Genomic DNA, 283,246 nt, shown 5'->3' with positions numbered 1-283,246 from the left:
ATGGATTCACATACTGGTAGAACTATTTGGTAAATAAATGAAGTCCAACAAATTGGACTAATTCACTGTCAGTTTTGTTCTCGTCTGGTTGAGTATAAAACCGAGTGGGGAACCCAGTAAAGCCACTTAATTGGTCCATAACATACTTAAGAACTTCACAAACATGAAATACCGCCATACCATCAAATGTTGTGATTTTTCTGGCCATATCGCCCAGCCCCAAGTGTCCCTCACGCTGTCCCCAGCACTAATGATACCCATCCCAAAATCTCAGGAGATGGGCAGCACATCATGCAACAACCTCTCAGCATTTCTCATCTCTCTCCCTCTATGCTTTTATCTCGATACATTCCAGATTTCTCCCTAGCCCTCGATGGCTTTCTTTTCTCCCTGTGAAGTCCTCTTTAAACTGAAATATGACAACTTTTTAGCTGTTACAAAAGAGGGAAGTGAAAGGGATTTGCTATCTGAACATCAGGGCTGCAGCATTCACTCAGGGGGCAGGGAACTGAATGTTGTAGTTAGAGCCAAACCGATTCCTCTGGCCACATGTCAAAGGCTTGTCTGCTCTTCGTTATGTTTCTATCTGAACGCCCTACTGAAGACGAACCAGCTGTGTTCCCTGCCTGTGTCACATCCCCTCCACCCCTCTTTCCTTAGGGATAAGAGGGGAAATATCTACTCTTTCCCAGCTGCTGACACTTATGTCCCAGGCACTGAGCCCTAGACCAGTGGTTTTTAAACCTGTCGTCTGGGACCCTGAGACGTTTCACTATTTTTTTTTTTTTTTTTTTTTTTGTCGCCCTTAACTAGGTCACTTGATTGTCCTATTCAAGGGCTTGATTACAGTAGTTGTCAAGTTGAATCATGTGTGCTAACTATAGCATAGTTATAATATGTTGAACGGCTCGGATACCCAATGAGAGGTTTGAATACCCCTATCCTAGACCAGTGCTTACAGTCCCAGTTAATCGTCCGTGACTAGGATTGTGTTCATTAAGGCTCGCAAAAGAACATTTTAAAATGCTTTACAACATAAAACAAAAATAGGCATTCCTTATTGGGCAAGCCCTGGTAGTCCCTCCCAGTTTCAGTCAGTTTTCTTCCATTTGATGTCCAATGAACACAACACAGGCTGTGTGGGATTTTATGTTTGGTATCAGAGGATATATTTGTCCTTGTTACCAAATTACTAACCCCTCAAATATAATTTTTCACATGCTTGGTAAACCGGTGTAGACTAATAGTGAAATGCTTACTGACAGACCCTTCCAACAATGTAGAGAAATAATAGTAAAATAACACAAGGAACAAGTTATCAATTCACAATGATAACTTGGTTATATACACAGGGTACCAGCCCACACAACGCCCCGACAGCGCAGTCGACGCCGAGTGTCAGGACTTTGGGCCTGGTCCGGGAATAATTATTTTGCCTCCGACTCATTGAAGTAAAGTCCATGTCCAAATCGAGGTTAATAAAAAAAATAGCATTTTATATTATATATATATATATCATTTAGTGTATATATATATATATATATCATATCATTTAGTGTATATATATATATATCATATCATTTAGTGTATATATATATATCATATCATTTAGTGTATATATATATATATCATATCATTTAGTGTATATATATATATATCATATCATTTAGTGTATATATTACTAATATCATTTAGTGTATATATTACTAATATCATTTAGTGTGTATATATTACTAATATCATTTAGTGTGTATATATTACTAATATCATTTAGTGTATATATATTACTAATATCATTTAGTGTATATATATATATTACTAATATCATTTAGTTAAGGCCCGGAGGAGATTAATTGGCCTGAAGGCCAATTTTTAGGCCATAACTATCTGGCTGTGTGCATTTTTATGGACGAGGATGCATTTCAAAAGATTTTTAGGAAACGCAAACATCGTATTAGAGTACAAATAAATAAATTCATTATAGTCAGCCATATCACTAAGAACCTTTTCATCTTGAGACACTGCAATGTGCGAGCTCTTTTTCCTCAGTGCATAACTCTGCAGAGAGAAGAGGGGAGACGTATGTGAGAACTTGGACAAGGTTTTAATAAACAGCTAATAGTGATCTATACTAAATTGATAAATGACATTCTAAATCAATGCTAAATGTTGCCTAGTGTCTTTTTTTAATGTCGGTTAGGGTACGTGACCTGTGACTCTGTCGTAGGAGTACTGTGCAGGTTGAGGATACTCGAGGCTTTCTGGATATTCTCCAGCTCTGACTCCGGCAGTGTCCTGGGGCGGCAGGGTAGCCTAGTGGTTAGAGCGTTGGACTAGTAACCGGAAGGTTGCAAGTTCAAACCCGCGAGCTGACAAGGTACAAATCTGTCGTTCTGCCCCTGAACAAGGCAGTTAACCCACTGTTCCTAGGCAGTCATTGAAAATAAGAAGTTGTTCTTAACTGACTTGCCTAGTTAAATAAAGGTAAAATAAAATAACAGAGGAACTTGTTGGTTACATGACTTGATTGACTTCAAGGTTTCCAAAAGCTTTTGGGTAAATGTTTCGTGTTATCTGGCCATTGTTGGGTTCTCAGAAGCACACCGATACCAAAGATATAGAAAGATTGAATATGAACTCCAGCCATGGTGCTATTGTCTCATCGTGGACTTCAGTCAGGACAGGCTTGAATGAAGTTTCCCGTGGAAGTCCCATTACTGTCTATGTAAGAAAACAAAACGCACCACTCATTTCTATTTGATTATTCTGGCATAGGATGTTGAATTGAAGCAGGCCAACCAGTCGACAATGTTTGACTCACGTGTGAGGTGGATGGTGGTTTGGAAAAAGGTATTTCGGAAAAGGTCATGTCAGAGGCGTGGAAGCATTTTCCATCACTGGCAGAGGAAAGGAGATGATCGTTAGATACTTTTCTTCGATCTGTAGAATGTCTCTTCATAGCCACCGTCCAATGATACATGACACAAGTCATTAGTGACAAGGCTGTGGAGGGTTACTATCACTTACATCATGCTTCCCTCTTTGAAAAACAGGCTCTTTGTGATGTGGGAAATATTTAAATCCAGGAGCTGTTAGTCTTTCTCACCGCGTTGAACATGTCATGGTCTGCATAACCCTCAATGACGATCCAAAGATCTGTGGGGAAATGATATTGGTCTGTCATTTCCTTTTAATACTTTTAGCATTTTAGTTTTATTTGTATGGAGCATTGTGCCTGAGGGCCGACGCTGTATTCTGCCTATCGGCACAAAGGTTAACGTCAAATGCGTTTTGAAGGTAGATTCAGGTTACAAATTGGAAATGGGGGGGTGCGTGCGTACATACATACACACACACGTACATACACACATACAGTGCCTTGCGAAAGTATTCGGCCCCCTTGAACATTGCAACCTTTTTCCACATTTCAGGCTTCAAACATAAAGATATAAAACTATTTTTTTGTGAAGAATCAACAACAAGTGGGACACAATCATGAAGTGGAACGACATTTATTGGATATTTCAAACTTTTTTAACAAATCAAAAACTGAAAAATTGGGCGTGCAAAATTATTCAGCCCCCTTAAGTTAATACTTTGTAGCGCCACATTTTGCTGCGATTACAGCTGTAAGTCGCTTGGGGTATGTCTCTATCAGTTTTGCACATCGAGAGACTGAATTTTTTTCCCATTCCTCCTTGCAAAACAGCTCGAGCTCAGTAAGGTTGGATGGGGAGCATTTGTGAACAGCAGTTTTCAGTTCTTTCCACAGATTCTCGATTGGATTCAGGTCTGGACTTTGACTTGGCCATTCTATCACCTGGATATGTTTATTTTTGAACCATTCCATTGTAGATTTTGCTTTATGTTTTGGATCATTGTCTTGTTGGAAGACAAATCTCCGTCCCAGTCTCAGGTCTTTTGCAGACTTCATCAGAGTTTCTTCCAGAATGGTCCTGTATTTGGCTCCATCCATCTTCCCATCAATTTTAACCATCTTCCCTGTCCCTGCTGAAGAAAAGCAGGCCCAAACCATGATGCTGCCACCACCATGTTTGACAGTGGGGATGGTGTGGTCAGGGTGATGAGCTGTGTTGCTTTTACGCCAAACATAACGTTTTGCATTGTTGCCAAAAAGTTCAATTTTGGTTTCATCTGACCAGAGCACCTTCTTCCACATGTTTGGTGTGTCTCCCAGGTGGCTTGTGGCAAACTTTAAACAACACTTTTTATGGATATCTTTAAGAAATGGCTTTCTTCTTGCCACTCTTCCATAAAGGCCAGATTTGTGCAATATACGACTGATTGTTGTCCTATGGACAGAGTCTCCCACCTCAGCTGTAGATCTCTGCAGTTCATCCAGAGTGATCATGGGCCTCTTGGCTGCATCTCTGATCAGTCTTCTCCTTGTATGAGCTGAAAGTTTAGAGGGATGGCCGGGTCTTGGTAGATTTGCAGTGGTCTGATACTCCTTCCATTTCAATATTATCGCTTGCACAGTGCTCCTTGGGATGTTTAAAGCTTGGGAAATCTTTTTGTATCCAAATCCGGCTTTAAACTTCTTCACAACCGTATCTCGGACCTGCCTGGTGTGTTCCTTGTTCTTCATGATGCTCTCTGCGCTTTTAACGGACCTCTGAGACCATCACAGTGCAGGTGCATTTATACGGAGACTTGATTACACACAGGTGGATTGTATTTATCATCATTAGTCATTTAGGTCAACATTGGATCATTCAGAGATCCTCACTGAACTTCTGGAGAGAGTTTGCTGCACTGAAAGTAAAGTGGCTGAATAATTTTGCATGCCCAATATTTCAGTTTTTGATTTGTTAAAGTTTGAAATATCCAATAAATGTCGTTCCACTTCATGATTGTGTCCCACTTGTTGTTGATTCTTCACAAAAAAATACAGTTTTATATCTTTATGTTTGAAGCCTGAAATGTGGCAAAAGGTCGCAAAGTTAAAGGGGGCCGAATACTTTCGCAAGGCACTGTACATGCATGCATACATACATACATACATACATACATACATACATACATACATACATACATAGCTTAGCCACACTCCATAAGTTATGTACTTACTGTATGTTGGTCTGCTGGTGAGTGTATCCCTACACAACAGTTTCCCACAGTCAGCAGGGCAGGGAGCACGTAAAGAACACACATCGTGTAGATCACAGTAAACGCAGACTTCTGAGACATATTGGTCTTACCAAGAAGGAAGCCTTGATTGGAAAATGAAACACCTGAAAAATCTTCCATTTTATATAGAGATATGTGCCTACTTGCATAAGTAAATATGATAAAACTGGAATGAGGGGAGGAGCCACTTCCTCACATTACCCAAACTAGCTTGTTGGGTCTAGGCTCATTGATCCTAATGGCAATTTACATGTGGTTGAACTTTAAGGTGCAGGGAAATTCCAAAAGTATCTGTTAGTAAATTATTTAAAGGTTCAATGAAGACGTTTTTATCTCGACATCAAATCATTTCTGGGTAATTAAGTACCTTACTGTGATTTTTGTTTTCAATTCAAATGTACTTCTTGGCAAAAGAGCAAATTTTCAAGCAAGAATTTTGCTTGGACTGTCGGAGTGGTCTGAGTGGGGAGGAGAACTAGCCGTTTATAGGCAGAGGTTTGGAATTGACTTTATTGGTCTAACCACTCTGAACTAAAGTAAATGCAACAATATCAAAGATTTTACTGGGTTACAGTTCATATTAGAACATCTGTCAATTGAAATAAATGAATTAGGCTCTAATCTATGGATTTCACATGACTGGGAATAGATACCCTTTTGATTTTAGAAAAAGGTAGATGTGCAGAACCAGTCAATATCTGGTGTGACCACCATTTGCCTCATGCAGTGCGACACATTTCCTTCGCGTAAGCAGGCTGCTGTTGATTGTGGCCTGTGCAATGTTGTCCCACTCTTCACTCTCCAGAAGTTTCTGGATATTGGCGGGAACTGGAACATGCTGTCGTACATGTCGCTAAAGAGCATCCCAAACATGCTCAATGGGTGGTGACATGTCTGAGTATGTATGGAAAGACTGGGACATTTTCAGCTTCCAGGAATTGTGTACAGATCCTTGTGACATGGGGCCGTGCATTATCATGCTGAAACACGAGATGGTGACGGATGAATGACACGGCAATGGCCCTCAGGATCTGGTAACGGCATCTCTGTGCATTTTGAATTGCATCGCTAAAATGCAATTGTGTTCGTTGTCTAACTTATGCCTGCCATAACCCCACCGCCACCATGAGGCACTTCATATTCACAGTGCTGCCATTGGTCCAGTACAGTTGAAACCGGGATTAATCCATGAAGCGCACTTCTCCAGCATGCCAGTCGGTCACGATGCTAAATTGCAGTCAGGTCAAGACCCTGGTGAGGACGACAAGCACGCAGATGACCTCCCTGACACGTTTTCTGACAGTTTGTGCAGAAATTCTTCAGTTGTGCAAACCCACAGTTTCATCAGCTGTCCAGGTGGCTGGTCTCAGACGATCCCGGATGTGGAGGTCCTGGAAAGGTGTGGTTGAGGCCGGTTGGACATACTGCCAAATTCTCTAAAATTATATAAGAGGTGGCTTATGGTAGAGAAATTAACAGGACAATTTCTGGCAACAGCTATGGTGGACATTCCTGCAGTCAGCATGCCAATTGCAAACTCCCTCAATTTTGAGACATTTATTACGTTGGGTTGACACAACTGCATATTTTGTAGTGACCTTTTTATTGTCCCCCGCACAAGGTGCACCTGTGTAATCATGCTGTTAATCAGCTTCTTGATATGCCACACTTGTCAGCTGGATGGATAGATTATCTTGGCAAATGAGAAATGTTCACTAACAGGGATGTAAACAAATTTGTGCATATGGAACATTTCTGGGATCTTTTATTTCAGCTCATGAAACATGGGACCAAAACTTTACATGTTTGAGGTTTTTTTTTTTTTTTTTTTTTTTTTTCAGTATAATTTACTGCCTGGTGACTAGACAGGCCAAAACTCCATCCCACCAAAACGGCAGAAAATCAAACACCTCTCACACTAAAAGGGCATTATCATTTTCACAGTATTATTCCAAACTCATAGTGTAGAAATAGACACTGAGTGTTACAGAAAATGAGGAACACCTTCCTAATGTTGAGTTGCACCCCCGGTCTGCCCTCGGAACAGACCCCTCGGAACAGACCCCTCGGAACAGACCCCTCGGAACAGACCCCTCGGAACAGACCCCTCGGAACAGACCCCTCGGAACAGACCCCTCGGAACAGACTCGATTCATTGTGGCATGGAACCTCCAAGGTGTCAAGTGTTCCACCGGGCTGGCCCAGGTTTACTCCAATGCCTCTCCTGGTTCACTAACTACTTCTCAGAGTTCGGCGTGTCAAATCGGAGGGCCTGTAGTCCGGACCTCTGGCAGTCTCTATGGGGTGCCACAGGGTTCAATTCTCAGGCTGACTCTTCTCTGTATATATCAACGATGTTGCTCTTGTTGTAGTTGATTCCCTGATCAACCTCTATGCAGGCAACACCATTCTGTATACATCTGTCCCTCCTTTGGACACTGTGCTAACAAACCTCCAAATGAGCTTCAACGCCATACAACACTCCTTCCGTGGCCTCCAACTGCTTTTAAATGCTAGTGAAACTAAGTGCATGCTCTTCAACTAGTCACTGCCCGCACTTGCCCGCCTGCCTCGCATCACTACTCTGGACGGTCCTGACTTAGAATATGTGGACAACTATAAATACCAAGGTGTCTGGCTAGACCGTAAACTCTCCTTCCAGACTCATATTAAGTATCTCCAATCCTAAATTAAATCTAGACTTGGCTTCCTATTTCGCAAAAAAGCCTTCACTCATGCTGCCAATCATACCCTCGTAAAACTGACTATCCTGCCGATCCTTGACTTCAGCGATGTCATTTACAAAATAGCCTCCCACACTACACTTAGACTGCATCCAATTTGCTATCACCGTGCCATCCATTTTGTCACCAAAGCCCCATATACTACCCACCATTGCTACCTGTATGCTCTCGTTGGCTGGTCCTCACTATATATTCGCTGCCAAACCCACTGGCTCCAGGTCATCTATAAGTCTATGCTAGGTAAAGCTCCGCCTTATCTCAGCTCACTGGTCACCATAGCAACACCCACCCATAGCACATGCTCCAGCAGGTATATTTCACTGGTCATCCCCAAAGCCAACACCTCCCTTTGGCTGCATTTCCTTCCAGTTCTCTGCTGCCAATGACTGGAACGAATTACAAAAATCTCTGAAGTTGGAGACTTCTTCTCTTTCACTAACTTCAAACATTGGCTGTCAGAGCAGCTTACCGATCGCTGCAGCTGTACACAGCCCATCTGTAAATAGCCTATCCAACCACCTACCTACCTCCTCCCCATATCTTTTTTTTCTTTTTTCCTACTCTTTTGCACCAGTATTTCTACATACACATATCACTCCAGTGTTAATTGCTGTTAATTGCTCAAAGGAATTACTTCGCCACTATGGCCTATTTATCGCCTGACCTCCTTACCTCATTCACACTGTATACAGATGTTCTATTTTGTTATTGACTGTACGTTTGTTTACTCTGTCATTTTTTATTTTTTTTGTCACACTGCTTTGCTTTATCTTGGCCAGGTCGCAGTTGTAAATGAGAACTTCTTCTCAACTGGCTGACCTGGTTAAATAAAGGTGAAATCAATGCTTCCCACAGTTGTCAATTTGGCTGGATGTCCTTTTGGCTGGTGGACCATCCTTGATACACACGGGAAACTGAGTGTGGAAAAATCCAGCAGCATTGCAGTTCTTGACACATACCGGTGCGCCTGGCACCTACTAACATACCCTGTTCAAAAGGCACGGCACACCTACACAGTCCATGCCTCAAGGCGTTTTCACGCTCAACAGTTTCCTCTGTGTCTCAAGAATGGACATCCAGCCAACTTAACACAACTGTGGGAAGCATTGGAGTCAACATGGACCAGCATCCCTGTGGAATGCTTTCAACGCCTTGTACACTCCATTCCTCGATGAATTGAGGCTGTTCAGAGGGCAAAAGGGGGTGCAACTAAATATTACGGTGTTCATAATGTCTTGTGCACCGTATATGAGAACTGTACATGTGCAGATGTTTGAGCAACATCAGCAAAACTACAAACGGGTGTTGTACTACTCCCAACTGATCAGCAACAGCAGTGGTGTACACAGAGCTAACATTAATAATATGCATGTCAATCTCTTCTGGCTCAAAGTGGAGGAGGGATTGACATCACGGCTTGTATTTGTGAGCGGTATTGACTTGTTGAATGCACCGAGCTGACGCTTTTGGAACTACTGGTACACAGCTCGGACACCCATGCATGCATACCCCACGACATGCCACAAGAGGTCTCTTCAGTGCCCAAGTCCAGAACAGACTATGGGAGGTGCACAGTACTACATAGAGCCATGACGACATGGAACTCTATTCCACATCAAGTAACTCATGCCAATAGTAAAATGTAGATGTACAAAAGTACACCTTATGGAACAGCGGGACTGTGAAGCAACACTCATTCATTCAAACGCACCATACACAAATGGAGACATGGATTTTGTGTTAATGATATGTGGTAGTAGAGGCCTGAGGGCACACTTAATATGTTGTGATATCTGTGAATGTAATGTTTATTTAACATGTATAACTGCCTTAATTAGGCTGGACCCCAGGAAGAGTAGCTGCTGACTTGGATCCATAGTAAATACAAACTCCCAGGTGCTGTTCTCTACTGTGAGCAGGATTCTCCAACCTACCTCAGCCTCCTCAGAACGGTGCCATCAATACCTGTGCTTCTTCCAAATTTTAATATTGGAAACAACAACATCCTGTCCTCACCAGCCCTTATAGGGGATCTACCCAGTTCCTCTGATCCCTGAGTCAAGGTTCTCCTCCACAGTTACTGCAGCTGATGTAACAAGCTGGTTAGGACAATGAGGCACACCACTTGCTCACTAGACCCTATCCCTGCTTACCTGCTCTGGTGCCTTCACAGAAATCAACTAGTCCCTCACCACTGTATGTGTCCCACCTCAGCTCAAACAGGCCACAGTCACACCAGTAGTTAAACTGTCCAGTGATATCATTTTCTGTCCTTACCCAAACATTCGGAAAGTATTCAGACCCCTTTTTCCACATTGTTACGTTACAGCCTTATTCTAAAATGAATTAAGTAAATAAAAATCCTCAGCAATCTACACACATACCCCATAATGACAGTGAAAACAGGTTTTTAGAAAGAAAAAAAAATTAAACACTGTAGCACCCATTTTTTTAAATGTATTTTTTAATGCTTTAAATTTGCTTGGAACATGACATCATGCTCTTGGCTTACACAGGCCCGTCGGTGATTCGTCCAGAAGCTTTCATTTTTTATTTTTTATTTTTTCCCCCCACTTAAATTCTCAGGTGGGTAATAAGGAGCCAAGGAGAGACATGGGCTCAGTAGTGCACAAATGTGATCTAGCATGCCAATCGATCCACAGCTGGTGTTGTAGTTGTATAGGCTTTGTCCTTTTTGCTATCTTGCCAGTCACAACTTTTTCAAATTGTTTGTAACAGTTGGTCTGCTGGCTGTTTTTAGAAGTAGTTAGCTAGCATGCTAATATTATCTATCGTGGCTAACTTAGCTAGCTCGCAAGCCAACAAGAAAGCAAGTCAAAGTAGATTCTTCACTAGTCTTTCCATTGCCTTCAATTTTAAATCTTGTGGTTTTGTAGCTAAAAGTTGAATGTCAAGAGGAAACCTAGTTAGCTGTTGTTGACTGATATACAGTCAGGTCCATAATTGTTGGCACTCTTGACAAAGATGAGCTAAAAAAATATATACTGTATGATGCAAATGCTGAGATGTATTGTATACTTTAGAATAATACAATTGCTCAGATTTTGTTGAACGAATAATAAGATGGGGGGTCAAGATGATTAGCACCCCTGTTTTCAATACTCTAGCACCATCCCCTTGTGAGGATAATGACAGCCTTTTTCTAAAATGTTTTGAGATTACAAAACAAACCCGTTGGGAGGGGGTGTCTTCGCTCATTCCTCCACACAGACCCTTTCTAGGTCCTTTATCCTTTGTCTGCGCTTATGAAATTTCTCAATTCAAACCACAGGTTTTTAATGGAATTCAAGTCCGCAGACTTAGACAGCCATAGCAAAATGTTGTTTTTTTTGTCCATCTTTTAACCATTTCTTTGTATATTTTGGTGTTTTGCTGGTAGAGCCACTTGTGGCCAAGTATCAGCTTCCTGGCAGAGGCAACCAGGGTTTTGGCTAAACTGGTGCTTGGTAAAGTACTTGATGCCGTTGACCTTAACAAGGGCCACGACCATTGGATGCAAAATAGCAGCGTAACATCATAGTTCTTCAATTGGCTCCTATTTCTAAGTAATCTATCTTTATCTCCCAGGATGGAGGAGACTACTGCACAGACCACAGTGGCAGCACATCGGACGGAGAGAGGCGAGAGTACCTACGCTGGAAGAGACGCAACCGCTCGATTGTGGAACTGCTCGACCAACACCAGGACAATCTGGCAGTACACCTACAGAGCAGCAAGGAGCAGATGGAACTGCTCGACCAGGACGACCTGGCAGTACACCTCCAGAGCAGCAGGGAGCAGCGTAAGAAGGCCCGTTAGCTGGACAATGACACAATTCTCATTTTCTTGTTCAGTCAACCACTGTTTGTATTTGTGCATGTTTACTGGTGTATTGCACTTTTTTTTTCTTGATATTTTCACTGTGAATGTTACATTTTCTTGTACTTTATAAATGAGCAACCACAAGCTTTGTTCTTCACACTTTCTCTGACAGAGAGTAGAGGGAGAATAAAGTGAACACTCAATGTACTTGACTTCTCTAAATTCTTCTTCTAGCATGATGCCCAGAGATGATGTACCACCATGGTCCTTGATTAAAAGTTGTCTTTACTCTGGGTTTTATATCCAAACCCAAACTTTGTTTGTACACTATGGTACTGTTTATGTGTAATGAGATGTTCCCTGAATTCCCCTGTTCCAAATGTTATTTTTGTCTGCGTAGCTGATGTGCAATTTGATACAGGGAGGAGACTTCCTGAATGTGTTCCAATATAAATGTGGTTTTTTTTTTTCTGTTTGCTTCCATTTTGGTTCTTAAATGGTTTACAGAAAGAATACTCACCTGGAGAACAACTACTGAAGTTTACCGACTCATGTTAGGTACAAAATATGCCATTTTTGATTGAAACCTCTTAAGGTAAAATTTCATTGGTATAGAGGAAGCAATTTAGTGGTCCTCATTACGACAGAGAGAGTGGCTGTTCCGCTGTCGTTTGACCAGATCAACGGGGCCTGTGTCACTAGATACGTTTGACACAAATCCCAAGTCATGGGATCTATATTAGCATTTTTCACACATCCCCAGGGAAACCTCCAAAGCATGGATTTCTGTTTTACCTTGTCCATAGACTGCTTACAGGGTAAGGAAACAAAGTTATTTGGGAGAACTATACCATTAATGGATCTGGGTGGATAGGTACTGTATTGACAAGTTGCTTTTTATATGCCATCTCTGGTTAATGTTTCTCAATTAAAATTATTTGAACATCAAACTACATTGACCCTCGTAGCGAGTGGGGCATTTTTTTGCGTTGTCAGTTTGTCCTCTTGGCCGACCGTCTCTTCCAGCTCTGCACCAAGAAATGTCAGAGATGGAAATACAGTATATTGCAACCTAATAAGTACACTCAATTGAGACTAGTGCCTACGTGCATAATACAGTTTAGAATAGCCTAGGCTATTCACAACTTTCCCAAGTAACAGCATACATGTAATTATTAAACCAACAGATTGTGATGTGCAATTAAATGGTGGGAGGAAGCAAATGAATTCCCAGAAGAACTTGTTCTCAGACAATGCAGTGTGGATGGTTTGGCGGGGGAGTATTTTTACTATGGGATTGGAATGCCTCGCCATATTTGGGAGTAGTAAAGATGACAAAACCTTGTGTTAAATCTTCAACCAAAATCCTGTTGAAAGGAGACTACAACATGACTGACTAAAGTGTTGGTATGTTTTATATCAAGGTCAAACGTCTCTTTAAATCACAATTCCATGTTATACTTCATGAGGTGTGAAGTCACTTAACATGAAGAGACTTTTGTCTGTTGGAAATAGAATAAGCCTGCCTCTGAATTGTTTTGGCCAACGTTGACCTTGGGGCTTCATTGAATTGTTTACCCCCAGGCTTAGAATAGGCCCAAACATCTTAACAAATATACATCAAACAACTCTACTTGGCGTCTCTGGGTTAGTCTTCATGACACAAGTGTGAGTGTAAATTGTTCACGTCTGTAGAAATTGGCATCAATCACTGAACCTGGCTCTGTGTTGTCCCGGTCTCACATGGTATGTAGTACACTGATTGAAAGCATGGATCCTATAGCCACACGTCATCCTTTTTGAGTGGTTCAGTGTTCCCTAGTGGCATGCAGGGACAGCCCTTGAGACCTTGGCTGGTGGTGGTGGATGTCCTCTAGCTGTGTGCTTGTGTGGGGCTTTGTGTATATTGGGATTTTGATGACTATAAGTCATTTCGTTTTCACTTCGACACCTGCAGAGATTAGAGCCCTGAAGGGGACAAACGCCTCTAATGCTAACACTGTCCACTCTCAATATTATCAGGCTTACGTAAAACCCACCCAATAATTCAAAAGTGATTGCAAAGACCTAGGTGTCCTGATCCTCTTTGCCTCAGTCGACCTACTCTGAATCCATGTATGTATTGGCATCTTTTCACTTGCTGTGCAGACGAAACCATTGCTAGTGGGACACGATGCTCTTAGGGACTCATGAGGTTGTTCTGGTTGCTTCTCTCCTAGTTGTGTACTGTTTGCTGTTAGAATCTATGCTAACAGCATGTCTATAAACATGGTATCGCTAATGGATTAGGGTTAAATGGGTGAACAGGGGCAAGTGTTACTGAGTGGACCGTCCTGGCTAAGTAAATGTAGTAAGAAGTGGTAGTTGCATCACTTGGGGTCCACTCCAAGGAGATACTAGGAGTTGGAAGAGACTGGGCGCTTGGCAATTTTCATTTAGTGTCTTTGACTGGTCAGTCCTTGAGTAAACATTCCTAAACCTTGGAAGAGTCATGCAAGGATGAGGAACCAATTTTTATTATCTGAGAATGTTTTACATCTTATCTGGTTCATAGTCACCTATCTAATCTACAATCGGTCCGATAAAACCATTACTTATTACTTGAGACGGGACAAACACTTTTTTTTCTGTGGTTAACTTCCTCGTAATATGGTTACATATTTCTAATGACCATTGAGGAGACCAATGGCTGCTCGGGGGATGGGGACACAGGCCAAAAACACTCACTTGCATCCTTACAAATATCTGCATAGGGTTAAATCAGATGCCAAGTTGATGAGAAACATCTAGTTAATGTTTAGTTTATGGTTCTGAAGAATAATGATTATTTTAGCATACTCCTTTCCCCTGGAACCCGATGCTATTGTTTTACCAGTCATGTGTATAAATAGCCAACAGGAATGACGAGTTACAAACACCTTAATTTGTTGCTTTATTAAGAGATGGAGGCTGTCTGTGTTCTGCTGCTGTTGCTGTGTTGCTGCAGTCTGTCTGGTGCGCAAGTTGAGAGCAGTAGTGAGGGAAACGTCACAAACGAAATCTCTCAACGCTTTGACGACAAAGTAGGAAACAACTTGATGAAAGAGCTGATGGAGAGTCTCGGTGAAGTGGCAGGCACCACCGGCTCCCGATCGGACATCTACACTGTGCTGAGAGAACTTAGTGCCAAAGTGGAAAATCTGGAGACGGCAGGTAATGGTGAGTGAGTAACTGAGCACGATATGATGGTGTTCGTGCTACATTTTGTAATATTGTGAATTGCCTCAATGGCCTGTACTTCTAAAGCCAAAGTTAATTTCAATCAGTTTTTTTGTGTGTGTGTGTGCGTGTGTGTGTGTGTGTGTTCTTGAAATAATTTACTCTTGTTTCCTCACAGAGAGACATAAGGTGGCGTTCTCAGCCTCACTCTTCCCATCATCTCAACACAGAGGGCCCTTTAATGTTGACACCATCCTGATATTCACGAATGTTATCACAAACATTGGCCAAGCTTACAACTCTGGAACAGGTACTTTATTTTACAACATAATTACTGTTTCTAATTTAATTTATTTTGATTTGTAATATGAGCTCAGAGGGCTTTGATATACCTTCGGACATCAAACATGCAAGTCAACTATTCTATATAAATTGAACCAAAAGGAATTCATGTTTATCACGAGTATGATGTTGAAATGAATGCATCTATTGCATGCATCTCCTCTCTCTGCACTGCAGGTGTCTTTGCTGCACCGGTGAGAGGGGTCTACTACTTCACGTTCACTTGCAATTCTGGGACTACAGGAAAAGTGAATGCGGCCCTGTTGAAGAATGGCCAAAAAATAGCTGCAGTGATTGAAAATGGTCATGTTGACAGCATGGGGTCAAATAGTGTAATACTGCAGTTAGATGAAGGTGATCATGTTAACATTATCCTCTGGAGTGACAACAGCATCTATGATAATGGATACAGGAGCACATTCACTGGTGTCCTGCTCTTTCCAATGTGAGGAGAGCATAACATTTGCTTTTTGTATGTGTAATGATTGTAAAGTTTTGTAGGAATGTATGTACTATAATCAAACACTGATGCTCGTCTTCCTTCAGGAAATACTGCAGGTGCATTTCTCCAACGTTTATGCAAACAGGATTCTGAAGGTTTTACAAATGTATGATTTATAAAGAATCACCAATACAGTAAAACTGGTTTATCAAACGTCACAGATGCATAGGAACCCCCCCCCACTAAGATATCCAGCACTAACTAGAGTGAGCCTGAGCACACTGTACTAGAGCATATGTGTAAGGACCGACGCCAGAGATGAGAAGCAGGTACGGGGAGTCAACATTTAATCAGGAACAAACAGGTAACAGGACAGGAACAGTATCAGCACACGGGTAAACATGGATATATGACAATCAATGCAGAAGCAGGGAACAGAGTTGGGAACCAGACAGATATAGGGAAAGTAATGACAGAAGTGATTGAGTCTAGGTGAGTCCAATAATCGCTGATGCGTGTGACGGGGGGGAGGCAGGTGTGCGTAATGATGATGGCAGGAGTGAGAAGTTCTGGTGAGCCTGGTGCCCTCGAGCGCCAGGGGGGAAGAGCAGGCGTGACAATATGTTCAGTTGAATTGAATTTCTTTCGCTTATGTAACCAAGGAGCCTCGGAAACGGAATGCACCATACATACTGCAGTCTCACAGAAAACAGTTTTGTTAACATAACCTGATTTAATAAAAATCATTTTTGTTCTGTTCTGGTAAATAAAACAAATATAAGGATCCAACCTAGCCATGTCTCTAGAATGTTGTTTTATTTGTTTAAACATTGGTGATAGAGAAACAAGTGTATTTCTTGTTATCATCAATATCTGCTATTTCAAGGTTTTGTCAGTTGGCCATACGGGTATTATGTTCAGTTCTTTTCTTCCTTTACTTCTATAGATAAAACATAGACATAATTTTATGGAAATATTGTGGAATGCGCCTTTAACCAAAATATGCTTTTATGTCTTTGACGTTTTATTACCGTAAAAAGTGAAGGGTCGGTGATGTCATTTGTTGACGCACAGAGTTGAGTGAACTTTGCTGATACCAGGGTTGCAAAATTCTGGTAATTACGGCAAAATTCCCAGGTGGTCCAGAAATCCCGGTTGGAGGAGTCCATGATTTCCTGCTTATTCCCTTCTGATTCCAGGAATCTTCCAGCCAGGATTTCTGCAAACGCTGGGGAATTTTGAAATGTTCCCAGAATTTTGCAACCCTGGTTACATTTTAAATAAACCAATCCATATATATCTAACTCAACATATGAGGACCAGTCAGACATCTCAGTTAACCTCCCACCCAGTTCATTAAAAGCCCTGCGATGGAGTCTGTTTTGGCTGTGGTGGTGTTGCTTTGCTGTTGTGTGGTTGAGACTCAGACGGAGAGTGAGGTTGACGGGCTGCTGAGGGAACTGACAGCCCGGGTGGAGAAACTGGAGAGTGAGTATAATGGTAATGTTGGACATTACTTATCGTTGTCCCTAGACTTAGTTTCTTTATGTGTGTCAGTATTCCTACGGGTGTGCAGGAACTGTGTGTGTGTGTGTGTGTGTGTGTGTGTGTGTGTGTGTGTGTGTGTGTGTGTGTGTGTGTGTGTGTGTGTGTGTGTGTGTGTGTGTGTGTGTGTGTGTGTGTGTGTGTGTGTGTGTGTGTACTCATGCATGATGGAAGTTGCTGTTCATCATGCTCTGTCATTATTTCACAGTATCTTTGGAAAGAAGTGCAAAAGTTCAGGCTGTCAAACTATCTGGCTTCAAACGTTTGATGTGTAGTAATCTGAACATAATGTCTTTTTACAGGCAAACCAAAAGTGGCCTTCTCCGCTTCACTTAGGGTCAGTGATGAACATTATCACTTAGGACCTTTCGACGAGAACACCACCGTGGTGTATGAAAAGGTCATTACAAACATTGGTGAAGCATATAACCCAGATACAGGTATTTACCCACTAGATAAGACTCTCAGTTTCTTGCGCCTGTATGTATTTTACTGAGGTGTCTATGTCCATATTCTGTTGTGTCATAATCACACAGAGCTGTTTTTGTCCACCTTGTCTTTCCCACCTGATGCAGGTGTCTTTACTGCACCTGTGAGAGGGGTCTACTACTTCACATTCACTTGCAATGTTGGGAATTCAGGGAAGGCGAATGCAGCGTTGCTTAAGAACGATGTGAACATGGCTGCCGTCTATGAAACTGCCAACCCAAAATCCGGTATTTACCACGGCGGGGCCAATGGAGTCACACTAGACCTGGTGGAAGGAGACAAAGTCTATGTGGTTCTCTGGAGTGGCAGTAGCATGTTTGACAACAGCAGAATTAGCATGTTCAGTGGTTACCTTCTATTTCCTATCACTACTAAGTAATAGTAAAAGGCTGATATGTACATGTCATGACTTAGCAAGAAATGGAAATGCTTATTTCAACATTTCATTAAAGAAATAATCCACTCAAACTATCTTCTGGTATTTTTTTCATTAGTCCACTGTTGATACAGTCCCAAAATGTTTTGCGCTGCTGGTATGAACTGGTAAAACCAACATAGCAGTAGTTGGTTGGACTTTATGCACCGGGGCTGCTTGTACACAACCTAAAGCCTGTCTGGCCTCACGATGTTTGAGACTGTAATCCATCACCAGGAAGACAAAATGTTAGGGGAGAGGACTAACAAATCATCTCCAACATCTCCTGAAAACAGAAAGGTTGGACTGTTGGCCATGGGGCTAACAACCCCAACCCGCATAAACAAATCACAATTCTACAATTGGATGCAAAAATCTCCCAGTGTTCCAGACTTGTATGAGCACCATCAGTGAAAGCCTACGGGAAACTAGTGACTGACTTATGGGAGCACTGAACACCAAAAACAAACTGCACTTTGGCTTTTGTAATATTTGAACAATGTTTGAGTCCAGAAAGCTGGCACGGTTTTCCAACAAAATGAGGAGATCCTGGAGGTGAGTGAAGTCAGGTGGACTAGCTCTGACTCCACGAGGACTGGCGCTGGAGAAACAGTACCACATGCTGGTGTCGATGGTGGACAAAGTACCCAGTTGTCATACTTGAGTAAAAGTAAAGGTACCGTAATAGAAAATGACTCAAGTGAAAGTGAGTCACTCAGTAAAATACGACTTGAGTAAAAGTCTAAAAGTATTTGGTTTTAGATATACTTAAGTATCAAAATTAAATGTGTTAATAATTTCACATTCCTTATATTAAGCAAACCAGATGGAACCATTTTCTTTTGTTAAGGATAGCCAGTGGTACACTTCAACACTCAGAAACTGAATGTACCATACATACTGCAGTCTCACAGAAAACAGTTTTGTCCACATAACCTGATTAAATAAAATGCTTTTTGTTCTGTTCTGGAAAATAAAACAAATATAAGGATCCTACCTACCCATGTCTCAAGAATGTTTTTAACAAAAAAATATATATATATTGGTGATAGAGAAACAAGTGTGTTTCTTGTTATCATCAATATCTGCTATTTCAAGGTTTTGTCAGTTGGCCATACGGGTATTATGTTCAGTTCTTTTCTTCCTTTACTTCTATAGGTAAAACATAGACATACATTTTATGGAAATATTGTGGAATGCTCCTTTAATTAAAATATGCTTTTTTTGTCTTTATTGCTCTATTACAGGGTCGGTGATGTCATTTGTTGACGCACAGAGTTGAGTGAACTTTGCTGATACCAGGGTTGCAAAATTCTGGTAATTACGGCAAAATTCCCAGGTGGTCCAGAAATCCCGGTTGGAGGAGTCCAGGATTTCCTGCTTATTCCCTTCTGATTCCAGGAATCTTCCAGCCAGGATTTCTGCAATAGCTGGGGAATTTTGAAAAGTTCCCAGAATTTTGCAACCCTGGTTACATTTTAAATAAGCCAATCTATTTCAACATATGAGTACCAGTCAGACATCTCAGTTAACCTCCCACCCAGTTCATTAAAAGCCCTGCGATGGAGTCTGTTTTGGCTGTGGTGGTGTTGCTTTGCTGTTGTGTGGTTGAGACTCAGACGGAGAGTGAGGTTGACGGGCTGCTGAGGGAACTGACAGCCCGGGTGGAGAAACTGGAGAGTGAGTATAATGGTAATGTTGGACATTACTTATCGTTGTCCCTAGACTTAGTTTCTTTATGTGTGTCAGTGTTCTTACGGGTGTGCAGGAACTGTGTGTGTGTTTTTTTTTCTTTTTACCTTTATTTAACCAGGCAAGTCAGTTAAGAACACATTCTTATTTTCAATGACGGCCTGGGAACAGTGGGTTAACTGCCTGTTCAGGGGCAGAACGACAGATTTGTACCTTGTCAGCTCGGGGGGTTTGAACTCGCAACCTTCCGGTTACTAGTCCAACGCTCCAACCACTAGGCTACCCTACCGTGTGTGTGTGTGTGTGTGTGTGTGTGTGTGTGTGTGTGTGTGTGTGTGTGTGTGTGTGTGTGTGTGTGTGTGTGTGTGTGTGTGTGTGTGTGTGTGTGTGTGTGTGTGTGTGTGTGTGTGTGTGTGTGTGTGTGTGTGTGTGTGTGTGTGTGTGTGTACTCATGCATGATGGAAGTTGCTGTTCATCATATGCTCTGTCATTATTTCACAGTATCTTTGGAAAGAAGTGCAAAAGATCAGGCTGTCAAACTATCTGGCTTCAAACGTTTGATGTGTAGTAATCTGAACATAATGTCTTTTTACAGGCAAACCAAAAGTGGCCTTCTCCGCTTCACTTAGGGTCAGTGATGAACATTATCACTTAGGACCTTTCGACAAGTACACCACCGTGGTGTATAAAAAGGTCATTACAAACATTGGTGAAGCATATAACCCAGATACAGGTATTTACCCACAAGATAAGAATTTCACCATTATATTAAAGGTGCAATCTGTAACTTCATTTTGTGTCAAGCGCTGTCCTGCACTTGTAAACTGAGGGGATGGGACTTAGTTTGTTTAATCTTTCAGTTCTTAGCTGAAAGTGTTTGTAGTACCTTGAGTTGCCACTGGCAATGATGAACGATACAGATTGGACCTTTATGTATTTTACTGAGGTGTCTATGTGTCCATATTCTGTTGTGTCATAATCACACACAGCTGTTTTTGTCCACCTTGCTTTCCTACCTGATGCAGGTGTCTTTACTGCACTTGTGAGAGGGGTCTACTACTTCACATTCACTTGCAATGTTGGGAATTCAGGGAAGGCGAATGCAGCGTTGCTTAAGAACGGTGTGAACATGGCTGCCGTCTATGAAACTGCCAACCCAAAATCCGGTATTTACCACAGCGGGGCCAATGGAGTCACACTAGACCTGGTGGAAGGAGACAAAGTCTATGTGGTTCTCTGGAGTGGCAGTAGCATATTTGACAACAGCAGAATTAGCATGTTCAGTGGTTACCTTCTATTTCCTATCGATAATAAGTAATAGTAAAAGGCTTATATTTACATGGCATGACTTAGCAAGAAATGGAAATGCTTATTTCAACGTTTCATTAAAGAAATAATCCACTCAAACTATCTTCTGGTATTTTTTTCATTAGTCCACTGTTGATACAGTCCCAAAAATGTTTTGCTCTGCTGGCCCAGCACCACGGGAAATGTAGGAGAGTCAATAAGGAAGAGACTAATTCAACCCTGGCCCTAATGGTCAACTATCTAAGGCATGAACGGGGAAGGGCACATCCACGGGAACAATGGGGATCCCAAAACTATGGGCTAACACTCTTCAATAAAATTCCCAGCCGCACCTGAATCTACGAGCGCCTTATGCTGGGAATGCGGGGAAAACTCAGGGAAAGTGACATACACAAACATATGTGCAACAGAGGGCTCTGGGTGAAAATGGTACTGGCTCACCTGGGGTGACGCATGAGCGCCCTGCCTGCTGCCTCGATCCCCAGAGGAACCAACCCGGCACCGACCGGCAGTGTGACCTCTGCGGCCTCAAATGGTGCACGAGCTGGAACCCCCTCTGGTCTCCCTGTGCACCGCCCCTCCCAGCTCCATGGGTATCGGAGAGGGGGTGCGGGAGGATGGAACCACCAGACCCCAATCTGAACGTCTGCGGGTAGCCAGCAGTTTGTCCATCCAGATGGACAGGTCCACCAGCTGGTCGAATGTGAGGGTGGTGTCTCTGCAGGCCAACTCCCGCCGGATGTCCTCGCGTAGACTGCAGCGGTAATGGTCGATCAGGGCCCTGTTATTCCATCCTGCGCCGGCAGCCAGGGTCCTAAACTCCAGGGCGAACTCCTGGGTGTTCCTCGTCCTCCTGCCTCAGATGGAAGAGGTGTTCACCCGCCGCTCTACACTCGGGTGGGTGGTCGAGGACTGCACGGAAACGGTGGGTGAACTCCTCAAACTGGTCCAACGCCGCATCTCCCTCTCTACACACGGCGTTGGCCCACTCCATGGTTTTCCTGGTGAGGCACGAGACAAGGGACACCTTCTCACGGCCCGACGGAGTCGGGTGGACGGTGGCCAGGTATAGGTCCAGTTGTAAAAGGAGCCCCTGGCAGTTCGCAGCCTTTCTGTCGTATTCCTGAATCAGGGAGAGACGAATCCCACTGGGACCAGGAGGAAGAGGGGCGCTCAGGGGAGACCCTGGTTGTGCTGGTGGAGGTGCTGGAAGAACTCCCTGTCTCTCCCACTGGTCCATTGTCTGGACAACGCGGTCCATGGTGGTGCCAAGATGGTGGAGCATTGCTGCGTGCTCCCGGACGCGCTCCTCCACCCCTATACCCGGGGTACCTGCTCCTGCTGACTCCATAGTTTGGGTCGGTAATTCTGTAGTGTGGTGCGTACTGGCGGCAGAGAAGTCAGGCGCAGGAGAGCGAAAACTGATTTACAACGGTGTCATTTAATATCCATAAACCACCGTCAACAGAACAATACAATAAATGGGTCAAACAAAACCCGGTCAATACCAGCAAACCGTGTAGAAGCACAACAAGAAACAATTACCAACAAGGACATGGGGGGAGAACAGAGGGTTAAATACACAACATGTAATTGATGGAATTGGAACCAGGTGTGATGGAAGACAAGACAAAACCAATGGAAAATGAAAAGTGGATCGGCGATGGCTAGAAGGTCGGTGACTTCGATCGCCGAATGCAGCCGGAACAAGGAGAGGGACCAACTTCGGCGGAAGTCGTGACACAGACTCAATGGACAACATTCCAAACTAACAATAATTCAGTGTTATGCTCCCACAAACGATGCCAAATATGAAGAAAAATACCTGTTCTTTAACACCTTCCAATCTGAACTAGAGAAGACACCTGTTCAAGACCTGCTCCTCTTCATTGGTGACCTGAATGCAAAGGTTGGCACCGACAACACTAACTACGAGAGACCAATGGGGAAGCATGGCTGTGGAGAGATGAATGATAACGTTGACAGACTGGCAACATTCTGCTTCACAAATAACCTGGTGATAGGTGGCAGCCAGTTTCCCCACAAGAATATCCACAAGCTGACATGGTACTCTCCTAATGGAAGAGGCAAACCAGATTGACCACCTGATGATCAACGGCAAGTGGAGAAGCTCCCTGAGGGATGTCAAGTTGCGAAGGAGGGCCGATGTTGCCAGTGACCACCATCTTGTGACTGCCAGCTGAAACGTTCAGGACCACCAACATGTTGGCTTGCTGAGAGACCAAACCATCAAGAAAACCTTCATAATGCAAGCTCGCAACAAGTCTTAAGCCCTTTCAAACAACACAGAAGAAGAAGATTAAGAGGGGAATATATATATATATATATATATAGATAGGAAGTGGGAGAAAGTGATTAAGGCTTACAGTAAAAGCAGCAAGCAAACCATGGACAGAAAAGGGGGCAATGCAAGGAATTAATCACCCCAGAAACATGGGAAATTATTGAAGAAAGAAGGGACCTGTAAGAGAAAACAACAGATGCCAAATCAAAAAGTCCGAAACAGAAATTGGAAGAGCAGTACAGAAAAATCAACGGGCTCGTTAGAAGAGACAACACGCTAGTTAGAGGAGACAACACGCTAGTTAGAGGAGACAACAGGCTAGTTAGAAGAGACAGCAGGCTAGTTAGAAGAGACAACAGGCTAGTTAGAAGAGACAACACGCTAGTTAGAGGAGACAACACGCTAGTTAGAGGAGACAACAGGCTAGTTAGAAGAGACAGCAGGCTAGTTAGAAGAGACAACACGCTAGTAAGAGGAGACAACAGGCTAGTTAGAGGAGACAACAGGCTAGATAGAAGAGACAGCAGGCTAGTTAGAAGAGACAACACGCTAGTTAGAAGAGACAACAGGCTAGTTAGAAGAGACAACAGGCAAGTTAGAAGAGACAACAGGCTAGTTAGAAGAGACAACACGCTAGTTAGAGGAGACAACACGCTAGTTAGAGAAGTCAACAGGCTAGTTAGAAGAGACAACAGGCTAGTTAGAAGAGACAACAGGCTAGTTAGAGGAGACAACACGCTAGTTAGTGGAGACAACAGGCTAGTTAGAAGAGACAACAGGCTAGTTAGAGGAGACAACACGCTAGTTAGAGGAGACAACAGGCTAGGTAGAAGAGACAACAGGCTAGTTAGAAGAGACAATACGCTAGTTAGAGGAGACAACACGCTAGTTAGAGGAGACAACAGGCTAGTTAGAAGAGACAACAGGCTAGTTAGAGGAGACAACACGCTAGTTAGAGGAGACAACAGGCTAGGTAGAAGAGACAACAGGCTAGTTAGAAGAGACAATACGCTAGTTAGAGGAGACAACACGCTAGTTAGAGGAGACAACAGGCTAGTTAGAAGAGACAGCAGGCTAGTAAGAAGAGACAACAGGCTAGTTAGAAGAGACAACAGGCTAGTTAGAAGAGACAACAGGCTAGTTAGAATAGACAACAGGCTATTTAGAATAGAAAACGGGCTAGTTAGAATAGACAACAGGCTAGTTAGAATAGACAACAGGCTAGTTAGAGGAGACAACAGGCTAGTTAGAAGAGACAACAGGCTAGTTAGAGGAGACAACACGCTAGTTAGAGGAGACAACAGGCTAGGTAGAAGAGACAACAGGCTAGTTAGAAGAGACAATACGCTAGTTAGAGGAGACAACACGCTAGTTAGAGGAGACAACAGGCTAGTTAGAAGAGACAGCAGGCTAGTAAGAAGAGACAACAGGCTAGTTAGAAGAGACAACAGGCTAGTTAGAAGAGACAACAGGCTAGTTAGAATAGACAACAGGCTATTTAGAATAGAAAACGGGCTAGTTAGAATAGACAACAGGCTAGTTAGAATAGACAACAGGCTAGTTAGAGGAGACAACAGGCTAGTTAGAAGAGACAACAGGCTTGTTAGAAGAGACAACAGGCTAGTTAGAAGAGACAACAGGCTAGTTAGAAGAGACAACAGGTTAGTTAGAAGAGACAACAGGCTAGTTAGAAGAGACAACAGGCTAGTTAGAAGAGACAGCAGGCTAGTTAGAATAGACAACAGGCTAGTTAGAAGAGACAACAGGCTTGTTAGAAGAGACAACAGGCTAGTTAGAAGAGACAACAGGCTAGTTAGAAGAGACAACAGGTTAGTTAGAAGAGACAACAGGCTAGTTAGAAGAGACAACAGGCTAGTTAGAAGAGACAGCAGGCTAGTAAGAAGAGACAAAAGGGTTTAAGGAACAGTATACAAATTCATTAACCGAATCTGTGGCTGAAACTTCAAGTCAAATACAGAAAATGAACAGGAAGCAAGGTGGACAGAACATTTCAGAGGTTCTCAACAGAGAAACCCCTGTGGATCTAATTAACACACCTGAAACTGCTCCAGAAGATCTAAACATAAACACCGACCCACCAACCGAAGAAGAAATAATCACTACCATCAAGTCCACTAAAGAATGGAAAAGCTCCAGGTCCTGATAGCCTCAATGCAGAGCTGTTCAAAATCTTCACTGACATCTAAATGAAAGGAAAGATACCTTCAGATTGGACCAAAAGGATCACCATACAGGTACCTAGTTAAGAAGGGCACACTACTGCAATAACAGCATGGGTATCAGTTCACAACAAGATCTATTGCAAGATTATCGTACAACGGATGTCTTCAGCTGTAGACAAAGTGCTAATGAATGAACGAGCGGGTTTTAGGGGAGGAGGGAGCTGTACAGACCAGATATTTAACTTCAGGAGCATTATTGTGCAATGTAGTGAGTTGCATTGAAAGCTCTACATCAACTTTATTGACTTCCAGAAGACTTTAGACAACAGAAGATCAGGCAAGAGGTATACGATGGACCTTGTATTTTACTAAGACCTTGACTTTACCGATGACAACTCTTTTATCACACACCAACATCTACAAGCCAAAAATGGACAGAATCCAGTCATTTGGCAAGCAAGAAGGCCTGGTTAACAACTGCAGCAAGACAAAGGTCATGAAAAATGAAATCATCTACAGAATATCGCTATTTTTAAAACAAGCGATAGAAAGCTGGTTGCAATTTCAGTATAATCCACCTTAAACGACAGAACACATATTACAACAAATATTATGGTTAAACTCAAATATACAAATTGATATATATATATTTTTTTGGAGAAACAAAATTACAAACGGTATAATCTTTATTAATGATATCATAAATAGTACTGCCGGAGTTATGTCACACATGCAGCTAACAAAAATATATGGTCTGCTCTATCCAAAACTACAACCAACTGATTGCACCATTATCACAAAAATATATGGTCTGCTCTATCCAAAACTATAACCAATTGATTGCACCATTATCACAAAAATATATGGTCTGCTCTATCCAAAACTACAACCAATTGATTGCACCATTATCACAAAAATATATGGTCTGCTCTATCCAAAACTACAACCAACTGATTGCACCATTATCACAAAAATATTGTGGTGTAAGTAAAAATACTTTAAAGTACTACGTAAGTATTTATTGTGGGGTAACTGTACTTTACTTTACTATTTATATATTTTTTAAACTTTTACTTTTACTCCACTACATTCCTATAGAAGAGTATGTAGTTTTTACTCCATACATTTTCCCTGACACCTAAAAGTTCTTGTTACATTTATTATGCTTAGCAGGACTAGAACATTTTCAAATTCACACACTTATCAAGAGAACATCCCTGGTCACCCCTACTGCCTCTGATGTGGCAGACTCACTAAACAAACAGAGAACATCCCTGGTCACCCCTACTGCCTCTGATGTGGAGGACTCACTAAACAAACAGAGAACATCCCTGGTCACCCCTACTGCCTCTGATGTGGCAGACTCACTAAACACAAATGCTTTCTTTGTCAATTATTGTCTTACTGTTGGAGTGTTCTGCTGGCTATCTGTAAATACAAAAATGTAAAATTAAATCTTGCCATCTGGTTTGATTAATATATGGGATTTAAAACAATTTATACTTTTACTTTTGATACTTAAGTATATTTTAGCAACTACCTTTAATTTTAATACTTATGTATATTTAAAAACCAAAAACTTTTAGACTTTTACTAAAGTAGTATCTTACTGGGTGACATTAAATTTTTGGAAGGATAGGGTGGGTGGAAGGATAGGGTGAGTGGTAGGGTGTAAATATAGGGTGGAAGTCTATCTTGATTAAGAAATTATATTCCTCTTGAAGTTCACTCTGATGAGATTAAAACTCTCCCTCTCATTAACCTTTCCCTTCCTCTATGGTGCAATTTCTTTCTCATTTCATTCACACATTCACAAAGCATTTAATGGGCAATGCCCCAGAACTCTGAAATATATTCTTCATGTAAACATTATGTGTAATTTATTAGGAAACGTGTCAGCCTGTAAACTGTTGTCACTCTGGTGTTGCCCAATGTCTGCAGTTTGCAAGCAACCCATTTCATGGCCCATTGCCAATACACCAATATCGAAACAGCTGTCATACTTTGTAATATATAATACCTTTTCTCAGCTGAGGGCCGTTGTGCCACCGTTTCCTCCATCCCAGCAAATAATTAGTTTACAACAATGAGAACATGTTTTCTTGAACAGTACCTCTGTATATTTTGATAAGACGTGGACCCGTTCAAAGTGTTTAATGTAGCCTATTGTTCTCCACCTGCCGTGAAAAATTATCCCACGCTCAACCAAGCAATATCTAATTGAACAATATTAAAAACAAAGAAACATTTCAGAGCATAAAGATGTCAATGGTTCCCATTTGAAATAATAAGAACGCCCTACTCTATTTGATAATTGGGTCATTGATTTAGTCAACAAAGGTGTGGGTGCGCAAAAGTTATTGAAAAAGAGCATAAAGCATGATCTCAAGTCCTCTTGTCTAATTAACATACTATAGGTAAACGTGACAAACCATGAAAAACAATATTATTCTCAAAAGGCTTTATTTGTGTGTTCATACAGGCTATGTATTGCACATGGATATTGTAAAAAGGAGGCTACATTTGGCTATAACTTTAACAAAGGTCGATGTTACAATGTGTTACAATGTTACTCCTACTGAAAAGACCAAAACACAGTGTATGTTGCGGCTAAATGTGTAAGTTTATGGACATAGGCTACCTGAGAGGGACTACATATTTTTCTCTGCCAATCCATTCCTGATATCATCTTACCTTGGGACAGAGCCTTTAAAGATATAGCATAGAAATGCCTTTCCCATTAAGTAGGCTGTTTGTGTATCATGGCTCCGTTATCCTTGAGAATAAGGTCCAATGGAAACAACACATTTAAACATAGGCCTATAGCTCAATCCAGACACGTTAAATTATTTCGTTCATTTCCTCAACATTATGGGGTAACATAGAAGATGCTTCGATAGAAATGTTGTGATGCCAACAATCCAAATAAGGGTACCACATGAAGGCATAACTTAAATATTGGAATGTTAGGCTACAATGCTAATTTTCAAAAAGGGTTAATGCACTATAAGAATAGGCCCTATTACGCAGTTTGAATGGTGCCCAAAAAAGCATGTGCGTTTAGGATTGTGTAGTTCTCGCTGGGGCATCTCCGTTTTCCATGGTAACTATCTCCTCCTGCCTGTGCTCTGGTACGTTAGAAAACCGATCCGTTATTAAATCCGAATCACGTTGTGCATCGGTAAAGGTAACCGGTCCCCGCGTACCCCGGGCCTGGTCAGAGGTAGAGTCGGTGCGCAAAGTCGGATGATCTGCGTTTGTAGCCACCGCGGCTTCCGCCAGCGTCACTCCGTTCATCCGAGAAGAATCCGTAGCTTGGCTCTCTTGAATATAATCCAACCCAGATCCTTCCACAGGTTCATGTTGTACCCCAACAGCAGGAGAGACCAAGCTAAACGTCCACCACTTATCCTCTTGGTCCATTGTTGCGTGCGTAGGCAAGTTCACCGAGTCCTCTCCAGTGACACTTGGAGACCCGTGTCTTACTTCTGTTGGAGTTGCCAATTTGTTGTTTGTGGCTGGGTAGCTTTGCGCAGAGACCAAGTGTATTTTTGTTGGTCCAACATTCGCTGTGTTGGGCGTATTGTCGTCTGCGGAGACCGTGGGACTTTTACTACTGCTATCCGCCCACTGAAATGCCTCAGTCCCGGACGTCTCTGTTTTGATTGTAACTGGTGATGCCTTGGACCTCGTGTCGTCGCGTATGCTAGTGTCCGTCTGCGTACCTGTGTGCATTGTATTATTTGGCACACTACTGGTGGTTATGTTCGCAGTAGTATTCGCCGCGACAACGGTCACAGCATTGGGGCTCGCAAATGACGAGGAGGCGGCAGACGTCGGTTTCCATATAAGGCTGTAGTATATGGCCAATATTATAGCCGCCAGAGAAACGGACAATACGTATGCGAAAACAGTGGCCAGTCTCACCCACTTTTTGTTAGTCTTCGCAGCCATTTTCGCCTTTTTGTCCCCCGTGTATGTGGCGGGTTTCCCCCGTTCCATGCTGGGCATGAAGTCCCTGTCCCTCATTTTCGACCTTCTCCCTCTTCGCTCCGCCGCGCCGTCCGTCTTGAAAGATTATATGGTATCCACGGTGCAAGAGAAGACGCTTACCCGCTTAATTAACGCACACAAAATGTGTCTTTCACACCGACGTATCACTTCGTAACCAAACAGATTACTATCGCGCTCATCTTGGCTCGGATATAACACAGGCTCACTTTATAAAGCGGTTGCACCCTTCCGTTATTTACCAGGCATTTACTGGGAAGATAATGAGATGGTGCGGTGCGCTCCGTGGTCCATGCGCTTTCTGCTACGCTCACTGCAATTGTTTATCCCAACGAAAGCTCTTGTAGGCGATTATTTAGAGGCTTTGCGTCCAAGCAGCGAGGATGTGATTAATTCGACTCATTAAATGAGGTAACGTACAAGGGCGCCTCAGCAAAGTAAGTGGACAGTCTGGTCTCAAAACATGGTCGGGAGGCGGGCCTTTGATGAAGCGAGGAAATTTCAATATTATTTTTACCCTGCATTGATCAATTTCACTGTCCTCAAATGCCATGATTTCAAGACATCAGACTTAATGAAAATAGGCTCCATATTTCTCTCTCGTTGCATTAGCCTATACTTATTGTAATCTGCATAAGGATAGATGAGTGCACATGGTGATCTTTCTTTTTTACGTCCATGTAAAAACACAAAGATAAAAACTAACCATACTGGACCACATGCAACACACACAGTATGTCACCTATCCGCCTATAGGCTATATTATAGACCTATAGCCTGCCTGCCTGCCTGCCTGCCAGAACACCCGATTACAGGCAATTGACCAATGCCCACAAACCAGACACACTGAAGGTTATTTGGAATTATAAATAAAAGATCCCTGAAATGTCCCATACGCATAATTCATGAATCCCCCCCAGGATCTATTTGGATTACTAGTTTGGTGTTGTCATTGTTCAGTCATCATCAAATACTTGAACTACATAAAGTCTTGATGCACAATGAGTGATGCCTATACTTATTGAGCACATGCGATTGATTGCATGGACAGCTCCGCGTAGTAAACCATTGGGACAAACAGAGGTATGAGCAAAGCTTAGGTGCACCTGTTGGTGTAACAGTATAGCGCGCACCACCGCTAACTAGCTAGCCATTTCACGTCGGTTACATTGTAAATTGTGATAGAATACAGAATTGTCATGTTACTGAAATGTTGTAAAAGCTCAAGAAGGGTCTCTCTGGCTATCAAAGTCTAATTTAATTTGAAGGATGGGGAAATTGCTTGATGAAGCTATGCACCATTGCGCCTAAACCTATACTATAGCCTACTTATTCCTTGTAGCACCCTCTTAAGTTGAGGAAGGCTTTTATTTCTTACCCTTCTATTGTGGTTGGTTGAAGTTAGTGACACTTTTAACTTCGCTGATATAAGACCTATCTATCAATTTCTCACCAAATAAATGTTCAGATCAGATGCTCAGATTACCAGACAAGGAAGGCTGTGCACAAATAATAATTTATTCCATTTCTGTAACTCTTTTCGTAGAATAACAAATACATTTAAGCTACATTGTCTAGACGGAATAAAAGACCACAGGAGACCGTTTTTTCTTTTTACATGCAACAATCCATGGTTTCACGCTTCACACTTTAGTCACACACAGGCGTCGGCTGTGTCTCGATGATGGCATTGCGCGAATCACGTCAGCGCCATGACGCAAGCTACGTTCCAAAGCCAGTAGGCACAGCTCTTTCAGCTCCGTGACGCACCCGGGACTGTCAAGGGAGGGGACCTTGTTGTTCTGGGACTCCATCCAACTAGCACAGCCAGGAATGCGTTACTTGTTTCTCTTTACATAGACCATTTATATTGACTTCCTGTGTTGGGTCCAGACCTCTCTCATAACTGAATGTAGGCTATGAAAAGGTTCATCATGGTCCCCATAGCTGCCTGGTACCTTGATCTAAATTGGATTTGGTGATCAATCATTGACGCTTTAGTGTTTTCAAGGTCATTGTGGAGCATCATAGTATCCTTTTCTGTCTTTGCACAAGGTATAGGCTTGAATAAGGGACGTTCCAAATTAAAGTGCTCTTAAAAAAACAGATATTAACATATACACCCACTCATTGCCTAGCAGAGAAAAAGTAATTGGTTGAGAGAGAGAGAAAAAAACAAGGGTTTCCTGGATCTTACATAAAATTAGATTTGCATTTAGGCAGAGGCTCAAGGATGAAGCTCATTGATTTGTGCTGATGAGGGTCTTACTTTCTGCCAGATGAGGTGTGTGTGTGTGTGTGTGCTTGTGTGGTGAGAACTACAGCCCATTTATCTCTAATAAGCACATTGTCTACAGATGTTCCATCAGCCCCTAGTTTTACACAACCATATGCAAACCCAACACCTTCCACTTGTGTATGTTGTAAACATGTGTGTATATGACCAGATCTCTTCGTGAAATAGCAGTACATAAATTAGTAGCCTATGTCTGCACTACTGCTCACGCCAACCACTGCACAGCTTAGGTGTACGACTGAGCGTACCTGTATCCGTGAAAAGGGACATATTCTGTGCGCCGTAACCTTTTCCATATTCACTCTGGGATTTCTGTATGAATTTTGGATGGGTGGTCTCCAGGGAAGCAGAGACAGGGGCCACTGGGTTAATGTTGCTGACTGACAGCAGGCCTACGTCAGTCAGTCTCCCCTGGTGACTGTCTCCAATGGCGACAGCCTCCGGCACACATCTGTGCTCCTCTGCGTTTCATCCTCTAGAAAATGGGGGGAGTGAGTGTATCTGTAATATTTTAATGAAAAATAAGCACACACTGTACATGCTTATTCCTGCAAGTGTGTGAAATGTAGGCCTATGTGTACTTTTTGCAGTTTTAGCTCTTTTTTTGTGAGTGAGTGTGCTCATTCATGTGTAACTAGTGATCTGTGTGTTAGAGTGACAGATGTAACCAGTCACTGCAGGCAATCCACTTGTATCCATTTTGGAGCTCAGCAGGTGGCCTCAAAATCTGTTCTGGAACATGGCCGCTATCATGACATCATGACTTCCTCTTTAGAGCTATAGTTAGCCCATCTGTCAATACTCCTGTGACAACATTTCCTGTCTTACGTAGTTTTTTATTTATGCTTTTGGGATCTTGTGCCACACTAACAAGAGTGTGTGTGTGTGTGTGTGTGTGTGTGTGTGCATGTGTACGTACGCGTGTGTGCGTGTGTGCGTGCATACGTTTGTGTGTGTGGCAAAATCTCTTGGTGGCCTTTGAGCAGCGGTGTTGGGTAATAAAGTGTCTGGCGCCAACAGCAGCAGCTGGGCACTATAAACTCAGGGGAGGAGGCACTCTGACTCTTTGGCGCTGCCAGGCACTCAATTACAGCCAATTAACCAATGCACACAAGCCAGACACCCTGAAGGTTATTTTGTATTAAAAATCCCAGAAATGTTCCATACTCACCAACCGCTTATTCCTCTCAGATTTTGTGCACACATTTGTTTGCATCCCTATTAGTGTCCTTTGCCAAGAGAATCCATCCACCTGGCAGGTGTGGCATATCAATAAGCCGATTAAACAGCATTATCATTATACAGGTGCACCTTGTGCTGGGGACAATAAAGGCCACTCTAAAATGTACAGTTTTGTCACAAAACACAATGCCACACAGGGCCTCAAGTTTTGAGGGAGCGTGCAATTGTCATGCTGACAGCAGGGATGTCCTCCAGAATTGTTGACAGAAAATGTAATGTTAATTTCTCTACCATAAGCCACCTCCAACTTCGTTTTAGAGAATTTGGCAGTAGGTCCAACCGGCTTCACAACAGCAGACCACGTGTATGGCGTTGTGTGGGCGAGGGGTTTGCTGATGTCAACGTTGTTGCCCTATGGTGACGGTGGGGTTATGGTATGGGCACGCATAAGCTACGGACAACAAACTTAATTGCATTTTATCGATGGCAATTTGAATGCACAGATATACCGTGACGAGATCCTGAGGCCCATTGTTGTGTCATTCATCCACTGCCATCACCTCATGTTTCAGCATGATAATGCTCTGCCACATGTCACAAGGATCTGTACACAATTCCTGGAAGCTGAAAATGTCCCAGTTCCAGGATCGACGTGTACGACAGTGTGTTCCAGTTCCCGCCAATATCCAGTAACATCGCACAGCCATTGAAGAGGAGTGGGACAACATTCCACAGGCCACAATCAACAGCTTGATCAACGCTATGCGAAGGAGATGTGTTGCGCTGCATGAAGTAAATGATCACACTAGATACGGACTGGTTTTCTGATCCAAGCCCTGAACTATTTTTTTAACGGTATCTGTTATCAACAGATACATATCTGTATTCCCAGTTATGTGAAATCGAGAGATTAGGGCCTAATGAATTTATTTTAATTGACATTTATATTTTTGTTCAGTATGTTTTACATTTGTTTTTCATTCATATTATTTCAGCACTTTTGTATGGCAACACAATCTATGTTTCATATCTTACATAAAGAAGTGTTGTGTTTGACAGGTTTTAGGTGTTTGACAAGAATGTCCGATTTTAGCAAGGATGGGTGTGTGTGTCTGTCTGTTTGTGTCTCTCTGCGCGTGCGTCAGCGTGTGCGCACGAGCGTGCGTGTGTCCCAAAGTTATTATAGTTTTGTTATTTTTACTTTTTATTTCTATTAGTTGTTTATTTGGAATTCAGTTGTCACGTTCTGACCTTAGTTCTTTTGTTATGTCTTTGTTTTAGTATGGTCAGGGCGTGAGTTGGGTGTGTTGTCTATGTTTGTTTTTCTATGATTTGGGATTTCTTTGTTTGGCCTAGTATGGTTCTCAATCAGAGGCAGCTGTCAATCGTTGTCCCTGATTGAGAACCATACTTAGGTAGCCTGTTTTCACCCTTGAGTTGTGGGTGATTATTTTTCTGTTGAGTGTTTGTATTCTGCACCAGACAGAACTGATTCGTTCACTTTGTTCACTTTGTTCAGTGTTCAATTTCTTTATTAAAACATGGACACTTAAGACGCTGCGCGTTGGTCCTCACCTTCTTCCACCAACAACGGCCGTTACATCAGTTTCAGTTGTCAGACCTGATTGGCTAGTATTTACTTCAATTCAAATGTGTAGAAGTATTTCTATTTTGATTTTATATTATGAAGTTTCAGTTTTAGTGTTAGGGAGAGAACATGCGTGGCTTGGCGACATTATGTTGTCTATGTCTGGGGGACAGCAGTGCATAATGGGATGGGTCAGGTCATAGGTCAGGTTTAAAAGGGCAATCAGCAGTTGCTGCATCCATTGTTTTACTTATAAATTATGTGTACACATTGATTCTTGAAGAATATAACTTATAAATGCCTCATTAGCTTAGTTCGATTGTCGGTCCCCATCAGAATCCAAAATATAAGCTTGTTTAACTCCAATGTTTGTAAATGTGAACAAACACTGTGCAGCCTCAAAACATGGTTAAAACTATAATCCTTGCAGGTCTGTCTGTTAATGTTAGAGTGGTTGCAATTCTCCATCCCCTTCCTTCAGCTTTTTACCAAAACAGTGGCAGAGAGGACGCTTTGTTATTGTTTAACCTGCTGATTGGTCCTTTAAATGATGAGGTCAAGTGCAATGTGACGTGGATTTAAAAGGAATAGCGCTAACACTGGTGTAAGAAGATATGGTGGAAGGAAACTCTTTCTCACCCATGTTCACACTCATCCAATGTTTTTCACCTTAGTAGGACAAGTTAGCTACATAGCCTGTTTTTCCCTGTTAGCTTGTGATAGTGATGTAGTCTCAGATATCCCAGACCTTGGAGCATTGTAAGCTAGGCAAGCAACTCATCTGTCTAGAGGCTAATAGTGACATCGCCATCTCCTGCCAGCATTTACCCTCCAGATTCAGTAGCTTGAAAACGTCCCGAAAAGATTGAATAATGCATTGGAAACCCAATTGGATTTTTGCCCAAAATTTAGATAAAAACTAAAACAACATAAATCATGATAGTTTTTTTTTTACATATATTTGAGTTAGTTAATTTTGGAGTCAAAGATAATAGTTTCATTGTTGTTTTAGTTATAGGTTTGTTAATTATTTTTACTTCAGTTTACTAAATAATTTTTTCATTATTTGTTTTCATTTTAATTTCAGTTTTATTTACTATAATAACCTAGGTGAATGCTCTGAAAAATGAGTCTTGATATTCACAACACCTCTAAAGATGGCTTAGAATATCTTTGTCATACAAACCAATACCCAAACTATCTTCACCTTATGGTTCTGCAAGCTGTGCTGTGATTCATCCCTTCTGATTTGCCCACAACCAAACAGAATGAGATACAGCCTGAGATAAAGGGTATTGGTGCCTGGTTCTAATTGGCAACCATCTGCACATCAAACAGGCCTCTCTCTCTCTTTTCACCCCCAGCCACCTCAACTAGAGGAGATCAGAGAGAGAGAGAGAGAGAGCGAGAGAGAGAGAGAGAGAGAGAGAGCGAGAGAGAGAGAGAGGCATAATATTGTTGAAATGCAATGAGTGAGTGTGCATGCACCTTTACCTGTCAATGCGTGTGCGTGCACAAATGTGTGTGTATACCTGTATCTGGGGGAGAGCGGGACATGAGACAGACACCAACACAGCCCTGAAAGGGGACAGGTACTGCTCCATGTAAAATGTGACACACCGTGGTCACTGTCAGGTTTAGCACGTGCCCTGGTAACCACCCCCCCCCCCCCGATATATCTAGTTGTTTTCAAGTAAATCCCTTATCCATTTGAACGTGGTTTCATATGGTTTTTCCTCATCCCGTGTATACATCTTGTTATTTATTATGTACGAAATGACATTTGAGGAAATCTTCTTAACACTGCCCTGTTCTTGTCCTACACAAGAGCACAAATAGAAGTATATCTCAGACGAATCATAAAAATATTCATCCTATTTGGATGATATACTGTAAATTTACTGAACTGTACACTGTACGCACACACATACATACATATATACACTGTATATACAGGGCCTTCAGAGAGTATTCAGATCCCTTGACCTTTTACACATTTTGTTACAATTCTAAAATGTATTAAATTGTTTTTGACCCTCATCAATCTATACACAATACCACATAATGACAAAGCAAAAATGTTTTTTAGTTACAAATAAAAACGGAAATATCACATTTACATAAGTTTTCTGACCCTTCACTTAGTACTTTGTTGAAGCAACTTTGGCAGCGATTACAGCATCAAGGCTTCTTGGGTATGACGCTACAAGCTTGGCACACCTGTATTTGGGGAGTTTCTCCCATTCTTCTCTGCAGATCCTCTCAAGTTCTGTCAGGTAGGATGTGGAGCATTGCTGCACAGCTATTTTCAGGTCTTTCCAGAGATCGATTGGGTTCAAGTCCGGGTTCTTGCTGGGCCACTCAAGGACATTCAGAGACTTTTCCCGAAGCCACTCCTGCATTGTCTTGGCTGTTTGCTTAAGGTCGTTGTCCTGTTGGAAGGTGAACCTTCGCCTCAGTCTGAGGTCCTGAGCTCTCTGAAGCAGGTTTTTATCAAGTATCTCTCTGTACTTTGCTCCGTTCTTCTTTGCCTCGATCCTGACTAGTCTCCCAGTCCCTGCCACTAAAAAACATCCCCACAGCCTGATGCTGCCACCACCATGCTTCACCCTAGGGATGATGCCAGGTTTCCTCCAGACGTAATGCTTGGTATTCAGGCCAAATAGTTAAATCTTGGTTGCATCAGACCAGAGAATCTTAAGATGTCTTTGGCAAACTCCAAGGGGGCTGTCATGTCCATTTTACTGATGAGTGGCTTCCGTCTGGCCACTCTACCATAAAGGCCTGATTGGTGGAGTACAGCAAAGATGGTTGTCCTTCTGGAAGTTTCTCCCATCACCACAGCTGGAATGCTAGAACTCTGTCAGAGTGACCATCGGGTTCTTGGTCACCTCCCTGACAAAGGCCATTCTCCCCCGATTGCACAGTTTGGCCAGTACCCTTCCCAAGATCTGTGCCTCGACACATCCTGTCTCGGAGCTCTATGGAAAATGAGCTATGGACCTCATGGCTTGTTTTTTGCTCTGACATGCACTGTCAACTTTGGGACCTTATATAGACAGATGTTTGCCTCTCCAAATCATGTCCAGTCAATTGAATTTACCACAGGTGGACTCCTGGATGATGAATCTCAAGGATGATCAATGGAAACAGGATGCACCTGAGCTCAATTTCGAGTCTAATAGGGAAGGGAATACTTATGTAAATAAGGTATGTCTGTTTTTTATAAAAAAAAATTATACATTTGCTAAAATAATTATGGGGTATTATGTGTAGATTGCTGAGGATTTGTATTTATTTTAATCCATTTTAGAATAAGGCTGTAATGTAACAAAATATGGAAAAAGTAAAGGGGTTTGAATACTTCCGGGTACTGAGTATATACAGTGCCAGTCAAAAATTTGGACTCATTCGAGTGTTATTATTAATTTTTACAATTTTCTACATTGTAGAATAATGGTGAATACATCATCTATGAAATAACACATATGGAATCATGTAGTTAACAAAAAAGTGTTAAACAAATCAAAATATATTGTTTTTTCTTCAAAGTAGCCACCCTTTGCCTTGATGATAGCTTTACACACTCTGGCATTCTGGCATTCTCTCAACCAGCTTCATCTGGAATGTTTTTCCAATGGTCTTGAAGGATATATCACACATGTGCTGAGTACTTGTTGGCTGCTTTTCCTTCCCTCTGCGGTCCAACTCATCCCAAACATTCTCAATTAGGTTGAGGTCGGGTGATTGAGGAGGCCAGGTCAAATAGCCCTTACAGAGCACCTACTCTGCGTCACAAAGACACATCAGCTGGAACCAAACATCTCAAATTTGAACTCATCAGACCAAAGGACAGATTTCCACCAGTCTAATGTCCATTGCTCGTGTTTCTAGGCCCAATCATGTCTCTTCTTCTTACTGGTGTCCTTTAGTAGTGGTTTCTTTGCAGCAATTCGATCATAAAGGCCTGATTCACGCAGTAACCTCTGAACAGTTGATGTTAAGATGTGTCTGAAACTTGAATTCTGTGAAGCATTTGGGCTGCAATTTCTGAGGCTGGTAACTGTAATGAACTTATCCTCTGCAGCAGAGGTAACTCTGAGTCTTCCTTTCCTGTGGCGGTCTTCACGAGAGTCAGTTTCATCATAGCGCTTGATGGTTTTTGCGACTGCATTTGAAGAAACTTTCAACGTTCTTGACTTTTCTGGATTGACTGACCTTCATGTCTTAAAGTAATGATGGACTGTTGTTTCTCTTTGCTTATTTAAGCTTTTCTTGCCATAATATGGACTTGGTCTTTTACCAAATAGGGCTACCTTATGTATACCACCCCTACCTTGTAACACAACACATTGACTCAAACGCATTAAGAAGGAAAGAAATTCCACAAATGAACTTTTAACAAGACACACCTGTTAATTTCAATGCATTCCAGGTGACTACCTCATGAAGCTGGTTGAGAGAATGTCCAAGAGTATGCAAAGCTGTCATCGAGGCAAACAGTGGATACTTTTTTGTGGTTACTAATTTCATAGTTTTCACTATTATTGTGCAATGTAGAAAATAAGAAGAAAGAGGCTGTGTGTGTAGGTTATATGACACAAATCGAATCAAATCAAAGTTGGTCATGTACGCTGAATAAGGTGAAATGCTTACTTTCAGGCTCTAACCAATAGTGGGGAAAAAGGTGTGTGTGTGTGTGTGTGTGTGTGTGTGTGTGTGTGTGTGTGTGTGTGTGTGTGTGTGTGTGTGTGTGTGTGTGTGTGTGTGTGTGTGTGTGTGTGTGTGTGTGTGTGTGTGTGTGTGTGTGTGTGTGTGTGTGTGTGTGTAGGTAAGTAGAGAAATTAAACAGTAAAAAAATATTTGAAAATAAGAGTAGCAAGGCTATATAGAGACACCGGTTAGTCAGAGTCAGAGTCAGAATTAAAGGATAATTATATTTATATTAAATATTTTCTTAGTTTGTCTTTACTGTGAGTACTACGAATGTGTTTCACATTCTGTTGTTAATGTTAGTAATTGTCTTTGTGAAGTAGTTTTAACGAATCACAAACATTCCCCGTAAACACCTCTAGAGGTCAGTATTGGTCAAGATATGCTGTCATTGATCAGCGAGAATACAATTTACACAATTTCAAATACTGTGCAATCCCTGATTCATGTTTGTTTCAGTAAAACGATAGATCTATTCACATGTAGGGAATGAACTAGCTCATTTTAAAGAGACAGATATATGACTCTAACAGGAAAAGGGCGGGACATAATGCACTTCCCCCTCTGACACTGCCAAAACAAGAGGAATACATTTGTTCGGCTACCTCTGATCGGATCGGTGTGTGACTGAGTGTACCTGTATTTGGCATGTGTAGCCTTTGGCTGTGCAGATAAGCCTCAGCGATCATGATGCATTTTAACCCTACTGTTTCGACACTACGATATCGAAGTCATCCATTTTCTAAAAATGGAGCTCAGTAGAACTAGTGTATGATTTTACTTAACAAAAATGAATGCTTTTAAACCAAACCCAGCACAGTTGCAGTGACAGTTTCAGTCTGGTCGGGCGAAGATCCTCTCCCCCTTGTTTGATGAGTAGCTGCGGGGTTGGGATCGAGTCCAGGCCTGTTCCCCTGTTTCCCCTGTATTCTGATGTATGATACACCTGCCTAGTATTTTACATTCCTCAAACGTTATTCATCAAATGACATCATCCGTAGAAACACCAGAGTATGTATACATTAAGCAATGTGTTGGAGGCAGTTTTTAGTGCAGAGCAGTGCTTTATTGTCCTAGTTGTAATACAATGTTGTTAGTTTAAGATGTTTTTCAGGATTTGAGATGTTATGGTGCACAGTTGGCAGCATTAATTTCCAATGCACTTTACAAATGTGGAGACAATTTGGGATTGTTACATTGACAATGGACACACTGTTGCAACAGCTTCAAATGAAAGGCTGACATTAACTCATGTTTTGGGAGTTATATATCTGACAAACTCATTTAAGGAAACATCTTTGTTGACATCAAAACATTTCCCATCCTGTTTCTCTGCTTTAGATCAACAATATTACACAGCATGTCCGGTTTACAGACTGTCCTCAAAAACTACTTGTCCACTTACTAGACATGAAGCAACGCTTACACATACACTCATGCATCTTTCTGCGGTATAGTTTAAACATGTGTGTACGACGCGGTGAAGACATGCACAGGCCCTAAGCAAGACATTTATGTAATCATCATAACCAATATAACGTGATTTATGTTGCACAGGGAAATGATTTAGGGCATTAGAATTAGGTGTGTATTCTTAAACCAATGAAGCCTATTCCTCTTAAATAATTAGGTACATGTACATGCATTCAATAATATGATTATTGTGATTACTCTCATTACTATAATAACTTGATTATTAAAACATTTACATGCTTTGCAAGAAGACAGATTTCCCTTATAATACGGTTAACATGGACAGCTGTTAATCAGGCTACCTGATGAGGCTTTGAAAAATGCAGAAAATACCCTATCAACTTAAACGTTTTATCACAGTGATCATATGCTTTTTGGGAAGCCTATTTGATTCTGAGTTTAGACATATAAAGTTTGCATCTGAAAATCATTTCTATAATGCATACTTTCCAAACTCACTTCACTCGTGCCGAAGAGGGAGGATCGCATTGCTGCTGAGAGCAGATCAAATACACAGCAGGACCTCCGATGAAGGTGTTTACATGTCCTAATTATTCAAAAGATTGCAAAAAAGAAATCTCAGTGTTTTAATCGGTTTATGCTTATGCTTATGACCTTAAGATAATCAGAGTAAGTAAGGAAGTAATATTGAATTATAAGTATGCATGTAAAACATACTCATTGTCTAGAATATGGGTTATATTCTTCATATCCTACATTCTGTTCTATAATGCAATTGTGAGAAAAATGTGTAATTGTTCTAATCAACACACCTGTGACATTGCTCTTTTGGGACCTCCTCACTCATCCAAGCTCTTCTTGCCGGACCCGTCCCGGGTCTTGGCCCGGAGTTTGTTCACCTGGGACTCTGCGATGTCTGCTCGCTCTTCAGCCTCCTCCAGCTCATGCTGCAGCTTGCGGAACTTGGCCAGGTTGGCATTGGCCTGTTCCTCTGCCTCCTCGGAGGCGCGCTTGTAGGACTTCACCTTCAGCTGCAGCTTGTCCACCAGGTCCTGGATGCGAGCCATGTTCTTGCGATCCTCCGTTGTCTGGTAGGTGAGCTCCTTGATGCGCCGCTCGTACTTGCGAACCCCCTTGATGGACTCTGTGCCCCTCTTCTGCTCCGCCTCCAGCTCGCTCTCCAACTCCTTGATGCGTAATTCCAGCTTTTGGAGTTGCTTCTTCCCACCCTTCATTGCAATTTGTTCTGCCTCATCCAAACGGTGCTGCAGGTCCTTAATGGTCTGCTCCATATTCTTCTTCATACGCTCCAGGTGGGCACTAGTGTCTTGCTCCTTCTTCAGCTCCTCGGCCATCATGGCTGCATCGGTGATGGCCTTCTTGGCCTTCTCTTCAGCATTGCGGTTTTCCTGTACAGCTTCCTCCACCTCGGTCTGCAGTTGGAGCAGATCAGCCTCTTGTTTCTTCTTCTGGTTGATAAGGCCTGTGTTTTGAGAGTGCAGGAGCTGCATGCGCTCTGTGGCTTCAGTGAGCTCCTGTTCGGCCAGCTTGCGGCAACGCTCTGTCTGCTCAAGAACACCCCGAAGTTCCTCCAGCTCCGCTTGGAACAGATTGTTCCTGCGCTCCAAGAGAGCAATGTTCTCCTTCAGGTCTTCATTCCCATGTGTAGAGTCATCCAGCTGCAGCTGGGTATCCTTCAGATATGACTGGCTGCTCTTAAGCTGCTTTTGGGCATCAGCCGCCTGTCTATTGGCTTGGCTAAGCTGGATCTCCATCTCGTTGAGGTCGCCTTCCATCTTCTTCTTGACTCTCAGGGCCTCGTTGCGGCTCCTGGTCTCAGACTCGAGGGAGGTCTGCAGAGATTCCACCATGCGCTGGTAATTCCTCTTGACCTGTTCCATTTCCTCATCTTTCTCGGCCAGCTTGCGCTCAATATCCGCCTTCACCTGGTTGAACTCCAGCTGTGCCCGAAGGATTTTGCCCTCTTCGTGCTCCAGGGAACCTTCTGCCTCCTCAAGTGCTGACTGGAGCTCTGCTTTCTCTTGCTCCAGCTGCTTCCGAAGTTTCTCCAATTCATGGGCGCTTTTCCCTCCCTCACCAAGTTGATCAGTAAGGTCAGAGATCTCCTCCTGCAGGTTCTTGTTCTCCCTTTGAATGGTCTCCAGGTGATCCAAAGACTCCTCATAGGCATTCTTCAATTTGAAGAGCTCAGTGCTGAGAGACCGAGCCTCCTTCTGAGAACCCTCAAGCTCACACTGTGACTCCTCATACTTCTGCTTCCACTCAGCCATGACTTTGTCAAAGGTTCTCTGCTTCTTGTCCAGAGCTGCAGATGCTGCATTAGATCTTTCTAGATCCAACATCAGGTCCTCAATTTCATTTTGTAGGCGACTCTTGGTCTTTTCGAGGGAGGAACACTTTGCGTTTACAGCCTCCACAGCCTCCTCTGCTTCTTGCAGTCTTTGGACTAACTTCTTTTTAGCTTCCTCCAGCTCCTCAGTTTTCTGGATTCCATCAGTCTCATACCTTGCCCTCCATGTGGACACTTCAGTGTTGGCCTTGGATAGTGCCCTCTGCAGCTCTGCCTTGGCCTCCTGCTCCTCCTCAAACTGTTCTCTGAGCAGGTCACAGTCATGACGGGAAGACTGCACGGCATGGGCCAGTGAATTCTTTGCCTTGACCTCCTCCTCGAGCTGCCTGCGCATATCCTCCACCTGCTGGGTGTAGGAGCTCTTGCCCCTGGTGAGTTGTGAAATCAGGCACTCTTTCTCCTCCAACTGACGTCCCAACTCTCCATTTTCAGTGAGCAGCCTGGCCCTTTGTGTGGAGAAGTCATTGAGGGACCTCTGGGCCTCCTCATACTTGGTCTTGTTCTCATTCATATTGTCTTCCATCGATCGGCACATCTTCTCCATGTTGGATTTGGCCTTCACCACACTCTCCATATTTGAGGACAGGTCGTCTAGCTCCAGCTTCAGCTCACTCTTCTCTTTCTCTAGCTTCTGCTTGACACGCTGGAGGTTGTCGATTTGCTCACCCAGTTCGGCCACACTGTCCGCATGCTTCTTCCTCAAGGATGCAGCAGTAGCCTCATGTTGAAGCGTGGATTCCTCCAGGTCCCTGCGAAGTTTCAGAAATTCGTTCTCCCTCTTCTTGTTGAGCTCCACCTGGGCAGATGTGGCCCCTCCTGCTTCCTCCAAACGCTCACTTATGTCCTCTAGTTCGCGGGAGAGATCAGATCGCTGCTTCTCCACTTTGGCTCGGGCTGCTCGCTCAGCATCCAACTCCTCTTCAAGCTCTTCGATTCGTGCCTGGCTTTCCTTCAGTTTCTTCTGGAGCTGAACTCCAGCCACCTGCTCATCCTCAATCTTTACAGTCAGGCTGCTCATCTCAAAGTCTTTCTTCTTGAGTTTCTCATCTAGCTGTTGTTTGTCATTCTCCAAATCCATCAAATTCTCTTGGTTCAGTTTTAGGTCTCCTTCAAGCTTTCTCTTGGAGCGCTCAAGCTCCATTCTGACTTTCTTTTCGTGTTCCAGGGAGCCCTCAAGGTCATCCACCTGTTGCTCTAGCTTAGCTTTAGCTTTGGTCAAGGTGTTGGCTTTGTCCTCCTCACTCTGTAGGTCATCGAGTGTCTGCTGATGAGCCTCCTGCAGTGCCTTCTTCTCTTTGGTCAGCTTCATAATGTTTTCATCCTGGGATGCCATCTCCTCTGTGAGGTTCTTCACCTTGTTCTCTGTGGCATGTTTCTCTTTCTCAACCTTGGCTAATGTCAACTCAAGGTCATCTATATCTTTCTTCAACTCAGAGCATTCATCCTCCAGCTTGCGTTTCTTTGCTGTGAGATCTGCATTCATCTCCTCTTCATCCTCCATACGTTCTGTCAGTTCTTTCACTTTTGCTTCCATTTGGATCTTACTTTTTATGAGCTGCTCACAGCGCTCTTCAGCATCTGTTAGTGTGTCCTGCTCAGACTGGCATTGTAGGAGCAGGTCGTTCTTCTCTTGGAGAATACTCACCACTTTCTCCTCAAGCTCCTTCCGTCTTGCTTCTGATTTCTCAAAGGCCTCTTTGAGCTTAGTGAACTCGTCCTTTATGTTTGCCATCTCCTTGTCAGACTCAGCACTCTTCAGCAGTGGCTTGATTTTGAAGAACATCTTCATCCAGGGCCAGTTCTTAACCCCTAAAAAGGCGCGAAGGTTCCACTGGATGACCATTAGAGCATCCCTGCGTTCCACAAGCTTCTGGTACTCTGCCCTCATGAGTATGGCTCTTGCGTTGGCCTGGATCATTGTAATGATGCGGGAGAGTTGTTCATCTCGCATCTCCTCCAACGTACCCAGCAAGCCTGCTTTGAAGAAGACCTTGGTGTTGCCAAACCGGTACTGAGTGTGGTCAATGTCCAATGATCCCAGCAGCTTTTCAGCGGCTTTCTTGGAGTCAATAAACTGGCCCTCAGGAATGACGGATGCATTCAGGATTCTATATCTCTGTTTGAAGTCGCCATAGAGGACTCTGTTTGGAAAGCCCTTTCTGCAGATTCGAATGCCCTCCAGCACACCGTTACAGCGAAGCTGGTGCATCACAAGGCAGTTGTCCATGATCCCTGGCGTTTTGCTCTCATTTGGGATCAAGCAGCGGACAAAGTGGGGATGGGTGGTTTTCAGGGTGCTCATCAGCTTGTTTAGGTTTTCCCTGTGAAGTGCAGATACAGTCTGGAAAGCAGACCCTTTCTTTTTGCCTCCTTTTCCACCAGCTTTGTCACCTCCCTCCGTTGCTATGATGGCAAAAAGATGACTCAACAGCTTGAGGGAGGATTTTGCATAAAGACCACACACTGTTTCATTCAATGGATCTTTGTTCTTCACCAGCCAGCCAGAAATATTGTAATCAACAGTGCCAGCATAGTGGAGCAGGGCAAAGTGTGCCTCTGCCTTGCCCTTACCTGGAATTGGCTTCTGAAACATTCTATTCTTGCCCAAATGGTTGTCATATAGCTTAGCCTTAAAGGTCTGGTCACTGGCCTTGGGGAACATGCACTCTTCCTCTAGAATTGACATGATCCCAAGTGGCTTTTCAATGAGGTCAATGCAAGCTTGCAAGTCCATCCCAAAGTCGATGAACTCCCAGTCAATGCCCTCCTTTTTGTACTCTTCTTGCTCGAGCACAAACATGTGATGATTGAAAAACTGTTGCAGTCTCTCATTTGTGAAGTTGATGCAGAGCTGTTCAAAGGTGTTGAAATCAAAGATCTCAAATCCAGCAATGTCCAGTACGCCTATGAAATGCTGGCGTGCCTGTTTTGTGTCAAGGGAGTGGTTGATTCTCACCACCATCCAGTTGAACATCTTTTCATACACTGACTTAGCCAATGCACCGAGGGAATAGTAGACCTGATCTACACCTTGACCTTTGGTGACATACTCATTGCCAACCTTGACTCTGGGATGGCAAAGTCCTTTAATCAGATCTGCAGAGTTTATCCCCATTAGGTAAGCTGACTTGTCAGCAGCCTCTGTACCGTCAGGCTCTGCCTGCTCCTCCCGCTGCTTTTGTTTGAACCTCATGTTGCCGTAGTGCATTATGGCTCCTGTCAACTTGTAGACCCCCTGTTTTTCCTCTGCAGTAAAGCCAAGCACATCGAAGGCACTATCAGTGGCCATCAGTTCCTCAGAATCATTGATGGATGCTACTGTTACTTCTCCTTGGGAGATGTAGGAGTAGTCATATGGATTGTTGGTGATTAACAGCAAGTCCAACAGCTCTGGCTTTTGATTGGACAATATCTGGAAGAAAATATGGTAGTTCCTCTCAGCTTTGAGCTGAAAGGTGATACGGGACTTCTCAAGAAGGTAAGTCTCTATGTCGGCAGAGGACAGTTTCCCACTAGTCCCGAAGTGAATACGGATGAATTTGCCGAAACGTGATGAGTTGTCATTTCTCAGTGTTTTGGCATTACCGAAAGCCTCCAGTGCAGGGTTAGCCTGTATGATTTGATCTTCCAGGGTGCCCTTGCTTGGATCCCTCTTAACACCACTAACTGCTGCAATGCTGGCAAAGTACTGGATGACTCTCTTGGTGTTGACAGTCTTTCCAGCACCGGATTCTCCGGTGATAAGAACAGACTGGTTCTCCCGATCAGTAAGCATATACTGGTAGGCGTTATCTGAAATGGAGAAGATGTGAGGGGGGGCTTCAGTCCTCTTCTTCCCCCTGTAGGCAGACACCACCTCAGAGTCATAGACAGGAAGCCACTTGTATGGGTTCACTGTCACACAGAACAGCCCTGAGTAGGTGTAGATCATCCAGGCTGCGTAACGCTCTTTGAGGTTAAACAGAACAGCTGGCTCATGGAGGAAGGTGAACATGGCCATGTCTTCGATTTTATCGTATTTTGGCGGGTTCTGGGGATGGACGTCCACCTCCTTGACGGTCACAATAGTCTGGTCCTCCCTCTTTACGATCACCTTTCCCCCCTCTTTGCTTTGGATCTGCCCCTTGACATATTCCACTTTGTCATCAACCACAAAGCACTCAGTCTTGATGTCAAAAGCCCTGGTCTGGGCTTCCAGGCGCTCCTTGTCTGACTTCCTCAGAAAGTGAGCAGCCTTCCCAAACTCGGCCATGAGAGCATCACCCATTGTTGCTGTTGGAGGTCCACAGACAAAGAGATAATCAGTTGGTGTGAACACAGAGCAAAGATCTTGTTGCTGTTGACTCTGTGGGTAACTGCGAGCTCATCTCTGCTGTCTGATCTTTATAAAGGGGAACCGAAGGCCAAATTAGGATGTAGCTGGTGGCATGACAAAAGAAAGAACCCAATTTTATCCCAAGTGCATTGGGGGCAGTTTCCAAGACCTTTAGCTGTTAGTATCCATTTTAGGGAAAGTGACATGTCTCTGCTTATCTCCTGCTTTCACCCTCCTTGAAATACATTCCACACAGCTCTGCCTAATAGACCTACCCTGAATGTTTACTGTAACTCTTTAGCATTGGGTGTCCATTCATATTTTTTATTATGAACCATATTATGCAAGAGAAGTACACAAAATTGGACAATTTTGAGAGATCAGAACTGACAGTAGATATTGCTGTGTTCAGCTGAATAGTCGTGACATGGTGGTTTGGCTGAATTGTTTCCTTATCTGCGGTCGGCTGCTTGCCACGGTCCCTATCTAAGAGATGACATAGACACCTCTCACAGCTCTCACAAAACAAGCTGTCTCGGCTCATCTCCACTCAACAATGCCCTTCAAATAGCACAGCACACAAAGGAACTCTGGCCTTTTTAATGGGACGTTTCACTGATTCAGGTCTGCACATGAGTCGCATATGGATTCTCAAAATGTGTAGAGGTTATTTAGTTACATTCTACTGTATATGGCAGTCTGGTAGTTACCTCGGATCTACTAGACAAGTACACGGTAAAAGGTAATTGCATCATAACAACCAAATTATTGATATTTTGTTTGTTTGTGATGAATTAAAGGCCCAGTGCAGTCAAAAACTTGATTGTTCTGTGTTTTATGTATATTTCCACTCTATGAGGTTGGAATAATAGTGATATTGTGAAAATGATGATAATGTCCTTTTAGTGTAAGAGCTGTTTGAAAAGACAGAGTGAAATTTCAGCCTGTTTTGGTGGGATGGAGTTTTGGCCTGCCTGGTGTCATCAACAGGCAATGAAATAGTTACCTAACCTCTTTGCCAATAACAGCTAGTTTTCCTCTCCCCACTCAGACCACTCCCAGACAGTCATAGCAAAACTCTTGCTTAAGAAATTGCTCTTTGCTAAGAAGATATTTTGTTCATTTTTGACCATTTTAATTTAAAACGGGTACTTAATTGTTACACAGAAAGGATTTAATATTCAGATAAAAATGGCTGCATTGAACCTTTAAAACAAGCACCATTACACAGGACTTGGTACAGCCACAAATTATGTTGAGGTCTTTTTAATTAATTTTTTAGTATTTTTCTTTACAGATGTCACATTTTCGATGACGATACCACTGCCTCTCTAAAACAACTATGCAAAAGTGTATGTATTTTTAAAATAATCGGGATTGAACAACACAGAACAAAAATATATACATGCAGCATGTAAAGTTTTGGTCCCATGTTTCAAGAGCTGAAATAAAAAAATCCTAGAAATGTTCCATACGCACAAAAAGCTTATTTGTCTGAAATATTTTGCACAAACTTGTTTCCATACCTGTTAGTGAGCATTTATCCTTTGCCAAGATAATCCATCCACTTGACAGGTGTGGCATATCAAGAAGCTGAACATCATGATCATTACACAGGTGCACCTTGTGCTGGGGGTAATAAAGGGCCACTCTTAAATGTGCAGATTTGTCACTCAAAACAATGCCACAGATGTCTCAAGTTTGTAGGTAGCGTGCAATTGCTATGCTGACTACAGGAATGTCCACCAGAGCTGTTTCCAGAGAATTTAATGTTAATTTCTCTACCATAAGCCTCCTCCAATGTCGTTTAAGAGAATTTGTCAGTACGTCCAATCGGCCTCACAGATGTATCACCCATTGAGCGTGTGTGAGATGCTCTGGATCTACGTGTATGACAGACAACGTGTTCCAGGTCCAACCTACTGGCAATTATGATCCAAGCCCCTACCTTTTTTTTAAGGTATCTGTGACCAACAGATGCATGTCTGTATTCCTAGTCATGTGAAATCCTAATGAATGTATTTCCATTGACTGATTTCATTATATGAACTGTAACTTAGTATAGTCATTGAAATTCTTGCATGTTGCGTTTATATCTTTCTTCAGTATATGCGTATACTCCACAATTCTGAACATAGATGTTTACTATATAATCCACAACTCTGAACATAGATGTTTACTATATAATCCACAACTCTGAACAGATTAACCCTATATTCTTGCTGCCACAATTGGAGTTGAGCTATGTTGCTATGCCTAATTATAGAACCTGAGAACATGCATTGCCTTAAATTCTCAATGACTCTTGAAGAGTATGTTGATAATAAGGCCTATCATCACAAAGTGCCTCACTAGCCTGCCATGCGTCACTCCAGCACACTTTCAAGCACTCTCCCCGTCCTTAATTCCGAGATAAATTTTACAGAGTGTCACACACAGGGCTTTTGAAACCGCTTCGCTATATAGCATTTCTCTTCTTAAGACTGCATTAAGAAGTCCTGTGCATTTGATATAATCTAAATGTCCATGTAGAGCCTAAGTTCATATTTCACAGTTGAATTGATTGAAATGAAATTATGATTTCAAGACATGGACAAACTGTTCCACTGTTTTCCACTGTTTCTGACTTTAGAAAATGTTGAACAACTTCTATTCTTTAGTGGCTGTCAGGGACATAAAAAAAGCATTGCCTGCCATTTGCCAGATCTATTGACAGCAGTGTAGGTTTGTAAAATTCCCGGTAATTTACCAAATTTACCCGGTAATTTATTTTGGATTTTTTTTTTTTTTAAATGATTGTAATTTAAAGGTAATTTTGGAAATCTAAATGTATTCATATTTTCTTCATATCTGTTTCCACGATGTCCATCCGTTTCTAGTAGATAGGCCATGTGGTTCAGGAGAAAATAACCTTATCATGTAAAACATGTCTAATGAACGATGATGTCATTTCCAATTATCTCTGCAACTCTTCCATTTACCTTTTTTCACAACTGCCACCAATTTGTCCCCAAAACATTTACAACAAAGATATATTGGCATTGTAAAGTAAATAAAACCCCAAAATATAAAGGATATTGCATGCTGAAACCCTCATTAAAGAGTAACAGTGTTCACCAAGTTGATGGGTTGCAGTGAGGGAAAAATGTATTTGATCCCCTGCTGATTTTGCCCACTGACAAAGAAATGATCATTCTCCTTCATTCTTCAAGTTGGACATTCTTAAAATGAGGGGGGGAACATGGCTGTGTTAAAAGTGCTATGAAAAGCTGCAGTGCCAGCTTAACTGCTCTAACGCAATCACGTGTTACATTACTGTGTTCCAGTTTTGTGCCGTATACAACAACTGACCTGCTATTTCATTTGTAATTACGTTAACTATTGTTAAGGAAACATATTGAATATCTTTATCTGTATCCATCTATTTGATTTATTCACCCAATTTGTCATGCTTTTATAAGTGATGAAAATCTTTTCGAAATGCAAACGTCATCGCACATTATGTAGGTGAAAACTGAGTCATGCTGAAATTCACAGGGTTGTTTGCTACCGGAAACTTTGTTTGTCATCCTTTTTTTCAACAAGATTTCCATATTTCTTACTCATTAAAAATAAGGCAGGTTCACACAGATCCTCCCTGGGAAACCTTTCAGTCACTTATTTTACATTGGTATAGTGTGTGTTGTAAAAATTACCGCAATTATTTAAACTCTGTGAAACACTTTGTCACTCATACCATCATTTTGTGCTTTTCATCACATTAAAAGATGCCATGATAAGGTGTAATGATGGTCACAGAAAGCTTGGTCACATGATACATTTTTTTTTCAAAATGAAAGAAATCCTGGGTATCTGGTGAATATTTAGGACATCGATGATCTCACCTGAATGGCAATGACTTGTATACGTATTTGATCATTTAACAGAGGCTCTTATGCAGATTCAACAGCATACTTATATCATGTTGTAGGCCTATAAACTGTATTTAAATCATAATCAATATGATATTTGCAACAAAAGTACAGCATTTGTTCACAGATGTTTATTTTAAAAAATGTAAAGAAGTACCTTCATAGGTTTTGTCCTTTACCAGTACTTACCAAGTACTTACGTGCAAAGTGAAGTCACATTTTTGAAGTGTATGAAAACTATAAACTGCTGTACAGGGTCAGATACAGAACATTCTGAGAAGGACAAAAATGTATGTGAAAATGGGTGTTGACATAAGAAAGCTACAGTACATAGATATCCAGTGTTGGCAAACAGTACAGTAGCCTAGTCAGCTAACAGGGGTATATCAGTAGGCTAGTCAGCTAACAGGGGTACATCAGTAGCCTAGTCAGCTAACAGGGGTACATCAGTAGCCTAGTCAGCTAACAGGGGTATATCAGTAGGCTAGTCAGCTAACAGGGGTACATCAGTAGGTTAGTCAGCTAACAGGGGTACATCAGTAGGCTAGTCAGCTAACAGGGGTACATCAGTAGCCTAGTCAGCTAACAGGGGTACATCAGTAGCCTAGTCAGCTAACAGGGGTACATCAGTAGCCTAGTCAGCTAACAGTGGTACATCAGTAGCCTAGTCAGCTAACAGGGGTACATCATTAGGCTAGTCAGCTAACAGGGGTACATCAGTAGGCTAGTCAGCTAACAGGGGTACATCAGTAGCCTAGTCAGCTAACAGGGGTACATCAGTAGGCTAGTCAGCTAACAGGGGTACATCAGTAGGCTAGTCAGCTAACAGGGGTATATCAGTAGCCTAGTCAGCTAACAGGGGTACATCAGTAGGCTAGTCAGCTAACAGGGGTACATCAGTAGGCTAGTCAGCTAACAGGGGTATATCAGTAGCCTAGTCAGCTAACAGGGGTACATCAGTAGGTTAGTCAGCTAACAGGGGTACATCAGTAGGCTAGTCAGCTAACAGGGGTACATCAGTAGGCTAGTCAGCTAACAGGGGTACATCAGTAGCCTAGTCAGCTAACAGGGGTACATCAGTAGGCTAGTCAGCTAACAGGGGTACATCAGTAGGTTAGTCAGCTAACAGGGGTACATCAGTAGCCTAGTCAGCTAACAGGGGTACAGCAGTAGGCTACAAAACAATCCGGTCTTGAGATTTTGAACTACCTCATGACCGCATTTTATTTCATTTCAATATATTGCATGCCTATTTTGTCAAAAACATGTTTAACCAAAGTATGGCGGATCCATTTTTATACTTTAAATACAGGTGATCGGTTCTGATTAAAATAGTGTTTTCCCAGGGATACCGGTCCCACAATAGAACATTGACTATACTCAGTATAGTCTTACTCTTTACTATACTACTCACATTCATATCTGCAATATCCCGAAATACTTTATCCATTTTGAAATTCTATAAAAACATGTTTCTCCAGCAATACCAAAACAAAGCTTCTGCTTGGGACAACTTTGTAGATCATCCCCTGATCAAGTCCAGGGGTACCACTATGTGATCTGGTAGAAAGGGTCTGGTCATTCATTTGTTTTACAGAACAAATTACCAAACAAGTATAGTACCAAAGTCAGTCGTAATTGTTACATTTCAAAGTCAGTCGGACAAATTGGACAGCGATGGTGGAGATAATCAGTACAGAAGGTTCAGGTCACTGAAATTCTGCATTGGGGCTTGTTGCACTTTTTGCATAGAATTAATTAACAAATCCTTATACTCAGATATCCAATTCCATCCTGCCCTACACTGCCCAACAAGGGAGCAAGGACGCTCCTGTGGATCTGAAGGTATTCCAGAGAAAAGGAGCAAATAAAAAGGGACAAGATAAAGAGAGAGAGGCGTTTCTGATCGACTCCATATCTATCCATCCACACACCAAGTGACAGGAAATCCACTTCCTGTAGTGGGTATTGAGACTCAATACAAATGCGGTGGTTCGCCTGTTAATTAACCCAGGGTCAGACGTCAGGGGATCAGCCCATTCTTCGGCCACCATGGATCCTGTGTGTTTGGGCGAGTCAGCAGCGGGACATGCGCTTACGGTATCGTTCCACTAGGGGCACCAGGCACTGCCGCGAGCCACACTGCAGTAGGAAGGGGTGCTCCAGCAGGTCGCTAGCAGTAGCCCGCTCCTGGGGGTCCCGTGTTAGCATACGATCCAGGAAGTCCTTCAACACAGGGGAGATCTACAGAGAGAGAGATGGGGTGTGAGTAGTGTGTTAGTGTGAGTGTGTGTGTGGTATGTATCTATATCTATTTCACCTTCTGTGTATTCCTGACTGTGGGTGGCGGCTCGTCCCTCAGTTTCTTCATAGCTGCCACTGGTGTGTCGCTGAAGTACGGAGGCTCTCCATCCACCATCTCTACCACCATGATACCCAGGGACCACACATCCACCTGCCAGACATCAGAGACATTTACAATAATTAACACACACAGAGCCTCACGTACCCTCTAACAGCATATCCAGAGACCTTCCATCCACCTGACCGACACAGGAACATAAACACACACCAGTGGAGGCTCCTCAGAGGAGGAAGGGGAGGACCATCCTCCTCAGTTAATTTAATAAAAATATACCAGGGTAAAACATTTAAAAATTAATCATTTTTAGATAAAACTATACGAAATATTATCAAGTCATCAAATGATTGATACAATTATTATATTTTGCAAATAAGGTCTACAGTAGCCTCAACAGCACTCTGTAGAGTAGCACCATGGTGTAGCCAGAGGACATCTAGCATCTGTCCTCCTCTGGGTATATTGACTTCAATACAAAACCGAGGAGACTCATGGTTCTCATGTGGTGAGTAGTTGACTCAGAGAGAGAAAGACAATAGTTGAACCATTTTGAACAAATTAATTTCTTCGAAAATGAAGGAGATGCAAGAGAGAAATATATATATAGAAACAGATTGAAACTGAAAAAAATACACTTTCTTAGCTAGCAAATGCAGCTAGCTAGTGTAGCTGACTGAAACACCCTGCTCAAACACAGGGATGCTATGTTAGCTATCTGGCTATGACTATCCAACACAACACTGGAACTCTTCCAAGTCAAGTTAAGCTTTTGGTTTTATTAATCTATTGCCACCGTGGCCCACCGGTGTAACTGTTAAACTGCTTACTGACTGTACACTGTAAGGTTACTGCAGGATTGTAGTGGGTTTACTAACGCATTAGTTCTATTAGCTATGCTGATTATGACGTTACTTTATCTAATATGGTGACAACAATGTTTTTTTTTTGCCTGGTCACATATAGATGATGTGTTGTGCATTGAAGTCCTCAAGCGAAGGGGAGCGGTGAGAGGTGACCGCATGGATGCGAGAAGGAATACAAAGTGGCTGTGTTTACAAGTGGTCAGGGGTGTATTCATTCAAGCAGATTCTGTTGAAAAACGTTTCCTAAACGGAAACAAATGGAACAAAACGGGGATAAACATACTTGAATTTGTCCAATAGAAACTCTCGTTTGCGACTGTTGGACTAATGATTACATCCTATATCAGCTAGATGCGTCTCTCGACCTGTGTGCACCTACGTTGTAAATTTCCTTCAAAGGCTATGTTGTATCAACCTCATGACGGGTACAGAGAACATTAGAGTATCATGTAGTAGCCTAAACCTATCAATGTTACATTGAACTGGGTTAATGGAATGTGAATGACAGTCATCCAATATGCTATAATAGGCCATGCTCATGAAAAAAAACAATGCTCCTCACTCATTTTAAACGGCACTCATCGTCACTGACACACACACCCATGGAAACGGCACGTTCATCCGTGTCATATCCCGTACAAGCATTCATTGAACATCACACACTATCACACACATTCAGTGACAGTACGTACACACACTGTCTTTCTCTCACATCAAACACACACTTAAGGATGGAAAAAGGTCCCTCCATCTCTGTTGAATCTCGATAAGAAAATACCTCGGTGGGTAACAGATAACCCTGCTTGTCTGTTTCAGGCAGTATTATCTAGTGCAAGGAGTATCCGGCCTGAAGTGGTGAAGGAGAGGTGTAGGCAACAGTAACAGGATCATGTGTGTGTGTGTGTGTGTGTGTGTGTGTGTGTGTGTGTGTGTGTGTGTGTGTGTGTGCTTTGTATGTGTGTTTTTTTGTGTGTGTGAGTGTGTGTGTGTTTTGTGTGTGTGTGTGCTTTGTATGTGTGTTTTTTTTTGTGTGTGTGTGTTTTGGTTGTTTTGGTTGTTTTGGCCCTGTACCGCAGCACTTTAGATTTTAAATGATACAATGACTATGAGGTTAAAGTGCAGACTACTGTCATATTTAATTTTGAGGGCATTTTTACCCATTTCGGGTGAACAGTTTAGATTTTTTGTTGTTGTTGTATACAGTCCCCCAAAAGTATCGGAACAAATTCACTTATGTTTTTACATTTTTTAAATGTAACCTTTATTTAATTAGGCACGTCAGTTAAGAACTAATTCTTATTTACAATGACAGCCTACCCCGGCCAAACCCTAACGACACTGGGCCAATTGTGCGCCGCCCTATGGAATCCCAATCACGGCCGGTTGTGATAGAGCCTGTAATCAAAGCAGGTTTCTGTAGTGACGCCTCTAGCACTGAGATGCAGTGCCTTAGACCGCTGCGCCATTCATTTCTATTGTGCAAAAAACTATCTGAAACACAACCTAAAAAAACAGCAAATGCATCCAATAAGTTTGTAGAGTCACAAGCTTGATGTGATCATTGCGTGCTAGGAATATAGAACCAAATACTAAACGTTTGACTACTTTAATACACATAACTGAATTTGTCCCAATACTTTTGGTCCCCTAAAATGGGGAGACTATGTACAAAAAGTGCTGTAATTTCTAAACGGTTCACCCAGTATGGATGAAAATACCCTCAAATTAAAGCTGCCAAAACAACAACACAATTGTCACTGTCCCTAAACTTGTGGAGGTCACTGGATGTGTTTGAGGGACACATCAGTGTTTCAGATACTCTGTTCATATTGTAGAATGAGACAACCTTCTAGCAGTCAAACAAACAGAGTTTTGGTTGGTTGTTCTGTTTACCTGAGTTCCATATGGTGTCTTTGACACAACCTCTGGAGCCATCCAGTACGGTGTTCCAACCAAGGACTTCCTTTTGGGGATGTCTTTGCTGATCTGAGCACAGAAACCAAAGTCTGACAGCTTGATCTAGGAAAATAATACAAGAAAACATTTTTTTTAAATGAATAAAAGGCCATAAAAATTATGGGATACATTATAAATCACTGAAAGGGCCAAATTCAAACATGCTCATCTTAGCTTTAAATTAGCTTGAACTTTATGCCATTGATATCAATACAATTCGCATTATCACAATTTAAGATTTTTTCTTCAGTGATTGAGAGTTCTAGAGGTTTTTCTGTAGGGGTGGGTTGGTAATTAGGGGATGGATAGGTAGAGGTGCTGGGTAAGGGCTTTTGGAGACGGTTTCTGCCCTAATTTTGTTAGTTCAAACCCGGCTACTCCTGCCCCCAGGAGTACATACAGTTAGCTAGCGCAATATTTTGTAAGGTGTTCTGAGGTTACAGACCGGTTACAGACCGGGTAGACATTATTTCTGGATGTGGCCGCACTTACCCTCCCATCCAGCGTGAGCAGTATAGAGTCACTCTTGATGTCACGGTGGATAACTCCCTGGGAGTGGAGATAGGCTAACGCCTGTAGCACAGCCTCGCATACAGTGGCTATCTGCTCTTCATTCAGCCTGGTATGAAATGACATGCAACTTAAACTTGTTATCCAACATTCTAGTCAGCCTTTGATATAAAATTGTAGTTTTTTGTCTTTGACACAACATCCATCATGTTAGCATTAGCATCATGTGAATCGTTCTCTTCTTTTGTTATGTCAGATCAACATTGTACTGTTCTCCAGTGGACCAAAACGTAGTAGGGAATTACAGAGGAATCTTGTTGCAACACGTGCCAACTTGTGTTATTGTTAGACCCTCCTTTATTTTGGCATTAATAACAATTACATTTCTCCTTTAACACAAAAGAAGGTATGCAGGAGTGGGTGGCAATACAGTTACTTGACATAACTTCTTGACCAAATGGGATTTTCCCAAAGCAAACTATTACTCATCTCATTCTACCCAAAGGGTTTGGTTTGTGTACATTGTCATGGCATTCTGAAAATTATTATTAATATATATAATATGATTAATGAACATCACTGTTGCTAGGAAGTATTCTGTGTTTTAAGCTTCACATCATTGCTCCTCTCATTGACAGACCCTTTACCTGGTTTCAGACACAACGTTGGTTAGAGCGCCACCCTGCAGGTACTCCATGATAACCCACAGCTCCTCTTCCACCAGGGCACTCCTGTACATCTCCACAACGTTGTTGTGCCGGTAGTCCCTCATGATCACCACCTATGGTTACAAATGTACATGAGAAGAGGTGCTTAGAGGGCTATTATGTCCATACAGTTGAAGTCGGAAATTTACAAACACCTTAGCCAAATACATTTCAACTCAGTTTTTCACAATTCCTGACTTTTAATCCTAGTAAAAATTCCCTGTATTAGGTCAGTTAGGATCACCACTTTATTTTAAGAATGTGAAATGTCAGAATAATAGATGAGAGAATGATTTCTTTCAGCTTTTATTTCTTTCATCGCATTCCCAGTGGGTCAGAAGGTTACATACACTCAGTTAGTATTTGGTAGCATTGCCTTACCTCAATCCTGTAGAAAATGTGTTGGCAAAACTGAAAAAGCATGTGCGAGCAAGGAGGCCTACAAACCTGACACAGTTACACCAGCTCTGTCAGGAGGAATGGGCCAAAATTCACCCAACTTATTGTGGGAAGCTTGTGGAAGGCTACCCGAAACGTTTGACCCAAGTTAAACAATTTAAAGGCAATGCTACCAAATACTAATTGAGTGTATGTAAACTTCTGACCCACTGGGAATGTGATGAAAGAAATAACAGCTGAAATAAATAATTCTATCTACTATTATTCTGACATTTCACATTCTTAAAACAAAGTGGTGATCCTAAATAACCTAAGACAGGGAATGTTTACGAGGATTAAATGTCAGGAATTGTGAAAAACAGAGTTTAAATGTATTTGGCTAAGGTGTGTATAAACTTCCCACTTCAACTGTAAGTAATCTATCCATTTAGATAGGCAATCTATCCATGTAGATAAGCAATCTTGACAGACAGATGATATCTAAAGGTAGCTTTTCAAGCTCATTTGGGAGAAAGTCCGTGTCTATCTACCTTTCAGACTAGACATGCATTTATTAATTGAACAGAAAGCTCAAATTCCAAGAAACTGTTGTGTAGTGAGGTTTACATGTCATTAAGTGCAACTCACTATACAATAAAGTCCTCTGTTCTGTCCTAAACCATTAATGGAGGCATGCTGTTTTTTCTATCTTGTTTTAGTCCTTCAGGCCAGATAGGAACCCACAACCTAATGATATACTAACATAGTTTAGCCTTTCTTACAGTCCAATTCTGACCGTTTACCTCCCATTAACATACTGCATACCTCGTTAAAGAGCAGCTCTCTGCGCTGCTGCTTACGGAGATCCATCATCTTCACCGCCACCTGCCGACCGCTATGCCTCTCGCGGGCAATGCACACGACCCCCGTGGAGCCCTCCCCGATCTTCACAAAGTTCTCCAGGGAGGTGCGCGGGTCGCCCTTGTCCACTACCATCTGCAGGGCCGCCTTGAACTGCTCATGGGTCACTTTGGCCGGCTCAGGCTCTGGCCCGAGCTTGGGCTGTTGCTGCTGGGCCGTTCCTGTTGAGCTGGTGGCCGGGGAGCCCGTGGGAGAAGGCCGGGGCTGGGATGGGCTGTCTGGTTTGGGGAATAGGGGCATGGTAGCCCCCTGAACTATGGGTGATAACAATCCAATGGTGTAGCTGGAGGAGGAGCGTGAGGGTCTGTGGGTTCGCCCTCGGCCTGCGATCAGGCCATTGGGTAAGGACATGGCCGAGGGCCCTAATGAATTCATCTGGGAGATGACAGGAAAGATATTTTAGCATAGGCCTTCGACAAACTAGAAATACAGGTGATCTGCAATGACAGGTGTAGGCAACTCCAGTCTTGAGTTGACCACAATGTTTCCTTCCAACAAGACACAGCTTCAACATATCAATGCTAAATGGAAACGGAAGAGGCTTACCTTCAGGTCACAGGACGAGTGGGGTCTCTGAGGAGAAGTATCCTTGGAGGAGGTCAGAAGGTCCGGCAGGTGACTGACCCCAGGCTTGACCCTCATGTTGACCTGCTGCTGCGTCTGCAGGGTCTGCAGGTTATAGCAGGATGCCGGCCTCTGATTGGCTACCTTGCCCTTTTGCGGCATCCCCATCTGTTGTCCCGGCCGATTTATAAGTCCGGACCATTCGCTGCGTGTATAATGACCTGTGCCGCCTCCTCTAGGGGGCGTGGGGACTGGCCCCTTCGGCAGAGGTGCAGGTTTATCCCCAGCTGCCGTGCTCATCTCATGTGTCGACTTTGCCCGAGGCAGTACCCCATTGGGCTGGAGGGTGGATGTTTTCCTAAGAGCCAGTTTGGGGCTGCCGCTCTCGCTTTGTACCTGCCAGTAGCTGTTACCGCCGTTATGACGCTTCTCTTGGCCCAGCTCCTCATACTGATACGTGTCCCCTTCGACGAGCTCGCCCAGACGCCCCATGGAGCGTGCCCGTTGCCGCGCCGAAGGACTGCTCTTCCGGAGCGAGTTGGAACTGGTGACGGTAAGACGAGTCATCTCTGAGATGACGTGGGAGATGTAGTCTCCGTGTCCTATGAAACTCCCCCTACAAATGGTCTGAAAGGGAGAAATTGGACATGAACAAAAACAGTCAATATTGGTTCTGGAACATGGTAGACACAACCAGGCCCTTTCATGGGCTGATAATTAGAAATGATATAAATGGTTAATAATCTCTTTAGAAGCGCTGTGTAAAGAAGCAACCTATACTGATTTTTATTCATTCCTATCCCTCTCTGTGCAAAACAGACTTGCCTCAGGTCAGAGGTCAGGGATATTTCAACCTCTCCTACAGTACACAAAGTGTTCTTACCACTGGTCTCGCCCAGAGGTCATAGTTCAACTCTCAGGCCCCAGTCTTCAAAATACTAACTGCAAAGGCAGACCACTTAGGGATCGGTCTAAATTTACGCAATGGTTACCCGGAGGAAAATGGGGGAGGGTCATCCTTTTTTCATTTCAATCATAATATCTCAATTATAATATCTCAATGTGTGCCTGATGCTGCCCCTCATCCCTGATTCGCTGCTGGGCGCTCAATATCAAGTGTGCCGAGTGTAGTCTTAATCAAATGATTCATAACCTATACTATAGGCTATATGAAGAGCATGCTGGGAGAAGCACAGGGCAAAGCTACGTTTCTAAGTTACCAAGTTTTTGCGCTGCTGAGATGGTGTACATAAAACTAGGCTACACTGCATTACACACTGCCATGGATAGGCATTCCCAATCATGGGCCCTGGCCTGCCCTGCTCTTGCTGATGTAGACCCTATTGTGCTGCCTAATCAATGACTAATCAATGACTGTGCTGTGTACAGTGGCACTTCAGGAGGCAAGTCAAAGGCTTCTTCCAAAAAATTTTGTTTGATTTTGTCCAAAATAATGCAATATCTCTGCATGCGGACTAGGCCTACTGATGTCCTTTTAAGTTTGAGAGGGAGAGTGAAGATGAGAAGGAGGACCGGAGGTAAGCTTGCTACTGCTATAATTGATTTAAATAAAATCAGTATGTTTCATTGCCCATAATGAAGCTATTTATCAGAGTTGTTGGCCTCACAATAAGCCATATTTCAGTAATTAACTTAACTTACATTACTTTGAAGCGGCGATCGCAAAGATGCACAGCGCACTGGGTGCTGAAAGTAGGCTAATTCGAGAAGGCCTAATTCATTTAAACACTTTTCATTTCAATTTTACTTTCGGCTACTAACAACGAGGGCTTTGTGTCAGAGCCTATTTCTTCCTATTCCAGAAATAAGAGGTAGGCCTACCTGTTTGACAGACTAAATTATAGTCTATTACCCATAGATTCTGTCAGGCAATTCCTTTAGTCACTGTGCATATCTCAGTGTCAGTGAAGAGCTTGGTGTGTTAAGTTAAAACCAGGGCTCGTAATAATTGTATTATTATTTGGGGTAGAGGGGAGATTCACTTGTTTTTTTAAGCGTTCAGGTTCAGGGAGGGTCGGGTAAAATATATATTTCACTGAAGGGGGGGGGGCATCCATTTTCATTTCACAGAAGCCCATTTTTCTTCAGGTATCCCTCATTATAAATAACGTCCCGTCCCTTAGTCAATGACAGGAGCCCCCAATTATCTTTCTAATGAACAGCAGAGAGAGCGAGAAAGTGGGAGAGAAAAATAAAGAGGGAGAGAGATGATGATGATGATGGGTTAGCTATCAGGGTCAGGAGCATGTTCTTGACAGCCTCTCAGCTAATGAATTACTAGGCATGACTGAACACTGCTCGTGTTAAAAGTCTGTGCGACAGTTTAGTACAAAATTAACTTCAAGAGTATCACCATTATCTCTTCTTTGAATCCCCTCGTCAAGTATATCAATAGACATCCAGTCTGCACGTATAAATGCAGTTGGCAGAGCCCGTGGTCTAGTGGTAACTCTCCTGGCGTAGGCACATGTATAATCCTCTCCCTATCGGAGACCGGGGTTCAATCCCCACTCCTAACCCTTCAGACTGTTTTCCCCCACCCTCTGATTTACTCCCTCGCTAAATAAAACACGTGAAAATACCCCAAGTATATATTTAAAAGGAAGAATTCCAGTCTGAAATGGAGTGTTTATAAACTAACAATATATAGGCGGTCTAAGAGTGTGACACTGTATCTCGGAAACTATTTTCATTGCTCCTGTTGTGTACCTTGAAACCAGGTCAGGTCTAAATGGTGTGTGAAAATAGAGCCCTGTGTGTAAACAGTTGCACCCAACACGAAGCTTGATAAAAGTGCCGTGAGATTGCTGGGACTGTTTCCATAAACCAATGAGTGCAAATAGAAGGTAAGAACAAATGTTGGTTATGGTAGGCGTAAACTGTGCTCTGCTGGTCAATGATGTGTGTGTGGTCATGATAGTTAAAATTAAAAAAAAAAAAGTTAAACATCTCTGTGCAGTATTACACAATGAAGTTTTTAAGTTTTGACAGTATATTGGTTTAGTTAGTCGCAAACAAGTTTCACTTAGTTTGAATGCACAGATACATTTTTTGCAAGAATACGTTCATTGGTGAGTTACGTTAAATGTAGGACTGACACAAAATAAGTGTGTGTGTTGTTGAGTAAAAAGGGCTCCTTGATTAATTTACATGCTGCAAGTATTGGTACTTACCTACTATCTATTAACTTAATTTCATCTTATTACATTATTTGCTATATTCAATCTGTTCAATACCAATATCCCCCTAAAGCATGTTTGTGTATACGCCATTCTAGTATAACATCCTGTTTGCAGTGATTGAAGATCATGAACAGATCAACTTTCACATTTTGAACATACCCATAACAATTGTATTATTTTCTTGAGGGACTTTTTAGGTGCGAGGTTACTTTTTAAACACAAGGACAATGTATCAATCAAAACGTGCCGTAAAAAGGGTAATTTGTGCCAATACATGGGGAAGTGGTGTGGATACAACAGGCACATGAGGCAACCAACCTTTATCCTCAAGGTTTTTACTCACAGGTTTCTGTTGTTGTTGCAGTTTACGTTAACGCTCCATGGGTGACATGTCCGTGTGACATTCAAGGTGTAAACTAAGCTAAGATTCTCTCTTTGTCACAGGATTAAATATGACCTAAAAGATCAACATACTGACATAGGGAGAATGTTGCCTCGAAAGAGTATCACAAAAAGTTGGTTCATTAAGCGCTTTACCAAACGCTTCCTCTAACTGTGTACTAAAAAAAACAAATAAACCCGTCATTCAGTATTTCCTATGCATGTCCTGGTGTCACTAAAACAGGTGTGTACTTTTACCATTGCTTTCATTTACAGCACGTATAAAGACACACAGGTATTTATCTGAGTCCTGTATAATAAACTATTTGCATAAAACACACTGAATACACAGAAGCATGCAGATATCATGATTGTTATTTACTTGATTTGGGTCAGGTGAAACTGAACATCAAATGCACAGTAGTTGACAACAGAAAATCCACTTCCGTACATTTAACTCTGAAGGTGTTAAATGTAACACTCAGTGCCCATATTAGTTCCTCTGAATCCAGTGTTAAATGTAACACTGAGTGCCCATATTTGTTCCTCTGAATCCAGTGTTAAATGTAACACTGAGTGCCCATATTAGTTCCTCTGAATCCAGTGTTAAATGTAACACTCAGTGCCCATATTTGTTCCTCTGAATCCAGTGTTAAATGTAACACTGAGTGCCCATATTAGTTCCTCTGAATCCAGTGTTAAATGTAACACTCAGTGCCCATATTAGTTCCTCTGAATCCAGTGTTAAATTGACACTTTCGAGAGTTGAAAAAAGAACACAGCCTTGAGAGTTAATTTGTTAATGATAATAATAATAATAATGATGATAATGATAATAATAAATATGATAATAATAATAATAATAATAATGATAATAGATATGATAATTATAATGATTATAATAATACTGATAATAATGATACTATTGATAATAATAATGACAATAATGATAATAATGATACTGATAATAACGATAATGAAAATGATAATAATGATACCGATAATACTAATAATGATGATGATAATAATTATGACAATGCTAATAACAACAATGATAACAATGATAGGGCATGAGGCACCCCACAGTACCTTCTTGGGCCTGAGCTCCACATTGGTGATCCGGGACGGGTCCACCACTGGTTTTGGCCTCCTCAGGATGTCAATGACGCTCTGCCACTGGGGCGGCAGGCCCACGAAGCACCCCTGCACTGCGTCGAATGACGTGTGGACCCGATGCTCAAAGTCCTGTGGCGCCGAGATCTCCGGCCTCCGCTTCTTTTTCCGCCGGAACATGACGAGACAGCCGGTGAGGGGCGGGAAGAAGGAGGGCTGGGGAAAGCAAGGGGAACCCTGTTACCACAGGACGTCAACAGCTTCTCAGCCAAAGCCATTGTGGCAGTATATCAAGAACACACACACACTGACACACACACACGCACACTCTCTCTTTCGGTAGTGACACGCTCAAGCAGACATGCAGGGAAAGATACCCTCTGGTACGTTGCAGTCAATGGGAAAAGACGAGTGTCACAGGGTTGATGCTTCAGTGAATACATTGCATTCAATGAGGTAAGATTAGAATCACAATATGGACGCATAGACAAAGCCATCACAGAAATGACACCCTCCCTCCCTCTCCATCTCTTTCTCCCTCCTCTCTCTATATTTCTTTCTCTCTCTCCTTCTTCACCCTCCCTCTAATCTATGTATTTTTCTCTCTCTCTCCCACCTCTCACGCCCCTCTCTCACTCCCACCTCACTCGCCCTTCTCTCTCTCCCACCTCACTCGCCCCTCTCTCTCTCCCACCTCTCTCTCACACCTCTCTCACTCCCACCTCTCTCGCCCTTCTCTCTCTCCCACCTCTCGCTCCTCTCTCTCACCCACCTCTCTCACTCCCACCTCTCTCGCCCCTCTCTCTCTCCCACCTCTCTCGCTCCTCTCTCTCTCCCCACCTCTCTCGCCCCTCTCTCACTCCCACCTCTCTCGCCCCTCTCTCTCTCGCCCACCTCTTATTGGTATGGGAAACGTGTTAACATTGCCAAATCAAGTGAAATAGATAATAAACAAAAGTGAAACAAACAAGAAAAAAAATGTACAGTAAACATTACACTCACAAAAGTTCCAAAAGAATAAAGACATTTCAAATGTCATATGATGTGCAAATAGTTAAAGTACAACAGGGAAAATAAATAAACATAAATAGGGCCAAATAGCATTCTAGTTGGCTCTGTTTTTGGTTGATTATTTTCAATGTTTCAAGTAATTATCTCGTGATTTGGTTGGGTGGAATTGTGTTGCTGTCCTGTGGGGTCTGTTTGTGTTTGTGAACAGAGCCCCAGGACCAGCTTGTTAGGGGACCCTTCTCCAGGTTCATCTCTCTGTAGGTGATGGCTATGTTATTGGCAGGTTTGGGAATCATGTCCTTTAAGGTGGTTGTAGAATTTAACGGCTCTTTTCTGGATTTTGATAATTAGCAGGTACCGGCCTAATTCTCCTCTGCATGCATTATTTGGTGTTTTGCATTGTACATAGAGGATATTTGTGCAGAATTCTGCATGCAGAGTCTCAATTTGGTATTTATCCCATTTTGTGAATTCTTGGTTGGTGAGCGGACCCCAAACCTCACAACCAGAAAGGGCAATGGGTTCTATAACTGATTCAAGTAGCCAGATCCTAATTGGTATGTCGAATTTGATGTTCATTTTGATGGCATAGAAGGCCCTTCTTGCCTTGTCTCTCAGATTGTTCACAGCTTTGTGGAAGTTACCTGTGGCACTGATGTTTCGGCCAGGGTATGTATAGTTTTTTTTGTACTCTAGGGCAAAGGTGTCTAGATAGAATGTATATTTGTGGTCCTGGCAACTGGACCTTTTTTGGAACACCATTATTATTGTCTTACTGAGAATTACTGTCAGGGCCCTGGTCTGACACAATCTGTGCATTAGATCTGGGTGATATAGGCCTTCCTTGGTTGGGGACAGAAGCACCAGCTCATCAGCAAACAGCAGACATTTTAATTCAGATTCTAGTAGGGTGAGGCTGGGTGCTGCAGACAGTTCCAATACCCTCGACAATTCGTTGTAGATTTGGGTGATCAGTCCTTGGTTACAAATATTGGGGAAGATGCCAGAGCTAAGGATGATGTTAAAAAGTTTAAGTATAGCCAATTGTAATTTGTGGTCTGTATAATCATTATCATTTCATTTAGGATACCATCAACTCCACAGGCCTTTTTGGGTTGGAGGGTTTGTATTTTGTCCTGTAGTTTATTCAATGTACCTCGAGAATCCAGTGGGTACTTGTAGTCTTTAATAGTTGATTCTAAGATTTGTATGATCATGTACATGTTTTTACTGTTTGTTCTTTGTTATAGGGCCAAAAAGATTGGAGAAGTGGTTTATCCATACATCTCCGTGTTGGATAGATAACCCTTCGTGTTGTTGTTTGTTAGAGTCTATGGATTCTTCAATTACATTGAGCTGATTTCTGACGTGCTGTTCCTTCTTTTTCTGTAGTGTATTTCTGTATTGTTTTAGTGATTCACCATAGTGAAGGCTCAAGTTTTCTGGGTCTCTGGGTTTTGGTTGGATAGGTTTCTCAATTTATTTCTTAGGTTTTAGTATTCTTTATCAAACCATTTGTCATTGTTGTTCATTTTATTTAATTTTTTCATTTTTAGATTTGATAAGAAAGCTGAGAGGTCAAATATACCTTTTATGTTTTCTACTGCCAAGTTTACACCTTCACTATTACAGTGAAACATTTTGTTCAGGAAGTTTAGTTTTTTTGGTACGTTTCCACAATACTTTCCTTCCATCTATAGCATTTCTTAATATTATTCAGTTCATTTGGCTTTGATGCCTCATGATTGAGTATAGCTCTGTTCAAGTAGACTGGGATTTTGCTCCCCTCTCTCTCCCACCTCTCTCTCAGAGTAAAGATGTGGAGATGAAGCAAGGGTTAGGGTTAGGGTTGATTTTCCACTCTCCCACTACATGGTAGAAAGGTAGGCCTCACTTGAAGCCTGGCCTAGAGTTAATGTGCTTTTGAGTGACATCGGTAGAACAGTTGAGGCTAGAAACAAAATTCACACAGGATCGTTCAACAGACGCTTCCGATGAACGCAAGGCTACATCTGACCATGTGAAATGAACTCTTCACAGAGAACAAGGCTTTTCTTCCATAGAAAAGCATTACCTACAGCCCTCACATAAGTATGAAGCCCCTGTTGACTGTGATTGAACCGTCATTGCAAAAAAACAAATTGTGACCATATAGGGATGCCCTGTATTGAGGTTCAGCTTCCTGTGGCAAACAGAAAGTGTCTTACTTCATCTTCAACATGGTCCTTTCCCTGCAGTAACACAAAAACACTGTCTTCCATCCTCTATAGAACGGTCATTTCTGAAGAACGTACAGACTTGACAGGGGACCGTTAAAGAGTGTCCCCAGTAGGCTGTACATTGAATTTCAGCTTCCTGCGATTACAGGAAGTGACTGAATTGGGGGTCATAGGGGTCACATATTTTTCATATTTGGGATTGGGGGACTGTCATGACTCGGCATATAAAATGTAAACATTTATCCATGATTTTGTCACTTCTAGGTTAGACAACTGCAATGCTCTACTTTCCGGCTACCATGGTTAAAGCACTAAATAAACTTCAGTTAGTGCTAAATACGGCTGCTAGACTAGAACCAAAAAATGTGATCATATTACTCCAGTGCTAGCCTCCCTACACTGGCTTCCTGTTAAGGCAAGGGCTGATTTCAAGGTTTTACTGCTAACCTACAAAGCATTACATGAGCTTGCTCCTACCTATCCTTCCAATTTGGTCCTTCCGTACATACCTACACGTACACTACGGTCACAAGACGCAGGCCTCCTAATTCTGTTATATCTGGAGTATTTCTCCTGTCTTATTCGGTGTCCTGTGTGAATTTAAGTATGTTCTCTCTAATTCTCTCTTTCTTTCTCTCTCTCGGAGGACCTGAGCCCTAGGACCATGCCTCAGGACTACCTGGCATGATGACTCCTTGATGTCCCCAGTCCACCTGGCCATACTGCTGCTCCAGTTTCAACTGTTCTGCTTGCGGCTATGGAACCCTGACCTGTTCACCGGACGTGCTACCTGTCCCAGACCTGCTGTTTTCAACTCTCTAGAGACAGCAGGAGCAGTAGAGATACTCTTAATGATCGGCTATGAAAAGCCAACTGACATTTACTCCTGAGGTGCTGACCTGCTGCACCCTCGACAACTACTGTGATTATTATTATTTGAATATGCAGGTCATTTATGAACATTTGAACATCTTGGCCATGTTCTGTTATAATCTCCACCCGGCACAGCCAGAAGAGGACTGGCCACCCCTCATAGCCTGGTTCCTCTCTAGGTTTCTTCCTAGGTTTTGGCCTTTCTAGGGAGTTTTTCCTAGCAACCGTGCTTCTACACCTGCATTGTTTGCTGTTTGGGGTTTTAGGCTGGGTTTCTGTAGAGCACTTTGAGACATCAGATGATGTAAGAAGTGCTATATAAATACATTTGATTTACAGGTAAATGCTTACTAAGTTAAGAGATCTATCCAAACAATGCAGAGTTAAAAAGTAACAAAAATTTGCCCAACAAAATGTTAAGGAAATAGTAACACAATAAAATAACAAAAAAATATACAAGGAGTACCAGTACTGAGTCAATATGCAGGGGTGCAAGGCAGTTGAGGTAATTGATATATGTACATGTAGGTAGGGGTAAAAGTGACTAGGTAATCAGGGTAGATAATAAACAGAGTAGAAGCAGCATGTGTGAGGAGTGTGAAAGGTGTCTGTGTGTGTGTGTAGCGTCTATATGTGTGTGTGTTTTGTGTGTATGAGCGTATGAGTGTCTGTCTGTCTGTCTGTCTGTCTGTCTGTCTGTCTGTCTGTCTGTCTGTCTGTCTGTCTGTCTGTCTGTCTGTACGAGAGAGAAGGCGAGAGAGAAGGCGAGAGAGATGAGTGGAGGGGGAGGCAGGGAAAGGAGGGAGAGAGAATGGAGAGAGAGATGAGTGGAGGGGGAGGCAGGGAAAGGAGGGAGAGAGAATGGAGAGAGAGATGAGTGGAGGGGGAGGCAGGGAAAGGAGGGGGAGAGAATGGAGAGAGGAGAGGGGTGCGGGGGGGAAGCGGGTGAAGGAGGGAGAGAGAATGGAGAGAGGAGGGGTGTGTGGGAGGGGGAGCGGGTGAAGGAGGGATGTGGGAGTGAGGAGGGGGAGAGAGAGAAGGGGGTGAGGGACAGGGAGGGAGGCGAGGGAGGGGAGAGAGAGTCAACAGACAGACAGAGGTAGGAAAATAAAGAGGGATAGAGAATGGAGGGGGGGAGGAGAGAGATAAAGAAGGGGAGAGTGAGGGAAGGGGAGAGAGAGGACAGAGAGAGGAGGGAGAGGGAGAGAGAGAGATGAGGTTGAGGGAGGGTAAGAAGGAGGGAGAGAGAATAGGGGGGAGTTAGGAAGGGGGAGAGAGGGGAGGGAGTAAAAGAAGGGGGAGGGAGGGTGAGAGAAGAGAATAAGGGGGGATAAAGAGGAGGTAGAGAGTGAGAGAGACATGAGATAAACGTTTTTTGGGGCCAGTGCTACAGAGGGCTATATCGGTCCATTGCAACACAGCTAGTAAAGGCTCAGTACAATACCCTAGTGATAAAAACATAAATACACAACATTACATTTAAAAAAATAAAATAAAATGTATTCCGATTTTTCAGGGGGTGCTGCAGCACACCGTTTTCTCTCTCGCTCTGTCGGGCCACACCTCCCTTTGTTAATTTGAGAAAGATTTCAAGGCTATACAGTGTTTGTTTACATTTACTTTGTTTACAAATAATGGAGTTTAAATGTTGGGTTCTTCCATACTGTAGTCCAAAAATGTATGTAGAAACTGCAGATTGCCCATTTAATGATTAGGAGGGAAAATATAAACTGGCCTTAGATCAGCTTATAGGGTCAACTTCCCTACTCTATCTCCTTCTGTTAGCACAACGATAATGGTCCCCTTTAAGCCATTACTACACTACATAATCAGTCACGCACCACAGCATTACTACACATGCTATTGTTAGCTGTCTGTCACTTTCTGCACTAAGAAGCACTGCTAGGACGGGCACCTGAGCGTGATTGTTCTGTTAGGGTTTCAAGGCCGTTTTCCCCAGACCCAGATTAAGCTGGTTCCTGGACTAAAAAGCACTTCCATAGCATATTCTCCATTGAGAGTGTTTTTTAGCCCAAGAGTTAGGGTTTGAAAAGATTTCAGCATCAATGACACAATAGGCGACCTGTCATAACCTAGAAAAAAACGGATCGGAAGACGCTGTGCTGTCTTATCCAGTGGAGATGGATTGATCTCCAGAGAGTATAGAGAGGATGTGAATTTGGTAGTTGTTTACTGCTTCTTCAAATGACAGACATGACTTTAGCGCTTCCAGGAAGCCTTTAAGGTTTTGACCACGTGTGTATGCACAAGGTTGAGCATACATGTGCATGCACGCAGGACTAGTCAATGGTGTGTCTTGTAACCTGTCCAAACCACAGGCCCTACTTTCCTGGCTATGTTTTTCTTTAAACGCTTGTGTAACAAACTATGATAAGTCTCTTTGAAACTTACATGTCCCACTTCACACCAAAAAACAAACTATCAACAGTTTCTCACTAAATGTTGAAAAGGCTCTGAAACCACGATCAAGCTAATTATTTCTACATCATATTATATGACAGGGAGTTCCGGTCCTGGCTGCTCCACTTCTCAATAAATAGTAAAACAAATCCCTGGATTACAAAATGTAACATAAATATCTTCCTTTTCAAAAGGACGGAAACCAAAACTGCTACCAGTGTTGTACTCTCTGTAAGTACCAGAATTTACCGTTTGCCAATCCACATAGACAAATATCATCTAGATACCTGTAGAAACATGACAAAAAATATATACTTTAGAAAGAAAATGTATCCATGTGAGAGACACAGACTTTATTGAAGACTCATGTCTTCAGTAGGTCCTATGATTGAGTGTAGTCTGACCCAGGAGTGTGAAGGTGAACGGAAAGGCTCTGGAGCAATGAACCGCCCTTGCTATCTCTGCGTGGCTGGTTCCCCTCTCTCCACTGGGATTCTCTGCCTCGAACCCTATTACAGGGGCTGAGTCACTGGCTTACTGGTGCTCTTCCATGCTGTCCCTCGGGAGGGGTGTGTCACTTGAGTGGGTTGAGGCACTAACGTGATCTTCCTGTCCAGGTTGGTGCCCCCTCGGGTTCGGGGGAGATCTTCGTGGGCTATACTCAGCCTCGTCTCAGCGTAGTAAGTTGGTGGTTTGCGGAGTTGGCCCAGTCTAGGGGTATCGTTGGACGGGGCCAGTGTCTCCCGACTCCTCCTGTCTCAGCCTCCAGTATCTATGCTGCAATAGTTTGTGCTGGGGGGCTAGGGTCAGTCTGTTATATCTGGAGCAATTCTCCTGTCTTATCTGGTGTCCTGTATGAATTTAAGGATGCTCCCTCAAATTCTCTCTCTCTCTCCCGAAGGACCTGAGCCCTGGGACCATGCCACAGGACTACCTGGCCTGATGACTCCTTGCTGTCCCAAGTCCACCTGGTCATGCTGCTGCTCCAGTTTCAGCTGTTCTGCCTGCGGCTATGGAACCCTGACCTGTTCACCGGACATGCTACCTTGTCCCGGACCTGCTGTTTTCGACTCTCTCTCTACCGTGCCTGCTGTCGCTAACTCTGAATGCTCTGAATGCTCCATTCTACAGAATTTTTCCTAGCCACCGTGCTTCTACATCTGCATTACTTGCTGTTTGGGGTTTTAGGCGGGGTTTCTGTACAGCACTTTGTGACATCGGCAGATGTAAAAAGGGCTTCATTAATATATTTGATTGATTGATTGATAATTCGGGCATTGTTACTTCCCCAAATGACGGTGTGATAATGGCTCTGGAGGGGATGGCTGTCGTTTTACGGTCTCCTAACCAACTGCCCTATTTTGTTTATTTTTTTTGCATTGTTTGTAGCTCATTTTGTACATGTTGCTGCTACTGTTTCTTGTGACCGAAAAGAGCTTCTGGACATCAGAACAGCGATTACTCACCTCGAACTGGACTAAGATTTTTTTTGAATGAGTCCGACGTGAAGGATGTACTGCTTCGTCGAGACAAGGCCCAAATCCCTGTCATTTGCCTGAAGAAAAGACGTAGAAAAAGAGGGAGGGCGGGGTGCCTTGTAATAATTTGCCAACCAGTGGGTTAAACCACCACTACCGTCCATATAATTGGCCAACGTGCAAAGCATTGGAAAACAAACGGGACATTCTACGTTTAAGACTATCTTACCAACGGGACAGTAAAAACTGTAATATCTTATGTTTCACTGAGACGTGGCTAAACGACGACACAGATTATATAGAGCTGGCTGGCTTCTCCATGCATTGGCAGGACAGAGCAGCTACTTCTGAGAAGACGAGGGGCGAAGGTGTATGTCTAATTGTCAATAACTGCTGGTGCACAATGAGGTATTGCTCGCCTGAGGTAGAATACCTCATTATAAGCTGTAGACCACACTATCTACCAAGAGAGTTCATATCTATATTATTCATAGCCATCTATTTACCACCACAAACCGATGCTAGCACTAAGACCGCACTCAACGAGCTGTATAAGGCCATAAGCAAACAACAAAATGCTCATCCAGATATTGCACACCTAGTGGCCGGGGACTTTAATGCTGGCAAACTTAAATCCGTTTTATCTCATTTCTACCAGCATGTCACATGTGCAACCAGAGGAGAAAAAAAACTCTAGACCACCTTTACTCCACACACAGACACAAATACAAAGCTCTCCATCGCCCTCCATTTGGCAAATCTGACTATAATTCTATCCTCCTGATTCCTGCTTTCAAGCAAAAAAAAGCAGGAAGTACCAGTGACTCGCTCAATACGGAAGTGGTCAGATGACGCAGATGCTACGCTTCAAGATTGTTTTGCTAGCAAAGAATGGAATATGTTCCCGGGATTCATCCAATGGCATTGAGGAGTGTAACACCTCAGTCACCGGCTTCATCAATAAGTGCATCGACACGGATTACAGGCAACATTCGCACCGAGCGAAAGGCTAGAGCTGCTGCTTTCAAGGAGCGGGACACTAATTCGGATGCTTATAAGAAATCCCGCTATGCCTTACCACACCGGCTCTGATGCTCATCAGATGTAGCAGGGCTTGAAAACTATTACAGACTGAAAAAGGGAAACACAGCCACGAGCTGCCCAGTGACGCGAGCCAACCAGACGAGCTAAATGCCTTTTATTCCCGTTTCGAGCATGCATGAGAGCCCCAGCTGTTCCATACGACTGTGTGATCACGCTCTCTGTCGCTGATGTGAGCAAGACCTTTAAACAGTTCAACATTCACAAAGCGGCCTCCCGTCGCAGTGCTAGCTGTGCCACTAAAGATCCTGGTTCTAGTCCAGGCTATGTCGTAGCCAGCCGCAACCGGGAGACCTATTGGGTGGCGCACAATTGGCCCAGCGTTGTCCGGATCATGGGAGGGTTTGGCCGGCAGGCATGATCTTCTCCCATCGCGCACTAGCGGCTCCTGGGGTGGGCCGGGCGCTATGCACGCTGACACGGTCGCCAGGTGTATGGTGTTTCCTCCGAGACATTGGTGCGGCTGGCTTCTGGGTTGTGTCAAGAAGAAGTGCGGCTTGGTTGTGTTTCAGAGGGCGCACGGCTCTCGACCTTCGCCTCTCCCTAGTTTGTTTGGGAGTTGCAGCGATGGGACAAGACTGTACCAATTGGATACCATGAAATTGGGTAGAAAATTTGAAAAAATTAATAAAATTTAAAAAATACATAAAAATAATAAACATTCACAAGGTCGCAGGGCCAGACGGATTACATGCTTGGACAAACTGGCAAGTGTCTTTACTGACATTTTCAACCGAGTCTATAATACCTATATGACTCAAACAGGCCAGATCCTCAAAAAGTTCTACAGCTGCACCATCGAGAGCATCCTGACCAGTTGCATCACTGCCTGGTATGGCAACTGCTCGACATTTGGCCGTAAGGCGCTACAGAGGGTAGTGCGACGGTCCAGTACATCACTGGTGCCAAGCTTCCTGACATCCAGGACCTCTATACCAGGTGGTGTCAGTGGAAGGCCCAACAAATTGTCAATGACTCCAGTCACCCAAGTCATAGACTGTTATCTCTGCTACCGTACGGCAAGCATTTCGGAAGCTCCAAGTCTCGGACCAAAAGACTCAACAGCTTCTACTCCCAAGCCATAAGACTGCTAAACAATTCATCAAATGGCCACCCAATCTATTTTAAATGGACCCCCCACTTTAGTTTTTACACTGCTGCTACCCGCTGTTCATTATCTTTGCATAGTCATTTTAAAAATGACCAAAAGTAATCTGTACCCCTGCACATTGACTCGGTACCAGTGCCCCGTGTATATTGTAATGTAATTTTCTTGTTACTTTTTGATTTTATTATTATTTTTTACTTTAGTTAATTTAGTCAATATTTTCTTAACTCCATTTCTTGAACTGCACTGTTGGTTAAGGGCTTGTAAGTCAGCATTTCACAGTAAGGTCTACACCTGTATTCGCCGCATGTGATAAATACAATTTGTTTTGACAAAAAGAAGGGATGTAGTTTGCTCCCTGCACCTGATAATTGCAGACAAGAATGGCATTTATAAAATGCCAAAATGTGACACTTTGATCAACTGTTCAAGGCCCACATTGTCATCACTCTGCCTAGGGCTAGAATGGTCACCCCACCCCTCTTTTGTTGTTTAGTGGTACAGTTCATGACTTAGAAGTGCTGGTTGGTGTATCTCCAAGTCCAGGTAGGGTTGCCAGATGCAACATAACGTCTCACTAAAGTAGGTAAGTCAATATTTATCTAAGGTCGGAAAGTAAACTAAGGGAGCTGTCCCGAGAAGTGGGATATTGAAATGACACATTCACTCTGAGCTAAACGGTTGTATCAGTCTCACTTACTGCACTGTACTGAATGTCCAGAAGAGGTTACATTTTGAACGAAGGTCAAGGTTACAGTTACAACAACTAAACATGGTCAACAAAACATTTATTATTAGATTTTTTGTCATGGTTCAGTCATGCCACTGAACCAGGAGTTTATTCTAATAGTATTTCAGTACTCCTACCAACATGAATCTTTCTCTAAACTGGCCATACTACACTAATGTCCCTTCACTCAGCCCTCTCTCATAGTTGCATCTCATTAAAGCACACTATTCACAAGATCAGAGGGGTCGTCACAGTAACTTGTTATGACACTATACATAACTGATTCTGCTGCCCTCATGAGCAAAGTATTCTGAATAAAAGTTCTGTGCGGGACATCTGAGAAAGAAACGGACAACATTTCAACATTTCAAGTCAATTAATTATATTAATTAAAAGGGGAGGTTCATTAATTTATCTCCAATGATGGAATGTTCAATTCTTGAATTGAGATGAATGGCTTAACTTTATTTCAAAGCTACCTACAGGACTTCATAGCACAAATACTTATTTTATCATGTACTCATTCTCCATGTTTCATATAAAATATATTGATTATAATGTACAGTTTCCATATCTGGTGTCAAACATCACATAATAAACAGATGAGCCACAGATCTCGGGACATGCTGCAGTTGAAATATAAATATTGTCAAGAAACAAGTGTCTTCTGGAGGCTAGAGAAGAGAGGAAGCTGTGTTGAGTCTTACCTGTCTTTACCGTAGTCTTGGGTCTTCTGCCTCTCTTAGTCCCTTTTTAATCCCGGACGAGCGAGGGCTTTATGTCCAACGTCTGTCTGTCCGTCTACCCTTAACCCACCACTGGGGTCTTAATGATTCTCGACCTGGAAGGGAAAGAATTTCTTAGATGAAACAAATGTTATTTCCTTTCCCTCTCCCTCGCTTTATATCCCTCCTACTGTTTGATCTGCGGGTGTGGTGGAGGATACAGAGACAAGAAATTAGATCTAGAATAGTGTCGCTCATCTGCCGCTACGAAGGATCTCTTCCACTCCTCCAACTGGCTTTATCCAGAGTGTAGATAGTGGAGGCTAATGGATAATAATGTGTCGTGGGATCCCTGTTCAAGTCGATTTATTACACTTGATTTATCCCCAAGGGCCAATTATTTCTTAGATTTAACAGGCATGGCATGCAGACAACACATGACAACAGGATAAATACACCTCCTACAACATATGCCATACTGTTCGTTGCATGAACAATATGTTGACTATTTCATTGTTATTAGAAAGATGTGCAATTATGAGTGTTCAGGAGATGTACTTCAATGTGCATACAGCAAAAACACATCTGTTTCTCCAAGTGGCCATGGTACGAGTCTCAAATGCAGTGGTGTAAAGTACTTAAGTGGTACTTTAAAGTACCAAAAGTTTTTTTGTGGGGTACATGTACTTAACCTATTTATATTTTTTGACAACTTCTACTTTTACTTCACAACATTCCTAAAGAAAATAATGTACTTTTTACTCCATACATTTTTCCTGACACCCAAAAGGTACATTTTGAAAGCTTAGCAGGACAGGAAAATGGTCCAATTCACGCACTTATCAAGAGAACATCCCTACTGCCTCTGATCTGGCGGACTCACTAAACACAAATGCTTTGTTTGTAAATGATGTCTGAGTGTTGGAGTGTGCCCCAGGCTATCCGTATATTTAAAATTAAAATTGTGCCGCCTGGTTTGCTTAATATAAGCAATTTGAAATGATTTATACTTTTTACATTTGATACTTAAGTACATTTTAAACCAAATAGTTTCAGTTTTCCCACCACTGCCCAAACGACGCCATATTCCCTACAAAGTGCACTACTAAGTAGTGCAATACATAGGGAATACAATTCTATTTGGTATGCGCTCATGGTGAGTCATTGTCACACTGTAGAAGATAAGACTTATTGGGCCAATATCTCATCATGTAGACAAATACAGACAGTACAGGAAGTACACTTCAGTGGATGAAACCAAACACCAAAATAAATGAATTGACCATAAACCTACAGGGTAGATGATCCTGGAGACGGACTGGAGCCTGCAGGATACGGTGCACACATACCAAAGAGAGGAAAGCAGAAGAGAGAGGAAGAGAGAGAGAGAGAGGGAGAGAGAGAGAGAGAGGCAGAGAGAAATAGAGAGAGAAATAGAGAGAGAAAGGAAGATAGAAATAGAGAGAGAAAGGAAGAGAGAGGAAGAGAGAAATAGAGAGAGAGTGGAAGAGAGAGAGGAAGAGAGAAATAGAGAGAGAGTGGAAGAGAGAAATAGAGAGAGAGTGGAAGAGAGAGAGAGAGAGGCAGAGAGAGAGAGTGGAAGAGAGAGCGGAAGAGAGAGAGAGAGAGAGAGAGAGAGGCAGAGAGAGAGGAAGAGAGAGAGAACGGCTGAGAGAGAGAGGGGCAGAGAGAGAGAGAGAGAGGAAGAGAGAGAGAGGCAGAGAGAGAGAGGAAGAGAGAGAGAAGAGAGAGAGGCAGAGAGAGAGAGAGAGGCAGAGAGAGAGAGGCAGAGAGAGAGGGAGATGAAGAGAGAGAGAGAGAGAGGAAGAGAGGAAGAGAGAGAGGAAGAGAGAGAGGCAGAGAGAAATAGAGAGAGAAAGGAAGAGAGAGAGGAAGAGAGAGAGAGAGGCAGAGAGAGAGGGAGAGAGAGAGAGAACGGCAGAGAGAGAGACAGGAAGAGAGAGAGAGAAAGAGAGAGAGAAAGGCAGAGAGAGAGAGAGAGAGGAAGAGAGAGAGAGAGAGGCAGAGAGAGAGGGAGAGAGAGAGAGAACGGCAGAGAGAGAGACAGGAAGAGAGAGAGAGAAAGAGAGAGAGAAAGGCAGAGAGAGAGAGAGAGAGGAAGAGAGAGAGAGAGGAAGAGAGAGAGAGAGAGAGAGTGTGAGGCAGAGAGAGAGAAATGTCTGCTATTTCATGATTCCAGTTATGATGCATGGTTCAGAGTTGTTGTTGTCATGACAACTCCTTTAAAATAGTAAAACAGCAAATAATTCCAGTTTCAGATAATGAATAGGCTAAACATTTCACAGCTTAGAATCTGTCTCTACAGCGCAGCTCTGGATTGGTATGAAAGCTAGTTCCTGTGACAAGACAACATACAGTGAGCCAGGTGCTCCTGGGATGGTTGTTGACGTTTTGAGTAATGTCTCCACTCACTGGTGGGGGGGGGGGGGGGGGGGTGATGTCATTTCACCAGGAAAGGTCATCCACAGTTATTTTGGTTGGAGGATACCAGGGTTGCATTCATTAGGGCACACACCTTAGACAAACGTCTTGCGATGGAAAATGAAGAAGAAAAAGAAGACAAGTTCAGTTAGTCCCTTCCTGTTTAGTGGGTTTTCCTCTGTTTGGTGCTTAATGAACATGACCCAGGCGTTCCACAGACCAAACAGGTTTAAGGGGATCTGGGACATCTCTTGGTCTTTGTGTTCATGTCACAGTCAGTAACCTAAGTCAGGGTTTCCCAAACTCGGTCCTGAGTTGATTATTTGAATTAGCTGTGTAATGCTATCAGGCAAAAACCAAAACATGCACCGAGGGGGCGCAAACTAAGACGGAGTCTGAGACCGAGTTTGAGTCTGCGTCTAACTATTCATGTAGGAAATATCTTCATAGTGACTCACATAGCTTGTAGTATTATTTCTACAAGAGGAAAGCCCCCCCCCCCCACCATATCATTAGCAATGAACTAGTAATAATATTTCAAGCTATTAACATACCTCAAATGATATCATCATTACCATCAACCATCAGGTCTGGCAAATGGCTTAATGCAAATGTAGCATCCAGAGTGTGCAATTTTAAAGGTTAAAAGTTATTTACATAAAATAAAAAAAACTTTTACCCCTTTTTCTCCCCAATATCATAATATCCTATTGGTAGTTACAGTCTTGTCCAATCGCTGCAACTCCCTTACGGACTCGGGAGAGGCGAAGGTCGAGAGCCATGTGTCCTCCGAAACACGACCCTGACAAGCCGCACTGCTTCGTGACACACTGCTCGCTTAACCCGGAAGCCAGCCGCACCAATGTGTTGGAGAAAACACCGTCCAGCTGGCGACCCAAGTCAGCTTGCCGGTGCACGGCCCGCCACAAGGAGTCCCTAGAGCGCACTGGGACAAGTAAATCCCTGCCGGCCACATCCTAACCTGGACGATGCTGGGCCAATTGTGCGCCACCTCATGGGTCTCCCGGTCACGGCCGGCTGTGACACAGCCCGGGATCAAACTCGGGTCTGTATTGACGTTTAAAGTTAAAGTTGTTAACTTTTTTTCTTCTTTTTAAAAAAAATACTGGGGTGAGTTTATCCACATCCAATAATTTCATTTTCAAAACAAAATCACACTTGTGTCTCGTACCACGAGAAACACGCCTTGTCCCGTTCCCACACACATTGTTACTAGTGTCAGTCTGAGCATTTAGATACAGTAATACATTAACTGTTGTTCTTTGAAGCGTCACACCAGCATCTAACTTTACGTTTTCTGATGATACAACAAGATCTCGGCCTACTGTTCTCATGGTTTTGTTGTTAACACAAGCCTTACGGTAAGTTTGAGATAGGTCACCTGTCGTTCCTCTGTCATGTCCTTGTTACCACTGGCAGAGTTTGAGATAGGTCACCTGTCGTTCCTCTGTCATGTCCTTGTCACATCCGACAGAGTTTGAGATAGGTCACCTGTCGTTCCTCTGTCATGTCCTTGTTACCACTGACAGAGTTTGAGATAGGTCACCTGTCGTTCCTCTGTCATGTCCTTGTTACCACTGACAGAGTTTGAGATAGGTCACCTGTCGTTCCTCTGTCATGTCCTTGTCACAACTGACAGAGTTTGAGATAGGTCACCTGTCGTTCCTCTGTCATGTCCTTGTCACAACTGACAGAGTTTGAGATAGGTCACCTGTCGTTCCTCTGTCATGTCCTTGTTACCACTGACAGAGTCATGTTAACCATACAGAACACCTAAGTAGCTTTTAATTTGAACTTTAATTTGAAATTGTTTTTTAAATTCTTTTCCCCTCTCTCTTTTTTTGAAAGGTGCTTAAAAATATGTATTATGTTATTATCATTGAAACCCATATTCATATTGTATGGACAAACCCCCTAAGATGTGGTATAGTGACCAGTAGAAAAACGTATGTTTGATGCTAACTTGAAGGATTTAGGATCTATGCCTTTGACACCACCGCTATGTGAGGTTTTCCTTTATACTATTGCTGTAGGACGAGGACTAAATACCTGAGGAGTCCATGCTCCTTACAGGCTGCATGACCAGACATCTCTGAGATGCCTCACTTTTCAAAACAACGCATATCCAACTCAACTGAGCTGCCAACAGCCAGTTGAACTGCCAACAACTCAACTGGCAACACCCAGTGTTCAACTAACAAGTTAACTGTTGAAAGGTGCAGCAGCCTAGACTTGTCATGAAGAATGCAGATATTTAAAAAAGAATGTAGTTAAATTGGGACTGGTGAACTACAATGTGCTTTTGGAGTTTGGCACTGATCAGGAGTCAGCTGTAGTTATTGTATTAAGTCACATCCTGTCCAATGGTGGTAGTGGTGGTACAGCACAGATATCAACCTGACTAAATATCAATGCATCTCAAATGGGTTAACTGGTGTGTTGATTACAGCATTGGTGATAAGCCAAAAGAATAGTGCCAATTTAAACAGGGGTATATTCACTAAGAACCAAACGGAACCGAACGGAAGCAAAATGTTGAAACGAGGGACTAAGATGAACTTGTCCCATATGAAATGCTTGTTTTTGTTACAAGAAGTTTTCAGTTGCAAAATGTTTTGCTATGGTTTGGACTAATGAATACACCCCAGGTAGGTAACAGATAAGTAACAGTACCCAAGCACAGTATCAGTGCCCCAGTAACCACCTGTTTCTTGCTTTTGTGAATCCTGAAGTGAAAATAGAGGATAAACCCTCTATTGAAATGTATCCCTTTCCCATTGTACACTGTCCTCCACCCAATACATGCACTGTCCTCTACCCAAGACATGCACTGTCCTCCACCCAAGACATGCACTGTCCTCCACCCAAGACATGCACTGTCCTCCACCCAAGACATTCACTGTCCTCCACCCAAGACATTCACTCTCCTCTACCCAAGACATGCACTGTCCTCCACCCAAAACATGCACTGTCCTCTACCCAAGACATGCACTGTCCTCCACCCAAGACATGCACTGTCCTCCACCCAAGACATTCACTCTCCTCCACCCAAGACATGCACTGTCCTCCACCCAATACATTCACTGTCCTCCACCCAATACATTCACTGTCCTCCACCCAAGACATGCACTGTCCTCCACCCAAGACATTCACTGTCCTCCACCCAAGACATGCACTGTCCTCCACCCAAGACATGCACTGTCCTCCACCCAAGACATTCACTCTCCTCCACCCAAGACATGCACTGTCCTCCACCCAATACATGCACTGTCCTCCACCAAAGACATGCACTGTCCTCCACCCAAGACATGCACTGTCCTCTACCCAAGACATGCACTGTCCTCTACCCAAGACATGCACTGTCCTCCACCCAAGACATGCACTGTCCTCCACCCAAGACATGTACTGTCCTCTACCCAAGACATGCACTGTCCTCTACCCAAGACATGCACTGTCCTCTACCCAAGACATGCACTGTCCTCCACCCAAGACATGCACTGTCCTCCACCCAAGACATGCACTGTCCTCCACCCAAGACATGCACTGTCCTCCACCCAAGACATGCACTGTCCTCTACCCAAGACATGCACTGTCCTCTACCCAAGACATGCACTGTCCTCTACCCAAGACACGCACTGTCCTCTACCCAAGACATGCACTGTCCTCTACCCAAGACACTGTCCTCGAAGACAATAATTATATTCAATTGAAGTGTTGGTTCTGTTTGTTTGATATTCATTTCTGAAGCCAAACATCCCATGTTTTGTTCCATCTGATCTATGTTCAATTCAGCATTGGGGTCAATAAAAAAAGTAAACCAAATGTAGTTTTTGAATGGACCCCAACATTGATTTGAACATGAATCAGATTAAACATAACTTGGGATGTTTTACTTCCTGAATTGACCGCAATTTACCCTGATTCAAATGTCAGCTCAAGCACCAGATAGAGTTGCAGTACTCCAATCTCTGTACAATGACTGGCAGAGCTACATAATGAGCTACTGTATGCCTTCCAACAGTGTTCATTGTAGCAGCCTGATGCCTTGTCTGTATCGTAGCGTATCAGAAGCAACCCTTTTGAAAACACACCAAAGAGAGACTCAGAGAAGAAGACCAGAAGCCATTCCCACTACCAGCTCAGGGACAGTCCCCTCAGGCAGTAGTACCCTGTTGGATCTCTCTCTCTATTCTGGCCTGGCACTGTTGTTGGAAAACTGCATGGTTCATTGCTCTGCTCTCAAATTCTGTAAAATGAACAGAGGTACTTGCTAGAGCGGGTTCTAAGAGAGACGAGAGAGGTGGTGAGCAGAAGCAGTAATTTCAGTTCCGTTTGTTCACTCACCTGGTGGGAAGGGGTTTAGCTTCTTTGGGAAGGTGAGGGGAGAGGGGGAGAGGGATTGGACCGGATCGGTGGATAAAGCTGGTTCCTCTGTGGCATGACGATGATCTGTTCCTCCTCCGTTTACTCTATTCTAACGCTTGCCGTTTTGCCACATGGTCTGTAATGACTCCTCTCTCTCCTCCCCCTCTTCACCTAGCCAATGGAGCGTAGCTTTTTCTTTGTCCAACTCGCTCCCTTCTACCTCACAGTGCCTCCTCCCTTCCCCCGCCAAACCCCTGTCTCACCTCTTTCCTACAGGTAAGAGAGAGGATGAGAAGAAGAGGAATCTGAGACAGAAAACAGCTCTTACATCATTACCATCACCGTCTAATGAATGTGGCTCCTCTGTGAGGGAGGTTGGAGTGGGAATGTGGTCTTTCTCTCTGACACAATTCAAATTGTATTTATCACACACTCCGAATACAACTGGTGAAGACTTTATAGTGAAGTGCTTGCTTACAAACCTTTTCCAGTGATGCAGAGTTTTAAAAAATAATAGAAAATAGTAACTAACACAAGAGGAATCAAATAAAATACACAAGAATGTTGCTATAAATACAGGGAGTAACAGTACCAGATCAATGTGTAGAGGTACACCATATGACCAAAAGTATGTGGATGCTTATCGAACATCTCATTCCAAAATCATGGGCATTAATATGGAGTTGGTCCTCACTTTGCTGCTATAACAGCCTCCACTCTTCTGGGAAGGCTTTCCACTAGATGTAGGAACATTGCTGCTATAACAGCCTCCACTCTTCTGGGAAGGCTTTCCACTAGATGTAGGAACATTGCTGCGGGGACTTACTTCCATTCAGCCACAAGAGCATTAGTGAGGTCGGGCACCAATGTTGGGCGATAAGGCCTGGCTCGCAGTCGGCGTTCCAATTCATCCCAAAGGTGTCTGATGGGGTTGAGGTCAGGGCAGTGTGAAGAGCTGTCAAGTTCTTCGACACCTATCTAAACTAATCCTTTCTTTTTTTTCTTTTTTCAATTTGACCCCTTTTACTCCCCAATTTTGTGGTATCCAATTGTTTAGTAGATACTATCTTGTCTCATCGCTACAACTCCCGTATGGGCTCGGGAGAGACGAAGGTTGAGAGTCATGCGTCCTCCGATACACAACCCAAACAAGCCGCACTACTTCTTAACATAGCGCCATCCAACCCGGAAGCCAGCCACACCAATGTGTCGGAGGAAACACCGTGCACCTGGCAACCTTGGTTAGTGCACACTGCGCCCGGCCCGCCACAGGGGTCGCTGGTGCGCGATGAGACAAGGATTTCCCTACCGGCCAAACCCTCCCTAACCCAGACGACGTTAGGCCAATTGTGCGTCGCCCCACGGACCTCTCGGTTGCGGCCGGTTACGGCAGAGCCTGGGCGGGAACCCAGAGTCTCTGGTGGCACAGCTGGCGCTGAACAAATCCTTTCTGTATGGACCTCGCTTTGTGCACGTGTGCATTGTCATGCTGAAACTGTTGCCCCAAAGTTGGAAGCACAGAATCATCTAGAATGTCATTTTATGCTGTAGTGTTAAGATTTACCTTCACTAAGGGGTCTAGCCTGAACCATGAAAAACAGCCCCAGACCATTATTCCTCCTCCACCAAACTCTACAGTTGGCACTATGCATTGGAGCAGGTAGCGTTTGCCTGGCATCCGCCAAACCCGGATTCGTCCGTCGGACTGCCAGATGGTGAAGCGTCACTCATCACGCCAGAGAATGAGTTTACACTGCTCCAGAGTCCAATGACGGCGAGCTTGACGCCACTCCATCCGACGCTGAATATTGCGCATGGTGATCTTAGGCTTGAATGCGGCTGCTCGGCCATGGAAACCCATTTCATGAAGCTCCCAACGAACAGTTCTTGCGCTGATGTTGTTTCCAGAGGCAGTTTGGAACTCGGTACTGAGTGTTGCAACCGAGGACAAAATATTTCTACTCGTTCAGCCCTTGGCGTTCCCATCCTGTGAGCTTGTGTGGCCTACCACTTTGCAGCTGAGCCGTTGTTGCTCCTAGATGTTTCCACTTCACAATAACAGCACTTACAGTTGACCGGGGGCAGCTGTAGCAGGGCAGAAATTTTACTGTCTTGATGGACAGGTGGCATCCTATGACGGTGCCACGTTGAAAGTCACTGAGCTCTTCAGTAAGGCCATTCTAATGTCAATGTTTGTCTATGGAGACTGCATGGCTGTGTGCTCAGTTTAATACACCTGTCAGCAATGGGTACGGCTGAAATAGCCGAATCCACATACACTATATATACAAAAGTATGTACACAAAGGCAGGGTAAAATGACCAGGCATCACGATAGATAACAATAACAGTAAAATGAAGAACAGAGTAGCAGCAGCAAATGAGGAGTGTAGAAGTGTGTATGTATGTATGTGTGTTGTGTATGTATGTATGTTGTGTATGTATGTGTGTGTGTGTGTGTGTGTGTGTATGTATGTGTGTGTATGTATGTGTGTATGTATGTGTGTGTGTGTGTGTGTGTGTGTGTGTGTGTGTGTGTGTATGTATGTATGTATGTATGTATGTATGTATGTATGTATGTATGTATGTATGTATGTATGTATGTATGTATGTATGTATGTATGTATGTATGTATCTGTGTGATGCGTGGGTGTCCGCGTACGAAGTTTTGGAATGTGTGTGTGAATGATTGTGTATATATAGTCTAGTGAGTGTGTATATGGTGTGTATGTACAGTTGAAGTCGGAAGTTTACATCCACTTCGGTTGGAGTCATTAAAACAAGTTTTTCAACCACTCCACAAATATCTTGTTAACAAACTATAGTTTTGACAAGTCGATTAGGACATCTACTTTGTACATGACAAGTAACAACAATTGTTTACAGACAGATTATTTCACTTATAATTCACTGTATCACAAATCCAGTGGGTCAGAAGTTTACATACACTAAGTTTACTGTGCCTTTAAACAGCTTGGAAAATTCCAGAAAATGATGTCATGGCTTTAGAAGGTTCTGATAGGATAATTGACATCATTTGAGTCAATTGGAGGTGTACCTGTGGATGTATTTGAAGGCCTACCTTCATACTCAGTGACTCTTTGCTTGACATCATGGGAAAATTAAAAGAAATCAGCCAAGACTTCAGAAAATAAATTGTAGATGTTCATAAGTCTGGTTCATCCTTGGGAACAATTTCCAAATGCCTGAAGGTACCACGTAACTGTCATACCACTCAGGAAGGAGACGCGTTCCATCTCCTAGAGATGAATGTACTTTGGTGCGAAAAGTGCAAATCAATCCCAGAACAGCAGCAAACAACCTTGTGAAGATGCTGGAGGAAACAGGTACAAAAGTATCTATATCCACAGTAAAACGAGTCCTATATCAACATAACCTGAAAGGCCGCTCAGCAAGTTAGAAGCCACTGCTCCAAAACCGCCATAAAAAAGCCAGACTACGGGTTGAAACTGCACATGGGGACAAAGAACGTACTTTTTGGAGAAATGTCCTCTGGTCTGATGAAACAAAAATAGAACTGTTTGGCCATAATGACCATTGTTATATTTGGAGGAAAAAGGGGGTCGGCTTGCAAGCCGAAGAACACCATCCCAACACGTGAAGCACGGGGGTGGCAGCATCATGTTGTGGGGGTGCTTTGCTGCAGGAGGGACTGGTGCACTCCAAATTGACAATGACCCCAAGCATACTTCCAAAGTGGTGAATCAAAATGGCTTAAGGACAATAAAGTCAAGGTATTGGAGTGGTCATTACAAAGCCCTGACCTCAATCCTATAGAAAATGTGTGGGCAGAACTGCAAAAGTATGTGCGAGCAAGGAGGCCTACAAACCTGACTCAGTTACACCAGCTCTGTCAGGAGGAATGGGCCAAAATTCACCCAACTTATTATGGGAAGCTTTGGAAGGCTACCCAAAATGTTTGACCAAAGTTAAACAATTTAAAGGCAATGATACCAAATACTAATTGAGTTTATGTAGCCTTCTGACCCACTGAGAATGTGATGAAAGAAACAAAAGCTGAAATAAATACAATTTATTTTCTGATATCTTGGCTGATTTCTTTTGATTTTTCCATTATGTCAAGCAAAGAGGCACTGAGTTTGAAGGTAGACCTTGAAATACATCCACAGGTACACCTCCAATTGACTCAAATGAGGTCAATTAGCCTATCAGAAGCTTCTAAAGCTATGACATAATTTTCTGGAATTTTCCAAGCTGTTTAATGGCACATTCAACTTAGTGTATGTAAACGTCTGACCCACTGGAATTGTGATACAGTGAATTATAAGTAAAATAATTTGTCTGTAAAATATTGCTGGAAAAAATGACTTGTCATGAACAAAGTAGATGTCCTAACCGACTTGCCAAAACTATAGTTTGTTAACAAGAAATTTGTGGAGTGAATTAAAAACAAGTTTTAATGACTCCAACCTAAGTGTATGTAAACTTCCGACTTCAACTGTATATAGTCTAGCGAGTGTGTACAGTATATGGTGTGTATATAGTCTAGTGAGTGTGTATATGGTGTGATATATATATATATATATATATGGTGTGATATATATATATATATATATATATATATATATATATATATATATATATATATATATATATATATATATATATATATATATATATATATATATATATATATATAGTGTGTATATATAATCCAGTGGGTGTATGTAGGATCAGTGCAAGATAGAGTCAGTGCAGATAGTTTCTGGTACCATTAATTGACTATTTAGCAATCTGGCTATTTAGCAGTCTTATGGCTTGGGGGTGGAAGCTGTTTCTGAGCCTGTTGGTCCACTCTGGTACCATTTGCCGGATGGTAGCAGAGTGAACCGTCTATGTGGCACATTAGACACCCAAAGAGCTTGAAAGGGCTGCTCTCCTACACAGTGCAGGCTCAGGCTTGTCTTTGACAGCCGGGTGCGTTCCTGTCTTCAGGCCCTGAAGCACATAGCTGCTTTAAGCCTCTCTCTATGGCTGGTGACTCATCCAACACGCCACGGCTGAATTAGTGTTCCTGTGGAGTCACCCAGCTTGGGACAACTCCCCTTGGTAACGGATGGACAGCCACGGTTACAGATCCACGCCAGAGAGGATAGAAAGGGAGATTTTACGGTCCTTAAGACGGTTATTACTACCTAACTATTACTGAACAATAAATATTGACCAATGTGTTTTTGTATGAATGGGGAAGAAAGAGCTGTAGGATTTTCAAACTAAATTTACCTTTAATGAGAAGCATAGAATGAGAATTGTGAACAGGAGTGAGTGAGGTGAGTGAGTGAGTGAGTGAGTGAGTGAGTGAGTGAGGCTACGTGTAACAGTTTATGGTCTCAAACACCTGAGCCTCTAGAGAAAAAGACAGGGATGTCAGTTACTTTTAACAACCCCTTTCCCCCATTTGTTCTCATCCGCCCACTCTGACAGCTGATTGGCTATTCACTAGCCGATCCCCTAACTTCACACATGGTTCCCCAATTAAGTTTCCCCTCGGTACAGATCTAGGATCAACTTCCCCTACTCCAATCCTAACCTTAAAACCATTAGTGGGTAAAATACAAAACGGACCCAAGATCACCATCAAGGGACAACTTCCCCCTATTCCTCTCACGTGCCACACAGAGGTCAAGGCAGTGCTGCTTCTGAAGATGCAAAAATGACAGAAAAGTGTTATTTGGGTCATTGCATTTCCAAACCACCTGAGCAGCCTTGACAGAATGTACATAACTGGTCACAAGACTGGGACTGTATCCCATATGGTACCCTATTAAGTACGTATCTTTGACCAGAGCCCGATGGGCAACAGTGAAAAGTAGTGCAATATATAGGTTGCCCTTTGGAATGCACACTGGGGTTTCCCTTTTGCTAGTAACAACCACTTTAGTGGTTGAATCACAGATAATCTAGAAGAAAGGTCAGTCTCGCAAAAAGACGCATTCTTTGTGTTCTAACTACCCGCTATTCAAAGTGCTCTGAACAAGTTAAGGGAATTGTTCACAAACATTGGCACATCCTAAAATCCGATGATAGTCTCGGTAATGTGTTTTCGGACCTTCCCTTGGTCGTATTCTCGCGGGGCAGAAATCTCAGAGACCAATTGGTAAACTCTGATTTACCACCCCAAGATATTCCTGAACAACGTCTGTTTGCTCCCCTACTGGATGGAAACTACAAGTGTAATGGCTGTGCTCAATGCAATGGCACTTATAATTGTAGATCCTTCAAACACCCACAAACAGGGAAATCAATCCCAATAAAAGGTGTTATTACGTGCTCCACTAAGGCAGTTATTTATCTTATAACTTGTCCTTAAAAATTATGTAGGTAAAACAAAGCGCAAATTAAAAGTATGTATCTCAGAGAATCGTAGCACCATTAGGTGTAAAAACTTGACTTATCCAGTTGCGGCCCACTTCTTGGAGGCAGGCCACTCGATTTAGTCTCTGCGTTATATTGGCATCGAACATGTCACCCTCCCTAGGAGAGGGGGTGGCCTTGATAATTTATTGTTAAAACGAGAGGCTGCCTGGATCAAGGGTCTTTAGGATGTGCCTAAAGACCCTTGCTCCCTTCAGTCTCAACATAGACTTTGATCTGAAGCCATTCTTGTGATTATTGTGACTTTGTAATTGTTTGTAAGCTTGTGTAGTCAAATTAATCTATGATCGTATGCTATCCATTTGTTGTTTGTATGCTGTTTTTTGTATGACATTTTAGTATTTGATAATTAACCAATGATATTAGGCCACTCTTGGCCATGATTACAGACACCTGTGTCTTTTGACACTATATAAACGAGTCATCCCGCTGTGTTTGTGATTATACCCTGATGAAGACAGCTTGGCTGTCGAAACGTTGGTAATTACGTTTTTGGATCTGAGCTCCTAGAGTGTGCGGCTCTCTTTTATTTTCATGAATCACAGATAAGCCAGGTCCTTGGGATGACAATCATTCACTCTTGTAAGCTACCACAGGGCAAGTCCAGACAGTGTAGTCACATGATTACTGTTAAGTTACAGTATGACCAGTTAGTGATACTTTAAAAGGTCAAAGTGTCGGCCCGGGCACCTTCAGTGGCCCACAAACAGCAACATCTTCCTGGTTCACTGCCATAAATAATGAGAAGTGCGAATGAACTCAGTGTACTTAATATATGCAAAGAAAATCAAAACGCACGTGTCAACAGGCACAGAGCCAAATCCAAGTCCAAACTATTTCTGATGTAAAATGAAAATGAGTATTTCTTATAGGACAAGTTGGAGATTGAGTACCTCACACTCCACTCAGACAGTCTTCTTCTGTTTGGTGCCTAATTAACATGACAGATGTCTCAACGACACCTGGTTGTCATTAGCGGCGGTGACACATTGAAGTCATGCAGGTGTAGGATAGGAGAGGGAGCTGTGACTCACAAAGACAACTTTCTGCACAGTACAGTGATAGGAGGAATGCCTGTCTTCAAGGGTTTCAGTGTTTGCTGGTTTCATTTCTAACCTTTTAGGATGGAAAAACCTCTAAACCAGGAACAACAGGGTAGAACATAAAATGGAAACCGTTTAACACTCCTTTTAACTCTTATTTTTACCTTTAGGTTATCTATCATTCTGAAAAAATTAGACCAAACTTGCACTGCAGGAAAGCTTAGTAAATTCTGCTGACAAACGATATGTCTATCTTGAAAGGGCAGACAACAAAGCACGGTCGCGGTCAGTGGGCCTTAAAAACTAACATCAAGCTCCTCTGTTATAGGCCTACTGGTAAAAAATCTGTATGTAAAACAGCAAGAGAAGGATGAGTCCAGGCAAGTGCAGAGTCGTTGGCTGATTAAGAGAGAGAAGTGGTTGGCTGACTCAGAGGAAGAAGCAGAGCCAGACATGGTATCGGTGAACAAACTGACTACCCACAAAGCATGAGCAATAGCTGGTCCGACAGCTGCATTAAACCATTTCTAATTAAATTATGCCAAGCAGAGCTGCTCTATATTGAAAAGCCATGAAATACAAATACTGTACATTTCAATGATTAATATTACAAATTAAGGCTAATAAGTAATATGCTAGCCAGACCAGCTTCTTTTTTCGGCAGTCTATATGCACTTTATCCAAATTCTCATAATTTTATCTTTATACCAATGGCACATTTAAAAAAAAACTTACCACAGTTGAACTACTGTGCTTCGGACACCAATACTCCATCTCTGAATTGAATTGCTTTTCATTCTACCAACTTAGTTTGCCCTTGGACTGGACAAGTGTGTGACTTTTCTCAGTGGAGGCACTAGGTAGGGAGAGAAAGGACCGTCTGTACCGTCAAGACACCAATCCATGAGCGACCAAGCGGGTTCCTCCTCTCTCTCTAGCAATATTCTGATTATGGAGGATTTTACTTGCAAACTAGCCGCCACTCCTCTCCTATCAAATATTAACTTCACCGTGGGATAAGCTTGTACGCCCAAACACCTGTCCAGGCAGGCAGGCAGGCAGGCAGTTAGGCAGGCAGTTAGGCAGGCAGGCAGGCAGGCAGGCAGGCAGGCAGGCAGACAGACGTCCTTGAGCCTCTGGCCTAAAGGCAGAAAGTTCTAGTGTTATTATTTAGAGTTAAAGAGCTAGTTCCATCTTTTGGTCATTAGTCCACTTGCGATACAGTGGTATTCAAATACAGTACAGTGGTATTAGTTAACAGGTACCCCATTTTTCTGCCAGAAATATAATGACACAAACTTAATTTAAAAAATAAATAAAATTAAAAATAAATTTAAAAAATCGGTCAATTTCCATTTTTACATCAACAAATAAGTGAATGGTTTTGTTTTCTCTTATCAAAATGAAAATAAACCAATTAATACATTTATATCTTTCAAATTATCAAAAAAATGTTTGTATATTGTCCCCCCCTCAAATTATTTTTTATTTTTTTTATAAATAAATATATATATATTGGCAACCCCACTGCAGTTTCCCCACGATCCCCGACTTAATACAATCTCAAACAGCCTGGTCTCAGACGAGACTTAACATAAACGTAAATTAGTATTTGTTACACTTGGTAGGGTTACATAAAACTAAACATAGGGTTATTGGTCAGGGTGGATGGGTGGGCATATTATGCAAATGTTTAGCAACCGAAAGGTTACGTGTTTGAATCTAAGAGAACTTTAGCATTTTAGCTAATTAGCCACTACTTTGCATGTTAGCTAACCTTTCCCCTAACCTTCACCCCTAGCATAGGTAACATTCGCCACCTAGCTAACATAAACAAAAAAAGAAGGAACGTCTTTGAAAGATAATTCGTAAAAATCCAAATAACTTCACAGATCTTCACTGTAAAGGGTTTAAAAACTGTTTCCCATGCTTGTTCAATGAACGATAAACAATTAACGGTAGTAAAGACACGAACAGCTTACAGACGGTAGGTATTTAAGGTCACAGTTATGAAAACGTAGGACACAAAAGAGGCCTTTCTACTGTTTCTGAAAAACACCAAAAGAAAGATGCCCAGGGTCCCTCCTCATCTGCGTCAATGTGTTTTAGGCATGCTGCAAGAAGGCATGGGGACTGCAGATGTGGCCAGGGTAATAAATTGCAATGTTCATACTGTGAGACGCCTAAGACAGAGTTACAAGGAGACAGGACGGACAGCTGATCGTCCTCGCAGTGGCAGACCCCGTATAACAACACCTGCACTGGATCAGTACATCCGAACATCACACCTGCGGAACAGGCACAGGCTGGCAACAACAACTGCCCAAGTTACACCAGGAACACACAATCCCTCCATCAGTGCTCAGACTGTCCGGCTGAGAGAGCCTGGACTGAGGGCTTGTAGGCCTGTAGTAAGGCAGGTCCTCACCAGACATCACCGGCAACAACATCGCCTATCAAATCAAATCAAATTTATTTATATAGCCCTTCGTACATCAGCTGATATCTCAAAGTGCTGTACAGAAACCCAGCCTAAAACCCCAAACAGCAAGCAATGAATGGGCACAAACCCACTGTTGCTGGACCAGACAGGACTGGAAAACAGTGCTCTTCACTGAAGAGTAGCGGTTTTGTCTCACCAAGGGTGATGGTCGGATTCACGTTTATCTGTCGAAGGAATGAGCATTACACCGAGGCCTGTACTCTGGAGTGGGACTGATTTGGAGGTGGAGGGTCCGTCATGGTTTGGGGCGGTGTGTCACAGCATTATCGGACTGAGATTGTCATTGCAGGCAATCTCAATGCTGTGCGTTACAGGGAAGACATCCCTCCCTCATGTGGTACCCTTCCTGCAGGCTCATCCTGACATGACCCTCCAGCATGACAATGCCACCAGCCCTACTGCTCGTTCTGTGTGTGATTTCCTGCAAGACAGGAATGCCAGTGTTCTGCCATGGCCAGCGAGGAGCCCGGATCTCAATCCCATTGAGCACGTCTGGGACCTGTTGGATCGGAGGGTAAGGGCTAGGGCCATTCCCCCCCAGAAATGTCCGGGAACTTACAGGCACCTTGGTGGAAGAGTGGGATAACATCTCACAGCAAGAAGTGGCAAATCTGGTGCAGTCCATGAGGAGGAGATGCACTGCAGTACTTAATGCAGCTGGTGGCCACACCAGATACTGACTGTTACTTTTGACCCCCCCTTTGTTCAGGGACACATTATTCCATTTCTGTTAGTCACATGTCTGTGGAACTTGTTCAGTTTATGTCTCAGTTGTTGAATCTGATGATCATACAAATATTTACACGTTAGGTTTTCTGAAAATGAACACAGTTGACAGTGAGGGTGTTTATTTTTTTGCCGAGTTTGTTTTGCACACACACATTGTAATTAATAACATATAAAGAAATGGATGGGCATCCACAAATCAATACAGTACCTCCAGAAAGTATTCACACCCCTGCACTTTTTCCACATTTTGTTGTTACAAAGTGGGATTAAAATTGTATTTGTCATTTGTTATTGATCTACACAAAATACTCTGTCAAAGTGGAAGAAAAATTCTAACATTTGTTAAAAATGAATTTACAGTAAAACACTAATATCTTGATGAGAAGAATTCAACCCCCTGAGTCAATACGTTAGTCACCTTTGGCAGTGATTACAGAGGTGAGTCTTCCTGGGAAAGTCTCTAAGAGCGTTCCACACCTGGATTGCGCAACATTTGCCAATTACTCTTCAAGTTCTGTCAAATTGGTTGTTGATCATTGCTAGACAACCATTTTCAGGTATTGCCATAGATGTTCAAGTAGATTTAAGTAAAAAATAATAATTCAGCCACTCAGGAACATTCAGTGTTCTTGGTAATTAACTTGTGTGGAGTTGGCCTTGTGTTTTAGGTTATTGTTCTGCTGAAAGGTGAAGTCATCTCCCAGTGTCTGGTGGAAAGCAGACAACCCGGGTTTCCTCCAGGAATTTGCTTGTGCTTAGCTCCATTCCATTTATTTTTTAACCTTTTGTTTTGTCCTAGCACTACACAGCAGATTCAAATAAACTAATCAAGCTTTTGATATGAAATCAGCTGTGTAGTATTAGGGCAAAAAAAACAACATATATGCACCCCTTGGGATAAATGACACGCATACCCATAACATGATGCAGCCACCACTATGGTTAAAAATATGGAGTGGCATTCAGTAATGTGTTGGATTGGATTTGCCCCCAAAACACTTGGTATTCAGGACAGTTGAATTGCTTCACTTTTTTTTTTTGCAGTATTACTTTAGTGCCTTGTTGCAAACATGATGCATATTTTGAAATATTTGTATTCTTTACAGGCTTCTTCTCACTCTGTAGTTACTCCACAATACTAACCTAATTGACCATGTTGATAATCCACCCTCAGTTATCACAGCCATTAAGCTACGTAACTTATTTTTTTAAATCACCATTGACCTCATGGTGAAATCTGAGTGGTTTCCTTCCTCTTCGGCAACGGAGTTAGGAAAGACGCCTGTATGTTTTCAGTAACTGGATGTATTGATACACCATCCAAAGCGTAATTAATAACTTCACCATGCGCAAGGGATATTCACCCCCCCACCCCCGGTGTTTGACTGAGGGACCTTACAGATCAACTGTGTGTGGGGTACACAGATTAGGTAGTAATAAAAAGTCCATGAAACCAGTGACTAAAGCAAATGTATACTTCTGACAAATTTCCCAAAACAATTTCACAGAAATTTTGGGGTAGTGTTTAGGTGACAAAAATAAAATGTATACATTTATTCCATTTTCAATTCAGGCTGAAACAAAATGTGCAAGAAGTCCAGGGCTGTGAATACCTTCTGAAGGCTCTGCATGTCAGACCAAATGTAACTTACACTAATTGGAATGTTCTAGATTTACTATGTTACATCTACCCCCCGAAAACACACAACGCAAGTCTGGCTGGTTAACTGCAAGTGTATGCCATGCTCTAACTTAAGACATAACTCAGATTATAACTCTCTCTGTTCATGTACCATAAAACAGTTCAGAGGACAACACCCTCTACAGGCCATATATAGGCAATACATCCTAAAAATGAATACAACCATTAAAAAACAAACAAGCAAAACAGTCATAATGAATAAGACGTATACTTTATTATGAACAATCGCATTTAACAGAAAAACAATAACATTGAAATGAGGAAAAAACAAAGGGACTAGCAAAACAATAACAGCAACGTCTAGGAGCCAAATAAAATCTAAATAGCCACACGGATAAAATCACTAGGAAGGTAGTGCTAGGAAAGAAAACTAGGCGCCATAGCAAGCAAATGTAGACTTCTTCATGTCTTCAAGTAGCTCTGTGAGAACTGATACAGAAGGCCTGTCTCCAGGATTCAGAACGGTCCGGAAGAACTTGCTCCAAAACGCATCGCTCCGGTCACTGTAAATAAAAAGAGGGACAGGGGATGAAAGACAATATCTGCATCCCAATAATGTGTCCTTTCTCCCAAATTCTGCACTCGTTCACTTCATGGATTTGGTACAAGGCCGCAGGATTACTAGGACACATACTCAGAGCTTTGGCTGACCAGAGTCTTCACTGACATTTTCAACCTGTCCGAGTCTGTAATACCAACACGTTTCAAGCAGACTACCATAGTGTTCTTGGGCACAGGGACAAAGGTAAACTGCCTGAATGACTACCGACCAGTAGCACTCACATCCGTCACCATGAAATGCTGGTCATGGCTCACAACACAATTATCACAGAATCCCTGGATCCACTCCAATTCGCCCCAACACATGTCACAATTGCTATTGTACTTCATACTGCCCTCTCCAATCTGGACAAAATAAACACCTACGTGAGAATGTTGTTCATTGACTACAGCTCAGCAGCGTTCAACACGAGTGCCCTCCAAGCTAATGACCCAGGGACCGAACTCCTCGGTCTGCAACTGGATCCTGGACTTTCTGACGGGCCGTCTACAGGTGGAGGGTAGGCAACACACCAGCCACACTGACCATCAACACGGGAGCCCCCCAGGGGCGAGTGCTTGGTCCCTCCTGTACTCCATTCACCCACAACTGTGTGGCCGTGCACGACTCAAGACGCCATCATTAGGTTTGCTGACAACGCAATGGTGTTAAGTCTTATGACCGACAACATGACCTAGCAGTTTGGAGCTGATCATGGACTGCAGTAAACAGAGGGCCGAGCACACCCCATTCACATCAACAGGGCTGTCGTGGAGCTGGTCGAGAGCTTCAAGTTCCTCAAAGTTCTACAGCTGCACCATTGAATGCATCTTGACTGGCTGCATCACCACTTGGTATGGAAACTACTGTCAGAGGAAAGTCCTAAAAATGGTCAAAGACTCCAGCCACCCAGGTCATAGACTGTTCTCTGCTCCCACACGGCAAGCGATACAGGATAGAAGGCAACCAATTAATTGGCAGGCTGACCACCTGTTACGCGAGTGCAGCAAGGAGCCAAGGTAAGTTGCAAGCTAGCATTAAACTTATAAAAAAACAATAAATCTTAACATAATCACTAGTTAACTACACATGCGTTACCTACTTGTCCTGCGTTGCATATAATCAATGCGGTTCATTTATCATTGAATCACAGCCTACTTCGCCAAACGGGGGATGATTTAATTAATAAAAGCATATTTGCAAAAAAAAAAAAAGCACAACCGTTGCACGAATGAACATCAATCAAAATTATTTATTTTTTAAACCTGCATATTTAGTTAAGAAATTAATGTTAGCAGGCAAAATTAACTATGGAAATTGTGTCACTTCTCCTGCATTCATTGCACGCAGAGTCAGGGTATTTACAAGTTTGGGCCACCTGGCTCGTTGCAAACTAATTTACCAGAATTTGACATAATTATGACATAACATTGAAGGTTGTGCAATGTAACAGCAATATTTAAACTTAGAGTTGCCGCCCGTTCGATAAAATACTGATAGGTTCCGTATTTCACTGAAAGAATAAACATTTTGTTTTCAAAATGATAGGTAATTAATATGGTCAAATCCAGAAACGCTCATATATTTCTGTGTTTATTAATAATTAAGTCTATGATTTCATATTTGATAGAGCAGTCTGACTTAGGCAGCAGCAGGCTCGTAAGCATTCATTCAAACTTTACTGCTTTTGCCAGCAGCTCGAAGCAATGCTTTGCTTCACATCTGTTTATGACTTCAAGCCTATCAACTCCTGAGATTCGGCTGGCAATACTAAAGTGACTATTAGAACATACAATAGTCAAAGGTATATGAAATACAAATGGTATAGAAATAGTCAACGCGTCATAATTCCTATATAAATACTACAACTTAAAACTTACCTGGGAATATTGAACCACCAGCTTCATATGTTCTGAGCAAGGAACTTACATGTTAGCTTTAAAAAATATATTTTACATGGCACATATTGCACGTTTACTTTCTTCAACACTGTTTTTGCATTATTTAAACCAAATTGAGCACGTTTCATTATTTGAGACTAAATAGATTTTATGTATTATATTAAGTTAAAATATAAGCGTTTGTCCAGTATTGTTGTAATTGTCATTATAAAATAAAAAAATAAAAAAATTTGGCCGATTAATCGGCGTTGAAAAATCATATATCGGTCAACCTCTAGTACAGGAGCACCAAGTCTGGAACCAAAAGGCTCCTGAACAGCTTCTACCCCCAAGCCATAAGACTGCTGAACAGCTTCTACCCCCAAGCCATAAGACTGCTGAACAGTTAATCAAGTGGCCAACCCGACTATTTACATACCCTGTGTATTATCTATCCCGATTGCCTATCCACCTTTACTCCTACCTAAATGTAGATATTACCTCTACCGTGTATCCCTGCACATACTCCTTATATATAGTCTCTGTCATTTTATTCTGTTAACATTTCATTTTTGGCAAATCTGTAAAAAATAAATTAAATAAATGTAAACTCTGCATTGTTGGGTAAGGGCTCGTAAGTAAGCCTTTCACAGTGAAGTCTACACCGGTTGTATTCGGCGCATGTGACAAATGTGTTTGATAATATGGTGAAAAACAAGAGGATTGGAAGACAGGAGTCAGTTGTGTTCCAACATACCTAAATGGCTTCCTAACCTCATCATGTTCTGTCTATGACCACTTATCAGACAGCCGCAGGGTCATCACTAGTTACCACAGGCACAAAGTCAGAAGGCCCGCTTACTGGACCAATCAGATGAGGGTGTGTGATGAGGCATATTCCGGTTGGTGGGAACTGTCTCATTTTCGAAATAGCATCTCTTGAGTTTAAGGTTGATATATAATGTGTATATCAAAACATAATACTGTGTATTAAAAGTACCATATGTAAAGTGCAGGAATAAATGTAACAAAATATCAGTAAAAAAAAAGTAAAACAAAGTTACATGTCTTCCTAAGAAGGGGGTGGATGGACTAATAGAACATTACCAGATGGGTTTCACTCCAGTGTTTTACCCAAAAGGCTCAGACTTGGTTTCCATCTATGCGTGCCGGCACCCATCTCTCAGTTGGGGCCACAGCCAGGCCACTGGAACTTTTCAGATTAACATTAACATAAATGGCCAACTGAACTTTAACATCTCGCAAAGTAAAAAAGGTTGAAGTTGTCATATTAAAAAAAATGAAATATGTGAAACCACATTTTACTTGTGGATTTTTAAATAAAAATCAAGGTGTCAATTTGTCAACATGCCATTTTAAAAACAATGTTTTTACACAAGTAGTAAGGGCAAACAAGCTCGCTAGGAGAGTTTGAATAAGACATCCAAGTAGGACTCTGCATTTAAAACGGTTGGTTTATTAGATAATAAATAAGCTAATCATTGATGAACACTAGATTCAAGCAACGCAAGTCTCTCGTCTGCATACACATACTCCCTCATCCGATTGGTCGTTCCCCACTAACCGTAAGCCCGGGTACATGACATCACCCTCTCATCCGATTGGTCGAGTAGAACAGGCCTTCTGACTGTGGCAACTAGTGAGGACCCATCGGCAGGACATGACAAAAGGAAACCGTACTATACCTGGGATGTGCTTCCTGATATTCCTCCAGTGTCCACAAGGAGTCTTCCTTAACCAGGCGCATGGTTCTCTTCTTCAGCAGAGTGTGGACAGTCTCTGCAATGCCCAGGAGATCCACCTGTAATCAGGGAGAGCGACAGCTACTGAACTAGGGGAGAGCGACAGCTACTGAACTAGGGGAGAGCGACAGCTACTGAACTAGGGGAGAGCGACAGCTACTGAACTAGGGGAGAGCGACAGCTACTGAACTAGGGGAGAGCGACAGCTACTGAACTAGGGGAGAGCGACAGCTACTGAACTAGGGGAGAGCGACAGCTACTGAACTAGGGGAGAGCAACTCTCTCAATTGTACATTTTATTTATTTTACCTTTATTTAACTAGGCAAGTCATTGAAAATAAGAATTTGTTCTTAACTGACAGCCTAGGAACAGTGGGTGTAACTGCCTTGTTCAGGGGCAGAACATCATATTTGTACCTTGTCAGCTCGGGGGTTTGAACTTGCAACCTTCCGGTTACTAGTCCAACGCTCTAATCACTAGGCTACCCTGCCGCCCCAATGTAGGTATCTGGTAGATTATTAGGATGGGTTATATTTAAATATACGTATCACAATGGAACATTTTACATTAAAGAAAACCTAATTGCAATGCATCTTACATAAGGGAAGAACATGATTAAAAAGAGAAACACATGCAGGTGAGGTACAGAAGAGCACTGGTGCCATGCAATAAATAAATCAAATACATCCTACATAATGTAAATCAAATATAAAGATGCTGATGGGGCAGGCCAAGGGTTTTTGGGGCATGCATATCAATTAAAAATAGTGAAACATTGACTTCATACTTGAGGTCTTTTTGAGACTTTACTCCGGAAAGCATGTAGCGATGTGACGGTGCCAACAAGAGGCTGTAGACAGGTGTGTACCGTACCTGATAGGGGCTGGCAGAGGGGGCTAGTAGATCCTGTGTGATGAAGTTCTGGGCTGCTGGGAGGATGTGTGCCGCTGTCACCTCCGGCTGAAGCTCCAGGTCCACGGAGCAGGAGAAGTCCAGCGCCACGGCAGCACCGATCTCATCCATTGGTTCATCATAACGACTGAGGGGGGGGGGGGGGAGAAAAGGAAGAATAAGACTTGACTAGTAGATAATATGACTGGATTTAAAGATCAAATACACATGTAGGGCAACGGCCCGACTGTTGATCTCCCACAGCGAGTGTATGCCAGCATGCAAGGACTACAGTGAGTAAGTAATATGCCGTATGTCAGAAGTCTGCGTTCGGAAACTCAGATGCATGCGTGGCTGGACCGTGTGTGTGTGTGCATACCGATTCATGACCAGTGTGTCTGGACTGAGAGCGCCGTGGATCAGGTGGCAGGAGTGCATGAGTCTCACCAGCTCCACTGTCTGCATGGCCAGGGAGGCCACGATTTCCTCAAAAGACTCCTCTGCCACCTCCTGTGTATGCCAGAAGGAGAGGAACCACAGACTTTAACGGTTCTTTCCCATCAGAATCCTGTTCTCTACATCATAACACTCAACTAGCAGTTCTTAATGGACAAGTTCAAATAGAACCTCCTCGTTTCAGATCATTTTCTTCCGTTTGATGCCTACTGAACACGACCCAAGGTAGACTATAAAATTACATCTCGCAAAGGGTTTATACGCCGAGCTATTGTTATTTTAGGGGTGGGGAAAGGTTGCAAGATTGAATCCCCGAGCAGAAGTAAAAAATCTGTCGTTCTGCTACTGAACAAGACAGTTAACCAACTGTTCCTAGGAGGTCATTGAAAATAAAGAATTTATTCTTAACTGACTTGCCTAGTTAAATAAAAAGGTTAAAAACATTTTTTTTAAATCAGATTCTATAAGGGTACAATAATGCATGGAGGACAGGGGTGGAACTACCCACACGCAGTGTGCTCTGCTGGGAGGCCTTGTGGACCGTGATGCAGCCATCCTGGAACAGGAAGCAACGCCCCGCGTCGTGGACGGGTGCCTGGGAGTTCCGGGCTAGTCGCTCCCTCAGTTGTGAGCCGATGTAGAAGTCCCACGGCACCGCGGTGCGCTCCAGCTGCACAAGGCAAAAGTGACGTGTTAGATCTCAACTCACTGGAGAACACCGTGTAAAGTAAATGTCAAAATCATCATGTTGATCTCATGGACTGTCAGTCATTGCATCCATAGCACCATATATGGACTTGACTTCTCCAGCTCCATCCCTCAGCTTTATAGCAAAACAAGCGGAGGGGAAAAACTCAATTTTGCCTTTAAAATAAAGCCAACGTTCCGAACGAACCAGCAGTGCAATTTTGCTTAATCTGCAATTCTAGATCGATAGAGGTGGAGTCTGCATACATAAACAGTTTGAGGTGGAGTCTGCATACATAAACAGTTTGAGGTGGAGTCTGCATACATAAACAGTTTGAGGTGGAGTCTGCATACATAAACAGTTTGAGGTGGAGCGTACATGAAGGAAATCATTCAACTCATCAACTCACATGAAGGACAGTTATTTAAATCTACTTTGAGTTCAGTCATTCACTGCCTTACCTTAATGGCAACGTCACCTCCACCTTGGCCTGCATAGATGGAAAAGTTCTCATAGTCCATCTTGGAATAGGTAGCAAAGGTGTCGTTCCCTTTTATCAAGACAGTAAAAAATAAAATAAACAAACAAGCGGTGTAGTATTATAATCCGTCATTAAACCAACCGTCCAGCCGTCATTAAACCACCCATCATTAAACCAACCGTCGAGCCTTCATTAAACCACCCATCATTAAACCACCCATCATTAAACCAACCGTCGAGCCTTCATTATTAGTTGAACTACCTAGAATCAGCACACCATCTTCCTCAGCCATGGGAAGGGGAGCATCCTCTGAGTAGAAGTTTGGAAAGGAGCTCAGGTCCACTTGATCCAGCAACCGTTGTCTCACCCTCACACTGCAAGGGTCCTCAATCACAGGTTGTACTGCAATACCAGGAAGGACGAACAAGGCATTCCAACATCAAATAGACTTTACTTATCCCTTACAACTCCAAGTGAAGCCAAGAGTCTTAAATGTACTAGTCATACAAAATGAATCGAATCCAAAGTGAATGGGCACTGGATTGAACCCCCAAATAGTCCAATTCAGCAGTGTTAAATAGATGAAATGTCAGTGTGCAATTGAGCACATGAATTCATAACTAATAGTTTCTTATGGACCACATGGAGTTAACAGTTACCTACTATGCACCAATGCTTCTACTTAAACATACGATAACAATCCAAATGAAAAGGTTTTTTAATAAAAATTAATAGAATGCTTTTTTTTTGGTCCACTAAACTGCCATGTGCAACACAATGCCATGACTTTTACATTGATTTGAGGTGGAATACAGCTTTCTTAGACAGCCAAAGAAAAGGCAGGCAAGAACTTATACTGGAAATAGGATTGTGTGTAATTCAGCAGTGGCAAAGTTTGTTTATTATTATTATTTTTTACATTTACGTCATCGAGCAGGCTCTTATGCAGAGCAACGTACAGTAGTGCACACTCCCCCCTTCTCGGTCCTGGTCCCCCGTGGGAATCAAACCCACAACCCTGGAGTTGAAACCGCAATGCTCTACCATCCAGATACTCACTGCATGGTGAATTCTGGTCCATGGCTTCGGGATGGGGTTCTGCGTGGCTCTCCTTCAGCCTGCCGAGGTGGTGGACGGCCTTGCCTCCAGAGTTCGTGCACACGGAGGCGGCGGGGGTGGGGCCTGAAGCCATGGAGCCCCAAGCCTCCAGACTGGCTTCTTGGATAGGGCTGCAGAGCAAACGTCAAGGAGATGGTCACAAGTGCCCTGTTCAAATACATATTTTCTTGACTGTTCTGACATAATTGGTGAAGGCAATACAATGGGTTTTAGAATGTTGGTAACACATTAGAGCTGCACGTTATGACTTTTCCCTTTGAGCGGGGTTGTGTTCATTAGGCATAAAACTGAAGAAAAGGGGAGGTACTACCTGAACTTGTCCAATAAGAAAGGGTCATTTTCAGATACCTTCAAACATTTTACAACGGTGTGCCCGCATCAATGAACACAGCCCCGGCTTATCAACATGACTTGCACTGGCAGAGATGGTTTAGAATGACTCCGGGAGGGAAAGGGGACAAGCTACAGAGCTCGCTGCCATTAAACGATCAATAAGGCTTGTGGACCCTTGTCGGTCGGGTCAAGTCATTGGGTGGACAAACTATACCTGAGCTTCTTCCTTCCGTCCGAGTCAGCGTCAAGTTGAGGGGTAATGCCGGCCTCCTTGGTCAGAATCCCAGCGTTGGGCGAGACTGCCCTCTGTCCCATGGCGTGATAAGGAGAGGAAGCCATCTTGGCGGCCTTCACAAAGTCCTGCGTGTCCTCTGGGCTGGAGCACAGAGTCTTGTTCTTGTGGCCGCTGACCACCTCCTCGTTCAGGGACTCTGTTCGCTCTGGGAAGTTCTGGATGGTACAAGTCAATCAATCTACCTATTGATACGATTTTTTTTGTGCAACCAGGAATTTCCAACAGATAACATACGTACACTAGACTGAGCTCAGGTTTGAGTTAGCAAGACCGCACAAACAGATCTGGGAACAGGCTTTACATTCAAACGCAGTGGATCATTGATGGTCTTGTCTGAACTGTACTAGAGTAGAGAGATCACTTCGTAGCACAAGTGATCTTGTTCCAAAAACTGTCCAAACCTTAGATAATCGAGTTCGTTCAGAGTGGGGGATACTGCCACCTGTTAAAAAACACACACACAAAAAACCACAATCACCTACTTTCAATAGTTTGATTAGTGTCATTGTTCCCACATAATTATTAGTTCTCCAAATAATACTACTGTGTTAAAATATTATGTTTTAAACCACGTTACAAAACTTCCTTAATACAGTTTTGAAGCAGGTTGACATTTAGAGGACTACATTCAGAATTACCGGGAAACGGGTATGGAGTCTTAAAGCAAAGACCTCTGTCTCCAGCAGGCAGGAAAACATCATCTAAAATAGCAACCAAGTCAGAGAAAGACCTCAAATAAAGGGTCAAATGTCAGATAAAGGCCAAGTACAGGTCAAAGTTGATAATTGACTATCAAATACCTATATATATATTTTTGTATGTTGCATGTATAGCATAGATGCAAACTAATGAACACAAACCTGGACACATGTCCTTTTCACAGGGAATAGGGTTTCTGTAAAGTAAAATGGGGGAGACATTTCATTGTCATATAGCCTAATTCATGCATGTGAAAGTATGTCATAGACAGTCAAACAAGTCAATGTAAACTAGACTTAAGCAATCAGGCCCGAGGTGGGCTAGTGGTTAGAGCGTTGGACTAGTTACCGGAAGGTTGCAAGTTCAAACCCCCGAGCTGACACGGTACAAAATCTGTCGTTTTGCCACTGAACAGGCAGTTAACCTACTGTTCCTAGGCTGTCATTGAAAATAAGAATTTGTTCTTAACGGACTTGCCTAGTTAAATAAAGGTAAAAAAAATAATTAATTTAATATATATATATATATATATATATATATATATATATATATGCATGCTAAGGGCTGTTCTTATGCGCGACACAATGAGGAGTGCCTGGATGCAGTTCTCAGCCGTGGTATATTGGCCATACATATACATACATCTATCACTAACCCCAGAGGTGCCTTATTGCTATTATAAACTGGTTACCAATGTAATTAGTGCAGTAAAAAATATATGTTTTGTCATACCTTTGGTATACGGTCTGATATACCACGGCTGTCTGCAAATCAGAATTCAGGGCTCGAACCACCCAGTTTATAATGTTTATTACTGCAGTGATACATGACAGGAGTCACAATGGCTTACCCAGATCCATGTGCAGAGCCAGACTGGGATCCTTCATCAAAGATCTGGAAGGCCATTGCATTCGGTTGGCTGCTCGGTAGGAAAGTTCCAGACCTACACTCTGTTATCTGCATGGTATCAGTCCCAGTGACCTCCTAGGAGCAAAACGTTAGGAAAATTGTTTATTTTGCATGAAAACACTTTTAGACAGCAGGGTTGTGTTCAATAAGGAGAAAATGTTTAGGAACTAACTTGTCCAATAAGAAACTAATTTTCCTGTTGCAACCCCAAGGATATTTTTCAGAAGCAGTTGCAGAGTAGAGTCTTCCTGGAGTATAAATCTATACTAAAAACTTTTTTCTTTAACTGGGGAAATATTGGCTACGGTGCGCTCTACTGAACATGACCCAGATAATATGGTTATCTGCTACTAGACTAACTATCCCAAACAAGTTGCTTTCACAGTCGACGTCAATGAACTCTGCAGTTTGTCGAAACACTTTCTAGCTGGGTTTCCTAAACAGACCTCCAACTGAAAAGAGAAAGGGATGGCAAATCACAATTGCGAAACACATTGGACATTTGCAATGCAAGCTCAGATATCTCAAACCAGGGTAGTGTTCAGTAGGCAAGAAACGCAACGAAAGGGCTAGATAATAGCGGAATTTGTCCAATAAGAGACACTTTGTTACAAAACGTGTCGCTACGATGTGCCCTAATGAACACTACCGTGTATTAAGAGTCTCTGCCACTTGCCTGTTGTGATAGTTGTGGTCGGTGCTGGGATTGCTGCAACTGAAGCAGTCGTTGCTTCTCATCAATCTGTTGCCTCAGCCTCTCTTTGGCTTGGCTCTGCTGTTGAATCGTCTCTATCAAAAGGAAAGGGTGGGAATAAAGAATGAATATAAAGGGTCATTGGTGGTTGACCTTGAGGGAATATGCCAATATGAAGAGAGAAGATCTGAGAAGACAAAAAGGGAGGTCGCCGAGTGACCGTGTGAAACAGCAGTCGAAAGCACGGTAGCCCATTTTATTCCCCGACAATTTACATGAACATGGGATACACACACAGCTTTACCCGAGTATTTTGTCCAAATCAATATCGGTTGTATGTCTATACTTTAAAAGATGCATTTGAAAACAGGAAATATGTCAAATGTCATGGAACATCCCAGGTAGAATGTGACAGTTACTGTCCAATGGTAACCTTCGATTTCTTGCCGCTTGCGTGCGAAGTAGTGTTCGGCACGCAGCTCTTCGATGCTCAGCTCCACAGCGCCATTCAGCAGCAGCTCTTTGAGGTACATGCTTTGTTCCTTCACCCCGCCTCCTCCCTCTTCCAGCGCAGACTCCTCTTTGGAGGGGGGCGGGCGATCAGAGAGGACAGTGTTCACTGCCGGGTCAATCTTACACGCAGACCTGTAGCCGTGGAGGAGATTATTTTTGCTGCATTTAGTCAGAGATAAGACATTAGCTAGCCTACTTGGTTAGTTAGCTACTGCAAACAAGAATTTCCATGGCTTCTAAGAGCATAACCAGACCATTGAGAGTGTATGCATCATCATCTTCTTGTAATTTAATCCTTTTACTAAAAACACATTTTAGACCAGAATATGCACCAAAATTAATTCTGAACAGGTAGAAAATTCATGCGAGTGTTCTTTATATGCATGTATGAACCTTACTCTTTACACTTGAGAGACATTTGTTACAACAAAATTTGTTTGCAGAGTCCATCTTTAACCATGAGGGGAGTGACTCTAACCTGGCCCTAGATCAGCTGATTCAGTCAACTTTAGTCCTCCTCCACAACTCACAAAGAAGGGGTCTGGTCTAGAGGTCAGCCAGGTCAACCAATTAATCGGAATGGCTGATTTCAAGTTATCACAATCAGTAATCGGAATTTTTGAACGCCGATTATATTGAAATCAAATCAAATGTATTTATAAAGCCCTTCGTACATCAGCTGATATCTCAAAGTGCTGTACAGAAACCCAGCCTAAAACCCCAAACAGCGAGCAATGCAGGTCTAGAAGCACGGTGGCTAGGAAAAACTCCCTAGAAAGGCCAAAACTTAGGAAGAAACCTAGAGAGGAACCAGGCTATGTGGGGTGGCCAGTCCTCTTCTGGCTGTGCCGGGTGGAGATTATAACAGAACATGGCCACGAGGAGACTGCGTGGCAGGCTGATCACCTGTTACGCGATTGCAGGCAGCAAGGAGCCATGGTAAGTTCCTAGCTAGCATTAAACTTATCTTTAAAAAAATAATCAAACATAATCACTAGTTAACTACACAGAGTTGATGATATTACTAGTTTAACTCGCTTGTCATGCGTTGCATATAATCAATGCAGTGCCTGAAATTGTGTCACTTCTCTTGCGTTCAGTGTAAGCAGAGTCAGGGTATATGAAGCAGTTTGTGTCAAATTCTTATTATTAAATTCTTATTTTCAATGACGGCCTAGGAACAGTGGGTTAACTGCCTGTTCAGGGGCAGAACCTTCCGGTTACTAGTCCAACGCTCTAACCACTAGGCTACCCTGCCGCCCCAGGGGGGCCGTAATTAATTCGCCAGAATTTTACATAATTATGACATAACATTGAAGGTTGTGCAATGTAACAGCAATACTTAAACTTAAGGTTGCCACCTGTTCGATAAAATATAAAACGGTTCCGTATTTCACTAAAAGAATAAACGTTTTGTTTTCGAAATGATAGTTTCCGGACTTGATCATATTAATGTGTGTTTATTATATTATAATTAAGTCTATGATTTGATAAAGCAGTCTGACTGAGCAGTGGTCGGCAGCAGCAGGCTCGTAAGCATTCATTCAAACCGCACTTTCCTCTGTTTGCCAGCAGATTTTCACAATGCTTGAAGCACAGCGCTGTTTATGACTTCAAGCCTATCAACTCCCGAGATTTGGCTGGCAATACTATAGTGCCAAAAAGAACATCCAATAGTCAAAGGTCTATGAAATACAAATGGTATAGAGAGATAGCCCTATAATAACCTAAAACTTCCTAACTGGATAAAAAAAAGGAACCACTAGCTTTCATATGTTCTAAGCAAGGAACTTAAACGGTAGCTTTTTTTTTTTTTTTTTACATGGCACATATTGCACTGTCACCTTCTCCAACATTGTTTTTGAATTATTTAAAACAAACCAAATTGAACATGTTTAATTATTTATGAGACTAAATGATTTTATGTATTATATTAAGTAAAAATAAGTGTTCATTATTCATTGAGTATTGTTGTAATTGTCATTATTACAAACATATTTAAAATATGTATATATATATTTTTTAAGCGTCTGCTTTTTTTGGTCCTCCACTACTACTCACACAGAAGGGGTCTGGTCGCCGCCCTCCACTACTACTCACACAGAAGGGGTCTGGTCGCCGCCCTCCACTACTACTCACACAGAAGGGGTCTGGTCGCCGCCCTCCACTACTACTCACACAGAAGGGGTCTGGTCGCCGCCCTCCACTACTACTCACACAGAAGGGGTCTGGTCGCCGCCCTCCACTACTACTCACACAGAAGGGGTCTGGTCGCCGCCCTCCACTACTACTCACACAGAAGGGGTCTGGTCGCCCTCCTCCACTACTACTTACACAGAAGGGGTCTGGTCACCCTCCTCCACTACTACTCACACAGAAGGTGTCTGGTCGCCGCCCTCCACTACTACTCACACAGAAGGGGTCTGGTCGCCGCCCTCCACTACTACTCACACAGAAGGGGTCTGGTCGCCCTCCTCCACTACTACTCACACAGAAGGGGTCTGGTCGCCCTCCTCCACTACTACTCACACAGAAGTGGTCTGGTCACCCTCCTCCACTACTACTCACACAGAAGGGGTCTGGTCACCCTCCTCCACTACTACTCACACAGAAGGGGTCTGGTCGCCCTCCTCCACTACTACTCACACAGAAGGGGTCTGGTCACCCTCCTCCACTACTACTCACACAGAAGGGGTCTGGTCACCCTCCTCCACTACTACTCACACAGAAGGGGTCTGGTCACCCTCCTCCACTACTACTCACACAGAAGGGGTCTGGTCACCCTCCTCCACTACTACTCACACAGAAGGGGTCTGGTCACCCTCCTCCACAAAAGGCTGGAAGTTGAGCCTGCTGGCAGGGACCGTTACACTGGAGGCAGAACACCATGACTTCTGGGGAATCTGCCAAGACAAAGAACACCTCCTTAAAATGGCTTAATAATACCAGTTATAAACAGTCAAATACAAAAAGGTTCCACAGAAAATGGTATTAGTTCCATATTAAAACACAAACCAAAGTCTACCAACTCAATTCTATTCACTACGGGCAAGCTATCTCGACAAAGTCTCATAGATAAGAAACCGTGCACATTGATGCAATTTAAATGACAGGTCAAGTTATCTATGTAGATCGGCGGTCAAACCTTGATGCCGGCCAATTGCTCTGGCATGACTTGGTTCTCGTTGGCCCTGCTGCTGGGTGGTGCCATCCAGGGTTCCAGCTTCAGTTGTGCAGCTTGAAGGGAATCCGCCTGATTCTCGTTAAACCCCAGGATTGGGTTTTTCTGGATGTGGCGAGCGGACCGCCTGGGCAACTGCAAGTTCAGCCTTCGAGAGTGTCCTACCAAAGATAGCAAAACAGTTCTCAACCGCTACATCCCTACTTTACTTTTAATCAAAGGCTCAGTGGCTTTTTCTTGCGTCAAAGTACAGCATTTCATCTGAAAATACTGCATTTTAGAACATTTTCTAAACATCAACCAAGATCGACTCTGGATCCACTTTCCTCAAAGACGGCATTGAATTCAGAAGTGCCGATTGGCTGAGGAAGCCCCATCTACACACCCATTCGTAGAGCAGCAACTTTGCAGCTAAACCCCTAGTAACGACCACGAAGGGCTAACCTGCAGCCTCTGTTCGATTGACTGGTGCGACGGCCTTTCTCCCCCGTGTTCTCAGGTCTACCATACTGGTTCTTGCTGTTTCGGGTTCCTCCTCAGTTGCAGACACAGCCTGATGGGCCACCCTGGCATGGAAACCACTAAAAGGAAAAAATAATAAATCACCAAACCACAGACAAGCAAGGACAAGGGCTGTGCCTAAATACTCATTAAATCACACTAAAGTAATTACTATGAACTAATAGTACACTGTTCAGTACAAATGAAAATCTAAATACTATGACTTATTTGTAATGAGGCATATTGTTTACAGCCTACTCCCTTCTGTATATGCCGTAGACAGAGGCAGACATAGAACAGCTAACAAGGAATGGACAGAGACAAGGAACACACACTTGTGATATTGCTGAAGTTTATCCATGGGCTGGGCTCTGCACTTAAGTCCCTCATGGAAGATGGCGTCTGCCTTCTGGAAGTTGCTGTGCTTCTCGAACTCCTCCGCCCAGGTAATGTAAAGGTCAGCCCGAGTGAGTCCGATGCCGTTGGCCTGCATGTAGCTGAACATTTCCAGGGGCTCCATGCTGTTCTGGGCCTACAAAGCAGCAGTGTCCATTAGGCACCGAAACAAACTCAAATAGGGAAGAACTACCTGGACTTGTCCAATAAGAAAATCTCATTTTTGTTTAATGTTGCAAAATGACTTAGAACTTTTCCGTTGCATACCCTAATGAACACAACCCAAGTTGGGCCAATTGTTCAGAGTTCTGTATCGATGCAAACAGGTGGGTAGTGATAGCATGCAAGCCAATGTCTGTGCTTTACCCAGTAATAATGTACAGTATATTGAACAGGTTCGAGGAACAGAACACGCCAAAAAAACATTGAGGAACTGAAAAACATTTTCAAATCTTGAGAACCGGTTAATGTTATTTTTACTCCAAAAAGTAAATTAAATAGCCAAATGTAAAAACGATTGATTTCACTAGGCACATTTATTTTTTATATACAGTAACTAAACTGATACTTTTTGGGGTTCTAACTGGTTCAGAAGTTTATTCTTCCAGTCAGAACACTGGAACAGAACAAAATAAATGGGGATTATTTTCAGAATGATTGGAAAATGTATGTTCCAAGCCGTTCACATTGTCATACAAATTGATACGAGCATCTAAACATGGCTGTAAGCATACATTACTACACCTAGTATTAGCTTGGGGAATGCAGCGAATATTGCTCCATTCCACTATTGTCATTGAAGGCTAACAGTGAAACTGAGCAAAATTTCATTTGGATTACAATATCCCAGGCTATACTTAGTAAAGCATGCGTTTGCAAGTGTGATATTGTATGAGTGGGCAATAAACTGCCTTAGCTCTTGCTTAGCTCAATAAACAAATTGGATATGAACAAGATCACGCATAAAATGTAAATATTCTCATTGACCACTAGAGTGTGATCATAGAAGCGTGGCACACGAGGCTATCGGTATTCCTTAATCTTTTGGCAAACCATGTCATGTTGCCGCTCACAAGCTCTGGTCCAGGGCGTTAGCGGAGTTTGTCTATGGAGTTCAACGTCTTTCAATACAGGACAGTAGTGGAGGATCACCCACTAACGACCTGGACTAGCCACTCACCAAATTGATCCAGAGGTTGATGTAACGGGGGTCATCGTAGTATTTCTTGTCATGAGCAAAGAGCTGCACAGCCCTCTCCAGCATGGCCGTAAGACTGCTCTCTTTACTACCCTGGGGGTAGGTCTTGAGTGTCCATTTTAGGTACCTGCACAACACAGAAGCCAAAGTTATGTATGGTCCCAGAGTGTGTGTGTGCGCGTGTGGTCAAACTATTGTCCCGAGGGACATTTTGGACTGGAAGCAAGTTTAACCGGATTTACATTTTTTTTACCTATACAAAAGTTAAAAACAGATCACACAAAAACACAGATATACCATTATGGCAGGTGAAGTTAGGGAGCATGGGGAAGTGTATGCCTAAACCTCTGTGTGTGTGGTGTTACCGAGTGAGGTGAATTACATATGCTGCTGCACATCTCACCTATCCCAGATATCAAGTGGATCATCTCCAGTGTACATACGGAGTTCCAATTCAAACGCTCTGTGGGGCACAAAACGGAGCTTTCAATTTTATACACTGAGCCTGTGTTAACTTTTAAAGATATGCCCCATGTAGAAACTCACCAAATCCACACAACACCAAATTCTAGAACAGATACTATAATACATCTCTACACAAAACCAAAACAGAACAGCCCAGACAGTGATTTTTAACACCAAACTTAAAATGGTTGAATATAGCTAGCTAGTAACATTGTGAAGCCAGCGTTGTCGACATACTGTCTCTGTTGCTGGATGGCTGTATGACAGGATCCCTCTTGGTGGCTGAGGTGCAGACCAGTCACAGCCAATCCCTCTCTCAATGGCTGGGTGTTGTCTTTACACAGCTCCCGTTCCGCTTCCACCTGGGCCATAACCACAACTTTGAAAGAAAAGGGGATGTTCACTAGCTAATTACTTTAAATTGCTAATATAAAAAAAAAAAAGTAGCCTACAATCTAGATTACATGATGACACCAGTGTACATGACGCCATACATACACACTTCACTAAGTTATATTGGACTGTATTGTACTGAAGTTGTCAGTGTTCCTTCGACATTACTAACGTATATTAGTTTACGACTAGAATACTAAACAAAAACACTTACACTTGGTAATAGTAACGCAAGCCAGCTAACAGTATGTGGCTAAAGTAACATTTATCGTTTAGTCAATTAGCAGACGCTCATATCCATTGACAGGAGAAATTAGGTTTAAGTGCCTTTATCGACAGACTTTAGGCCAACTTAGATTTTTTTATAAAACGACTCATTTGCTGAGTTAACTAGCCAGCAATCTGCTGTTCATAACACACTAGCTAGCTAACTTTCTTGGTTTGCATTTTGTTATTTTAGTAATGCTGAAGCGCCACTAAGCTAACGTTAGCTATAAAATAACTGTGTTGCTGCCAAACTAACGTCAGCTAGCTCAATGAAAGGGACCGGTCGAGTTAGTGGTAGCTAACGTTACATACATTATGTAATGTACAACTCAAACTTAGCTAGCTAAAGACAGCTTACAGTTTATGTAATTATACAAAATATATTCACCGTCTCTCTTCTCAAATCTTAAAATGCAAAAGTTGGCTACAGCTGGTTACGCCTGTGTTTCCCACACATTTAAAATGAACCGCCAGCAAAGGACGAACGCGATTGGATTATTTATTTTTTGATCCGCCTATTCGTGTTCTTCTTCTGTGGGTTTATGGCGGACTACAACCCCCAAAATCTGTGTTGCCGCCACCAACTGGACGGGTTGAAGCCAAAACAAGGTCAAAAGAAAAGCCATATGTTATAGGGAAACTAACTTAATCCACCAAAATAAAAATAGTACATTGACAAAGCAAAATAAAACTCCCACTTCTTCCTTCTTTCAATTCTCCATATCTCCCTTCTCAGGCTCTAGGGCCTGAGAGGGTGGCACGGCTCTAGGGCCTGAGAGGGTGGCACGGCTCTAGGACCTGAGAGGGTGGTACGGCTCTAGGGCCTGAGAGGGTGGCACGGCTCTAGGACCTGAGAGGGTGGTACAGCTCTAGGACCTGAGAGGGTGGTACGGCTCTAGGGCCTGAGAGGGTGGCACGGCTCTAGGGCCTGAGAGGGTGGCACGGCTCTAGGACCTGAGAGGGTGGTACAGCTCTAGGACCTGAGAGGGTGGTACGGCTCTCGGGCCTGAGAGGGTGGTACGGCTCTAGGGCCTGAGAGGGTGGTATGGCTCTAGGACCTGAGAGGGTGGTACGGCTCTAGGGCCTGAGAGGGTGGTACGGCTCTAGGACCTGAGAGGGTGGTACGGCTCTAGGACCTGAGAGGGTGGTACGGCTCTAGGACCTGAGAGGGTGGTACGGCTCTAGGGCCTGAGAGGGTGTTACAGCTCTAGGGCCTGAGAGGGTGGTACAGCTCTAGGACCTGAGAGGGTGGTACGGCTCTCGGGCCTGAGAGGGTGGTACGGCTCTAGGACCTGAGAGGGTGGTACGGCTCTAGGGCCTGAGAGGGTGTTACAGCTCTAGGGCCTGAGAGTGTTGTACGGCTCTAGGGCCTGAGAGGGTGGTACGGCTCTAGGACCTGAGAGGGTGGTACGGCTCTAGGGCCTGAGAGGGTGTTACAGCTCTAGGGCCTGAGAGGGTGGTACAGCTCTAGGACCTGAGAGGGTGGTACGGCTCTCGGGCCTGAGAGGGTGGTACGGCTCTAGGGCCTGAGAGGGTGTTACAGCTCTAGGGCCTGAGAGGGTGGTACGGCTCTAGGGCCTGAGAGGGTGTTACAGCTCTAGGGCCTGAGAGGGTGGTACGGCTCTAGGGCCGGAGAGGGTGGTACAGCTCTAGGACCTGAGAGGGTGGTACAGCTCTAGGACCCGAGAGGGTGGTACGGCTCTAGGACCTGAGAGGGTGGTACGGCTCTAGGGCCTGAGAGGGTGGTATGGCTCTAGGGCCTGAGAGGGTGGTACGGCTCTAGGGCCTGAGAGGGTGTTACAGCTCTAGGGCCTGAGAGGGTGGTACGGCTCTAGGGCCTGAGAGGGTGTTACAGCTCTAGGGCCTGAGAGGGTGGTACGGCTCTAGGGCCCGAGAGGGTGGTACGGCTCTAGGACCCGAGAGGGTGGTACAGCTCTAGGACCCGAGAGGGTGGTACGGGTCTAGGACCTGAGAGGGTGGTACGGCTCTAGGGCCTGAGAGGGTGGTATGGCTCTAGGGCCTGAGAGGGTGGTACGGCTTTAGGGCCTGAGAGGGTGTTACAGCTCTAGGGCCTGAGAGGGAGGTATGGCTCTCGGGCCTGAGAGGGTGGTACGGCTCTAGGGCCTGAGAGGGTGGTACGGCTCTAGGGCCTGAGAGGGTGGTACGGCTCTAGGGCCTGAGAGGGTGGTACGGCTCTAGGGCCTGAGAGGGTGGTACGGCTCTAGGGCCTGAGAGGGTGGTACGGCTCTAGGGCCTGAGAGGGTGGTACGGCTCTAGGGCCTGAGAGTGTGGTACGGCTCTAGGGCCTGAGAGGGTGGTATGGCTCTAGGGCCTGAGAGGGTGGTACGGCTCTAGGGCCTGAGAGTGTGGTACGGCTCTAGGGCCTGAGAGGGTGGTATGGCTCTAGGGCCTGAGAGGGTGGTACCGTACCACCCTCTCCACCTTGGCAGTGCCATTTATCACCATAGGTATAATGGCCACAAAGTCCACCTTAACATTTTAAATGTCAGGATCCTGCAAGTGAAAGGGAACCCCTGCAGCCTGGAGTGAAGGCCTATCCACCACCATGGACTCCATTCACACCCTTAACCCTTTTAACAGCTGCTGCATGTGATATGCTCTGGATAGCCCTGACATTGGCCACCTCATTTTCTTTCACCCTTGTGGGGCATTTGAAAGACTTGGCTTCATGGTTCCCACCACAATTACAACATTTTCATCACTTTTATAACATATAATATGATATTTTCCACAACTTGGACATCTCAGTTTCTCCCTTCTGCAAACACTCAAAACATGACCAAAAGCTTCACTGCATTGGCCTTGGGATAAAGGCCCTAACTCTGTAGTTAATATACCCTAACTGCACTGGAGTAGGGAGAGACTCCATATCATTTAAAAAAAAAGAACAGATAAGACTCTTCACTTTTTCACCCTTCACCACACAATTAATCCGAAGTGCATCAATCACTCCAGGAATATTTTTCAACATCTACTTCCCACGTGACTCCAGATATAACCCCCTTGAGGGGTGCCCTGTTCCTGAGAGACACACACACAACACTTCAAACTTATCAAATCGGGTGAGACGCAACACACGTTTCTTTTGATCCTCAGAAGCCCCAAAAATCTAAACCAGGCCGCGTCTCAGGATCCTCACAGCCTTCACTTTACCCAGCACTCTCTTCACCAGTCTGGATATCTCAAATGGATTCCTCAGGATTGGTAATTCGATCATCTGCTCCTCATTTATAAACCGTACTCCTACAAGATACGAAGTGACATTCTCATCACTGTAGTCTATAGTTTGCTCCGTTTTCCATTCTTTTGGACAATATTCCAATTCTCCTTGATTTTACCTCCATGAGATTCCGAATCCACTTCATCCTTCCCCTTCCGCCATATTTTTCTCCTCTCTGAGTGGATAATGTCACTGCACTTCCGTAGAAATGGGTAGATTAGATTATTCTGAGCCCCTGGGCACCGGCCAAAGGCATGTGACATGACCAGGCAAAAGGGCTATTGAAGGAGCACCCTTTTCAAATGGAACAGTACTCTGAGCCACTCTGTCATGTTGTCAACAAGGCAGCATGGTGCATCGTCCAGAAACATTTCTTTTCAAAATAGTTGTCATTGGGGAGGCATATTTTTACTAAAAGCAAACCCTTTTGCATGTGAAAACAAAGAAGAAGCGTACCTCGTGCTTTAATTACGTTACTTTTGTTTTCAGACGACTTCCCGAGGGCTTTAAACCGGGCATCTGGCCGAACGGTTCCAAAACTAATGCAATTAACTTTCGCCCTGTGCAAAACACAATTACCCGGGCACCTGAGCCAAATTAATTGAATCCCCTCATGGCACCCGAGCCAGATTCATCAAATACCCTCATGGCACCCGAGCCAGATTCATCAAATACCCTCATGGCACCCGAGCCAGATTCATCAAATACCCTCATGGCACCCGAGCCAGATTCATCGAATACCCTCAAGCTTTCTAGGTTCACACCATCCTTCTACTCTTTCTTGGCAGGTGTAACGGATGTGAAACGCTAGCTTAGTTAGCGGTGGTTCGCGCTAAATAGTGTTTCAATCGGTGACGTCACTTGCTCTGAGACCCTGAAGTAGTAGTTCCCCTTGCTCTGCATGGGCCACGGCATTTGTGGAGCGATGGGTAAGGACGCTTCGTGGGTGTCAGTTGCTGATGTGTGCAGAGGGTCCCTGGTTCGCGCCCGGGTATGGGTGAGGGGACGGTCTAAAGTTATACTGTTACACAGGCGTAACATGCAGGTCAAAATACAGTTGGGGCTCTACTGGATTGGAATGTGACAACATTAAGAGAAAGAGGAGAGATATTCTAAACTTCCGAAGCCAGCACACAGTTCTCTAATAATGCAGTGCAGCCTGTAATACTGAACAAAAATATAAATGCAACAATTTCAATGATTTTTCTGAGTTACAGTTCATATCAGGAAATCAGTCAATTGAAATCAGTTCATTAGGCCCTAATCTATGGATTTCACATGACTGGGCAGGGGTGCTGCCATGGGTGGTTCTGGCTCCCAAGTGGGTGGGCCAGGCCCAGCCAATCAGAATGAGTTTTTCCCCTAAAAAGGACTTTATGGGATCTTTTATTTCAGCACATAGGACCAACACTTTACATGACGTGTTTATAGTTTTGTTCAATATATTTAAATATTTTAATATATATATATATTTAAATATTATATATATATATTTTACCTTAAGTCAGTTAAAGAACTTCTTCAGGGTGGGTGGGTTCCCTGTGGGACGGTTGAGCTAACATAGGCTAATGTGATTAGCATACGGATAAAAGTAACAAGTAAATTTCCCAGGACATAGACATATCTGATATTGCCAGAAAGCTGAAATTCTTGTTCATCTAACTGCACTGTCCAATTTACAGTAGTTATTACAGTGAAATGGTACCATGCCATTGTTTGAAGAGAGTGCACAGTTTTGAACATGAAAAGTTATTAATAAACAAATTAGGCACATTTGGGCAGTCACCAATTTGTAAGTAGCTCTGGATAAGAGCGTCTGCTAAATGACTTAAATGTAAATGTAAATGTCATGACAAAGTTTTGAACAGAAATGCGATGGTTCATTGGATCAATGTAAAACTTTGCAAATACACTGCTGCCATCTAGTGGACAAAATCTAAATTACAACTGGGCTGGAATAATACATTATGGCCTTTCTACATTATGGCCTTTAATTTCAAAGATGATGGTAAAAAAAATATATAAAAAAATCCTTTGTAATATCTTTTATCAGATCTAATGTGTTATATTTTCGTACATTCCTTTCACATTTCCACAAACTTCAAAGTGTTTCCTGTACCGAGAATACCAAGAATATGCATATCCTTGCTTCAGGGACTGAGCTACAGGAAGTTAGATTTGGGTATGTAATTTTAGGCGAAAATTGAAAAAAAGGGGTGGACCCTTAAGAGGTTGTTAAGAACAAATTATTATTTACAATGACAGCCTACCGGGGAACAGTGGGTTAACTGCCTTGTTCAGGGGCAGAACAACAGATTTTTACTTTGTCAGCTCGGGAATTTGATCCAGCAACCTTTTGGTTACTTGCCCAATGCTCTAACCACTAGGCTACCTGCCGGGAAAACACTTTATATTTCTTTAATTTGACTGTTTTCTACGCATCAACCTTCAAAAAGGGTATTTGCCACCCCTGTATCCAACTGCATCCATCTTTCCCTGAAGTGTAACTCCCGATCACTCCTCCATGGTTAGATAAGAGCCCATGAAATGTATCTGGCAAAGATAGACAGTCATGTACAGTAACTACAGTAAGGAGAAAGATACAGTATGGTTAGGAGAAAAATACACTAAGAAGAAAGATATTACACTCTTATCCAGTTAGGGAAACAGTCTATATAGGCTATATCATTTTGTGAAGGTATGCTCTTTACTGTAATATGATACAATATATAAAACGGTATATACTGTATGTGATATTATGTGATATTATAAAACAAAACAAAAACAAGTTCATTTGTATCAGTTGGTGGTTGTTGAGGTGGTCATTGGCTAACTTGTAATCCCAGGATTACAATTGTCTGTCAACTGCTGTAAAGTGTCGAATTATGAGCCGGGCGATAAACCACATTCCCTTACGTTTTATTTGTGTTCAGTATAAATAGATTTTAAAAAGGGCAGTAGAAAAGAAGAAAAAAAAGTGTCAGAAAATGCAATATAATATATAAACTAATTCAATGGTAAGAACATTTGGGAGTAGTTTGAACCTGCCTCAAATTAAATACATTACGTTTAATTAAATATTTGTATTGTCACAAACACTGGATAGGTGCAGTGAAATGTGTTGTTTAACAGGGTCAGCCATAGTAGTACAGCGTCCCTGGATCAATTTAAGGTGAAGTGCCTTGCTCAAGTACACAGACACATTTTTCACCTTGCCGGCTCGAATACTCGAACCAGCCACCTTTGGTTACTGGCTTAACACTCTGCTACCTTCTGCCCTGAAGAATGTCAAAACTCTGATATGCTTCCACGGATTTATTGAAATTCACAAAGAGAAAAAGTTTTGATCCCCCCCATTGGGATCTTTAGTCGGTTCCAAGGCTCGTCAACATTTTGTGATGCCTAACTGCCCTTTTATGGATTGAAGTGAATTTGTTTTAGGTGATGTTTTCCAGAATATCACAGGTAACATCACAGTACACATATTTTCTATTGGAGATCACATTTGAAATTCCGATGTAACAGTTAATGAGAGCACTGCCTCTTTTAAAACAATACTTTAAGCTAAACAAAAATATTAGTAACCATATTTACAGTACTGTCATGCCATTGGCCTGGGGGATAGGTTTATGACGGCAGTGGTGGGCCGTCAGGGCCAGCAAGGCCTTCTCTGCTGGCCTAAACATCATCAGAATAGATATATTTTTTAAATATATTATATATAGTGTTACACAGGAGCCAGCTAGCAGGCGTAGTGCCTGCACGTCTTTTGATTGGATTACCAATATTGAGAGGCAGGTCCTATATGGGCAGGTCTCAGAACTAGGAAACTGAAATTGAAAAACAAATGAATTAGTGTACTACTAAACTGTTTTTCAACCCACAATGGCAGAAGGAGAAGATATCAATTTGGCCGAGGATATAATTATAGCGCCATTCTCAAGACAAACTTTTCAAGAAAAGTTAGACATTGTCAGGAGAGGTAGACGCCGACGCTACAAAGCCGACGCTACAAAGACAGGCTCCGAGAAGCACTGCAAACTGTACTGCTGGGAATGCCTATTATTTGCAAATGATCTATTTGGTGTTTGGAGCCACACTGGCTTTGCAAACTTGAGTTGTCTAACCAAGGCAGCAACGAGACACCAAAGTACGGCTGGGCACTTACAAACAATGGTGCTTTTGAAAACTTTTGGGGACACCCGAGTGGATCTACAGCTCAACGAACAAGCATGCAGGGCAACGAAGCTGCACAATGAAAAGGTATTGTACTCTTCCCCTGCAATTCTCTGAATAAAAATGTCAATTTCAAGGTGATGCAACGCCTGGTTATACTGCGTTCCTGTCTAAACATATAGTGTCTAGAGCCATGGCATCATAATGAGGGTAAAAAGAGGTGGATTAATTCAGGTGGGACTGTGTCGGACTTCACTGAAGGCCCAGGCCCCAAAACCACGGCACGCTACTGTATGACAGTCCCCCCTTTTTCCTCTCTCTACCCTGCTGAGGTTACATTTGCAAAACCCTTGGTTAACATAGAGATTCTGGGAACGTCAGAAGGTGGGGGGAAATTAACTATATTCTGGTAATCCGACCAATGGAACATATGCGGTGGTACTTAATGAATGTCAGTTCGGTTGTCATCTGAGACATTCTCATCAATGATAAGATGACATAAACTCTACAGTGGAAAGACTACACATCAGAGTTATCAGATTCACATGGAATTGTTGTTCAATTTAAATGTTTGAATATGAAATTATTTGTGATGGGATGAAATGTGATTTTAGCTTCAAAAATGTGAGATGTGGCTTTACATAAGATAGGGCTGCTCACTCAGTGGCCCGCCCACGTGAAGAGACAGAGGTTGTAAACTATGAAACACACCCCTTTTCTCCCTTCCTATATAAAGCCTTGACGACAACCTAACTTTCTGTTCTGATGATGTGAGGATGACGGTCCTATGTCAGAATGGTTCAGATAATAACTACAGAACGAAGCCAACATCAGCGTGAGCTTTGGTTACGAATGGAATGAACTTTGAACTCTTATTCACTACAGAAGTGATACCTCCTTGCCGTTGAGTTAGCAACAGCTGCTGCAAACGAGGGTTAGGAACGAACAGACAGAGTATCCCGTCTATCACACAACAACGTTACTACAACTTATGCAATTGACCACCAGAGACATTCTTCAAAAGATAGAGGACTCGGTTTGGCAACACGCTCTTCCATCTACCACCAACCTACTGAAGCGCAGCTCAGAGTAAATATTTATTGCATTTTCCTTTTCCAAATGGGCGGTAATTTAGAATGCATAAGATACTGTATTTACGATAGCACAGCCTCTTCCCTTTGTTCCTCAGTCTTCCGGCTCTTTCGCTCAAACCCAGCCCTTTTCCTTTGTGTAACAAGCAGTCATATCTGTTCTGCCCGCTAGGGACGTTTTCCTTTATGACGTAATTTGTAATCAAGTTATGATTTAATTATTTGTATGTGTGATTAGTTAGGTATTTAGTAAATAAATAATTAAATCCAATTTTGTATTGCTGATTCAAATTGTTAGCCAGGGTTTGTGCAGATAACTAAGAATCTACAACTTTCAGATGAGACTGAATTAAGGTGATGATTAATGTTGACTGCTATTGATGTAAAATATTACTAGGTCGTTAAGAGTTTATTCGGAAGATAACAGCTCTATAAAGATTATTTTGTGGTGCCTGACTCTCTAGTTAATTACATTTACATGATTAGCTCAATCAGGTGATATTAATATAGAATGTCATATTACTTAATCCGGCATAGCCAAAGACACGACAGTACATTCTTGGGCTAGTCATAGCAGGGGATTCATCAGAGAAAACATTTCATAAAAAAGTAATAATAAAAAAAAAAGAATGTCAACATAACAATAAGCTGTGATCTGATTATTCAAAATGCCAGAAGTGTCCATTAACACCGAAGAACATAACAAAACAGGCCATGGTGAATTGGTGAACCATTCTGTAACATAACAGTGGAAAAACATCGACATAAACGATAGACTGGATAATCCATCAACACTAGACTGGATGATCTCTCATTCTACTTCAGAGGCAACTGATACCAAGAGGTGTTTGAATCTGGTAGGACATCTCTATGCTATATTACGTCATATTTAAACTTAGTTTTACACAGATGCCCCATTGGAAGACCCACCAGGCTTATGTGAGTAAGACATATATGGTATCAAATGGTCCTAATAATATAAGGTCAGGACGGTCTGGCCATGGGGACCCTCTTTGACAAGTGCTGCCAACCACTAATATAGACACTGATAGTGCAGATTGTGGATACATATAGGATATATCTAGATACATGAGGACTGTCACTGTACACACATCCACAGCTACAGGTGAGAGAGAATGGTGTCTCATTTGACATGGCTCCAACATTTGTTCATTTTTTCAGGGACATCTTGCGAAGTCCCTTCATACGATACAGCAAGCCGTCGATGAAGTCCTGTCAGGAAACAGTAGAGAAGATGTGAGCGAGAGGTGGTTATCATGTTTACAGGTTAACCAGTCAATACATGCATGCACAACACAGTTTTAGGTGTGTTTATGGAAACTTAGTGGAAGTATATCTCACATGTTGTGGTTGTAAGAGCCATTTTGATAGGGTGTATGTTTGGGTTTGTTTTGAGCTGTCACTTCTCACCACTAGAGAGCAGTCTCACTGGGGTAAGGGGTTGTGTGGTGGGGTCAGGTCCTGGGGTCGTCTGTATGAGGTCCCAGGTAAACAAGTAGCAGTCATGCATGGGTCAACGGAAGATTCACCGTTTTTTACCGCACCTCACAAGATAATAATCAATCATTTAGAGGCTGCTTATATTTGTCCTGTTACACACTTGTACAAGTGTCAGTGTGTCATGGAAATGTGTTTCTTGCATATCCCAACTCTCCCTGAGACACCCACAGGGAGTGGAGTCAGGGCCAGGGTGACCATTGTCCAGCTCCCCTGGAGCAGTTGGGTTTTCACCTTGTCGGCTCTGGAATTCAAACCACCAACCTTTAGGTTACTGGTCCAACGCTCTAACCTCGAGGCCATCTGCCTCCCGTTAGAAAGACTGCCTGTATCATTGGATTATTTATTAAACGGTGCCTCACCCATCATTAGCGTGTCAATTACAGTTTCCACATCCTTCATGAATCATGTAGCTAACTTTGAAATAGCCAATACCGTGGTAGTTACTATATCAGGCTTTTCCTTTCTCTCAGCTGAATTTGCATGGGGCTCAGAGGGAAGCTGCTTAGGGGTGGATGGCTCATAAAATGACTGGAGTGGAGTGTAATGGATGGCTATGAATGGAGTGTAATGGCTATGAATGGAGTGTAATGGAACACGTGTTTGATACCATTCCATTCCGGACATTATTATGAGCCATCCTCCCATCAGCAGCCTCCACTGCTAACTACATTATCAAATCCAAAGGGCCTTGCCTCTCAATGCAATTTGTTTGGTGCTTCCTTACCTCTTTGGGCTTGCCACAGTCTTTAAGAAGGTCCTGTAGAAATAGAAATGGGAAACCATGAACCCTTTCACTCAGACTCTATATTCAAAAAACACAAGGTGTTTCTGACAGATTTAGAACAGGGTCGAAATAGCTTTAGTTTTCGTTCATATAGCTTGAGCGTTTGGTTGAGCCTGTCAATGCCAGATGGGCTGAGTTTTGCACTTTGGGGACTGTTCCAATGCCAGCCAAATTCAATTAAGCACAGCTACAGTATTTGCAGGAAGATGAATAGTATTTGTACCCAGGTCTGAATAAACCAAGGATTTTGAGCTCACATGTAGCTTTGCTCTCTGTTCTGCGTCTGATAGATCCAGCAACTCATCCATGTCAATTTCTAACTCTGGAATATCCTCCTCCTGAAAGAAAGGCAAAACAGAAACAAAGAGAGAACTGGAATTAAACAAGAACCCAAATGTCAACAAGATAACTCTCCATTTATTCTAATTATACATTTAACCAATGAAAAAAGGCTATTCTGAGTCTGAATGTCATCTCTGTCAACTGTACACTACTGTATTTCCTTCATCCAGAATATACATTCTGAGAAAGGGCATCCGTTGCTTTCTCACTCAACCATTTTCATGAACCTGATTGTTGATGGATGACACACAGACACACACAACGATCACTGTGAAATGAACAAAGCAAATAAAAACATTCCCTTTAATCCCCTCCTTTTTGTTGTTGTTGGTTGCCAGCAGATTTCCATGTTGATAGGAAGTGATAGCATTTTTGTGACCCACACAGTCACGCACAGATAACAGTTCAGACACTTAGTCTTTTGTGTTGACGGCCAACAAGCACAACATTCCCTGGCATACACTGAGCTTTGGTGGACCACAGTTGTCCCACTAATCATGCAGCCACAGCTACCAAAGAGCCAATGACATACTTTAAAAGTAAACAACCACAAAAAAGAGAACATATTGTGCACCTATAACTCTACAATTCCCATTCACACTGTTCTTCCATTTTAATATCAATGAACTATCGCAAACTTCTGACATAATGTGGATGGTAGATCTCCAGGAAGAGGTTTAGGCATAGAGAGGCCTAATAGATCATACAATTTACCGAGAGAACACTTTCCCTTGCAAATTAGCTTCCATTGAAATGATCCTTAGTTTTCAATGATCATTTCATGAGTATGTTGGCCTATACTAGTAAATCTGTTCCCTATTGTACCTACAATTTGTCTAATGAGACAAAATGGCTGCCGATCCTGACAGTAGAAGATGGGAAATGACTGTTGACATCATTAATGAGTGGGGAAACAGCCAGGAAAACAAAACACAAGTGCACCTAATGTTCCCTGCACACTTACGCAAAGACAAAAAGGTTCTTATTCGACACAGCATAATTTTTTGGTCTAATTAATGCATGAAGATCATTTGTCATTTGTGTTGAGATGTTGCTTTTCAACAGCATTAGGGAGGATAATGGAGAAAATGGGTTGGGCACCGAAATGGTTTTCAAGAACCGCAATCATGAGTACAGTGCATACATTTTTCAAACCTCAAAATGACTTTGCAACTTATTTAGAGCTGCATTTCAACTGACAAAAAAGCTAATTATAAAGCTATTAATTTACAGTTGTCATCTCCTGCATTATGGTACCTTTTTGTTGTACTATTCCAGAACAGGAAATTGTGGGCAAGAAGGAAGTGAGGCTTTGCCCTGTTTGTTTTCTGTTAGGTTGAGATAAAACAGGGATGCTTTCCAAAATACATTCTAACTTATTGTAGTGACATTTTTGATCAACTTTAACTTCCTTTATTTTTTCTCTCTTAGTTAGTTCCACTAACTGAGAAGGCATCAAGGAGCAAACACATATTCTGCCCAATAGAAAATATAGTTATAGACCAAGGAGGGTAGTACGCTACAGAGGATAGTGCTTCAATCAGAGGGTAGTGTTTCCTGCCATCCAGGACCTGTCTACTTCTTCCATTTAAGAATGATGAGGCCACTGTGTTCTTGGGGACCTTCAATGCTGCAGAATTTTTTTGGGCACCCTTCCCCAGATCTGTGCCTCGAATTCCTTCGAACTCATGGCTTGGTTTTTGCTCTGATATGCACTGTCAACTGTGGGACCTTATATAGACAGGTGTGTGCCTTTCCAAATAATTTCTAAATCAGTTGAATTTACCGCAGGTGGACTCCAATCAAGTTGTAGATACATTTCAAGAATGATCAATGGAAACAGGATACACATGAGTTCAATTTCAAGTCTCATAGCAAAGGGTCTGAATCCTTTTTAAAATAATGTATCTGTTTTTCAATTTTAATAAATTAGCAAAAATGTCTAAAAACCGGGTTTTGCTTTGTCATTGGGTATTGTGTGTGTATTGATGAGGATTTAACAAAATGTGGAAAAAGTGAAGGGGTTTGAATCATTTCCAAATGCCCTGTACATATTACCTCATACCTCGACTAACATCTATCCCCGCACATTGACTCGGTACCCCCTGTATATAGCTTTGTTGTTGTTCATTTATTGTGTACCTTTTTTTATTTGTATTTTTTCACTTCGGTTTATTATTTTTTCTAGTTTTTTTTTAGTAAATATATTCTTACTTTTTAAAAAAACCCTGCATTTTTGGTTAAGGGATTGTAAGGAAGCATTTCACAGTAAGGTCTACACCGCATGTGACAAATAATGTTTGATTTGATGAATGGGTGTACTTCTGGTCCCCTTGGAACTGAAACTAAATGCAGTCCCTCTGGCTCATCTAAATCTACAAGACAGCCCATTCCGCTGACACGGCAGCCTTCAGCATCACAACTCTGGAAAGCCAGAACAAGCTTGTCAGCAACAGTCAGACTCTTAGAAGTAATGATCATAAAACGAGGACAAGGAAAATCATTAGGCTATAAAGCTAGATAAGGCTAACCCTGCGAGCTAAATGGGCCATTATCCCTTAAATGCAATACATTAGCTAATGTTTTGTATTGTATAACCTTGGAGCTTTAAAAGTTATGTTCACCCCTGCTGTGGTAAACTTCAGATGTAGGATCTTATTTTGAGCCAATTTGTTAGAGCAGGAAAATAATCTTGCAGCAACAGGAAATGTGAATTATAATGTGGATTATAAATTTTGGACATTTTTGTAGGGGTTGATACATTTTTCATTAGGGCAAATCAAGTCAAATTTCTAAGTGAAAATGAGAAATGTTAGAAACCGTTTTAAAACTCAAATACACTACAAGTTTGCAAGTCCTGATTGGCAGGAAAATTCTCAGTGTGAGAGTGATCAAATTAAGATGCTACATCTGTAGTTGTCCATTAAACTCTTTGTAAGTCGCTCTGGATAAGAGCGTCTGCTAAATGACTTAAATGTTAATGTTAAATGTTAAACTCCATTCAAATCCACACAATGACCCCTCTTTATAGGTATAGTACAGGGGTTCCAATTAAGGTATTTTGGCAGCTGATGCTTAAGGTTACACTGTGGGGTATTTCGACACAGATGCCAAGGGTCATGTGTTGAATTATTGAAGGTTATTCCTTAAATTCACATGTGGTAGACTTTATCAGTAGCTTGATATCTTTTTTTGCAATTTTTCTCTTTAAAACACACATTGTATTACAAATTTAACAACAGCTAGGACTAGTTTCATAGATTGTGATTGCGGCCTGTATGTACCATCCCTGCCTGCATTCAAAACCATACACTCATCATCGGTACTCTATAATCTGAAACCAACTATTACTAAACCATTAAAGCTCAGGTTCTATAATTTAGGGGGAAATTAGTTTCGGTATTGGGAAGCCAATGTCATTCACCGTGTGAAGCTAAGAGGAGGTTTAAGCACAAATAGCTGAGAAATTAAGCTGATCCCCAGAATATTAATCAAGTCAAGAATCTTTGAGCAAGAAATGTTCAGTGCCTTTATCTACACTGTGGGTAAACATGTTAAATCTTGGTAGGCTAACTGATGAAGGTAATCACTTACCTGCCGTAGCATGCAGAGAGGATTTTCTCTGCAGGGGGAAGTCAATAAGTCAGCCATTTTGTTTTTTGGAATGAACCCCACACACAAAAAAAGAATGTGACCTCTGACCTGTGTGTTAGTGGAAGCTTAAACCACCTTTGTGGCATACTGGAGGGTAATGGATATGTTTCTGCTTCTACAATGTTTTCCTTTTAGTTTAGTGAATATTAATAAAGTCCAGATTACTTTAGTTTTTCCCCCCATAGCAAAACACTTCAGACCTTCCTTGTATCACTTGGCAAGCTCCTTTACTCAATTCCTACTTTCTTTCCACTGGCATAAATCAAATAGAACACACGTACTGACTGCTACTTGGGAAAATGCTACAGTATTTACTCAATGAGTAAAAAGTAGATTGTTATTGTCTTTTGATCTTTCCATCCTTTCTCAATCATGTATGAACTATTTTTAACCTCAGTGTCTTGGAAAATAATAATGCTATCTGATAATTTATCATGAATGCAGTGAGGGTCCAATCCCTCAGATCTGGCTAGGTCATCCTGGAGAATGTCAAGATTAAATGGCTTTGTCTTGATTTGAACCCACAACACAGTCTGTTGTACACTACTTTGGTATTTCCATTAATATAGGAACAAAGAAACAACTATTCAGAGACAACAATGAGTGCCTTCCAGGGACGAAATATCAAGGAAACTTTCTAGAAAATTAACAATATTCTTTTGAAGGAATATGATAATAAGCTGGTGGTGGTTTCCCAGGCCAGTTCACTGTACTCCACCCATACAAATGTGAGGCCTTACACTGTGAAAGCAGCTTCAGTTTTAATAATCAACTTTTATCTTTCAATCAGAGCTACTGGACATGGTGTTAGTACTAAAGATGCAAATGTAAGATGTATTTCATTGATTCTATTATTGATTATGTAAATTATTTTTGGCCACCACTGTACTATACAGTGCATTGTATAGCAGCATACCACCCTGCATCCCACTGCTGGCTTGCTTCTGAAGCAAAGCAGGGTTGGTCCTTGTCAGTCCCTGGATGGGAGACCAGATGCTGCTTGAAGTGGTGTTGGAGGGCCAGTAGGAGGCACTCTTTCCTCAGGTCTAAAAAAAAAAAATATCCCAATACCCCAGGGCAGTGATTGGGGATGCTGCCCTGTGTAGGGTGCCGTCTTTTGGATGGGATGTTAAACGGGTGTCCTGACTCTCTGAGGTCATTAAAGATCCCATGGTACTTATCGTAAGAGTAGGGGTGTTGACCCTAGTGTCCTGGCTAAATTCCCAAGCTTGTCACCTAATCATCCCCAGCTTACAATTGGCTCATTCCTCTCCCCTGTAACTATTCCCCAGGTCGTTGCTGTAAATGAGAACGTGTTCTCAGTCAACTTACCTGGTTAGATAAAATAAATTGTTTCAGCACAACTTTTATTATGGACTTTCTTACAATGGGGGCAAAGGGGACATTGGATTGGGGCAAAGGGGACATTGGATGGGGGCCAGCACACCGACTCTATTGTCACCCACGCAGCTGGTCATATCACGCCTTAGTTGAACCCTGACTAGGCCCCTTTCTCTCTCAAACACTGGGTTCTTTAGCCACCAGTTATTTACTTCCATATAGGCTTCACTGGCTAAGGGACAACTGTGTCCCAAGGTCATGTGAAAAAAGACAGCGTTCCTGACAATGACCTCCAGGAGGGCAAAGAAGAAATAATAGAATTCTAGAGAACTTTAGCTACAGTACTTCACTTACAGTACATGTGATTTTAGACTATTCATAACGGAAGTTGGTTTAATGGGTCACAAAATATGAATATGTGTATACTGATATGTGTTAATCAAATCAAATCAAAATTATCATAATGTTAGGATTGATTGAGGATAAACTGATCCTGGATATGTTTCCACAGGCATCTACAGTATCTTGTATCATCTATATATGGTCTATCTATCATCTATCTATCGTCTATCTATCGACTATCTTCTATCTCCCAAAACAAAAGGTTTACGGTTCACTGACAAGGAGCCAAAACTGGAGCCAAAATTTTAGTTTCCATTGCAATTCCTAGGGGCCCAGTAATCAAATTGCCACAGCTGAGGTTATAATTGGACCGAGCTCCCTCTGGTTCCGGGACTAATTATTTGAGTCAATCAAGTCTTCATACTTAGCCTCACCCAGCCTCATTCAGGTTCCCAATTCAGTTTGTCTGCTCTGGAAACGCACAGAGAAATATCCCAAGATAGCTAGATTCTGTCACAACATGAAATAACCAAAGTACTGAACTTTATCTCCTTCTCTCTATCCTCTCTAACAAGGGAGCACTATCCCCTCTTCCCTCACCTCTCCTAAACTCTGTTTCTCCCCTTCTCTAGCAGGCGACTGTCGCTATGGGAGCTCCCTTGTCTAAACTAAAGCTTGCTTACTTTACCATTATATTTACATCATGCCCTAATAAGATACTGGTCCAGGACTAGTTTTTGATATATTACACCACAATGGTGAAGATCAACACTGGTGTAAAAGGAGCTGACCCTAAATCAGAAGATAGATTAAACTCACCTCGCAGTCGAACAGGAGATGCAGCTGCCCATCGATCCACTCCTCGATGTCCAGCCTCTTTTGCAGGTCCTTGCGGTTGTACTTGACCGTGAGTTTCCCCAGTCTGCGTTGAGGAGGCTCCTCTTCTGCCTCACCTGGGGTTTGGAACAAGACCCTGTGCTGGGGACCCGGTTGGGTGGACATGCCTGTCTGTCTGTCTGTCTGTCTGTCTGTCTGTCTGTCTGCCTGCCTGTGTCTGTCTGTCTGCACTGCTGTCTGTCTGGCTTTCTCTTATGCTCTCTCATCTGTGTATTCCTACTTCCAAACCCCCTCTGTATCTCTCTCTATCTCTATGGCCTCCTCTCTTTCTCCCTCTGCCCTGCTTTCCCTTCTCTCTGTCATTTCCTCCTACTTTCTCCGGGGCTCCCTCTTTGACTCCACCCTTCCCCCCTCTCTCCCTCTCTCTCTCCACTCTCCCCTCTCAGTCTCCTCCTCCTTTGCCTTGCGTGCCCTCTTCTTCTTTAATTTCCTATCCTCTTCCTCGCTCCTCTTACACTCTCCTCTTCGTCTCCCATCTTCCTCTCTCCTCTCTTTATTCCTGTCGATTTACTTTTTTATTTTCTGCCTCTGTCTGACTGTCTCTCGCCTTTGCTCTGTACATGGTAAGAGCGCAAATGCTTTCCTTTCCTTTTTGTGTGTGTATTTGTGTGTGTGTCAAACCCACAACACGGGGAGATTTTGACAGATGGCTTGCTGCCCTTATTTCAAAAATACATTTGAAAATATACTGTATTTCAGAGTACTTTTTGCAAGTCATCTATCTGCTTGAGAAAGAAAACATTTGCATTGTAAATTATAATTTACCTTTTTTCCATATCTTCACTGTGAATGTAATCCATGACTCTTTACCCCACAGTGAAATTATTTGAATGGGAAGGAGAACAACAGCAATGAAAGCCAACAACAAATTTTGAACCCACATCAATGCATAACTGACCAAATAATGAAATACAAACATTGGAATTTTGAATTCCGTAGTGAATGTGGAACATGTGAAAAACATATTGTTGTCTATCAATAATGACAAGCTACCTTGGTCTGACAACTTGGATGGAAAATTACTGAGGATGATAGTGGATGATATTGCCACTCTTTTTGCCATCTCTTTAATCTAAGCCTACAAGAAAGTGTGTGCCCTCAGGCTTAGAGGGAAGCAAAAGTCATTCCGCTACCCAAGAATAGCAAATCACCCTTTACTGGCTCAAACAATTGACCAATCAGCCTGTTACCAACCCTTAGTAAACCTTTGGAAAAAATTGTGTTTAGCCAGATCCAATGCCATTTCACAGTAAACAAATTAAAAACATATTTTCAGCACGCATATACATACGGATGGGGATTCAACAAGTATGGACGGCACGTACACAAATGACTGATGATTGGCTGAGAGAAATGTATAATTGTTTTGCTAGTGCAGCTTTTAACATTATCAATCAACTATCTGTTGGTGGAAAAACGTATGTGTTACGGCTTTACATCCCCTGCCCTGCTATATTTTGAATTGAGAGGTACCAGTCTAACAGAACACAGAGGGTGTTCTTTTATGGAAGCCTCTCCAACATAATCCAGGTATAGTCAGGAATTCCCCAGGGCAGCTGTCTAGGCCCCTTACTTTTTTCAATCTTCACTAATGATCTGACACTGGCTCTGAGTAAAGGCTATGTGTCTATGTATGCTGATGACTCAACACTATATACGTCAGCTATCACAGCAAGTGAAATCACTGCATCATTTAACAAAGAGCTGCAGTCAGTTTCAGAATGGGTGGTAAGAAATAGGTTAGTCCGAAATATTCCCAAAACTACAAGCACTGCATTTGGGAAAATAAGCCCTAAACCTCAACAAAATATTGTAATGATAAAGTTGAGGAGAATAAACTGCTAGGAGTAACCCTTGATTGTAAACTGTCATGGTCAAAACATATTAATGCAACAGCAGCTAAGATGGGGAAAGGTCTGTCCATAATAAAATATGTTCTGCCTTCTTTGTTGCACCTGAACTACTGTCCAGTCGATTGGTCAGGTGTCACAAAGAGGGACTTATGAAAATGTAAATTGGCACAGCTGAGGGCAGTATGGCTGGCCCTTAAATGTACATGGAGCTGACATTAACAATATGCATGTCAATCTCTCCTGGCTCAAAGTAAAGGAGAGATTGAATTAATCCATTCTTGTATTTGTGAGAGGTATTGACATGTTGAATGCACCGAGCTGTCTGTTTAAACTACTAGCACACAGCTCAGACACCCATGCATAACCCACAAGACATGCAACAAGAGGTCTCTTTACAGTCCCCAAGTCCAGAACAGACTATGGGAGGCGCACAGTACTACATAGAGACATGACTGCATGGAACTCTATTCCATATCAAGTATCTGATGCAAGCAGTAGAATCAGATTTTAAAAACTGATGAAAATACACCTTATGGAATAGCGGGGACTGTGAAGAGACACACACACACACACACACACACACACACACACACACACACACACACACACACACACACACACACACACACACACACACACACACACACACACACACACACACAATAACATATGCTCTATACACCCGAACACATTGATTTTGTATTGTAGATACAGTTGAAGTCTGAAGTTTACATACACCTTAGACAAATACATTTAAATGCAGTTTTTCACAATTCCTGATACTTAATCCAAGTAAAAATTCCAGTTAGGATCACCACTTTATTTATAGAATGTGAAATGTCAAACTGATAGTAGAGAGAATTATTTATTTCAGCTTTTATTTCTTTCATCACATTCCCAGTGGGTCAGAAATTAAGACATTCAATTAGTATTTGGTAGCATTGCCTTTAAATTGTTTCACTTGGGTCAAACATTTTGGGTAGCATTCCACAAGCTTCCCACAATAAATTGGGTGAATTTTGGCCCGTTCCTCCTGCCAGAGCTGGTGTAACTGAGTCAGGTTTGTAAGGCCTCCTTGCTCGCACAAGCTTTTTCAGTTCTGCCAATAAATGTTCTATAGGATTGAGGTCAGGGCTTTGTGATGGCCACTCCAATGCCTTGACTTTGTTGTCCTTAAGCCATTTTGCCACAACTTTGGAAGTATGCTTGGGGTCAATGTCCATTTGGAAGACCCATTTGCGACCAAGCTTTAACTTCCGGACTGATGTCTTGAGATATTGCTTCAATATTTCCACATAATTTTCCTCCCTCATGATGCCATCTATTTTGTGAAGTGCACCAGTCCCTCCTGCAGCAAAGCACCCCACAACATGATGCTGCCACCCCAGTGCTTCATGGATGGGATGATATTCTTCGGCTTGCAAGCCTCCCCCTTTTTCCTCCAAACATAACAATGGTCATTATGGCCAAACAGTTCTATTTTTGTTTCATCAGACCAGAGGACATTTCTCCAAAAAGTATTATCTTTGTCCCCATGTGCAGTTGCAAACCGTAGTCTGGCTTTTTATGATGGTTCTGGAACAGTGGCTTCTAACTTGCAGAGCGGCCTTTCAGATTATGTTGATATAGGACTCATTTTACTGTGGATATAGATACTTTTATACCTGTTTCCTCCAGCATCTTCACAAGGTCCTTTATTGTTGTTCTGTGATTAATTTGCACTTTTTGCTCCAAAGTACGTTCATCTCTAGGAGACAGAATGTGTCTCCTTTCTGAGTGGTATGACGGCTGCGTCGACCCATGGTGTTTATACTTGCGTACTATTGTTTGTACAGATGAACGTGGTACCTTCAGGCATTTGGAAATTGCTCCCAAGGATGAACCAGACCTGTGGAGGTCTACAATTATTTTTCTGAGGTCTTGGCTGATTTCTTTTGATTTTCCCATGATGTCAAATAAAGAGGCACGGATTGGCCTTGAAATACATTAGCCTTGAAATAGATAGACACCTCCCAATGACTCAAATTATGTCAATTAGCCAATCAGAAGGCTAATGACATAATTTTCTGGAATTTTCCAAGCTGTTTAATGGCATTGGAAACTTAGTGTATGTAAACTTCTGGCCCACTGGAATTGTGATGCAGTGAATTATAATTTAAATAATCTGTCTGTAAACAATTGTTGGAAAAATTACTTGTGTCATGCACAAGGTAGATGTCCTAACCATCTTACCAAAACTATAGTTTGTTAACAAGAAATTTGTGGAGTAGTTGAAAAACACAAGTTAAGTGTAGTGTAAACTTCCGACTTCAACTGTATGTGGTAGTAGAGTAGTAGCCTGAGGGCACACACTTAATGTGTTGTGAAACGTGTTAAAATGTTATAACTGCCTTAATTTTGCTGGACCCCAGGAACAATAGCTTCTGCCTTGGCAGCAGCTAATGTGGATCCATAATAGACACAAATGCAAAAGCTCCTTTAGCTGCCAAATACATTAAACATCAACTGTTTAATTTGCACAGTTTAAAAGTAGACTTAGTGATATGATGTAATCAATAGAGTTGGCCAACTTCCTGCTTACGGACATCATCAACAACAACAAAATTCCACAACCATTGGATCTTTACAAATGATGCCTTCCCTTGAAGCATAAATGCAGTAGGAGGAGACAATCGTAGTCGTGGCAGATTCAGATTAGAATTGTATTATTGTTGATTGTTCAGCCTGTTGGGCCTGGTCTCAGATATATTTGTGCTATCATGTCAACTCAGTTTGTCACTCATTGTCATGACAACGAGCGGACGTGACAGCACAAACAGATCAGGGACTAGGCTAGTCACCTGCAGTGTTTGATGTTGTTACAACATGTTATATCATTGTTATGAATAGGAACTACACTATCAACCTGAACATTAACGCTCTGACAAAAAAAACATGTTTGACATGAACTAAGTGTAACTATGCAGGTATAGGTCTGACCTTTGACCTGTGTCCTTGTCTACTGTGTCACGATGTGGGCTTTTGGGTGTGTAACATGGCTCCCCTATCTATCTATCTATCTATCTATCTATCTATCTATCTATCTATCTATCTATCTATCTATCTATCTATCTATCTCTCTCTCTCTCTCTCTCTCTCTCTCTCTCTCTCTCTCTCTCTCTCTCTCTCTCTCTCTCTCTCTCTCTCTCTCTCTCTCTCTCTCTCGTCAGGTTTTACATCGGTCATAAATACCATGCAGTATTGAGGGAGAGATTCTACCTGTCACGACTCCCGCCGAAGGTGGCTCCCCTGCCTGTTCGGGCGGCGCTCGGCGGTCTTCGTCACCGCCACCGATCCCTTTTCCCTTGTCTGTTGGTTTAGTCTTATTAGTTGCACCTGTTTCTTTTGTGTTTCTTGATTTCTGGTCTATGTAAGCCTGTTAGGCCCGCCGCTTAGGGTTGTGCGGGATTATTTTTGTGTTCGCTGTCGGTTGTGGTTGTATTTTTTCTCCGGATCGTTTTGCCCTGTGTGTTTGGGCTGGTTAGTGTTTCTGTGCCCTGTGTTTGGCGTGACCATTTGTGCCGGAGAAATTAAATCATCTATTATTGAACCCTCTGCTCTCTGGGCCTGACTCCTACCTTCCCACGCCTAGTAACGCGAATCACATTTTTATTTGGCGTACCCCTGGTGGCATTGCGCGTACCCCAGTTTGGGAATACCTAATCTACATTGACTGAAGTGACATCAATAAGATATCATTGCGTTCCCCTGGATTCACCTGGTCAGTCTATATCATGGAAAGAGCAGGTGTCGTTAATGTTTTGTACACTCAGTGTCATGCATACAAAAGAAGATGAAAAAAAGACCACACAATGCCTCTTTGTCTCTTGACAATACAATGTGCAGTGTTACTAGACATGTCTGCCTGTGGAATCAAAGACCAACTGTTTTAGGACGTCAATCATTCTAAGGCATCTAAATCATGAACCACTTTTATAAGAAAAGGTAACAATGAACAAGAGTTTTCATACAGGCTGTGTCGTCATGCCTCGTCATGCCTAGTTAAATAAAGGATAATAAAAAAATTAAAAAAACATCTTTGAAAAAATGGGTCCAAAAGGGTTCTTCAGCTGTCCCCATTGGAGAACCCTTTTGGGTTCCATGTAGAACCCTCTGTGAAAATGACTATTCTACGTGGAACCCAAAAGGGTTCTACCTGGAACCAAACATGCATTTTTTTTCTAATATATGCTAGATGATGAACATTTTCATGTGAATATTTATTGGAATAAGGGACGTGAAAGGAGTAGAGGCTTGGGTGTATTATTGAAGTAAAAATAATTTCACCTCTAAAAGTGTTATTCCAAGTTTTGTTGGAAATGATCGTGCACAAAATAAATACACATAACACATTATTTATTGACAAGAAAATGACAAATGGTTTATTGAAAAATGACATTATATATTGACAATAGAGGAGGGATGTTGAAGTCAGGAAATACAAAGGGCACCCAGCCTGATGTGACAGAAGCAACAGTCCACCGAAACTCTACCGCCCACATCAACGTCAGTATAACATTTCACTTCCTGGATTTTACAGGTATGACACACCCATAGAGATAGATAGAGTATTCATCATGGACATTACCTCTGAGGGATTCCACCATGCTTACGCCATTTCAAAGTAACCTAGTCAACTGGGTGGGGATTCCTATGGGTTGTAGTAAACCTCAATGGCGCTTCTCATCCGTTCACCGACGATATAATAGCACAGATATAGATGAGTCCTCTGTCAATCTCTATGGACACACCTGAGAATTCTGTTTAAGTTAAATTGTTGGCCTTTCTTGCGAATGAAAACACCCAACATTGCTGAGTGATTTAATCGCGTGAGGTATTCTCTTTACTTGGATTTTAAACAAGGAACACAGAAATAAGATTACAGCCCAGCTTGTTTGTTTTTCAGCAAAATACATACGTATTGCTATAACCCGTGTTGTTGGTCGACTATTGAACTAATTTCATGTCGCACGTTCTGTGTTGGGGAAATTCATGGAATATCGGTTTGTTTGAAATTAAATAAGACATTTTGGAGACGGAATGGGCGTTGAACCTTTGTCCAAATAGTGTTTATAGGAGTAATTCACACGGAAACCGAGAGGAAACATAAAACAACATTTGACTGCATTTACCTTCGTTGTGTCGTAGGCTATTGTTCGGTAGGCTACGTCTTTTAAGTAACGGCAATAATGACGGCTCTGTGTATTGGGTCAATATTAGGATCCGCGCTGTTGCTCCTGTCAATAGTCTGCCAAGACAACGCACAGGTTACAAATGGAGAAGGCTGCACCGAGAATTTCAATGTGGGCAATGTAAACTTTGTGCTAGACACTGAAGACTCTGTCAAAGTAGGAGCCAGTTTCATCTCGTCCCCAACTGTAACCCAAGCCGAAGACTGTGTTGAGTATTGTTGCCAAGACCCCAATTGCAACTTGGCTCTGATTGAGAATGGTGCAGAGAAAGGCTCGGTTAAAACATGTTTTCTGTTTAACTGCCTGTACAAGAGGGAGTATGTCTGCAGGTTTGTGAACAAAGTGGGATTCACAAATTACATTTTGGACTCCGTCTATGAAGATTACCTGGGAGGACCCGAAAGCACCCGTGGTAAGATCAAGACTCGACTCACTCCAGTTCCAGGTAGTCATTGCTTTATAGTCTTGTAGGCCTACGGACCAGTTTCCCAGACACACATGAATAAGCATAGTCTTGGACCAAGCATGTTTAATGGCGATTTAAATCGTCAATCAGGAGTTGAAACAAAGTATAGTCCCCACCTCTGTTCCACTAACAAGCTGGAGAAATGTAGCCACTCTCAAATTCATTGACAGAGCTATGGATGCAAGGACTGACCAGCCATGCTATCAACATTCTAGTTTGTATCATGTTTCGAGGGTTGGTTTGCATTTACTTTGTATACAAACATTGGAGTAAAACATGCTTATATTTTGGGTTCTGATGGGGTACAACAGTTGACCTAAGCATGAGCTATTTTTAAGTTGTGTTCTTCAAGAGTCAATTCATATTGTTAATGTATATGTCCAAAAATCTATTTATCTATTGCAGATTTCCCCTTTTTAAAGAGATATTTTTCTTCCAGTAATATAGGCTAAATCTAGAAACCAGCCCATCAAAGCCCATTCTTACTGATCATTACTAATACTAACCCCCACAACCTAAATGTTATCCACTCCATCTCCTGCTTGTGTCCTACTGTGATTTCTTTTGTGTGTGTTTGGTGCTGGGACATGAAAAAAATTAAGAATCTCAGTGCAAATAGATTATTATGATTGTTTTGATGGTAATTATTTTGTTTTTGTATGGCTGCTCTCAGGTGATGAGGATAAGTTCCCCACTGCCAAAGCGGGCCGGGACATCGTGGTCCAACCCAACGACACGGTGACATTGAATGGCATTGAGAGCTGGGATGACAAAGTGATAACTAGCTACAAGTGGAGCCTTGTGAAGGGGGACAGCACGGTGGAAATTACGGTGAGGGCATCAGCCGTCATCCTCATAACAATGCTACACGTTAATATCCCAGAGGGGAAATAGTCTTGGGAACATAGTATCGCTGGATAAAAAAACGAGTACTATACATTACACGCTCAACACATACTCTTCATCATCATCACCCTCATTTTCGTCATTAGCCAATGTATAATCTATTGTTATTCAGAACAGTGCTTCATGTTTTAATGGTGTGGTCTTGCTGCCTGGTAAAAATACAGAATATATATATGCACATTTGCCTTCAAATGTCTTTGTGCGTTTAATAATGTGAATAAAAACACTGATCAAGCATTGGTCCAGCTTAAATGCTTGTTTTCATATGGATGGATGGATGGATGGATGGATGGAAATGTAAAAGTCAGGCACAGTTGTATTCTTAAAGGTACAGGCACAGTTGTATTCTTCTCTAATCCTTTTTCTTCCAGAAAACGGACCTGAAGGATCAGGTGACGCTGAGCAACCTGAAACCTGGGATGTACGTCTTCCAGCTAAAGGTTACCGACTCCAGCAACCAATCAGCCATGGATAAGGTCTCTGTCCTCGTCCTCACTCCAGAACAGTCTGAGGGTGAGTACTGAACTGTGGTCATGTGAAATGTCCATGTTATTAAACACTATGTGTTTCAAAGCTGTCAATAACTAGGTTTCCAGCCAACCTTTTTACGTCAGATAAAAAAACAGGCCTGATGGAAACAGACAATTTATCGGTAAACTTTCCAAATGTCGACAAAACAAAGAACATTAGACGAGGCATGTCGTTAAAATGTATTATGTGAAAAATGTCAGTGGAAACTCTTTTAATGCGCAAATATTGATATAATAACCATCATATGGAAGTAAACTTGGAGTCACACGATATGTTGTGTGGTCCAGTCCTCTCACTACGACTCGGGGAAAGCATGCAGTTTATTAGGCTCCTGAGTGGTCTAAGACACTGCAACGCAGTGCAATTGGTGTCACTGCAGTCCGGGTGTGGCCGGGGTAGACCCTCATTGTAAATTAATAGTTTGTTCTTAACTTGGTTGCCTAGTTAAATAAATACATTAGGTTACAGAGGAAATAAGTTATGATGAACTTCACAGGGGGGGTGAAAGTGCAAGGTGATGAGCTTGATGCTCCTTTCCGATAAATATCAAGGGTATTATTCTGGTGACATGATGATCGATGCTTGGCTGCCATTTGACACATTTTTAAATAATCTCTCTCTCTTGTCCATAATCTCATGTAGGCTATACCCACACTGTAGCTGCAATCTGTTGGCTGGAGCGCACCTGCTAATACCTGAGTGTGAACACTCGCTATATAACGCAATTTTCCTTTTGTATCAGTAGAGTTGAAAATGTGATGGAAACCCATTTAACTTATATTTTTTTAGTAGGAACATGGGAGTTTAACTTCGAGTCATTTTTATGTGCACTGTCATCATGCACAGCCTTTTTATATGCCACAAGTCAATTTGATGGAAACTTGTCTCGAGGGAAAATGCATTTTTTATTTTTTTATTTTAGAATATTCACATAAATCTTTCGCCAATTAGATGGAATCCTAGCTATAGACCCCAAAATGTAATGGTTTTAGCTAGTTTAAATGTAAGCTGTCCCGCAAGGAGGATGGACCATAGCTTGCCTGTCACTGACACACGATCGCTCAGTTGGTATGTAGCATGGTGCTTGCAACCCCAGGATAGTGGGTTTGATTCCCGGGACCAGCTATAAAAATCTATGCATGCATGACAGTAAGTAGCTTTGGATAAAAGAGTCTGCTAAATTGCTTATATTATATATATTACACAAGAATGATCATATAGCTTGCCAGTCTGTACAAAAGGTTGCGAAACACTATTCCAGCACACTAGCCTTGTGGATTGACGCACCATTGATATCTATACTGAACAAAAATATAAACTCAACATGCAGTGTTTCATAAGCTGAAAAAAATTATCCCAGAAATTTTCCATACACAGAAAAAGCTTATTTATCTAAAAATAATTGAACAAATGTCTTTATATTCCTGTTAGTGAGCATTTCTCCTTTGCCAAGATATTCCATCCACCTGACAGGTGTGGCATATCAAGAAGCTGATTAAACAGCATGGTCATTACACAGGTTCACCTTGTACTGGGGTCAAAAGGCCACTCTAAAATGTGCGGTTTTGTCACTACCCAATGCCACAGATGTCTCTAGTTTTGAGGGAGCATGCAATTGGCATGCTGACTGCTGGAATGTCCACCAGAGTTGTTGCCAGATAATTTAATTTTAATTGCTCAACCATAAGCCGCCTCCAACGATGTTTTAGAGAATTTGGCAGTACGTCCAACTGGCCTCACAGACGCAGACCATGTGTAACCACGCCAGCCCATGACCTCCACATCTGGCTTCTTCACCTGCGGGACTGTCTGAAATCAGCCACCCGGAGAGCTGACCAAACTGGAATATTTCTGTCTGCAATAAAGCCTTTTTGGGGGGTTAAAATCATTCTGATTGGCTGGGCCTCGGCCCACCCATGGCTGCGCCCCTGCCCAGTCATGTGAAATCTATAGATTAGGGCCGAGTTCTTTTTATTTGATTTGACTGATTTTCTTATGAACTGTAACTCAGTAAAATTGTTGCATGTTGTGTTAATATTGTTGTTCAGTATAAATGAATGTCATCCTTTGAGCTACTCCTAGACAAACCTGGTCTTTGGTTTCCAGATAGCTAAGTATAGTTCTCTACCCTGCAGGAGGTTAAGATTGGTGCCACACACGCACCATTTTAATGTGGATCATGTGTAAGCAAAAGTTTACATGAAGGCAGGGCCTTATTTTGTTACTGGTTAACATGGGCTTGGGTTTTAGTTAAAGAAAAATGTTAATTTTATTGACGCTTGGGCCAAACAACTTCGATACAGTACTTCAATTGCAATCAACATCATTAGGTGCGCTCAATGGTTTGTGAATAAAATGGTTTATTTTCGACCATTGACCATTTTTAAGTTAAGCTCGTAGCTTTAAAAACGTGTACTTGACACCCAACACAAGGCGATAACCGTGTGACCACTCCCCTGCCAAGCTAGGATGAGAACAGGTCTGGCGTGATTCACAGTTGAGTCATATCAGCCAGTTTCCCAGGTGAGACCACAGACAGACAGGCATTCACACAGACAGGCTCACACACAGACAGAGACAGACAAAGGTTGACTAGGGTGCCCTTACACAACCCTCTACTTTACTACCGATAGGAGTGGAAAAGTTTATTGGCCCAGCCCTCCTTGAAAGTTCCACAGAATGTTGTGTCGCTAATACCAATGAAAAGGTTATGTCACAGACCGGGAGAGATATTTCTGCGAGTTTTGGAATATGAAATTGTTTACAGATTGTCAATTTTTGTATCTCGGTAGAAAGAAAGTAAAAAATCTGTAAACGTTACCGAGTACAGCAAAGGAAAAGCGGGAAGCCCCCAAAACGGAGTGCCAACAGACAGTAGACCAGTGCCAACAGATAGTAGAACTACACAGTAGATGCCACAGCAGGAAGAGCAAATAAGGCCATGCAGGGGTTCCAGTGAAATATTTGTTACAAATACAAAACCGTTAGTCATAGCACCTACTACAACCTATCCGGCCCTTTTGAATAACATTTCCCTGTAGTGGAGAGACTTTCTCTAGAGCTTGGGACTAAGTTTCTATCTGCAAAAAGATGATTCTGAGAGAATTATCTTTCACGTTCTGAACCCTCATTGGTTTGATTTAGTGTCAGCAATTTAGGTCTTGTATTCTTTTGAACTTAACGCGAATTGTGGTATTTAGAGTACTATTATAGTTAGAACATTGAACGGAACAAGACTGTCAATGGAACCTTGAAGTCCTAAGTTCTCGGTCATAAATGTAAGGAATTCTATTGAATATAGTAACCCACTATATATATATATACACACACTGCAATATCCCAAGTGTATCGCTTTGTCCTCCGATCAATGGCCCCTATCATCTTATCTGTGTTTCAGCTAAAAGTCATGTATATGTGCTATCACGTAGCGGTTTATCTGAGGTAAACAGTAACTGTCTGCAGGCTTACTGGGTAGGAAGCTCCTCTTTATCTCTCACTGCTGATGCACTGACTTGATGAGGGTCCATAGCCTCTTTCAAATGTTGACAAACTGTTCTTCCACACATTGTCATCTGGGTTGTCGGTAAGGGGGCACACAGAAATGTTTTGCAAAGTCTTATGAAATTTTAAGGCTTCTTATTGGATAAGTCCAGGTAGTCCCTCCCTCTTTCAGTCCTTTTTTTCTTCCATATGATGCCGAATGAATGCAACCTATGTCCATGTGATGGGTTGGGCCAACACTTGGTTGGTTGCTATTATAAGGTTTGATAGTATAGATGAATTCATTGTTGCGTTCATATCACTCCATCATAGCTGTGCTGAGTGACCGGTCCAATATGGTAACAAGTGGAAATGCCGGATTAATTCATGCTCAGTGTTAGCCCCTATTTAAGTCAGTTTTGTTGAACGCCTTTGGTAATCGAAACAGTTCCCTTCCTAAGTACCCCTAGAAATCTGAAATGTTTAAATGGGTATAAGATGTGTATGACAATCCCACCAAGCCTATCAAAATGAAGGGTAAAGCAATGACTATCTTTTTAAACCTATCCAATTCCTTTGTATTTCCCCAGAGTGCCTAGGAATAGGGGCTAGGCCACGAGGGCCTGATTTGGAATTCGTAAAGCTATTACGCCTGGCTTCTGTCACGTGCTAGTCGCAGGCCTGGCCAATTCCAGTCCTCGGGGGCCTGATTGGTGTTACACTTTCCCCCATCCCTAGTGAAAACACCTGATTTTAAACTAATTGTATTTTTTAACTGGAGATCATGATTAGTTGATTATTGGAGTCTGGTGTGTTAGCTGGGGCAAAAGTGTGACACCAATCAGGCCCCCAAGGACTGGAATTGCCCAGGCCTGGGCAGGTAGCCTAGTGGTTAGAGCGTTGGGCCAGTAACCGAAAGGTTGCTCGATCAAATCCTCGAGCTGACAAGGTAAACATTTGTCGTTCTGCCCCTGAACAAGGCAGTTAAACCACTGTTCCTAGGCCGTCCTTGTAAATACGAATTTGTTCTCAACTGACATGTCTAGCTAAATACATTTTTTTTTTAAATCAGTCCCCCGAGGACTGGAGATTCCCAGGCCTGTAAGCTAGTGCCTTGTTGGCTGTCACACTCTCCCCTTGTGTCCTTTGTTGTCTAATATATCCCTCCCAGACAATGGTGTGTGTCTTTATTGAGTGGGAGGGGCACAGCTGACACACCTGGTCTGAAATGATTGAAACCCTTGATTTAAAGATGAGCAATAATGACCTTTTATATAATAAATTATTCAAATACTGGGCTATATTATATGGTCAGAATTTCTTTGGGAGAAATTATATTTTATATTTTAAGATTGTTTAACAAGTAATATATTTTTTCTCAAAGGTAGGGGTCAAAATGATTGACACCCCTAAAGATTCTTGTAAATGGAGTAGTCAAGTCTTTAGTATTTGGTCCCATATTCCGAGCACACAATGATTGGGTGACTACAAACTTGTTGGATGCATTTGCTGTTTGTTTTGGGTGTTTCAGATTATTTTGTGCCTAATAGAAATGGGGAAATAATGTATTGTTTAATTTTAGACACTTTTATTGTAAATAAAGGTGTCTACATTAATGTTCGATGCTACCATGATTATGGATAATCCTGAATGAATTGTGAATAATGAGTGAGATACAGGGATCATACCCCCAAGACATGCTAACCTTCCCTGTTATTGGTAATGGTGAGAGGTTAGCATGTGTTGGGACCTATGATCTTTGCCCCTTTATCTGTTATAAATGATCTAAAACATTTTGGAACCCCACTGTATGTTCTATACATTTCTATCTCAACGTTCTCGAACGATGACTCTCCTGAACACACCCTTGTTGACATTCCACCATGAGCCTAAACGGTGTGCATGGGTAAATGTAAGGGTACGGTCACAGACCTCTAATGGTTGCATTGGTGTCCTGTGGGCTGCAATAAGCATTTTATGGTTGTGGGTTTAAAGGGAAGCACCAACACTGTGTACTGTAGAGCTACAGTATAATGTTAAACTGTTTAGCTGCTCAGATTGCTGGACTTTGGATAAAAACGACTTTGTTAACATGGTGAAGTGTGTTGAAGGGATAGTACACTCAAAATACACATTGGCGTGAATTTCTTCTTACCTTGGCTGGTAAAATTGAGGATCCATTATCACGAATAGCTTATATAAATATAAGTGGCAGGTGCAATACAGGTGCAATGGCAGGTGCAATACATTCACATTACAGCCATGCTATGTAAAGCATAGATCATTTACCTATGTATCTCATGTAAAGTTGTAAAAAAAAAATATATATATATATATATATTTAATCAAACCAATATTAACCCTCCATAATCATCTCTGACTTGTCTGTCTGCTTTCCCAGGTCACTGTCTGGTCCCCAAAAAGGTGGGTCACTGTCGAGGAGCCTTCCCTCGGTGGCACTACAATGGTGCGTCAGAGAAGTGTGAGGAGTTCATCTTCGGGGGCTGCAAGGGGAACCGCAACAACTACCTCTCCCTGCAGGAGTGCTCTGACGCCTGCCACGGCGTGTCAGGTACAATGAGATGGAGCGGTCTGTCTGTCTGTCTGTCTGTCTGCAGCCGGCTGTCTGTCTGTCTGTCTGCAGCGGGCTGGCTGTCTGCAGCGGGCTGGCTGTCTGCAGCGGGCTGGCTGTCTGCAGCGGGCTGGCTGTCTGCAGCGGGCTGGCTGTCTGCAGCGGGCTGGCTGTCTGTCTGTCTGCAGCGGGCTGGCTGTCTGTCTGTCTGCAGCGGGCTGGCTGTCTGTCTGTCTGCAGCGGGCTGGCTGTCTGTCTGTCTGCAGCGGGCTGGCTGTCTGTCTGTCTGCAGCGGGCTGGCTGTCTGTCTGTCTGCAGCGGGCTGGCTGTCTGTCTGTCTGCAGCGGGCTGGCTGTCTGTCTGTCTGCAGCGGGCTGGCTGTCTGTCTGTCTGCAGCGGGCTGGCTGTCTGTCTGTCTGCAGCGGGCTGGCTGTCTGTCTGTCTGCAGCGGGCTGGCTGTCTGTCTGTCTGCAGCGGGCTGGCTGTCTGTCTCTGTCCGCAGCGGGCGGGCTGTCTGTCTCTGTCTGCAGCGGGCGGGCTGTCTGTCTCTGTCTGCAGCGGGCTGGCTGTCTGTCTGTCTGTCTGTCTGCAGCGGGCTGGCTGTCTGTCTGTCTGTCTGCAGCGGGCTGGCTGTCTGTCTGTCTGTCTGCAGCGGGCTGGCTGTCTGTCTGTCTGTCTGCAGCGGGCTGGCTGTCTGTCTGTCTGTCTGCAGCGGGCTGGCTGTCTGTCTGTCTGTCTGCAGCGGGCTGGCTGTCTGTCTGTCTGTCTGCAGCGGGCTGGCTGTCTGTCTGTCTGTCTGCAGCCGGCTGTCTGTCTGTCTGTCTGTCTGCAGCCGGCTGTCTGTCTCTGTCTGCAGCCGGCTGTCTGTCTCTGTCTGCAGCGGGCTGTCTGTCTGTCTGCAGCGGGCGGGCTGTCTGTCTGTCTGCAGCGGGCGGGCTGTCTGTCTGTCTGCAGCGGGCTGGCTGTCTGTCTGTCTGCAGCGGGCTGGCTGTCTGTCTGTCTGCAGCTGGCTGTCTGTCTGCCTGCAGCGGGCTGTCTGTCTGTCTGCAGCGGGCTGGCTGTCTGTCTGTCTGCAGCGGGCTGGCTGGCTGTCTGCCTGCAGCGGGCTGGCTGTCTGTCTGCCTGCAGCGGGCTGGCTGTCTGTCTGCCTGCAGCGGGCTGGCTGTCTGTCTGTCTGCCTGCAGCGGACTGGCTGGCTGTCTGTCTGCCTGCAGCGGACTGGCTGTCTGCAGCGGACTGGCTGTCTGCAGCGGGCTGTCTGTCTGTCTGCAGCGGGCTGTCTGTCTGTCTGCAGCGGGCTGTCTGTCTGTCTGCAGCGGGCTGTCTGTCTGTCTGTCTGCAGCGGGCTGTCTGTCTGTCTGTCTGCAGCGGGCTGTCTGTCTGTCTGTCTGCAGCGGGCTGTCTGTCTGTCTGTCTGCAGCGGGCTGTCTGTCTGTCTGTCTGCAGCGGGCTGTCTGTCTGTCTGTCTGCAGCGGGCTGTCTGTCTGTCTGTCTGCAGCGGGCTGTCTGTCTGTCTGTCTGCAGCGGGCTGTCTGTCTGTCTGCAGCGGGCTGTCTGTCTGTCTGCAGCGGGCTGTCTGTCTGTCTGTCTGCAGCGGGCTGGCTGGCTGTCTGTCTGCAGCGGGCTGGCTGGCTGTCTGTCTGCAGCGGGCTGGCTGGCTGTCTGTCTGCAGCGGGCTGGCTGTCTGTCTGCCTGCAGCGGACTGGCTGTCTGCAGCGGGCTGGCTGTCTGTCTGCCTGCAGCGGACTGGCTGTCTGCAGCGGGCTGGCTGTCTGTCTGCCTGCAGCGGACTGGCTGTCTGCAGCGGGCTGGCTGTCTGTCTGCCTGCAGCGGACTGGCTGTCTGCAGCGGGCTGGCTGTCTGCAGCGGGCTGGCTGTCTGCAGCGGGCTGGCTGTCTGCAGCGGACTGGCTGTCTGTCTGTCTGTCTGCGGCGGGCTGGCTGTCTGTCTGCGGCGGGCTGGCTGTCTGTCTGTCTGCGGCGGGCTGGCTGTCTGTCTGTCTGCGGCGGGCTGGCTGTCTGTCTGTCTGCGGCGGGCTGGCTGTCTGTCTGTCTGCGGCTGGCTGGCTGTCTGTCTGTCTGCGGCTGGCTGGCTGGCTGTCTGCGGCGGGCTGTCTGCGGCGGGCTGGCTGTCTGCGGCGGGCTGGCTGTCTGGCTGTCTGCGGCGGGCTGGCTGTCTGGCTGTCTGCGGCGGGCTGGCTGTCTGGCTGTCTGCGGCGGACGGGCTGGCTGGCTGTCTGCGGCGGACGGGCTGGCTGGCTGGCTGTCTGCGGCGGACGGGCTGTCTGTCTGTCTGTCTGCATGTCTGCCAGCTGTCTTTTCATATTCTGTCTTGCAAGTTTAATCCGTTGTCTCGTTTTCATCCTACAGCTGCGTCAGGAAGAAGTATTGGCGTGCCTACTGAAGGTGAGTAATGCTAATGCAATTAAATTACATGCAAATTTATGGGCGCATAAACACTTCACAATATAAACAACGTAGACACTATTCACCATATGTGTTTACTTGCATGCGTACATACTATCCACCACATCTCCGTTAAGTAAGTGTGTGTGTGTGGTTTAGGGGAGGTTTGTGGCTCCCCCTGTAACTCCGGTCAGTTTACTTGTGACAACGGCTGCTGTCTGCATGAAGACCTGGAGTGCGACACGGTGACTCAGTGCAGCGACGGCTCTGACGAGGCTTCCTGCGACAAACGTGAGTCCACACACAAACATACACACGGCAGTTTTTACTTACATGGCTACACGGACTGAGTTGACCTTTTTGTATTTAAATGTTCTTGCACTGTCTCTATGCAAACTCGCAGGACTCTACACACTAACACACTGTCTCTATGCAAACTCACAGGACTCTACACACTAACACACTGTCTCTATGCAAACTCACAGGACTCTACACACTAACACACTGTCTCTATGCAAACTCACAGGACTCTACACACTAACACACTGTCTCTATGCAAACTCACAGGACTCTACACACACACGCACACTCTCTCTTACACTCTCTCACACACAACATGCACACACATTTATACTGACTCTATACACACACACACACACAATTATATACGGTGCTGCTACTCTGTTTATCGTATCCTGATGCCAATATCTATACACATCTACCTATACCACTCCAGTATCCCTGCACATTGTAAATATGGTATTGGAGCTGACTTACCCAGTATACTCTATAGCACATATGTCAGAGTCAAGGCCCGCGGGCCACATCCGGCCCGCGAGAAGGTTTTTTACGGCCCCTGGGATGATCTTGATTTATTATTAGAACCGGCCCGCAGACCGCAGCAAGCCGGCAGCCCGCAGATCTTTTACACGCACCAATACTACATTTCCCACAATGCAACGGTGACGCACCGAGCAGTAGGCTTCTTCATTTCAATATTTATTGGCACAGCAGTCGTCAGCATCACAGTAAAATTAACTTTCAGATACCCATCAAAAATGGCAAAACGGAAGGTGGACACTGAGAACCGGGGGTTTCAAACAAGGTGGGAGTCGGAGTATATGTTCACGGAGGTAGCTGGAAAACCTGTGTGTCTTCTGTGTGGAGAAAGTGTGGCGGTACTGAAAGAGTATAATCTGAGACGACATTATGAAACGAAACACGCGGACAAAAACAAGAATATGGACATGGAACAAAGGCTACAAAAGGCAGAGGAATTAAAACGAGGCCTCAAATCTCGACAGGCTCTGTTCAAAAAAGCCAAATCACAAGGCCAGGCTGCTGTCAAGGCCAGTTTTATTTTGGCAGAAGAGATCGCTAAATCAGCCCGGCCATTTACGGAGGGGGATTTCATCAAAAACTGCATGATTAAAGTTTGTGACGAAGTTTGCCCAGAAAAAAGGCAACTCTTTTTAAATGTGAGTCTGAGCAGAAACACCATTGCCGAGAGAGTAGACCAGTTGTCCATCAATCTAAAAGAGCAGCTTGTGAAAAAGGGAAAAGATTTCATTGCATATTCCTTGGCTGTGGATGAGAGCACCGACATTTCTGACATTGCCCAGTTGTCAATTTTCATCCGCGGAGTGGACTCCAGCCTAAGCGTGACAGAGGAGTTTTTGGCTTTACGTCCTATGCATGGCACAACTACGGGGCATGATTTGTATGAAGAGGTGTCAAGATGTGTAAATGAGATGGAGCTGCCTTGGGAAAAACTCGTGGGTTTGACAACCGACGGAGCACCTGCGATGTGTGGACACAGGAGCGGACTGGTGGCGAAGATACGGGAAAAGATGCAAGAGGAAAACGCGACAGGTGAGCTGACAGCTTATCATTGTATCATACACCAGGAAGCGTTGTGCGGTAAAGCCTTGAAAATGGAGCATGTAATGAGCATCATCACGCGCACAGTTAACTTTATCAGAGCCAAAGGTTTGAATCACCGCCAGTTCAAGGCATTTCTGACGGAGTTAGAAACGGAGCATGGTGATTTGCCTTATCACACAGAGGTGCGATGGCTAAGCCAGGGAAAGGTGCTTCAAAGATGTTTCGAGCTTCGTGAGGAGATTTGTCTGTTCTTGGACAGCAAAGGGAAAGACACAACACAACTCCGAGACGAAATGTTTCTGTGTGAAATGGCTTTTCTGTGTGACATTACGAGTCATCTGAATGCAATGAACTTGCAGCTGCAGGGTCGGGATCATGTCATCTCTGATATGTACAGTACAGTGAAGGCATTTAAAACCAAACTGACTCTGTGGGAGACGCAGATGCGGAAAGAAAATTTGAGCCACTTTCCCAGCTGCCAGACCATGAAAGAGAAGCTCTCTACCAGTGCGTTCCCGAGCGCACAGTTGGCTGATAAAATAGGTATGCTTGCCGCTGACTTTCGACGCCGATTTGCTGACTTTGAAGCACAAAAAAGCAGGTTGGAACTGCTCGGTAACCCATTTGCTGTTGACGTGGAAAGCTCACCACCAAACCTCCAAATGGAGTTGATTGACCTCCAATGCAATGATGCACTGAGGGCAAAATATGCGGCAGTGGGTGCTGCGGAGTTCGCCCGTTTCCTCCCCGACACAATGCCCCAGCTGCGCATCCAGGCTGCTCAAACGTTGTCTATGTTTGGCAGCACATACCTGTGTGAACAACTTTTTCTTTGATGAACCTGAACAAAACATCACACAGAAGTCGACTTACTGCTGAACACCTCCACTCAATTCTGAGGATTTCCTCAGCTCAGAGCCTTACCCCGAACATTGATGAACTTGTGGAAAAGATGGGACACCACCAAGTATCACCCTCAACCTCAAACAAGTGAACATTACTGTGCAATCACATATTTAGAGTTTTTACTCAGTTCAAGTTTAAAAGTTAAAGTTTAATATTTGTTTTCACTGCATGTTACTTCTCCTTAAACAAAGTGTTGTTTTTGATTAATAGATTTTTGCACTTTATTTTATTGTATTTCAATCCAATTATATTTTAAAAATATTTCAGTTGAGTGGATGATAGAAAATTGCTATTGTTTTTTTCTTTGAAGTAAATTTAGCCCACTTTTGCTAAAATAGAAAATATAGGCTACTGATGGTGCCTTGAATACCGGTTTCTTTCATTTAATGTTCATGTTATGGGGATTTTTATATAAAGGAAATTTGTCTTTTGTGTCTGTTGAAAATTAAAGATTACTGACAGAGCCATAAGAAAATATTGCTTTATTTATCTGATCATATTGGAATATATTTGTTAGGTTTTCAGTAGGTTCAATTAGGTTCACTAGACTATATGCGTCATTTAAAAATTTTTCAATGAACATTCGAACAGTCCGGCCCTCGGCTTGTAGCTAAATTTTTTATTTGGCCCTCCGTCCATTTGACTTTGACACCCCTGCTCTATAGCTTCTTACTTACTTACTTGTTGTGTGTTTTTGTTCTACCTTGTGTTATTTTTAGTGCTACATTAATATTGATTACTGCAGTGTTGTTGGGTTTAGAGTTTGCAAGAAAGCCATTTCTCTGTACTTGTGCACGTGACATTTTACTTGAAACTTATCAACTGCAATGAAAACAAGGAAGTCTGCTAGTCTCAAGTCACTTTACCTCACACATGATGAAAAACATCTTAGTTTTAGACCATCCATAAAGAGTGACTCTTAAAAGATTGCTGAGGTACGCTTCATGAATTCACCAAACTCCTAAACGTTCCCAAGCTGTGGCTGTACAGCAACATAACATGACGCTTGTTTTGGCAGTGAACCAGACCTTCACTCGTCTGCTGAACATTCATGTGGACAAAAGCAGGGGTGAGTTGATTTTGATTTTCACACCCAAGCTTACTATAGTCCCTTATAAACCCTTACCAAAGCAATACTATTTATCCTACTACAGCCCTAGTACCCATACCTCGAGCCTATTTACCAGTGACAACGCTAGTCTGCTTACAATAGTCCCAGCCCTAGATGCCTTGCCCAATCCTAGTTCCCTTACTACAGTCACAACCCAAGTATCCAGTCCACACAGTCCTGTAGTGGACAATACCTTTATCACATGTCTGTCTGTTGCTCTCTCTCAGCCCGCTGCACCGAGCCCCCCAGGACGGGGCCATGCCGTGCCAGCCACTCCCACTGGTACTATGACCCGCTCAACAGGAAGTGCCATCGCTTCACATACGGTGGCTGTGACGGCAACGACAACAACTTTGACGTGGAGGAGAGCTGCAAAGAGACCTGCAAGGGCGTGACTGGTACAGAACTCTAGGCCTGTATTCAGTCTCCGAGTAAGAGTGCTGGACTAGGATCAGTTTAGCCTTTTAGATCATAATGATGTAAAATTAGGAGGACCTGATCCTGGGCGGCAGGTAGCCTAAGAGTTAGTGTTCGTCGAGTAACCGAAAGGTTGCAAGATCGAATCCCCGAGCTGACAAGGTAAAAAAATCTGTCGTTCTACCCCTGATCAAGGCAGTTAACCCACTGTTCCTAGGCCATCATTGAAAATAATAATTTGTTCTTAACTGACTTGTCTAGTTAAATAAAAATCAGTACTCCTACTTTGAGACACTCTTTGAACAACTGAGCTACAGTTTAGGGCTGCGTTCAGCAAAATGTTATGGAATGTTCAGATGTTAAAATATTATTTTCAACTGATCTGCTTCATCGACATGTAGAGGAAGGAATCATGTCAGTTCTATTTATGGTAGTTCTACCTGCAACTGTATTGTTCACGTAGTGCTATTTTGATCTGCTGTATTTATTGCAGGTCTGTCTCCTTTAAGTCTTTGTGTGGTCAAGCAAAAGTTTTCAAAGGCTTTGAGGTCACGCAGCATGAACCATTTATTCTTAATGGCTGGGTGTCTTTTTCTCTATAGAACATGATGTGTTTGCAAGGGGTATATTTGAACGCTACGAGGAAGAGGAAAGTGAGTCCGGTAAGAACCTGTCTGTCTATACCTCCCTCCTCCGGGAGTAAGAACCTGTCTGTCTATACCCCCCTCCTCCGGGAGTAAGAACCTGTCTGTCTATACCCCCCTCCTCCGGGAGTAAGAACCTGTCTGTCTATACCCCCCTCCTCCGGGAGTAAGAACCTGTCTGTCTATACCCCCTCCTCCGGGAGTAAGAACCTGTCTGTCTATACCCCCTCCTCCGGGAGTAAGAACCTGTCTGTCTATACCCCCCTCCTCCGGGAGTAAGAACCTGTCTGTCTATACCCCCCTCCTCCGGGAGTAAGAACCTGTCTGTCTATACCCCCCTCCTCCGGGAGTAAGAACCTGTCTGTCTATACCTCCCTCCTCCGGGAGTAAGAACCTGTCTGTCTATACCTCCCTCCTCCGGGAGTAAGAACCTTTCTGTCTATACCTCCCTCCTCCGGGAGTAAGAACCTGTCTGTCTATACCTCCCTCCTCCGGGAGTAAGAACCTGTCTGTCTATACCTCCCTCCTCCGGGAGTAAGAACCTGTCTGTCTATACCTCCCTCCTCCGGGAGTAAGAACCTGTCTGTACACTGTGCTTAACTTGGGTGGGAGGTCACTGGAGCTGAGTACCAGCACCTCAAATGTTCTACTGATTGAGCTCCGGTTCCTCTTTATAGAATATTGTCTCAAAGGTATTGTGGAGCTTCTACACCTAACATAAACAGTACTGGAACCTATTTCAGTCCAAGTCCAGCACTGTCTATCTCCTCCACTGTCATCTCTTGTTGTGGAAAAACATGCTGAAAGTTTGTCAGTTGGTCTGCTATGTTATGCTTTCCCAGCATTCTCTAGTGTACATGGCCAGATTATATTCCATATACAGTGGGGACATTTGGGCAACTTCACTTTTCATGAGGAAAGCCCAGAATCTTCCCCTGATCTCTGTTTAGTTGCCGAAACCAGTGGTTCTCACATGATTCTTCTCGCCGAGCACCAATACATCTCATTCAATTATGGGCTTGAAAAGTTGAATCAGGTGTGTTATTGCAGGTATGGAACAATAATCCAGTGAGAAACACTTTAGACGACTAAACGGATTAAACGCTGGTCTAAACCTTCATTTTTGTTTAAATGCTTCTGTTCCTCCAGGCTCCATCGCTATAGCTATAGTGTTATCGGTAGCCATCATGGCGGTGCTGGCTGCCCTGGGTTACTGCTTCCTGAAGCACAGGAAGGACCGTTCTCAGCACCAGCCCGTGGCCACCAACGTCCCCCATGTGGCTTTCGAAGAACGAGACACCCTGGTCTACAACACCACCACCAAACCTGTCTGAAACAATTAGCACCTGCCTGGCTTTCAGGACCTTGGTTTATTGTGTTCTTGCGTATACACTGATCTAACCAGAGCAGGACCAGACCAATAAATACATACACTGACCTAACCAGAGCAAGACCAGACCAATATCTACACACATCTCCCACACAGGTCTGCAAACTCCAGATGCAGTCAGTAAGTGAGGAATTTAAGCAACATTTCATTTGAATAGAGCTTTGGCTCTTGCTTGGGCTCCTCCTTGGACAACCGGTTTTTGCTTTCACAGAATTTTGCATTAAGGAGTTGATGATACATTAGCATGCTCTGTCACAACCATTCTGCAGATCTTGAGTGAATGAAAAGTATGAGATATGGGCACAAATCCAAATACTATAACTGTGTGGGCTTTTATAAGTGTGTTTTGTATGGAACACATTCTCAGGGGGGGAAGAATTCTGTACTAGGTTTTTCTTACAGATTGTTTTTTTTTCTGAAACTTTTATTTATAAAATGTGATTGGTGCTGGGGTTGATGTTTGCATTAGCCGTTTGTTTTGTCATACATTCATAAGGAATACCAGATTTAAATTTAGGTACCAATAAGTGATCCTATGTACATTTTTACTTACTGAAATGATTATGTTACTAATATTATGCACCAGGGTGTCTGTATACTCAATTGTTATCATACTGTAATCGTTTCTTACTTTAAGTAACAACCATGACCTAGATCGTAAGGTAGGTGTCTTTTTTTTTAATGTTCTATGTTTTTGTGTTTCATGTCAACTTTTTAACTGTAATAAAATTGTAATTCCACAATTGAACGTTGTGGTGTTTCTATATAATATGTACAGGCAATTACATGTTTTAGTTTAGTCACTAGATGGCGATATTTCACCAATGCATGCACAATATGCCTTGAGAATCATTTGTCAACTCCAAATCAATAGACCCAAACCACTATCCAGTAGTATGTAAAGTTCTTCAAGTTTGATTAGGAATTACATGCCTGTGGAATAGGAGTAGCTACACGTAGTTTGGTCCAGTCACATGCTGTCTTATATTTACGGTATATAGAGATATGGTTGGTCAATATCCTGTGAGGATATATCCTCAAAGTAATCTGTCCTTAGAGACCTATTTGGTTCTGGGTGCTGATTATTAGAGTGAAAGCAATTCAAAATTGTCAATATAGAATTTAAATTGAATTGTATGTAACACAATCACCTACTTGTTCTGAATAGGCAAACATAGTTTGGAATCCTCCCCAAATGTCATAATCAAATGCAAAACAAGCCGAAATTATATTTTGCCTTCATGATTGCTTTTGACTTAAGCTTGTGTATACTTTCTCCTTCCAAGTGAGTACTTTCCCCAAGCAATTTGAAGATTCCTGACAGGTCCTGACTTGCGTGGACCTGCCCTTAGTTTGTTTACCTCCAGAATAGGGTCACCTGTAGATGTTAGACTTCCTGCTTGGTAATGCAATCTGAGCTTGTTGCAATGCATTACACAATCCTGGATTTAAATGGAAAAGTGTGTCTTGTGTATAATGATTTGATTATGTATGTGGGCTTCCTGAATAGTGGGTTCACCAATTAGAGTATTTAAAATCTGCAGACATCCATTTAGGGTCAGATGGCCAGGCTCAGATATATTTTTTCCTCCCTCCCAATGGTTTTTATGAAAGAGCCACTGAACAAACCGATTGGCAAGTGTTTTTCTTATGCTTATGAGAAAATGTTGATTTCAGTCTTGGGGGTGTGTTTCTTGACTGATTCCCTGTTTGGTTAATGTTTGTCCCACTTGAGACACTGTAGCCTATCTAGCCCTTTTCACTTCCTCCAAATCCCCAGAATGAATATAAAAACAATGCGGAAGATGTTTTAGTTGCGTAATTTTATATTAACTAAGGTGTTTGGTACAGTATTTTTCAAGTAAAAAAAATGTGCGACATGTCTTTGGGAAACCAAGTCCGACTGCTGGGCAGGTCTGTGTACGTGTCTATGCTATTGGATAGAGAGCAATCACCACAGCTGTCCACCCCATGTTAGTGGGCAAATGTACATATTCAAATTAAAACCCAACCTTCATTTACCGTGGTGAAGCGTGGATGTTCCAAACTCTATTTAGACGAGAGCGACTTTATGACCAACATTATACTATTAACAATTTCAAGTGTATTTTCACACTAGAATGACTGTTTCTGTCTCACATTGATGCCACAAAGGCCATTTCCGAACGCTCTTGTTGCTTTTTAAAGGCACTCTAAGGTTAGAGTAAGGGGCAAAGGTAATCTGATCGTACTGTAGATCAATGATATATGTTTTAACCGTAGATGACGAACAGGGGCGCTGTTTTGAATCCACTTAGCCATTTTGGTACTCCATAAAAAAATTACAATTCTGGAAGCTATAGATATGCATGAATTCATGTCTAAATTATTTTTTGACTAAAAATGTACTGTCCCCACTAAAATAAAGAAATACTTACAGTACCAGTCGAAAGTTGACACACCTACTCATTCAAGGGTTTTTCTTTAATTTGACTATTTTCTACATTGTAGACTTAATAGTGAAGACATCAAAACTATGAAATAACACATGGAGTCATGTAGTAGCCAAAAATGTTAAACCAAACTATATTTTAGATTATTCAAAGTAACCACCCTTTGCCTTGATGATAGCTTTGCACACACTTGCCATTCTCTCAACCAGCTTCACCTGGAATGCTTTTCCAACAGTCTTGAAGGAGTTCCCACATATGCTGAGCACTTGTTGGCTGCTTTTCCTTCACTCTGCGGTCCAAATCACCCCCAAACCATCTCAATTGGGTTGAGTTTGCGTGATTGTGGAGTCCAGGTCATCTGATGCAGCACTTCATCACTCTCCTTGGTCAAATAGCCCTTACACAGCCTGGAGGTGCATCGGGTCATTGTCCTGTTGAAAAACAAACAATTGTCCCACTAAACTCAAACCAGGTGGAATGGCGTATCGCTGCAGAATGCGGTGGTAGCCATGCTGGTTAAGTGTGCCTTGAATTCTAAAGAAATCACAGACAGTGTCACCAGCAAAGCACCATCACACCTCCTCCTCCATGCTTGAGGGTGGGAACCACACATGTGGAGATCATCCGTTTATCTACTCTGTGTCTCACAAAGCCATGGCGGATGGAACTACAAATCTCAAATTTGGACTCATCAGACCAAAGGACAGATTTCCACCAGCCTAATATCCATTGCTCGTGTTTTTGGCCCAAGCAAGTCTCTTCTTCTTGTTGGTGTCTTTTAGTAGTGGTTTCTTTGCAGCAATTCGACTATGAAGGCCTGATTCACGCAGTCTCCTCTGAAAGTTGATGTTGAGATATGTCTGTTACTTGAACTCTGTGAAGCATTCATTTGGGCTTAATTTCTGAGGCTGGTAACTCTAATAAACGTATCCTCTGCAGCAGAGGTAAGTCTGGGTCTTCCTTTCCTGTGGCGGTCCTCATGAGAGCCAGTTTCATCATAGCGTTTGATGGTTTTTGTGACTGCACTTGAAATTTGACTGACCTTCATGTCTGAAAGTAATGATGGACTGTCGTTTTTCTTTGCTTATTTAAGCTGTTCTTGCCATAATATGGACTTGATCTTTTACTAAATAGGGTGATCTCCTGTATATCACCCCTACCTTGTCACAACACAACTGATTGGAATAAATGCATTAAGGAAAGAAATTCCACAAATTAACTTTTAACAATGCACACCTGATAATTGAAATGCATTCCAGGTGACTAACTCATGAAGCTGGTTGAGAGAATGGCGAGAGTGTGCCAAGCTGTCATCTGGGGCAAAGGGTGGCTACTTTGAAGAATCTAAAATATGAAATTTAAGCCTCTCATTGGCCAGTACATAGCATATGCAATCCAGGGTTTACATACATCATTGTTATAGATCTGTGGTAAGGGGCAGCTTTTACCTTGCTTCAAGTGACATGACGGTACTGTAGGCCTTCTTGCCTGAGAATAATAGCCGCAGTATGCATGATATGCTAAACAGTATATGCTTTATTCAGGAGGGGGAGTGTGTAGTGTCAACATCAATTTCCCATCCACAAGGGTCACATGCAGATAATCTATGGACTCCCCCATTTCCGATATGAAATGATTGTGTGGGTATAAACAATTTAGCTCGGTTACGTTTCTGGCATATTGCCTAATCTTTCCCGTCCTTTCATATCTGTGATGTGAAGTAAAAACAGACGTTGGGACAACACTTTATAGAATGCTCTTTTTTAGTGTCCCCTTTCCCACAATACACACTCTTATGATGTGTTCAAAATATTGTGTTGTCGTGTGATGTTCTGTCAGGGGTCAACGCAAGGTCATGTTTACAGATTTGATGTATCACAATTCTCCCACAGCAGCTGCCAATCAACCAACCTTCCAACAGAAACTGTTTGAGGTGATTGAGAGATATCATAGACAGTTCAGATAATATATTTCCCCTTCCTGGAAACGACAGACTAGGTCCCCAGTTGAAAAACGACTAGATGGGACAATTTAACAAGATGTGGGTGTGGATTAATGGAAACTGGCTCAACACCCTTCTCACACTTGTTCAATACATTGTAATCCCTCGGGGAGAGGGAATGACTGTAAGATCCATCACTCTCACACACTCAGCCGGCAGGAAGTCAAACATGCTTTAATGTAGGTTATTTCTCGCAGCTATTTGTCTGACATTGCGATGCTGTTATCATAGATTATCTATGGCTTTTATACTGGTGGAGCGGGGATAGATGCTCAATATGGACAGTAGTAGTTCTTGCAGGTTTAACAATTACAACACAGTGTTCAATTCTATTCTCACACATTTGATAGTGATAGATATGCTAAAAAAATGTAATGTGGCATGAAACCATATTGCTTTTAAAGATTATGTGAGATAAACAAGCTAGATTACTAGAGAAACAAGCAACAACAATGGGGTAAAACTGTGCATTTATATAGATATTTGTTGGGTGAATTCACCATCTCGTTGACTGAGGGGAACATGACACGTGTTGTCACACCTATGTAGCCTACACCTTCAATAAACATGACAATCATCGCATATTTAGGGACTGAGACAATACGAACACTAGCCTACAGTATTGCTCGTCACGCCAGCCCACTTTTTAAAAAATGCCTCGTGTATCTCAAGCAAAGGATGACTTCCTGCTGACGCATGTTTTAAATGTCATTATGCCGTGAAGAATCGTGGTGCGTTCTAATCCAACGCGAGCTGTTAAACATTTAAAAAAAAATCACTTTCGCTAACTGTGTTTTTTTAATTTGCATTGTCTTTTTGATGCTGACAAAAAGACGATGCAAATATATATATATATATATATTAAAATAAGTTCAACGAGGGACGCAGGGGAAAGGGGGCGGCGTTCACCAGTCAGTGGAATTCATGAAAACCACTGTACCGACAGAATTAAACACTACAGTTGGCCTACATCGGCTCGTCCAGGCGCAGTCAAACTCCTCGGAATTATAAGAACGTTTTGAACTTTTAGGGTCATTGAACAATTGTCAAATAATACTGCGAATGTAACCGCAACATTGTCGTGCCACCAAGGAGTTCTCGGTAAAGTTTTAGAAACTTTCAGCACTGCGGTAAGTTGCAAAAGTTCATTTTAAACCTTGTCAATTGATGAGATGTGAAAGGTTACAGCTGATACAGTATGATGATGTGTCGGAAATGTGCATGTCGTCGAATTCCTTCGTCGGTTGTAAAAAAAAAATCTGATTCCTTAGAAAAGTTATTTATCTGTCTGTCTGACGGCATGGAGGGCAAACAGCCTAATATCGTGTTAGTTATTGTATATGAGCAAACTGGCAGCTTAACGCAAATAATATGCAATTTTGTGGTCATCATCAGCTGACAACACTGACAGACCATTGTTGAACAAAGGCTTTATGGTAACATTGTGACCCATTTTTAAAAGTAACACGTTCAGATGCCTGAGATAAAGCAGCTCTCATAGTTTTGAAACATTCTGGTGAAGTTGTTCTATTGTTGATGGTGTATGGTTGTATCAATGATCCAATGTTGGGACAGCTTACAAAAAGCCTCATCACTGACAACTTGTCATACTGTCAATGCAAAAAAGAGAGACTACAAGTGGATGGCAGGTAGTCTTAAGGGTTAGAGCGTTGGTTGCTAGTTCAAATCCCTGAGCAAACTATGTTAAAACAAATCTGTTGACCTGTCCATGAGCAGGGCACTAAACCCTACCCACCATCAATAATGTCTGATCCCATGCCGTGACCCTACTCTCAGGAGTGGGATATGAAGAAGGAAAAAACCATTTCCATTTCACCTCACTTGTACAGGTTACACACTTGTACATATGTGGAACGGGATACATATATAAATGTATTTATCATAGGATGCAACGTGTCCATGAGCAGGGTCTAAAACCTGGACCCACAGGTGAAACCAGCATCTTAACTGTTCGCCTAGACCAATGGTGTCAAACTAATTTTGCCCCGGGGGCTGCGTTCTGCAGAGGACCGCTTGGAAAATGAGCTGTTTCCTCGCTGGCAAAATTTGCAATCAAATGGTCCTCTTTTCAATACTCCCTGACCGTCGAGCTTTAGTTTGTGATTATTAGCGAACTGGACACGGTCAAGAAACTGTATAAATCTAAGTCCATTATCATTTCTACCCAGTTTTGATTTGGTTGTAGTCGTTTTGAAAGAATATTAAATGTTTTTACTAAACCCACCATCCAGCTTCGCAGGCACTATGTTTAATGTGTTTGACCCCTGTCCTTGAGGGAATCCTCTCGTGGACCGATTGTGACATCGATCTTGAGGTTGCAGACAGGGCTACACAACAAACAAAGGAATAGTTAATTTCTTTGCAAAAAAAAAATCTAATTTTCAGCTATTTTCTACCATACGTCCATATAGTATTTCACTAGCCTATATTTTCAGCCTCCGGTTACTCCAAGGTAAGTTATTTAATACATCATTGCCTGCACCTTGAGTATGTGCGTCATTGTCAACCTGGCAATTTGTCCATTTACATCAGCTGATTGTATTACAACAGCCTGTGGGATAATTGCTCTGTTGGCCAAGAGATGGGTTTGCTCCACCCTTTTCTAAACACCAATAAGCCTGCTACTACACCTGAGCATGGCCACCTGAAAAAATGACCATCACGTGCTGCCCAGTGCCCACTTGTGAAACCTCACTGGCCACAAGGCCAGTGGAATCAGTAATGTGTTGTCGCTAGTTCAATGTCTGGTATCTCTTTCTGAATGAGTTTCGATGAGCCAAAGGCCTTGCATTCCTTAGGTTAATGCCCTTTCAGACAGCACAGGCTGCAGACATATTCCCGACATCGCTGCATTTGTTGTGAATTTCTGTTCCTTTCACACTGCTAAGGATTCTACAGTTAATAACCAAGTATCATTGTCCTGTCACCTCCAGTGTCAAGCCTCAGTCACCTTCATTACCATCCATGTTCATATCTTTCTTGCATAGCTATGTAGTGCCTGGGAATAGAGCTGGGCGGTATCCAGATTTTCATACATTTTCTGTACTATAATGAGATGTATGGTAATACCAGAAGTGCGCACAAGGGGCACTATTCAAAATCTTTATACACAAAACAATTTATGCAACAGGGATCTTGATCCAGGAGAGGATTGTATGTCTCTGCGGTAACCAACATGAATCTTGATGTCTAGCCACTTAGCTAGCAAGTAAGCAAATGTATAGCTGGAACCCTGAGCTGGATGACATTTTATTTGATACATCTTAGATTTCTTATAGTTATACTTCTAGTTAGTCACAAGCAGTGGCGTAGCATGCAGCCTCCCGCGAGGTGGGGATGCCTCCCTCCCCGGTACGGAAAATCATACAGTCGGTATTTTGAAACACACCTGTATATACGGTATAAAGAATATATCACCTGAGCCGACCTGTGAATATCTTTGTGGACCAATGAAACAGGTTGTTATCAGTGTCTTGGTCAACAGAAACAACCTTGTGGTTGTTATTTGGGCTTTGTACACTGTCACCACTGAGCAAATAGATATTTGCTGTTGTGCATTGAGAACATGTAAAATGTTAGGGGGTAATTTGTTTGTTTTTTATGTCAATGAGTCATTGTAAGATGAATCAATGGCCTAAGTTATAAGCCATTTTTCACATGGAAATAATACAGCCCTTGCCAACACAAATGTGGTTGCCAGCAGGCTTGTCACTCTTTCCACTGCCACACTGGGCAACATGCATATGACAGAGCACGGTATCTTTCTTTATTCAGATGGAGAGACTAAATGTGTGGAACAATACATGGAAATGCTGAAGGAATCAGTTACAGATAAAGGTACACTGCATTGCAGAATGTTAGCTCTTTATCAGCAGTGTTAATCCTTCCTCCCGTAAGCTGTTCTTCTTGCAGACATTCTCTATGGATATGAACGCGAAACTACACGTGTTCTTTAATAACCTTTCTAGGGCAGGCGTTCCGCTAGCGGAACCCCTCCACAACATTCTGCTGAAAAGGTAGCACGCGAAATTCCATTTCTTTTTTTGAAATATGTAACTTTCCCACATGAACAAGTCCAATAAACAAGATTATCTTTCATTTGCTGTATCTACCCATAGTGTCAAATTTTAAAAATAAATAAATAAATGCTTTACTGTGAAAGCACAACATATGATTGTTAGGTTATAGCCAAGTCAAAAAAACACAGCCATTTTTCCAGCCAAAGATAGGAGTCACAAAAAGCAGAAATATAGATAAAATTAATCACTAACCTTTGATCTTCATCAGATGACACTCATAGGACATTATGTTAAACAATACATGCATGTTTTGTTCAATAATGTGCATATATTTACATCCAAAAATCTGTTTACATTGGTGCGTTACGTGCAGTAATGTTTTGATTGCAAAACAACTGATGATTTTGCAAAAATACTCATAATAAACATTGATAAAAGATACTAGTGTTCACAAAATTAAAGAGACTTCTCCTTAATGCAACCGCTGTGTCAGATTAAAAAAAAAAAAAAAAAAACTTTGCAGAAAAAGCATAATCTGAGAATGGCGTTCAGAGCCCAATCCAGCCAGAGAAATATCCTCCATTTTGGAGTCAACAGAAGTTAGAAACAACACCATAAATATTCACTTACCTTTGATCTTCATCAGAAGGCACTCCCAGGAATCGTAGTTTGACACTAAATGACTCATTTGTTACATCATTTATGTCCAAATAGCCAATTAGCGTGTTCAGCCCAGTAATCCATCTTCATGAGGCGCAGGCACTTCGTCCAGACAACTTGAAATGTTCTGTTACAGTCCTTTAGAAACATGTGAAAGGATGTATGGAATCAATCTTTTTTAACATAAAACATCAATTTTCTAACCGGAGAATTCCTTTGTCTGAAGAATAGCACTGGAACGAGAGAACTCTGTCGGGAGCGTGCATCATGAGACCAAGGCTCTCTGCCAGACCACTGACTCAAAGAGGTCTCATGAGCCTCTCCTTTAAAGTAGAATCCTCATTCAAGTTTCTAAAGACTGTTGAAATCTAGTGGAAGCTGTAGGAAGTGCAACTTTATCCATATCTCAATGTGTATTTGGTAGGCCAAGCTTTGAAAAACTACAAACTTCAAATGTCCCACTTCCTGGTTGGATTTGTTTCAGGTTTTCACCTGCAATATGAGTTCTGTTATACTCAGACATCATTCAAACAGTTTTAGAAACCAGAGTGTTTTCTATCCAATACTAATAATACTATGCATGTATTAGGATCTGGGACAGAGTAGGAGGCAGTTGACTCTGGGCACGCTATTCATCCAAAAGTGAAAATGCTGCCCCATATCCCAAAAGAGATAAAATACAGCGTAAATGATACTTATACTAAAAATTTGTTACATAAAAAAAAATCTCATTTAATATACACACAATACCCCATAATCACAAAGCGAAAAAAAGGTTTCTAGAAATGTTTGCAAATGTATAAAATAAAAAAATCAGACATAAGTCTTCTGAGCCTTCGCCATGAGATTTGAAATTGAGCTCAGGTGCATCCTGTTTCCATCAATCATCCTTGAGGTGTTCCTACAACTTGATTGGAGCCCACATGTGGTATATTCAATTGATTGGACATGATTTGGTAAGGCACACATATGTCTAGAAAAGGTCCCACAGTTGACAGTGCATGTCAGAGCAAAAACCAAGCGATAAGGTTGAAAGAATTGTTCGTAGAGCGCCGAGACAGAATTGTGTCGAGGCACAGATCTGGGGAAGGAAAGCAAACATTTCTCCAGTATTGAAGGTCCCCAAGAACACCGTGACCTCCATGATTCTTAAATGGAACAATTTTGGAACCACCAAGACTCTCCCGAGAGCTGGCTCCCTGGCCAAACTGAGCATTCAGGGGGGAGAAGGGCCTTGGTCAGGGAGGTGACCAAGAACCCGATGATCACTCTGAAAGAGCTCCAGAGTTCCTCTGTGGAGATGGTTGTCCTTCTGAAAGGTTCTCCCATCTCTACAGCACTCCACCAATCAGGCCTTTATGATAGTGGCAAGACAGAACCCACTCCTCAGTAAAAGGCACATGACAGCCTGCTTGGAGTTTGCCAAAAGGCACCTAAAGACTCTCAGACCATGAGAAACAAGAATCTGGTCTGATGAAACCAAGATGTGACACTTGGCAGTTCAATCTGGAGGAAACCTGGCACCATCCCTACACTGAAGCATAGTGGTGGCAGCATCAGGCTGTGGGGATGTTTTTCAGTGGCAGGGACTGGGAGATCAGTCAGGAAGAGATGGGAAAGATGAACAGAGCAAAGTACAGAGAGATCCTTGATTAAAAACATGCTCCAGAGCACTCAGGACCTCAGACTGGGGTGAAGGTTCCCCTTCCAACAGGACAACGATCCTAAGCACACAGCCAAGACTACACAGGAGTGGCTTTGGAAAAAGTCTCCATGTCCTTGAGTGGCCCATGCAGAGCCCGGACTTTAACCCAATCGAACATCTCTGGAGAAACCAGAAAATAGCTGTGCAGCGACGCTCCTCCAACCTGACAGAGCTTGAGACGATCTGCAGAGAAGAATGGGAGAAACTCTCCAAATACAGGTGTGCCAAGCTTGTAACGTCATACCCAAGAAGACTCTGCTGTAATTGCTGCCAAAGGTGTTTCAACAAAGTACTGAGTAAAGTGTCTGAATACTTATGTAAATGTAATATCTGTTTTTAAAAATATTTTTTATACATTTGCAACAATGTCTAAACGTGTTCTTGCTTTGTCATTATGGGGTATTGTGTGTAGATTGAGGGAAAACAATTTTATAAATTTTATAGTAAGGCTGTAACGTAACAAAATGTGGAATAAGTCAAGGGGTCGGAATCGTTTCCGAAAGCGCTCTGTGTGTGTGTGTGTGTGTGTTATATAACACACACAGCGCATTCGGAAACGATTCCGACCCCTTGACTTATTCCACATTTTGTTACATATATACTTTTAATGTTGTCCTCTCCATCCTCCATCATCATCAATCACGCCCTCATGCTGGGACTAGCATTGTGAAGCCATTTCTGAGTGGTGGAACATGTGGAAAGTATGCAACAATAGGTCCCATGTGTCAGGGCTAAGCAGTGTCAAGGCAGGGGCAGTGGTAGGCACACCCAGTTCCTCTCTGGGATGACTGAGTCTGGCCTGTGGCTCGCAGCGCTGGGGTGCCAATCCACTCTCACCATTTTGCTGATCCCAGACAGATAAAGGCCACCCTGTGGGAAAAGAAACCGTTAGCACAAAAAAGGAAATATGAGCCATGTAGGCCTACAAAGGCACCAAACCTCAAGAACTCTATGATCCTCAAGACATTTGTCCTATATTGTCTGTTGCTGAGATCTGGTTGATCAGCGGCAGCTTCGGGAATCCGGTGCAACTGGCCCTGGAGAAAGAAAGCATGTTTGACATTTTGCTGCGATTGTCTCCCGATGTATTTCTGCCCCCATCGACATGTGGCAAAGGTCTGTGATGGAAATATGAAAACAATGCGGGACAGTGTGTCAACAGTCTGTCGTTCATTGGACAACTGAGGCATGTGGTATAGTTTTTACCTTCTTTGTTTGGAACATAATGCTCAGTCAACATGCCATCGCTATTCATGCCTCTGGGACCTTCGGTCTGAACATACAGATGGCTGACTAGTACTACCCTGAACAGATGGCTGACTAGTAATACCCTGAACAGATGGCTGACTAGTACTACCCTGAACAGATGGCTGACTAGTACTACCCTGAACAGATGGCTGACTAGTACTACCCTGAACAGATGGCTGACTAGTACTACCCTGAACAGATGGCTGACTAGTACTACCCTGAACAGATGGCTGACTAGTACTACCCTGAACAGATGGCTGACTAGTACTACCCTGAACAGATGGCTGACTAGTACTACCCTGAACAGATGGCTGACTAGGGAATGCAGTACAATGTCCTCCTTAATGGTCTAGCAGCTACGGCTGTATTTTGCTCTCTGACCTACCCTGGCGTACTTACAATGATCTCAACTGTTGCCGTGACGACATGTAAATTATCAAGCTTACTGCTTAGGTTCTTTTATAGCCAAGTGTGTGTTGCTAACCCTACAACCACGAAGGGCACATACACAAATGAAGGAAACCCTGCTCTAACAAGGACAGTCAATGGTGGTGGTGGTGCAGGAAGCCTACTGCATTTGTGGAGGGAGGGCTTTGAAATGCTCTGCTGGGCCCAGTCCACATGCCATGAATTCTCCATTTTACTACAGTCTGCCTGCGGTCCAACTCAGATATCACACAATGGACTGGGGATGGAATGCTGTATGAATCTGTATGCTGTAAGAGTCTGCTTTATGTAGACAGTAACTCCTGATGCTCTAATCAAATAAGTATTTTCTATCTGTTGTCAATAACAGTACACACTTTACTTCCCCGTGTGTGTGTGTGTGTGTGTGTGTGTGTGTGTGTGTGTGTGTGTGTGTGTGTGTGTGTACAGTACTAGTCAAAAGTTTGGACACCTACTCAAGGGTTTTTCTTTAGTTTTTATCTATGAAATAAAACATATAGATTCATGTAGTAACCAAAAAAGTGTTAAATCAAACTATTCTTCAAAGTAGGCACCGTTTGCCTTGACGACAGCTTTCTCTCAACCAGTTTCACCTGGAATGCTTTTCTTACCGTCTTGAAGGAGTTCCCACATCTCAAATTTGGACTCATCAGACCAAAGGATAGATTTCCATCGGTCTAATGTCCATAGCTCGTGTTTCTTGGCCCGAATAAGTCTCTTCTTCTTATTGGTGTCATTTAGTAGTGGTTTCTTTGCAACAATTCAACCATGAAGGTCTGATTCACGCTCTGAACAGTTGATGTTGAGATGTCTGTTACTTGAAGCATTTATTTGGGCTGCTATCCGAGGTGCAGTTAACTCTAATGAACTTATTCTCTGGAGCAGAGAACTCTCCCGAGTGGCACAGCGGTCTAATGCACTGCATCTCAGTACTAGAGGCTTCACTACAGACCCTGGGTTCGATTCTAGGCTGTATCACAAACGGCTGTGATTGGGAGTCCCATAGGGCGGCGCACAATTGGTCCAACGTTGTTAGGGTTTGGCCGGGGTAGTTCATTGGAAATAAGTATTTGTTCATCAACTGACTTGCCTAGTTAAATAAAGAAAACACTTCCTTTCCTGTTGCTTTCCTCATGAGAGCCAATTTCATCATAGCGTTTGATGGTTTTTGCATTATCTAAAATATATATTTTGATTTGTTAAACACTTTCTTTAAAAAAATCTTGGTTACTACATAACATATGGAATTATTTCATAGTTTTGATGTCTTCACTATTATTCTATAATGTAGAAAATAGTAAAAATAAAGAAAAACCCCTGGATGAGTAGCTGTGTCCAAATTTGACTGGTACTGTGTGATTTAAAAATATATATATATTTATCACACACACAGGTCTTGCCTTAACCACTCACAGGATTTGTAAATGATATCCTAGCACAAGCTTCACAGTAGTACCGTTCTGGAAGTCTGAACGGATCATTGAGTAAGAAGACAAAAGGTATAGCAGAATAGGTTTGGCTGATGGCAGTGGCACAACAATGCTGCCTTGGATGGTTTTCAAATGACCCACTCTCTCTGGAGAGCTTGGTTCAGGAAGCTGTAGTAAGGGACCCCCACCCTTCAATCCGTACAGGATGAGGCCTTTCCTGTTTGGAAAGGAGAGCAAGCAGCTCCCCGTCAGGGTGTCTTCCTTCAGAAAATAGGAGTACCCTTTTTTTAAGGGCCAGATTCCCCAGAACAGCTTCAGTGTAGTCCTGGACTTGTTGAATGGAGACTCCCAAAGTGCTTTTTAGTCCAGGTCCAGCAATGAACTAGGGCCTGTTTCCTGGACAAAGTGGACAAGATAAGATAATTCCTGGAGCCATCAGTGCACTTTCCAAAGTGAATCTTTGGTAATTAGATGCATCTTCTAAATAACTGGAGTTGTGTATCAGGTTTGCACTGAGCTAGGTATGTTATTGGTAATTGAATGAATGGTGGTGCATTTGTATGGTGACTTTCTTAAAATATATATTTTTTAAAGTGGGATGCAAAGCAGGTAGACTACATCGTAAGCATAGGGGATGTTTGTTCAGTTTTTGGGAAAATATTTAAGTGTCGGGTGAAGTGCTGTTTGAATGACGTGGCACTGCTTTTAAAAATGATCACAGCACTTGTGAAAAGACACCCACGTCTTGTCAACTGTGAAGGCTTCTTAGTACATGTCTTGTCTTGTCAAAGGACAATAACAAGCAACAAGACGTGCCTCCAAAGAGTCAGTTGTGCTCATTTGAGGTGTGGAATTTTTCCTGCTTCCATCATGTCGTCTTCTGCTTTCATTGCTCATCAATGACGTCAGTGACTCTCAAATTGTCCAAATGTTGAAACAAACAACAAACTGTTCTTATCAAGAATCATTCTAAGCAGAAGAAAATACAGGTTTCACAATCTCGAAATGATTTTCCGCCAGGGATGAGCTCAGCCAATGTGTATCTCCTGCCAGCAGAACTCATGATTATGAAATGGTTCCATTCCATGATCTGCCTCGTATCATGATTATACGTGTAAGGCGTTTGTTGGCCAGTTCCATTTCTCATGTTCAGACTTGAAGCAGTCTTCGATGTAGCAACACCTGAACCAAAAACACACCAAACAAATAGAATGGCCTCCATCTTGAGGCAAAACACAAGCTCTCAAAATTTAGATTAGTCTTTAGCCAACAGGTGGTTGGATATATAAATACATTTAAAAAATCAATGACTGGGCCTCCCGAGTGGCGCAGTGGTCTAAAGCACTGTATCAGTGCTAGCTGTGCCACTAGAGATCCTGGTTCAAGTCACAGCCGGCCGGAGACCAGGAGACCCATGGGGTGGTGCACAATCGGTCCGGGTTAGGGGAGGGTTTGGCCGGGACGTAACTACCAATTTGATACCAATAATAAAATCAATGACATCCTATGATAATACAGAATCGATTTGTATACTCCATTTTCATGTCTAAGTTTCCATCCAACAAATTGCAAATATTCTAAAATTGCATTTTCCCAGCAGAGATATTTCCGTTAAATTGAATTGTTGTGGGTAAGGTTTGCCTGATGACGTAGTTCACATGAACATTAGTTTTGCGGTTTAAAAATACAAGTTAAATGTCTTTCAATCAAATTTTTACTTCTGATCATCCCCCCCCAACATAGCGAATGTGCCCACTCTGGTTTTGGTACTTGCGCTCTAGCCAACAGCTCGCAGATACTGTGCGGGTAGGCTACAGTACCTACATGATGAAATGATTATGGACAAAATAGCAAGGTCATTTTTATTTGTCAAAAGGCAGGCAATCAACGATCATCATGTCACCAGAATAAGACCCTCGATTATTTTTTTGGGACAATGAGCATCAAGCTCATCACTGTGCACTTTCACCACCCTGTGAAGTTCATAACTTATTTCATCTGTAGCCTAATAAACTGCATGTTTTCCTGAGTTGTGTCGTCTGGTGACTCTCAGTGTACTTGATATGGTTACTATATCAACATTTGCACATGAAGGTGTTTCCACTGCCATCATTTTAGAAACAAAATGATATCCCACCTTGCCTAGCGCATTTTGTTTTGCCTGCATTTGGAAAGTTTACAAACAAATTGGAGGTTTCCATCAGGCCTGTTGTGACTTTACTTCATTTTTATTATCAGACATATATTTTACTTGAATAAAAAGGTTCGATGGAAACCTGGTTAGTGTGAAAATGTAAACGCATGTTTGAAATAATAACGAAAGATCATTCAATAAAAAAATAAATATATATTCTCCCTGTGCAAACTGGCAAATCTATTCCAGCTTAATTCGTGATGGTCCATATTCCATATATAGCCTATCAACTAACATCTTTCCCAGTAGGGGAATGTGTCACTCCCAGAGCCCTCTAGGGCCTCATTGGAGTGGAGTTTTAGGGATGAATCCTCACATTTCCTCTCACAGGAAGCCTCTGAAACTGAGGGGGCGGATTCACCACATGGGCATATTTTTAGTACATTTTTAACACTTGGGGGGTTTACCTCCTACCCAGAAAAATGGTCCCACTCATTATTTTATTTAACCTTTTATTTAACTAGGCAAGTCTGTTAAGAACACATTGTTATTTTACAATGACTGCTTACCCCGGCCTAACCCGGACGACACCGGGGTAATTGTGCGCCGCCCTATGGGAAATCCAATCACGGCCGGTTGTGATGCAGCCTGGAATCGAACCAGGGTCTGTAGTGACACCTCTAGCACTTAGATGCAGTGCCTTAGACCGCTGTGCCACTCGGAAGCCCTAAGATAAGCTTCTGGAATTTGACGAGCGTGTATGGCAGTTTGAGTGAAAAAAGTGAGTCTTCCCATTTTGTCTGCTGGCCCTTATCTGAAGGGTTGACTGGAAGCCCTACAGTAAAGTTTTTTTTTTAGTCTACAGCGTTTCTAAGTGTAGTGACATACACATTTTGTGAACTAGAAATGCCACTGAGTGTGTTAGACAATGCGTTTTGAAAGTGTGTCTCAAGAAATATGCAACGCAATGGGGTGGCACAACTCATAATAATGTTGCTTTCTGACACAGTTCTCTAAAACAGTTCTCCCAAACTCTGTCCTGGGGCCCTCCCTGGGTGTACATTCCCCCCCCCCCCCCCTTGCTCTTCACAGCTGATTCAAATAACCAACTGTTCATCAAGCCTTGATTATTTGAGTCCATTGTTTAGTGCTAGGGCAAAAACCGAAACGTCCAACCCTGGTCTAAAACGTACGTAAAGCAGAGTGCACCACATTTTCCTCACCCAAAGCTTCAGCTGTTTCAAAGAAGTTCAGGGTTGAAGTTATTTCTTAGGTTTTTGAGTATTGAGGCACATGGACATGCTAACTGTATTAGCTGCACCTCTTGCATATGTCATTACAGCTAATGATTGCTATCCTCGCTCTTTCTTATGGGGCTTTCACAACAAATATTTGTCTTTTTTTTCCGCTTAGTTCGGTTAGTTTGGACTTAACAACGCACTGTGGTTCGCTCAAAAAGTATGGTCTTGGTCTGATTCCATTCGCGCCATGGTGCGGTTCAAAGCAGGTGAGAATTATTATTGCTTGTTTGACTTCAAACATTTGATGAAATGCAGTAGCCTTCCTTAACTTAATATCTCTGAAACATTTTGTCAGTAGCAGTGCATTTTGAGGCATCTGATGCAGATTAGGGGAGAGGGTGCTATAACCTACCAGGGATATAGGCTACAGAATCTAGCCTGTTCACTAGCGGTTACAACAGCTATGGTTTTCTCCCGCAGGTTGTTGGAAGACCAAAGCAAAACTAATGATGTTTTGGTACACAAGATATTCTTCTTGATAATCATAGAATGGATTTAGCGTGAGATGTTTTCCTCCAATAAAACAAATGACTTGAAGACATGGTTGTCTAGGCATTTTAGTTTGTTTGGCAATAAGAAAGCAACTGGACCAACCAAAATGTATACAATGTAGCACATAATCAAAGTTATTTGATCTATAGCTGAGAACTGTGTGTGAAAACGCCCTTAGAAGAGACTAACTTGCATCCATGAGGGTCATTTCCAGAGTGGTCCTCATTGTTAGTACCCATTCCAAAGACTCATTGAATGGGTCGTAGACCCTACAACCAGTTATGTTGGCAGGATTCATGAAGTGAGCCAGTCAGCATCTTTTGTTGAAGGCTCTGCCATTGCTACCTTCTTTTCTTGCTTTGTCCTCCTTCTCTTCCCATCTCTGTCCCCTCTGGCTTGTTTTGTTTGGACTAAACAGTCAACTTTTTGGCTTTGCCTCAGTTGGAGTTGAGGCATTCCTATAAGAATATTTAGGGTGTATGAGAATTGTAAACATTTAATTTGACCTTTTATTTAACTAGGCAAGTCGGTTAAGAACAAATTGTTATTTGCAATGAAGGCCAAACCCGGACGACGCTGGGCCAATTGTGCGCCTCCCTATGGGACTCCCAATCGCAGCCGGATGTGTCTGAGGGGTCAGCTCTGTCAGTCCCCCCAAATGTCATCAGTTGATCCTTCCTAAGTTGACCCATGATGTTTCCTCTTCAGGCTAGCGTAAAGACCAATGCTGATATGGTTAAGCATTAAGGCCCGAGGGGGTGTGGTATATGGCCAATATATCCATTTGGAGGAAACCTGGCAACATCCCTACGGAGAAGCATAGTGGTGGCAGCATCATGCTGTGGGGATGTTTTTCAGCGACTGGGAGACCAGTCAGGATTGAGGGAACAATGAGCGGAGCAAAGAACAAATAACTCCTTGATGAAAACCTGCTCAAGGACCTCAGACTGGGGCTAATGTTTACCTTCCAACAGGACAACGACCCTAAGCACACAGCCAAGACAACGCAGGAGTGGTTTCAGGATAAGTCTCTGAATGTCCTTGAGTGGCCCAGCCAGAGTCCAGACTTGAACCCGATCGACCATCTCTGGAGAGACCTGAAAATAGCTGTACAGCTTTGCTCCCAATCCAACCTGACAGAGCTTGAGATGATCAGAAAATGGGAGCAACTCTCCAAATACAGATGTGACAAGCTTGTAGTGTCATACCCAAGAAGACTCGATGCTGTAATTGCTACCAAAGCTGCTTCAACAAAGTACTGATTTAAAGGGTCTGAATATGTAAAATATATTTGCAAACATTTCTATACCTGTTTTTGCTTTGTTGTTATGGGGTATTGTGTCTAGATTGATGAAAAGAAACAGTTGAATCCATTTTAGGGTAAGGCTGTAACGTAACAAAATGTTTAAAAAGGCAAGCGGTCTGAATACTTTCAGAATGCACTGTAAATTGAACAAAAATATAAACACAACAGGTAAAGTGTTGGTCCCATATTTCATGAGCTGAAATAAAATATCCCAGAAATGTTTCATACGCACCAAAAAGCTTATCTGATAATTACACAGGTGAACCTTGCGCTGGGGACAAAAGGCCACTAAAATGTGCCGTTTTGTCATACAACACAATGCCACAGATGTCAGGTTTTGAGGGAGCGTGCAATTGGCATGCTGACTACATAAATGTCCACCAGAGTTGTTCCCAGAGAATTTAATGTTAATTTCTCTACCATAAGCCACGTCATTTTAGAGAATTTGGTAGTACGTCCAACGTGGACATCTAACGTTGCGTTGCCGGGGACCCAGGCTACTATCACGTCCACTATCACACCCCGGGCACTTTACTGCACCCCACATATCAGTCCCCAGTGGACATCTAACGTTGCGTTGCCGGGGAACCAGGCTACTATCCCAGGATGTTCCTCAACTTTGGAACCTTGTGTTCTACATGTAACTACCAAAATAAAGGAAACCCCAGCATAGTGTCTTTTTAATTGGGTGTTGGGCCACCATGAGCCGCCACAACAGCTTCAACAGATTCTACAAGTGACTGTACATTTATTGGAGGGATGCGACACCATTCTTCCACAAATGTTTTTGTTGATCGTGGTGGAAAACACTCCTGCGCTGCTACAGAATCTCCCATCATTTGGGTTGAGATCTGGTGACTACACACACTTTAAACCCCCTATGCTCTTTCGTATCTCCTCTATCAAAGTCACTGATCTCTTCTTTTAGCCATGGTAGACAAAACAATGGCCAGAATTACATTCCCAGCATTTGTATGCATGATGGGATTTTAATACTTTAATTAACCCAGGAACTACACCTGTGTGGAAGCACCTGCTTTCAATATTCTTTGTATCCCTCATGTACTCACGGGTTTTCTTTATTTTGGCAGTTACCTGTGTGCTTGAGCGTCAATACTCACTCACAGTGAAATTGAATTTACAGAGTATTGAATTTACAGATTGATGGTTGAAAACCCTGAGGCGTGTGGGAAAATTGCATGTCTAGTTGTATTCCTTCAGCTGTTTGTTCTGAGTGGAACACACTGTGCTGTTACAGAGCTGCTTCATCATGTTTTCTCAGGCACACTCCACATAACCATGTGTTAAAGGGATAGCCAAAAAAAAAATGTTTAAAACAATTGGGATGAATTGATACCTTAGGTTTGTCGACGGCAGGTAGCCTAGCGGTTAGAGCGTTGGGCCAGTAACCGAAAGGTCAGCTCATGAATTCAAATGAGCAACAAGGTGAAACATCTGTCGATTGCTCCAAGGTCACTATCAATAATGGCTGAGCCCTGGCCGTGATCCCAGGGGGAATTGGGATATGCAAAAAAACAACACATTTCCATTTCACACCTGTAAAGGTTACCCACTTGTACATGCAGTGAAACAGGACAAATATAAGCACCCCTTATTTGAAATGGTTGATTTAATAGGCTTCAATACCAAGCTCCAAATAAATACTTCTGTTTAGCAAAGTTGTGGGACATCTCTTTTTCTGTCTGGATGTTGCTTTTGGTCAGTGAGACCTCTCAGGAAATCAACAGGTGCATAAACCAATGTGGTATTGCTATAGGGGAGATGGGTTTTTGGTTTATTTTCCCAGTCAAAATATACACGATTAACATTGGACTCCAGACATGATGTGAAAGCACAGGAGGTTGGTGTCAGCTTAATTGGGGAGAATGAGCTTGTGGTAATGACTGCAGTGGAATTCCATCCATTATTATGAGCTGTTCTCCCCTCTGCAGCCTCCTGTGTGTGAAACAGACTTGACCCAGTTCAAGAACGTTAAAGGGCATTTGTTCTACTGGGATACAGAATCTAGTCACCTGACTATACTAGTCATAAGTGTGTCTAAAGTCAGCGGAAGATGTTCAGGGTTGGCCTCGTGATTTCTGATTTACTTCTAGCAAAACACTGTTGCTATAAATGGGAAGAAAATAACGAGTTATTACAGGTCTTTGAAAGATGCAGACAGCATGAAATCAGACAACAATCTGACTAGACATACAGTGCCTTGCGAAAGTATTCGGCCCCCTATAACTTTGCGACCTTTTGCCACATTTCAGGCTTCAAACAAAGATATAAAACTGTATTTTTTTTGTGAAGAATCAACAACAAGTGGGACACAATCATGAAGTGGAACGACATTTATTGGATATTTCAAACTTTTTTTAACTAATCAAAAACTGAAAAATTGGGCGTGCAAAATTATTCAGCCCCCTTAAGTTAATACTTTGTAGCGCCACCTTTTGCTGCGATTACAGCTGTAAGTCGCTTGGGGTATGTCTCTATCAGTTTTGCACATCGAGAGACTGAATTTTTTTCCCATTCCTCCTTGCAAAACAGCTCGAGCTCAGTGAGGTTAGATGGAGAGCATTTGTGAACAGCAGTTTTCAGTTCTTTCCACAGATTCTCGATTGGATTCAAGTCTGGACTTTGACTTGGCCATTCTAACACCTGGATATGTTTATTTTCGAACCATTCCATTGTAGATTTTGCTTTATGTTTTGGATCATTGTCTTGTTGGAAGACAGATCTCCGTCCCAGTCTCAGGTCTTTTGCAGACTCCATCAGGTTTTCTTCCAGAATGGTCCTGTATTTTGCTCCATCCATCTTCCCATCAATTTTAACCATCTTCCCTGTCCCTGCTGAAGAAAAGCAGGCCCAAACCATGATGCTGCCACCACCATGTTTGACAGTGGGGATGGTGTGTTCAGGTTGATGAGCTGTGTTGCTTTTACGCCAAACATAACGGTTTGCATTGTTGCCAAAAAGTTCAATTTTGGTTTCATCTGACCAGAGCACCTTCTTCCACATGTTTGGTGTGTCTCCCAGGTGGCTTGTGGCAAACTTTAAACGACACTTTTTATGGATATCTTTAAGAAATTGCTTTCTTCTTGCCACTCTTCCATAAAGGCCAGATTTGTGCAATATACGACTGATTGTTGTCCTATGGACAGAGTCTCCCACCTCAGCTGTAGATCTCTGCAGTTCATCCAGAGTGATCATGGGCCTCTTGGTTGCATCTCTGATCAGTCTTCTCCTTGTATGAGCTGAAAGTTTAGAGGGACGGCCAGGTCTTGGTAGATTTGCAGTGGTCTGATACTCCTTCCATTTCAATATTATTGCTTGCACAGTGCTCCTTGGGATGTTTAAAGCTTGGGAAATCTTTTTGTATCCAAATCCGGCTTTAAACTTCTTCACAACAGTATCTCGGACCTGCCTGGTGTGTTCCTTGTTCTTCATGATGCTCTCTGCGCTTTTAACGGACCTCTGAGACTATCACAGTGCAGGTGCATTTATACGGAGACTTGATTACACGCAGGTGGATTGTATTTATCATCATTAGTCATTTAGGTCAACATTGGATCATTCAGAGATCCTCACTGAACTTCTGGAGAGAGTTTGCTCCACTGAAAGTAAAGGGGCTGAATAATTTTGCACGCCCAATTTTTCAGTTTTTGATTTGTAAAAAAAGTTTGAAATATCCAATAAATGTCGTTCCACTTCATGATTGTGTCCCACTTGTTGTTGATTCTTCACAAAAAAATACAGTTTTATATCTTTATGTTTGAAGCCTGAAATGTAGCAAAGGGTCACAAAGTTCAAGTGGTCCGAACACTTTCACAAGGCACTGTATTCCATCATTCATCCATCGTAATGTTTTTTTGAGACATTTGACATTCGCAGCCAGGGTATATTTAGTCATTTGTAATCACACACGTTAACAATATCATACTCAATTATTTAGTTGCTCAATTATGTTGACGTGTCGTTCATGTTTTCTGATTATTTAAATGCCCTTTGTGGAGACAATCACTCACTACTGCAATTCATTATTGAGGGCAGTGACTGAGTAAGGACATCTACTGGCTCTAACTGAAATGACTTTCTCACAACCCTTATTCAACCAGACCCACTAACCAAGATCCCAGGAAGTGTATTGAAAATGTTCTAGTACTTTATATCAATAGGCAATTTCCGTTTTGTTTTTGAGTGACTGAATCCAAACATTGTTTCTTTCAACACAAGAAAAAGTTACTTTGTTTAACTACTCATATTGTCAGAAATATTTCCAATCCACAATTCTTATCAACATAATACAGGTAATTTAGTTTTTTCAGTGGGTTTAAAAAAAATATATATTTCAACGTTGTTCAGGGGTAATGTACTTTTTGGAATAATTTACTAGAACTGGGCGATATGGACAAATCCACATCACTATAAATTGACTGAATTATAACGATAAAATGAACGATACATTTATAACATTTAGTGTGCACCAATTACTTTTTTTTTTTTCATAGTAGCCTTAACTACTACTTTGAATATTGCAGCTACTATTGTCCCATTTTCAAACTTCACATTCTTCTAGCAAAGGCTACTGAGTCAGTTGTGCTCACGTAAGGTGGAATCTTTTCTTCCGCCATCATGCCATCTTCTCTGTTTTTGTTTTCATTACGCATCAATGAAGCAACCAACTGTTTTTTAATCAGGAATCATTCTAAGCAAAAGAAAAGCCAGGTTTCACCATCTCTAAAAGATTGGCCTTCGGGGATGAGCTCAGCCAATGTGTTTCTCGTGTCAGCAGAACTCATGATTGTGGAATGGCATGATATGCCTTACTTGAGTGGGGATGGTTGAGAACCATGAGGATTATGGTACGTCTAGTTGTTGTATTACTTCAGCTGTTTGGAACACACTGCTGTTACAGAGCAGCTTCATCATGTCATCTCAGGCACCATCCACATAACTATGTGTTAAAAGGATAGTCAAAATAATAATCACCTGATGTTTTTTAGCGTAATAAAAACATCCAACAAACGTATAAATATTTTGGCTCATTTGAAGCCCTAAGTATGTCGACTGCAGGAAGCCTAGCGGTAAGAACGCTGTGCTAGTAACCAAAAGGTTACACGGTGAAAAATCTGTCGCCTTAAAACGTAATTGCTCGCCGTCAATAATGGCTGATCCCTGGCTGTGACCCCACTCTTCGAGGGAGTTGAGGATATGCAAAAAACACATTTCCATTTCACACCTCACACTCGTACAGGTTTTAAAATGGCTTAATTAATCGCCCCCAGTAATCTACACACACTAACCAATAATGACAAAAGCGATCATCGTAATGTTTTTGAGACATTTGACTGTTGCAGCTATGGTAAAATTAAGTAATAAGGCCTGGTGGGAGTGTGGTGTGTATATGTCCAATATATCACAGCTTAGGGCTGTTCATAGCCACGACGCAATGCGGAGTGCCTGGACACAGCCCTTAGCCATGGTATATTAGCTATATACCACAAATCCCCGAGGTGCCTTATTGCGATTTATAAACTGGTTACCAATGTAATTAGAGCAGAAAAATTAAATGTTTTGTCATACCTGTGGTGTACAGTCTGATATACTACAGCTGTCAGCCAATCTGCATCCAGGGCTCGAACCACCCCATTTCTAATTTGTCTTTTACTCATTTGTAATCACACACATTTACAATATCATACCCAATTTAGTTGCTCAATTATGTTGCGTTCATGTTTTCTGACTATTTAAATGCCTTTATTCAACCAAAATCATTACAGCTTCACAGAAGCACTTATTTAACCAAAAACCAATAGAGCTTTACAAGCCCCCATTCAACCAACACCAATAGAGCTTTACAAGCCCCCATTCAACCAACACCAATAGAGCTTTACAAGCCCCCATTCAACCAACACCACTAACCAAGGTCCCATGATGTGCATTGAAAATGTTCTATTATGTTTGAATTAAGAGGCATTTGAGTTCCATTTTTGTTTCACAATACTTAAAAAAAAAAAATTTACTTCATGAATTCAAACAGATTTTTAGCACAATACTTTTTTGTTGTAATAACTTCTCATATTGTGTGAAATTGTCAGTCCACAATTCTTATAAACAAAAATACAATTTCCCTGTCCTTTTTTAAATGTTGCAATATTGTTCAGACTTAATGCGCAATATACTTTTTGTCAGTGCTTGACTTGGGCAGGAGCTCACCGGAGTATCCGGCACCTCAAATGTTCTGCTTGAGCTCCTGTTCCTCTTATAGAATATTAGCTCTAAAGTTTAGTGGAGCTCCTGGACCTAAATATAAACAGCCCTGGCACCCAACATGAGTACTGGCACCTATTTCAGTCCAAGTCAAGCACTGCTTTCTGTAACAATTTACATTAATGGTTTAGTGCTGCTCAGAGTTGTCTGAGGTGAGAGCAAGCAGAAAGTGCTTAAAGGTGTAATAAAATGGTGTGATAAATAAATATCTGCCCACTGTAATTGCCTTGGCTGCACCCCAAGCATAACAGATGAATAGGCTGCCTGCAGACCCACCTTATACAAGGGCAACGGTGCTTTGAGCTCACCGAGGGCCTGACTGCGTCAATCCACTGTGCCCTCAACCTTTTAAATGACTGTGAAGGGAGGAGTGAGAGGAAATTTGGATTGGAGAAGTAGCTGTGTCAGTGCCCCTAATTTATTGCTTTCTTGCCCTGTGGAAAATCAAGTAAGTTAGTCCTGTGTGTGGAAAATGTAGTGTTTTGCCAAACTTGCACAGTTTGAATAGAGCTGTGGACTTAGACAGCCACGCAGACAGGCAAAGCCAGAAGTCATGGACAATACCTTACAAGAAGCATCTTTCTACTGTGTGGTCTGTCACACCATGGAAGATGGGACTGCTAGAAAAGTAAACTTGAGTTTGTGGTTGGTTGGAAAGCCTGGCATTCGTGGAATGAAGTAACAGCTTAAAGACCCTTGAAGATGTGAGATGGATTCACTTCTTGGATTCTTTTGAATGCCCCCTAAGTAGTCTGGTGGACATTCAAGATGTAGGAAGAACCATAAAGACATTGGTGGAATCTGTTTTCTCAGACCACATGAAGAGGCACATTGGACCACAGTAATTATATACTGACTATTTAATATGTACTTATTAGGCTGGCAAACACCTTCGTGTCCATGGAAAGTTTGGCCTGCCGTGGCCCGTGGGATCTACATTTTTAGTTTATTTTAGGATTTGTTTTAAATGGGAGTCAATTGATATATTATATTGCTGAGTGGGCATTGTTTGCCAAGTTACAAATCATTAGAGCTATTTTATAAACTTTTAAAAGTTTGTGCAATAAAAATAAATAACAATTTTGCGGCAGCTTGAGGCAATTATTAACAGGATTTTGAACTTATTTTATTTCTAATACATACTGAGGTTAAGTTGAATTTCTCCTGCTGTGTTCAGCAGGGTTAAGAGTTAGGGGAGCTGTTAAACCGACTCGTTGAAACACCTGCATGATTTGCAATGTTGAGTGGCGATGATATATCCAAGTTCTGTCTAGAGTTCTCCATAAATCAGTCTAGGTACAATTTTTCTTTGTCTGTTTAAAAATGTCCAGCTGGAAAAACATGATATCTCAGTTTCTAGTGCTTTTCCAGGCCACAGCAGCTAAGATAACACCTACACCGTAAAAAAAGCACATTTTGTTTCAAATGACAACTGATGACTTTACCACGCATAATTACCTTAGTGAGCAGACCTGTACTTCCTCTTTTGGGGGAAAGGAGGATTATGGCACTTCCTGTAATGGTGCGTTGTGGGATTGATGAGCTGTTAAGACTCTGGTCAGCAGCTGTGCACAGCAGTAGTATGTCACAAGATGGGTGATTTAAAAAAAAAACTGTGGTCCTCTAGTCTCTTGACAAGGGGATCTGACGAGGGCTTTCATTCGCTGTCCTAATACTGCATCGTCATGTGTTCTTGCAGTTCCCGAGGCCGCAGTGTCATGCCAGAGGGATCTCTCAACGCCACCTATGAAGTCCCAATGGGTGAAGGTAAGATGACTCACTGCTCTCCTGCTTCTTAAAGATATGGTTTTAAAGATATACCCAGACTATATTGGGACGTTTGTGATTTCTCAAAACTGGTGAACAGATTTTCTGGGAGATTACATCAAGTGATAATTTCTATAATGAGTTGTCAACAGAGGAATCTATTTGCTGTAGAGGGCCTAGCCAGCAGTTTCTTTTTCATACAGCATCTAATTGTCTCGTCCTGCTAAAAATGTAGGCTGTTTTATTGAGTGGACCTTCATTGAATCACAAATCTCCCAGAGAGGTTAATGTATGAACACAATTATACTATTATAATACTCTTGTTCTACCAAGCACATTTGCTTGCAAATGTGGAAGCCCAAGTTTGCTGTCCAGTTTTAAAGCAATGATGGAATATTGAAGAGCTTAGAATCTTCCGCTGAACTGGGCATTCTGAGAGTCTTCTTCTTTGTCTGTCTGCCTCCTGACATTTCAGTTCCTGAACTCCAAATAGATGCCAGCCATTTACCAGGAAGCTAGGGAGACTATTTTCTCTCCCACACTCTCTTCTTGGATGTTCTTTTTACATCATACAGCTGGCCTGGCAATGAAGTTAATCTGTTCTGTTCACGCAGGCCATGTCCTTCAAAGGAAAGAGAAACCCGCACTCTGCTCTTGCTCATGCCACTTGTTTTAATTCAAAATGAAACAAGCAAGACCAATGTGTAGGTTTAGTCTTTTCTATGACGCTATAGCATTATTCCCACACACCTGCAACAATAAGCACTTTTCCCATCTATCTAAGAAGTAATTAAATAGCACCCTATTTCGAATATTGAGCAATACCTTTGACCAGGACCCATAGGGAATAGGGTGCCATTTGGGATACAACCATAGAGTTGTGGCAGGTTGAATAGGAAACTTCAAGGAGAAGGGTAGGGAATCTGAATCCTTATGAAGTGCCCAGTACAACAGTGGTGATTGTGCGGTGTCTGCACTGTGTACTTCCATTCTTCTCTCTCTTTCTGGTGCTGTGTGGCAGTGGAGGGAACCGGCTCAATTATTAGTCACACAAATCCTTTTCCAGGGTCTGAGTTTCTCACAATGGTGTTCTTTCTGTGCCCTGGTCCCATGCACTATAAAGGAATCTGGTTAGATTTAAACATTTTAAAGCACAGAATATTATATATTTTTGTTGTTACAACATCGGCTTTAGACAACACAGATTTTGTGTTCCCTGGATTGGATGAGGCCATGATCAAAGTGGGGAACTTTTGTGGCTGCAGTTCATGTATTTTTACAGGGGAGGGGGGGTTGCCTGTTGCCTGTTTAACAGATGTAATTCTTAGTGGAGTTCATCTGAACTCAGTCGGACAAGCCACTATAAAGTCACACCTATTTCCCCCCCCCCCCACTCAGATGGTACATTCCCAGAAATAATTTATCATAGTGGTGTAACACTGACCACACCAACATGGTTGAATAGGGGTGAACATCCCTTCAGAATTACAGCCTGGTGATATTGTTGGTAGGTTTGGGTGGTATCCAGATTTACATATCGTCATACCGTCCTTCTCTCATAGCGGGATATACGGTATTACCAGTTTAGTACACAAGGGGCTGCCAACAAAAGCAACAAAGCCCATTGGGCATCTATTACCAGAGTAATAGTGGATTTCAATGGAGGCTGCTAACTAAACCAAACCAAAATAAGCTAATTGCAAAGACAGGCAATCCAGCTCATAAAGTTATACATGTACAGTGTTTTGGGACTGTATTCAGACCCCAAGGCTTTTTAAATTTTTTTTTTAATTTTTCACTTTTCAGCCTTATTCTAAAATTGATTAAATTGTTTTTCCCCCTCATCAAACAATACCCTATAATGATATAGCAAAAACCAGTTTTTTTGAAATATTTGCTTATTTATAAATATAAAATGATCACGTTTTACATAAGTATTCAGACCCTTTACTCAGTACTTTGTTGAAACACCTTTGGCAGCGATTACAGCATCGAGTCTTCTTGGGTATGATGCTACAAACGTGGCACACCTGTATTTGGGGAGTTAACTGCATTCTTCTCTCTCTCTCAACCTCTGTCAGGTTGGATTGGGAGCGTTGCTGTACAGCTGTTTTCAGGTCTCTCCAGAGATGTTCGATCGGGTTCAAGTCCGGGCTCTGGCTGGGCCACTCAAGGACTTTCAGAGACTTGTCCCGAAGCCACTGCTGTGTTGTCTTTGCTGTGTGCTTAGGGCCGTAGTCCTGTTTGGAAGGTTAACATTCATCCCGGTCTGAGGTCCTGAGTGCTCTGGAGCAGGATTTTATTAAGGATCTCTCTGTACTTTGATCTGTTCATCTTTGCCTCGATCCTAACTAGTCTCCCAGTGCTGCCACCACCATGCTTCACTGTAGGGATGGTGCCAGGTTTCCTCCAGATGTGACGCTTGGCGTTCAGGCCACAGAGTTCATTCTTTTTTTCATCAGACCAGAGAATCTTGTTTCTCATGGTCTGAGATTCTTTTGGTGCCTTTTGGCAAACTCCAAGTGGGCTGTCGTGCCTTTTGCTGACGAGTGGCTTCCGTTTGGTGAATCTACCGTAAAGGCCTGATTGGTGGAGTTCACCAGAGATGGTTGTCCTTCGGGAAGTTTCTGGCATCTCCACAGAGGAACTCTAGAGCTCTGCCAGAGTGACCATCGGGTTGTTGCCCACTTCCCTGACAAAGGCCCTTCTCCCCCGATTGCTCAGTTTGTCTTGGCGGCCAGCTCTAGGAAGAGTCTTGGTGCTTCCAAACTTTTCCCATTTCAAGAATGAGACTTTCAATGCTGCAGAATGTTTTTGGTACCTTTCCCCAGATCTGTGCCTTTACACAATCTTCTGAATTCTACGGACAATTCCTTCAACCTCATGGCTTGGTTTTTCTGGCATGCGCTGTCAACTGTGAGACCTCGTATAAACAGGTGTGTGTATGTGTGTGTGTGTGTGTGTGTGTCTTTCCAAATCAAGTCCAATCAATTGAATTTACCACAGCCAGACTCCAATCAAGTTGTAGAAACATGTCAATGATGATCAATGTTTAAAAATGTGAAAAACATTATTTACATAAGTATTCAGACCCTTTGCTATAAGTGCATCACAGGATGCACCTGAGCTCAATATTGAGTCTTATAGCAAAGGGTCTGAATACTTATGTAAATAATGTTTTTCACATTTTTAAGCTGTTTTCACTTTGTTATTGTATTGTGTGTAAATTGATGAGGGGGGGGGGTATTTTTAATCAATTTTAGAATAGGGCTGTTAACGTAACAATGTGGAAAAAGTCAAGGGGTCTGAATACTTTCCGAATGTGCTATATATATATAAAACACAATAGATGGCAGTACTCACCCCCAGACACACCGGGTGAACATGATGGGTCTTGTGAAAGAGGTGCTCCAGTAGAACCACCCCACAGCCATGTCTAGCTAAGTGAATGGGTCTCTACAGTAGGTGTAAACGGTACGGTGGAATGGTTACTTGCCTATTTGTATCGTAGCCAGTGGTGTAAAGTAAAAATACTTTAAATTACTACTTAAGTTGATTTTTGGGGTATCTGTACTTTACTATTAATATTTTTTACAACTTTTACTTGGCAACTTTTCAAAAAACAAAAAAACTACTTTCTGCTCCATACATTTTCCCTGACACCCTAAAGTACTTGTTTGAATGCTGAGCAGGACAGAATGGTCAAATCCACACACTTATCAAGAGAACATCCCTGGTCACCCCTACTGCTTCTGATCTGGAGGATCAGCAGCTGAAACCTGGTCTTGATTGAGTGACGCTCTAAAACTTGATTGAGCTGTGACGCTGTAAAACACAATAGTCCCAACAAAAATGTAAGACATTTACAACCTTGCATAACATCAATTCACCTCCCATGGTTAGATAATGATAACCTTTTATACAATGCAAATGATATTCACCTGAAGTGCTGGTACTGCTTGATATGTGGCAGTGGCCTGAAGAACAGAGTCAGGTGTTGACAGCCGTATCTTTCCACCAGCACCGTGCCGTCTTCCAGTCCAACCAGCTGCGGGATGTTGACCCCTGTCAGTGTTGTCCTTCACCACACCTGGAATCTCTGACAGTGTTCACTCTGGTCTGTCTGAAGCGCTGCTTGATGAGGCCATAGCACCAGTCAGGTTCTAACTTGGTGAGGCCTGTAATCATGAAGGGAAGGTCCAGACTGATCAAATCAAATCAAATCAAATTTGATTTGTCACATACACATGGTTTGCAGATGTTATTGCGAGTGTAGCGAAATGCTTGTGCTTCTAGTTCCGACAATGCAGTAATAACCAACAAGTAATCTAACTAACAATTCCTAAACTACTGTCTTATACACAGTGTAAGGGGATAAAGAATATGTACATAAGGTTATATGAATGAGTGACGGTACAGAGCAGCATAGGCAAGATACAGTAGATGGTATCGAGTACAGTATATACATATGAGATGAGTATGTAAACAAAGTGGCATAGTTAAAGTGGATAGTGATACATGTATTACATAAGGATGCAGTCGATGATATAGAGTACAGTATATACGTATGCATATGAGATGAATAATGTAGGGTAAGTAACATTATATTAGGTAGCATTATTTAAAGTGGCTAGTGATATATTTTACAGCATCGAGTCTTCTTGGGTATGACGCTACAAATGTGTATGCCGAGGAACTTAAAACTTGCTACTCTCTCCACTACTGTTCCATCGATGTGGATAGGGGGGTGTTCCCTCTGCTGTTTCCTGAAGTCCACAATCATCTCCTTAGTTTTGTTGACGTTGAGTGTGAGGTTATTTTCCTGACACCACACTCCGAGGGCCCTCACCTCCTCCCTGTAGGCCGTCTCGTCGTTGTTGGTAATCAAGCCTACCACTGTTGTGTCGTCCGCAAACTTGATGATTGAGTTGGAGGCGTGCGTGGCCACGCAGTCGTGGGTGAACGGGGAGTACAGGAGAGGGCTCAGAACGCACCCTTGTGGGGCCCCAGTGTTGAGGATCAGCGGGGAGGAGATGTTGTTACCTACCCTCACCACCTGGGGGCGGCCCGTCAGGAAGTCCAGTACCCAGTTGCACAGGGCGGGGTCGATACCCAGGGTCTCGAGCTTGATGACGAGCTTGGAGGGTACTATGGTGTTGAATGCCGAGCTGTAGTCGATGAACAGCATTCTCACATAGGTATTCCTCTTGTCCAGATGGGTTAGGGCAGTGTGGTTGAGATTGCGTCGTCTGTGGACCTATTTGGGCGGTAAGCAAATTGGAGTGGGTCTAGGGTGTCAGGTAGGGTGGAGGTGATATGGTCCTTGACTAGTCTCTCAAAACACTTCATGATGACGGAAGTGAGTGCTACGGGGCGGTAGTCGTTTAGCTCAGTTACCTTAGCTTTCTTGGGAACAGGAACAATGGTGGCCCTCTTGAAGCATGTGGGAACAGCAGACTGGTATAGGGATTGATTGAATATGTCCGTAAACACACCAGCCAGCTGGTCTGCGCATGCTCTGAGGGCGCGGCTGGGGATGCCGTCTGGGCCTGCAGCCTTGCGAGGGTTAACACGTTTAAATGTTTTACTCACCTCGGCTGCAGTGAAGGAGAGACCGCATTTTTCTGTTGCAGGCAGTATCCGTGGCACTGTATTGTCCTCAAAGCGGGCAAAAAAGTTATTTAGTCTGCCTGGGAGCAAGACATCCTGGTCCGTGACTGGGCTGGATTTCTTCCTGTAGTCCGTGATCGACTGTAGACCCTGCCACATGCCTCTTGTGTCTGAGCCGTTGAATTGAGATTCTACTTTGTCTCTGTACTGACGCTTAGCTTGTTTGATAGCCTTACGGAGGGAATAGCTGCACTGTTTGTATTCAGTCGTGTTACCAGACACCTTGATAAAATTTAGGGAGTCTTGTTTTCAGATTAGCCTTGTTAAAATCCCCAGCAACAATGAATGCAGCCTCCGGATAAATGGTTTCCAGTTTGCAAAGAGTTAAATAAAGTTCGTTCAGAGCCATCGATGTGTCTGCTGGGGGGGGGAGACAGCCTAGTGTCCCGTTGTCTGCTTTACGGAGACAGCCTAGTGACCCGCTGTCTGCTTTACGGAGACAGCCTAGTGTCCCGCTGTCTGCTTTACGGAGACAGCCTAGTGTCCCGCTGTCTGCTTTACGGAGACAGCCTAGTGTCCCGCTGTCTGCTTTACGGAGACAGCCTAGTGACCCGCTGTCTGCTTTACGGAGACAGCCTAGTGTCCCGCTGTCTGCTTTACGGAGACAGCCTAGTGTCCCGCTGTCTGCTTTACGGAGACAGCCTAGTGTCCCGTTGTCTGCTTTACGGAGACAGCCTAGTGTCCCGTTGTCTGCTTTACGGAGACAGCCTCGTGTCCCGTTGTCTGCTTTACGGAGACAGCCTCGTGACCTGTCCCGTTGTCTGCTTTACGGAGAGAGCCTCGTGACCTGTCCCGTTGTCTGCTTTACGGAGAGAGCCTCGTGACCTGTCCTGTTGTCTGCTTTATGGAGAGAGCCTAGTGACCAGTCCGGTTTTTAATGCAGCCAGGGGGAGGTATGGCCTCCTGCCATGGGCATTGCAATGGTTCCAATCGGACAGGGAGTCTGGAGCACTGGAATGCTTCTAGTTCTGTCATCACATACACTTAGCTGAAAGGTGAAGTGAGGTGAGCTCATACTTTTGGATTCAAAAAAAGTGAAATACAATAACATCTTTGTAGGGAGATTGTACAGAACAGTGCTCCAACTACAGAATATTCTCATTGGCTCACCTCCAGGCCTGAAGAGCGTGTTCTGATGAGATTATTGTCTGGAAGTGGATTTATGACATCCATTTAAGGTTGTGTGTTATTATTCATGTCGGTGGAACGTCTGCATGAATGATAGTTGGTGCCTTGAGGCTGGTTTAGAGTCTTAATATCTACCTCTTCTCATTGGTAATTGCAGAGAGAGACTTAATGCAGAGGGCCAATATGAATGTAATTTGTATTTCTCCTGTAAAGTCTTTTATTATAAGTCTGTGATTGTCTTCAACTGTCTGCTCAGCACGCAGCATGTTTAATAACTAGGTTAACTCTTTGGCTGCAGAATGTTGTACACTATAAAGACTTTTGGTAGTGACTCTGCAGCCTGTGAATCCCTCAGGAGTCTGTCCATCCTGTTCCCCTCCATCTTTGTGTGACTTGCTGACGTACACTATATATTCAAATGCATGTGGATACCTTCAAATTAGTGGATTCGGCTATTTCAGCCACACCCTTTGCTGACAGGCGTATAAAAATCTGGAACGCAGCCATGCAATCTCCATAGACAAACATTGGTAGTAGGATGGCCTTACCGAAGAGCTCGTTGGCACCGTCATAGGATGCCACCTTTCCAACAAGCCAGTTAATAACATTTCTGCCATGCTAGAGCTGCCCAGGTCAACTGTAAGCGCTGTTCATGTGAAGTGAAAACGTCTAGGAGCAACAACGTCTCAGCCGCGAAGTGGTAGACCACACAAGCTCACAGAACGGGACCGCTGAGTGTTGAAATGAGTAGCGCGTTGTCGTGTCTTTGGCATTATTAGAACTGAAGACTTATTTATCAAATAACTCTCTAATTATTATTACGCGATTAAACTGATTAATCATGAACTGTAATTAACCAGGAAGTCGGGGCACCAAGGAAAATATTTTCTAATATAACTTTCCGATATTAAAATATCTGATCAATAAGTCTTCGAATTAATGAATTATTATTTACCTCACGTTAGTCTCATTCCAAACATCGTAAATTGTTGGTTATTTGCAAGAACCCAGTCTCCACTATGAGTCATCCATACATCAATTGTCTTAAAATCATTTATTTACTAAGTAATTCACAAAAATGCATAACAAAGTATATATGGTTACAAAGAAATTATAGAATGTGCCCTAGTGGGCTAAACCGGCATGGCGGCTTGTTCGACAAAAGGGGAGTGGGGGGTCAGCTGAGGAGACACTACAGAGTTGATTGAAATGCTAATCCTTTGCACATGAACGCTCACTCATTCGGGAACAATTGCAATCAATATATATGTTTACGCTCAGTGTGTCGTCGGGATCTCCGTTGAAAAGGTTGTTTCTGTTGGAGAGTCTGTCCGCTCTCTCTCTGTCTCTCTGTCCCTCTGTCTCTCTGTCTCTCTGTCTCTGTCTTGGTTAGAATGTATAGTTCAGAGTGATATTCATTCATGTCGTTATAGAATCGATGTTTCGGCGGTTGTCGGTCTTCGCTTTCAATGATACCAAATTCCTAGCTGCAGACTAGTAATTAATATCAAAGACTTATTCTTATTCTGTCGGTATCAATAGTCAAAGTTTAACCACGTGGTATGGTTAAAAGATTCAGCCATCTACTCAAACCTTAGCTTATACTCCGGTTTATGGTCTCTACTCAAACCTTGGCCCTCTCGTGGTAAGCTGGTCTGCAACCTTCAGCCATTTCATAATTGAGGTAAGCTTGGTCTGGTGATAGAAAACCCAGGTGGGTAATGTGGCTGTATTGCCTCCCATGAGTTTCACATAATTGTACCAAACGGACCAGTTCGTAGCTGGATTCTTCACCGATCTTTTATACCTTCTCCAGAACATAAATGTCGTTCGGATCTCCAGTTCTGTGAGGTGGAAGAAATTCCTCTGTTCTCTCTATGAAACTCACCCTCTCTATATTGTGGCCATGAGGAGATAATCTCCTCCAAGAATTTACGACCTGGTTGTAGGAGACAGAGAGACGGTGCCGAGGGGGATGGTGCTCGCGATGTCCAAAGAGGGCAACGTCAATACAGCGTAAAAAATGGCTGTCCTCGGTTGCAACACTTACTTCCAGAGACAGTTTGGAACTAGGTAGTAACGTCAGCACAAGAACCGTCGGAAGCTTCATGAAATGGGTTTCCATGGCCGAGCAGCCGCACAGAAGCCTAAGATCATAATGCTCAATGCCAAGCGTCGTCTGGAGTGGTGTAAAGCTCACCGCCATTAGGCTCTGGAGCAGTGGAAACACGTTCTCAGGAGTGATGAATCACGCTTCACCATCTGGAAGTTCAACAGTCGAATTTGGGATTAGCTGATGCCAGGAGACACTACCTGCCCCAATGCAGTGTCAGCTGTAAAGTTTGGTGGAGAAGGTATAATGGTCTGGGGCTGTTTTGCATGGTTCTGGCTTGGCCCCTTAGTTCCAGTGAAGGGAAATATGAACTCTACAGCATAACATTATATTATAGACAATTCTGTGCTTCCAATTTTGTGGCAACGGTTTGGGGAAGGCCCTTTCCTGTTTCCTTATGACATTGCCTGTGTGTACAAAGCGAGATCCATACAGAAATGGTTTGAGCTCGGTGTGGAAGAACTTTACTGGCCTGCACAGAACCCTGACCTCAACCCCATCGAACACCTTTGGGATGAATTGGAACGTCGATTGCGAGCCAGTGCCCAACCTCACGAATGCTCTTATGGCTGAATGTAAGCAAGTTCCTGCAGCAATATTCCTCCATCTAGTGGAAAGCCTTCCCAGAGGGGGGGAACAACTCCATATTAATGTTCGACGGGCAGATGTCCACATACTGTGTGTGTTTGCACCGTGCATGCATGCACACGGAGTATACACAACATTAAGAACACCTGCCCTTTCCAATACTGACTGACCAGGTGAAAGCTATGATCCCTTATTGATGTCACTTGTTAGATCCCCTTCAATCAGTGTCCAAGTGTAGAGTAAGTGGAGGAGACCGGTTCAAGGATTTTTAAGACTTGAGACATGGATTGTGTATGTTTGCCATTGAGGGTAAATGGGCAAGAAAAAGGATTTTAAGTGCCTTTGAACAGGGTATGGTAGTAGGTGCAAGGCGCACTGGTTTGTGTGAAGAAGAACTGCAACGCTGCTGGGTTTTCCCACAGTTTCCCCGTGTGTATCAAGAATGGTCCGTCGCCCGAAGGACATCCAGCCAACTTGACACAACTGTGGGAAGCATTAGTCAACATGGACCAGCATCCCTGTGGAACACTTTCAACACCTTGTAGAGTCCATTCCCTGACAAATTAAGTCTGTGCGACTCAATATTAGGAAGGTGTTCTTAATGTTTTGAACAATCAATGTATGTATTTATATTCCAGACTATGACTTTGCTCATTCTGATATTTAAAAAAATAAACTTTTCTGAATATAGGCGTATTGCTAGGTATTATTGCTGCACTGTTGGAGCTAGAGAGACAAGCTTTTCACTGCACCTGCGGTAACATCGACAAGTCTATGTACACGACCAATAAGCTTTTGATTTGGTTTGAATGGGCTTCTTTAGTAAATACATGTCTGAATCAACTGCCTTGCAAAAACATAGAACAGTAGTGATGGGAAGTTAAAAATAGTCATTTGCTTATTTTAAATTTGCTTCACTTCATTAAGGAGGTGCATGAATTGTTGCCAGTAGGCCTATTCAATGCCCTGAAAGTAGGCCTTTATTGAAACACATTCATTGTGACTGATTTATGGCTGTAAAAACATCCAAAACAGAGATCAGCGGTCCTTATGGTAGCGTAGAATCAAATGGTTTATAGCACCCCATATTTCCTCTTAAACCTCTTATGGTAGATGACTAGGTCCCCAGGTTGATGACTAGGCACCCAGTTAAGACTTAAGGCTATAACTGTCAAGAATTGTCTGTCAGCCGTGAAGGTGCGAAAATGACAAGCTCAGTCCAAGGTCTCTTCTTGACATTGGGATTTGGTTAGATAAATGGCATTAAGAGAATTATTAATGCACACTATGTTTGAGAACATTTTGTTGGCTGGTTTAAAAATGCCTGCTCCGGGAATGTTTTCTCAGCACATTTGAAAGGAGATTAAAAGATCAGCACCTTTTACCTAGAGTGTTTTGGTGACATTATGCCAGACGTGCATTTTCAACTGAAATGGAGCTGATGAGCTAGCCTACTATAACCACTCTACAGCATTCAGAGAGCTTGATCAATGCAGGGTAAAGCAGAATGTGTAAAAATGCCACAGAAGAGACTGAGGTAAGTCTTCCCCTCACTGAAACTGAATGTTGGCCTGAATTATGACAAAAGACCCTTGAAACTAGACCAATTTCCTTACGCTGTGTTTCACTCTGTTGATCAATTTGGCAGTCTTGGTTACTGTGTTAACCTGTTTTGTATGATAGTCCCAGTGTGTTGCCTCTGACAACATGGAGTAAAGACTGAATTCTGGTTTCCCATCCGTCTCATAGCATCACCTGGCCCATGAGACACAGGGAGGAGGGCATTCCGCAGATGCCACCTCAGGCCGAGGGATGATTTGTTTGAGCGGTAGCCCAGCACGATGCCTGTCAGACTGCTTTCTTTCATTACACAAACCCAGCAAGCGTCTTCCAAGCAATCATCAGCTCAACACCAAGGTTTCCAAAGAGTGGGAGGGTGGGTGGTCAGGATAGTATCGAGGAAGAATGTAAGAGATCAAGAAAAAAAGTCAAATTTAGACGCCCTGACGATGTTTCTACGTCCTCACGGCGGCAAAAGGAATTAATTTGTAATCAGACTGACATGAAATTCGATACACATCTGACCACTATACTGTACAGTATGTACCATGGCTTGTTTTTACAGTCTCTAGAGCCCATCCAGTGTTCTCCCTGGCAGGAGAACGCTCCACACTTACATCCAGACATGGAAAGAACATAGACCAAATTCGGTTTGGCTGTGGAGTAGGTCTGAGAGCCCGCTAGCTGAAATATTCATAGGTTCATATCGATTGTAAATCTTGGTCTCAACTGCGGTGGAACGCGTGCTTTCAGGGAGGATTACCTCTGATATCGTTTTTAATAAATCAGACGTATAAATGAAACCAGGCTTCTTGTCCAAACAGGCTCACCAGCTCTGAGAATCCAAAGTTCATGGCACCTCACATTTAAAGCCCCTTTGCAGATATTCAGTATATTCAGTCAGGAATAAACAAAGTGTGTACTGCTGCCCAGACTATTAGGTTGCTGAGCATACATGACATGATACATGGTTGGAAAGGAGTTTTTGAACCCCAAACTGTTCAGCTCAGACATCGGATTTGAATGCCCAGAGAACTGTTAGCATGGTATATTATAGTATATCATGTTCACACTGTTTATGTCGCCAACACTGCTACTTATCAAGTCAGCAAGGATTGCTGTGGTTATTGGGAGAAGCTGCAGTTGACAACAACCAGCAACATACAACGCTGTGTATTGTGTTCTGTTGGCACACAAGGTGAAGGGAGTTTTTTCCCCCCTCTGTGTGCTTGAACAGTTTGGAGACTCAATGTGTTGACCAATCAATGGTGTCTGTGGCAGTGAACTTATTCTGCTGAGAGAGAGAGAGCGAGAGACTTAAAGTAGGTAAATGGTTTAAGTGGCTTTGGTGGGCAGGTCGTACTATACAAGCCTTCTAGTACTGTATGTTGTGAGTGTAAACAGGAGCCATTAACAGAACCAATGAAACGTTAGGTAGGATGTACAGGGACATGCGTTTTGTTCTTGGCAAATGTTTTCCTCATTCCTCTACACTCTAACACGGATTAATTGTTCCGATGTGATTTTATATAGAATATATTATATAGGATATATAACCTTATATGGCAAATGATTGACTAGTGATTTGTCTCCGATTGGGTGAGTCAAGTGGATAATATTTGGCCATGAAAGAGGATATTTGTTCTGCAGCACACATGTGATACCTCACTCAGATGTACTATTTGGGTAATTGTACATAAATAATGTAATATTGGTTCTGAAGTGCGTTATGGATGAATACCAAGTTACTTAGAAGCTCCACTGTGCTTTTAGAGGAATGCACCAGGGGGAGGTGCTCTCTGCACTTCACTGGTGTCCTACTTATCTGATTACAGCAGGCTACTGTAAGTGCCTCTGCTAACAACCCTGTCTCTTAATGCCAAACCACACTACAGTATATTGTTAGACTAAGAATTTGACTACATAAATGAGTCAAATGTTGTTTTTCTCCCCACCACCTCCTTCTAGTTTGACCTTAGCCATATATAAACACTTAGACATATATCCCCCCACATCACAGTTTAAGATGCATATCGCACTGTTGGTTTTTACAAGCCCTGACCTTCCAGACATTTTCAGCAGAGTAGGGATAGGCTGGCTGCCGCTGCACTGGGCTGTCTACGACTGCAGTCAGTGTTAGTGGAACCTCTATCCTGGCTGCAGATCAGTGCAGTCCGCTGGCTTTATGCTGTCAGTTCGCTCTGAACTAACACTAATTGGATAGAAGTTTTTCCACCAGCGAAGGGAGGCAGGTGTGTTTTGGCCGAGGATACAGACAATCTGATTTGATGAATGGGAATGCTGTGAGGGTTGAACATTTTTTGATAAGAGGGATTTGATTATGTTTTAAAGACGTCAATCAGGATTTCTGAAGGATTTTTCTTGGAGTTTTTCCAGAGGAAAGATATTAAGGTTTGTAGTAATTTTTAAGGACATTGAATGTACCGTTTTTGATTGCACTAATGGGACGATTCTGTTATGTATATGGAACTAGCTATCTTTAAAAAAATATATATTTGTTTGTGATGGCAAGCCTCATAGTGAGCAAATCAAAGTGAGCAAAGTTGTTGTGGGGTTTTATCAACTTTCCATTATTCATTAGTCGTACTCTGCATTATTTAATGGATTGTGATTATCCTCTTTGGTTTATAAGACTACAACCTAATCCTGCAAAAGAAAACCTGAAAAGTGCCAATTTGTATGTGAAAATATCACCTGTTTAGTTCATTGATGCCCTTGTCTCACAAAAAAATATACAGTTGCAAAAATAAATCCCTGTCAGACAGTTACTTGTCCCTTTTACAGAGGATTTATTTTTGAATTATAATTGTTTTGCTTTGTTTAACAGGGAGTCCCATTGAGGCCAGGGTCCCTTTCTCAAGGGAGCCCTGCATACACATGATTTACAAAATACAATAGAATACAAATGCATTAAAGAAACACAATCACATTCATAAGCAAGGATGCCCTCAATCAACTTGTAGGACTTCCTAAGAGGCACCATAAGATCCTGTTGTAAGGAACACAGTATGTAGATTGTTCTATACATGGGGTGCAAATCAATGAAAAGCCGTTTTACCTCTGAGGAGACCAGAGGGATTTCCCGAGTTAGCCATCCCTGAGGCCGTGTATGTATCTCGTCCGTAAACACATTAAGCGCTTATCATTTGCAATGTATGAACAAAACACTTATTTCATAACCGTATCATCAGATGATCAGAAAGGATCATGAAGAAGTCATGAAGAAGTCATGTACGAGTCCAGTTCCATTTTTAGTTTTTTTTTAAATCTATTTTTTTAATAGGACCAAGCCAGTGTTTTTACCTCGCATTAAATCATTGTGAGGGGAATTAAGATTTAGTGGTAATCTGTTTTTGTTTTCCTGTCAGCTGGTAGTTGTCGCAGGACACACAGTGCAGTTCGAGAGTTCACCTATGTTCTACAGCTCCTAGGCCAGCCCTCAGGGCAGGAGTCTCTCATAATAGAGCTGTTCCTTGTTGAGTTTTTTTTTTTCCTGGAATAGAAAAACCCACACCTGAGTTAGCGAGGTGCAGGCCGGGGGAAGGCAACACTTTAGAAAGAAATAAGATAATCACGCACTTCATAACTAAGTAATATAACCAATGCATGTTTGCCACAGGGATCCACAAGCATTTGAGCAGTAATGGTCTTCCCAGCTCAAATGTATATCCAGCCACGGTAGGCGTTTCAGGGCCACGGTAGGCGTTTCAGGGCCACGGTAGGCGTTTCAGGGCCACGGTAGGCATTTTCAGGGCCACTTTTGACCATATTAGGAAGCCCTAGTTGGAGAACCTTCCCTTTGCCTAGAGTTACGAGTCACAATCATCCGTCTGTCTCTTCCTTCAAGAAATATGTCATGGTTTGTGGGGACCCAAAAAAGAGCTCCTACACATTCCTTCTCTCTTTGAAATGCTATACTTTGGCTTTGATGTCTGCATTCATTGACGTTTTATAGTTCTGTCTGTCCCCCCGTCTCCTATACTTTGTGTCTCATGTGTTACCACTCACGGTGAATTGAACCAAGTGAGGGAATGCTGTGATCCTAGGAGTGTGCCAAGGTTACAGTTTATTTGAAAGCCAATGGCCTTTTCAGTAGCTACTAGTGGGCCCTTGCCCAGGGGACACCACTGCATCAGGATCAAGAGCCGGTCTCTTGACCTCACCGAGCAGCAGGGATTAGGTTAATCTGGCCCCATTGGATTGAGCAAGAATAGGGTCAGTACAATGGGAATGATTCCAAGAGATAAACATGTCCCTTTCTGAGAGACAGTCCTATGAGGGTCAGTTGTCCTCACCCAATTGTCACTGCCCCCACACTGTTCTGCAAGTGCCAAAAACTATTTCGACAAAGTTCATCCCATTACGCCCATCCTGGATGCAGGTAGATCAACATTACTGCTGAGGTCATATACTTAAAACACCTATTTTGTAGCCTGATCCCAGGTCTGTTTGTGCTCTTGACAACTCTTGCTCATTGTCAATACAAACCGGTTTGGCATGACAATAAGTGATGCGGAGTTGGCATGATGGCACAAACAGATCTGGGATCAGGTTACATATTTTGTGTGTCATCAGTAGTTGTTTTGGGTCACACGGTGGTCTGACACACATGCATTAAAAGTTGAAAACCGTACATTATGTAATAGGTTGTCTAATCCTGTATCCATTTGTTGCAGGACAAATGGAAAATTGTTATAACAACGTTCTCTATATTTTGTGGGGAAAAAGGACTCCCTGGTTTACTATTAATTTAGAAAGGTCTGTTCCGAAACGGTTAATGACTTTATCAGAACCATTATTTTTCAATGAGATAACGGTTAAGGTCTGAACAACGTAGTAGACTCTTGTCTACTACATTGCATTAACCTCATTCTACAGTATATCTTTATAATCTAGCTGGGCTGCGAGGACAAACTTGCACTGATGCTGCACTCTTGTTGTGTGAACGGTAGAGTTGTAAGCCCATTACCACAGATGGTCAGGAGATTTTCCTTAAAGGCCCAGTGCAGTCAAAAATGTGATTTGCCTGTGTTTTATATATACTTCCATACTATGAGGTTAGAATAGAAATTGTAAAAATTATTGTAATGTCCTTTTAGTGTAACAGCTATTTGAAAAGACTACCTGATATTTCAGGCTGTTTTGGTGGGATTGGGTTTTGGCCTGCTTAGTGACATCACAAAGCAGTAAATTGTTTAATAGATAATAAGAAAGAGTTAAACTCTCTGCCAATAATAGCTAGTTTTCAGTTTTCACCTCCCGCAATTAGACAGTCCGAGCTAAATTCTAGCTTGAGAAATTGCTATTTTTGTTAGTTTTCAATGGAAATGGTAAAAAGGTATCACAGAAATGATTTGAAATTGAGAGAAAAACGGCTGCATGTGACCTTTAAAAAAAATTAGCGGCCACTCAAGCACATTTGGGTTTTATCTGTTGTAGTTGTAGCGGGAGGGCGGATTGGTATTAAGAACGCAAAGAAGGATGACTCATTTATAATCCCCAAGTAGTCAAATTACCCAGCAGGCCATTCTAGTGCTTCTGGACTACAATACTCCCAAGTGTGTCATTGTCATAATTATAATTTAGAGGTGGAGATTATTGGGCTTTTTACACATGAAATGAAGTCCACTCACAGGGCAGCGCAGGTTCCTAACCACTCTGAGTGAAAAGAAAGACTGTCCTCCTTTTACTGGCAATGATCAAGAACTTGTTGCATCGGGTTGAGTACTGTACTGCGCCTTTTTGTCATAATTTGTTACTTGGGGAACCTGATAAATCCCAAGATGCAAAATGATACTGGATTTCATAATTCCCAGTGTCAATCCTCATTGGGTCATTTATTTTCCATGTTTGGTTGCCTCAAAACAAACTATAAATGCAAATTGTGAGGATTTAACAACCACGTGATGGTTCTTTATAAGCGATGTTGGACTGAGGCACCTGCCTCATCAACTTTATCACTGAACTTGGTTTATACACACACACACACACACACACACACGGGGCGGCAGCGTAGCCTAGTGGTTAGAGCGTTGGACTTGTAACCAGAAGGTAGCAAGTTCAAACCCCTGAGCTGACAAGGTACAAATCTGTCGTTCTGCCTCTGAACAGGCAGTTAACCCACTGTTCCTAGGCCGTCATTGAAAATAAGAATTTGTTCTTAACTGACTTGCCTAGTTAAATAAAGGTAAAACAAACACACACACCAGTCTGCCATGAAACTCTGCACAAATAATTTATTGTTTTAAGTGTGTAACACAACAATCCAGCGACGCACATCTCTAGTTGCCCATACAAGCCCCAGAGAGGCTGGGATATAGCTTAGCCCCAGTTGCTGTGCGTTACCTCCCTGATGAGGGCATGTTTTCTGGAGGGAGTCACTAAGAGAGACCGAGGGCGGGACCGGCTAATTGGCTTGTTTCCAGTGGTGGAAAAAGTACCCAATTTGTCTTGAGTAAAAGTAGAGACCTTAGAAAATGACTCAAGTGAAAGTCACTGGATGACCAGGGATGTGCTCTGTTTAGTGAGTCCTCCAGGTCAGAGACAGTAGGGATGACCAGGGATGTGCTCTGTTTGTTTAGTGAGTCCTCCAGATCAGAGGCAGTAGGGGTGACCAGGGATGTTCTCTTGATAAGTATGTGTTTTGGACCATTTTCTTGTCCTGCTAAGCAGTCACAATGTAAAGAGTACCTTTGGGTGTCAAGGAAAATGTAAAAAGTAAATTTTATTTAGGAATGTAGTGAAGTAAAAGTTGTCAAAAAAATAAATAGTAAAGTACACATACCAAAAAAACTACTTAAATAGTACTTTATTTTGTTACTTAAGTACTTTACACCACTGCTTATTTCACATCAGACATCCATTTACATTGACATTGAAGTCATTTGGCAGACGCTCTTATCCAGAGCGACTTACAAATTGGTGAATTCACCTTATGACATCCAGTGGAACAGCCACTTTACAATAGTGCATCTAAATCATTTAAGGGGGGTGAGAAGGATTACTTTATCCTATCCTAGGTATCCACTTTACTTAACAGCCCTAGAGACAGACACTCACCAGGAATTTGCAGAATTACAATAAGGAGTGTAGAATGACTGGAATCTCAGTTATTCTGCCATGTCTGTAGCCCACAAATTAATCAAATATTTGTGCGCTCCCTGGACACGAGTAGTTAATCTTGCATAATCCCTCTCAGCATGTTAGAATACCAAAATGTGGAAACTGTTTTGTATGGTGATGATAACAACAGTGCTTTACGCTGTAACTCACCTCATCCACCACTGATGTTTAGCGAGCACCCACCTTGGTGATGTCATAGCAGCTCGTCTGCACCACAGACTTCACTACACATCAGCTGAGCGTTATGGGTGAAACATGCCAATTAGGATACAGCTTCCAATATTAAGCTCAAGCTAAATGACTCGTTCTCAGAAAGGAATGACCACAATTAAAGGTGTTGATGGTGATACAAAACCAACCCCACACCACGTGACTCTGATCCCCTGCACGCTAATCCAAATCCACTTTGCTTATCATTTGCTTGTTAACAATAGCCATATTAGAGGGTGGGCGGAATGACAAAGTAGCCTGGTCCAAGATCTGTTTACCCAGTCTGACCAACGCCAGTCATTATTATCATAAGAGTTGGCTCTACAGAAAACCGGGGACCAGGTTATGGAGGAAGCGCTTCTGTGGATGAAATGCTGTGTGGAACGGACTGTGTTGTCCTATTCTCTGATTTGGTTATCTTTTGTTCTGGTTGTGGCGCACCAGGCAAACCCCCTCAAGAGAACCCTTGTGTTTTCCAAACAGACCTGCATTATGCTTCTGCCCAAGACAGAAAACCCAGCCATGGGATAAACAAGCGCCCTCACAAAAGGGCAGCGCTGCTTATTCTTTTAGTATGGGGGCAGGCGGTACGACAATATAAAAAATGTGATGACATAACTGCAACCATCTTTGTCTATGTACTCTTCACTAAATAGCAAAAATACCACAATGTATATTGTTATTGTTCAAGAGCTTGTATATATTGTGATTGTGGCCTTATCCCATACTGTACAGCAGTGGTTCCCAACCAGGGGTACTAGGACCCTGTGGGTACTTGGCCTATCCACAGGGTGTACATGAGAAGACTCATGAGAACTTAGGCTTACTGATAAAATGTACATGAGGTAATTTACATTTTATTTAAACTTTTATTAACTAGGCAAGTCAGTTAAAAACACATTCTTATTTACAATGACCGCCTACCCGGTCAAACCCGGACGACGTTGGGCCAATTGTGCGCTGCCCTTTGGGTCTCCCAATCACGGCCGTTTTGTGATAGTCTGGAATCGAACCAGGGTCTGTAGTGACGCCTCTAGTGCTGAGATGCAGTATCCTTTGATTGCTGCGCCACTCTGGAGCTCTGGGTAGAGCAAAATTCAGTTGGTGGTACAGTAACAAGAACTGGTTGGGAACCACTGCTGTACAGTATGGACCAGCACTGTTGTACTGTTTCTCAAAATGCATACAGTTGTCAGAATCCATGTTTTCCCTGCTTCCAAAGTAGCTGTCTATCAACCAGCTCCCATCACCCCTCTGGTCTCGTCTGTCACAACACCTGTAGCGAACACTCCATTCCCAGATCATTTTATTCCAGGCTTATAATGGCTACCTTTTTCAGGGTTGCCAAATTCTGGAGACTTTCACCAAATCCCTCAGTTGGAGGATTCTCTCCTGATTCTGGGAGTTCTCCAAATGGGATTGGTGGTGAAGCTGGGAAGTTTGTTAAGAGTTTCCAGGAATGTTGCGACCCTAGCTTCCTTTCATGTATTTCGTGTCAGGTTTTAATTATAGCTATATGTGTTGACAGGAAATACAGATTTTTATTACATCTATAGGTGTTGACAGGAAATACAGGTTTTAAATGTAGCTTTAGGTGTTGACAGGAAATACAGATTTTTATTATACACTGCTCAAAAAGATAAAGGGAACATTTAAACAACACAATGTAACTCCAAGTCAATCACACTTCTGTAAATCAAACTGTCCACTTACGAAGCAACACTGATTGACAATACATTTCACATGCTGTTGTGCAAATGGAATAGACAACAGGTGGAAGTTATAGACATTTAGCAAGACACCCCCAATAAAGGAGTGGATCTGCAGGTGGTGACCAGACCACTTCTCAGTTCCTATGCTTCCTGGCTGATGTTTTGGTCACTTTTGTATGCTGCCGGTGCTTTCACCTCTAGTGGTAGCATGAGACTGGGTCTACAACCCACACAAGAGGCTCAGGTAGTGCAGCTCATCCAGGATGGCACATCAATGCGAGCTGTGGCAAGAAGGTTTGCTGTGTCTGTCAGCGTAGTGTCCAGAGCATGGAGGCCCAACCAGGAGACGGGCCAGTACATCAGGAGACGTGGAGGAGGCCGTAGGAGGGCAACAGCCCAGCAGCAGGACCGCTACCTCCGCCTTTGTGCAAGGAGGAGCAGGAGGAGCACTGCCAGAGCCCTGCAAAATGACCTCCAGCAGGCCACAAATGTGCATGTGTCTGCTCAAACGGTCAGAAACAGACTCCATGAGGGTGGTATGAGGGCCCGACGTCCACAGGTGGGGGTTGTGCTTACAGCCCAACACCGTGCAGGACGTTTGGCATTTTGCCAGAGACTACCAAGATTGGCAAAATCGCCACTGGCGCCCTGTGCTCTTCACAGATGAAAGCAGGTCCAACTGAGCATGTGACAGGCGTGACAAGAGTCTGGAGACACTGTGGAGAACGTTCTGCTGCCTGCAACATCCTCCAGCATGACCGGTTTGGTGGTGGGTCAGTCATGGTGTGGGGTGGCATTTCTTTGGGGGGGCCATGTGCTCGCTAGAGGTAGCCTGACTGCCATTAGGTACCGAGATGAGATTCTCAGACCCCTTGTGAGACCATATGCTGGTACGGTTGGCCCTGGGTTCCTCCTAATGCAAGACGATGCTAGACCTCATGTGGCTGGAGTGTCAGCAGTTCCTGCAAGAGGAAGGCATTGATGCTATGGACTGGCCCGCCCGTTCCCCAGACCTGAATCCAATTGAGCACATCTGGGACATCATGTCTCGCTCCATCCACCAATGCCACGTTGCGCCACAGACTGTCCAGGAGTTGGCGGATGCTTTAGTCCAGGTCTGGGAGGAGATCCCTCAGGAGACCATCCACCACCTCATCAGGAGCATGCCCAGGCGTTGTAGGGAGGTCATACAGGCACGTGGAGACCACACACGCTACTGAGCCTCATTTTTACTTGTTTTAAGGACATTACATCAAAGTTGGATCAGCCTGTAGTGTGGTTTTCCACTTTTAATTTTGAGTGTGACTCCAAATCCAGACCTCCATGGGTTGATAAATTTGATTTCCATTTATTAATTTTTGTGTGATTTTGTTGTCGGCACATTCAACTATGTAAAGATAAGTATTTAAGAATATTTAATTCATTCAGATCTAGGATTTGTTATTTTAGTGTTCCCTTTATTTATTTTTAGCAGTGTATCTATAGGTGTTGACAGGAAATACGGATTTTACATTTAGCTATAGGTGTTGACAGGCAATACTGGTTTTAAATTTAGCTATAGGTGTTGACAGGAAATTCAGGTGTGGTTTAAATGCAGATTCCTCCTCTACTCAGAATTCCTGTGTGTCACAGTCAGTATGATGAGAAAATCGTGATGTGTATGCACACAAGCTTATGCTGTTTGTCTATTTTTGTCTATTTTCATTTGCGAGTGCATCTATTTTGTATGTCTATTCATTGCCCATGTTTGAAAAACATACGAACGATCGCTGTTACCTCCAAAGGGCAGTTCCACTACATTTCAACTTAATTTTCATCATCAAGTTTCAAGTTTTAATATCACATGCACAGTGAAATGCCTTTCTTGCTAACCCCAACAATACAATAATTAATAACAATGTATTACTAGAAAAAAAACACACACGAAAAATAAGAATAGGAAATATTAAATATGCATACAGGAAATATTAAATACAGGAAATATTAAAGTCAGCTATTTACATGTACAGGGTCACTGTGGGGACGAGGCATCAGGATATAAGATAAACAGAGTAGCAGCAGCTTGTATGTGAGTGGGTGTGTGTGGAGTCGGTATAAATGTATGTGCATATTATGTGTGAGAAAATGGAGAGTGTGTGTGTGTGTGTTTGAGTGACAGTGTATGTAGAGGGCAAAGACTGAAATAAAAGGTCAATAAGGAGACAAGGTTAACACAGAGAGTCTGTGTAGCTATTTTGTTAGATTGAGGGTGTTGCTATTGCCATACCAATCAGTGATGCAGCCGACTTATCGTCGCTGGTGATCAGGCCTACAACCGTCGTGTCATCAGCGAACTTGATAATTGTTGGATTCGTGCCACACAGTCGTGGGTGAACAAGGAGTACTGGGGTCGGCCTGGCAGGAAGTCCAGGATGCAGATGGAGATGTTCAGACCCAGAGTCCTACGGTTGGTGACGAGCTTGGAGGGGACAATGGTGTTGAACGCTGAGCTGTAGTGAATGAACAGCATTCTCTCACATAGGTATTCCCCTTATCTAGGTGGATGAGGGAAGTGTGGAGAGCAATTGAGATTGCGTCGTCTATGGATCTGTTGGGGCGGTATGTAAATTGGAGTGGGTCTTGGGTGTCTGGGATAAGGTAGATGATGATGTGCTGTAACCAGCCTCTCAAATCACTTCATGATTACAGAAGTGAGTCCTACAGGGTGGTAGTCATTGTGGCCTGAAGCCTTAGAGTTCTTGGGAACAGGAATGATGGTGGTCATCTTAAAACAGGGGGATTACAGGCGAGGACAAGGAGAGGTTGAAAATGACTGTGAATATGCCTGCCAGCTGTTATGTGCATGCTCTGAGAACACACCCTGGAATACTGTCGGGGGGGCCCATGGCCTTGTGGGTGTTGACCTGATTTTAAAGACCCTTCTCACGTCGGCCTTGGAGAGAGAGTTCAGGCACTCCTCAGGGTCTTCAGCTTCTGTTTCTGCTTCTGATTTTTCAATACCGATTATTGGAGGACCAAAAAAAGCCGATACCGATTTAATCGGCAGAATTTTTATTTAATTTATTTGTAATAATGACAATTACAACAATACTGAATGAACACTTAGTTTAAGTTAATATAATACATAAATGAAATCAATTTAGCCTCAAGTAGATCATGAAACATGTTCAATTTGGTTTAAATAATGCAAAAACAAAGTGTTGAAGAAGAAAGTAAAAGTGCAATATGTGCCACGTAAGAAAGCTAACGTTTCAGTTCCTTGCTCAGAACATGACAAAATATGTAAGCTGGTGGTTCCTTTTAACATGAGTCTTCAATATTCCCAGGTTAGAAGTTTTAGGTTGTCGTTATTATAGGAATTATAGGACTATTTCTCTCTCAACCATTTTGTATTTCATTAACGTTTGGCTATTGGATGTTCTTATAGGCACTTTAGTATTGCCAGTGTAACAGTATAGCTTCAGTCCCTCTCCTCACTCCTACCAGGGCTCGAGCCAGGAACACATCGACAACAGCCACCCTCGAAGCAGAGCAAGGGGAACAACCACCCCAAGTCTCAGAGCGAGTGACGTTTGAAACGCTATTAGCGCGCACCCCGCTAACTAGCTAGCCATTTCACATCGGTTACACCAGCCTAATCTCGGGAGTTGATAGGCTTGAAGTCATAAACAGCGCAATACTTGATGCATTGCGAAGAGCTGCTGGCAAAACGCAAGAGTGCTGTTTAAATAATGCTTACGAGCCTGCTGGTGCCTACCACCGCTCATTCAGACTGCTCTATCAAATCATAGACTTAGTTATAACATAATAACACACAAAAATACGAGCCTTAGGTCATTAATATGGTCGAATCCGGAAACTATATCATCTCGAAAACAAGACGTTTATTCTTTCGGTGAAATACGGAACCGTTCCGTATTTTATCTAATGGGTGGCATCCATAAGTCTAAATATTCCTGTTACATTGCACAACCTTCAATGTTATGTCATAATTATGTAAAATTCTGACAAATTAGGCGGCCCAAACTGTTGCATATACACTGACTCTATATGCAATGAATGCAAGAGAAGTGACACAATTTCACCTGGTTAATCTTGCCTGCTAACCTGGATTTCTTTTAGCTAAATATGCAGGTTTAAAAATATATACTTCTGTGTATTGATTTTAAGAAAGGCATTGATGTTTATGGTTAGGTACACGTTGGAGCAAGGACAGTCTTTTTTTTGCGAATATGCACCTCATCGATTATATGCAACGCAGGACATGCTAGATAACTACACATGGTTGATGATATTACTAGTTTAACTAGTCATTATGATTGATTGTTTTTTTTTATAGGATAAGTTTAATGTTAGCTAGCAACTTACCTTGGCTTCTTACTGCATTCGCTTAACAGGAAGGCACATGGAGTGCAATGAGAGGCAGGTGGTTAGAGCGTTGGACTAGTTAACTGTAAGGTTGCAAGATTGGATCCCCCGAGCTGACAAGGTAAAAATCTGTCGTTCTGCCCCTGAACAAGGCAGTTAACCCACCATTCCTAGGCCGTCATTGAAAATAAGAATGTGTTCTTAACTGACTTGCCTAGTTAAATAAAGATTAAATTAGACAAGAACAGCTCAAGGACAGAACTACATAAAATGTTTAAAGGCACACATTGCCTAGATATCAATGCATACACACAAACTATCTAGGTTATGGGAAGTATCTTGTATCTTGTCCGAGAACCATGTTTCTGAAAAGCAAAGAATATTGAAGTTCCGATAGTCCCGTCGGTAGCAAATCCACGATCAGAGGTCATTCATCTTTTCAAGTGACGTTTATTAGCCAGTAGAATATAAGGAAGAGGTGGCCGGTTTTCCCTTTGCCTAAATCTCAACAGGATCCCCCCTCTCATGCCTCTGTAACGCCTGCGTTTTTCTTCTTTGGTAGCCTGGAATTACAGAGAGAGCCCAGGACAGAGGGGTCAAGTAGAAGCTGTAATTGGGGGTTTATTACTGCCTATCTGATGTTCAAGAGTTCTTGTCAGTTGTAAGAAATAATAACGGATACTTTTCGTGAAAATAGAGTAAAAATAAACAACAAAATAATCACATAACAGCAAACTTGGGTTGGAGCTTGCTAAACGGCAGCCATCTTAATATCATCTCCAGCACAATACCAGTTTCTACATATGTGAAAACAGTGCAGTTCTGTCTTGTAGAAAAATAAATGAAGTAAAAAATGTTCTACCAGATGACATCAAAAATTTAAACATTTTAAAAAGTGATGTTCAAACACTACGAGAGTCGTGAAGACGTGGGGAGCAAGAAAATACCCTCCCTCGAGCCAGAAACTAGTTGTAGAAAATACCCTCCCTCGAGCTAGAAACTAGTTGTACGTTTTGAAAATCACTTTTTCTTTCTTTTAATCCTACACTGTGATGTCACGGAGAAGCATTTCTTTTAAACAACTTTCCTTCTTCTCTTTTTAACCACAGATCATAGAATCGCCTAGTTTCACCTGTGTAGACACCGGTATGGTGCGGAAGATAATGAATATGTTGAAAATTGGCGGAGCTGCCCTTTAAAGATGAACCATTTGCGCTCTCTTGAGTCACTTATCTGATTTCCAAAGTTCACTTTGAATTAATTAGGCTTTCAACGGGCACTTACGTCATCTACCCTTCTCAGCAATGCCATCTAAGAATAATCCTAAATGCTCCCCCTGGTTAAGTATTACTGGCAAGGCATGGCCAGGGACAACATTTGACTGTTGTAACCCTTTACACTTGTGGGAAATGGGCTTATATGGATAGGGCTTCATTTGAGTTTCTTACAGAATAAATCTGAAATGCATAACCGTGGCATGGGAAAATTGGTCTAATAAAGGTAAGGACAGTTGACGAGACTGAATCCAAACATTACACTGTTGATTTTATGTGCCTTTCTATATTTACTGTACTTTTCTCTCCATTTGTTGATAACAAAATCAGAACATACTTTGGATACATTCAGGGGCATGATAAGAATATTAATTGGAAATGTGGGGTAGGTGCAACCTAAGACGAACAATAATGACGAGGGTTTGAGTGCGAGGCAAACTGACTCATTCTGTCCAGGGTATGATACCTTGTCACCAGGTAACTGTACATCAACGTCGTGATCATAAATGTATGAGTTTTATGACATGGAAAAGTGAAGTGCACATTTGGACTGTTTGGCTTGCTTGTATGACATCAAAGTGGTATTTGTTATAACCCTCAAAGGTCTCATCTTTCATAATACATAGTCCTCTTAATTAACAGCATTTCCCCTCGCTTGGACAACAAAACATTTCCAAAAGTTGCCCAATTAGTTGGAGGGATGGGGGAACTTTTTGTTGTGGGAGGAGCTCAAGTTCAGAACGGCTTTCAGTCAAAACCCATACAGCGCTGTGAATCGCAGAGCCAGAGCTCTGACATGTATAACATGTTACTGTACAGCCTCGGCTTTCCAATTTAGCCATTTATCAGTGCCCATTTTCAACCCGTTTACATACGGGTACGAGTGTAAAGGGTTAAAGCAAATTTCCTGCAATATTACATATTTTGCCAATGGTGTGGAGAGAACATTTTACAGTTTTAAAGCTAATTTCCTGCAGTTCTACACTTTTTGCCAATGGTGTGGAGAGAACATTTTACAGTTTTAAAGCTAATTTCCTGCAGTTCTACACTTTTTGCCATGGCTTATGCGGCGTTCTTATGCGATCAGAGTGACTCAAACGTTATAACAAAATCAACGGGGCACCATGCCATTTTTTGGTATTTTAAATTCTCCCTGACAGGCAAGATTTTATTTATGAGATGTGTTACTGCTCAAAGAGGATCTTATTTAAAAAGATATTGGTCCATAATGTTGTTCTACGTTAAATCTAGTTTTAATCGTTTAGGTTTACACTGAAAACATTTGACCATCCCGAAAATGATCAAATTAGCAGCGGCGGAAGCCACATGGACTCCCACAACAGCCGTATACACACCATATGAACCAGGGAGGGCGTTAGGTGGCTATATTTAGTCGTATAGGGGAAACACTGGGGGGGGGGGTGCCTTTACCAAATGAGTCAAACTCACACACATCAAGCAGTAACCCCCCCCATGCCCACGCTCAGCCTGTGCCATTTGACATTCCCAAGGATTCCCTGCCACTTCAAAGCCGCTCATAGGTCAGAGAGAAATAAGGACGGACTTCAAACCGACCGGTTCAGTAGGGAAAGAGCCCTCAGTCCACGGCTTCCTCTGACCCGACACACAGAAAAAGGAATGGTCTTCTAAAACTTAGTGTTGGAAAGGATGTGTTACTCATAACAGAGGTGGGCACCACCGCACTGCCCACATCTCTGCCGTGACACGCCACGCCACGGGGTAGATGAGGATATGAGTTGGCACAGTAACAACCCACAACAACCGCAGCTCTCCGGTGTAACTGCCTTGCTCAAGGGCAGAATGACATTTTAAAAGCGGAAGACAAATTCCGGTTGAATGCGTTCAGTTGTGCAACTGACTAGCATACCCAGCGCTTCCAGAGCTTGACATTACACTGTATGGTGAAAACTCACCTATAACACACCGACCTGGGTGATACCACGGCAACCATTAGGAAAGCCCACCTTCAATGGCATGTCTATGGGCCTATATGAAAGTTGCAGTTGTCACTGTATAGAATGTAAAAGGATGGTTCTTATGTTCTACATTCCATTCATCTTATTGTTGTCATGCACTATGTTTACATATGGTTCAGTCATTTCACCTGGGACTGAGCTCACACCAATCACTGGTCTTGTCTGCTCCTGGTTTGAGAATAGTATTATGATGCCAAATTCTTCTCACCCATTAGCTGATTAGGATAGAAATATAATTCATTTAATTCTATGTAGCTACTTCTACACCATTTTATTTTTTAATTAAAAAAAAGTATTTCTCATTCGATGCTGTTTCTCTGTGTGCAGCAATATTCCTCAGACACTGGGTGTTATTGTTCTGAGAGCCGAGGCACTGCCTCCCTAGGCAACCACTCCTCTCCGGAGAAGTGGAACGAGAGAGGGAGGGGGGGGGGCGAGGGACAAGTCTCTTGTGGAAGCCAAGGCTGGTAAGGGAGATAACGTTACATGCTGTGCATTCTTGCAATCACAATCTAACCTCCTTTCCTTCAACCACCCTCCCTCCCTTTCCTCCAACCTCCCTTCCTCTCTTTCTCTTATGGCCATACTTTGCGTTTGACACCTAACACCCTCCCTGATTCAAATGGGCGTGTGTGTGTGTGTGTATGAGTGTTATGGGCGCGGCAAGACCAGGTGGCTTCCTCAGTTGCCTTCCACTTGTGGAGCTGTAGAGGAGTATGTCTGAAGCTCCCACCGGGAACACTGCTCACTACTTTTACCTCCGTGGGTTTGTGTAAGACCGCACCTGGTTAAGATGTGTTGTTGAGACGACCTGGCACTCAAGTTTGGTACCCCATGAAGTGGCCTGGAGTGGGTCAGTCCAGCAGGTCAGTGCACTCGGTGTGTGGGAAGCAAGAGAGAGCCATGAGCACTCTGGGTCGGTCCAAGGACAAAACCTGGGGGATCGCCCTCAAACCGGGCATGGAGATGGCCACCCTCCGGAGCGCCTGGGAGGAGAGAAAGCTCCTGAACGGATTCAACCGCAAGTTAACCCGTTGGTTCGGTGAGTCCTCGACCTCTGGAAATTGTTGGATGGTAGTATTCTCTGTTCATATTTACCATGTTCACATTCAGTCTTAATTCCCTGACAACGATCCCAAGGATCACTTTGTTTTAGTGGGGAAGCAATGAGGTCAAGATTTTAAAACCTGATACTGCTTGTTGACATATTGCAAAGAATTGTAAAATCTGGGAACCTTTTTTCTACCTTCATCTTTCTTCACCCACCACTCGTTCTGCCATTCACTTCCTCTATAATGGGATTTATTTATTAAAGAATCAGCACCAACACTAAGATTGCTGCAATCAATGGAGCCTGCATAATTTCTTGTCAGCATGATACTGCAGCTTCGGCCCTACTTATAGGAAGCCCAAGAGACAGGACCTCTGGGATGCTTTGGAGAAAGCCAGTTGGCTGTCTTCAGACGCCAAAGCCTGTATCTATGGGACCGAAGCAGGTATCCATAGGACCAAAGCCTGTATCTATGGGACCGAAGCCTGTATCTATGGGACCGAAGCCTGTATCTATGGGACCGAAGCCTGTATCTATGGGACCGAAGCCTGTATCTATGGGACCGAAGCAGGTATCCATGGCAGTCTGTCTCCGGAGTGGCGGTTAAGTCCCGTGGCTTTATAAGCGCCTGCTGGTTGATTTGTGTGTTCACGGCACAGCGGTGGTCGGGGAACCTTTTCCAGATGTGCTCCACTTCGCAAAGAAGTCACTTATATTTCAACGGTGCAGAGGTTATTTGATTTTAGGATTTCTATGAATCATAATTATTGTTTACAGTTGTATCCCAACTGGTATTAGGGGAGTCGAAGCTGGATCTCTTAGAAAGCCTGGACCCCCCCCCTCCTCCTCCAGGTGAAAGAATCATTCACCATGAAAATGCTGAACATGGGTTGGTTTATTCTCTCTCCATGCCCGTCTACATGAATAGGGTTTACAGGAGTAAGATTTGTATTTATACTAGCCTGTGATTTATATTTGTAAACGCTAGTTCAAAGATGTCACCACATGCCTGAGACTGTGTCTGCTTTGAGATTTATGTCTGTGTGCATGGAGAAATGACTTCATTTTGATTTATAGTGTTTGGATAGGTTTGAGTGCCTTCGTACGCGTTAGTATTTCATTCTACGGGTTCATTCTACACTATATGTACAGTATGTCTCCTTTGCGTGTATGCACACATTGATTGACCCCATATTAATCATTGAAAGTCACTATGTAACAGCCTGTTACATTCTGAAATTGTCGGACAGGCTGAAATTGTCGACATAGCTTTAAATCTCAAGTGTTTATTTAGATTATTTTCTTGACTGCACTGTATGGAAGGAAGCCTTTTCCACCAGTAATATAGTAAAACAAATCTATAGTATCTTGCACTTTTTAAATAGTATCTCAAAATACAAAAATGTTGAGATAGTAGATCATACTTATTGGATGTGTTTCTTCATTTGAAGCATTGTCTCCAAAGGAGTTTTCCTGGGGCACAGTGGGACCTAGGTAGGCTAACCTAACCAGGTAAAACTCTGGACCCTAGTTGTGGGGTATGGCATAGTAAAACAGTTTTATTACGGGCTGTGATTTGACCCGTTCTTTCTAATCCGGTCATGTGGGTTTAAAAACCCCACTAAAACAACAACTGCAATTAGACAATAGAACTAACCGGGTTTAGCTTGCTTTATGCAGGGTTGCGTTGTGTAGGTCTTTGCATCTGTAGTTAAAACGTTACTCCCACAGTATGTCATCACTATTTGGTTAATTTTTATTTTTATTAAGGTCTAGGTAGCCTAGCCACCCAAAGTTTGAGTATGAACCAAATTCGATCACATTCATATTTTCTCTTATCACAAATAAATAGATGTATGTTAGGCTATATATACATGGCTTAAGCATAAATCCATGATGTTACCACTTGGTTTCCCCTGGCCAGAGGGGAATATACAGTAGGGCATAGGCTTCTTTAGGCTGCCTGCAGCTGTGGTTATCGGAAGGCTACAGTTGATCAGACTGAAGGACAGATTCATTGTGCATGAGGTAACAAGTCATGAGGTAAATCAGTCAAATCAACAGTACTTTGTCCCTCTTTTCAACGCTTTTGTGTCAATATTTTTTGGGGACAAATGCGAGCTTGCCACACGTTTGCTGGCGTCCCTACTGTGCTAATCTTTGCAACGTGGATAAATAGAACAAAATCTCCACATGTTACAAATTAAGAACCATATCCTATATGTATGTTCTACGATCTCAATTTTGAGTTACTATCTCAACATTTTTAGATATTATCAACGTTTTAGTTTGCGGAGGCGGGAATGAGCGTCCATAGCACTAAGCGACTGAGGTCTGGGCAAGAAGCAACCCCCCCCCCAATTTGATTTTACCTCATATAATGACATCCATGATATTGATCAAATGATGCTTTTTGTTCCAGGCTCACTTTAATATGGTAGCTAGTGTAAGCCTATAGGAGCTCCTATATAGCTATGGTTCAGCTAAATGTCAGCATTCAGCCCTAGCTAGCATGTTTATGTGAGGACGCAGAAATGATTTTGTTTAGCTAGCTAGCTAACGCTACCTAGCTGTGTAGCCTAAATTATAATACTGTATTGAATGATGCTGGATAACTTTTTTGTACTGTTATATTCGTATAGGAGGTGGAAACATTCATTCATATGCTAACGTTAGTTGATCGTGAAGCATGTTTGCTTGCTAATTGAATGTGTGTGGACGATAAAAGAGAACCTTTTTAATTGTCTGCACATGCTTGTGGATTGTTGCATTATTCAATCGTGTAATATGGTTTTGTTGCATTATTTATGTTTTAGAATAAATGTTGTTGAATAGTTTGTGCTTATTGGCTAGTGACTATTGTGATAGTTATGGTCAATTTGAGCTGCAGACCAAGAATAAGCCTTTGCCAGCCACAACGTAAGGTAAGGATGTAATATGAAATCTATTTCACCAATCTGCTCCTCACACTCTCCTTCCTCTCATAGTGGGGACAGGTCCTAAATGTGTGTGAACCCCGTATATTTGAATGTCTGTGTGGCTCCAAACTGATAGTACTTCAACCAACGGCTGTATTTGTGTGTAGGTGAAAGTCCAGCCACTGCCTCTTAAGGCTGACTGGTTGGCTGGAGACGGACGTTACCGGTTTGAAAATGTTTTCTTTCAAAGTGTGCGCCCTAGGACTAGGAGAATGCTTCGGAAAAAGGGAATTGTATCAGTGCTGGACTTCGCTCCTACAACAAGGCCTGACCTTGACCAGGGGGTTTAACGAGTCAATGGGAGAGTTGAGCATAGCGAGGGAGAGGGAGGGAGGCCCACCTTTTCCTCTCTGTACACCCATCTCTTCACTCTGCTATTGCTGCTGCTGTAAGAGTTTATTAAGTGTTGCTCTGCTAACCGATAGTCACAAGTTGCTCCATGTTTGATAGGGGTATGTGTACCAATGTAATGCTATATCCCTTTTTGTACATTAGGCTTACTGATTTGCTAAGTGCTGATGAACTCTACAGTTATATATTTTGGCATGACTCTGTTTGAATGTCTCTGTCTATTCCCCCCCCTTCCCCAGGTAGAAACTCAGGCTCAGTCCTGTACAAATGTATTACAGAACTGTCTCCGGACTGGTTAGTGGGTATGTCCATGTATATATATATATTTTTTTGCATGCTAGAAAGAAAAGCTCAATCAAACTTAATTAAAAAAAATACCAACAAATCAATCTTTGGTTTTCTGTATGATCCGTCTCCATGTATTACAATCAATTCATCTGATTTGGCATGCAGAAGATTGGCTAATGACATAACATACCCGCTTTTAATGTAGATGAATGATTACTGTGCAATGATGATCTGACAATGAGGTTATAGTGTGACGACGCTAACCATTGACTCCCAAGACAGGAATGGATCATATTATTATTATTACTCTATTGTGGAAACTGGATGTAAAAGCTACAAAGGCTGATCTACTGCATTGCAGAGCAGTCTAATAGGGGAAAACATGCTAATGCTAATCATGCACTCTTGTCACGAACGGATGATTTAACAATGATTTAATTGAGCGTTAATGGTAAACACCCATGAAGAGAATGGATCCTGATGCTTGACACTCCCGTGGGAACGTTGTGTCCTTCATACTAACAGAAAAGTCAGTCTCTTTCGAGTTTGTGATCTTCCTGTCGGCTCATCTTCATCACAGATATGATTTCCCGTTACTCAATTTCATGCTCTGTGTTCGAGTGGAAGAAAACTTAGACTAGTCTTGGATTAAGAAGCACTTTTATGCTTTTTAGTTCAAGACTAGGCGGAGTTGGGCAGAGTCTGGGTAACTGGCCCTAGATGTTTTTACTAAGTCTTGGTATTAGTGATACACTGACGGGACATTTTTGGCTGATACCGATATTTAACATTTTTAAACCTTCTTGTGCAGTTAAATAGTTAACACACACATGGAAGCAGGTTTCTAAGGCACTGCATCTCAGTGCATGAGGCGTCACTACAGTCCCTGGTTTGAATCCAGGCTGTATCACATCCGGCCGTGATTGGAGTCCCATAGGGCAGCGCACAATTGGCCCAGCATCGTCCGGGCCGTCACCGTAAATAAGAATTTGTTCTTAACTGACTTGCCTAGTTAAATAAAGGTTACATACACACACCACACTGACCAAAAAGTTATTTGGTTGTCATTTAGTAGCTATAGTTAGCTAGTTAACTATATAGCTCGGTGTAATCTAAATTAACCCTCATTCAGAAGACAGTTCTTATTTGATTAATGGTGGTCGGACCCATCTTTGTGATAAGTGATAGTCCACAATAGTGGACTTTTCAAAATAAAACTATGGCATGATTCTACTATTTGTATTCATTTGCATCACTGTCAATGACATACTTTTATTTTGAAGGCAAAATGGCAAATTCCACTATTGTGCCTAATCCTTATTGTGGCTAGCTTCACAACACATAACCCGGTCCGGTCAAGCCTCACTAACCTGATGAAGCTAGCTGGCTGCTTCTGATCATAGCTTTGGGCAACAGGGTTAAGTAGCTGGCTAACTATTTATTTTCATGAACTGAAGTTCAATTTCAAGAGGCGAACAACAACTGGTAACCTAGCTAATACTTACTCACAAGGATTCCTAAATCATTGCTAAGAATAATGAAAATGACTGCAGTTTCTACTAGTCATTTGTTTTCAGGCTGGTTAAATTGGTGCTAGCTAGGTACCCCAGAAGTTGCGGTCGAACAAATTATGCTTTATTACGTCGTAAATACGTTGTTCGTGGCCAGTGTTTGCATGTTTGCAGACTTTTTTTTGTACAACTTTGACAGTGCTACTGTATCTTTTTGGACACGTAAAGACCCAAACGGCGTTCCATAGTATGTATGTTGTGAAGCTAATAGCAGTGACGCTTTTACTATGCAACTGAGGTAGGGCAACATCTGCAAAATAGCGCACTTGGTAGTGTGTGCTTGCCCAGTCAGAGCCAACATCAACCACGACAGAGAAGGGTTGATTGTCAAGGGCAATGAATTCCTTTCTATTGGCTTTAATGGACTTCGCCTTTGGGTTGTCTCTCTGAAAGTTCTTACTCTTTCAAACAACTGTTCGATCCACACAGCAGACATTCAAATAAGTTTATTTGTCACGTGCGCCGAATTCAACAGGTGTACAGTGAAATGCTACTTACAGGCTCTAACCAATAGTTTGAAAAAAAGGTGTGTAGGTAAGTAAAGAAATAAAATAACAGTAAAAAAGACATTTGAAAATAAGAGCAGCAAGGCTATATACAGACACCTGTTAGTCAGGCTGATTGAGGTAGTATGTACATGTACATATGGTTAAAGTGACTATGCATATATGATGAACAGAGAGTGGCAGCAGCGTAAAAGAGGGGTTGGGGGGGGCACAATATGCAAATAGTCCGGGTAACAATTTAGTAACCTGTTCAGGAGTCTTGCGGCTTGGGGGTAAAAACTGTTGAGAAGCCTTTTTGTCCAAGACTTGACACTCCGGTACTGCTTGCCATGTGGTAGTAAGAGAGAACAGTCTGTGGCTGGGGTCTTTGACAATTTTTAGGGCCTTCCTCTGACACCGCCTGGATGCCAGGCAGCGTTGCCCCAGTGATGTACTGGGCCGTACGCACTACCCACTGAAGTGCCTTGCGGTCGGAGGCCGAGCAATTGCCGTACCAGGCAGTGATGCAACCGGTCAGGATGCTCTCGATGTTGCAGCTGTAGAACCTTTTGAGGATCTCAGGACCCATGCCAAATCTTTTTAGTTTCCTGAGGGGGAATAGGTTTTGTCGTGCTCTTCGACTGTCTTGGTGTGTTTGGACCCTTATAGTTTGTTGTTGATGTGGACACCAAGGAACTTGAAGCTCTCAACCTGCTCCACTACAGCCCCGTCGATGAGAATGGGGATGTGCTCGGTGCTCCTTTTCCTGTAGTCCACAATCATCTCCTTAGTCTTGGTTACGTTGAGGGATAGGTTGTTATTCTGGCACCACCCGGCCAGATCTCTGACCTCGTCACTATAGGCTGTCTCGTTGTTGTCGGTGATCAGGCCTACCACTGTTGTCGTCTGCAAACTTAATGATGGTGTTGGAGTCGTGCCTGGCCATGCAGTTGTGGGTGAACAGGGAGCACGCACCCCTAGGGAGCTCCAGTGTTGAGAATCAGCGTGGCAGATGTGTTGCTATCTACCCTCACCACCTGGGGGCGGCCCGTCAAAGTCCAGGATCCAGTTGCAGAGGGAGGTGTTTCGTCCCAGGTTCCTTAGCTTAGTGATGAGCTTTGAGGGTACTATGGTGTTGAACGCTGAGCTGTAGTCAATGAATAGCATTCTCACATAGGTGTTCCTTTTGTCCAGGTGGGAAAGGGCAGTGTGGAGTGCAATAGAGATTGCATCATATGTGGATCTGTTTGGGCGGTATGCAAATTGGAGTGAGTCTAGGGTTTGTGGGATAGTGGTGTTGATGTGAGCCAATACCAGCCTTTCAAAGCACTTCATGGCTACAGACGTGAGTGCTACGCGCCTGTAGTCATTTAGGCAGGTTGCCTTTGTGTTCTTGGGCACAGGGACTGTGGTGGTCTGCTTGAGATATGTTGATATTGCAGACTCAATAATGGACATGTTGAAAATGTCAGTGAACACAGCTGCCAGTTGGTCAGCACATGCCCGGAGCACACGTCCTGGTAATCCTTCTGGCCCCGCAGCCTTGTGTATGTTGACCTGTTTAAAGGTCTTACTCACGTCGGCTATGGAGAGCGGGATCACACAGTCGTCCGGAACAGCTGATGCTCACATGCATGCCTCAGTCTTGCTTGCCTCGAAGCGAGCATAGAAGTGATTTATCTCGTCTGGTAGGCTCATGTCACTGGGCAGCTCGCGGCTGTTCTTCCCTTTGTAGTCTGTAATACTTTGCAAGCCCTGCCACATCCGACGAGCGTCGGAGCCAGTGTAGTATGATTTAATCTTAGCCCTGTATTGACACTTTGCCTGTTTGATGGTTCGTCGCAGGGCATAGCGGGATTTCTTGTAAGCTTCCGGGTTAGAGTCCTGATGTGCTGATATCCAGAAGCTATTTTCTGCCTTAATGTTTCTGAAACCGTATGTTATGTGCAAAATAATTTACAAACAACGCGAAAATAAACACATAATCTCACAATTGGTTAGGAGACAGTAAAACGGCCATCTCCTCCGGCGCCATCTTGGGCTAGGTTAGGAATGCTGTGTTGCACGTTTAGCGCGACAATTTACTTGGCATCATTACATCATGTACGTTATATAGGTATGCACGGTAGCATTGACATCGATTAAAAAAATTTTTATTTTTTATTTTTTTAACATCGAAACATCAACATGTTCACCAATATATCATGCATCCCTCCTTGGTATCATATGTCACACGTTGACTGTTTGTGACCATGTTCCTGACCACGATTGATTTGTTCATAGCCAGTTCTCCAAGTAGGCAGGTCATTTCAGATCAAATACAAATTTATCATTCGCTCAGGGTAACTCGCTCATGTTCCTTATAGGCTGATTTTATGATTCTCTTTTCCAATGTCCGTACTGACACACAACTTGGAATACATACCCACAATGCATTGCTATTAAATGGTATGCTAGTGTGTACATTATAGGCTGTCATTGTAAATAAGAATTTGTTCTTAACTGACATGCCTAGTTAAATAAAAGATAAATCAAATAAATAAAAATATTGTTTGTGTTTTGTGACTAAGGGATCATATTACTCTCATAGCTTTATTGATAAGCTTACTATGTCAATGAATGATCTTCCCCTTAGTCATATCCTGTTTCCTCTTGGCTCATCAGGGAGTCAACATGCAGAAACATGTTATAGTCCAAGAACAGTCTTCCACCAGAAACCCTTGTTAACAGCTGTGGAATGTCTTGTGCCTGCTGGTGTTTTGAGGAAGCTCCAGTGTCTTTTGATTTTGGTCTCCTGTCTTCAATGAATTTTCCAGTGGTTCAAACTGACATGATTTACAGTATGTTGTTCTAATGTTTTAGTTTGTGACCAATGTTTTGGGCTCTTTGGAATGGCAGCACTTTACTTAATTGCATCATCTCTGCAAATCCTATTTGGAGGCCACTAATGCTTTGATGGTGTGAGGTTCTGACATGCGTTTGCAAATGTTGATATTTTAGGTTGCTTATGTCGTTTGGGAATGCATGACACCTCACAGGGTGTGGAGCAATTCTGTAATTTCTCTTAATTTTTTTTTCTCGGGAAGCACTCTTGTTTTTGCAATGCCATACTCATACAGTGTAGCCTAGTGTAGCCTAGTGGTTAGAGCGTTGGACTAGTAACCAAAAGGTTGCAAGTTCAAATCCCCGAGCTGACAAGGTACAAAATCTGTCGTTCTGCCCCTGAACAGGCAGTTAACCCACTGTTCCTAGGCCGTCATTGAAAATAAGAATGTGTTCTTAACTGACTTGCCTAGTAAAATAAAGGTTAAAAAAAAACTATTTGATGACATGGGCTCAAATCCTGTGGAAGGTACAAAATGGCTCATGGTAGATGATTTGCTTATATTATATTATTAAACTGTGGCATACATTTCCTTCCGTTCAGTTATAAAATGATAGTTACCAAGCAACTAGTCACACAAACAACCTGAGGGTGCTTTCCAACTGATGCAGCGTTCACAGTGATGAACTCATGCAATGTTATATGCAATTGTGTTGTAAGATAACAAAGCAGTCATTACCTATATGTTTCGTTATTTGCTTTGGCCTATGTATATTTATGTGCTTGTCTACTGGAACTATACGATATAATCACAATATGATATACCGTGCATACATGAATAGGCCCAATATGATCGTTGAGAGATCTGTTATGTTTCCTTCAACCTTTAATGGAAGCTGAAGTCGTATACTGTATTATCATAGCAGTGCTGTCTTTACCACTATGGCCTTGTTAGTATATGTAGGCTTTATGGGGTGCTGAGGACCCGATGCCTCAAGATCGACCTCAGAGTGTGGCCATTGTGTAAAATGACCACTGCTCAAACTCTCAGCTCATCAAGTGAAGTGGGCAGCTCGGAAGTCTCCCAAGTCCACCATGACTTTTCCACCAACTGTTTCTGTCCTAATGTTAACACAAAATTCCTTAGTTGAGAATGGAAAAGCTCCCACTGATCCAGAAGGAAATTACTGGATTTCTGTTTCCAGAGGATGTGGTGTTTTAATTCAGGCACATTTTAGGATGACCTAACAGAGGTCCTTTGTAATACTTGAGGCTGAGTTGCCCTTCACCACAGTTTCAGGTTCCGCTTACCTTTTTAAGGCCATCTTCAGCACGACCAGGCTGTTCAAATGTGGGGTCCTTTGTTCTGGTACACACCTAAAACATGTCCCTTCTCCAGTTCCCAGGAGATTTCACTCCCTTTAAAAAAATATATATATCTGATGGAATTCACAGGCTTTAATGCTGAATGGAAATCTATATGTTATTCCAAAAGCATGGTTAGCTAATCCATTGGTCAAATTTTGGAAATGAGAAAAATCTACATGAGACCATCTGAATTGATGTTGAATGGGTCGGGCTTCAGGGAGAAGCCAGGAAAAGGAAACCACTATTGCAAATTTAATCGATCATAAATAACTCAGTAATTTCCTCATGAGCAACATTACAGTCGTAGCCAAAAGTTTAGAGAATGACACAAATACTAATTTCCACGAAGTCTGCTGCTTCAGTGTCTTTAGATATTTTTGTCAGATGTTACTATGGAATACTGAAGTATAATTACAAGCATTTTCTTAAGTATCAAAGGTTTTTATTGACAATTATATGACATTGATGCAAAGAGTCAATATTTGCAGTGTTGACCCTTCTTTTTCAAGACCTCTGCAATCCGCCCTGGCATGCTGTCAATTAACTTCTGGGCCACATCCTGACTGATGGCAGCCTATTCTTGCATAATCAATGCTTGGAATTTGTCAGAATTTGTGGGTTTTTGAATGACCACAAGTTCTCAATGGGATTAAGGTCTGGGGAGTTTCCTGGCCATGGACCCAAAACATTCTGGAGTATATGCAAATTGCCATCATACAAACTGAGGCAGCAGACTTTGAAAATGTTATATTTGTGTCATTCTCAAAACTTTTGGCCATGACTGTACATCAAAAGCAGAACACGCTGTCACATTCCGCTGTCTTCATTTCGTGAACAGTTTTGGTACTATCTCAGTACTTGTATTGTATGTAGTATATACAATTTAAGTATTAATACTCAGTTTATTTAGTGTAGTATGTAATGTACAGTGCATTCAGAAAGTATTCAGACCCCTTGACTTTTTCCACGTTTTGTTACGTTACAGCCTTATTCTAAAATTGAGTCATTTCTTTCCTCATCAATCTACACACAATACCCCATAATAACAAAGCTATATATATATATTCAGAATGCACTTTGTGTGTGTGTCCCATCATAAGTATTCACATTTTGTTGCATTACAAAGTGGGATTAAAATAGATTCAATAGTGATTTTCTTTTTGTTATTGATCTACACATTTTTTAAAATTATTTTATAAACTAATACAAATTATAGAACTAAAATATTGTCTGCATAACTATTCACCCCCTTTGTATAGGCCCTGACTAAATCAGTTCAGGAGAAACAATTAAAATAAGTTACATGGACTGTGAAATAATAGGGGTTGACATGATTTTTTTTTATGACTTCCCCTTCCTCTGTGCCCCATAGATACAACATTGGTAAAGTTCCTCAGTAAAGTATTGAATTTCAAGCACAGATTAAACTACAAAGAGCTTTTTGAAAGAAGGGCAGGGATTGGTAGATGGGTAACAAATCAGAAATGTAATATATTTTTAAGCATGGTCAAGTTAATAATTACGCTCTTTGGAATATTTGATAAACCATCCAGACACATCACAGATGGTCTTGCTTCTGATCTGAGCTGCAGGACTGAAAAAAACTGCTCAGGGATTTCACCATGATTCAGACTTCAAGGGCTGTGATGGGTGAAAACTGAGGATGGATCAACAACATCGTAGTGACTCAACAATAATGACGTAAATTATAGTGAAAAGAAGAATACACATATTCCAAAACATTAAATCCTGTAAGGCATTAAAGTAATCCTGCAAAACCAAATGCACCAAAGGAATACACTTTTTTTTGGCCTAAATGCAAAGCTTTATGATTGGGTCAAATCCAACACCACACATCACTAAGTAACTGTGTCCTTGTTTTCAAGCATTGGGGTGGCTGCATCATGGTAGGGGTATGTTTTTCATCGGCAAAGACTGGAGTTTTTCAGGATAAAAAGAAACGGTATGGAGCTAAGCACAGGCAAAATCCTTTAGGAGAACCTGCTTCAGTCTGCTTGAGACCAGGCACCGAGAGGAACCTTTCAGCAGGACAGAAACCTACAACACAAGGCCAAATCTACACTGCCGTGTCTTACCAAGAAGACTGTGAAAGTTCCAGTGTGGCCAAGTTACAGTTTTGACTTAAATCTGCTTGAAAATCTATGGCAAGAATAGATAATTGCTGTCTAGCCACGATCCCCAACACCTTGACAGAGCTTGAAAAATGGTAAAGAAAAATCAACAAATATTGCACAATCCAGGTGTGAAATTCTTCTAGATTTACCTAATAAGAGTCAGCTGTCATCGCTGCTAAAGGTGTTTCTAACATGTATTGACTCAGGGGGCGAATACTTATTTAATCGAGGTAAATTTAGTGTTGTTTTTCATTCATCTTAAAAACCAAATGTAATGTTCAACTTTTTTTGTGTAGATTGTTGACAAAAATATGGCAAATCCATTTGAATCCCACTTTAAATAGTTATGATAGGCACTATAGCAATGGATTCTGCACTGCATTGAAGCATAACATTTTCTTCTCCTGACCAGTGAATCATAATTGCAGCTGTCAAAACAAATTGAGTGAAGCCAATTTGCTTACGTGCAGTATTTAACCAAGTGTATACTTTTTATTTAGCAGAATATGCCTGGACAAGTAGCCATCTTATAAATAGTGGGATGCTGCACTGATTTATGCCTCGCCAAATCTCTCTTCTTGATAGGAAACGTCAGTTGCTGTACAATGTCAATAGGGGTCCATTAATGGTACATTTCTGGTGAAACAATCACAAGGCATCTTTGCTCTGCTATTTCTCAGTGAGGGACTTGTTCAGTTGATTGACCAAGTGATGCAGAGCTCTTTACTCATCTTTGATTTTGCTTCAGAAAACTCAGGCGAGTTGAATATGTGATTTGGTGGATGAGCTTTTCCCACCTTTGGATGACCAATCACAATGAATTCCACCAATGTCCGTCAGAATGTACATACGTTTTCCCTGACTCCCTGTCCTCTTCTCCTTCCAGAATCTCCCCGTTTGTCCACTGCCTCCATCAGTAGTAATGAGCGGGCACCCTCCGCCACACCCTCCGACTGCTCCGACTTCCCCTCCGCTGGCCAGCGCCCCGTGAGCCTGGTCTCCACCTTGTCCTCGGGGTCAGGGTCATCCCGGGACGACGGCCCCGCTCCGCCTCCACCTGGCGGCACCGTGCCCCCTACCGGAGACGACATCGACTTGGAGCTGAATCCTCCGGTCGGCGATCAGGACCGCCAGCACCCCGATACGGCAGACCCTTCTGGGGAAGGACTGGTCTCTCGTGGCGGGAAGTTTGACCAGCTTAACAACAACAACACTGACACGCCCTCGCGGGCTGCCAGCACCCGCCACACGCCCCCGTTATCGCCCTTCGCAGCCATAACCATGGCGCCCAACCCCAAGATCACCTACTTGGATCGGGTGGTCATGGAGATCATCGAGACGGAGCGCATGTACGTGAGGGATCTGCGCAGCATCGTGGAGGTACGTGACAAAGAATCTTTTCTCTGCTTTTAAAGAGCTCCCATGCATTACACAGTCAAATTGACCTTGGTATTTGTTGGTTTGCCTGTGAAATGTCTTTATTGCAAAAGAGCTCAGTCAAAGTTTTGCCTATACATAACTTGCCATTATCCCTCTATACACTGCTGGTAGTCAAATCATGACAGTTCTGTGTATAGTGAGTAGGCTGTTTATGTGAAATATCACAATGTAAACTGATTTACGCACTTGCGAGTGTAGAAAAGGCACCCCTCGCGTGAGGGACACTGGCGGGCTGACGGTGTCGCAGGCCTGGGATGTTTGCATGTGACAGGTGGGCTTTCTCCTCACAACCCCTTAGACAGGTCACACGATGGTCCAAGTCCCATTAGCACGCCCTATCTGTCAAGCCAGTCCCATGATTGGCCTAAACTTAAGGCTAGGTGCAAACAAAAAGGGCAACGAGAGGTCAGTTTCAGAGTTACTGTGTGTTGTCTGGGATGACAATGCTCATAAAATCACATTTTAAGGCATGTTTGTAAACCATTGCATTGTGTGGACCAAAGAGATTGACAATGTACAAGGGTCTTTCATCTGGTCTCAAGTCGGGTGATTGGCTGGACTATTCATAGATAGCTATGAGGATTTGGCAGTAGGAAGGCCTCATGCTGAGTTGAATCCTTCAATCTCAAGCAATTTGAGTAACTCCAAAAGAGTGTCGCTGGAGAGCTGTCATTCACTTAAATGGCAAATCCAGTTAGCGTAGTCAGACCAGTGCAGCGTTAAGGGGCTTAGCAGGTTTGTTTGTGTGCGAAGGAGAATGCAGCGCGAGCATGTGTTTCTTCTTCGTGTGTCAAGGCTTGTGACCACATGCCATTTCAGCCACATGCCACTCCATTTCGACCACATGCCACTCCATTTCGACCACTCCATTTCGGCCACATGCCACTCCATTTCGACCACTCCATTTCGGCCACATGCCACTCCATTTCGGCCACACGCCACTCCATTTCGACCACTCCATTTCGGCCACATTCCACTCCATTTCGACCACTCCATTTCGGCCACGTTCCACTCCATTTCGACCACTCCATTTCGGCCACATGCCACTCCATTTCGACCACTCCATTTTGGCCACATGCCACTCCATTTCGACCACTCCATTTCGACCACTCCATTTCGGCCACATGCCACTCCATTTCGACCACTCCATTTCGGCCACATGCCACTCCATTTCGGCCACACGCCACTCCATTTCGGCCACACGCCACTCCATTTCGACCACTCCATTTCGGCCACATGCCACTCCATTTCAGACAGTTCTATCGACTGTATGGAACTGACTTGAACATTTGGACTTTTATCAATGACTTATTATCAGTGGGTGGAGATAGGAATCCATGGATACCAGGTGTGACGTCACTGGGTTGACTATTATTAACCCTTTAAGGCTAATGCTGTGGGATCATCTCCTTACATAACAATGGGTCTTGACTGGAGGATCATGCCGGTGCTTAAGCAGACAAGTCAGTGTCTTCTTCCATTCAGGATGCTGCATGTGGAGATTATGTACATTATGCACTGCGCAGAATGATTCATCAAACAGAATCCGAATATGACAACTTTGCAAACGCCATACACTAGTGGGTGAACACACAGACACAATAGTGTTTACATACTGCTTTAGATACTACTGCACTGGAGCTAGAAACACAAGCATTTAGTTAGATATTACTTGTTAGATATTACTGCACTGTTGGAGCTAGAAACACAAGCATTTAGTTAGATATTACTTGTTAGATATTACTGCACTGGAGCTAGAAACACAAGCATTTAGTTAGATATTACTTGTTAGATATTACTGCACTGTTGGAGCTAGAAACACAAGCATTTAGTTAGATATTACTTGTTAGATATTACTGCACTGTTGGAGCTAGAAACACAAGCATTTAGTTAGATATTACTTGTTAGATATTACTGCACTGTTGGAGCTAGAAACACAAGCATTTTGCTACACCCACAATAACATCTGCCAAATCAAATTGTATTGGTCACATACACCTGGTTAGCAGATGTTAATGGTCACATACACCTGGTTAGCAGATGTTAATGGTCACATACATACACCTGGTTAGCAGATGTTAATGGTCACATACATACACCTGGTTAGCAGATGTTAATGGTCACATACATACACCTGGTTAGCAGATGTTACTGAGAGTGTAGCGAAATGTTTATGCTTCTAGTTTCAACAATGCAGCAATATCTGACAGATAATATTTAACAATTGCACAACAACTACCTAATACACACATCTAAGTAAAGGGATGGAATAAGAATATATACATATAAATATATGGATGAGCGATGACCGAGCGGCATAGGCAAGATGGTATACAATACAGTATATACATATGAGTATGTGACCAATAAAATGTGATTTCATGTACACACACACACCATGCTGGTATAGTGTTGTTACAAAGGAGTGAGCTCTGTTATTCCAGACCAGCTGTGGTTTAGACAGACACACACCACGCTCAAGCACAACACTTACATACTGTACACACACATTATGCTTTTAACACATGCTCATCCACACACTCGCACCCATCAGTCGAGAGCTCAGTCAAGCAAATCCTGCTGAGAAAACGATTGTACAATGGCTGCTCACACACTCGTACACTCGTTCTCTCATGCATGTCTTCCTCTCGATAATTGTATATATATATATATATTTTTTTTAGCTAGACACAGTACTCTTAGAAATTGCAATCTTATAAACATGTATTCCATGAATACCTAAATGAGTGAAGTGAATGTTTTCTCGTCTTATGATAAATGACATCTTGAAACTGGAGCACCGTTTCATTGTAAAGGACCAGGATGATACTCTGGAACGACTTATGTAGCTGACAACACACCAGAGCTGGGACGACAAACCGAAAATGATCAATACTGACCGAACTGACCATTATCAAGGACATTTTACTGATATCCAAAATAACGAATAGTATCCTTTACTAAGAGGAAAGTGATGTTTCAGGTAAAATAAGGGGACAATGATAACCACAACATTTAAAGTAGTGGTAGTTGTCCTACGACAGATTTTTGTTCCTATGGCCCAGCTCTACAACATACCATTCATTACCATCACATTTATTTGAAGTAGTGGAGTCGGTGCTTTGCATTTCTTCGTCTTTTTTGTCCTGAAATCCATTGGTTACTTGTTTGGGTTGGGTTAGGGTTGGAGTACTTGGTTGGGTTAGGGTTGAGTTAGGGTTGGGTTAGTGTTGGAGTACTTGGTTGGGTTAGGGTTGGAGTACTTGGTTAGGGTTGGAGTACTTGGTTGGGTTAGGGTTGGAGTACTTGGTTGGGTTAGGGTTGGGTTAGGGTTGGAGTACTTGGTTGGGTTAGGGTTGGGTTAGGGTTGGAGTACTTGGTTGTTTAGGGTTGGGTTAGGGTTGGAGTACTTGGTTGGGTTAGGGTTGGAGTACTTGGTTGGGTTAGGGTTGGAGTACTTGGTTGGGTTAGGGTTGGAGTACTTGGTTGTTTAGGGTTGGGTTAGGGTTGGAGTACTTGGTTGGGTTAGGGTTGGAGTACTTGGTTGGGTTAGGGTTGGAGTACTTGGTTGGGTTAGGGTTGGAGTACTTGGTTGTTTAGGGTTGGGTTAGGGTTGGAGTACTTGGTTGGGTTAGGGTTGGAGTACTTGGTGGTTTAGGGTTGGGTTAGGGTTGGAGTACTTGGTTGGGTTAGGGTTGGGTTAGGGTTGGAGTACTTGGTTGTTTAGGGTTGGGTTAGGGTTGGAGTACTTGGTTGTTTAGGGTTGGGTTAGGGTTGGAGTACTTGGTTGTTTAGGGTTGGGTTAGGGTTGGAGTACTTGGTTGTTTAGGGTTGGGTTAGGGTTGAAGTACTTGGTTGGGTTGGGTTAGGGTTGGAATACTTGGTTGGGTTAGGGTTGGAGTACTTGGTTGGGTTAGGGTTGGAGTACTTGGTTGGGTTAGGGTTGGAGTACTTGGTTGGGTTAGGGTTTGGTTAGGGTTGGGTAGGGTTGGAGTACTTGGTTGTTTAGGGTTGGGTTAGGGTTGGAGTACTTGGTTGGGTTAGGGTTGGGTTAGGGTTGGGTTAGGGTTGGAGTACTTGGTTGGGTTAGGGTTGGGTTAGGGTTGGAGTACTTGATTGGGTTAGGGTTGGGTTAGGGTTGGAGTACTTGATTGGGTTAGGGTTGGAGTGCTTGGTTAGGGTTGGAGTACTTGATTGGGTTGGGGTTGGGTTAGGGTTGGAGTACTTGATTGGGTTAGGGTTGGAGTACTTGGTTGTTTAGGGCTGGGTTAGGGTTGGGTTAGGGTTGGAGTACTTGGTTGTTTAGGGTTGGGTTAGGGTTGGAGTACTTGGTTGTTTAGGGTTGGGTTAGGGTTGGAGTACTTGGTTGTTTAGGGTTGGGTTAGGGTTGAAGTACTTGGTTGGGTTAGGGTTGGAATACTTGGTTGGGTTAGGGTTGGGTTAGGGTTGGGTTAGGGTTGGAGTACTTGGTTGGGTTAGGGTTGGAGTACTTGGTTGGGTTAGGTTTTGGTTAGGGTTGGGTAGGGTTGGAGTACTTGGTTGTTTAGGGTTGGGTTAGGGTTGGAGTACTTGGTTGGGTTAGGTTTGGGTTAGGGTTGGGTTAGGGTTGGAGTACTTGGTTGGGTTAGGGTTGGGGTTGGAGTACTTGATTGGGTTAGGGTTGGGTTAGGGTTGGAGTACTTGATTGGGTTAGGGTTGGAGTGCTTGGTTGGGTTAGGGTTGGAGTACTTGATTGGGTTGGGGTTGGGTTAGGGTTGGAGTACTTGATTGGGTTAGGGTTGGGTTAAGGTTGGGTTAAGGTTGGGTTAGGGTTGGGTTAGGGTTGGGGTACTTGATTGGGTTAGGGTTGGAGTACTTGGTTGGGTTGGAGTACTTGGTTGGGTTAAGGTTGGAGTACTTGATTGGGTTAGGGTTGGGTTAGGGTTGGAGTACTTGATTGGGTTAGGGTTGGAGTACTTGGTTGTTTAGGGTTGGGTTAGGGTTGGAGTACTTGGTTGGATTAGGGTTGGGTTAGGGTTGGAGTACTTGGTTGTTTAGGGTTGGGTTAGGGTTGGAGTACTTGGTTGGGTTAGGGTTGGGTTAGGTTTGGAGTACTTGGTTGGGTTAGGTTTGGAGTACTTGGTTGGGTTAGGGTTGGGTTAGGGTTGGAGTACTTGGTTGGGTTAGGGTTGGAGTACTTGGTTGGGTTAGGGTTGGGTTATGCTTGGAGTACTTGGTTGGGTTAGGGTTGGAGTACTTGGTTGGGTTAGGGTTGGAGTACTTGGTTGGGTTAGGGTTGGAGTACTTGGTTGGGTTAGGGTTGGAGTACTTGGTTGGGTTAGGGTTGGAGTACTTGGTTGTTTAGGGTTGGGTTAGGGTTGGAGTACTTGGTTGGGTTAGGGTTGGGTTAGGGTTGGAGTAATTGGTTGGGTTAGGGTTGGAGTACTTGGTTGTTTAGGGTTGGGTTAGGGTTGGAGTACTTGGTTGGGTTAGGGTTGGAGTACTTGGTTGTTTAGGGTTGGGTTAGGGTTGGGTTAGGGTTGGAGTACTTGGTTGGGTTAGGGTTGGAGTACTTGGTTGGGTTAGGGTTGGGTTAGGGTTGGAGTACTTGGTTGGGTTAGGGTTGGAGTACTTGGTTGGGTTAGGGTTGGAGTACTTGGTTGGGTTAGGACTGGGTTACGGTTGGGTTAGGGTTGGAGTACTTGATTGGGTTAGGGTTGGAGTACTTGATTGGGTTAGGGTTGGGGTACTTGGTTGGGTTGGAGTACTTGGTTGGGTTGGAGTACTTGGTTGGGTTGGAGTACTTGGTTGGGTTAGGGTTGGAGTACTTGGTTGGGTTAGGGTTGGAGTACTTGGTTGGGTTAGGGTTGGGTTAGGGTTGGAGTACTTGATTGGGTTAGGGTTGGGTTAGGGTTGGAGTACTTGGTTGGGTTAGGGTTGCGTTAGGGTTGGAGTACTTGATTGGGTTGGGTTAGGGTTGGAGTACTTGATTGGGTTAGGGTTGGGTTAGGGTTGGGGTACTTGGTTGGGTTAGGGTTGGATTACTTGGTTGGGTTAGGGTTGGATTACTTGGTTGGGTTAGGGTTGGAGTACTTGGTTGGGTTAGGGTTGGAGTACTTGGTTGGGTTAGGGTTGGAGTACTTGGTTGGGTTAGGGTTGGAGTACTTGGTTGGGTTAGGGTTGGAGTACTTGGTTGGGTTAGGGTTGGAGTACTTGGTTGGGTTAGGGTTGGAGTACTTGGTTGGGTTAGGGTTGGAGTACTTGGTTGCGTTAGGGTTGGAGTACTTGATTGGGTTGGGGTACTTGATTGGGTTAGGGTTGGGGTACTTGTTAGGGTTGGAGTACTTGTTTGGGTTAGGGTTGGGGTACTTGGTTGGGTTAGGGTTGGAGTACTTGTTTGGGTTAGGGTTGGAGTACTTGTTAGGGTTGGAGTACTCGGTTGGGTTAGGGTTGGAGTACTCGGTTGGGTTAGGGTTGGAGTACTCGGTTGGGTTAGGGTTGGAGTACTCGGTTGGAGTACTCGGTTGGGTTAGGGTTTGGAGTACTTGATTGCTTGATGAAGTCATCAGTGCCCAAAAGGTGGCTATCCAGAATTAGACACGTTTTTAAAAAGAGCAAGATCCCACTCAAGTAAGTGATTTCGGTCTGAAGAAGAGCTCTTGTCGAACTTGACATGGTATTTGCGACCGTCAGGAACTCTGTATACATTCTCCCATGTCATTTGCGTGGCAACTGATCCATCAACATGGTAAACCTATAAAATTATTGCTCAGAACCCCAGATTAGCCAATCGGGGCACAGAAATGTCCCGCTCTCTGTCTCAAGAGGTCATATGGTTGGGTTTTTTATTCATTTTATTTTACCAGGTAAATTCACTGAACACATTCTCATTCATGCAAAGTATCAATGACCCAAGTCTGCCTCAGAAGTGGTCTTATGTCCCGTACTGTAGTTCCTGCACGGAGTAAAAGTTGCCTGTCGTCACAAGTCTAAGTTGAGCACCGTCCCTCAATACATTATGTGGGAAAATGCTAAACTGACCTTCAATTAGTGTCTCTAGGGGAAAGTTCCCCCTACTTCATGACCTTGACCCCACGCCACCATCAATGCTCTTGCTCAGTATTTGCAAGTCTGGCTGAAAGTCTTTGTTAGGCTGGAGTTGGAACTTGACTACCTCACAAGTAGAGGATTAGAAGCATCTGCTCAGACTTGTCATTATATCACTGTAATGTATCAATTCAATTTAACAGCTATATTGGCATGGGAAACATATGTGAACATTGCCAAAGCAGGTGAAGTAGATAATAAACAAAAGTGAAATAAACAATACAAATTAATAGTAAACATTACACTCACAGAAGTTCCACAAGAATAAAGACATTTCAAATGTCATTGTCTATATACAATGTTGTAACGATAAAGTACAAAAGGGAGAATAAATCAACATAAATATGGGTTGTATTTACAATGGCGTTGGTCACTGGTTGCCCTTGTCTTGTGGCAACAGCTTACAAATCGTGCTGATGTGATGGCACACTGGTATTTTACCGCGTAGGTATGGGAGTTCATAAAATGTTGGTTTGTTTTCAAATACTTTGGATCTGTGTAATCTGAGGGAAATATGTCTCTCTATGGTCATACATTGCGCAGGAGGTTAGGAAGTGGAGCTCAGTTTACACCTCATTTTGTGGGCAGTGTGCACATAGCCTGTCTCCTCTTGGGAGCCAGGTCTGCCTACAGCGGCCTTTCTCAATAGCAAGGCTAGGCTCACTGAGTCTGTACATGGTCAAAGTTTGGGTCAGTCACAGTGGTCAGGTATTCTGCCATAGTGTAGTCTCTGTTTAGGGCCAAATAGCGTGACAGTTTGCTCAGTTGTTTTTGTAAATTCTTTCCAGTGTCAAGTATTTACGCATCTTTGTTTTCTCATGAGTTGGTTGAGTCTAATTTGTGTTTCTGTCCTGGGGCTGTGTGGGGTGTGTTTGTGAACAGAGCTTCAAGGCCAGCTTACTTAGGGGACTCTTCTCCAAGTTCATCTCTCTATAGGGAATTTAGCGGCTCTTTTCTGGATTTTGATCATTAGTGGGTATCGGCCTAATTCTGCACTGCAGGCGTTATTTGGGTTTTTACGTTGTACACTGAGGATATTTTTGCAGAATTCTGCATGTAGAGTCATAGTTTGGTGTTTGTCCCATTTTGTGAATTCTTGGTTGGTGAGTGGACCCCAGACCTCACAACCATAAAGGGCAATGGGCTCTATGCCTGATTCAAGTATTTTTAGACAGATCTTAATTGATATGTTCCTTTTGATGGCATAGAAGTCCCTTCTTGCCTTGTCTCTCAGCTCGTTCACAGCTTTGTGGAAGTTACCTGTGGCGCTGATTATTTTTTTGGCCCGAGGTATGAAGGGTTTTTGTGTGCTCTAGGGCAACGGTGTCTAGATGGAATTTGTATTTGTGGTCTTGGCGACTGGACCTTTTTTGGAACACCATTATTTTTTGTCTTACTGATATTTAAGTCTGACCGAATCTGTGCAGAAGATTGAGGTGCTGCTGTCGGCCCTCCTTGGTTGGTGACAGAAGCACCAGATCATCAGCCAACAGTAGACATTTGACTTCAGATTCTAGTAGGGTGAGGCCAGGTGCTGTAGACTGTTCTAGTATCTCTGACTTAACATTTGTTTGACTTAATTGAAGAACCTGCTATCAGTGGTAACGTGCATGGGTTGATTTATGTGTGACACCTTTTTACTTTCTCACTGAAATGACAAAAGGTTTATTCTCTTCAAGCTTGAGTTGTTGGAGGATGTAAGGTAGGGCCTCTATAGATATCAAACAACAGAAGCAGGGTCCCTAAATCTATTTAACTAACCACACAGCGTCAACCCTGGGCACTCCTATACTACCCCCCCCCCTCCTCCCCCACAAAAAGATGACTTCACAATCGTCCAGGATCTTACCTGACCATTCATTCAACCATGGAGAGAACCCATACTTACTGTTCCAGTATTTTCTATCACAATTCCCTCTTTGACGTTTTTGGGTGCTGGCCATGGTGCCTGGTTTGATTTTCATTCGAGCCTCTTTAACTGTCTCAGAGATGTAAAACGATACATTGTACGTGTGCGGGTTTAGCATGAGCTGGAATTTCCCTGTGAACTTGGAAATGTTTTAGCAAAAGTATGCCTCGGTGAGGTAAATCCGTAAGATTGGAAAATGAGCGGTGTAACACAAAATCCAAAGCGGTGTTCCACATTTGGGGGAATGTTGACTTTTCCGTCGAAGCAGAAAGAACTGATTTCACCGTGGGCTTTAGTCCAGGTTGCTGTAAATGAAATCTCCACTCACACCATTTCTCTACTGTATTTGATGAGCGGATACCATAACTCCATTTGGGTGTGGATTGCCTGTATTCATTCGTTAAAATTCGTGTTGTACGTTTTTGTTGAAATATGCTGACTCGTATACGTTTGCACCAAATAGGTCAGTGTATTCAGGCACGACTCCAACCACTACCCCACCCCATTATCCATTCAACCATGTGTAACAGGATCCTTCTCTGCCACGGTCGACTCGAGATTCAAACCAGTGTTCCCAACCATACAGCATACCCATGAAGCCACTGACATTAGCACTAGCCTGGGGTCGGCCAGTATTTTAGGTTTCTGGGAAGGTGGCATCAGTGAGCGACGCTAACTTAGCCCAATATGCATCCTTTCCATTGTTGCCTGCATGCTCTTGTCCCATGAGCATTAATATGACAGAGAAGGAAACACGAACACACTTCACTCTAGAAAGTTTGCTTCCTCCCATGAGGACCAGAGGTGAGGAAAACACATCTTTCTTTCTCTTCCACTTCTTCTTTCTCTCTCGCTCTTTTTTCTTTTTTCTTTTTCCTTTTCATATTTGTGTGTGTGTGTGTGTGTGTGTGTGTGTGTGTGTGTGTGTGTGTGTGTGTCTACATCACCAGCATGTGTTGAATAGATGAGAGAAAGTAGTCCCCAAGGAGCAGGTTGTCTGATTTCAGACTGAGGAAAGCCTTGATTTACAGGGAGTAAGGGAACAGGAGACCTCCCTCAGTGAGCCACCAGGGAAGCGTTGCAGGCATTGAACAGAAGGGGGGCACTAAACGATAACCCGTGATCAAGCAGGAAATCGAACTAAAACATATTGATATTAGTATCTTGCTTTATTTCGTGGGGGGGGGGTGTAGCTGTTTAGATACTAACAGTGTGGTGTGTTGGATTTAGAAATGAAAGTGTAAATAGACGGCTGAACATTCTGAGCTAATCCTCCATCTGAGGTCTGATCTGCTTTTCTGATTATACCTTGACTGCATTTCAGATCAACTGGAATCTAACATGCCTCCAACACAGCCTAGTTTACACTTGTTTGTGCGTACCTGCCCGAATGCGTGTGTGTGCCCATATATATATATACTGCTCAAAAAAATAAAGGGAACACTTACAACACAATGTGACTCCAAGTCAATCACACTTCTGTGAAATCAAACTGTCCACTTAGGAAGCAACACTGATTGACAATAAATTTCACATGCTGTTGTGCAAATGGAATAGACAACAGGTGGAAATTATAGGCAATTAGAAAAACACAACCAATAAAGGAGTGGTTCTGCAGTGGCTCAGGTAGTGCAGCTCATCCAGGATGGCACATCAATGTGAGCTGTGGCAAAAAGGTTTGCTGTGTCTGTCAGCGAAGTGTCCAGAACATGGAGGCGCTACCAGGAGACAGGCCAGTACATCAGGAGATGTGGAGGAGGCCGTAGGAGGGCAACAACCCAGCAGCAGGACCGCTACCTCCGCCTTTGTGCAAGGAGGAGCACTGCCAGAGCCCTGCAAAATGACCTCCAGCAGGCCACAAATGTGCATGTGTCTGCTCAAACAGTCAGAATCAGACTCCATGAGGGTGGTATGAGGGCCCGACGTCCACAGGTGGGGGTTATGCTTACAGCCCAACACCGTGCAGGACGTTTGGCATTTGCCAGAGAACATCAAGATTGGCAAATTCGCCACTGGCGCCCTGTGCCTTTCACAGATGAAAGCAGGTTCACACTGAGCACATGTGACAGACATGACAGTCTGGAGGCATTTCTTTGGGGGGCCGCACAGCCCTCCATGTGCTCGCCAGAGGTAGCCTGACTGCCATTAGGTACCGAGATGAGATCCTCAGACCCCTTGTGAGACCATATGCTGGTGCGGTTGGCCCTGGGTTCCTCCTAATGCAAGACAATGCTAGACCTCATGTGGCTGGAGTGCCAGCAGTTCCTGCAAGAGGAAGGCATTGATGCTATGGACTGGCCCGCCCGTTCCCCAGACCTGAATCCAATTGAGCACATCTGAGACATCATGTCTCGCTCCATCCACCAACGCCACGTTGCACCACAGACTGTCCAGGAGTTGGCGGATGCTTTAGTCCAGGTCTGGGAGGAGATCCCTCAGAGACAATCCACCACCTCATCAGGAGCATGCCCAGGCGTTGTACTGAGGTCATACAGGCACGTGGAGTCCACACACTACTGAGCCTCATTTTGACTTATTTTAAGGATATTACATCAAAGTTTGATCAGCCTGTAGTGTGGTTTTCCACTTTAATTTTGAGTGTGACTCCAAATCCAGACCTCCATGGGTTGATCAATTTGATTTCCATTGATAATTGTTGTGTGATTTTGTTGTCAGCACATTCAACTACATAAAGAAAAAAGTATTTAATAAGAATATTTAATGTTATTTTAGTGTTCCCTTTTATTTGTTTGAGCAGTGTATGTGTGTATGTGTGTGTGTGTGTGTGTGTGGGGGGGGGGGGGCAAAAAAGTATTTAGTCAGCCACCAACTGTGCAAGTTCTCCCACTTAAAAAGATGAGAGGCCTGTAATTTTCATCATAGGTACACTTCAACTATGACAGACAAAATGAGGGAAAAAAATCCAGGAAATCACTTTGTAGGATTTTTTAATGATTTTATTTGCAAATTATGGTGGAAAATAAGTATTTGGTCACCTACAAACAAGCAAGATTTCTGGCTCTCACAGACCTGTAACTTCTTCTTTAAGAGGCTCCTCTGTCCTCCACTTGTTACCTGTATTAATGGCACCTGTTTGAACTTGTTATCAGTATAAAAGACACCTGTCCACAACTTCAAACAGTCACACTCCAAACTCCACTATGGCCAAGACCAAAGAACTGTCAAAGGACACCAGAAACAAAATTGTAGACCTGCACCAGGCTGGGAAGACTGAATCTGCAATAGGTAAGCAGCTTGGTTTGAAGAAATCAACTGTGGGAGCAATTATTAGGAAATGGAAGACATACAAGACCACTGATAATCTCCCTCGATCTGGGGATCCACGCAAGATCTCACCCCGTGGGGTCAAAATGATCACAAGAACGGTGAGCAAAAATCCCAGAACCACACGGGGGGGACCTAGTGAATGGCCTGCAGAGAGCTGGGACCAAAGGAACAAAGCCAACCATCAGTAACGCACTACGCCGCCAGGGACTCAAATCCTGCAGTACCAGACGTGTCCCCCTGCTTAAGCCAGTACATGTCCAGGCCCGTCTGAAGTTTGCTAGAGAGCATTTGGATGATCCAGAAGGAGATTGGGAGAATGTCATATGGTCAGATGAAACCAAAATATAACTTTTTGGTAGAAACTCAACTTGTCGTGTTTGGAGGACAGAATGCTGAGTTGCATCCAAAGAACACCATACCTACTGTGAAGCATGGGGGTGGAAACATCATGCTTTGGGGCTGTTTTTCTGCAAAGGGACCAGGACGACTGATCCGTGTAAAGGAAAGAATGAATGGGGCCATGTATCGTGAGATTTTGAGTGAAAACCTCCTTCCATCAGCAAGGGCATTGAAGATGAAACGTGGCTGGGTCTTTTAGCATGAGAATGATCCCAAACACACCGCCCGGGCAACGAAGGAGGGGCTTTCCAAGGTCCTAGCCAGTCTCCAGATCTCAACCCCATAGAAAATATTTGGAGGGAGTTGAAAGTCCGTGTTGCCCAGCAACAGCCCCAAAACATCACTGCTCGAGAGGAGATCTGCATGGAGGAATGGGCCAAAATACCATCAACAGTGTGTGAAAACCTTGTGAAGTTTTACAGAAAATGTTTGACCTCTGTCATTGCCAACAAAGGGTATATAACAAAGTATTGAGAAACTTTTGTTGTTGACCAAATACTTATTTTCCACCATAATTTGTAAATAAATTCATAAAAAAATCCTACAATGTGATTTTTCTGGATTTTTTTTCTCTCATTTTGTCTGTCATAATTGAAGTGTACCTATGATGAAAATTACAGGCCTCATATTTTTAAGTGGGAGAACTTGCACAATTGGTAGCTGACTAAACATTTTTTTGCCCCACTGTATATATGTGTGTGTCCTCTTTTGGGGGTGTGTGTTTGTGCCTGTCAGTGCCCGTTTGTGTGTGTGTGTGTGTGTGTTCCCATGTGTGTCGGTACCTATGTTTGTGTAAGTAAATTGGTACAGTACATACTATAAGGTAAACCTTGAGATCATGTGCATCTGTTGAATAACACGTTTTGTGTATTTAAGAAGGATTCGGTAAGTGTGTTTTTTATTTTATTGAATATTCTAAACAAACAATATACTTGCAGTGAAGCTGCTCAACAACTACATCACACCAGTCATCCAATAGATTCCCATTCAGAGCGTCACACGGAAGCATCCAGGGTCAATGCCCTGCTCAGGTGCATGTTGACAGATCTACCAGCAGGACAACAAACGTGAACCCGAACCCTCCAAGATCCCACAGTCCCCCAATAGCTGTCCCTCAACCATTTGAGACCCCTCCCATAGCCCCCCCCCCCCCCAGGAAAATAAAAAATACAATTCATTCCATTCCCCACCACCAAGAACTCTCCAATGCACCAGCAACCAAGAGAATGAACTAAGGAGAAAAAGACAGAAGAAATCAGCAAACAATAATGCTAGAAATAACATTTAAATACATTTCAAACAAAAGACATCAAGGACAACTTAAATCCTAACAGCAATGCCAACTGTATATGTTTGTGTGCATGTCTGGCACTATTACATGTATGTATGTGTTCTTGTAGGTGTTTATTTGAATGAGTGTGTGTATATGCATGTGTACAAACACCTGCACGGCATCAGCCTCAGGCAAACCGGCCTTAGCTGTAAAAACACTGCCACTTGGTGTCATTCAAATGTACTTTTCACTATTTTATTTAGACTTTTTTTTTTACTTTTATCTTTGACCATCATTCTATCTCACACACAGCAACTCCTCTCCCATTTGTCTCCAATTCCACATACCAAACGAGAAGGAAATCGAACTAAAACATATTGATATTAGTATCTTGCTTTATTTCGTGGGGGGGGGGTGTAGCTGTTTAGATACTAACAGTGTGGTGTGTTGGATTTAGAAATGAAAGTGTAAATAGACGGCTGAACATTCTGAGCTAATCCTCCATCTGAGGTCTGATCTGCTTTTCTGATTATACCTTGACTGCATTTCACATCAACTGGAATCTAACATGCCTCCAACACAGCCTAGTTTACACTTGTTTGTGCATACCTGCCCGAATGTGTGTGTGTGTGCCCTTTGTGTGTGTGTGCCCTTTGTGTGTGTGTGCCCTTTGTGTATGTGTGCCCTTTGTGTGTGTGTGTGTTTGTGTAAGTAAATTGGTACAGTACATACTATAAGATAAAACTTGATCACGTGCATCTGTTGAATAACACGTTTTGTGTATTTAAGAAGGATTAGGTAAGTGTGTTTTTGGATAAGGGGAAATTTGCACACGTCATTGTGTAATGAACAATTCCAATGAAGATTTGCATTCGAAGATGAACATCGAGACGAATGTACAAGCACCCGCCGACCTGTGTGTGTGCTTGTAAACAATAAGCTTTTGTTTAGTTTTATCTAACCTCAATTCACCAGACTGAACAATGTTGTGTGCTTCAAAAACCTGTTTTGGGCCTAGGTTATGGTACAACGAAACTCAAATGTTGAGAACAACCGTCATGATGTGCGGCGTGGTTGAAGCTTCTCTCGTCTCGCTGGTGTTCTCTGTTCACCTCGTATGATCCCTTTGACCTGAGTTGACCACTTCGGTTAAAGCACAGAGCCCACACGTAGTTCCTGTCTGTTATTTATCCTCGTTGAGTGTGCTATAATGTCTGCAGATGGTTGGACTGCATCCCATTGCCAGGAGGATTAACAAAATGCAGCATGTTAAGCATAACATCACAGATCTAGTACAAAGCCCCTCTCTGACGCTTGCTTACACTGAGTAAAGCGGATACCTTTTTGCGTTCGCTTCCGCCAAATAGGAAGCTGACTGTTACGTGGGCGCTAACAGCGTTATTTTGGTCAACCTGCATGATGATTACTGTGTCTTTTGTTCGGTGCGTTTTGAACTGCTAGACAAAAACGAGACATGTCAGATTTCACCATGCTGTTCACTCACGCCCTCTAGTGGATGGATGACTAACTGTCACACACGCACACACAAGCACACACACACACACACACACACACACACACACACACACACACACACACACACACACACACACACACACACACACCCAACCTGAATAACTATGGAAGTGCTGCAACTGGAAGCAGGAGGGTCTCCGAGTATTTATTTTAGCACAAAGTGGCATATCAATACACAAACACACACACTTATGCTGTCACTTGCATATTTTATATTGTCTCATGACCAAGTTTTGATGTCAAAATAATCGTTGAGGGTTTACAGTTATGAGATCAACCCAGACCCTAAAATAATGCTGACTTGTTAAGCAGTTTGCAAAAGGGTCTATTTGCTCCCTTTTGTATATACAGATTTCAGTCTACGGACGAATGTAAAAGCCTGACCATAACGTAGCAGGTCCTGACCATAACGTAGCAAGGTCCTGACCATAACGTAGCAAGGTCCTGACCATAACGTAGCAAGGTCCTGACCATAACGTAGCAAGGTCCTGACCATAACGTAGCTGGTCCTGTCAATCATCATCCAGAGAATGGTACAGTAACTACAGTAAGAATTTTCAAATCAGTGTCACACGGAGTTTCTCAGAATAATTTGTTATTTATGTTTGAACTTTGACATGTATTGGTTAGATACAAACCAAAATAATATAGACACAATCAGGGCAGATGTCAAAAAATAAAAATGGAGGCATTGAATCAAAAAAAGTATTTAGGTAAATGGGCTTTATTAGTCAAAGTAGAAAAAGTAAAGAAATGTGTGTGTGTGTGTGTGTGTGTGTGTGTGTGTGTGTGTGTGTGCGCTCACTCGGGCTGTTCAAATGTTCAGTGAAAAAGGAGGAGGGACGGAAAAAAGGTTGGCTTGAAAGAGGGGCGGGAGGGGAGAAGTGATCTGGCATCTGCAGTTAGGGGAAAAGTTTCTGTCTGGCTGACTTTCACCCCCAATAGAGGACAATAGGAGAAGAGAAAATTGACATTAGTTTAATCAGGATGGAACTTTGCTGTCTGTATTATTAGCTCTTTCAGGATATTAATGTAATTAGTCCTAACTTCGGGGACTAATTCTGAGCTAGGAAACCCATAGCTGTTTTGAGGTTCCCTAATGCCCCCAAAAAATTGGTTTTAAATAAACCTTAACCCATTTCACTACCTCAGAAGTTTCAGTGCTACATTTACCTTCATGTTGTCTGATTCTGGCAGTTCATTTGCACCCTTCAAGAGGATCTACTTTGTAATAATATATGAAATGCTCAAATGACGCACACTTATTCAACAGGAGGTCGAACCCTGAGAATCGTACCTGTTTTGGATAGAGTTGGGTGTTGGACTTCTCCATCTTCTGTTGCCTCTTGGCCTGCTTCTTCTGGGACTTTTCCCTTTGGCTCCTCAACCATTCCTCCTCTACCTTCTTTCGTTCCTCCATTGCCATCAGCAGCGTGGCCCTTTTTTTCTGCTCAAATATAGCACAGGTCAGGCCTCGGTCTAAATTGCCTTTGATGACCAACTGGTCCTCTTTCTTCTCCTCATTTACGAAGGTCTTCTTGATCTTTGTCTTGTGGTTTTGTCTTACTATTTTGTTCAGCCAGTACACCGCCCTTCTGCACTTGCTGTTTTTGATGAATGCTTTTTTTTCTGCCTCATCTTGGAAGTCCTTGTCCTCTTTGTCACTGGTCTCGGTCTGGAGGTTTGAGCAATCTGAGACCTCGGGGTCCTCTTCTTCCTCTCTCGCTTCATCTTCATCCACCAGGAACTGTTTGTGGTTTTTCTTCAGTTCCGCAATTATCTTCTGACGTTCGATCTCAAAGGCCTCGGCCTGAGCCTTCTGCTCAGCTTCCTTGGCCTGAGCCTTCTGCTCGGCTTCCTCTGCCTGCGTGAGGAACCTCTGCTCGGCTTCCTCTGCCTCCTTGAGGAGCCTCTGCTTGGCATCTTCAATATCCGACGAATGGACGATCCTCCCCTTGTAGGCAACATCAACATCGATCCATTCATTGTCATCAAGCTCGATGTCCATCACTATACATTGAGCCTCGGCAGCCATCTCAGGCTCTAAATCCTGGTTGGGCTCCGGAGCTTGGTCAGTCTGGGTCTGGAGCCAGGACTGTGGTGTGAGGTTGGCCTGGGGCCTGGGCTCGCACACGATGAGTCCCCGGGGCTCCGGCGCAGCCTGATCACCCTCCACCTGTTGCTCTGTCAGGCTCTGGGCTCTCACTTTCTCAATCGCTTTCTGTAATTCAAAATGTTAATACTAAATTAACAACAATTGCAATTACGAACTCTATTCTGCTATTCAATAATAGTCATCATAATACTCATGTAAAGTCATTGTTATTGTCATCATATAACATCATCATAATCTTGGACATAATGTCTGCCTTGCCTGCCATCTTAGCATCCCAGACTGTTGTTGATGCTCTCTTTCAGCTTTCATGATTCTCGTTTGTCTCAGCTGGAGATCATAGTCTTTCAGGTTTTGCTCCTCCTTGCATATAGCCTTGAACCACTCAATTTCAGCATTTTTCTTCCTCTCAATCTCTTGAATGGCTTCCTGTAGTCGTCCTTCAAACTCCTCTTCCATATTCTTTCTAAGGCGCATCTCTATCTTCCTTTTGATTTGTTGGAGTTTCTCCAGCTGTCCTTCTTTCATCTTCCCTAGCTCTTCCTCCAACTCTGTTCTTCTGTTGGTCTCCTCCTGGATCATGGTCCTGGCCCTCTCAACCAGCTGAGTCCTTTTCACTCTCTCTTTCTTGACCGTATTTTTGCACCTCTCCAGAAGGCTTTGCGCAGCCTCCTGAGCCTGCTCTGCTTCTTCCTCCTCCATCCGGCGGAGCTTATCTTTCAGACGCTGATTCTCCGTCTCTCTCTCCTCCCACCTGCTCTCCATTTCTTTATGCAGTACAATATTGCACCTCTCCTTGGTGCTCTCTGCTCTCTTCGACCCATCCTCTCTTTTATCCATGAGTCCTCTCTGACCTTTGATCCTTAGGTCAGGACTGCTCGATTCATGTGCCATTCTTCTAGCAGGAGTAACAGAACATATACAGTACCCATCAAAAGTTTGGACACGCTTACTCAAGGGTTTTCCTTTATTCTACAATGTAGAAAATGACAAAAAAATAATGGCAGATGACCTGGCCTCTACAATCACCCGACCTCAACCCAAGGCAGATGGTTTGGAATGAGTGAAGGAAAAGCAGCTAACAAGAAAATAGTAAAAATAAAGAAAAAAGCTTGTGTGTCCAAACTTTTGCCTAGTCCTGTAAATACAACACTCCCAGAACATATAGGCAAAATACACCATTCACACAAGACACATCCCATGTGTCTTATTCCATAGAGAGAGAATGCAAAGAACACTATCATCACCAAGAGCCTATGAGCAGTTCTACAGTATACATGTACGAATAACGAGCCCCACCACTAACCTAAACTTTGACCTCTGTGACCACACCCACATATTCTGATTGGTTCATTCCTCATATGAATCCTTTGCTTTGAGAGACAGTTTCTTTACACTAGCCATTGTTCCCCTAAACCAACTATCTTTCTTTACAAGAAGTTGAATTATTAAAATATGTAATGTAACCACAACGCTCTCTGTTTCCTATTTATCCAGTAGTGGAGTTTTAGTAAGACATTGAAGACACGTCTACTCACCACCATCCAGTCACTCCAGCTAACTGTCTGTGACTGAATCAGTAATGGATTTGGGATTTTGTGTTTGACCTCATGACAACGCATTGTGATGTCATTCTCATGTCATGCCTCTGTTTTATGAGGATTTTTAGATATAGAGTCCTGTATTCTGCCCCATTGAATTACATAGAAAACAATTTAATAGGATTTGTATCCAGTGCCACCTTAACAGTTAGGCCTAATCAGAGACAAACACTTGCCTGCTGTACAGTATACACATATACAGCTGAGGCAAGCGTTATATTTTAAATGTGCTTTCATAGGTTGCGTGAATGCTAGTTTACTTTATCCTGGTATTTCCCAATGACCAGTATAGAATATATATATTTGTAGTTTTTAAATCACTAGCTACCTTTTTTCTTATTTTAGACACAGGTGAAAGTTATAGGCAGTTATCTGAATATTTGCAATTAAGAGCGAATAAAAATCCTCATAAAACAGACTATGGTTGTGCACTACCAGACTGTATAGTGCACTACCTTTGACCAGAGCCCTGTGGGCTGTCCCGGATAAAAGGTAGTGCACTATTTAGGAGAGAGGGTGCCATTTGGGACACAGCGTTAAGGTATTACTGAAGTCAGATGAAGGTACTTACCAACGCATAGAGATCAGATTGTATTGCTCTTAAGTATCCTAATTCTATGTACCAACGGCACTCTGTCACTCAACTGAATCAGTACTGGTGGATTTGGGCTTTGATACCCTTTCCTGCATTGTGATGTCATGCCTATGTCTATGATGTCATGCTTAGTGACATACACGTCCAACATCACTACTCTGGACGGCTCTGACTTAGAATATGTGGACAACTACAAATACCTAGGTGTCTGGTTAGACTGTAAACTGTCCTTCCAGACTCACATCAAACATCTCCAATCCAAAGTTAAATCTAGAATTGGCTTCCTATTTCGCAACAAAGCATCCTTCACTCATGCTGCCAAACATACCCTTGTAAAACTGACCATCCTACCAATCATCGACTTCGGCAATGTCATTTACAAAATAGCCTCCAATACTCTACTCAATAAATTGGATGCATTCTATCACAGTGCCATCTGTTTTGTCACCAAAGCCCCATATACTACCCACCATTGCGACCTGTACACTCTCGTTGGCTGTCCCTCACTTCATACTCGTCACCAAACCCACTGGCTCCAGGTCATCTACAAGACCCTGCTTGGTAAAGTCCCCCCTTATCTCAGCTCGCTGGTCACCATAGCATCACCCACCTGTAGCATGCGCTCCAGCAGGTATATCTCTCTGGTCACCCCCAAAACCAATTCTTCCTTTGGCCGCCTCTCCTTCCAGTTCTCTGCTGCCAATGACTGGAACGAACTACAAAAATCTCTGAAACTGGAAACACTTATCTCCCTCACTAGCTTTAAGCACCAGCTGTCAAAGCAGCTCACAGATTACTGCGCCTGTACATAGCCCATCTATAATTTACCCCAAACAGCTACCTCTTCCCCTACTGCATTTATTTTGCTCCTTTGCACCCCATTATTTCTATCTCTATTTTGCACTTTCTTCTACTGCAAATCTACCATTCCAGTGTTTTACTTGCTATATTGTATTTACTTTGCCACCGTGGCCTTTTTTTGTTGCCTTTACCTCCCTTATCTCTTCTCATTTGCTCACATCGTATATAGACTTGTTTATACTGTATTATTAACTGTATATTTGTTTTACTCCATGTGTAACTCTGTGTCGTTGTATGTGTCGAACTGCTTTGCTTCATCTTGGCCAGGTCGCAGTTGTAAATGAGAACTTGTTCTCAACTTGCCTACCTGGTTAAGTAAAGATTAAAAGAAACATCCCACCGTTAGCCATACTCCTACACAAATGTCTCTTTCTGCAATCCAGTTTTGCTGTATTTCTGTCCTCCCTAATTCCTTGTGTTCCAGTTATATCAGACTGCATATACATATCAAAGACAGTGAGATGTCCCTGATACATTCCCATCCTTTTGTTTCTCATAGAAACAGAATGCAAACACCTATACGTGAAGAAAAGTGTGACAAAAGTACAAAACAAAATCATGTATTTTACTAGGCAAGTCAGTTAATTAAGAACACATTCTTATTTTCAATGATGTCCTAGGAACAGTGGGTTAACTGTCTTGTTCAGGGGCAGAATGACAGATTTGTACCTTGTCAGCTCAGGGATTCGAACTTGCAACCTTTTGGTTACTAGACCAACACTCTAACTACTAGGCTACCCTGCCGCCCCATATGCTTGAGGTACTATCTATATGTGGCTCCGAAGTACCCATTCTTACCAAGTCATTTATACCAAATAAATCCCTGTGGTGATTGGACTTTAAAACAAAGCGTTATGATTTGATAGGTGTCTCTTTGAAAATACAGGGGGGAAATGTAGCGTACCTGGGTTTAAGACTAGGTGTGAGCATGTTTCATGAACAAGGTGCTAGTTAGTTAGACTCTATTTAGTAGATAGTGTGTGGACCTAAAATGCTCATTGATGAAAAGTGGAAAGTCCATACTAAAAATGTAGGCATAAGTAAATGAACCCACTTTTTTTTTCTTTGTTTGAGACTTTTGCGTCATGATGTAGTCAGGTGAATTGTGACTATCTGCCTTGCAGGACTACCTGGCCCACATCATCGACCAGGCAGACCTACCCATTAGACCAGAACAGGTGTGTGCCCTGTTTGGAAACATCGAGGACATCTACGAGTTCAACAGGTGAGCCGCTGACAAACTCATTTCTCTTATCCTTGTGAGAATGTAAGGAATTACTGTACGAAGGAGTGAACGAATGAACGAATGAATGAATGAATGAATGAATGAATGAATGAATGAGTGAATGAGTGACTGTTTTCCCCAGTACCCAGGTAACACACAGATTAACACTTTACATTGTCAAGGCAATTCTATTGAACTATTGATGAAACTATTGTGTCCTTAACACAACACAAGTAAGGATTCTCAGAGTGAAAGTCACGTTCATTAAATATTTACAAGAGGAGAATTTCAGAATTGATGTGCCTGATTTGATGGGTGAAATTGCTCTCGTGAAAATGTTGATTGCTGAGCTTGGAAGAACACATTTACAATGATGGATTTGATGTTGGCATTTAGGGCACACGTTAACACAGGCATGCCTGCAACAGGCACACGTTAACACAGGCACGCCTGCAACAGACACACGTTAACACAGGCACGCCTGCAACAGACACACGTTAACGCGGGCCGGCCTGCCACAGACACACGTTAACGCGGGCGGGCCTGCAACAGACACACGATCTTTCCACGTCTCGCTCCAGTAGACAATGAAACAGCATATTTACTCGGTTACACTTTTGTGTCAGGCTACCACTCTCATCATTTGTCATCAATGGTTTTGTACACCACAGTTGGTTCATGGTGCCGGGGAGCAGTTTACAGAAGACCCGCCTGTGTTGACAGTGGTCCTTTGTGCTCTGAAAGGCCCAATTGTATTAGTGTTTCAGATCTAGAGCCAGAGACCCACAGAAGCATATCAGAGAGAGAGATTTGGGTTGCAAGTGAACAGCCGCCAAGTCCTGTGTTTAGGAAAAATAAATAATTTAACCACACTGCCTCCCAAAACAATGTCTGTGGGCACACACACATACAAATAGCTACTCTCTCGTCCTCTTATTCACTGAAGCATCTGAACACCAAAAGCTGTTTGCTAAAGATAGCTGGCCTCATAACCAGTAACGTCACCACACTCCTACTGTTTGTTAGTGGTGGGTCGTGTCCAGGCCACCCACCTCACTACCTAATGCTATCCTACAGTGCCTGAGATTAGAGAGTCCCATCTATGCTCCAGCATCCACAACAATGTTTGTTAGTGGTGGGTCCTGTCCTTTTTAACTTTGATTTACGATGACATGCAATACTCCCTGAAGTCAGAGATGGTACACCGATAGCCTCCCCTTTCCCCTACTACTGCAGTAGCACATATGTCTGTCATGAAGTAAGCACAATGAAAATGGCCTTGTGCTTTATATTCATTGGCTAAACGACTTGTGTTTTTTCCCCCAATGTCCTCTAACGAAAGTCATCCATGCTCGCCCCAGGGTCACTGGAATAAAACACAAATCCCACGCTGGAGTATTTCAATGAGGTGGAGCACCAAAATAAGCATTTTCTAGCCCTGCCTATTGAGAAGAAGTAGGATCATTCAGTAGCACTTTAGTCAGGGTCACTGTTCAGAGGCCTTTGTACACAGTAGAGTACATCCTCTAACAACTTTGGTAGTGTACTGTGTATATAAGGTTTGCAACGAGTCAGCAAATCAAGATGGATGAATATTTGTTCCGTTTTAGGCAGACTGGTATAGATGATAAACTCTATGAATTTCATTGCACAGTGGCACTTCCTACCTAATTATTATTTTGTAGAGTGGTTGGCTCATAAGAAAGCACCTGAAATAAAGTGTGTCTGGAATTTGTGTGAAAAGGGATTGAGAGGCTCGCACATGGAATATTGGTGCTCACTCGCCTCGTACCACCATCCTGATCTGGCGAGCTTCCATTCCGTTTCTCCACACGGATATGTGATGTGAAACTAAACAAGAACGCAGCCGTCAGGAGGGTCAATCAGGAAAAGGTTTCTGTGTACAGGCCTCTCAATCCTTCATCTCAGTGTAACGGTTTTTGCCAGGTACCGGTTTTCAGTATGTACCTATATATGACCCTCCCCTTTATCCGTGGTATTTGTGTGAAACCATTACCCTACATAACTTCCCTACACAGGAATCTAGTACATGGGGTGTGCTGTATTAGGGATGGGTGTTTGTCATGTTTTGGCTCTTCGAGTACTCCCATTATTCATTTGTTTGTACTTTTTGTTTCGACCATAAGGCCTGCAATGAAAAGAAAATATGCGCATTGATCTATATGCCAACAGATCGCAACAATGCCTAATTTATCATATCCATTACAGATAACAAATCCTCATTGCTAAAGTGGCCTATATATATATATATATATATATTCAGTCAATAAAAAAAGCAAGTGCCATTTAAGATTAATTTATGGTTATAGTGTATTGTGGAAAACAGTCTATATGCTCAGTCTATATGCTCAGTCTATATGCTCAGTCTATATGCTCAGTCTATATGCTCAGTCTATATGCTCAGTCTATATGCTCAGTCTATCTTCAAAAAGACACTCCGCAGTGGTGCTTGATTGTAGATGCCTTGGCTGTGCAAATGACTGTTTAAATGTGTAAAGTTGTGCCTGCTAGAGTTATGTAGGGTTGTGACGATAGCAGTATCGTCATGTTTTTTCCAGGGCAAAAATGTAAACGAAGCAGACCAAACGCCTTTAAAAACCTACTGTATGTAAAATATTGTGTTATGCTGTTGCTTGGAAAGTAAACACATGTGACTCTGGATGACGACATAATGATGTTTGTTTCCAACATTAGGGCTGTTTTCCTAAAGAAGTTAAATCTGCTTCATGTTTTGTTTCCTTGCCTTAATGCTAATGAGTATCGCGATACTGGTATCGTCCCGGCCCGAGAAGTATACCTACAAATCTTCTCCCAACTGACAGTCAAGGGATGGTTGATGACTTGAAGTGTCATGTTATTTTGTGGATCTCACCCTACAACCAAAGGGCATCCCGTTTGGAACAAAGTAACTCTGTTGACTCCTGTGTTTTTCTAACTCCTGGTTAGAGATAGAAAAGCCATTTGTCCTGTTGGCGTGGTTACTAGATGAATCGTATTTAATCCCATAACGGTTGGTTTGTTCAATTATGTGCTGATGGTATGTTTTCCCCCTCAGGGAGAAAGGAGGTATGAGCTGTTCTGAGGTGTTGTCAACCTAACCTGTGATTGGCCTGATGCTCTTTACCTGTCTGCTTCTTCACCATCGATGCCCAATAGCTGAACTTTAGAGTGTAACTGGTGCTCATCAGGAATTTATCTTCATCTTTTACCCAAATTGTCCCTGTAACATTTAAGGTTCATGCTTCCCATTTTAAAGGGAGATCATGGTTTCATGCTTCCCATTTTTTAAAGGGAGATCACGGTTCATGCTTCCCATTTTTTAAAGGGAGATCACGGTTCATGCTTCCCATTTTTTAAAGGGAGATCACGGTTCATGCTTCCCATTTTTTAAAGGGAGATCACGGTTCATGCTTCCCATTTTTTAAAGGAGATCACGGTTCATGCTTCCCATTTTTTAAAGGGAGATCACGGTTCATGCTTCCCATTTTTTAAAGGGAGATCACGGTTCATGCTTCCCATTTTTTAAAGGGAGATCACGGTTCATGCTTCCCATGTTTTAAAGGGAGATCACGGTTCATGCTTCCCATGTTTTAAAGGGAGATCACGGTTCATGCTTCCCATGTTTTAAAGGGAGATCACGGTTCATGCTTCCCATGTTTTAAAGGGAGATCACGGTTCATGCTTCCCATTTTTTAAAGGGAGATCACGGTTCATGCTTCCCATTTTTTAAAGGGAGATCACGGTTCATGCTTCCCATTTTAAAGGGAGATCACGGTTCATGCTTCCCATTTTAAAGGGAGATCACGGTTCATGCTTCCCATTTTTTAAAGGGAGATCACGGTTCATGCTTCCCATTTTTAAAAGGGAGATCACGGTTCATGCTTCCCATTTTTAAAAGGGAGATCACGGTTCATGCTTCCCATTTTTTAAAGGGAGATCACGGTTCATGCTTCCCATTTTTTAAAGGGAGATCACGGTTCATGCTTCCCATTTTTTAAAGAGAGATCACGGTTCATGCGTCCCATTTTTAAAAGGGAGATCACGGTTCATGCTTCCCATTTTTTAAAGGGAGATCACGGTTCATGCTTCCCATTTTTTAAAGGGAGATCACGGTTCATGCTTCCCATTTTTTAAAGGGAGATCACGGTTCATGCTTCCCATTTTTTAAAGAGAGATCACGGTTCATGCTTCCCATTTTTTAAAGGGAGATCACGGTTCATGCTTCCCATTTTTTAAAGGGAGATCACGGTTCATGCGTCCCATTTTTAAAAGGGAGATCACGGTTCATGCTTCCCATTTTTTAAAGGGAGATCACGGTTCATGCTTCCCATTTTTTAAAGGGAGATCACGGTTCATGCTTCCCATTTTTTAAAGGGAGATCACGGTTCATGCTTCCCATTTTTAAAAGGGAGATCACGGTTCATGCGTCCCATTTTAAAGGGAGATCACGGTTCTCTCTCGCTCTCTTGACCTTTTATCAGTCTTTCCTTATACTGCCTCTACCAGTCTGCACTGTAATTAAAACCCCGTCCTAAATAACTCATGTGTTCCCAGCTGCTATATGGCTAAACTCTGTGAGACCAAAGACGTTGAAGACAGAGGCCTCGGAAGCTGTTTACCAAACTGACACATCTGTCTGTTGTCGTCCCTTGATTGTTTAGTCTTATCGGGGGACTGTTTTTGCTACTCCAGTGGTTGTGGATGGTAAGTTTTGGTTTGCCCATCTGAAGTGGCTGACAAAGTGCATGGCGTGATGTGGCGTGCGGTCTGGGTTTGCTGTGTCTCGTGTGGTAGGGCATGGCGTGATGTGGCGTGTGGTAGGGCATGGCGTGATGTGGCGTGCGGTCTGGGTATGCTGTCTCTCGTGTGGTATGGCGTGATGTGGTAGGGCATGGCGTGATGTGGCGTGCGGTCTGGGTATGCTGTGTCTCTCGTGTGGTAGGGCATGGCGTGATGTGGCGTGCGTTCTGGGTTTGCTGTGTCTCTCGTGTGGTAGGGCATGGCGTGATGTGGCGTGCGGTCTGGGTTTGCTGTGTCTCGTGTGGTAGGGCATGGCGTGATATGGCGTGCGGTCTGGGTATGCTGTCTCACGTGTGGTAGGGCATGGCGTGTTGTGGCGTGTGGTAGGGCATGGCGTGTTGTGGCGTGTGGTAGGGCATGGCGTGCGGTCTGGGTTTGCTGTGTCTCTCCTGTGGTAGGACATCAGTGTGATTGGCGTGATCCTGGACAACACCCTGGACAACACCCTGTCGTTCTCAACTAACATCAAGGCGGTGGCCCGTTCCTGTAGGTTCATGCTCTACAACATCCGCAGAGTATGCCCCTGCCTCACACAGGAAGCGGCGCAGGTCCTAATCCAGGCACTTGTCATCTCCCGTCTGGATTACTGCAACTCGCTGTTGGCTGGGCTCCCTGCCTGTGCCATTAAACCCCTACAACTCATCCAGAACGCCGCAGCCCGTCTGGTGTTCAACCTTCCCAAGTTCTCTCACGTCACCCCGCTCCTCCGCTCTCTCCACTGGCTTCCAGTTGAAGCTCGCATCCGCTACAAGACCATGGTGCTTGCCTACGGAGCTGTGAGGGGAACGGCACCGCAGTACCTCCAGGCTCTGATCAGGCCCTACACCCAAACAAGGGCACTGCGTTCATCCACCTCTGGCCTGCTCGCCTCCCTACCACTGAGGAAGTACAGTTCCCGCTCAGCCCAGTCAAAACTGTTCGCTGCTCTGGCCCCCAATGGTGGAACAAACTCCCTCACGACGCCAGGACAGCGGAGTCAATCACCACCTTCCGGAGACACCTGAAACCCCACCTCTTCAAGGAATACCTAGGATAGGATAAAGCAATCCTTCTCACCCCCCCTTAAATGATTTAGATGCACTATTGTAAAGTGGCTGTTCCACTGATGTCAGAAGGTGAATTCACCAATTTGTAAGTCGCTCTGGATAAGAGCGTCTGCTAAATGACTTAAATGTAAATGTAAATGATTCGAACTCCCAACGCTGGAAGATTGTCTATTTGCCCATTTCCCTGTGATCATGGCTCTCGACGCTCCAAAGCAAACAACTTTGGGCCTGAAGACAAGATGAACACACAACAATATTTAACCACATCTTTTTCCAGTATCGATTATGAAATGTAGCATTTCAGGGAGTTGTGGACAAAAGCCTGAAGTAAATGCTGCTTTGGTTTGTGTGTGTTATGAGTGTGATTGAAATGTACAGCACCGTGATATCTGCAATATATTTGCAAAAGTCGTACCTGTATAATTTGCCATTTGATGGAACCAAGCCTCATCTTTGATCTCTGACCTCTGTGTTGCAGTGAACTGTTGCAGTCCTTAGATATGTGTGACAACGACCCTGTTGCCATCGCCCGGTGCTTCGTCATGAAGGTTAGTTCAATTCCAATCCTATTATGCTGTGCATGATTCTCTGCCCTGCTGAAGAGTTTCGTCCAGTGCTCGAAACCAATAACTCATTCATCGTTTTTGGTGGATAAACAATCCCTTTCGAACAGTATTGACACTATGTAACGTATAATTTCTTTCTTTCAGAGAGAGTATTTTGAGATCTATACACAGTACTGTACCAACTACCCAAAGTAAGTGAACTCTCTTAGCTGGCCAGTGTACCTGGCATGTGCAGCTTTTACTGGCTCAACTGTTCACAAGTCTGTTTCTGTGAAGAAAACCATGGGGGGGATGTCTGCTACTGACACCTAGTGGTAGAAAGTATACTATGTGTGCTGTGCTGTTACACACAAAAAAAGGAGTTCTACAGAAAAATTGGGTTGACCGGCTCATTACTGCTGGAACAGAGCAAATGGAATGACATCAAACCCCTGGAAAGCATGTGATTGATACCATTCCGCTCCAGTCATCCCCACGAGCCCGTCCTCCCCTATTAAGGTGCCACCAACCTCCTGTGCATTCTACACACCTACTAGTTGTGTTTTCTTCCTCACTCCAGAGATATGTACAAATTGTAGTCCATTTTCTCAAATTTAAATGAGGGAGAAACAAAAACGATGAATATGATCATATTGTAGAGATAAGTGTGGAGTAACTAAGTGTTGTGTGCAATTATTCAATCATTGTCCAATACTTTCATCTAGACTCTTCATTCTGTAGTACTGACCTGGTCCTCTCTTCATCTAGTTCTGTTTCTGTAGTACTGACCTGGTCCTCTCTCCATCTAGTTCTGTAGTACTGACCCGGTCCTCTCTCCATCTAGTTCTGTTTCTGTAGTACTGACCCGGTCCTCTCTCCATCTAGTTCTGTGGCTGCTCTGACAGACTGCATGAGGAACAAATCCTTGGCCAAGTTGTTCCGGGAGCGGCAGGCCTCACTAAAACGCTCCCTTCCCCTGGGCTCCTACCTGCTCAAGCCTGTACAGAGGATCCTCAAGTATCACCTATTGCTTCAGGTACAGAGATGGGATCAGTTTTGCCTTTTTAGATCATAATGAATAAGATGTATATGGACAGGGGGGTGACCTGATCCTAGATCAGGGCCAATGTCCACAAAGCGTCTCAGAGAAGAGTGTTGATCTAGGATCAGTTTAGCCTTTTTAGATCACAATTAATACAATTATTACGACAGGTCCGAGATCAGCACTAATACTATTGGAATAGAGCCTGTTGAGAGGCTCATCAAGTATCACAGTTGCTCCAGGTAGTTGCTCCAGGTAGTTGCTCCAGGTAGTTGCTCCAGGTAGTTGCTCCAGGTAGTTGCTCCAGGTAGTTGCTCCAGGTGCTCCAACTAACCACCAAAGGAATGACCTGCCATAGCATCCTGGTTCAAATATTTTAAAAATGCATAAATGCATCTTTACTTCCTACCCTCCCTTGAAGTTATCACTGATCTGACACACATTGATAGGTGTACAGATGGGTTTCCACTTCATAGATTTCCCCTATCCATCCATGTCAGATCAGTAATTACTCTTGAGGATGGGAGGAAGAAAGGATGCATTTTTGAAGGAACCAACTCGTGTTCTCCAAAGCAGCTTGAAATTATTCAGATATTGACACCGTAGGTTCAACTTCTTACTAGAACAAACAGAACAACTCTCACTAAAAAGCCATGTCTGTGGGAAGTGCACTAGTTTAAATAACTATTGTGTTCCTTCTGCAGGAGATAGCCAAGCACTTTGACCCACAAGAGGAGGGCTATGAGGTAGTGGAGGAAGCCATCTACACCATGACAGGCGTGGCCTGGTACATCAACGACATGAAGAGGAAACACGAGCATGCCGTTCGACTGCAGGTTAGCAGATGCCTCCTTCATGCAAACAAACACGCACACATCCATATAAACATATTCTGAGACAATTACGAAACGAATGCCACACAGAGCTGAACACAAACACCCTGTGTAATCAATGTGAATAAGCCCCTCACACATTAATAAACATTTAAACCCACTGGCCGTCTGTCTAATCCTTATTTCACATTTTTTAATTTGATCTTCATTTAACTAGGCAAATCAGTTAAGAACTAATTCTTATTTTCAATGACTGCATAGTGGGTTAACTGCCTTGTTCAGGGGCAGAACGACAGATTTTTACCTTGTCAGCTCGGGGATTCGATCTTGAAACCTTTCGGTTACTAGTCCAACGCTCTAACCACTAGGCTACCTGCCGCTATCCTGTCTCATGTTGTGCTGTTATTACATTTCATTTAGGCAGGTCAGGTCCGTGCATGTGATGAGGCTCTGTCCCAAATGGCACATCATATCCTATAGTGCATTACTTTTTCACCAGAGGCCCCTAGGGGCCCTGGTCAAAAGTAGTGCACTATAAAGGGAATAGGGTGCCATTTGGAACACATCCCAATGTTCTGAACATCAATTACAAACCCTCCATGGTTCTCCTCTCTTGTTAAACTAGATTGAGTGTACAACATTTCTGACCAGAGACAACATGGCACAGCCAACCCCGGGAGACCCTCACAGAGTAGCCCTCGCAGGGCAATACATGGGAGCTTGTCGTCAAAGGCCGTGTAAAAATAAACAGCGACTACATTGTGTTCTTAGACTAATTTCTCATGGGGCCAGTTATTTACTTGTCATTGGAATCTATTTGTTTATCATGTGCAGTTAGGCCTGATTATGTATTTAACGCTGTTTGGAGGATCTATTACCCGTAAACTACAGCGCCTTCGGAAAGTATTCAGACACCTTGACTTTTTCCACATTTTGTTATGTCACAGCCTTATTCTAAAATGGATTCCATAAATTTAAGTCTTCAACAATCTACACACAATACCCCATAATGACGAAGCAAAAACAGGTTTTTAGACATTTTTGCAAATGTATTTAACATTTAAAAAAAACATATTTACATAAGTATTCAGACCCTTTGCTATGAGACTCGACTTTTAGCTCGGTGCATCCTTTTTCCATCGACCATCCTTGAGATGTTTCTACAACTTGATTGGAGTCCACCTGTGGTAAATTCAATTGATTGGACATGATTTGAAAAGGCACACACCTGTCTATATAAGGTCCCACAGTTGACAGTGCATGTCAGAGCAAAAAACCAAGCCATGAGGTCGAAGGAATTGTCCGTTGATCTCAGAGACAGGACTGTGTCAAGGCACAGATCTGGGGAAGGGTACCAAAACATTTCTGCAGCATTGACGGTCCCCAAGAACACAGTAGCCTCCATCATTCTTAAATGGAAGAAGTTTGGAACCACCAAGACTCTTCCAAGAGCTGCCCCCCGCCAAACTGAGAAATAGGGGGAGAAGGGCCTTGGTCTGGGAGGTGACCAAGAACCCAATGGTCACTCTGTCAGAGCTCTAGAGTTCCTCTGTGGAGATGGACAACCATCGCTGCAGCACTCCACGAGTACGGCCTTTATGGTAGAGCGGCCAGACGTTAGTAAAAGGCACATGACAGCCTGCTTGGAGTTTGCCAAAGGCACCTAAAGGACTCTGACCATGAGAAACAAGATGATCTGGTCTGATGAAACTAAGATTGAACTCTTTGGCCTGAATGCCAAGCGTCACGTCTGGAGGGAACCTGGCACCATCCCGACGGTGAAGCACGGTGGTGGCAGCATCATGCTGTGGGGATGTTTTTCAGTGACAGGGACTGGAAGACGAGTCAGGATCGAGCAAAAGATGAACAGAGCAAAGTACAAAGAGATCCTTGATGAAAACATTCCAACAGGACAACGGCTTAAAATCAATTATTATTGGTCACATACACATATTTAGTAGATGTTATTGCGGGTACAGTGAAAGGCTTGAGTTCCTAGATCCTACAGTGCTGTAGTAATTCACAACAATACACACATCTGAAAGTAAAAGAAAGTAATTAAGAAATATATCAATATTAGGTTGAGCAATGTCAGAGTGGCATTGACATTTGTATTTATTTTTTACCTTTATTTAACTCGGCAAGTCAGAACAAATTCTTATAATAACGGCCTACCGGGGCACAGTGGCCAACTGCCTTGTTCAGGAGCAGAATGACAGATGTTTACCTTGTCAGCTTGGGGATTTGATCCAGCAACCCATTCGGTTACTGACCCAACGCTCTAACCACTAGGCTACCTGCTGCCCCAATACAGTAGAATGGAATACAGTATATACCTATGAGATGAGTAAAGCATTATGTAAACATTATTAAAGTGTCCAAAGATTCCAAGTCTTTGTGTGTGTGTGTGTGTGTGTGTGTGTGTGTGTGTGTGTGTGTGTGTGTGTGTGTGTGTGTGTGTGTGTGTGTGTGTGTGTGTGTGTGTGTGTGTGTGTGTGTGTGTGTGTGTGTGTGTGTGTGTGTATATATATATGTATGTATGTATGTATCTGTATGTGTGTATATATATATCCCCTCTATCAAGTCAAATGTTATTTGTCACATGCAGATGTTAATGTGAGTGTGGCGAAGTTCATGTGCTTCTATTTCCGACAATGCAGTAATATCTAACAAGTAATTAACAAATTCACAACGACTATCTTATACACACAAGTGTAAAGAAATGAATAAGAATATGTACATATACATATATGGATGAGCGATGGCCGAACGGCATAGGCAAGATGCAGTAGATGGTATCGAACACAGTATATACATATGAGTTGAGTTATGTAAACATTATTAAAGTGCCGTTTTTTAAAGTGACTAGTGATACCTTTTATTAATAAGTAAATTTATTAAAGTGGCCAGAGATTTGAGTCAGTATGTTGGCAGCAACCTCTCTATGTTAGTGATGGCTGTTTAACAGTCTGATGTCCTTGAGATAGAAGCTGGGTTTTTGTTCCACCTTAGAAGCTCTAAGGTGCAGGGTTGCGTAACCAGGCGGAAGCCGGCTAGTGATGGCTATTTTAAGTCTAATGGTTTTTGAGTCTCTCTGTCCCAGCTTTGATGCACCTGTACTGTACCTCTCCTTCTGAATGATAGCGGGGTGAACAAGCAGTGGCTCATGTGATTGTTATCCTTGATGATCTTTTTGGCCTTCCTGTGATGGTCATTTCCTTCCTCCTCTGTCGAGCCTTCACTGCTCAAAATATCCCCCAAAACACCCCCAACGATGCAAAAACACCCCCCATCAACCTGGCTAAACTCAATACCCCTATAAATACACACCTTCAAGAAACACCCTTGAGCATTTTGGGGAAATTAATTGCTTAACATTGTTTGTGCCACAATGATACCTTTTTCACCCTATGATGTCTATTGCTGTTGGGTGTTTAATAAATAGGTGCTCCTTCATCACCTCATCTGTGTTGGCTTTTCCAGGAGGTCCAGTCTTTGCTGATCAACTGGAAAGGACCGGACCTGACCACGTACGGGGAACTGGTCCTGGAGGGCACCTTCAAGGTCCACCGGGCCAAGAACGAGCGCACACTCTTTCTCTTCGACCGCATGCTCCTCATCACCAGGCGCCGAGGAGAGCACTACGTCTTCAAGACCCTCATCTCTGTGAGTGCTGGGGTCAAGGGGTTAGGGGGTCAGGATTTGTCAACCCTGTTGTCCTGCGTTTTTTTCCTGTTTGAAATCCGATTTTGTTTTGTAAAATCTCCATTATATTCCAATCACTTAGTTGAATGGCGAAAAGTAATGTATTGTATTCTGTTGCATTTATTGTATTATTCAATATTTGGAGATTTATGTAAATTTGCACTTGTGCTCTGATAATGTCTTATCAATGGTCCCTAAGGGGATTAATGAAGACGTATTGAGTTGAATTTTAATTCAATTGAAAAACAGAGCTGAGTGTGTTTTGGCTGATCTGTGGTTTGTCCCATTGGTCTAAACTTACTTCCTGTCGTCGTTTCCTTTCTTTCCTGATGATGAATGACAGATTAGGTAGTAGGACTGGAACTGATCTACTCCTTTCCTGCGTCAGTGATAATGATGGGCCCGATTCTTTTCTGTGGTTTATTAATATTTTCTAACTTGTTTTTTTGTGTTGTTTTTTAAAAACTTTCTTCCACGTGATATGTCACGTTTTTCTTTCCTATCTTTCTGGTGACACTGGGTTTGATCAGTGTTCATCAGTGTCCCCTACACACTGAATTAATGAATATACTTTAGTATTACATCTAATTTTCCCTATTTGAGTGCGGACCAATCTTTTCTCTTAACTATATTTCATTCGTTTTTCATTTCTCTCGTGTTTGGCTACAGTGTTCCACCCTCATGCTAATCGAGAGTGCCAAGGATTCTCTAAGCTTCAGCGTCACTCACTACAAGCACCCCAAGCAGCCCCACACAGTGCAGGTGAGTGAGGGAGACCTCTCAACCAACCGCACAGTACCACAGTGGCTAATTAATGGGAATTCAGACATGGTAGGACAACAGTAAGACACATTAGTAGTGGACTTTTAGAATCATAAATGCCATAGTTAAGCATGTGAATCAGATTACAGTATTGTGTGTGGGGAGGTTGGTTTTTATAACCTTGAAGGGACCAGACGTCCTCACAAAGATAGTAAAATAAGGGAAAAAACTAACAAGTGGGGACATTTCACTGGTCCCCACAAGGACAAAAGGCAGTTTTAGATTTAAGGGTCAGTGTTATAAGTTAGCTTTTGGGTTAGTGGTTAGGGAAAATAGGAATTTGAATGGGAATCATTTGTTTGGTCGCCACAAGGATAGTAATACAAACTTGTGTGTGTGTGTTCATGGCTGATTCTGATAATACAACTGTATGAATATTTAAAGTAGGTCGACTCCCACCTTGCAGGCATTGTTCCTGTTGTGTGATAATGTAGACTAGATTGAAATAAGGCCTGCTGTTCATAAGAACCTGCACCTGTAGAATGTAGGTGTACTGATGTACTGGCTTGGTTTTTGCCAGAACAAATAATCATTACGCCATCATTATCATAGCCATACAACTGTCTTTTGTTTTTGGTGTTTGTGTTTTCTTTACTGTAGTGAATTCTCTGTGGGAATGCATAGGAACTTACCTGCCCCCTCTCTCACCCCTTTACCCTCAGGCCAAGACTGTGGAAGAGAGAAAACTATGGGCCCATCACATCAAAAGAATCATTCTCGAAAACCATCAAGCCATCATCCCTCAGAAGGTATATATGAGGTGCTATTGCTAATATTAAAGAGGGAAGGGGGTAATCTAAGGGAGGATAGCTGACGGTTGTTTTGTGTGTTTCTTTTTATCAGGCAAAGGAGGCCATCTTAGAAATGGACTCGATTTGTGAGTATTCGTAGTGATTATTAATGCACTTTTCTGCCCAGCCACCCCATTGTTCCAGCATATTTTTATATCCAAGCAACATCGGAATGAAGTTGATTTATTTAAGAGTGGCGGAGAGGGATGCTTTTAATATACTGACCAAAAATATAAACGCAACATGCAACAATTTCTTAGATTTTACTGAGTTACAGTTCATATAAAGAAATCAGTCAATTGAAATCAGTTCATTGGGCCCTACTCTATGGATTTCACATGACTGGGTAGGGGTGCTGCCATGGGTGGTTCTGGCTCCCAAGTGGCTTGGCCAGGCCCAGCCAATCAGACTTAGTTTTTCTCCACAAAAGGGCTTTATTATAAACGAAAGTACTCCTCAGTTTCATCAGCTGTCTGGGTGGCTGGTCTCAGGCGATCCCGCTGGTGAAGAAGCTGGATATGGAGCTCATAGACTGGCAAATTCTCGAAAACAATGTTTGAGGCAGTTTATGGTGGACAATTGCATTGTTGCAGTCTGTGGCATTGTGTTGTGTGACAAAACTGCATGTTTTAGAGCTGTCTTTTATTGTCCGCAGCACAAGGTGCACCTGTGTAATAATCAGATTCTTCATATGTCACACCTGTCTGGTGGATGGATTATCTTGGCAATGGAGAAATGCTCTCTAACAGGGATGTAAACCATTTTAGAGAAATAAGCTTTTTGTACATGTGGAACATTTCTGGGATCTATTATTTCAGCTCATGAAACATGGGACAAACACTTCAGATGTTGCGTTTTTATGTTTTTGTTCAGTGTAGGTAAGTTATTTATTAATGAATGTTGGAATGTCAGTCGTTGTGTATTTATTATTTCAGACTGACTGCCTCCTCTTAAAGGACTCTTCATTAGTACTTGACTAGAATATATGTATTAATTATATACAAAAGCCACACACTGAAATAATATTGGAAAGTGAGTGGATTGACCATCATGCGTCAGCGGAATGTTTTTTTCTTCAAGATTTTTGTATTTATTGTTCTTGGATCATGATGTCATTCATTAGACTATAAGTTCATCAGGTGTGACTCATGATTTGTAAGTCTGTTAACCCATGTTTGTCTCTGTGCCTAAAAGACCCATCAAAGTTCCGGTACAGTCCAGAGAGAATGAAAAAGGCCATGTCCTGCCAATCAGACGAGTTTCCCAGAGAAGGTCGTCAGGGGCGACGGCAGTCAGGTAAGCACCCAACTTCAGACCTGAAACTCAAATATCTATTATTGATGTGTAAACCATTCACTGCTGTGTATGTGAACGTACAGGGAAATTATATGGGAAGACATGTTATGACTCTAGTGTTTTCAAATTTGGCTTTGATTTGGCCAATGTTCAAATTGTGTGTCAGTCACGTAGCTAACGGTTACTCTACATGCTTTGTTAGCCTGGATTCAGATTTGGCTTTACGTGTCACATTTACGTAACGCAAATATTGTATCTCACTGAAAAGGATTTGACAATGACCATCCATGCAGTTTTTTTGAATTGTGATGAGGCGGGGACTGTCTGAAGTGGCTCTCTTTTGAGATGTGCTCATTGTCTATTTCTCTCTCAGAACCGACCAAACAGATCCTGAAGAACACCAAAGGTAAGGGCACAAGGCTTTCATCCCAGCCAATTCCATGTCATCATCAGCCATTATGACAAACACCTCTGAGAACCTTTTTGTGACTGTTCAGAACCTACTTCCTCTGTGTAATAGTCACAGTTGGTAACCAAATATGAAAGGGTTAGCTTGAGGAAATGCGCATCTCCTATGAAGCTGGTGCAAATGGTGGATTCTATGTCTAGTATTTCGTATTTTATTAGGATCCCCATTACCTCCTGCCAAGGCAGCCACTACTCTTCCTGGGGTCCAAACTGAAACAAAACAAAACATCAAAACAATAGTCTACATCATTAATAAAACAATGCGTCACATAAAGACATCGTGCACTGTACAAATGGACGCTGCTCCACCAGTGTGTGAGGAGGGACCATCACACAGCAGGTGCTTCAAAGAAACTGTGGGTAGCAGTAAAAGGAAAGCACCTTTGTTCTCGTTTTGGGGAGAACAAAAGCTAAGGTCTTTTACTTCTCCCTCTGAAATGAGAGCGTTAAAGCCCCTTGGTTGCTCCATCGAGTGTCTCTCCAGCTCTTTTCTAGTAGTCAAATGTGGTTTGGAGAGCCGATCAGTGTCTCTCCAGCTCTTTTCTAGTAGTCAAATGTGGTTTGAAGACCCGATCAGTGTCTCTCCAGCTCTTTTCTAGTAGTCAAATGTGGTTTGAAGACCCGATCAGTGTCTCTCCAGCTCTTTTCTAGTAGTCAAATGTGGTTTGGAGAGCCGATCAGTGTCTCTCCAGCTCTTTTCTAGTAGTCAAATGTGGTTTGGAGAGCCGATCAGTGTCTCTCCAGCTCTTTTCTAGTCGTCAAATGTGGTTTGGAGAGCCGATCAGTGTCTCTCCAGCTCTTTTCTAGTAGTCAAATGTGGTTTGAAGAGTCAAATGTGGTTTGAAGACCCGATCAGTGTCTCTTGCCCATTCGATTGATTCAGACTTAGTGAAAAATGTGACACTAGCATTATCCATTTCATTTTCTCATGCGCATTGTGTGGTGTGACAGTGGGCTAGGTTTAGTCCAAGCAAACAATGCTGTCGGACTGCAGACTAATTCATTTTCCAAACTCAATATGGAACTGTCAGTCATATGATACTTTGGCAAGGTTTCGTCTAAGGATATTAGACTAATTCATTGGAGAAGCAAACTCAATTTCATCATCAGGGAGGTATCATTGTCATTGAGTGCGTTTTAATTTGGCTTTTCATAGCCTTGTTTTAATTTACAATTGACTGACTACTTATCTTTTTATCCCTTTTTTTTAATGACATTTTTAAAAATATTTCTCTTCCCTTCTTGTTCACCTGTCCTGTTACCGGTGGGGATCCGACAGCCGTTCTCAAGGTGAGCCCAGAGTGATCCATTTGAAATTCTACTTGATAACAAACACGTGCTCTATTATGCTGCACTTATCTCTGCTCTCAAAGCCCAGCCGAAGGGAATTTACGGTTAATAATGGCGGTTAATAATGTCGTTCAAAGATGGCTAACGTCATACAAAGGAAGGCTTTTTTTCTAAGTGAGAGGAAACATACATCTGTAGATGGACACATTTAGTGGGCTTAAATTCAGGAAATAACATGTTATATTTTGGAAATGCCCTCAGTGGTTGCTTTCTCATGATAATTTCAGAACAAATTAACAGAATTCTATTGAATTTTCACTCCATGCAGTGTCTTATCCAAAGGTGGGGGGAACTCTGAACTCGATGTGAAATGCATGTCTTGTCAATTGGCAATCAGTGTCTTATTCCCAGGCACTTTAGGGGTCTTAATAGGAACCTTCTTGTTGCTCTGTCTGGGATTTACTGTAGCTCTATAATGTCACCACATGTGGGTATGAGACGATTTTTGTAATAGGACTCATGTTTTCACACAATCCAGAGTATTTGCTGAGTGTGTGGAGATACCCAACAGGCTTTACTGAATAGGTCTTGAGGAGGTTCGTCAGACATTATGCATTGTGTGATCTGTGTGACTTCACGCTACAGCACGCAGACAGCGAAGGGGCCCTACCAGACGACCCGCGCTCCATTCAGGCAGCCGCTAGCGTCAGCACCCTGGGCTCGAGCCTAGGCGAGTCCGAGGCTGAGAGGCCTAGTGTGGAGGAGGAAGAGGAGGAAGAAGAAGAAGAGGAGGAGGATATGGGCCTTAGGAAGGGCTCACTTGAGAGGCTAAGCCCCAGTGACATTGAGGAGCCGAGGACGGGGTCATTGTCCCACAAGGGCAGGGCGACCCTGGGGGAGGAATGTGACTCGGATGATATTCTGATGGAGGAAGACCAGGTAGAGGACTTTGCCAGTTCCATGCTGGCCGCCATCTCCTGCTGGCACTATAGAGCCAGGGCTTTGCTTTCCATGGGGGTCACAACGGTGAGGCTCTAGCTGCCACCATCGGGTTTCCTTCTTCTTCTAAGCTTTGTAGCTACCCCCCTCCAGTCCCCAGCTTGGCCACGTTGGTCCACCCTAGTCTAGCCCAGAGTCTTGTCAGCCATAACCTACTAATGTCTTGGATAACCCCTTGTCAATGCTATTCGTATCCTGCAAACAGCGACTGACTTTCATGTATGATGCTCCGTCTCAGCACGGATGCTCTTTGTCTCAATGCTTTCTACATTCAACTGCGTTAGACTACTAGATGCATGATCGTCATACTCCCGGAGTACCTCTAATGCTGCTTATGTTGATTGACTGTGCTTTGTGCTTGTGTGAGTGACTGTCGGTGCTGCAAAAACAAGGGGACGAATGGAAACTTATTCATTTCTATTTAACTGACAAAATGACCTTTTGTTGTTTTGCTGCCATTTACAATGTCGTTGTCATTGCCTCTTGTGAATCTCTCAATTAAAAAAGGAATGAAAAAGGGTAGGTAACTGCCCTCATCTCTCAGTTTAGCACAAACCTCCACTGTCTCACTCTGACACTGCTCCCAGGACAGGTACATACTAAGAAAATAGGAGTCACCCTTTTCTGTTTGTGCTCTAAACTACTGACCAGTCCTGAAGAAGTGCTGCATGCATAGTGTCCTGTTTAAACCAGCTCATCTATAAATGTCTCATCTATAACCCCCCCCCCGGTATTTTCTAATTTGTCTGTTTATTTATGCTGAACTAAAATAAGCGTTTGCTGCTACTTGAGTGTCAGTCTGACAGTAGTGTCGTCTGTTAACACAACACTGATTTGCATGTCTGCTGGGATTGATCAACTAATCGTGTGTGCATAGAGTGTGCTGTTGATAATGAAGCTTGCTGATTCACAACACAGGCTTTACCTGGCTCTAATCCCCTTGCAAATGCGTTGCCGTCTGTATTTTCAGACTCAAATAATGAGTCCCATTCTTACTATGTACATCTTGAACAGACCGGTATCATGTTTCATGTTTTGACCCTATTTGACTATAGGGTCAAATATAACAGATTTATTGGCAATTTATACAATTTTATGAAAAAACAATCTTGAAGACAAATGTTGTATTATTGCTTATCAAGATGTATTAGCCCTGTCTTGGTTGAGGTTGGAAGCTAATTCTAAATATTTTTAAACCTGGTTCTAAACTGATCTTTTTCTTCCTGAAGGATGAAGAGGGAGACGATGTCGTTGAGGAGAATGGGTCTTACAAAGAGAATGGGATTTCATCTGGTCCTGTGTTACAGTCGGGGACAGAGCAAAGCACCTCCATCCCGGAAAAGGTAAAGGTGTGCCAGAGCTGATTGGTGTTTGTGTCTCCTCAGTGTACCGTCTGAATCTGTGGAAGAGCTGGTTGGTGTTTGTGCCTCCTCAGTGTACCGTCTAAATCTGTGGAAGAGCTGGTCGGTGTTTGTGCCTCCTCAGTGTACCGTCTGAATCTGTGAAAAATCAAAAATCATCTTGGGGACGGAGGGAAAACATTGCTCATCCGCTGTCCACTCCACTTTCATCTGTCTCAAGTTTCTGGGTTCGGTCGTCACCACTTCCCCTGCTTCAGTCAGGGCCACTGACATTATTCAGTGAAACGTTGTGCCCATCTGTCTTGACTGATGTATTCCATCAAATGATGGCTGTGGAAGTGGCCTGTCTGGGGTCAATGTGTCTCTTGCAAAATACTTCTCCTTGCCTCTCAGATTGGAAGTGCTGTCCAACCAAGCTTTCTGTTCAGATTCATTCTGTCACAGTAACAGAACATGTCAGAATCTGGTAGATAAAATGGAACTGTAGATCATGTGAGGTTTATAGGTGGGTCGCTCCACCAATTAGGTGCTTTTTGAGTAGCCTCACTTGGCTAGGGGGGTGGAAATGTCACTTAATTTTAACTTTCTGTCATAAAGAACACATTTTCAACCTAATAAAAAAAACACATTCCTTCCAATCTTGAGGTTAAGTATAAAAAAAATACTATATGCCTATTAAGTGCCAAATAAAGTAACATGGTTGACAACCTCATCTTCAATCAGCCATCAATCTCTTTTTGATGACAGGGGGAATGGAAGCTTTTTGTGTGCAACAGGTAGGGGCAATTCAATGCAAGCTCAACTATATATATATATATATATTTATATATTTATATATATTTATTTATTTATTTATTTATTTATTTTAGCGCATTCAGAAAGTATTCAGACCCCTTGACTTATTCCACATTTTATTACATCAGTCATATTAAAACATGTATTAAATTAATATTTTTCCTCATCAGTTTACACACTATCCCATAATGACACATTTAAAACAGAAATACCTTATTTACATAAGTATTCAGACCCTTTGTTATGAGACTTGAAAATTGAGCTCAAGTGCATCCTGTTTCCATCGGTCATCCTTGAGATGTTTCTACAACTTGATTGTAGTCCACCTGTGGTAAATTCAATTGATTGGACGTGATTTGGAAAGGCACACACCTGTCTATATAAGGTCCCACAATCGACAGTGCATGTCAGATCAAAAACCAAGCCATGAGGTCGAAGGAATTGTCCGTAGAGCTCAGAGACAGGACTGTGTCAAGGCACAGATCTGGGGAAGGGTACCAAAACATTTCTGCAGCATTGACGGTCCCCAAGAACACAGTAGCCTCCATCATTCTTAAATGGAAGAAGTTTGGAACCACCAAGACTCTTCCAAGAGCTGCCCCCCGCCAAACTGAGAAATAGGGGGAGAAGGGCCTTGGTCAGGGTGGTGACCAAGAACCCGATGATCACACTGACAGAGCTCCAGAGTTCCTCTGTGGAGATGGTTGTCCTTCTGGAAGGTTCTCCCATCTCTGCAGCACTCCATCAATTAGGCCTTTATGGTAGAGTGGCCAGACGGAAGCCACTCCTCAGTAAAAGGCACATGACAGTCCGCTTGGAGTTTAATAAAAAGGCACCTTAAAGCAAGGTTCTCTGGTCTGATGAAACCAAGCATGTCTGGAGGAAACCTGGCAACATCCCTACGGTGAAGCATGATAGTGACAGCATCATGCTGTGGTTATTTTTTCTGCGGTAGAGACTGGATGACTAGTCAGGATCGATGGAAATATGAACGGAGCGAAGTACACCGAGATACTTGATGAAAACCTGCTCCAGAGCTCTCAGGACCTCAGACTGGGCCAAAGGTTCACCTTCCAACAGGACAACGATCCTAAGCACACAGCCAAGACAATGCAGGAGTGGCTTTGGGACAAGTCTCAATGTTCTTGAGTGGCCCAGCCAGAGCCTGGACTTGAACCCGATCGAACATCTCTGGAGAGACCTGAAAATAGCTGTGCAGCGATGCTTCCCGACCAACTTGACAGAGGTTGAGAGGATCTGCAGAGAACAATTGGAGAAACTCCCCAAATACAGGTGTGCCAAGCTTGTTTCTTCATTAACAAGAAGTCTCAAGGCTGTAATCACTGCCAAGGTGCTTCAACAAAGTACTGAGTAAAGTGTCTGAATACTAAAATGTGATATTTCAGGTTTTTTTTGTCAAGCTTTGCTTTGTCATCATGGGGTATTGTGTGTAGATTGATGAGGTGGGGAAAAAATATTTTATGCATTTTAGAATAAGGCTGGAATGTAACAAAATGTGGAAAAAGTCAAGGAGTCTGAATACTTTTCAAATGCCCTGTATTCAGTTGAAGTCAGAAGTTTGAATACACGTATGTTGGAGTCATTAAAACTAGTTTTTATATTTTTGCAACCAATAGAATTAAAAAATATATATATATATATATATATATATTTGACCTTTATTTAACTAGGCAAGTCAGTTAAGAACAAATTCTTATTTTCAATGACGGCCTAGGAACAGAATGTTATATATAGGGGGGATACAACCATCCCTGCTCTGCAGACTGTGCTGCGAAGAGACAGAATCATTTGATTTGTTTTGGTTCTGTCCATATGTACAGTTCAAGTCGTAAGTTTACATACACTTTGGTTGGAGTCATTAAAACTCCAACCAGTCCCCACATTTCTTGTTAACAAACTATAGTTTTGGCAAGTCGGTTAGGACATCTACTTCGTGCATGACACAAGTAATTTTTCCAACAATTGTTTAGACAGATTATTTCACTTATAATTCACTGTATCACAATTCCAGTGGGTCAGAAGTTACATTTACATACACTAAGTTTACTGTGCCTTTAAACAGCTTGGAAAATTCCAGAAAATGTTATGGCTTTAGAAGCTTCTGATAGGCTAATTGACATCACTTGAGTCAATTGGATGTGTACCTATGGATGTATTTCAAGGCCTACCTTCAAACTCAGTGCCTCTTTGCTTGACATCATGGGAAAACCAAAAGAAATCAGCCAAGACATCAGAAAAAAAATTGTAGACCTCCACATGCCTGGTTCATCCTTGGGCGCAATTTCCAAACGCCTGAAGGTACCACGTTCATCTGTACAAACAATAGTAATCAAGTATAAACGCCATGGGACTACGCAGTCGTCATACCACTCAGGAAGGAGACACGTTCTGTCTCCTAGAGATGAACGTACTTTGGTGCAAAAAGTGCAAATCGATCCCAGAACAACAGCAAAGGACCGTGTGAAGATCCTGGAGGAAACCGGTACAAAAGTATCTATATCCAAAGTAAAACAAGTCCTATATCGACATAACCTGAAAGGCCTCTCAGCAAGGAAAACCGCCATAAAAATGCCAGACTATGGTTTGCAACAGCACATGGGGACAAAGATCGTACTTTTTGGAGAAATAACCTCTGGTCTGATGAAAAATAAATGTAACTGTTTGGCCATAATGGCCTTATGTTTTGGAGGAAAAATGTGGGGTGGGGGGGGGGCTTGCGAGCCGAAGAACACCATCCCAACCGTGAAGCACGGGGGCTGCTGTGGGGGTGCTTTGCTGCAGGAGGGACTGGTGCACTTCACAAAATAGATGGCATCATGAGGAGGAAAATTATGTGGATATATTGAAGCAACATCTCAAGACATCAGTCAGGAAGTTTAAAGCTTAGTCACAAATGGGTCTTCCAAATGGAGAACGACCCCAAGCATACTTCCAAAGTTATGGCAAAATGGCTAAAGGACAACAAAGTCAAGGTATTGGAGTGGCCATCACAAAGCACTGACCTCAATACACTAGAACATTTGTGGGTAGAACTGAAAACGTGTGTGCGAGCAAGGAGGCCTACAAACCTGACTCAGTTACACCAGCTCTGTCAGGAGGAATGGGCCAAAATTCACCCAACTTATTGTGGGAAGCTTGTTGAAGGCTACCCAAAACTTTTGACCCAAGTTAAACAATTTAAAGGCAAAGCTACCAAATACTAATTGAGTGTATGTAAACTTCTGACCCACTGGGAATGTGATGAAAAATATAAACTGAAATAAATAATTCTCTCTAATACTTTTCAGACATTTCACGTTCTTAAAATAGACTGACCTAAGACATGGAATTTTTACTAGAATTAAATGTCAGGAATTGTGAAAAACTGAGTTTAAATCTATTCGGGTAAGGTGCATGTAAACTTCCGACTTCGACTATATATACCAAAATGAAGGGTTATGTTCGACTGGTTCAGTTCTCCACCATAAAATCGACAAAAAGAGTAGGACCAGCCGCTTTTACACCATGATTTGACTATTTACTATATGTATGTATGTGTGTGTGTGTGTGTGTGTGTGTGTGTGTGTGTGTGTGTGTGTGTGTGTGTGTGTGTGTGTGTGTGTGTGTGTGTGTGTGTGTGTGTGTGTGTGTGTGTGTGTGTGTGTGTGTGTGTGTGTGTGTGTGTGTGTGTGTGTGTGTGTGTGTGTATATATGTATATATATGTGTGTGTATATATATGTGTGTGTATATATGTATGTGTGTGTGTGTATATATGTGTATATATGTATGTGTATATATATGTGTGTATATATATGTGTGTGTGTGTATATATGTATATATATATACACACACACATGTGTATATATACACATATACACATATATATACACATATACACGTGTGTGTATGTGTATATATATATACACATATACATACACATGTGTGTGTATGTATATATGTGAATATATATATATATACACATATACATGTGTGTGTGTGTGTGTATATACATATACATATATGTATACACATATATATATATATTGTATTTTTATTGGGGTGGGGGGACTGTTGCTGTCTGAACCTATTTAACAGTAATAGTCAACAGTCAAAATGTTGTTGTGCATCAGAAGTCACATTTTTTTGGTAAGTATTGTTGAATTACTGACCAGGGTGGGGCCCATTTGCTCATCTGTTATCATATTTTAAAAAAATGGCAACATTTGCCTAAGGCAAAATGTGTAGAATTGCAGCAAACATTTTCTCTACTGCCCATGAAAGAATGCTCAGAAATAAATATTTTTGCGCGATATTCCAAATGCCTGTATCGCATTTTTGTCCGCTTGTTCTCAAGCGGACATAAGGGTGTGTTCATAACAATTCAACTGTTCCACTCTGTTAGCTAGCAAATAGATTTAAGTTTGCTAAACTTTAATATATATATGGTCTGGCTAATCACTAGCACTTGGGCTTGAGAGATTGTTGATGAGACTTCTGTTTTCTACAGCCTACTACAAGTAGTTATTAGTGAATGTGCATTATGCATGGTTCTAGTAAAATTTGTAACAAAAAGGGCATTTTCATAGACAGACTTGAAAGCCAGATCAGTGATTTATTGCAAAAAAATCAGGTTAAACTATTTTGAGAAAATAATAAAATAATGAATTGGTCTTATGGTTGTGGAAGGCTTATATTTAGCCTAGGTATAATTACACAAGCCCTGAATTAATTTGATTATGGCTGTTTGTAATGTATTGTATTTGACCTGTAATTGTACAACAACAATAATTTAAAGAAAACATTTTTTTAAATGTAGATGTACAGTCGTGGCCAAAAGTTTTGAGAATGACACAAATATAAATTTTCCTCCATTTGTATGATGGCAATTTGCATATACTCCAGAATGTTATGAAGAGAATGATCAGATTAATTGCAAAGTCCCTCTTTGCCATGCAAATGAACTGAATCCCCCAAAAAACATTTCCCCTGCATTTCAGCCCTGCCACAAAAGGACCAGCTGACATCAGTGATTCTCTGGTTAACACAGGTGCGAGTGTTGACGAAGACAAGGCTGGAGATCACTCTGTCATGCTGATTGAGTTCGAATAACAGACTGGAAGCTTCAAAAGGAGGGTGGTGTTTGGCATCATTGTTCTTCCTCTGTCAATCATGTTTACCTGCAAGGAAACACGTGCCATCATCATTGCTTTGCACAAAAAGGGCTTCACAGGAAAGGATATTGCTGCCAGTAAGATGGCACCTAAATCAACCATTTATCAGATCATCAAGGAGAGGGGTTCAATTGTTGTGAAAGCTTCAGGGCGTCCAAGAAAGTACAGCAAGCGCCAGGACCGTCTCCTAAAGTTGATTCAGCTGCGGGATCGGGGCACCACCTGTACAGAGCTTGCTTAGGAATGGCAGCAGGCAGGTGTGAGTTCATCTGCACGCACAGTGAGGAGAAGACTTTGAGCATGGCCTGGTGTCAAGAAGGACCGCAAAGAAGCCACTTCTCTCCAGGAAAAACATCAGGATCGGACTGCTGTGGACTGGGGAAAGTCGTTTTCTCTGATGAATCCCTTTTCTGATTGTTTGGGGCCCCCGGAAAAAAAGTTTGTCCGGAGAAGATAAGGTGAGCGCTTCATGTGTGGGGTTGCTTCTCAGCCAGGGGAGTGGGCTCACTCACAATTTTGCCTAAGAACACAGCCATGAATAAAGACCCAACACATCCTCTGAGAGCAACTTCTCCCAACCATCCAGGAACAGTTTGGTGACGAACAATGCCTTTTCCAGCATGATGGAGCACCTTGCCATAAGGCAAAAGTGATAACGAAGTGGCTTGGGGAACAAAACATCGCTATTTTGGGTCCATGGCCAGGAAACTCCCCAGACCTTAATCCTATTGAGAACTTGTGGTCAATCCTCAAGAGGCGGGTGGACAAACAAAACCCCACAAATTCTGACAAACTCCAAGCATTGATTATGCAAGAATGGGCTGCCATCAGTCAGGATGTGGCCCAGAATTTAATAGACAGTATGCCAGGGTGGATTGCAGAGGTCTTGAAAAAGAAGGGTCAACACTGCAAATATTGACTCTTTGCATCAACTTCCTGTAATTGTCAATAAAAGCCTTTGACACTTATGAAATGCTTCAGTATTCCATAGTAACATCTGACAAAAATATCTAAAGACACTGAAGCAGCAGACTTTGGAAATGAATTTGTCATTCTCAACTTTTGGCCATGACTGTATCATAAATCTGAAACAATCTAGATATCATTTTTAGGCCATATCACCCAGCCCTACCCCCATTAAAGTTGCACAAGCACTAATTTCATGGAACTACCCAGGTACTGACACATTTTTAAAGATGCACATTTTGCATTGTTTGTTTTCAGTGTATGTTGAAAAAGACTTCACTTGTTTAGAGAATTGATGAATGTTAAAGGTGAAATATGCAGAAATCCCTCTGCCATTTCCTGGTGGCAATAAATGGAATAGTTTGCCTAATTTCAGTTTGTGACTAACTAAGATATGCATAGTGTAGAGAATCATTGTACCATCTAAACCGCTGTGAAATATTTTTTCAGTAACCAAAAATATAGTACTTTCATCTGTTTGAATCTGTTGTACAAATCCGAAAGTAAAAGACGCAAGAGTGAAACTTAAGAAAGGAAAGTATAGACACAGGCACACAGAACACGTCTACCCCTTCTTACACTTGCTTTCAATGGAAATGACAGATCTATAACTCTGATCTCTATGTGAATTTGGTAGGGTCACCCCAAAAAGTTATAAATTGCAGATTTAAGGATGGAGGTTGCTTTTGTGCTCTTACTCAGAATTACATTTTTTTCTCCAAGGCTCCTCAGGACAAGCCACTGCTCCAGACCAAGACCTCGGAGTCCACTGAAAGGCTAAAGCCAGCCCCCTCGGACCCAGAGAAGGCTTCTGCCACTCCTCCCAAGGTCTGCACCACTCCTCCCAAGGTCTGCACCACTCCTCCCAAGGTCTGCACCACTCCTCCCAAGGTCTGCACCACTCCTCCCAAGGTCTGCACCACTCCTCCCAAGGTCTGCACCACTCCCCGCTGGATCACGTTACCAGAGCCCCAGAGTGACAAGGAGGATGCGATGGAGGAACAGACCGGGGCGTCGTCAGCATCTCAGTCAGATGACATAAAAACATTGAGCAGTGCAGAATCTTCCGAAGAAGAGGAGGAAGAGGAAGTAGCAGCAGCACAGGAGAGCGGGCCCAGCAGCATTCTACCTCCCTCCGTACTGAATCAAGCCAGTGCCATCGCGGAGCACTTCACCAACAGCGCCAGGCGAGGCAGCACGGATGATGCCCGCTCCCTTGGCTGCCCCTCGCCACGCATTCCCAGCCGGACTGGCAGCACCCTCAGCCTTGGCGGCGAAGGCAATGAACGCCCCCACTGGCTGAACAGCTCCTGCTTCGAAACGACCCAGGACAACTTTGGCGGAACGGATCTGACTATGCTTTCTCCGAGGGATGACAGCCTCTTTGAGATCCACAGGAGGAGAGACTCTACCCTATCCAAGCAGGACCAGTTGCTAATTGACAAAATCAAAAGCTACTACGAGACTGCCGAGCACCAGGATGCCAACTTCAGCCTCAGGCGCAGGGAGAGCCTGACCTATATCCCTACTGGCCTTGTCAAGAACTCTGTCAGCTGGTTCAACAGTTCGGACGAGAGCCCTGGCGCAGAGAAAAGTGATACATCAGCCTTGGCCACTTCCTCTGCACCCCACCCTTCCACTTCAGAACCTGATTCATCCAAGGCTCCAGGCATCTGGGACTGCATGACCTCCGGTGCATCATTTGACTCACTGGAGTTGGAGAGAAGTAAGAAGCCCGAGGTGGTGGGTTCAGAGGCAGAGAGAAAGGACCGGTCTCTGGGTTTGCAGGAGAGGCACATCCAGGACGATGAGTTCCGACCTTCATCTGAGATGATCAAGGTTTGGCAGGACATGGAGAAAAAGGGGAGCAGATCCCAGGGAGAGGCCAGAGGCCCTGTGAAAGACACCGAGGCTCAACAGAAGACCTCTAGAGTCGCTGGTCCAAGCCTGAGCAGAAGGAGCCAGACTCCAAAGAAGAACTCTGAATCAGAGCCTGACGATTCCTTTATGATACTGGAGGAAGCTGACCTGAGCACCATCACTGAAGAGTCCATGAGCCCTTCGCCCATTAAGAGCAAGGTGTTGGGGCTTGGCCGTACAGCGAGTGTGAGGGATCCCCGCAGATCCAGGGTTGACGAGGGTAGGCTTTCCAGAGCTCCTATGCCCAGGGTCATCCAGTTGAGGGCTGAGGATGGGGAGGAGGCCAGCAAGGAGCCTCAGTCGCCAGACGATGTGGAGATGGCTAAGAACAAAGTTTTCCAGTTGGCCCGGCAGTACAGCCAGCGTATCAAGTGCACCACACCAGCTCCTAGACAGCGAGATGTCCTGTTTGGAAAGAAGAATCTGCCCTGTGTGATCGAGGAGAAGCCAGAGAGCTCAGGTACGGAAGATATGGAAGAGTGTTGTGTTTTTCTAAATGATGTGCACTCAGGTATGCAAGAGCTTTGTTTGTCCCAAAGTGTTGTGCCTCAAGAAGTGCTGTGTTATTCTTTTTACCAAGTAGGGTTTGAATTAGTCTTAGCCTCGCTAGGAGGTGCTCTCCTATTAGCCTGGCAAATATCGGTTTCAAGTGACTGATAGGGCTGCCCACATTGGGGGGGAAGATTTGATGGAAAAGTTTACTAATAGATTGCTTAGCGAATCATACAGTTTTTATTTATGCGGCCAATGTAGTTTACATGCACACTAAACCAGTATTACTTCGACTATGGCAATACTCTGAGTAAGGCAGAGTAAGGTCTTAATTAGAGTAAGCATACTCTGAGTAAAATAGGTTGACTATCGAGCTATTTTCCACATTATTATAAGATTATTAGGACAAGTAATCGCCTTAATCGGAGTATTACTCTTTCTCTGAATACTTTTCGGCAAACAAGCGCACAGGAAAGCAACTTACTCCAGAAGAGAAGGCATTGGGTGAGTCAAGGTAGGATGTAGCTGGTTTTAGCAATGCTAATTAGTATTCTCCAGCCAATTTAGCTTGTTTTGCTAAATTGTGTCATTGGTATGTCGTTGTCGTGGGTATATTAGCGGTCGTGACGGACATGAGACGGAGCTCACGATAAGCTCCCACTGTTGTCAATGCAGCCTACTACATTGGCAGCGTGAGCAGTACAGCAGCACTTAAAGCACGCATTTTGACTCTATTTTCCTGAAACCGACACAAGTCGCTGAAGCTTCTGGAAACTGGAAGAAATGTTTTGCGCTGCCTTCGTAATATGCTGCCTGAGTAGCAGTCAAAAAACTATGCTGACAGAACGCGAATGTGATGTTTTGTAGTGCATTGTAGATTTGTCATTACTGAGAATATTGTTTTACTCAGAGTATTCACAATAATCGTGAATATTGTGTGCATGTAAACATACCTGAAGATACCAAAACTACTACGAAGCAATATAGACCGCAGTGTCCCTTCGGAGCATTACAGTATACCACACGAGAATGCCCAAAATAAAAACAGAACTTTCAACTTATTCTGATACTCTGACGCTCAGATACTTCCTGTTAAGTCTTGTTTATGTGGTGTGTTTTACAGGTAAACCCAACTTGACGCTGCCCCTGCTCTCGTTTGATCGTTTGAGCAATCTCCAGGAGTTGAGTCCTATAGCCATATCTCCCAACCCTGCTCACATGCCTAGCTCTTTGGGCAGTCCCCGAGTCCTTTCACCTGGCCGCATGTCCGCCAAGAGCCCACTCAATCCTACGCCTACCGAGGCTTTTAACTGGCCCGACGTGCAGACACTCCGCTGCAAGTATGCCAGCTCGGACAAAGATCAGTCCCGGCTGCCGCCAGTTAACCGAAGCCGTTCAGTTCCTGAGAGGATGGACAGCGGCCCCAAAAGGCGCTCAAGCTTCTGCTCCAGCTTAGTCACTGCTTCTGGTACGGTCGAGGCTCCGGCCTACAGACCCCACCTCAGCAGGGACCCTGGCTCTGGAGAGGGGTTGGCTAGGCTCCACAGGGCCGGGTCATTGGACCAGAGACTGAGTGGGCTGCATCTGAGTGAGCTACAGAACCTCCAGGATGAAGTCCCTAATGACAGTTACTACATCTCGGCACAGGCCACCATGCCCAATGACCACAGGGTCGTTGTTGTGGAGAAGGTTCCGGAGCCTGAGACAGAATCCAGCTCTGCAGAACCACTGGAGATGGTACTCAGGGCAAGGAGAGTAGAGGTGGTAGAGGACATAGATGATAGCTATGTCCAGATCCGTTCACCGACCACTAGAGAGAAAATCTCCATCATGGCTGTAATCGATCGCTGCCGGGCCTATCAGGAGTCAGATGAGTATAGGCAAAGGGAGGAGGGCGGGGCTAAGGCAGAGTCAGTACCCTTAAGTGGGAGGGGCAAGGAACTTGACAAGGGTCCACCCTCAAATGAAAAGCTTGAAGATGCCCAGAAAACTGCCATGAACTTGGTCAAAAAGACAGATGCTAGTCAACAGAACGTGGTGAAAAACTTGAGACAAAAATTCCTTAACTTGAGGTGAATAGCACCAGTAAACTTTTTAAGTAACCTTTTATTCTGTTCATATTTTTCAGCAACTAAGGGGTTTAAGTTAGGTATGCTGATCTCAAGTTAGAATTCGGTGTGCGTGTTGGTCAGTCTTGTACTGCAATAATGGTTTAAGCTTTGCTGTCAAACTTTCTGTGTACATAGAAGTGGTTATTGTGACAGCCCAGGGAAAATGTAGTTGTTTTGTCTCAAATGTTGCATAGAAATATTTAAATATCTATGTACAATACTCAAGAGAACCCTCTCTTGATCCTGAAATGATGTCGGTCTAAAGCACCTTTTGTACAGCTTGTGTTGTTCCATCATAAGGCAATTGTATTGCACAATTGAAGAGAGCAATTCTTCTTTCTAGGGTGGCTACCCACTGGGCACAGATGTCACTTCAACGTCTAGTTTTGATTTACATTTGATTGACTTGTCAACTAACGTAAATTCAAAGTAAAACCAACAAACATTTTCACCATCATTGGATTTAGGTTCAAAGTTGGGTGAAAAAAAAGACAAATTACCTAAATTCCTTTACATCAATGACCATGTTGATTCAATGTCTTCAAATTGAATTGTTTTGTTGAAATGACATGGAAACAACATTGATTCAACCAGTTTGTGCCCAGTGGCTACTGAGCCCCTCAACATCATAGCAGCACTACTGTTTACTGGAAAGCACAGAAATATATGATATTGTCTGACGCCAATAGTTTTCGGGGGAAATGCTGACCAGAAAATGAAGGGAATGAGGCTGAAACTTGAGAGCATTTGCATAATTGTCTGTTTTTACCATCTTTCCTTGAACTCTCACCCTGCACTAGACTTAACTTTCACTGCACATGGCCTGACCACTAACATACACATGAGAGAGTCATGGCCATACTGGGATATAATGGTTCATTCATTGCCCTGTGACCACTTTGTAAATCCCACCTGAAGTGGTGATAGCTCAAGGATTGTCTTGTAATTTTATATAATCATTGAATTGTCAAATGGATTGAGAATCAAAGACCCTGTAGGAAGTGTTGCTCTTTTCTAGTTAGTCAACTTCTTAACTTGATTATATATATATATATATATATATATATATATCTATATCATTGTTCAGTTAATTGGCTAATGATGTGCACTTTGTATGCGTTCTCTGCTTCGGCTGCCCAAAGGAACTTCATTCTCAGCAACAGGTCATTGAAATGAGTCGACGTAAAACTTGAAAGAGTGAGAACTAGTGTACACGTATAGATCCAGGGGACCCAAAAGGGTCCAGGACTTCTACTGCTAAAAAGTGTTACTGTCACTGCTCACTACTCCGAGGGTCATTCCTTTTCTTCACTATCTACATTTACCTCTTATTTATTAAGCCAACGTCAATTTATGAACATTACTTGTCTTGTCTTTATATATTTGTGAGTGTGTATGTATGTGTGTATAGATATGTGTATATATATATCTGTGTGTGTGTGTGTGTGTGTTTGTGTGTATGTTGTCTTGTGTCTTGACGGTTGTACAGAAATGTATGTGTTGCCTAGAGACGGTATACATTCCATATTAAAACATACGGCTCACTTGTCCAGAAAAAAATGTTTATTGTGTGCGCATGCGTGCATTCGAGTCAGGGAGAGCACGTCTTTCTGTTTCTTTTTAAAGAATTTGGGCTGTATGGCTGAAGAAATAAGGTTTAGTTGAATCTCCTTTACGGTTTACATATTAGAATTGGGGCTGCATGGCTGGACAAGAAAGATTTAGTCGAATCTCCTTAACACGGAACCCAAACCGGCTGTGTGCATGCGCCATCGTGCATACAAAATTATTTTGTCCCCCTACATCAAACGCGATCGTGACACGCCGGTTAAAATATCAAAACAAACTCTGAACCAATTACATTTATTTGGGGACAGGTTGAAAAGCAAACATTTATGGCAATTTAGCTAGCTAGCTTTCACTTGCTAGCTAATTTGTCCTATTTAGCTAGCTTGCTGTTGCTAGCTAATTTGTCCTAGGATATAAACATTGCATTATTATACTTGAAATGCACAAGGTCCACCGACAATTAATCCACACAAACGGTCAACCGAATCATTTCTAGTCATCTCTCCTCCTAGTCCTTTGCTCTTGACTTTATATTGCGATTGGCAACTTTCATAACATATGTGCATTACCGCCACTGACCTTGTTCGTCTTTCAGTGGGTATAACCAATAAGGAGATGGCATGTGGGTACCTGCTTCTATAAACCAATGAGGAGATGGGAGAGGCAGGACTTGCAGCATGATCTGCGTCACAAATAGAACTGACTTCTATTTTAGCCCTTGGTAACGCAGACGCTCGTTGACGCGTGCAATAATTGAATAATATAGATTTCTAAATTAATTTTGCAACGATCGCGCAAGCAGTGTCAGCCTGTTAGTGTCCATATTAGGACAGGCTCGCCGTACTCCTTAGAAAAGAATCATGACATTTTAGAATGATTCGGTCCATAAAAAAGGATATGACCACTACATGTCAAGACGACAACAGACATTACCTGAATTAGGAAAGCTGCTGTTTGTGGTAATAAGAGACTGCTATGAGGTGGTTATGGTTCAATGGTTTCTAAACAGACGTGCTTTTTATATAATAATATATGCCATTTCGCATATATGCCAATTTTACTTATTGTCATCCGTGCATACATTTGACATATGGGTGGCCCCGGGAATCGAACCCACAACCCTGCAAGCGCCATGCTCTACCAACTGATCCACACAGGACCACTGAAGGTAGATTTGAAATGCAGTCTCTGCTATATGGCTCTCCTACTTGTCAGCGACGTGATTGAAAACCCTTTCAGAATGGGTAGAGAGGAGGGAGAGTGTGCATTGACAATGGGACCGATGCAGTTGTTGTTCACGGTAGCGTTGAACACCAATTAACTTGACGGTGAATGGGAAGATCATTACGAGTGTCGTATATGCGTTTCACATAAGCCTTAGCTATTCTCTATAATGTGTTTCTAGCTATTATAGAAAATCCAGCAGAAGTGGATCCTCTATCATTATTTTGTTATGTTGCATTGTCTATTCTGTTCCTTATGTGAGATTTTCAGGTGTAAGATATTCCACTCTTAGCATTAGTAAACAACAATGTCATTTCTGAGAAACTGATGCTAGTATCAAGACTGCGTTCAGTTCTAAACAAGTAGTGCTTTATGATTATATGTAAATAAATCTGTCATGTTTAAAAAGGATGTGTATGAATAGACTTTGTCACAGAGAAATATAATAATTAACTTTGATGCATCTTACCGACCTGAGTGCCAACCAATGATCTATATAATACCGGGATTACTGATGCTATGTATTGCCCAGTGAGAGGCTTTGAAGCCACCTGCTGCCATATTGGTACTCCTCTGAATGAGCAGCCCTCAACAGGAATGAATTCTAGTGTTTCAATTAAAAGGACAATGTTACATTTATTTATTTGTTGTAGAGTGGGGACCGTAACATTAGTACTCTCTAAAATTTCAACTTTAAGGAAAATGTTTTAATATATTTTGTATTTTAATGTGTATCTCACATAATATATTTCAAAAGTATGCATTAAGGTGTCTAATGGAATATACTTGCGAAAAATGTAGGAATGTAGACCGATCTTTTTACCATGGTGGAGGAGTACAAAAATGTCTGCAGCGGCTTCAAAACAGCGTCCCTCAGTTATCTAGGGTTTGGGTTTATATACATGATTGGGGCAACCTGATTGGTGGTAGAAAGAGTGAGGCTGTGTTTACACAAAATCTGAAAAAAATTCTGATAGTTGAAAAAAAAGTCTTTTGACCAATCAGATAAGATCTGATGTTAAACGAGCCGATGTGATTGGTCAAAATATCAATTGGTGGAAAAAATATCAGAATTGGGCTGCCTGTGTAAACGTAACCCTTGCGAGGTGTCAGTATGTGCAGCCTATGAGGTTCAAGAGAGGCCAACTGTGCTTAAGCACAGGAATCCTACTGTCTCCTGCACCAGTTAAATGCAATTGTGTTTACAATAAGAAACCACATTAACATTATCAGAGAAAAGTTTCAAATTAAATCACATTGCCGGATTATAACGAGGTTTATGGTAAATTCTGCACTTTCCTCAATTATTTTGAACTACGAAAATGTCGCCCTAAGTAAATAGGTCTAACAATATAAAGGGTCGCTGGCTAACGTCCAAATAGAATGTGTTTACCATTTGGTACCCATCAATGAATTGACTGTTTTTAAATGGATTTGTTTTCTTCTCAAATCATTTACATATTTGTTAAAGCCCAATGGCATGTTGAGTTTGTGAACATACCAGGAACAGCATATTTCAACTATGACTTTGCCTGCAAGTGAAATCTGTTTAAAACTGTTTAAAGGAAGTGTATCTTTTAGTATACAGTGGGGGCAAAAAAGTATTTAGTCAGCCACCAATTGTGCAAATTCTCCCACTTAAAAAGATGAGAGGCCTGTAATTTTCATCATATGTACACTTCAACTATGACAGACAAAATGAGGGAAAAAAGTCCAGAAAATCACATTGTAGGATATTTAATGAATTTACTTGCAAATTATGGTGGAAAATAAGTATTTGGTCACCTACAAACAAGCAAGATTTCTGGCTCTCACAGACCTGTAACTTCTTCCTTAAGAGGCTCTTCTGTCCTCCACTCGTTACCTGTATTAATGGCACCTGTTTGAACTTGTTATCAGTATAAAAGACACCTGTCCACAACCTCAAACAGTCACACTTCAAACTCCACTATGGCCAAGACCAAATAGCTGTCAAAGGACACCAGAAACAAAATGGTAGACCTGCACCAGGCTGGGAAGACTGAATCTGCAATAGGTAAGCAGCTTGGTTTGAAGAAATCAACTGTGGGAGCAATTATTAGGAAATGGAAGACATACAAGACCACTGATAATCTCCCTCGATCTGGGGCTCCACGCAAGATCTCACCCCGTGGGGTCAAAATGATCACAAGAACCACACGGGGGGGACCTAGTGAATGACCTGCAGAGAGCTGGGACCAAAGGAACAAAGCCTACGATCAGTAACACACTACGCCGCCAGGGACTCAAATACTGCAGTACCAGACGTGTCCCCCTCCTTAAGCCAGTACATGTCCAGGCCCGTCTGAAGTTTGCTAGAAAGCATTTGGATGATCCAGAAGAAGATTGGGAGAATGTCATATGGTCAGATGAAACCAAAATATAGAAATTCAACTTGTCGTGTTTGGAGGACAAAGAATGCTGAGTTGCATCCAAAGAACACCATACCTACTGTGAAGCATGGGGGTAGAAACATCATGCTTTGGGGCTGTTTTTCTGCAAAGGGACCAGGATGACTGATCCGTGTAAAGGAAAGAATGAATAGGGCCATGTATCGGGAGATTTTGAGTGAAAACCTCCTTCCATCAGCAAGGGCACTGAAGATGAAACGTGGCTGGGTCTTTCAGCATGACAATGATCCCAAACACACCGCCCGGGCAACAAAGGAGTGGCTTCATAAGAAGCATTTCAAGGTCCTGGAGTGGCCTAGCCAGTCTCCAGATCTCAACCCCATAGAAAATCTTTGGAGGGATTTGATTGTCCATGTTGCCCAGCAACAGCCCCAAAACATCACTGCTCTCGAGGAGATCTGCATGGAGGAATGGGCCAAAATACCAGCAACAGTGTGTGAAAACCTTGTGACGACTTACAGAAAATGTTTGACCTCTGTCATTGCCAACAAAGGGTATATAACAAAGTATTGAGAAACTTTTGTTATTGACCAAATACTTATTTTCCACCATAATTTGCAAATGAATTCATTAAAAATCCTACAATGTGATTTTCTGGATTTCTTTTTCTCATTTTGTCTGTCATAGTTGAAGTGTACCTATGATGAAAATTACAGGCCTCATCTTTTTAAGTGAGAGAACTTGCACAATTGGTGGCTGACGAAATACTTTTTTGTCCCACTGTATGTAAAACTCTTTATCAATATTAAAGTAAAATTCCAAAAGTTTGCAAAACTGTATCGCAAGTAAGGATTAGTGAACTTTTGAAAGGGCGACTTGTGGCTCCACATTTCTCGCGGGCAAAATCATAGTTCGAATGGGAACCCAAAGGGGTTTATAATAGCTCTTTGGTGACTGGGAGAAAAATGATATTGTGAGTAATGGGGCATATGTGATAAGTCGTCTGACATCATTGTGTTCAAGTGCTTTTGAAGGCAGACCAATTCTTCAACCAATAAGGTTTTAGCAAGCTTGATAAGATGGCTTAAGTTGCTAATAATAAGGTTAGCTGGCTTGCTTAACATTGACATTATGGTCAAACTATCTACGTTATCAACATAAATTGATACATTTGTGATTGTAAAAAATGTTTTATGTTGTCATCATTTGGTTGAAAAGGTGAAAGGTAAGTGGTGAAACTCGGGTAATAAAATGATCCGTTTCCCACTTGGAGGGTCGTTCAAGTGAAACTTCCCTGTCGGATCTCCAAAACGTCCGATATCTCCGACAGCATGTGACCGCTCCATAAGAGAGCAAGAAATAAGTGAAAAGACAAGTTAAATTTCATCCTTTCCAGTTTTATTTTATTGGCAGTGTAAGAGCATGGAAACAAGGGTGACAGTAAATACAGTGAGAATTAATTCCAATAATGTAATATTTATTAGATGCTCTTTGAATGCTCCTTTACACTCTCTCTCCACTTCCAGTCATACATGAATACTAATATTGAACAAAAAATATTAACACAACATGTGAAGTGTTGGTCCCATGTTTCATGAGCTGAAATAAAAGATCCCAGAAATGTTCCATATGCACAAAAAAGTGTATTTCTCTCAAATGTTGTATACAAATTTGTTAACATCCCTGTTAGTAGCATTTTATCCTTTGTCAAGCTAATCCATCCACCTGACAGGTGTGGCATATCAAGAAGCTGATGAAACAGCATGATCATTACACAGGTGCACCTTGTGCATGGGATAATAAAAGGCCACTTTGAAATGCAGTTTTGTCACACAACAAAATGCCACAGTTGTCTCAAGTTTTGAGAGCGTGTGCAGTTGGTATGCTGACTGTCGGAATGTCCACCAGAGCTACTGCCAGGGACTTTAATGTTCAATTCTCTACCATATACTGCCTACAATGTAATTTTAGAGAATTAAGCAGTATGTCCAACCGGCCTCACAACCTCAGACCAGGTGTCTGTAATAAAGCCCCTTTGTGGGGAACATTTTTATCTGATTGGCTAGCTCCCCAGTGGG

At 42.8% G+C, this 283,246-nt stretch overlaps 8 protein-coding genes and 1 long non-coding RNA gene across 19 annotated transcripts; 5 read left to right on the top strand and 4 right to left on the bottom strand.

The window, feature by feature from the left end:
* The first annotated feature begins 14,478 nt into the window (after nt 1-14,478).
* Nucleotides 14,479-16,492, top strand: LOC135506200 (uncharacterized). Its single transcript, XR_010450350.1, has 3 exons — nt 14,479-14,909; nt 15,094-15,225; nt 15,435-16,492. It is a non-coding gene; the product is annotated as an uncharacterized LOC135506200 (long non-coding RNA).
* A 514-nt stretch (nt 16,493-17,006) lies between these two features.
* LOC135506198 (complement C1q-like protein 2) lies at nt 17,007-18,201 on the top strand. 2 transcript variants are annotated; one of them, XM_064925698.1, is made up of 3 exons: nt 17,007-17,187; nt 17,547-17,684; nt 17,820-18,201. In XM_064925698.1, exons 1-3 carry the CDS (start codon nt 17,070-17,072, stop codon nt 18,110-18,112), a joined length of 549 nt encoding a protein of 182 aa, XP_064781770.1. In that variant the 5' UTR covers nt 17,007-17,069; the 3' UTR covers nt 18,113-18,201. The 2 variants fall into 2 exon arrangements, with proteins under 2 accessions (XP_064781770.1, XP_064781769.1); XM_064925697.1 differs by having other exon boundaries at nt 17,007-17,199.
* A 1,433-nt stretch (nt 18,202-19,634) lies between these two features.
* On the top strand, nt 19,635-21,247 carry LOC135506199 (complement C1q-like protein 2). 2 transcript variants are annotated; one of them, XM_064925700.1, is made up of 3 exons: nt 19,635-19,828; nt 20,436-20,573; nt 20,866-21,247. In XM_064925700.1, exons 1-3 carry the CDS (start codon nt 19,711-19,713, stop codon nt 21,156-21,158), a joined length of 549 nt encoding a protein of 182 aa, XP_064781772.1. In that variant the 5' UTR covers nt 19,635-19,710; the 3' UTR covers nt 21,159-21,247. The 2 variants fall into 2 exon arrangements, with proteins under 2 accessions (XP_064781772.1, XP_064781771.1); XM_064925699.1 differs by having other exon boundaries at nt 19,635-19,840.
* A 19,236-nt stretch (nt 21,248-40,483) lies between these two features.
* Nucleotides 40,484-47,575, bottom strand: LOC135506197 (myosin-6-like). The gene is made up of 2 exons (XM_064925696.1): nt 41,673-47,575; nt 40,484-41,446 (listed from the first exon to the last, which is right to left on the bottom strand). Exon 1 carries the CDS (start codon nt 47,496-47,498, stop codon nt 41,700-41,702), a length of 5,799 nt encoding a protein of 1,932 aa, XP_064781768.1. The 5' UTR covers nt 47,499-47,575; the 3' UTR covers nt 40,484-41,446; nt 41,673-41,699.
* A 3,998-nt stretch (nt 47,576-51,573) lies between these two features.
* LOC135506196 (serine/threonine-protein kinase PAK 6-like) lies at nt 51,574-91,410 on the bottom strand. 2 transcript variants are annotated; one of them, XM_064925693.1, is made up of 10 exons: nt 91,104-91,410; nt 76,064-76,197; nt 64,392-64,631; nt 59,701-60,345; nt 59,059-59,529; nt 57,796-57,929; nt 57,131-57,257; nt 56,576-56,701; nt 53,778-53,912; nt 51,574-53,701 (listed from the first exon to the last, which is right to left on the bottom strand). In XM_064925693.1, exons 3-10 carry the CDS (start codon nt 64,593-64,595, stop codon nt 53,534-53,536), a joined length of 2,010 nt encoding a protein of 669 aa, XP_064781765.1. In that variant the 5' UTR covers nt 64,596-64,631; nt 76,064-76,197; nt 91,104-91,410; the 3' UTR covers nt 51,574-53,533. The 2 variants fall into 2 exon arrangements, with proteins under 2 accessions (XP_064781765.1, XP_064781767.1); XM_064925695.1 differs by lacking the exon at nt 91,104-91,410 and adding an exon at nt 82,889-83,067.
* Nucleotides 91,411-95,494: 4,084 nt separating this feature from the next.
* On the bottom strand, nt 95,495-113,464 carry LOC135506195 (mitotic checkpoint serine/threonine-protein kinase BUB1 beta-like). 2 transcript variants are annotated; one of them, XM_064925691.1, is made up of 23 exons: nt 113,355-113,464; nt 112,544-112,685; nt 112,245-112,304; nt 111,824-111,968; nt 110,583-110,779; nt 110,191-110,327; nt 109,711-109,907; nt 109,368-109,468; nt 106,486-106,697; nt 106,035-106,147; nt 105,300-105,433; nt 104,611-104,645; nt 104,389-104,451; nt 104,152-104,192; nt 103,670-103,905; nt 103,063-103,232; nt 102,265-102,414; nt 101,984-102,072; nt 101,343-101,504; nt 100,758-100,888; nt 100,361-100,526; nt 99,430-99,545; nt 95,495-95,805 (listed from the first exon to the last, which is right to left on the bottom strand). In XM_064925691.1, exons 2-23 carry the CDS (start codon nt 112,675-112,677, stop codon nt 95,673-95,675), a joined length of 2,922 nt encoding a protein of 973 aa, XP_064781763.1. In that variant the 5' UTR covers nt 112,678-112,685; nt 113,355-113,464; the 3' UTR covers nt 95,495-95,672. The 2 variants fall into 2 exon arrangements, with proteins under 2 accessions (XP_064781763.1, XP_064781764.1); XM_064925692.1 differs by having other exon boundaries at nt 102,265-102,405.
* A 6,043-nt stretch (nt 113,465-119,507) lies between these two features.
* LOC135506194 (protein phosphatase 1 regulatory subunit 14B-like) lies at nt 119,508-130,682 on the bottom strand. Of its 2 annotated transcripts, XM_064925689.1 has the most exons (5): nt 130,278-130,682; nt 124,037-124,117; nt 123,720-123,752; nt 122,906-122,966; nt 119,508-122,707 (listed from the first exon to the last, which is right to left on the bottom strand). In XM_064925689.1, the coding sequence occupies exons 1-5, from the start codon at nt 130,458-130,460 to the stop codon at nt 122,619-122,621; spliced, it is 447 nt and encodes a 148-aa protein (XP_064781761.1). In that variant the 5' UTR covers nt 130,461-130,682; the 3' UTR covers nt 119,508-122,618. The 2 variants fall into 2 exon arrangements, with proteins under 2 accessions (XP_064781761.1, XP_064781762.1); XM_064925690.1 differs by lacking the exon at nt 122,906-122,966.
* A 6,290-nt stretch (nt 130,683-136,972) lies between these two features.
* spint1b (serine peptidase inhibitor, Kunitz type 1 b) lies at nt 136,973-154,899 on the top strand. Of its 2 annotated transcripts, none has more exons than XM_064925688.1 (10): nt 136,973-137,851; nt 138,579-138,736; nt 139,183-139,324; nt 145,224-145,394; nt 147,764-147,799; nt 147,959-148,090; nt 151,608-151,658; nt 151,928-152,098; nt 152,720-152,779; nt 153,911-154,899. In XM_064925688.1, exons 1-10 carry the CDS (start codon nt 137,437-137,439, stop codon nt 154,093-154,095), a joined length of 1,521 nt encoding a protein of 506 aa, XP_064781760.1. In that variant the 5' UTR covers nt 136,973-137,436; the 3' UTR covers nt 154,096-154,899. The 2 variants fall into 2 exon arrangements, with proteins under 2 accessions (XP_064781760.1, XP_064781759.1); XM_064925687.1 differs by having other exon boundaries at nt 136,973-137,884.
* A 4,466-nt stretch (nt 154,900-159,365) lies between these two features.
* Nucleotides 159,366-279,207, top strand: LOC135506192 (pleckstrin homology domain-containing family G member 3). Of its 5 annotated transcripts, none has more exons than XM_064925684.1 (19): nt 159,366-159,715; nt 181,324-181,391; nt 223,092-223,585; nt 245,431-245,531; nt 251,877-251,946; nt 252,109-252,155; nt 252,829-252,979; nt 253,690-253,821; nt 257,302-257,484; nt 258,193-258,285; nt 259,008-259,094; nt 259,189-259,222; nt 260,331-260,432; nt 260,806-260,838; nt 262,180-262,190; nt 262,836-263,216; nt 264,419-264,532; nt 272,207-273,863; nt 275,019-279,207. In XM_064925684.1, the coding sequence occupies exons 2-19, from the start codon at nt 181,343-181,345 to the stop codon at nt 275,969-275,971; spliced, it is 4,692 nt and encodes a 1,563-aa protein (XP_064781756.1). In that variant the 5' UTR covers nt 159,366-159,715; nt 181,324-181,342; the 3' UTR covers nt 275,972-279,207. The 5 variants fall into 5 exon arrangements, with proteins under 5 accessions (XP_064781756.1, XP_064781755.1, XP_064781753.1 ...); XM_064925683.1 differs by lacking the exons at nt 159,366-159,715; nt 181,324-181,391 and adding exons at nt 209,839-210,196; nt 213,774-213,836 and having other exon boundaries at nt 262,836-263,129; XM_064925681.1 differs by lacking the exons at nt 159,366-159,715; nt 181,324-181,391 and adding exons at nt 209,839-210,196; nt 213,774-213,836.
* The last annotated feature ends 4,039 nt before the right edge of the window (nt 279,208-283,246 follow it).

This window comes from Oncorhynchus masou, chromosome 19 (assembly GCF_036934945.1).
Source record: "Oncorhynchus masou masou isolate Uvic2021 chromosome 19, UVic_Omas_1.1, whole genome shotgun sequence".
Taxonomy (NCBI): Eukaryota; Metazoa; Chordata; class Actinopteri; order Salmoniformes; family Salmonidae; genus Oncorhynchus; species Oncorhynchus masou.
Note: the sequence above shows the minus strand (reverse complement) of the source record. Positions and strands in the feature narration are given on the sequence as shown.

Excerpts from the sequence above, each read along its gene's own strand:
- LOC135506198 (XM_064925697.1), top strand. The coding sequence starts at position 17,070 with ATGGAGTCTGTTTTGGCTGTGGTGGTGTTGCTTTGCTGTTGTGTGGTT. Across the intron at positions 17,200-17,546 it reads ACTGGAGAGTGAGTATAATG|GCAAACCAAAAGTGGCCTTC; the intron begins GTAATGTTGGAC and ends GTCTTTTTACAG. Across the intron at positions 17,685-17,819 it reads AGCATATAACCCAGATACAG|GTGTCTTTACTGCACCTGTG; the intron begins GTATTTACCCAC and ends CACCTGATGCAG.
- LOC135506199 (XM_064925699.1), top strand. The coding sequence starts at position 19,711 with ATGGAGTCTGTTTTGGCTGTGGTGGTGTTGCTTTGCTGTTGTGTGGTT. Across the intron at positions 19,841-20,435 it reads ACTGGAGAGTGAGTATAATG|GCAAACCAAAAGTGGCCTTC; the intron begins GTAATGTTGGAC and ends GTCTTTTTACAG. Across the intron at positions 20,574-20,865 it reads AGCATATAACCCAGATACAG|GTGTCTTTACTGCACTTGTG; the intron begins GTATTTACCCAC and ends TACCTGATGCAG.
- LOC135506197 (XM_064925696.1), bottom strand. The coding sequence starts at position 47,498 with ATGGGTGATGCTCTCATGGCCGAGTTTGGGAAGGCTGCTCACTTTCTG.
- LOC135506196 (XM_064925693.1), bottom strand. The coding sequence starts at position 64,595 with ATGTTCCGGCGGAAAAAGAAGCGGAGGCCGGAGATCTCGGCGCCACAG. Across the intron at positions 56,702-57,130 it reads TGCTCACGCTGGATGGGAGG|ATCAAGCTGTCAGACTTTGG; the intron begins GTAAGTGCGGCC and ends TTATTTTCCTAG. Across the intron at positions 53,702-53,777 it reads CAGTCAGGAATACACAGAAG|ATCTCCCCTGTGTTGAAGGA; the intron begins GTGAAATAGATA and ends CTCTCTCTGTAG.
- LOC135506195 (XM_064925691.1), bottom strand. The coding sequence starts at position 112,677 with ATGGCCCAGGTGGAAGCGGAACGGGAGCTGTGTAAAGACAACACCCAG. Across the intron at positions 110,780-111,823 it reads TCAACCTCTGGATCAATTTG|GCCCAGAACAGCATGGAGCC; the intron begins GTGAGTGGCTAG and ends GCTGCTTTGTAG. Across the intron at positions 109,908-110,190 it reads CAATCGAACAGAGGCTGCAG|GACACTCTCGAAGGCTGAAC; the intron begins GTTAGCCCTTCG and ends TATCTTTGGTAG.
- LOC135506194 (XM_064925689.1), bottom strand. The coding sequence starts at position 130,460 with ATGTCCACCCAACCGGGTCCCCAGCACAGGGTCTTGTTCCAAACCCCA. Across the intron at positions 123,753-124,036 it reads AACAGAGAGCAAAGCTACAT|GACCTTCTTAAAGACTGTGG; the intron begins GTGAGCTCAAAA and ends CTATTTCTACAG. Across the intron at positions 122,967-123,719 it reads ACTGTGGCAAGCCCAAAGAG|ACGACCCCAGGACCTGACCC; the intron begins GTAAGGAAGCAC and ends GACCTCATACAG.
- spint1b (XM_064925687.1), top strand. The coding sequence starts at position 137,437 with ATGACGGCTCTGTGTATTGGGTCAATATTAGGATCCGCGCTGTTGCTC. Across the intron at positions 147,800-147,958 it reads TATTGGCGTGCCTACTGAAG|GGGAGGTTTGTGGCTCCCCC; the intron begins GTGAGTAATGCT and ends TGTGTGGTTTAG. Across the intron at positions 148,091-151,607 it reads CGAGGCTTCCTGCGACAAAC|TGAACCAGACCTTCACTCGT; the intron begins GTGAGTCCACAC and ends TTGTTTTGGCAG.
- LOC135506192 (XM_064925681.1), top strand. The coding sequence starts at position 209,989 with ATGAAGTGGCCTGGAGTGGGTCAGTCCAGCAGGTCAGTGCACTCGGTG. Across the intron at positions 213,837-223,091 it reads GTCTCCGGACTGGTTAGTGG|AATCTCCCCGTTTGTCCACT; the intron begins GTATGTCCATGT and ends TTCTCCTTCCAG. Across the intron at positions 258,286-259,007 it reads AGCAGCCCCACACAGTGCAG|GCCAAGACTGTGGAAGAGAG; the intron begins GTGAGTGAGGGA and ends CTTTACCCTCAG.